The sequence below is a fragment of the Lates calcarifer genome, linkage group LG9 (assembly GCF_001640805.2).
Source record: "Lates calcarifer isolate ASB-BC8 linkage group LG9, TLL_Latcal_v3, whole genome shotgun sequence".
NCBI lineage: Eukaryota > Metazoa > Chordata > Actinopteri > Centropomidae > Lates > Lates calcarifer.
Genome location: NC_066841.1, coordinates 13317017 through 13585961, shown reverse-complemented (window position 1 = coordinate 13585961; position 268945 = coordinate 13317017). Strand labels below are relative to the sequence as shown.

General features: G+C 40.2%; 8 protein-coding genes and 1 long non-coding RNA gene across 20 annotated transcripts; 5 read left to right on the top strand and 4 right to left on the bottom strand.

The window, feature by feature from the left end:
- Positions 1-35063: 35063 nt before the first annotated feature.
- On the bottom strand, positions 35064-40592 carry LOC127142814 (uncharacterized). Its single transcript, XR_007813886.1, has 3 exons — positions 40309-40592; positions 35465-35635; positions 35064-35292 (listed from the first exon to the last, which is right to left on the bottom strand). It is a non-coding gene; the product is annotated as an uncharacterized LOC127142814 (long non-coding RNA).
- LOC108874123 (zinc finger and BTB domain-containing protein 7C) lies at positions 39974-59747 on the top strand. 2 transcript variants are annotated; one of them, XM_018662534.2, is made up of 4 exons: positions 39974-40107; positions 55784-56542; positions 56639-57312; positions 57804-59747. In XM_018662534.2, the coding sequence occupies exons 2-4, from the start codon at positions 55811-55813 to the stop codon at positions 58423-58425; spliced, it is 2028 nt and encodes a 675-aa protein (XP_018518050.1). In that variant the 5' UTR covers positions 39974-40107; positions 55784-55810; the 3' UTR covers positions 58426-59747. The 2 variants fall into 2 exon arrangements, with proteins under 2 accessions (XP_018518050.1, XP_018518049.1); XM_018662533.2 differs by lacking the exon at positions 39974-40107 and adding an exon at positions 48754-49420.
- A 13476-nt stretch (positions 59748-73223) lies between these two features.
- Positions 73224-77089, top strand: LOC108874039 (sphingosine 1-phosphate receptor 3). Of its 2 annotated transcripts, none has more exons than XM_018662400.2 (2): positions 73224-73497; positions 73971-77089. In XM_018662400.2, exon 2 carries the CDS (start codon positions 74057-74059, stop codon positions 75200-75202), a length of 1146 nt encoding a protein of 381 aa, XP_018517916.1. In that variant the 5' UTR covers positions 73224-73497; positions 73971-74056; the 3' UTR covers positions 75203-77089. The 2 variants fall into 2 exon arrangements, with proteins under 2 accessions (XP_018517916.1, XP_018517915.1); XM_018662399.2 differs by having other exon boundaries at positions 73957-77089.
- On the bottom strand, positions 77005-102886 carry shc3 (SHC (Src homology 2 domain containing) transforming protein 3). Its single transcript, XM_051072928.1, has 15 exons — positions 102791-102886; positions 102412-102466; positions 99195-99275; positions 94652-97375; positions 90334-90404; positions 87534-87597; positions 86044-86163; positions 84921-84974; positions 83864-83915; positions 83640-83769; positions 83395-83548; positions 83037-83130; positions 82744-82935; positions 80047-80372; positions 77005-79912 (listed from the first exon to the last, which is right to left on the bottom strand). Exons 4-15 carry the CDS (start codon positions 95300-95302, stop codon positions 79784-79786), a joined length of 2037 nt encoding a protein of 678 aa, XP_050928885.1. The 5' UTR covers positions 95303-97375; positions 99195-99275; positions 102412-102466; positions 102791-102886; the 3' UTR covers positions 77005-79783.
- A 2060-nt stretch (positions 102887-104946) lies between these two features.
- sema4d (sema domain, immunoglobulin domain (Ig), transmembrane domain (TM) and short cytoplasmic domain, (semaphorin) 4D) lies at positions 104947-141892 on the bottom strand. 7 transcript variants are annotated; one of them, XM_051072925.1, is made up of 20 exons: positions 141727-141892; positions 134162-134278; positions 116747-116880; positions 115744-115889; positions 115580-115642; positions 115387-115485; positions 115185-115278; positions 114891-115007; positions 113722-113873; positions 112610-112785; positions 112299-112455; positions 111988-112210; positions 111738-111850; positions 111132-111304; positions 110861-110907; positions 110057-110428; positions 108037-108276; positions 106858-107070; positions 106546-106641; positions 104947-105777 (listed from the first exon to the last, which is right to left on the bottom strand). In XM_051072925.1, the coding sequence occupies exons 2-20, from the start codon at positions 134197-134199 to the stop codon at positions 105767-105769; spliced, it is 2664 nt and encodes an 887-aa protein (XP_050928882.1). In that variant the 5' UTR covers positions 134200-134278; positions 141727-141892; the 3' UTR covers positions 104947-105766. The 7 variants fall into 7 exon arrangements, with proteins under 7 accessions (XP_050928882.1, XP_050928881.1, XP_018517911.1 ...); XM_051072924.1 differs by having other exon boundaries at positions 106550-106641; XM_018662395.2 differs by lacking the exons at positions 104947-105777; positions 106546-106641; positions 106858-107070 and adding an exon at positions 127504-127562 and having other exon boundaries at positions 108255-110428.
- A 5138-nt stretch (positions 141893-147030) lies between these two features.
- On the top strand, positions 147031-173834 carry add1 (adducin 1 (alpha)). Its single transcript, XM_051072922.1, is given in 17 exon segments — positions 147031-147187; positions 155503-155711; positions 156320-156482; positions 156802-156953; positions 157091-157171; positions 157391-157540; positions 157636-157779; positions 157910-158008; positions 158466-158639; positions 158882-159139; positions 162366-162461; positions 162597-162689; positions 165238-165394; positions 166407-166799; positions 167755-167844; positions 171308-171413; positions 171415-173834. Coding segments are annotated over 16 exon segments (2529 nt in total). The 5' UTR covers positions 147031-147187; positions 155503-155516; the 3' UTR covers positions 171593-173834.
- A 440-nt stretch (positions 173835-174274) lies between these two features.
- On the top strand, positions 174275-186073 carry LOC108874054 (transcription factor 7-like 1). 3 transcript variants are annotated; one of them, XM_018662426.2, is made up of 9 exons: positions 174275-174795; positions 175291-175765; positions 175971-176034; positions 176609-176676; positions 176768-176842; positions 176961-177117; positions 177487-177594; positions 177706-177754; positions 177924-179024. In XM_018662426.2, the coding sequence occupies exons 2-9, from the start codon at positions 175659-175661 to the stop codon at positions 178109-178111; spliced, it is 816 nt and encodes a 271-aa protein (XP_018517942.1). In that variant the 5' UTR covers positions 174275-174795; positions 175291-175658; the 3' UTR covers positions 178112-179024. The 3 variants fall into 3 exon arrangements, with proteins under 3 accessions (XP_018517942.1, XP_018517941.1, XP_018517940.1); XM_018662425.2 differs by lacking the exon at positions 177924-179024 and adding an exon at positions 185290-186073 and having other exon boundaries at positions 174703-174795; XM_018662424.2 differs by lacking the exons at positions 177706-177754; positions 177924-179024 and adding exons at positions 185015-185063; positions 185290-186072 and having other exon boundaries at positions 174703-174795.
- A 112-nt stretch (positions 186074-186185) lies between these two features.
- Positions 186186-197183, top strand: nop14 (NOP14 nucleolar protein homolog (yeast)). The gene is made up of 19 exons (XM_018662423.2): positions 186186-186355; positions 186759-186941; positions 187950-188084; positions 188450-188591; positions 189035-189192; positions 189428-189565; positions 189680-189802; positions 189899-190030; positions 190146-190479; positions 190633-190763; positions 190878-190963; positions 191065-191200; positions 191412-191513; positions 191957-192110; positions 192211-192370; positions 195773-195920; positions 196021-196139; positions 196280-196435; positions 196524-197183. Exons 2-19 carry the CDS (start codon positions 186759-186761, stop codon positions 196618-196620), a joined length of 2634 nt encoding a protein of 877 aa, XP_018517939.1. The 5' UTR covers positions 186186-186355; the 3' UTR covers positions 196621-197183.
- A 4000-nt stretch (positions 197184-201183) lies between these two features.
- On the bottom strand, positions 201184-210703 carry LOC108874055 (alpha-synuclein). 2 transcript variants are annotated; one of them, XM_018662428.2, is made up of 6 exons: positions 210326-210703; positions 209771-209932; positions 209589-209618; positions 207735-207877; positions 202589-202660; positions 201184-201915 (listed from the first exon to the last, which is right to left on the bottom strand). In XM_018662428.2, the coding sequence occupies exons 2-6, from the start codon at positions 209889-209891 to the stop codon at positions 201898-201900; spliced, it is 384 nt and encodes a 127-aa protein (XP_018517944.1). In that variant the 5' UTR covers positions 209892-209932; positions 210326-210703; the 3' UTR covers positions 201184-201897. The 2 variants fall into 2 exon arrangements, with proteins under 2 accessions (XP_018517944.1, XP_018517943.1); XM_018662427.2 differs by having other exon boundaries at positions 210375-210702.
- Between the last annotated feature and the right edge of the window lie 58242 nt (positions 210704-268945).

Here is a 268945-nt window from a genome sequence, read left to right as displayed (position 1 = left end):
TGTAAATTAGTTTTGGTATCACTTACACTAATTATGACCTTCTGTTAATTATTTATCTTGTAGAAAAAATGCAGAGATGCAAACAAGAGGTATTTTCATTATTGATTAATCTGACAGTTGTTGTATTGATTATTAAATCCCTCATTTGGCCTATGAAGTGCCAGAAAAGAGTCAAAAAAAAAGGCAAGCTTAGCATACAAAACGTCATCCTTCTAACATCTTTTTTGTCCAAGCAACAGTCCAAAATCCCAAAATATTCTGTTTTCTGTACTGTAAGACAAAGAAAAACATCAATCTTTTTCACATATGAGAACCTGGAAACATCAAGTTTTTGCTGAAAAAAAGCAAAAAACAAACAATCAATCAGTTGTTAAAATAGTTGCTGATTCATTTTCTCCTGATCAATTAATTGACCAGTTGTCTCAAGTCTACTAGGAGAAAAAGATCATTTTTATCAGTCTCACAATTATGCACAAAGGAGGGGGTGAACTGAACCTCTAACTGGATCAAACATAAAAACAGGGATTATTCAAGGTGCATAGTGGCTCTTCTCTAAAAACTCAGCCATAGAAATAGATCAAACACAAGTAATTCTCTCTTTACTTTGTCCTTCAGCCTCCCTCTCCAGGATAAGAGACTGAGGGACCTCTCTGCTGTAACCCCCCCCCTTTCTCTCCTGTGCCTGGCAGCCTGACACTCCCCCTGCTGTTGAACGGCGGTAGAGCGTGGACCGTCCGAGGAGCGCGTTGACAGCTCCAGGGCCCGTGTGTGCGCCCGCCTGCATGTATGGTGAGCACCCGTTGAGTAGGTGGGTCTGCTGGAAGGGAGTGGGAGAGGTGGGAAAGGGGCAGATGGAACACAGAAGGAAGTTCACCAGCGACACATAGAGTGTCAGAAAGTGGAGAGGGACGGAGAGGGAGGGGTTCAGCGAGAGCGAGAGTGGGGACAGCAATAGGTAGAGGAGGCAAAACTGAGAGAATGAGGGGGGCAGATAGGCAGGGAGGAAGGGTGGAAGGGTGGCGGATCGGTAAAGGGATGAGGGAGATCGAGGCAGAGTGAAAGGATGGAGAGGGGAGCAGGAGAGGTGAGACATGTGTCAGGTACCAGAGGGAGAGGTGACAAGCAGCAGGGGTAGGAGGGAGGGTGACAGGTAGGGATGGAGGTTGGAGGGGTTGGGGTTTGGGGGGGAGTGATAATGATATCAGGTACAGGAGGGCAGTGGAATGGGTGGCTGGTGTAAGGACAGGAGGGAGGGAGGAAGATACTTTTGACCTTGAGCAATAGTTTGGTTTTTCTCATTTTCTCACCAAAAAAGTTGTCTGCACTTATGTATTTATTCTTATGTCAAAATACATGTGTAATGATTCATCTGACTTGTGGGAGGGGTTGTGGCTAGGCAGGGGACTTTAACAATTTGGGAGTGGCCAGAACTCTTTGGCAAAATGTTTAAAAATAGATCAAGCTTTTAGGTTTTAATGTGACTTTGAACCCAGCACTTTTTATTCTTAGTATCCCCCTCTGAGCACACACCTAATGATAATATAAGTTATCTATAAAGGATTTTACTTTTAACAACAACAACAGCAACAACAACATAAACACAGTCTCTGGTTAAAGCTGCCGCCTCCAAACAGTGTTCACTGGAAAGAAAGGATTAAGTTGGTTTGTGTAGTGGAGACGATCCCTGCAAAGCTGCAACTGAAAACAGAAGTACAAAGAAACATGTATTCGTTCCAGCTATACCAGAACTATGTATTTAAGAGGTCTGTAAAACCACCTTTTTCTATCATCTTCTATTATTCTATCTATTCATCTCGTTGATGAGGTCATCTCCTCTATGTTTGTGAGTTGTTTTATTGTGTGTAAAATTTTCCTTTTTTTAAAACAGAACATATTATTTATTACTTGCAGTCAAAATAAATGTTTCATTGGCATCATTAATAGCCCAAAGCCATTTTTGCACTATAAATACATCTAGTAAATAAAGTACGTATGAAACTTAAAATAAATAAATAAAATAACAGAAAAATTATTAGCAATACAGTATATAAATTGTAGTTCATACTACATTATGTCCCCAATATATGGTTTAAGACATCAAAAAATATAAAAGCATAAAAACATAAAATTATTTTTGCACTCTTTGGATAATACCTTTTTACCTATGGTTTTTCAAAAAAGTTTCATTAACTAGTTTTTTTTAATCTACTCCTTGGCCCTCACTGAAAAATCAGTCCTACTTCACTGAAAAGTCCATTCTACATACACTATATGTGCACTGTGTTTTCAGGTGTCCACATCATGCTCGTGTACTTCCTCTACTTCCAAAGTAGCTGTAGTGTCACAAAATCATGCTTTTCCATAAAAACCTAGACTCAGATTAAAGGTGAGCACAGAGAGACAGATGACGCTCAAACACTGAAGTGAAGTAATAATGAGCAAAACACATTTTGAATATGAGGTGGGACTGACAATGAAATTGCACAGTGGACCCCAACCATGCTACAATGTCAAGAAGACTAAAACTATGTATTAAACATTAAACCAGCCCAGATCTGTATTCTCATGTAATTACTTTTCAAAAACAGACACTGCCCAGTTCGATGTAATGTGTTTGTTTAAATCCATTAAACTAACTCTTTAGTCTGAATGTTTGTGACAGATGTCGATGACATGCTTCTTGTTAGTTTACGTCAGACTTCAGGGAATTTTCATTATACCATCTCCCCTGTGTCGATGCGCTGGCAATTGAATCTAGTCTAGTCTTATTTATGGGCTATGCAGTGGCATTATGCTGTCTGGACATGAGTAAGTGCTGAAGTAATTTCAGACATTTGGAGACAAAAGGAAAAGTTTAAAAATGCAAGGAATTGCATTTACAGCCCCATCTTACAATAGTCCAATTTATATTCTTTGGGAAGGAATGTAGTTATTTACTTGTGAAGTATCTCTATCTTTCCAATGAGGTCTGTTCTGAGGTCTGGTATGTTGCTTTCTGTTTTGATAAAAAGTTGCTTTTTTCTGCCTTACAGTAACTTGCTTTCCCATGCATATTTCTTTGCATGATGTGGCTACATGGTTTCACGTTTACTCCTTTCCTCGTGTGCATGGGTGTGCTTGCGTGTGTGCATGCAAGGACACTTGTGTGTTTAAGGGTGTAATGTGTGTTTGTGTGTGAGCCATGCAGGAGGACTCCAGCTAGGGGTGTTAAAACAGAAATCTCAGCCCACTAACTGACCTTGTCTGAACTGCACAGTGCACACAGTGATAGCATAAGGTACCTTCAGGTCAGAGTAGGGTGTTAAAATTATCCAACATAACATCTGTGTGTGTATGTGTGTGACTGTGTGTGTGTGTGTGTGTGCTTGTGTCTTGTCTGGGAGGGGGGAAAATGAAAGGAGTATGTCTGGTTATACAGCGTTCATGCCCAGCCAAACTACATCCCACACAAGGCTGAGAGACTGTGGGCTCCTCTGGACCTTTTTTTAATTAAAAAGCCTCACTTTCCTGTGTGTGTGTGTGTGTGTGTGTGTGTGTGTGTTCATACTCTATGTGTCATGGCTGCTATCACTTAAATGCAGTCAGTTCTCATGGATGCTAAAATATATTTATTTTACAAACTTTTTAATATAGGCAGTGTAATGTGAGTGTGATTTGTATTGCAGCTATTAATAAAGTCAAATCACCAAATTTTTAATAAAAGATAAATTAGTAAATATATAGCCATTGTATTTGTGGTTATTTGATCAGCTGTTCTCTTCTTTCTCGACATTAGAGCCAAAAAATGAGCAAAATAAATAGAAATATTCCAGGAACTGAAACAAAATAAGATTCCATTTTATGAAAATTAAATGCACAGTAATAGTTATTTACCAAAATATATTTCCTTTCATTTATTTGGTATCTTCAAATTTAAATAGCTCCTGTCAGTTGTTTTTCATTCAGTCAGTCAAAGGCTATATAACATTATATTATTATCACAATAAAATTTTATTTGTTCTGTCGCTCTCTTTGTAAGAGTGTATATTAACTGTTTTATAATACCTGACATTTTACTTTGGGCTGAACTCTTTAACAATAGAAAATAAGAGCTCCAGATCAAACATTGTCATCACAGAGTTCACTTGCACTCCGAACACATTCAGGTGAGCTCTTAAAGCTGAGAGTTGCTATGGCATTCACTTGCGAATATCTTTAGTTACTGGAGTCTGAGTTATTTTTAAATCCATCTGTGCGTCAATGTAAGGCATGCAAGCTCATATGGCTTTTCAAAGGCAACTCAATTCAAATGTTCTGTATGTCAAGGAGTTATAAATTGGGTTAAAAGTGTTTTCTTTCTGTTTTGTTTTGCAGTTCTAAAAATTCTTCAAACTGAAAGCCAGCACTGTATGCTGTGTTAATCATGACAAAGATTTATCCAAAGAGTGTGGAACCTCAAATGTTCAATATTACACAAGTAAGCAAGACATTATGAAATGAATGAATAACTGAAGAAATGATTAAAACTTAACTAATACTTTACAAATATTATTCATTTTCAAAATAATGCTTCATAATTCTGTTTTTATTTCATATTAGCATTTTTTTCCCCCAATAACACCTTTATTCAATTTCAAGTTTTATTTCATACTGACTGATGACGGTGTTTGTCATCAGAAGTCACCATCCTCTCTGAATCAGCTGCTGAGTACATAGATACAGTAACTGAACCTCCTTAGCTTTAAGCCTTAGCATTATAATGATGCACAAGACACCTTCCTAGCCCGCTAACTATCTACACAGGGTTGTAAGCCTGCATTATTACTCAACATCAAGGAAGGTTGAAGTTTTCTTTCTTCCAACTTGGCGGTAAAATGTACAGAAGTGTCAGTGAAGTCCTGGCATTTTTAACCCACACATGTCTAACTCTGAGGTGTTATTTCACTTTTTTCAAATTACACTCCAACATGGTAACCTTTTTTAAAGCAAAAATGTACTGTGCTATGATGCTCTTTAAAAAAAATGAAACCAATATTTGCATCTCCCTATTTGCATTTGTTAGTTTTCTTTGCGTTAGCATAAGACCGCCACCTTGAGTTGTCCATTGACGTGAATGATCACAAGTCGGAAATATGTAAATGTTTCTTTTTGTTTCTCTCCCTCCTGTGTGACGTGAACGTGGAATTAGCTGGTGCCAAGCAAGCTCGCGAACCTGCCCAATTAGGTAGGTCACATGTGCAGTCATGTGAAACAAAAATAGATGTTAGGTTCTGTGTTTGTGTGATGTGTTTAATTACAGCAGCAGCTAGAAAATTAATTCAGAATTACTTTGACATTGTTGCTGCTCTAACAGGAGCTAAGTGGGCATGTGGTTCGTTGAAAGGTAGGACCGTACCATTGTCAGGGAGAGCAAATAAAAAAACATGAAATAAAAGTCACCAGGGAAAATGGCATTATGAAATAATATAAACTCTTATAAGCCTCTGTTATTACAAAAATAAGAATGACGCATGTATTCTATATTCCTAATTTATTTATTTAATATTGAACACTTTAGTTTCTACAGAGGAGACATGGCTGTCATTATCTAGGTCTGCACTAAGTCTGAACTAAGAAGTGAAACACCTGTGAGGCGTCAACCCCAAGTCCAGACCCCTAATAACGATCCTGAAGAGAGGAGACGTGTGTGTGGTTGCGTGCGGCTGTGGTTAGCCTATGGTCGTCATGGTGAGGGGCGGCTGGGGGCCGCACTGTAGCTGCAGCTACAGTGATCAAGAGTACAAAGTTTTTCATGTGTGTGTGTAGCAGTGGCTTCAGTTGAACCACCCCCATACAGTAACGCATGGTGCTTTATGGGTCGTGTGTGCAGGAGGGACGGGGTGTGGGTTTCTTTTCATCATGAAACAAATGGTACAAAAACACACACAATGCAGAGGGAAGCAGAAATAAGCATTTAAGCATTTGTTAAGGACGTTTATGCTTTGTAAAAGAAGAGGTACACACACACACACACACACACACACAGACACGATTTGCAAGCAAGCTGATTGGTGTTTATTGCCAATAATCGCTGGTTCTAATAGTTTGGACAGTCTGTGATTGTGTGTGTTTGTGTTTGTGTGTGTGTGTCTGTGTGTTTGTGTGTGTACGTGACTCATGCTGGAACATGCCTGTGTTTTTTTCAGATTTCTGAGTTTTATATTCAGTCACGTTCTGTGTGTTGGCAGAAGCAGCAGTTTCATCATCATCACAAATACACACACATACACAAACATACATGCATACAAACACAGTCATCGGGTTTAAATCAGGCCACACGCATGCTTATCTATGCACACAGCATTCAGAAAATTACATTTAACACACAATGAAACCACTCTGAAAATAGTTCTTATGAAAACTGTTCTGAGTGAAGTCTGTAAATCATCCAGACTAACCAGGAATTTGTTTCTAGAAAGATACATGGTTGTTTCATTTGTTAGAAATAATTTTTCACTGTAATCCTCTTCACCTTGTGTTGGGGTAGTGGCAGAAATCTCAGACACAAGCAGTGATACTTTACTTAAATACAATTTTAGGGCCTTGCACTCTACCATTATATACTGTATACTTCTGCTTCCTTACATTTCAGAGAGAAATGGTACTTTTAACTCCACCACATATATTTAACACCTTTGGTTACTAGTTACTCTTTATATTATTAACATCCAAAGGTCAACCTGATATCAACTTAAACATAAAATATAGTATGTTCTTATAAAATAAACAACCAGACTGCATACAAAATACTTAAGATTAGTTCCACCTCAATCAACTACAATAGAAAACTGCTATTATTGGTTATAATTAACCAATAATAGAATATGTGATGATATAACACTCTTGCAAGTAATTGTTTTGCATACTAAGCAGGTTCATTTCAATGATACTTCTGTATTTAAATTCTGTGTGTATGATCTTTACTTGTAATCAAGTATTTTTATATTGTGGTACTGTAACTTTTATTTCCTAAATACTTGTCCTATCACTGGACACAGATGTCTCAAAATTTGGTCACAAAAAAAAGATATACTGTAACTGATTACACTTCTGTAGGCAGGGCCGTCTCATAAAATTTGAGAAATGCTTTTAGATTGTGAGTGACGCACTAAAATATTTCTTTCACTCTTGGTTTGTGGAGAGTGTTTTTAATAGCAGCTAACCGTGTGGCTGCAGGCCGAGTGGCCGCTGCGGTGAAAAGGCAGCAGTCAAGAGACCTTTTTTCAAGACCTGTTTGGGTGAGGAACTCTGCTGACACACCACCGACATTTGTGCATATACAAATACACTCATGCACAGACACGCCCATGCTGCATGTGCACATATACACACACACAGCATGACCCACACACACACACACACACACACACACACACACACACACCGCTTCATACAACATATACATAAAACATATGCGTACATGGGGATGGAGACATATGTTAAATTCAATGAATGCATAGGTGTATACAGACACACATGAATGCCAGCACCCAAGCACACACACAGGCGAACACACACACACACACACACACACACACACACACACACACACATGCACATACTATAGACACACACACAGTATTTATTCTAAGAGTGTATCCCTCCCTGATGACCGGTTAGGGTGAGGAGTGCTGCCGGCAAAGTGGACCAATCCAAGTCATTCTACAGTTGATTTACTGTCCCACCACCAGTCCACTACTGTATAATTACCCTAACACACACACATACATAGGCACAGAATTACACACACATGCACTCACACACATAATTACACACACGGCACAAGCACACATTTACTGTACACTCATGTGTACACACATGGATAAAACGTGTAACACAAGGGTAGAAAAATAAACAAAGAACAATGCATAGACAAACACAGGCATCACACTGACAAAAATCCTTGGTTTGTATGGGTTATTTTTCCAGTTCTAATTTTGTATTCAGGGTTTAATTATTGTTGCTGTGTGTGTTTGCATGCTTTCAAATTACAGTTAAGCTATTTCATTATTTGACGTTTTTGGAGAGAGTTAGAGGTAGAAAATGAAGTTTCTTTAGGTCTGGCTACGCTGCAAAAATGCCACCTCAATAACATGTTGTATAGTTTTATATTAAGACTTGAAATATGATCTCTGCTCAAGAAAAATGGAAATAGGATGAGTCTATGGAAGGAAAAGTAAGGCTGTACGGATTTGGATCTTGTGAACAACTAAATAACAAATAGTGAAATGTAATCACAAATGGAATTTAAATACAACTGAATTTGAAATATTAAATTGTGGAAGCATCTCTTTGAATTTATGTGGTCTGAAATACCCTCTTTTAGATTTTTTAAATGTAATTTCAAATTGCAAAATTTCAAAAACTTTGCCTTAATTCTTTTTTTTTTTTTTTTTCACAAATACTGACAGAAGTCAAACAGTCAAAAGGGTGAATTAAAATTTTTCAGCTGTTTTCAGATTGGTTACATTTACGCACCAAAATTCAAGGTGAACAATTCCAAACTGAACATCTGACTTACCAAAGACCCAGAAATGAACTGAGAAAGACAAAATAGGTTAGATAACTGCATTACTATCAGGAATGTTTTTTACTTGACTTCATAAAAATTATGAATCAGGTTGATTTGTATGTGAACCACAAAGAGGCAACCATAACCCCCACAATCCTTGAAATATATAGTATTCAGAAGAAAAAAGTTAACTTCACACTCTTTAATCTGCATTGTTTTTCTCTATTGACTTATTTATATCTCTGAGGATTCAAGCAGCACGCATTTCCCAGCATGCACTAAGTGGACAGCAGGTTAATTGACAGACAGAAAAACTCTCTCCTATTTACACTCACTGATAAAAACATCCACGGAAGGAGGGACCAGGAGCAAGATTAAACCCAAAACGGTCTTACCTCTTATTTAATAAATATCTTATAAATATGTTTGTACTGTACAATATTTTTCTTTATCTTCAATATCGCTGCTAAACAGCCTTTCCACTAGAGCAGCCTCCCCTTCTACTCATGTAATTTTGCCCTTGTCCTCAGCTGAGCCTGCCTGCCTGCCTGCCCCAGTCCGATTTGTCACTCTCAAACCTGCAATTGTATTCAAGGCCAAATATAGGGGTGGGAATGCTAGGGTGGGCTGTCTATGTGTCACACAACAAAGCTTCGCACAAGGGTGTAGCCCTCTCCCTTACATCCTCCCACCTAACCGCCCGGCATGGCCAAGTTGTTTGCATGGAAACACGTCTGTGTGTGTATTTCTGCATGTGTGTGTGTGTGTGTGTGTGTGTGCGCAGTGAGGTCCAAACGCTCCCCACCCTCCTCTCCTCTGGTGAGGCAGAGAGATTACTCCCTCCTCCCTCCCCCTCTCGCTGCTTTATTTGGAGTGTTTCTCAGAGATTCGTCTCCTGTCACTGCTTCTGTCTACAACACTGACCTTCAACGTCTCTGTTTTTATCTGCCTCTCTCTTCCATCCCGTTCCTCCTCTTGATCCCTCTCGATTTCAATTCCACTTCCTTTTGATATCAAAGCCAACCAAATTCTGTTGAAGTTTTTTTCTGTTTTGTTTTGTCATAGTTTTTGCAGCTTCCACAGCAAGTGAAATAAACACCAACGGGGAAGCGCCAGCTTTTTGATGGGCATGTGATTTGTACAAAGTTACAAGCCGTTGTGAGGCATGAATTGGAAGTTCCCTATTATTACATGGTAGAAAAAATGAGTGGCCTTTAATGTTGAGAGATGGAAAGGGAGATGATTATGGTTTATGTGCTAGGGCATCCCGATTATATGACCACAGAAACCCATGCTGAGTCACATAGGTCAAGATAGGATGTGAATGAAGCAAACAGACACACACACACACACACACACACACACACACACACAGAGAGAGAGAAAAGTTCTCAATGATAATTTCATCACATCAACATGTAACATTATTCATTTCTTACATGACTTGCATTATTTAACTCACAAATAAGCTTCCATTTTTCATATTGGCTGTTAACAAGTGGAGTTCAATGAACACATGTTGAGTGTATATATATATATATATATATATATATATATATATATATATATATATATAATTTTTTTTTTTTTTTTTTTTTCCAGGGAGGTAGATTAGTTATATGGCATCCTTTCTCAGTTGTGTGACATAAAGCCTTCAACCACACATTACAGATAAAAACTCTCTTTATAACATAAAATGTTTGCATATTTTTCTGTTTGTTTTATGATTCTGGGCCTCTGTATACACGTCATACTACATTATGCCTATTATATATTCTACATGTTTTTTTCATATGCCAAAACTTATGATATATCACATTACCATAGAGAAAATATCATAAGAGTGATATGAACTAAAGGATGCATTAAAATGGCAGTTTGTAATCAAAAACATACAACCAGGGGTTATACTTGTCTAAAAATGTACATACGTATGCTGCTCTAATTTTGTGTATAGCTTTGCATTGTATTCAATACTTTTCTTTCGTTTTTCTTTTTAATGTAGGAAATGTATGAATGAAACACGTATTTTAATTAAAATTTCAGATTAAAATCCGATTTTTAAATGAAATAAAGGGAGGAGGTTGAGTATGAGTTAATTTCACTTGTTCTCAGTGCATTTACTGAAATATTTTGTAGAAATAATGAAGACAAATTAAGGGAGATCTATGCACCACTTTCAAGGAAATGGCACCTCATGTTCAAGTTTTGAATCAAGTTGATTGTATGTTAATATGAACTAAACTGTGTAATACATACTAAAGTAGTAAAGTGCAAACCAAAACAATATTATGTTATTCATAAACATAGTATGCCAATTACGTTTATTTTTAGCTACACACACAACGTGGCTCCAGAGCAGTTTCAATCAGTTCATCCACATGTTTGGTCCTCTAGTGCCAGCGTGAGTTAATTTTTTTTCAATTTTCAATGAAATGTCCTGACAGCTATAACTGTGTTTGTGTTACCAACAGGATGAACTCTAATAAATGTGGTGATCCTGTAACTTTCCATCCAACACCATCACCAGACCTAAATTTTTAATTAGCCCAATACTTTTTATGATTTTATGAGTAAATACCAGCAAAACTAATTCCCACCACCCATCTTTGTTTTTAGTGCTAAATAGGAAATATTAGCATGCTAACATGCTAAACTAAGATGTTGAACATGGTAAACATTGTACCTAACATAACATCAGCATACTAGCATTGTCATTGTGAGCATGTTAGCATGCATTTAGGTCAAAGTGCCACGGCCTGACAGAGTTGCTAACATGGCTGCAGACTCTTCATCTTGTTTATAGATATCCATCTGCTAACCTTCCTGCATATCCTGTAATATGTAGAGTGTAATTTAAGTGTAATGTCTGTCACCTGCCAATTTCTCACATGCATGTAAATGTGGCTGCTGACAAACAGGCCAGCCTTCTTCTTGTAAAGCATTCAGAGCATGATCACTGCTAATTTCTTCAGCATACGTGTCTCCCAACACAACCAACAGGCTTCTATTCTTAATTCCAGTCCACACTCCCTGCTCTACACAATGAGACATCAGAATAATTTGCCTGACGAGCAGGGAGGCACATGGCGCGCCCCACGCTCAAGTGCCTCTCCGCCCCGTGATGATACTCCTCAAGTATGCAGCGTGTGTGCGTGACAGCGGCTACACCTGCGACTCACCTGTGCGTGTCCGCACCCCTGAGATATCCCTCACCTGTCACTCCCCCACCACCACCACCTCCCCAGACCCATCCTCCACACACACACACACACAAACACACACACACAGGCCACCAGCACCACTGAGGGCAAAGGAGGGGGTTCAGTCTGGGCTGAGGTGCAAGACGCTGCCCGGGCGCTTTAATTTTCACCTCCCCCACCATGACCCTCTGCAACTGGTGACACAAGTGGCCTCCTGCTGCAACGTCTCTCCTGTTTTCTCCTCTCCCGTCTGCCCCCCCGATTCCTGTTTCCTCAATTTGCTCTCATCTCAGCCATTCTTTACTTTTTTTCGGCGACAGGTTTAAAAAGTGAGTGTGCATATAAAACTAGACACAACAAGTCCTAATTCAGGACAGCAAAGCAAAATGACAAATGAACAGCAAACATTTAAAGTATTTGGAGACACAAAGAAGGGATCTTTGGCTCATGTATTTTTCTGCCTTCTTCCCTCTCCTCCCAATTCTTCTACCGGCAAGGTTACCATTGTGAATATGCAAATTGTTGGATAATTTTTTGTCCATTGTGTGTACAATGTTTCAATGCTGATCTATGCATGTATGTGCTTAATACTTCTCACATGCATTTGAGCACTTATGTTTATGTGCACATGCCTACATGCGCCTTTATGAGTGCCTGCACACACTGTTCACTGGAGCGCGTGTTCTTGTGTGTGTCTCACAATAGTCATACTATAAGGATCTTCAGCACTGTGTGTGTGTGTGTGTGTGTGTGTGTGTGGTGTCTGTCTCATCAGCTGATGAGGTGTTTACTAGGTTCTGTCTCTAGCCTGGAGGGAGCCCAAGCACACTCTAGTCCCAGCCACCACACACCAGAGTAATTGGCCTTTTCACACTGCATAAGCTTCATTACCTGCACCCCCATTTGCAATGCAGAATGTAATGTGCCACGGAGTATATGGAGTGAATGCATAAACAGTTTTGGTTCAATTCATTTTTTGGGGAGGGTTTGGGGTGCGGGGCTCACAGCGCATTTAGGGGGCCTGCTAACTGCAGCAAAATGTCTCTCCTGCATTTGTCATTAGTTTCAAATCGTTATGTATGTCTCAGTAGGTGTTTGTCATATTTCACCACGAGAAAGGCAGTCGGTCTATTAAGGCAGTAAGTCAGTCAGTTCCTCAGTCAGTTATCCACAGGGTAAAAGTGAGTTTCTCTATCTAAACTGTTATCCAAAGCCGAAAGAACTGTAGCAATTGTGCTGAACAATCTACTGTCGAATTAAAAATACTGTGGGTTAATGAAACACAGAATCACTGAATCATGAGTGAAAACCAGTAGATAAGAATTATTTTTATAAAATTAAAATCTGACATTACTCTTCAGTTCCAACCCATGAAACAAAGGGCGTAAGTGATGGGACATCTTTGATACAATCATTTCCTTTAATGAAGTTCCTGTAGGTGGCTTTTTTGTGTGTGTGTGTCTTGTGGGATCGCTCTGCTCGTTCTAACTACTAGGTTCTTGTTTTGTTTGCTCTAAAATAAACTGCTGTTTTGCCACTGGAAACATAACAGCCATAAAACGGCAAGGGGTTAGAACCATATCAATTTTCGGTCCTAAAATTTAATGATTTAAAATACCGCTCCTCCGTACTCATCTTTAGCAGTCTCTGTTTGAATATCGCTCAAGAAGCATTTTTACAAGCACCGTCATTTCCTGCGTGCATTCTATATGTGGAGCAAAGTATCATGGTGTAATTCAGTACGTGATACTGTGTGTGTGTGTGTGTGTATGTGTACGTGTGCTATTTTTCACACTTTAACAGTTTGACCTTTATTCTCTTGATACTAAACCACAATGAATTAGATATACAGCTTTTATTTTAGCATTTATTTCTAGAGCTTATAAACTACAACACACTATTGAAACCAGTGCCCCTTGATCTTTTTCTATTGCAAAAAAGGAATCCTTAGGTGGGGTCCCTTGTTGTGTTTCAGATATCAATGAGGTTTTTGCAGTTACCAAAAAGAGTTATCCCATATAACTTTAACTTATTTAACTTTTAAATTAAATGGGGTAAAATTCTCCATTATTACAGATTAAAGAAGAGTTTAAGAAATTAACATAAGTTTGTGTTGCAGAACTTTGTTTTCTCTACTTTCCTATCACAACCACATGAATCAAGCAACTAAATGTATATTAAACAATGAAAATTAGCTTGTGTGATTACATCCTCAACCAGCAACAACAGTAAAATGCTGCTTCTACACTGATGCATCAATATTAACAATATGATAAACTAACAATACTGTAATAACTCACTGACAGAGTAGAAAAACAACTTTTAATTTGTTAATCAAATAACATTTTGCTGATAAAACATCTGTGCTTTACTCAAGTAGAATTTCAAATGCAGCACTCTGACTTGTAACTGAATATTTTTACATTATTGTGTTATCACTTTTACTTGGGTAAAGGATCTAAACAGTTTTTACACCACTGTCTTTATTACATTTTACTCACATTTGCACAATCAACTGTCACAGCAGGCTGACTGTAGTGCATCTGTGGGTGAACCTGTGCTGCTTCCCTGCTAAATCCTCCTGTCTTACAAGGTGAATTGATAATGAAATTCTGGACACCGCTCCTCCCTGTCAGGCTCATATTGTCGTATCTTTACCCACCTTCAGCTCCATAATCTTCCACACAACAACCAGCTTTTCAAGGACGCTGGTCTCTCTGAACCAGGTGTGTTTTTGTCACTCTGTGCTAAGAATGCACGTCTGGGGACAAACCGGTTGAAACTGTGGTTGCAAATCACGCACATACTCATGTGCCTCTGGCCCCAAAAGACTACCTAGACACGATGTCAGCGCATCCGCTTCTTGACGCCAAAGATTTTTATCTCTTCTCAACATGTACCAACTACTTTGTTTCTCTTGGACTGTATTTTAAACGTGCTTCCTGTTGGCTGGAGCCCACTAGATGCCCCAACACCTGAATTACTATTTCTTTTCCAGTTACAGAGATTGATTCTTGTTTAGTTTGGGCACCAGGCCTGACAGACCATGGGAATGTTTTACACTATCATCATATCCTGGGAGACAAATAGAAATCGGCTTCTCATGTCCCCTCCTCCCTTTTCTTTCCCATGTCACTTCATAACATCATTCTGCTCTCCAGGTATGTCAAACTCAGAGGTCCACAGTGCTGAAGATGTCAGAGGTTTGCACACAGGTGTGCATCATTACCCATATGTTCAACACAGTGGTTTAAAGTACATTTATTCTAGTGCTGTAATTAAGTTCAGTTTTGAGGAGCTTGCACTTGAGTTTTTCCATTACTTTTTGCTACTTTGTTCTTCTGCCTCACCACATGTCAGGGGGAAATATAGTAATTTTAATATTTTACATTAAAATATATATGATAACCTTATAAAATACAACATACTGCTAAAGATTAAATTGGTGGTTTCCATTATTCATCTCAAAGGAACTAGTGTTTATAAAGTAAATGAAAATATCTGCACCTGCCTGGTGCCAGCTACAGCAGTAAGCAACATTTTACTGTTGTAGCTGGAACAATACATTCTAAAACATCCATATTGTCATATAGAATAATATATCACCCAGATGATATTCCTGCACAATCTTTGATACATTTTGCTGTAATGTACTTCTATGTTAAGTAAAGGATCTGAGTACTTCTTCCACCACTGGGTAAACCTTATATTCTTCACTGTGTTATTTCAGTAGAATCTCCTACTGGAAACAATTATATGAGTTGGTTTATGGAAATAGATACAAAATGAAAGAAAAATAAACCCATATGATCAGCATTATACTGTATGAGAGAATCAATGTGCTTACCCTGAGAAAATTCAGTTCCATCACACCTCTGTCTTTCCTTTTCCTGTTTGGTTTTTACTGAAAGCTTTTTTGTGAAGCCAGTGCTGTACCATTAACACTCTACAACCAGTCCTCCTATAAAACAATGACAGGGACAGTGGTAAGGGCATATGTGACTGCTAATAGGCAGAGGATGTGAGGGTGAGTGGCTGATGCTATTTTAGTCCGAGCAGGGATAACTGGCTGGGCTGTGAGACAGCCGGAAGCGCGGTAATGGTCAGTGTCTCCTGGGGGTCTAAGGGTGAGGTCAACGCCACCAGGCCGTGCCTCTGCTCTCAGGCAGGCAGGAAAGGCATCGGAAGGGGAGGGGTGGACAGCGGGGTGGAGGGATGAGGACATGGAAAGAGCAATGGGAAACTGGTCAGAGTGTGTGAATATACTGGCTGCTGCGCACACACTTGGATACACCTGCACACACATATTGGTTGCCTGCTGTGAAGTTTCTTCCTCGAGGACACAAAGAACAAGGTCTTATGCGTCACCATGGCGATAACCCTGATCAGATCTTAGTTCCACCACACCATGGCAACCAATGAAATGTCCCACAGCCACAACACAACCCTGTCTCCTAGAAATTATATTTCTATACAACTAAACTGCAACAGCAAATACGTTTTGTAGGAAACAAAATTATGTTTTCTATTAATGTAATGAGGACACGTTGTTAGTATATGTATTTGGCAAGTCATAAATACAGAATGTTGATGCTGAACAGTAAAATGTTCACAGACAATGTATGTTATCAAAGTACACTGAAGTCAAAAGTACAATTAAAGTAAAATTGAATTTGACTTCTTCTAAAGTGATCTGACTGCATCTGTTGTGCATATATTTGCATTAAATAGTTTCTTGAACATATTTGTGGGTGGGCACAAGTCTAGCTTGCAAGGGTAACTGGCTGTCATGTTTTTTCAACTCTGGCTGAGTCATGTTCATCACACATCATAGAACAGTGGGGTCTGTCTTCATGGTTTCAGATGTGGTGACAGTAACACACGGAAATTAAAAAAAAAAAAAAACAGTCTTGCAACCTCAGCAATCTCTATGATAAATATTGTATTGACTCATTTCAAACATCGACCCCCAGCTGCTTAAATGACTGTTAGGGTATAATAGTTTAAATGCTCACAAACACTAATATTGCACCAATAAAATCATAGCAACGTGGTCAGTTGGAAACAAAAACTCACGCTCCCTGGAGAGCACTAATGTGGGGGGTGCTATCATGCTTGAAAGGTAAAGATAAAAAGATCTTTTCTTTTTTTCTTTTTTGTAAGTACAGTTTTCAAATAAATACACAAGTCAAAGACAAACACTAAGGATGTACATGCTGAATTCTTAGCAAAAATTTCAATTCAATTCAATTCAATTTTAACTTTAAAATGCAAAAAATGGGGGATCAAACAACAACAAAATCAAGAAATCAACAAAGAGCACATATAATCACACTCTCACAAACACACAATGCATACTAGATGTTTTCTAATCTAAAGGGGTCATCTTATAGGCTACACATCCCTCTCATCTTTGCCATCAGTGTGTGACTCAGACATGAGGTGGAAAGGCTCACCTCACGATGGCCTTACATAGCCTACACAAAGAAACTGACCCAGAAACTTAGGCAGTTTTCTTTTCATCTAGAAAAAAGCAACAGGTAGCAAAACTCAGACTGGGAACTCTACTGATCTTCACTGAAAATGAAAAAAACTGCAAACAGAATCTGCAGATGGTTGTCGGACTTAATGATGAAAGCTTCAGCAGCTTGTGCAGGATAGAACACATAATACCTGTCAGACTTTGTCTCTGTATTCTGTTTGTTCAACACTTAGTGTGCCTCATGATTTCATCACCAACACGGACGATTCTGGTGAGGAGGGCTGTCATGCATTTAAATGCGCAGTTAATACTGTGGAGATGAACAGTCTGAGCCCAGTACAGTATTACAGTATTTATGAATGCAGGGCTTCAGTGAATACAGCAGATTCTTTGAGTCCAGGAGACTAACATCTCCAAACACTGAAACATCTTTCTCCCGATGAAGCTCACAGTGTCTTCCCCCTGGAAATGAACTGCTCACAATCAACGCTGTTCGTCAGATTAATAGAATTGGTATTTTTGATCAATGCAATACAGATAAAGCTCTACATTTTCCTCCACAGCTTCTATCATGCAGCTGATTGCACAACTATATGGTATTCAATATTATGTATGATTTTAATATTATGTATGAAAAGTGTCAGGCTGTGAGGCATTACATAGGATAGCAACCCACCACCCAAGTTCAGGTTCAGGTTCAGGTCATTTCTACACATATGCATAACATATACACCATATATATGTAATGAGTAATTGATTGCCATACAATTTCCAGTATATGCTTTGTACTGCTCCTTACTTTTATTTTCCCTTTTCCTGTTACTGCTGTTCAATATTCATAACTCACACGTCTAAAAAAAAGACCAAAATGCTACATAGTGAAAATAAGGAGTATAAACGATTAACCGTGTGCTAAGAGAAAAAAAAAAAAAAACTGAAAACAAAATATCAACAAAATTAGCATAAACAAACCAAAAATGACTATGACATTAAAAAAAAAAGAAAACAGCAAAAAGACTAAATTCAAAATCTTGTCCCAGTAGTATGCTATCACAAAATGTATGCATGTATGAAGTTGTTTGTATGTGTGTGTGAGTGCGCATTTGTGAGTGTCGGTGTGTTTGTGGTATTTAATGGGATGGTGAGAGGCCCAGGAAGGATTCTGGTGGTCCCAGCGTGGCCTTTAGTGCCGTCGGCCAGAGGCTGATGCCCAAGGAAGTAAGATGATTGGAGCCTATTCGCACCTCACAATACAGCAGCAATGACCAGAGCGGGCAAAGAGGAAATGTGTTCACCAGTAAAGTGTATGGACAAAATTGGTATAATATTTAAGATACAGATAGAATCTAATCATTAAAATGTACTCAATCTGTTTACTATAAACTAGCCAGACTGTCCTCCTGTAAAAATAGGCTCATCGGTCATTTGTGAAAGCAGCTTGTCCTGACCCATAGTTACGATTTGTTGTTAGGAGACCTCTAGTGGCCATAGTATTTATGACGAGAGCAAAGGAGGAAGTTAGGTGACGTAGTATCTAGCGACAAAGTCGGCATTAGGAGAATGTTGAGATGAGTCAACAGCACACAGGACTCTAACTCAGGACACTGCTGCTTATTTCCCATATGAAACTGATAGTCAAGGTTGTTTCTTTTATCTGTGACCTTTTCATAATCTTAACTGCATGCAACATTGGTATTTGGGTGCAAACCACACTCTTTTCCTAAATCTAACCAAGTATTTTTGTGCCTAAACCTAACCAAACTAACAATTCCACAACCCTGTGTGTTTATTACTACGACGACGACAAAGGTCTGATATACCTGCTGCTATTACACTGCCATGGGACATATCTGAGGGTAGGAAAACGACCTATATGGCTGTTCAGGTTGGAAGACTTGCTGAAACTAACACTTACTTTTAGGCATAATTCTTTCCACCTTTTAAATGCTATGTATCTCAGTGGGAACCAGCACTATAAGACAGAATTCCTACAGACTGTGTGGCCTTACAGTATGACACCATTGTTCTGCTCTTTGATTTCAGTGTAATCATTGACCGGCTGAGGAGAAATCTCCCACCTGTCACCTATACTGACTGAGTGGGTAGATGACAGGAAGACGTCATCTTTTCTTGACACTACCTACTGTGTGACATTTGTCAGAGAAAGCAAAAACATATAACTCACATCTGCATGGTGAGTTATGGTAAGTAATTAACCCATACAAATAATGAAAACCAATAACTTTTCTCAGAATAAATTCTTTGATAAATAAATATTCAATTATTAGAAGTCCTGTATTAAAAATAATAATGCTTCTGTATTTTCATTTTTAATACAGGACTCTTAGTAGTACTGATGTTTAAGTGTAAACTTTCAAATACATTGTACACTGAATAGCAGAAGAAAGAGAAAAAATGCTCCAAACTTCTCCCTGGCAACTAAATGTCTAAGTTAAATATTTTGTATATGAGCAGCATCCATACTATGTTGAATTACCAGGTTATGACTATTGATCCCATACTGTGTAAACTAAATCTTTTTGAATACTTTATATCTTATTGTAAAGTTTAAATCTATAATAATCCATCATATTTTATCATTTGATCATATATTTTTTAGTATCTTACTAGACAAAGTTTCCAGTAACAGCAGTAATAGCTGTTGAGTTAATGTAATGGTACAAAAAGTATAAATATACAGTAACATAAAATGGAAATACCCAAGTAAAGAGTAGGTAAAGCGCACCTCAAAATTATACTTACTACAGTACTTGAGTGACTGTACTTAGTTAGTACTTCCTACCACTGCCCCCTCCTTTTCCTCATCATGGTAGCTCTCACTACCACTCAGTCTCCAAGCTCCATCTCTCCCTTACTTCACACTATCTGTCAAACATGGCCAGTGTCCTTGGGGTGCCTCCACTTGTATTTCAGCTCATTGTTTCAAATCACAACACCTCCCCAATACTGATAGTAACAACAGTAAATACAGCAGCCTCAGTTGTCCTAGTAAATATGACATTGTCTTTATTATGGCAGAGGTGCACATGCCAGCCTCAGTTTCCCCATTTATTTGTTTTCTTGACTCCAGTTCGTTATTCACCCCTGGCATTACACCCCAAGACACAAAGAGCAGCCCATCAACTGTGGTCTACTCACTGGCCACAGCTCTTTCCCATGATACCCCTTCCTGCCCTCCTTCCTTCCTGCTCTTCATTCTCCTCACATAAGAACACACATACAAAAGTCTAATTCGAACTCTTCCATACATTATACACCAGTTTTTCTCATATTATGCTTCAATCATCTCCTCTATTCACCCTCACCTCACTCGATTTTTTTCTTTATTAACCATCCATTACAGAGGACCTACTTTTTGTAATGACACTCCTTCTTATTGTCAGGAAACCCCATGAAAACACCAAAACCAACAATTAATTGATCTTGCTAAAGTATTGCCTGTGTACCCAAAGTCTTACATAGCTCATTCCTCTCTGTCACAGTCCTCAGTTTTGTCCCAAAAAACTGATTAGACCATTAAAAACACACCAACGTACCACACCATTACAATGGGTGACATTTTCCTTCATGACCACGAACACGGGCACTGTAGTTTATTTCAAGTCAAACCCACACACACCAACCTGCTGCTGAGAAATACTGAGATCACTAAATGTATATCAATCCACCGCTGTAAGTAGTCCCCAACAAATAAAATATTGCCTCCCGCCTGAGTAATGTTACAGTGCCCAGCTGTTTTAGGATTTTTCTTTACGTCTTAAAAATATGAAAAAAATATATTTGTGAGCAGTTTACATCTTCAGTGGGCTCACCAATGCAATTTTACACAGTTTACTCATCACAACCACAACTCAGGCGTATAATGTCATCTGCGATGTTGGGCTGAACATTCTGAGAAAATAATATGATAAAGTCTGAGAAAATAGTCCTGGATTAGACTTGAGACATCAGATTTTTAACAGAATATCAATGTTTTTTAAATCTGTCTCATGAGTTCCTCAACTTTATGAAACTACACTACTAACTGGAATCACTGGAATAGGAGTGACTGGAATACCTATTAAAGTTATTAACATTATTTGCTTTATTAATGCTCCCTCTTAAATTACACAAACAATTGCCATTTTTAGGTAAATCTATCTAAAACTGACTCAGTCTAATACAACAAATGTGCAGTAAAAAGATCTTGACACCAGAAAACACAGGACAGAAAATGTGTCATTGTCTACTCTTCTGTCTTGATCCCTAATTAGAGGAAGGACCGTATCAAGAAATCAAAGAACACTGATTCAGCTCCAGTTTTGTTTAGTCCATTGTGATAACAACATCATCAGAGCTGTCTGAGGTCACAGTCATGAAAAGAGCACAGACTCCTCTGTTTTTTAGTTTGTTATTCAAAGTGCTGACGTCTGATATGAACAAGGCCCAACCTCGGTTTCTATAGGGGAAGTACTGATTTCACTCTGAGATGCCTACAAAGTGTGAAGATGTTCACAGACCACAGTTCAGAGTGGGTATTTTTAACACTGTGGGAAATATATCACTGTATCTTTTTTGTCTAAGTGACAAATACAAAATAAGCTTCTGAAAAGCAATTAGTAGCTAAAGCTATTACAAAAATGGAGTGAAATATTTCCCTACAATAAAATAAAATATCTACTTTTGAAATTAAAATTGTACTTAGGTAATGCAGATGAACAAATGTACTACATCATTTTCCACCTTCGCAAGGGTGTAGGTGAATCTAAACACTGGATCTGAACCTTTTAATTCAAATTGTATACAGTGAATTGCATTTTAATTTACATGAATTACAGCTTTTACAACAACACTGCTTTCCTTCAGAGATGGATTTAATCATGTTTGTCAAAAGTGACTTTTTTTTTTTTCCTTGAGCCAAATTAGTTTGGGAAAAACTGTGCACCTGCTAAAACTCATCAGTCAGTGACTCATGGGTGACATTTTTGAACGTTTCTTATACATGAATCAAGCCAAAGTTCTAGTCACCTCTGGGTCGAACATCTGCCAGCTCACAGAAATCTTAGATAGCAAAAATTGAGTTTCACAGATGGTGCATGGTCTAAATATTGGCTCATCCCAAACTCAGGGTGTTATAACAATACACTGTACATTATTTAGGCTATGGGAAATGTATTGTTTTCTTACCATGCTCCAGGTATACTGTAGTCTAAGGTCAGGCTCAGTTACAAAACTGCACCACTGAGACTTCTTGAACTCGTTTGATCTGGTTGAAGGATCATCTCTGTAAACACTGAGCCACCCCTGCTGAGTGTGAGTTTTGTGATTAGCAAGAGTGAAATACCAGTACCATCTGTCCAACTGCCAAGCTACCTGACTGTCAGCCCATGACGTCTGTGATCGTGGGCTGACATCTTCAGGCATCTCGGTCCAACGCGCTCGTTTGAGACCTCTGATGGACTGATGACCTGTTCAAGGTGTTTCCTTAGTCTCTTGTCTATTGCGTGCATGTGACCTTGAAGCCAGTGAAAGCTGGCTGTCTGATCATTTTGTTAACCTCTTTGGGGGTTTCAGCATAACCCTGGTGCACAGTTGAGGTTTCACCTTGCACTGCTTTGTCTGGGTGCAAGCAAGCAAATGCAACAAATGTAAAGATTAGTATGCCAAACTGGGCTGGCATTCACATACAATACATAAATGCACAGATCATTGTAATGTGAAGCCCACTAGGGTGAAAAAAATTACAAAATACTGCATGATTTAAATGCAGACATTTGCTCTCAATCATGTTAACCATAAGGTTAAATGTAATATACTTTTATGAACCATAAGCTCATGTCCCCTCTCTCTCATAAAACTACCGTGTAGAACTGATAACAAGCCCAGAAGGTGAGTAAACTGTTGAGCATTCAAGAAACACAACAACCATCTGCGATGCAGTTTCCTTTCCACCTCCCCCAGTTCACACACGTCTTGCAACACAACTGTAAAACAGTTGGTTTTCCTTCTGTACATGTGAAAATGAGGGCAATCGATTGAGCTGGAGCTGAGTGCAGGAAGATGTTGATGGTGCGCGGCTGGGCCCTGAGCGAGTTGCTGGTAGGTCGTCAGGTCACACACCCACCCACTCCTCATTTCCCATACTGCACTGCTGACATGGCAGAGCTCAAACCAGTGGTAGGCGTTGCTTTTCAAGGTAAGGTTTGAGGTTAAGACTTATCCTCATTATCTGCAACTTATTGGTTTCAGTTATATATATTAAGTATAACTGAAACTAATGAGTTATACATATATATACATATATATATATATGCACATATATATTTAGCTGATAATGCTACTGTAATTCTACTTAAGGATGCTGTAATTTAACTTATGAAGTATTTTTAGATTGGATGTACTACTACTACTACTACTACTATCCATTACTGTGACGTACACATATTTTTCTGTATGAGGTAGTACAGCAGAGTATGCAACACAAAGTATATGCTCTGACAGGCAGGTTGGTGTGAAAGATATATAAGTCAGTTTATTGAAATCAACATTTACTCTGCATTTCAAAATTCTGGATAGAAAACATGCAACGTGTATTTTTTAGACAAGCAAATGTCCACAGTGCGGTTCTGTCCTTTTTTCAGATGTGCCAGACCCTTGTGCACTTGCTAGTAGAACAAAATTTTCCAGTTCGCTGAGTGAAAAGCACAGAACCATTAGACGTCATGTAAACCTTTAATCGACCTTGCCTGCATTTGTGCATGTGAGAGTGTGTACCTGTGTGTGTGTGTGTGCAGGTTGAAGGGGAGTGAAGCCTATTTTTAAATGATGAAAATTGCTTTAAGGGCGCACAACAAAATTGGCACCCACCACTATCACCACAATTGTTCTTGCCATATCCAAAAAAGAGCCAATTTTGTCAATTTTGTTTGGCAGCTTCAGGAGGACAGCCGCTACTTTGTGGACGTTTATTATAAAGCTGATGGGAAGGGCTGAAGCTGTGTCAGCAGATGGAGTTCGGGGAGTTTTGGAGAAATGTACACAACTGTAAGAGCAAGTTCCATTTTTCGTCATTGAGAGACTGATAATGATGATACTGTGCGATATGGGGTTAACTAATCCCTGATAAACAGAGGACAAACACTGAGTTGGTTTTGAGTATGAGCTGTTGTTTTGTGAGTCAACGCCTGTGTTCTTGTCGATGACTTTTTCTTTTCACTGCTGAGTCATTTTTTAGTACAAATGGCTGATGGATTATTTATACAGTAATTGAATGAACACAAGAAGTGTTAAAACAGTGAACACTAAATATGAAATATTATTCTTGTCCTCAACATACTGTAACTTTTGTGTAACAATCAAGATGATGGCGTTTGAATATAACTGCGACCAAACCTCTGCTGTACCGTAAAGTAATAGGTGCATGTGTCTGCACACATTACCTTACCGTTCTCCCTCCCAGTTTTGTGATCTCTCTCAATCCTCAGATCATGTCAGTAAAAACTGACACGTTGAAGTGGACTGCCCTACCTTCACACTGTTGCTTCATCCATATGTGAAATAATTCTTCCTACGCAAAGACCGTGCACAGGGGTAGGCAGTGTTAAAGTCCAAAAGTTTGAAATAGTAAGCAAAAGACTTGCCAATGGTAAGGGATTGCATAAAAATGAACACACTGAAAGAGGTGGGTAGAGGGTAACAACTGAGAAAAAGAGAGACAGATGGAGGAAAGGAGAAGGAAAGATTAGACAGAGAAGGGAGTAAATCAAGAAGAGACTAGATGGATGGATGGGTGGATGGATGAGGGAAGGAGAGAACGATAGAGAGAAACACGGAGAGAAAAAGAGAGAGGGATGAGGATGAAGTGTGAGTTTGGCTCAGTGAGAGCAGCTGTATAGAGGACACTGTGGGTGGAAGTGGTAGAGTCGTGGGTGAGCTCAGAGTTTAACTGCCAACCCTCCCTGGTCTCACAAACTGTCCGTCACACACACACACACACACGCACACACACACACACACACTCGTTCACATACATACATGCCCACTTGCACACACATACACACTTGCACGCAGAGTTTTAGCTTGACAACCTGGAAAACTTTCCATCTCACTTCGTATATGCTAGACACGAGAAGAATCTATCCCTGTAATGAGTAGTATGCTTTCTGTGTCACCCTGCTCATACTGGATGTTACATTGTTGGAGACAAGGGCGTTATAACTGCAGTTATGCCAAAGTTGGTGCATAAAAATGTGGAAGATGCAGCTGTGTGATCATTTTGTTTGATGTTTTGAACAATTTGTAAATGGCAACAAGCATGATTTGGGTGGGCGAGGGCGGGATGGGGGGTTTGCTCAGCTTTTGCCTGTTTTCGCTGATGCATGTAGTCAACTGTAGGTTCCCTCTTCTTGTTGAGACTTCTACTATGATAAATAATGAGAGCAGCAGATCCTGAAATAGAGTACCCCCCCTCCCTTGTCCCTGTGGTCCGCTCTTGTGAAGCTCCCGTCCAGCCGTGACTTTTCCAAGCGATCCCCTCCCTGCTGCCTCCTCCGTTATGGTTAGCATGCCGGCTAAATCTGTAGCCGTGCGTCTGTAATTAGGCTTCGCCTTTGCTGGATTGAGTGCTACACACTGGCAGCTGGCAGGCCGGGGCAGTGCAAACACACACACACACGCATGCACACACACGCACAGTGACATGCATGACTGCATGCACACAGGCACACTTTTTATCTCATGTAAAATAAGTGGATAGAGGGTATGCCAGGACAGCGCTGTCTGACAGCTACAGTGCAGGGAGAAATGCTGGGGTTAAAGAGCAAAAGGAGCCAATATAGAACTGAAAATGTTCATTATCGTCCATTTCACACTGGCCTTCATCATCCGCTGTCTGTCCTTCATCGTCGTAATCTCCTTAATGCATCAGTTTCTACTCTTTTTCAACCTCTCTTTTCTCCACTTAGTTCATCCCCACCTCTAGCCCGTCCTCTCCCTCTCTCTCCCTCCAACCACCTGCATGCCATCATTTTCCCCTCCCCCAAATTCTTTCTATCATTCCCACTTCTCCTCTCTCACCTCTTCCCCTGCTCAACCCATCCCATCCCAGTGCTGTTGAGTGTAGAGTGGGCAGGTTGACCTGGCAACACTAAAAACCACAGTAGTTATGAGAGCTTTTTACTTCCAGCTATATATATTATCACAAAAAAAGAAGAAAAAAAAAGAAAGCGTGTGATGTTACCTCAGCCCTGTTGCCGCCCAGTGAGGGGGCTCCAGCACAAGGCAGCATACACATGCAAAAGCACATGCTCGTACACAGAAGCACAAAACACCTGCAGGTGTGCACACTACTGAACCACTACGTGTAAGTCAAACAACGTTCCCATGTCGCACACACACAATAGCCTCTTTATCAATTGTTAGTCCTGTTTTATTCAGCACTTAAACCAGTCACACAATAAACATTGACTCCATGGTGAAAGACATGACATGCCTCACATACAGTGTCCACACACTGTCAGAGAAAACTGAAATGGGGGAAAAAAAAATAAGAGGCAGAGAAAATATTATAAGATTTGAGTTAAAAACTACATTTGTGATTAAAGTAAAAAGAAGAGAATGGAGCAGGAATGACAATAAGTAAACACTCTAAAACATAATAAAAATAACATAAAATGTATTTATATGATAAAAAATGCTCTCCATACTCCACTTACCTGTAACTGTGTGTTCACAGAGCAAGATTAGCTGAGATTGATACCACTGTCATGTCTGTATGTTCAATACAAAACTATGATGAACAGGTGGTTATCTTAGCTTAGCATAAAGAACAACACTATGTAATCTCAGCTGAGAAGTGGCAACAGCAGCCTCTGTAGCCACAAGTGGTAATTACAGACACTAGCACATTAAATTAAAAAGTCAGAGCGGTTACAGGGATTGGGGGCAATGTACCCCTAGAAGCTAACAGCTCATGACAGAAAACAAAGCCGATCAATCACTCAGGTAACAAACACAAAATTCATCAAAGGTATTGATAAATGACAGGAAGTTATTGAGCTAGCTTCCTCTGTATCTGACGCAGTAAAGCGTAAAGCTGTAAAGCGTTATGCACTTTATGCAGGGGTGCGGAGACGAAATGATAGGGGCGCCATTCTCCTTACTATAAGTCAGTGTACCATCAAAATGATTTTGAAGCTTTTATCGTAAGTCCAGTCCAATATTTCCATTTCATGCTACTTAGTACTTTTTACTGTTCCACTACTGGGAAATATTGCACTTTATACTATGCATCTATTTTTGTTTACATTTACTGCAACAGTCAAATTCCACCTACCCATTAATGCATCAGTACTGTATATGTGTATATCTTTATATGTATAATACTCACAGGGGCCATTGAGTAATTTTTACTCCATATTTCAAGCAAGCTCATTTCTAGCACACAGATATGAGCATATAAGCATATTTCCCAAAATGGTAAAATATTCCTATAAAATTTCTAATTCAGATAATTATAATTTGGAAGAGTATAAATCTAGAATGATAACATTTTCATATGTGGACTTCTGTTTGACAGACAATAAAATGAAGGACTGTATTGTCAAATAAAAGTCAAGTATCTTCCTCAATCAAACAACCATGAAGATGTTTAAATAAAACATTTCCTGTCCTTTCAGTGGTGTGTGTTTTTCCCTCTCACTAGCATGGCTTGACACTCGTAACTTGTGCTTTTGTGGCCTATAACTGCCTGCTTGTTTCTGACAAGGGCCTCTGATTCCCTGTTGAGATGAAAGGCATCGAGGCCAGTCATTTGTGTCAGCGTGTGGTTTCATCAACCCTGCCAGGACGCTCTCGAGCTTTGCTGGTCCCTGTAGTCACATGCCCCACCAGTGGCATGGCTATTTTAGCTGCTCTGAACTGCAAAACCCACAATCCTCTACTGACCAGCGCCCTCTCCTCTCTGCTGGCCATAATGATTATGTGGATATTGATAGACCTGGGGGATTATTATCATTCACGGAATATACTTTTATATTGTCCTGCATGTGACTGGCTCAATTTGGAAAACAGTAAACAAGTAATCATGAAGGAGTGCTGCATCTGTCTTTCACTCTCTGTCTGTCTTTCTCTGTTTTTGTTTCTTTCCCGTGTGACCTGAGGTTGGCCTACAGTATGTACACTTTTAGTATTGTAAGAATCTATGACTATAAGGAAACACCCTATCATAATTACCAAAAATGTTCAAAACACATTAAAATAATCCAAATAATGTGATGAACAGTTTTGGGAAATGCAGAGAATTCATGAAAAAATGTCATTTATATTCAAGACATGACAAGTTTATTTTTCTGTTTGGTATGCTCCCAATTCTTTGAAAATACCTCATCTGAGTTAATAAAATCAGCCGCCCAAATTGGCTGCTCTGTGGATCTAAGGTCAACACCGTGCACTTTTATTTAGAGAGCAAAACATCAAATTTTTTGGAATCTAAATAAAACATTTTTAATACAGCCTCTCTTGGTTGTAGTTTTGGGCCAATGGTTAATTAGACAGCTACGAGGTGGAATCTGACCTCTGAGAAGCCATCACTGTATGCTGCATAATATGAAAATATTCTACAACATGTTTTTATCCATTATGCTTCTGTGCAGAAACATATTTTTTAGAGAGCTGAAAAGAAAAAGAAAGTTCTGACTGATTCTTTATGAGCCCAGTTGATATCCGTTATTAAGTAGGTTAGTCTGGAGGAAGAAAATCAGATTTGTGCCTTAGATATAGAAAAATAATTTCATTTTGTACTGTAGCCATACAATATTTTGTGTGATAAAAGCAGGATTGAATTTTTAGCCATGCTGGCAGTGCAGCTTTATGAATAGCTTGGATTGCCATGAAATTTGATGCAAATGTCCCTCAGGTGCAATAACTCATCTAGTGCTACCATCAAGCCAAAATTTAAAACATCAACATGTGCCAAATAGAGCTGCTAGTATGGCTGCAGAGAACTGACCTTGTTTAAACACAATGATGCAGACTGAGTTAGCTGTTTGCATACAAAACATTTAAATTGGCTAGTTACTTTAGCAGCTGTAATTTTTATAAGTACAATCTATCAAATGATAGTGATGCACCTACAGAGTATTATCACTTGAATCTGCAGTTCCCCTACCCAACACAGCTTTATAGAGAGATTCAGCTCATTGTTCGGTTCACTCTCACCGCTCTCATAGCATCGTTCTCAGCCGCAGCAGACAGCTGTTTCAGGGAAATAGCTCTAAAAACACACTCTCCACTAGTTGCCCAGCACCAAACAGCAGACAAACACAGTTAGCAACCAGCTAGAGAGTGTAGTGGAACATTTAGCAAGAAACATATTTCCCTCAGGGATTGGTAGAGACCAAAACTGAGCTAAAATATAAAAAGTGAATACTGCCCAGAAACCCATCACAAATAAATTATGATGTTGGTCCTCAGCTGCTGGATGGAAGCAGCTGTTTGCCAACAAGTCGACCACATTGACCTATGTCAGTGTTGTTAAACTGCAGGTTTAAAGACAACCTGGGAGATGACCCTTTATCAGATTAAACTTGAGTCTTGTAGCATTTATTTTCTTTAGTCTGCTATTTGCGCAAAATTTCTCTTAAATCTGACACATAAGCTCATTTCCTGAAAGTGTGTGGGTGTAAAATGATTATGATTATGATTGGTGTTTTTCTTTTGGTTTTGCATATGTGTGACAAGAAGTTGTTTTGTCATATTAAAAGTGATGATATATGTGGGATGAGTTAAACTAACTCTATTATTTTACATGAGACAATGGGTAGACAGCCGAGTTGTAGCTATCAACTTTCTCCTTCACTCTCATTCTCAAGAGTTGTTGTCACATCTACACCAGGGGAGCATATCTGCTGAGGCCCACAGATGGATGCTGTTTCTGTTTAAGGCCCCTACTGAGAAAACCACAACAGACGGATGGCAGATATTGAGACCTGTTGATAACAGACACCTTAACCTTTAAAGCTGTCTCTCTCTCTCTCTGCGGAGAGGAATGAATCCTACACCACATCCTGTCAACCCCACATCATCTCGGCCTCAATGAGACTGCTGCAAACACAGCATGCAATAAAAGCAGAGCAAAAATGTGGGCCAGATGAAGGATCGAAACCTGGAAAAGATGCTTAGTGAAAGCCCACTTTTTTTTTTTATTCATTGAAAGCAAAGAGGACGAGCATGGAATCATGTTCACACTTCCTGCTGATTAATTTTTCTTTCTGCAGTTGTCTTTTTAGTGAAACAGTCACACTGCCTGTCCCTCAGTGATGGCGTTATTGCCCACCCAAAAGCTCTCCCACCTCCTCTCTCAGTGGGTCAGCTGGGCCCAGGGTGTGTGGGATGTTGCTGTATGTTGAGGGAGAGGGAAACTGTGTGAAAACTGTGTAGGAGAGGCTAAGAAAAACATTACGGCCTGGCAGCAGTGTTGTAGGGAGTGGAGGACGAGGAGGAGATCAGGGGGAGCGAGGGAAGGGAGCGCTCGGAGGGGTGAGGGGAGGGGGAGTGGAGAGCATGGGTTTGGGTATGACAGAGGGGAGGTAGGAGTGTATGTTTGTGTGTGCATGTGTGTGTGTAGGGGGTGGGGGTGGCTGCTGAGGTAATATCTCTGGGAGTGTGGTTAGATCATATTCCTCTCCCTGTCTTCTCATGCTGTGGGTGGGGCCTTGTGGTGGGGCCGGCTGGAAGAGAGGGAGGGGATGGAGAGACGGAGAAAGAACGAGCGAGAGAAAGAGAGAGGGAGAGGAAGAGAGGTGGGGGAAGTAGGAAGGGGTATGGTGAAAGACGGGTGGAGGCGGCTGAGAGACGGGCAGTGCCGACGGTTCTCACTAAAGCAGCACCAGCGTTACGCCCCTGAAGTGGCAAGACTGGTTCACATGAGCTCTTTTCTCTTCCTCTCTGTCATTCTCTGTCACTTGCTTCCTCTGTTGTTAACTTTTTTTTTTTTTACAGATGAACTTGATTTGGATAATTCATAATGGCCAAAAAATCAAACAAACAACAAAAAAAAACACAACTAAATCTAAACATAGTGAGCATACAGGCACTTAAGTTAGCAGAAATCACTGTACTGTTTTTTCAGTTTTGTTTGTGTGGTGGTGACTATGGCAACACTTAATTTAATACACAGTACTCTGCTACAGGTGCGTCAGTACATCCAGGGACTTTTTACAGATGACCAAACACACAACTGTTGTAACTTGTGGAAGGTATATTTAGCCATAGCAGTGTGAGTACATGTTAATGAACCAGTCCCCCACTTTGGTTCAGACAGAAGTATCTCAACAACTATAGGGATGATTGCCAGGGTACACTGATGGTTTGAAAATGATGAATCCTAGTGATTCTGTTAATGCCCTGACATTTTCTCTTACAGTTTGAGTAAAATGTCTCCACAAATCGTGAATGAACTTCCATGAAATGTGGTATAGACATCCATGCCTCCAACATGATGAATTCAAATAACTTCAGTGAGCATGTAACGTTTCACCATAATTGGGTAAAAGTTTTAATTTGCCCAGTTCTTAAGTTTATGGCCACTTTCCTTCAGAGCTAATGAATTGTATGTGATCCAGTTTGTCTTGGTTTCACATTGCAATTTTTTGTGAACCAAAGAACTTTGCGTGACTACTTTGTTATCACCTACACGTGGTGGGTCACCCTATACTTTACTTAGATTGGTTAGTAGATGGGTATATGTCAGACATTGGCGTGTTGTCACTTCAACTAATCCTCTCAAAAATGAACATAAGTTGATGTTTGATTTTGTCATTGAACCTCTCTTCCGATTATTTTTCTTCTTCCATTGTTTAATGGGTGACGAGTCTGCCTCAACTTCTTGTACTTGGTCCAAAAGTCCAAACCTTCCAAAAAGTGTTTTCACAATACAAACAAACCAAACCATGGTTCTAGATCTGGACTGAGACCACCTCTTTTGGTTGGGCCAAATTTTTGTTCACACCTGCTATTTTGGCTCAGAACAAACTGAAAAATACAAAGGTCTGGACCAAACAAGGTTGGTGTGAAAACACCATAAGATGTACAGCCGGCAAGCATAATACGTGCTAAACATCAGCATGTTAGCATTGTCATTGTCAGCATTTTAGCATGCTAATGGTAGCTCAAAGCACCGCTGTGCCTAAGGACAGCCACACAGAGTGCTAGCATAGCTCTAGACTTTAAGTCTTGTTTTAAATTCTGCTAATATTGTTGATTAAGGGACAAAAACATTCCCAAAATGACACAATTCCTGCCTGAGATGAGGATGAATACAAATTCTTCCATAACTAAATGTCTAAGCTTCTTTTTTTGAAGTGAGCCTGCAGTAAACGTTGCTGTATTTTGTTGTAGAATATATCTGCATTTGCTACATTTGGTGCACTTGGCAGGATATATGCAGTCATTGTGTGGAGGGATGCCAGTATAGTGTCAGATTTTATATGAAGGCTTTGGTACAGCAAACAGTAATCCACACTGAAGATAGAGGAGGCATACCACTCTCATTCCATGAGCTGCAAGACAAAAAATGCACAAATACAGCATTTGACTGCCATTAATTTTGTTGCAGACATGCTAATTTATTGTAGACTTGGTCTTTGTTTTAGAGGGTTGTTTGATTTAGTGTTACGCTGTCAGCAATTGACCAAATAGAAATGTAAAGAGAGCAGATGCAGTCCCTGTAAACTGAACATGAACAGCCACAATCTGTGGCTAGGGTTGATAGGAATGTATAACCTGATAGGAGGAGATGCCCTGTTTCTGTTGGTGTTGTTGATACTGAGTCTCCTGGTGGTCTTTGTCTTGAAGAAGCTGACATCTGCCCGTAGGGTTGTAACTTGTACTTCTTCCACCTGGCTCTATAGTTTTGCAGTGACAAAAGACACAAGTACTTGTAGTGCATTTGGGAAACATGATTATTCTCTACCTGTACAGGTCAAACCAGGATGGAGAGAATCCTTTAGTGTCATCATATCGAAACTTCAGAATGCAAACGCACCAGTTTTGGCCATTACATTCCTGCTGATTCCACTGTTATGATCCTTTGAGCCAGCTGAGCCTGCAAAGGTAGTCACAGTCTCATCAGAATCAGATCCAACTGCAAATTACCTCCTTAACTTATTCTCAACAGCACTGATTATAGTAGGAAGTGGCACCAATAGCATGGAGTGCACACTTATAACTGAATGTCACATTCCAGTTATGCGTGATTTTACGACTGTGCAAGCTCATATTAGCCAGTGAAATAGGAGATGGGCAGCCCCTTTGCAGCACCATTTGTAATGAGCTCAGAAAAAGAAATACTTCTCACTCTGAGTGTATGCAGTTTAATGCCAAGACATGCAAAGATTCCTACCCTTTGACCTGGATAGAGGAGCCCTTTGGCAGGAATCAAGTGGTTATCCACTCTGGATGTAGCCAGCAGGTATAATTAAGTCCCACACAACAACCAATTTTTATGCTAGGCTAAGCTAATTGCCTGCAGGCTCTGTGGCTTCATACTTAACACACACATATGAGAGTGGTGTCAGCGTTCTTATCTGTGTATCAAAGACTGCCTCCAGTCTGTATTACTGTCTGGTCTCCTCCAAACAGCGTGGGGACAAGAGATAAGCGCTCAAGTTAGCAAACTTCAGCTTGGTTTTAGATACATACGTGGTTGTTGCAGTGGTAATACAGATGACCTGTCCATGCAGTAACATACTCCACAGTCTCTGTGGTTACCACGTCCATCTGGACCATTAAAGGTAAATTTTCCTTCATCACATGCCCTGTATTAGTTGTTGTTAATCTCCCCCAAGTTCAGAGAACTTTATTATTATAAACTGTGTTAAGACTGTTATTCAGATGAGCTCTTCAAGTCTCATGCCATTGCGCACTCATTTTTCCCCATCTTCACCTCTGTCTTTGGAGTAATGTTGGCTTCCTCCCCATTTCTCATGGCGTGGCATGTTAAACTGGTTTTATGATTATTATGGTGGCCCGTTTATGGCTGCACTGATGGGAGGATTTCTTGGTGGCACGCTTTGAAAGGCTGTTGAATAATGGTGTGTTAGCCCCTGAACCAACATTTACCTGTCTTAGCCAATACCACCTTGTCATGAACGTTCACACCCCTGGGCGTGTGCTCAGGTCTGTCTGCGTGCCTACCATCTGCTAATACCAAAAAAAGTCAAGACTTGAACTGGGTTTTCTGGTCTAGTTTGGACATTTAAAACAGTGTAAAGGGAAACTATCAAGGGCCACACTATTTTAGCTTATACCAACAACCAAAAACACCACAATTCACTACACTTACAAGTATGACCCAGCCATGCCTCATTCGATAACACACAGAGCATAGGGTCCCTTTCCCCTGAGGGCCTCCCTGCTACTCCCCCATTTATTTTATAAATAATTACAGGGTAGCAGAGCTGATAAGTAAAAAAAAAACAAAAAACACATTTCATTATTTTGCTTTTTTATTCAATAGTTTGTGCTCTAGAATATTTACATGTGTAAAAACCTCCCTGGCCTCACTTCTTAAAATGTATGCTCTGTCAGCTCATGCTAACAGCTCAGGCTACATCAGGCTGCCATTGAGAATACTGGTCTGAGGTCAGTACATTAGAGCAGCGCCCTGACACTGAGCTGGCATAGAGCAGGAGAGCTGTCTGTTTACAAGTTTAAAATTATATACAAATATCATATTGTACACCAAATGTTTGGCTACTCCTCCTCTCCTCTCTATCCCTATGGTGTAAATATCCAATCCAATGTGATGGATGAGATATGAATTCAGTTAGGCATTGCCTTTCAGGGAGGCATATGCATTAACAAAATTCGAACTTTAAGAACATACACACACGGCAAGTTGCAGACCAGTGTGAGTTTTAATGCAACTCTAACAACACTGAAAAAAAATACACAGCTCACTAAACTTTTTCAGCTATCTTGTAGTGTTATTACTTACTCACCGTGGCTCTGGGGATAACGATGTTGGTCGGTCCATGAGTCTGTCCACCGCCTTGCTCCAGACTGAAATATCTCAACAACTGCTGAGTGGAATAACACAGAATTATATTCAGACATTCTTGGTCCCCAGAGGATAAATCCTTCTGGCTTTGTGATTCTCTGACTTTTCCTCTAGCGCCACCAGGTTAGAATTTGTGGGTTTAATTGAGAATTATGTTTCTGCATTGATTAGGTTGTGTTTGAGGGACTTACAGTAACTTTGAGAGAGACTTCAGAGCTCAGAATCATGCAGGATAAAGCCGAAAAATCTGATGGTAAACGTTGAGGATCGTTCGCTTCATACTTCACCCCCACTCATGGAGGAGGTGGACGAGGACAAAAAGCTAGTTGGTATCTCGGGCATCAGGCCACATATGTTTGAACCTTTGAAAGCAAAGAGAGTTGCCGATAATGTTGGTGATGTTGTTGCAAACTGACACCTCCCACACACACCTACACACCTCTGACCCATGTTATTGCCTCCAGTTCTTGTTAGCCTGATGGACCAGTTTTTAAGAGAGAATGGTGGACATACAGTGTATTTGGCATACAACAGATAGAACAATAAACAGAGGATACATCACAGAAAAGTCCATTTTATTGAGTTGGAATTGATCATGCTTTTGTGGTAGTGGGGTTGAGCATGTCCCTACTGTTTAGTTTTTTCTGCATTTTTGTTTCATTCAAATTGGCATTGACTGCTTCTCTTCATCAATCTGCAAATTAAAGCAATGGCTTTACAACATTACATTGCAAAAGTAACATATTGACAACAATGGTTGGTGTATTCCATATTTTTTAAAGATATATTTTGTAGTATTCACTCTCATTATCAATAAAATGACATGATTATCTTTCTATCTTTCATTCTAGCCTTTGGTTTTATTCAGAGAGATAAAACAAAGACATCTCTGACCAAAGACCAGGACAATACTTCACTTATCTTCTAACACATAAATAAAAACGTCTTTTATTTTCCTCTGATTTTAATATAAAAGCAACATTCGTCCACCTTATACAATATGGTGCTTTAAAGCACTGTACTTAATGTCTACCACTTATTGATTGTCCATATAACTAGTATCTTCTTTTCACTGTGTGGGGAGAGAAGAGCCTAAAGCATAACAAAACTCAAAACAACATAAAAGCTATTCATAAAACAGATTCCATCACCCAAAACATGGCCCGTGAGCAGAAACAGGTCTATCTGACAGATTTGGTGGATAGGATGGTGACACCCACTCCACAGGTGGCAGGATGAAAGCAACAGCAGCATGTGGGTGTAACTAAGAGTTGTTGCTTTGTGTACTGTAAGCCTGCTTCGTTATTGTACTCAAAGTTCTGTACCCTGGACCCCAGCTTCATGTACAAAAAAAAAAAAAAAAAAAATACCACACCAGGTTAGGAGACACACACAGAGACATAATTAAAAATCCTGATTTTAATCAGTGTTGGAGGTGAGTTTATGCATGCTGTAGAGAAAACTTGTTTACACCAAAACAGAATTTGCACAAGATTATTCACTTTTAATTTGTCAAGAAATTCAAAATTCTCAAAACTCTGCCTTTGCTCTGCTGTGCTGCCCTTGATGTGTCTCCTCCTGCAAAAGTTTCTGAGAAGCCCCGGTAATTAACCGGGTGGTAAACCTTGCCAGCGGATTTATGCTAATGAATGTGCACCAGCCCATCATGTTTGTTCTAAGCAGCGACGATAAGTAGTTTAGGACAATCTCAAAGATTCATGATTGGACTTAGTATGAACTTTGTATTGATGTAAACCTTAAGTGTTGAGGCCTTATATTTGTGTAAACTAGCTCTTATAGATAATTCCCTCTGGCGGCCTCTTGTGAGAATATAATATAATATGCATTTTATATTTATGTGTATGTGCATTCATGGTAACTGAAAGTAGGAGCTACCATCACACTGACTGCACTCTTAGCCAGTTAGCTTAGCTTTGCATAAAGACTGGAAACAAGGGGAAACACCTAACCTGACTCTGTTACGAAATCCCAACACCTATAAAGCTCATCAATTGACACATTATATATGAGTGTAAAAAGTGTTGGTTTTACAGGGGATTTTTTTGTGGAAGGCTCAGTGACTTCAAACTCAGTGTAACCCCTGCAAAACCACCACCACCAGTGTACCACCTGCACAGACGTTAGTTGTGACTGATCTCAGAACTCACCAAGGACTCTGTCCTGTCTGTGTGTAGCTTCATATGGAATGAACAGATATGAGTATGATGTTAATCCAATAAAGCAATAAAGCAATAAAGCAAATTAACACACTCCCCAAAATGTTGAGCTACTCCTGTAAAGAAATTCTGAATTTGAAGAATGAAGACAGTTTTCCGTGGTATAACTTTGGATATAGTGAGACACTGCTGAGCTGAACACATCTTCCATTCATGTACTGTCATAAACTGATATTGCAGTACTTTTACCCCCAGTAATACTCTACTTGTGACCGATTGCTTTTGTCAGGCTTTGCTCTTTTTACCCATTTCATAATGAAGGTATATTATAAAAATTAAGATAATCATAGTTGAGGAATCTGTGCTATACAGAGATAAGAACTATACATTTGCTTTAACAACAGAACAGCACAACAGCCTATTCTCTGCCCTGTTGTGGCCTTGTGTGATTCAAGAAATATATTGACTGAGCAAATTTACCTAAGCTATTTTTTAGCCACAAGAGAAGTTAAATAATGGACCTATCTTTCCACAGGACAAGACATTGCATGGGACAGGACACAAATTGATCAAACTGCTACTGGGTGTGTATATCTATGAACAAATGCAGTGTACTCGAGGCTGAGCTCTAAGATCCGGCAAAAGATAAATCTACAAAAGAGGGCAGGGCTATTGTAATCTTAACTCACACGAGTATGTGCTAAGGCCTAAATTTAGCTGGTTGAAACCGCAGTCTGTCTGCTCACTGCATGGGAAAATTGGAATTAATGATCCTGAAACTCAAAGCTCACGGTAAAGTTGCTGTTTCTCGAACAAACCTCCCAAATAAATGAAATAAATACGTATCCTTTATTGTGTCCTGTATTATTATGGCATCTGGGCCAAGGGAAACCCCCATGAGATGCCTTGATGGCATGGTTTGCGTAGGCAGAACAAACATTTTTCCTTCTCTAATGTCAGCTGACATCTCTGTGGCTCAGTTTGCAACTCATATCCTGTGTGGAGTCTCCACCTTGGCCCCATGTTTGTGTGGATTTCCTCCAACGTGAAGCTCGGATTGATTAGAACAGTGCTAAAATGAGCAGCCTCACTGTGACTCCCTCATCACACAGTGTACTGTACACATATTGATGGGCAGTGAGCAGATGTTATACATAACTTTTTGCCACTTGGGGGCAGCGGGAAAACAAGTTGCGAACACAATACCGACATCATCATCACCTTTTATGTTGATATTGCAACCTTATTAGCAAACGGTTGTTTAAATATCAGAACAGCAGAAACAGAGCAACATCATTGATTTTGAGTCACATTTCTGGCCACCAGGTGAATTTTAGTTCAATAGTCACTGTTTTTTTTTAGCTCTGTTTTTGGTCTCTACCGCCCCCTGAAGGAAATCTCTGGCTCTTCAGCTGTTAAATGCTCCACTGTGACGGTCCTCTGTTTGATGCTGAGAAGGGAGCATAAGAGTGGGTAAAGTTTTAGAGCTTTTTCGTTAAAAGCAGCTACTAGCTGTGGTGAAAATGACACCACCACCATGAACGACTACTTTCACATTATCACATTGTTTTCACATTGTCATTTGATAAATTGTTAAAACCTAAACTGACGAAACCATTCACCATTATTTAAAATTCACCTAAATGTCATAATATTATACTTTTCTTTGGAGCCTGTTTGATAATCTTTAGACCCCATGATGTCTATTGCTCCCATATCACCCAATATGACACCTTCAGTGGAATTTACATCACTCATTTACACCCTCTTATTATATTCCCATTACACTGCATTATGGGCTTCAGAGCAGCACAATGGTTCTTTTGCCTTGCCAGGTACGAGCTGGTACGCTGAAGCACACACCCAAATACACTCAGATACTGTCACCGACTCTCTATCACACTACCTTCCTTCAATCCTTTCATTTCTCCCCTGATATGTCTTTTGTTCGACACCTGATATGAACCCCTCTAGCTCCTGTTTGGCACAGGCAAAGACCCACCCACTGGTTCAACCCTGCACTATGCTGAAACTACCTCTTCCCCATTTTTCACCTCTACCCTGTCTGAAATCTCAGCGCAGTCGTCCAGCTGCACATCAGCCTCAGTTTGGCTATTTTATTACCAGCTCCAGTCTCAGTTTGCTTCGGTTTCCCCAGCGCTCACTCCTAGTTTTGTCCAGCCTCGTCCTTGGCTCCACTCTTTCAGGCCTCCACCTCCTCTGCCCTCCAAGCCCCAGCCCCCAAGCCTCAGCTCTGTCTGTTCCCAACCGCAACCATACCACCCAGTCCAAGCTCGCAAGCAGGTTTTTAGGCTTGGCCTGTGAGTGCGAGTGTGTGTGTCACTCCCCTCCCCTAAGCACAGGTGGACTTGTAGGGAATGCTGCCAAATACTTTTGGTTTAGAGGGAGGGAGGGGTGTTGGCTGAGGCTGGTGGGTGTAGCAGTTTTTGTTTTGTTGTGTTTCTTAGATAACCGTTTCATGGAACGGTACCTTTTCACTCCCCCAAATCACTGACACACCTTCAGAGCAAATTTGAGTCTCTATCTTGCCCGCTCTCACTTTCACACGTCTGCCCGTGCTGAGACAGTGTTGACTTTCCTGACAGGGACTGAGTGCGTGAGAGAGAAACTGAACTCAAAACTTCTCTTCTTAAAAGGTCAGTGACATCTCTGTGTCTCTTTCACTCTCTTTTCTCTGCTGTTTTTTTTTCTCTTCTTCGCGGTACTACTATTTCCCATATCCTAAAAAAGTCATAATGAGAGGTTCATATTTTCTGTGTGTTGTGGCAAAATTTCAAACCATGCAAGAGCTGTCTGCTACCCACTGAGCACCAGAATCAGACTAAAGGATGGCTGACCTTTTGTAGAATCAGGTTCCTCTGTGTTCCCGTTTTAAGTTCCAAATGGCTCCACATCTCAAACTTTTTATAATAGGACATAGATCAAAAAAAAAAAAGAAAGAAAGAGGGATATCCACTTATTCTCAGTGCGCTCCAGAAACCTTCCTGTGCATATCTTGCAACAGATGTGCGTGCAGTGAAAACCTCCCCCTTCACATACTGTAACAGCCACACACTGAGGAGGAAGCAAGTGAAAGCATGACAAAGCTGGAACAGACTGAAAGACTGATATCATTTTTACTCTTACTTGCTATTGTAGCAGCAGCTTGTGTAAGTACATGACGGATTATTGCGCGCGATGTCTATTTCTATATGATACTTTTCCCTGTCATCCTCACATTTTCTGCCATCACGAAGCCGCCTCCGTGGCTGTTAGATTTAACTTGAACACAGTCTGAGAGTAATTCACGTCTCTAATTGACGTGGCGCTGATAAGACACATGGGATGACATCTGTCCCCCAGGAATCTAATCTAATCAGGTAGCAATCACACAGTCAGATTTGACTGTAAATTTAGCTGTAGATTTGCTTTGTCTGTGCAACAGATGTGGGGGCAGAGGTGTGACATTCAGAATTATTTCTCTCTTCCTGTCTGTGACCCCCCCCCACCAACCCCACACACACACACACCATCAAATCACATGAGTAACTGTTAACCTTTAAGAGTATTATCAAATGGTGATGATATACTATACTGGCTGATCTATCAGATATAGGGACTGCATTGTTCCATCTCCTTATCTGAGATTCTGTCATTGCTAAGTGGAATTACTGTATCAAGTGTCCTACACTTTCGTGTTACTGAGAATGACATTACTTTCACAGAATGGGCTCCAGTGGCAAAGAAACTTATAATGACTACTTATATATGTAAAATCTTATATAAACTTTCAGTTCCGTGTTGCTGTCTAAAAACAGATAAATATTGAAAACTGAATTAATATAACCCATTAAATGACAAGTTTGTCATACAGGCACCCTGTTTGTTTCTGTTATCAGACACACGCTAGATAATTCATGAAAAACTATAAAAGAAAATCTAGACTCCTCAAAGTGTGCTTTAAATAATCAGCCAATATATAGGTGTGAGGTGATAAAGTAAAACAATACTGAATGAGAACCTGCACTTCCTTGTAAAAATACTTTATCTAACACACATATCTCAGCCTGAAATAGTTATCAGCCTTCATCATTAATGGAAAAAAAAAAAAAAAACCCAAGCAGAGCCTATAGAGCTCTCTTCCTGTCACAATAGGGGTTAGACGGGGATAAAGTCAAGTAGACACAACCACACCTACTCTTGTCAGGTGAGAGAAAGAGGCGCTCTGTCTGTCTGTCTCTCTCTCCAGGATTATCTGAATTTAACCTGATCCACGCAGATCTTTTGTTACAGGGCCTCTCATACATTGGTGTGTTTAACAAACATTACCCGAGGCAGATTTCATTCATGTTTGAACAGTTTCACCTATAGTGTACTGTATATAATGAGATAATAAGGAAGTGACTGTGTATTTGTGTAAAAATGTATCTTATAGTGTGTAAATGTATGTGAGAGCACTTGATTGAGAGAAAGAGGGACTTGAATCTGTCAAGTGAATGAGGGTGTAGCTTCGTAATTTCAAAAATGATGCAATGTGGTCATTATGAGCCTGACAGAGTGAATGAGTCCACACGCCTTCTTCCCAACTGACAGCGTGTGGGCATGCCCATGTAACAGCATTTACACGGGGATACACAATCTGATTTTAACCTCCTATGACACAGATGTCATCCTATCACAGCTGTCTAAAATCAGATAGTGTTTTCAAAATCTCGCTCAGACAGCCGGGACAGAATCTGATCTGTGCGACAACAAGTGTCACCCGATCAGTTAGGCGCATACCCTGAAAACAACTCCATGTGCCCAGGTTAATGCACACGTGCATTTGTGTCGACAATCGCAGAGTAGCCGCTTGTGTGTGCATGTGTGCATGTCCGCCCTCCTCCGTAGGATCGAGGTCCAGGTTTTGTTGTGCGGAGTTGGGCTGGGTGAGTAAGCCGCCCCTCACAGATGAATAGAGGATGGGAGGAGGCTTGAAGAGGCTGCCGTGGGAGGGAGGCCCGAGCCCTGCCAAAAAAGCTCCTTCTGTGGGATTTGTGTACTTTTGCGTTCCTCACGAAACACAGCGCCTGGCTCAAACGACAAAGCAGCCAGGGAGGCAGGCACTCGAGCTCCCAGAGGTCAGCTCGATGGCACCCTCTCTGCTTTTCAAGCTATATGCTTTCTTTCCGTTTGCAATTTCTCCATTTCCTCCATTCTCCCCTTCTTAATCTCTCTGTACCTGCTGCTGCTTTTATCACTTTTCTGTATTTTTCTTGCATTAAATAATTCTTTTCACATTTTCAACTACCAAGTCACCTGGATGCACATCTTACCACCTTGTTTACATTATTCTTGATTTGCATGGAATTCCTGCAAGAATGTATTTGCATCAGTATATAACATTAAGGTTTGATGTATTTTTATTTTAAAGCTTCACTTAATTTCAACACATTGGCTGCTGAGACAGAAACACTCTCCACTAAATGAATTACTTTTAACTTTTATTTTACCTTATAATACTACAGCACTTGTGTGTGTTCTTGTGTGTTCTGCGGTGGTTTTTGTGTTCCCAGCAAAGTCAAAGTCAAAGACAAAAAATATTTTTTGTCACACATTTCAACATCTGAAATGTCAGTGGCAGCCACAATTTGTAATGTGGTTGTGCAACGAAGCATTTTACATACAAATTGTGGGTGTTTCCTGAATGTTACCTAGATAATAGAAAATAGGCCCCTGTAACCACTGGCAACCCACCTTGCCTCAGCCTATAGCAACAAGTGTGCAGAGACGTGATTCTCAGCTTGATAATCAGACAAAATTATCACCTAGTAAATTAGAAAATTAAAGCTCCACTTCATAGATCAGAGATGCAAAGACGTTGCAGGAAACATACAGAGTCGAATGTCATTCAGCATCAGGGAGTTAGATGAAGAAAAAGAAGAAAGGGAAAAAAAGAGCACGATTTCATAATGTCTAAAAGAAAGATCTGGGTTGAATAAGTGGGTCCACCCACCTGTGTGTGAGAGGCAGCGAGAGAGAAAGCAGGGCTGGATGGCAGTTTTAGAGACATGAGTGTGTGGGTTAGGCTAGCTGGCCTGCTTATGCTATCTAATCACTGGGAGAGAAAGGAGAGCAGCATGCCTTGATCCACCCACCCACCCCAGACAAACAGCAGTTAGCCTGCTAAGTACTATATGTGGTCGCCTGCAGCTCTGGGCCGTACATGGGGGAACAGAGATAAAATGTGACAGAGTCTGCAGGTAACAGACATGCAGCACAATTATGTCTCATTCTGCGCTGGGGGGAAAGAGAGATGTGTCAATCTGGAAGCTACTATGGGTCACGACTACATGTGTGAGAGAGTGTGAGGCTCGCTTGGTGTGTGTCGTCGTTGGTGAACGAGTTGGACATAATCCAGCAGGTTTTCAGGTAGAAATAAAACTAATGAGAGCATCATTGACGGATTTTAAACCAAATTAGCCAAATTTGTTTTAACCGCAGGCTAACCTTTAAAAATGAGTAATCGATTCAATCATGAAACTAGCCTATTAACAGGTCAGGTAACAAACACAGTCGTGTGTGTTAAATTTGTCTTTGTCTTCGGTCATAAGCAGCCTTATTAACATAAATTATGTTCCCGCTGTGTTGATTTCTCTGCTTCTTTTCTGCCATCTGGGTCAGATACAGATTACTTACCTGTGTGATACCTGAGTGGGTGGGATGAGATAGTCCCAAAAATAGCCGACCTACGCATCACACTGGTATATTTGTGAGTGCGCGAGTGGTTGAATGTGGTCCGCCACCCTGTGCACGTGTGTGTGTATGTGTGTGTGTGTGTGTGTGTATGTATGTGTGTGTCATGATAGGCATCTGTCTCCCCTGCCCTGCAGCCTGACTGGTTTTAATTAGGAGGTGCCAGAGTGCCCGAGGGCTCTCCTGCTGACACACACACACATGCGCACACACAAACATGCATACATACACACACACTACCGGAGGGCAGACAGAGGCTGTCCCACCAAGGCTGGCCTCCTTCTCGTTATCACCATACGGAGTTGTCCTCATTCACCCCACGACCCTCCCAGCACGCACTCTCACACACACAGACACAGACACACACACAAATATTCACACAAAGCCAATCAAATGAACACAACACAGTGGTAGCAACATGGTGTTGGTGAATGGGAGGTTTAACTCCTTGTACATTTTGTTGCAGTTTCAGGTCCAGAATAAATTTCCATATTTTAGCCAGGACATAAAAATGAAGGTGGACAAAATTGGCCTCAAACATAAAGAATAATTATATTTATCTTTAACAAACATCACCACAGACATTGAAATTATCTTCACACACAGCAGTGGGTTCATACAACTCATCACGGCCACCTGTGAAACACTGTAACTCTGTCTCTCCCAGCACTCGTCTCTGTCTCTCCCAGTATGCAGCTTGTGTACTTTACCTCCCTTCTGGCAAAGCTTCCAATACCGATTAGGATGTTTGAAAGGCAGACAAAACAGGAGAAAGTTGAAGCACAAACAGACAGGTCAGCAGTAAGTAAACGCCCTCACCTCACTCACCCGAATGGCATGCTCCAAGGTGAGTTCTAATGACCTCAGTGCAATGACAGATGGGTGCATGTGCACCTCTGCGAGCATTTGCTCATGATCGAGCAAGGTGGCGTGTACAGTAGGTTTGCGCACACGCCTGCTTCGGTTTGTGTTGGAGCAACACTGCAACTGTGCGTGTCTCTCCGTCCTTGGATTTCAGGAGGCGAAGGCTGTAGACCTAGGAAGCTGTTGCAATGCTCTATCTCTGAACTACCTCCCTTTCCTGGTTCTCTCCCACATCAGGCCACACCTGGCCTCTGAGACACCAGGGCAAAGGACACAAATCAGGCTGAATTTGTTTCTTTTTAATCCAGAGAAGGCCTGCTATATACTTTCTTTTTGTCATGTACACATGGCTACATAATTTTAAACCTGTTGTGTACAGTATGTAACCTTTTTCTAATATTTTCTTAGTTAAAATATGCTCCAAAGCATATCTTCATGTGGAGAGTTACTGTTAAAGGCTTCTGTGATGCAGACTCATTCTACAGCCTGGCAGCAGTGCAGAGTCTCACCCTTCTAACCAATCAGAGACGGCCAAATCAGGAGTGGAAAGTCTTGTGCTGGTGCTAGCTTGATTTCCAGGATTGTATACTATAGCTTTAAGCTGATAGTGTGCTTCATAAAAAGTGCTTGGCGATCATCATTTGTCTGTGCCTTCCAACACTGGTTTTTAACAGTCAATTTTATGATGTTGTTAAAAAGGTGATCCTCATCGCCATGGTTACAATAACAAACACAACGTCAATAACAATTTCTTGCTCTAAAGAATACAAACGCAGCAAGGTTAGGGCTAGGGCTTCAATGCGAGTCCATAAAAATGAAAACACATTACCCAACTCTTCTCCAGAACGACAATTTTTTTCATCTATCTTCAGGGTTCTGCTTTTAAAAAAACTGACTTGCAGTTGGAAACAGGAAACGAACAGCAGTCTTCTGTTTTGTTGACCTGTCCAACCACCTGAACACTTATCACATCTCCTCCTTTTTTATGAGAGCCAATTTTTCATTCCACATTCAAATTTGGCCATTCAGAAAACAACTATAAACACTTTTGCCATCTGACATGATTGGACAACACTTAGTATAGTTATATAGTATAGTTAATAGTTCTTTTCAAGCATAACCCGACCTCATGCTGAACTATCTGCCACTCTGATTTTGTTGTACCAGTGTAATAGTACCATCTGACAATTTTTGAGCTTTGTCGGCACAAACAGCAGTTGGAATGTATGCTGCTACACTACAGTCTGACATACTCTGATGAGTTCTTCTGAGAGACAGAAGAAAGCGCCAATTTTAGTCAAGTTCAGGCTCAAGATATTTTTCTGTTAGATGTGTGCTTACTGTAGAGTAAGCCAAGATGAGTACAGCATCAAAGTTTCCATGATATCAACTTTATGTAATGATGCTTCACACCCCCATCCCCCCTCCAAAGTGCCAATCTGGTGCCCTGGTGCTTGTATCATACTGGGCGCAGCGGGTGGCAGTAAACAGGTACGTTGAGACGCCAGACAGACGGACATGCAGACAGACAGAGAGACAAAACAGATGACTCTTACTCAGCCCCTTGAATCCTCTAGTCTTGTGACTGTTAGCGCTCAGACTGAGCGACAAGACTCACCACTTCTTGGTGTAGCCTAACACCCGAGAAGGACGGAGACAGGAAAAGAATCAATATTTTGCCTGATGATAATACTGAAGCACCAAGATACATTTTCTTGTTCTTTTGATTGATTTCATGCTTGTGTTACAATATAGGAAACCGTTGCAAGCATTATCACAGTATAAATATATAGCCATGCTTCACAGTGTGACTAAATGAAACAGCACATAGACGAGGCTGCGAAACTTCTGAAATTACACCACTAAATAAGCTGCAGTACAAATCAGTGTAATGTACACAGTGTACATCTGCACAATTGGACCATGGATTTGTGTCAGTCATGGCCTATGACGAGTTTTCAGCACTGCAGCCTGCAGTTTTACAGATTTGCAAAGCAGTCCTCACAGGTACCACTTACAGTGTGCTGTTATGAACGTGTTTAGAACAGATAGCCGACCTTATAGGATGGCAAATGTTGTTTTTCTGGCTGTCTGGCTGGCCTGCTAGCAGTTAGTGGCTAACCCTGGTTTATATATACTAGATGCCAATGTGAGCTGGCCTCAGCTCTCACCCTGTACAAAACAGTGTAAACCACCAGGGCATGGGCTGTGGTTTGCTTTGGTCCGTGTTTTCCCGAGGGGGAAGTGGGCATAGCAGTCTGATGTACACTCTGATGTCTACTTGTTTGCGGAGGTTAACTCGACATAATTTGACTGCTTTCACAGTATGATTGTTGGTTATGATTTATGGATGGTTAGGAATATTTTAGTAGATTTGAAGGTCCAGTAACCACTATGAAAACAATGGCTCACTGCATATTCTACCTTTATGAATGAAAAATTGCTAAGATCTGAGTGCTAAACTTAGTTTTGTTATCTGTACCACAGCTTTTGATATTTTGCAGGAAAAAAAGGTCTGTCTGATATATATATATATATATATATATATATGTATATATGTATGTATGTATGTATATATAGTATGTATATATATATATATATATATATATATATATATATATATAAACAGTTCACACCCATCAGGCACTGAAGCTTTCCTGCTCTAAAAAAACGTAATTGAAAAATAAATAAATAAATAAAAAATAAGTATAACAAAAGGCGTGGTTTTATGATGTCATACAGGAAAGCCCAATGGCTGTTTCAGATCCTGTGAATATGCTATGTCATAGTAAAATATTTGGTCTGTCTGTGAAAGCAAAGGAAACACTCATTCTCTCTTTTTTTCTATTTTCTCTTTTTTTCTTTTCTTTTGTGTTTCTCACTGTGTCATAAACACACACACATTCTGACACAACACAGGAAGCAGCTTTGTAAGTCACTCTCGAGTTTTGACTTTCAAAATTCTCTCTCTGCTTTCCACGCTTTCTTGATGTTGTACATGTACCCAAAACTCCTGCTAAACAGGGTTTCTCCTCTACACATTCTTCAACAGTTTGTCTTATTTCTACACCTTTCTGCATAAACTTCCTCCTCCTCTCCACAGGCTGAGGCGGTGGTGGTGCTCACCAACTGTTACCCTGCTTTAGCGCTTTCTGACTCAAAACAGGAGTCTAACGTTGGCCTTCTGCTCTCCTCAGCCTGGTTTTTGAAACCTTGGTTACAAAAACGTTTCAACAAAAAGGAAAATAAGTCTGCACATATTTGCTTGTGGTATTTGTCATCGTTTGTGGTTAAATTGTGTCTCAGATAGAGTCAGCTTTTAAGTAATATTTCCTTTCAAATAAACACCTTTGACTGAATCAGCCAGCTTTATGGAGTTCTGAATGCAGGGTGCCACACGCTAAAATGTCAGTAATTAGTCTGTTATGACAAAGCGTTTACGGGGGGCTGCATGTGCCCTGCCCCTGTTGTGTGTGTACAGAGGTCTCAAGAGGTGGTTGAATGTTAGTTTTATTATATAATTTACCTTTGGGTGCAGTGGTATTCAAGAGAAATGAGAGAATAGCAGGACTCTGATTAAAACAGGTGCAAAACTGAAACTAACTGGCTTTAAGCTGCAGTTATATTTTTGCTTCTGTACATCTCCTCATCTCAGCTTGAGACTAACCAACAGAGGTGCACAAAATAGTTTTCCAACTTTTCTCTCTCTTTTCCCTTTCCTTTTTTTACCCTCCCTCAGTCTCCCCAAACAACCCCTTCGAGTTTCTTTGCCCCGGTCCCTTTATACCAAAATCCACTCTAACACAACTAAAAATTCATTTTGTCTGACCTAAATCAGAGGGTGTCTGCGCCATGGGCTTATTACACAGTGCGCTTAAACTTGTGTTGTGGAGGAGGATGGGGTATTATTATCTTCCAGCTACCCACCCTGCTATAAAAACTAGTGGTGCGACATCTCCTCAGCGCAGTGCTGCTGCCCTCCCTCCCTTCCTCTCACTCTCTCGCTCGTCCTACATGAGCCACACACAACAGTGAGCCTGACTCTAAACTCCACACTAGCCACGCTGCTTCACAGACAGACCCAAGAATCACACTCTGCTCTCCTCTGCTGCGCTGCTTTTTTGCTTCTCTCCATTGGATATTCCTCCCTGGGTGTTTTATTTTTGTGAATGGGCAACTGTGGCCGGTGTGAGGAGCTTGTGAATGGACTGACTGCCTGGCTGACTGATTGACAGACCGGCAAAGAGAGAAAGAGAGAGGCAGCTGTGTTTCAATTAAAGAGGGCAATGCTGAGAGGTCAAGCGAGGAGCCACGGAGCCTCTTAGTAGTCTGGAAATACAAAGACACGTGAGGGGAATCGAGAAGCTGAAGGTACGGTAGGATGAAGGCTACTGAGAGCTGTGGAATGCTGGTGAACATATCAAGACATGTGTGAATTAATGTGGATGCCAGACTTTTGGAGCATGCACATGGGCGTGTGTTTGTGTGTATATGTCCGTAATAATTTGTCACATTGTTGCAGAGTGTGTATATGTGTGTGAACAAGCTTCCACTTGTGCGCTATGCTACAGTGTGCACACGTGCATCACTCAGAGTTTATATGAGTGTTGTAGCCTTCTGCTCTAGATCATAAAGATTTGACAAGGTGCAAACAGGTCAATAAAGTCACTTGATGACTCACGTAATTATTTAGGCTGTAGTGTAAATACTGTGCTATAAAAGTCTGGAAATAGCATGAGCTTGTGTAGCATCACAACATGTCGCTGAATTGTCAAACATTTTAGTGGACTTAACTATGTGTTTTGTCTCTGCCAGTAATTACACATTTCAGTTTTAGATATTCCATATCTATACGTCATTCTCCTTTAAATCCAAAATAAATAGTCAGGTAATTCATAAAGTTAAAGGAGGTGTTTTGGAGTGTGGACAAAATAAAAACATGTTATGGATTTCAGGCTGAGCTGCAAATTATTGTTTACAGCCTGTCAGCTTATAGCCCTCTTACCTCATGTAGTTACTAAGTGCAATGACCAGTAATACCATTGAAAACTGTTTACCAGCTGTTGTCTTTCATTCAGGTGTTAAAGGTTTGTATGTACTCACTAAATTCTTTATTGAAACTGTGATAAAAAAAAAAAAAACGTAAAAATCATTGTTAATAATTCTAAAAATGAATACAATTCAAAGTGAGTGGGAAATAAAATAGAGAGAATTCTTTAGCATACAAAAGTATTGCTGCTGGTGCATCAGATATTGTGAAGTCACTTTAAGAGTTCATGTGGTTACACACCTACTCAACAGGCTCACAAACTGTGACAGGAAATTTAATATAGCTCAATGTCATACCAATGACATGTTTGCTTAAACACCTATTGGAAACTCGGATAATGTCTCATTAGCTCCAGTCAGTTTTTAACCTACGCCTGCCACTGTGGAATAAAGACTTTTAACTTTTGCTCTTGAGCCTTTGCATGATAATGCATGATATTAATGTTGTTCTGGGCCCCATTTAGTCATGAGTCAAAAATACAAATAAAGGAGATTACATTTTCAACCAAGGCTAAACAGCAACAATATCCCTGCTTAAAAGAAAGTATTTTTAATTTAATATTGTTTCATTCCGGCTTGTGGTACTGAGCACAACCTTCTTCTGTTCATTAAAGGGTCTACATTCAGGCCAAACAAAGATGTAGAAAAACATAAGGCAACATAGAAAAAAAAAATCTGTTCTTCATTTTATGGTAGATAATCTAGAATTGACATTCGTAATCAGTTGATGGATATACAGCAGTGAACCATAAACTTTTGTTTACTTTGGGGGGTGAGAGAGATAATGGTGTGTAGCTGTGGGCCCCCCTGAAGGCTCGAGAGATGACACTTACTGAAAACAGGCTCTTTAAGGAGCCGAGTGAGTTAAATTGGCCTCCAGTTTGTCTTAAACTATGTCCAGTGTTTAGTTCAAATTATTTCGTTTTATCATAATACTAATGAATACAAATTAAATGTCTGTTAAAGGCATAAATAGATCATTTGCTAAAGTAGTTACAGTAAGTAATGAAAAATAAGTGAATTTCTGGGTAAAACTGAAACATTTTAACAAGAATCTTCATTGTTTATAGTAATGTTTATCCTGCTACATTTTAAAAAATGTGTGATTTTCCCGCAAAATGATTATAATTTTTTAATATAAATCTGTCTATAATTAAAATAATAGTATGTATAGCAGCACATAAATTTCCTTAATCCCAGTTTGTTCTGTAACAGTGTAAATGCGGTATAAGCGTGCACCAAACTTTCTGTAAATTTCACATAAATAAGTTCCAAGTGATCCTCAACTTTTAAGTGAAACTTGTGTTAAATGCTCATGTTTGGCCCTGACAAAATTTCATCATTATTGTAAAGATAAATACACAACCCGTGTTGTGTAACTGGCATTATATACCGTTCACCTGCTGTAATTGACAGCAATTAAGATAAAATTTAAACCTCTCCCTATGCAGCCTATAGGCTCCAGACAATTGACACTAAAACACCAACCAAGGAGTTTCCTCGCGATACAGGTGCACTGGTGTGTTACTGGTGATAATGGACTACCTTACACAGTAGGTCAAATGGGTGCCTTCCCCTAATAAGGAGGTGGATTCTGGCTGTCAATACTTTAAATTATTGGCCATGCAATTGTCCATCTGTGACAGTTGTTTAGCAGGTGTTTGCTATGGGCAGTTGGTGACAGGGGTAAACTTTGGCTGCTGGTGATTTAGCATGAGGGTCAGGTGGATGCAATGGCCTGACAGGGATAAACTAAGGCTTTGGGTGCTGTAGCTCATAGGCCAAATGAGTGTCTGCCCGTGACAAGGGTTGAGATGGACATTAGCTGCTGATTTGTGGCCTGAGCGGTCAGGGCTGGGGACAAGTTAGTCGCTCTACTCTGGGCATAATGATGATACAGCTGCAACAGGGACAGCGAGGGGTGGAGGAGGAGGAGGGGGAGGAAGAGAGGAGGAAGAGGAGAATGATTAGGAGGAGGAGGAGAACGAGGAGGAGGAGGAGGTGGTGGTGGTGGTGGTGGCCAGAGCCCGGAAAGCAGATGAAGTTCTTGGGAGAAAGACGACACTGAATGGACGTGACACATAATTTAGGGTGGGAGTGCTGAGTTGAAAGTGTTAGTGACTAAGTGAGGCATGAGAGGAGACGTGGCCTGTACAGGCAGGAGGAAAGAGAGACAGACAGAGAAGGCAAGACTGTCCATTATAGGTCAATTTAATAATTAAGTTGATTCTGGGCTGGTGTCACTCATGGAACTGAAATGCCTGTTCAGAAAATTAATTCAGTGATACTTCTACGATAAACAGAAATGAGGGCTGCAGCTGATAATCGTAACAAAATATGACTTTCACTATTTATTTATTCACAAATTGTGTCACCTTATAATGGCAGGTTGGTATAGGCTGACAGTGATTTACTTAGTTTAAATTACTAAAGAAAAAGTTTTTTTGTCCTTTCTTGACTATGCCAGAAGAGTAAGATTGATGTAGAGCCAAATGACTTAAACAGTAATTATCAGAGCCCTTTCACAAGACGTCCCCACCCTGGCTGCCCTGATGGGTGGGGGGGTGTGGGTGTGCGTGTAAAGGGTTAAGGGCGTTTGGCTGATGAAATGCTGCTCCAGGACCTTGTGGTGGGAAAGCTGTGCCCTCCTCCCCTCCCTGTCTATGTGGCACATCCTCCTTAGATCCTCTCCACATTGTAATTAGGGGCCGGCCACTAAGAGCTAGCGCTAGCTGGTGGCAGGCAAACAGTGGGAATAGAGGGGAGTGGTGCTCGCTGGGGCACCAGGCGAACAAACAGCAACAGCAGCACGTGTCCCATAGTTCCAGGAGTGGGTGGGATGGATCGAGAGCAAACGAGTGACAGTGAGTTCGCCAAGCCCTCCCAGTCAGACTCTTTTTCTCTCCCTCTTATCCACTCGGTGTTGTTCCAAGTTCTGCGCTATTGTTTGCCTTGGCAGGCTGTTACAGGGAGGGGCCCCTCCGCTGGTGTTTGTGCAACCTGTTAGGGAACTTTTAGGGCCATCTGATCTCTCCTTTGCTCTTTCACTGAAGATTCACTCACCTCATACTAATTCTTTTATGGATGTTACATGTGGTTTGTAATTTAATAGGAAACGGATATTGTTCAAATCTTTTGTAGAGACAACATTAATCTGTGGCAGACAGAGCAGAATCAGTACAAGAAGTTTTAATGTGGTGTCTGTTACCTGCACTGCACTGTAGGATCTATGTAAAATAATCATTAATAGAATCCCTACTCCTGCCATTGTTCATTATTTTTATTTTAAATACATCATCTCATCATTTAGCCCGGCCACTGTAACTTTCTATCGCTCATTTGTTCCAGTTTCCCCTTGACAAAGTTGCACGGGTCTGTGGGCCTATATCCTATACTACCACCCCCTCTATAGACATTTTAATTACGTCCACACTGTATCAATGGTATGAACATAGCAACAGTTACCTAGCAACAAGATCGACAAGAATAAACTACATGTAAGATTGGTATCCAAGTTGTATGCCTGCAGGTGAACTAAGGGATTTTCTGAAATAGTTTTTTTTCTTCTCTGGTGTGATCCACTGCAGCACAAAAAACAAGAAAGTGAGACACAAGAAAGGTGTGTGTGTGTGTGTGTGTGTGTGTGTGTGTGTGTGTTTGTGTGGCTTCAGCCCTGGCCCATTTAGAGCCAGTCAACAATGCAGCTGTGGTGAGCGGGGCCGCTTCAAAGTATTTATCTACACATGCCTCCAGTGACCACCAAGTGTGGACGGCTAAGTTTAAGCTCTATTCATAGATGTGAATGAATGAGCACTCTGCCAGAGGAAGTTTTATCACTGTGACTGTAAACAACAGCAGAGTGAATCAACAGGTAGGAACTCAGGCAGCTGTGGGATGAGGATTTTTCGACTGAGTAACAGATTTGTCTGTACATTGATAGAGTATCAGCAGCCACTGTGCCGTTAAGTCAAATGAGTGGGGTGAGGACAGACTGCAAACTAAGCGTTTTGACAGGATACAGTATCTAGAGTACAATCTGACCTCTTTTGTTGCTCTCTTCGTTTCTCACCACATCCCAATCACACACTGTATTGTCGAAAATGAAGGTATCAGCTTGCTTTGTGCTCATATCTGGAGGAATGGACATTACAAACATTATCACAGAATCTCTAATGTGTTTATTATCAAAACCTTGTTGCATGTCTGTGAGTCAGACTGAATTTTTTTAAAGTCAAACCCTGTCTTATCAAGATGATGGGTTTCCCTAACTCACACAGTTGCAACACGTCCCTACAAGAAATCGTGATAACACATTCAAGAATAAATATTACCCGATGTGGTGTTTGCTCAAAATGAGACATGCTGTATTTACCACTTGTTGCCTTTGCTGCACAGATGGCACACAAACAAGCATGCCTACAGTATATTTCAATAAAGCTAGACTGTCACTCACTGTGTTAACAATATCAGCTTCAGTTAAGAGCCTCCCCCCTTATTCAAATATCAGTGCTTTTTGAAAATCCTTCATCTGATGAATGGATGCTGTGACACTCCATTTCAAAACCGAGGCACAGGTGTGAGCCGAGCTGTGGGCCACTTGTCGCTCTTATTGCACTGTTTAAATCAGCATTTGAGATCCTGTTTTCGTTATTTGCCTTAATGTGCCCTCATTGGCTTCCTGTTGGCACCTCCTCCGCAGGAGAATCCCTGCTGCAGAATCAAGTGCTGCACCATCCCTGCAATAACGAAAATTAAGTTTATGACATTGACCCTTCGTTTGCTGAGGGTTTAAGAGAATTAACGCTTGCTGCTCTGTGTCATACTGACACTTGATGTGACAAATCTTCAAATGCCAACAGGAAATCAAACAGGGCATGCTCAAATTAATCACTGTTTAACTTCCCCCGAATTGTGTCTCTCACACTGCATACTGAGTTTAAGTGTCTGTCAGTGTTTTCAGAAAGATAAGTCTCTGAGGATCTTTCAAAGACACAGGAGGTCATTTAACAACACTTAACCACAGTTGTTTTAAAAAATACATTCTTTCCTCCATCCGGAATAAAATTATTCTATTTTTTACTCCTCTCCCAAGTTGTGTCTCTATTTTGTAATCCAAACTGACATGGCACCCTTGTGACACATTGTCTTGTTAAGTGATTGGTTAAGCTTTATTTATTCAGGAAGTCTTATTGAGATCAAGATCTCTTTTACAAGAGAGAGCTGAGAACTAATTGTGCATGATCCAAAATATTTAAGTTTTATTTTTAGGTATTATTTATTGAATGTTATTTTCAATTATTTTCTTACATTAAAGTGCCTTTATATATTTTTGATGTACAAAATGAGCAAATATATTGCACTCACCCATTTTTTTTAAAATTATAAAATAGAATCACATCTCAGGAACTGTGTTTGTTGTCTTTGTCTATGTGTGCTGGACCTTTTTTGATCCAGACCTTCAAGAGTCCTGAATGGTGTATCCTGTAAACTACTGTAAATGTTAAACAATCTTGAGGGTTTTTGAAACTATCTATCTGTATACATGTGAGGCTGGATTTAACAAAGCAGGACTGTTGAAGATTAATGGAATTTTTGAGAGTATCCGAGAGGTTCTGCAAAATTATACTTTTTTCAGTTTGACCTTCTTTGTCACTAAACAGTTCAATGTTACTGCCTCCCATCTAGATAACCAACAGCGACAGAGAGAGGAGGATGGTTCATCACAGAGAAGAGGACCTGATTGGGATCCCCTTCCCGAATCACAGCAGTGATGTACTCTGCAGCCTCAACGAGCAGCGTCGTGATGGGCTGCTCTGCGATGTCATCCTCATCGTCCGAGACCAGGAGTACCGCACCCACCGCTCTGTTCTGGCCGCCTGCAGCCAGTACTTCAAGAAGCTCTTCACAGTGGCCACCACGGACGGCGGAGATCACCATCATGCGGCGGCGGTGTACGAAATTGACTTTGTAGCTCCGGAGTCTCTCACAGCCATCCTGGAGTTCGCCTACACTTCTACCCTGACCGTGACGGCATCCAACGTCAAAGAGATCCTGAACGCGGCCCAGATGCTTGAGATCCCCTGCATCATCAACGTTTGCCTGGAGATTATGGACAGTGGGGGTGGAGACGGCGGAGGCGGAAGGAGAAGAGAGGAGGAGGGAGAAGAGGATGATGAGGAGGAGGAGGATGCGGAGGAAGATGAGGAGGAGGAGGAAGAGGAGGAGGACGAAGAGGAGGATGTGGGGTCGAGGAAGGACGAGCAGGACGAGGAGGAGGACAACGTTAGCGAGAGGTCGCTGCAGTCGTCGGAGAGCAGGGGGGAGCAGACGCCTCTGGGGACGGAGGATTTGCCGCCTCCAAGCACCTCCACATACCACCAGCAGTTTGACCTGCACAGAGAGTCATCCCAGTCGCAGTCTCCAGACAACATGAGAGGAAAACAGGTAAGATCACTGCCATTTTGTAACAAAATCTCTGAATGACTATTCAGAAAAGCTTATTAAGTTTGAAAGGCTTATGATGCTGTCTTCATGTTGCAGGAGAGTATGGAGAGTCGGGCTCTGAAGGACTTCTCCATTGAGTCTCTCCTCCAGGAAGGGCTGTATCCTCGTATGTCAACACTGGACCGGAGGGCCAACTTTTCTCCTCTCCTCCCAGGCTTCTACCCCTCCATGTGGGCTGCTGAGTTCCCGGCCTTCCCCCAGCAGCTCCTGGACCCCAGCCACCATCAGCATCCTCACACGGGAGCTTCACCGCAAACCAGGCTCCCCCACGCCTTCCCCACCTCTGCCCCACTCGAGGCCTCCAGGCCACTCAATCTAGCTGTGAAAAGAGAGATCATAAAGGAGGAGATGAAAGAGGAAGTCCCACCCAGTCTGCTGCACGGCGACTTCCTGAAGGAGTTCGTCAGTTCGGGCCTGGGCGGCAGCATGAACGTCGGGTCAGTACCGTCGGAGGGTCATGCTCTGGGTCAGATTAAGGATGAGGCTGACTTCCGGTCGTACCTGAGCTTCCTGAGCTCTGCGTCCCACCTGGGGGCGCTATTCCCCCCCTGGCAGCTGGAGGAGGAGAGGAAGATGAAGCCCAAAGCGTCACAGCAGTGTCCTATCTGCAACAAAGTCATCCAAGGTGCTGGGAAACTGCCACGACACATGAGGACACATACAGGAGAGAAACCGTACATGTGCACTATCTGTGAAGTACGATTCACCAGGTATGTAAAACAGCATGTCTAATCTTCACTACAAGTGCTCCATATGAACAAGCCACATAGAGATCATCTTGAGGTCTTAATGTTCCTGTGTGTTTTGACTACAAAGAACCACGTTATGTAAAACAGCACAGTTAACGGAAAAGTACCCCATGCTCTTTTGGCTGAGGTTAATCTGTTTTCACCTCATCTGAATATCAAAGAGCTGAAAGTGGAAAGCCCCCTCCGCTGGTTTCTTTGCATTAGCGATATCTCACTCACCTACATCCTTCTACTTTGGCACATTTTCCACCTGTATTTTAGAGCAGAACTTTGTCTGTGTTGTCAGTGGAGAAACACACATCATACTAGATCAAATCATCTAAAAAATCTAAATACTGGCTTTTGAACTCTTGTTGAACTTGTATGGAGAAAGATCCATTGTTATTGTTATATGTTAATGTTTCAACCCATAAGATATTGTATGAAAACATGTGGTTTTGTTCTTTTCTCAGACAAGACAAACTTAAGATCCACATGAGGAAGCACACAGGTGAGCGCCCCTACATCTGCCTCCACTGCAACTCTAAGTTTGTCCACAACTACGACCTGAAAAACCACCTGCGAATCCACACGGGCGTCCGTCCATACCAGTGCGAGCACTGCTACAAAAGTTTCACACGGTCTGACCACCTACATCGACACATCAAGAGGCAGAGCTGCCGAATCTCACGCCCCCGGCGAGGACGGAAGCCAGCTGCCTGGCGGTCCACGCCCGCCAGCAACTTCCTATGCCCCCCCACTGCTGCCGCCAACCGGTTCGAGGAGAACGGGTTAAGCCCCGCGTACCAGGGAGTCAAGAGTCATGGACTTGGAGAGATGCTCGGCCTCAGCAACAGGGGTCTAGGATTTAAGAGTGCTGACAGCGCGGGTAGGGAGAGCAGGGAGGAACGGCGAGCAGAGGGGAAGCATGTCGCAGAGGAGGAGAAGGCAGGAGCAGGGAGACAGAGGGGAGTGTTTGCCTTTGCTCTGGCTGGAGAAGAAGTGCTTACCCACTCTCCATTTTATGCTGCGACCTCTGACCCCTGGACCATGAGACTGGAGCGTGCTCCACCCATCTCTGAGCCGGCCAAATGAACTCTGGTCTGTAGAGGAAGACAAAAGACAAGAAAGAAAATCTCTTTAATCTCTGTGTCTGTTCTGCTCCAGGAAGCTAAAGCACCTTTTTGAGAAGTGAAAGAGTGAGATCAGTGAACCTTTTGAAGCCTGTTGATGCAGCAGTGGTAAAATAGACTTTTTTTTTTTTTGAGAAACACAGTCTAATTAAGTAATTTCACAAATGTCATGCTAAATAATTGTTTCAGCCCCGTGAATGTTTACAAGTACTTCAATAGCATTTAAAAAGAGGCAACAAGTTTGATACTGCTAATGAGGAAAACATATCAGGACACTGTTATGTATGTTATTTGTGTTAAATCAAAAATGATCATATTTCTACAAAGTCCTCTGAAGCAAGGTGAGGCTTTTATATTAAAAAATATTCATATGTGAGAAGATGTAATTCTACACCCAGAGCAGGACCTATTGTAATTAGAATTAGTAACTGATGATCATCAAACAAGATTGCATGTACAAACATAATCAAAAATGTACAAAAAGGGTTATTATAACTGAAACATAATGAAGTAGAGATATGGAGTAGACTTAAAATATACAATTGATAACAATTTAATAAATAAATAAGCCTTGGTCCAAGCAATTTACAGTAAGGTTTATTTTGGATAGCTGTGTTAAGGTGTTAAAAAGGGATCAGTTTTTTCAAAAAGCATTAAAAATGGTTTAAGTATAGCAGGGCGTAGTCTGGCACATGCCCGGCAATTACATTTGATTCAAACATGGTTATTTAATAATGTTCTAAAACAAAGGGAATCCACTTGAAGTCTGATAAATCAGGATATTTGAGAACGTGTTATTATCCTTCCACTGCCTTGTTCTGATTTAAGCTCCTCATCTGCACTATTGTACATAGACAAACTTTTGGCCATGGTGGTGTTTAATTACGGTTGCATTACTGATGATGTAAAAAAAAAAGAATATATATATTGTTCTTAAAAGACTTTGAGGCATCCATCCAAAGATGTGTACTTTGATATTTCACAAACTTGAATAAGACTTTGTTTTAATGTTTATGAATATGTGTCTTCAGAGGATGTATATTTCTGACTAATCAAACTGCCGCTTTAGCTATACAGTATGCTTGTGTTTTTTCTGCTGCAACAAATCAAGCGGGTTTCAGGCCTGTTTTTCATATAATGTTCATCTCTGATTTGTGTATAAAGAAGTTCAAAAACTATTTGAATTGAAATGGGAAAGTATTTTCTTGCTATTTATGCGTATTTAAATGAATGAGCCTTGGCTATATTTTGCAAATCTGTTTTATAAAGACACTAAATGTTGAACTTTGTTCTCGTCTGGTAGTATTATTAGCATAAAATTGCCAAGGTGTGTGTGTGTGTGTGTGTGTGTGCACCTTCTATCTTTGTGACGACCAATTTGACATTTAAGCCTTGATTGTGATGACATTTTTGGAAAGTTACGACGTTTTGGTTGGATCTCATCTTTAGGCTGTTTCTTGAGGGGAAGACTTTTAGAGTTAGGGTTAGGGTATAGGCTTCGGTCAGGAATGTTGTTGAGATAGTTAGGGTTAGGAGATAAATAGATATATTCTTCAAAATCATTAGACATGACAAATTACTTCTTACAAGTATCTTGTGTAAACTATTAAGTATGCTTTTTAAGTTTTCTCTCATATATATATATATATATATGTATATATATATACATATATATATATATATATATATATACATATATATATAATATTAGCTGATTTACTTAATGTTAACATATTTAGTGTATGAAGTACATTGTAATGGTGGGATTGTAATCACATGATTGCATAGTTACAGAATGACTTGGCAAGTAAAATTGGTTAATCAAGTGTTTGAGTTGTGTAAAGCTGTTACACTGACACTGTACTATACTATACTATATATTGTATATTGTATTGTATAAATAAGACCACACAGGGAGCTGGCTCCAGAGCTGTAGACTAATAGTTTGATTATTTATAGGTCACATAGCAGCTGAAATTGCAACTGAGGTCAACTCAGCTTTTGTGTCCTAAATAGTATATATGAAACTCATATTAGTCATTAATAATTAATGATAATACACAAATAGTGCAGGTAAAGACAGATGGAGTGGTCCTCTCTTTTAGTGTCAGTATAAACTACGCCAGCAGCATTAAGTTGTAAAAATCACTGTTATAAAGTGAGTAATAATCCTTTAAGGGAAAAAAAGATTAATTCATGTAGAATACTCTGTAAAACACATTTTAACTATGTACAATTGCTTTCAGCTACAAAGTAAATGTAAGTTGACTGGTACAATTAAGAAATTTCACAAGCCGGAGAACAGAATAAAGTTAATGGGGGAGGTTTAGGATGATTATATAGTACAACACAGTAATGTGGTTTGATGAGATGGGCTAATGGATTAATACATAATCTAACAACACTGCTGATCTGCTGCTGAGACTCATTTAGTCCCGTCTGATCACACAGAGAAGTTAAAATCACCAACTATATGGTGAAAAGCATTTTCTCAGCATTTGGTTTCAACAATCAACTTGTTTTCTCACAAAAGCCTTAAAGTGCTAAGTTCATTGGCTGTGCCTCAGACAGTGCAGTACAGTACTCATTTGTTTCCTTGCCCTGACCTCTAGTGGAAAATAAGAAGCACTAAAAATGACTCTGTTTATATTCTCTGATATTGGGAAGGTGTACATATTGTCACATTATAGTGGACATCTGAGATTGATGTTGAAGAGACCCAAATACATGTCTGAATGTAAGATTAAAACAAAAACTACTGCTCCAAACTTTTTCACCGTTAAAGTAATAAAATCTCACTGGCTGTTTGAAACCATCCCTATACAGATTCATCCCTCTGGAGGGCGCTAGAGATTAAAGTTTGACTTCTACACAAAAGTTAGTCAAAGATTCATTTGATGTCAGACCTGTACAGTGAAATAAACTGGGCGTGGGAGTACTTAAAAAGTAGTTAATATCTACTCATTAATAAGGAGCACCAAAATTACAAAATGACTTCTCAAATTAATGGTTTATAGTAGAAAGAGTGTTGCTTTCTTTTCTTTTTCATATAAAAGAATAAAGAGACTGTGGTCAAAGCTCTTAATGCACATACAGCACAAACCACATCCTTTGTCAGTAGCAGCTGTTTCCTGGTGGTCTCACGCATTTCTTTGCACAGGGTTTACTGATGTGCTGAATAGTTACTATGAGAAGCTGTGCACCTGTAGTACTGTGATAACTTGGTAGGCTGTCAGTTTGCAAAGTGTCATTTTAAAGGGGACTGACTTTGTTCTAATGGAACAATGAGAAAGGACCCATTTGATCTAATTTAGTCAGTGTCCTTTCCCTTAAATATGTATCATGTAAAGCTACTATAAATACTTCAATAAATGACTGACAGGAAAATGTCACTGACTTGAAAGCCCTGACTTGCTTTCAGGTGGGCAGGTTGAAAGGTTGACTCAGTATCATTTCAGAGCAGGATTTAACCCTGGTGTAAATTCTAAAATCAATCATAGATGCATAGCTGCTTCAGTTTTAGTTACTGTCACACTGGCTCATGGGATTCTCAAATATAACAGAGCTACTGTTAATGTTATCAGTAACACTTGTGCTCTTCAATGCCAATTCTGCTGTGAGAAAGGTCTACTGCTGTGGTTTTTCAGCCCACAACTTTAGTTTTGGTTTGCTCTTACTCCTCTCATCAGCAGCAGATAGAAGAGGTGGCAGTTTTTTTTTTTTTTTTAAACTCAAACCAGTTTGGATAAACTTGCCTAGCTCCATACAGCAGCCAGACAATGATGAACATAGTGAGTCAATTAACAGCTAAGAAGCCATATTATGTGGCAAAAACCAACCATGATAAATGATGGAAAATGTAGACAGCACAGTTTTAATCCTGGACATTTTAATATGGATTTTGGAAATATATCTATGAGAACAGGAATAAACAATAGGCATTTTTATAGCTGATATTTCGGGTTTTTGTTACAGTAGGAAATGCACAGAGGTTACTAAAACAGTAACAATGACTCTGTTCTATTTAAGGGTCCCAGTAAGTTATGACAGTGAGCCAACATGAACAACATGAGCTGTTAAATGGGGTTTAGCCATAAGTAATTTTGTTTTTTATGCCTTTGATTTTCCTACAGTGACATGTCAAAATGTTTTACATGAAGAAAGCCCTGTTGTTACACCTCATTACACATTTTTTCTTTTCTCCACTGTGTTTGATGTAAATATTAACCAGCATAATCTAAATCTAAATCTAATCTAAATATCAACTTTAAAAAAAAGAAATGCCAGTCTTACTTGGCCTAATTTGTCTTTGTCTAATTTAAAGGTAATTCAGTGTGCTAAACTGATGTTATTGGACCACACACTTTGGAATAAAACAGTCTCTGTGAACTGTGTTTGGTGGGCTCAGGCATCAATTTGAGTGTAAGTCAAGGACAGACATTTAGTGGTGGAAAATTCACACCCACAAGACAAAGGGGAAAATGTGTGTGTGTGTGTGTGTGTGTGTGTGTACATGTTTTCCTGAACCCCAACCCTCCCGAGGTGTAACTTCCTGACCCTTTAACCTGCAGTCCTCACTGGGTTCCTAAACATCCCCCTGATGAACCTCTATGACACACTCTTGGTATAGACAGTGGTCCTTGCTGTCTCTGGTTGTGTGTGTGTGTGTGTGTGAGAGAGAGTTCTGGGTATTACTCATGTTGTGGGGACCTATATCAGTCATGTAATGGGGACTTGTCTTCCTTACGGGGACAAAAAGCAAGTCCCCATAATGTATATTATTAAAGGTGAAGACATGTTTTCGGGTTATTTTAATTTAGTTTAAGTTTAGTGTAAGGTTTTGGGTTCGGCAAGCAGTTGTTAAGGTTACGGTTAGAGCAAGTCCACAGGAAATTAATGTAAGTCAATAAAATGTGTCCCCTGAAGTCATGGAGTCAAGATTGTGCATGTGTGAGAGTGAGTGTGTGTGTGTGTGTGTGTGTGTGTGTGTGTGGTGCATGTGTATTATGCTTGCACACACAAAGTATTTCTAATGGGACATCCTTTGAGGAAGTTGTATGACAATGCAGCTACACAATGCAAATACAAGTTAGACCACAGGGACTGTCGAAGGTAACATGGTCTGATGTTCTCTGTGGGGCTTCTGGGTGGCCAATGAGGAAACACCTTCAAACAAAGGACCTTGAAAAAGCAACAGTTCTTCTGTGACAAGATCTCAAATACAAGAAACAATACGTATGACACAATTAGAGAGTAACTTACTGACATACACATCAGCAGCTCCAATTTTACTGAGTGCTCCAATTAGTGCTGATAGAGGACCTAAGCACAAGATTATCATTATTTAAAGAATTGTTATTATAATAATCTCTAGTGGTTATGTAAAAGGTCACAAATGCCCTTTGTAGCACAGGGAACAACACCTCAAACATTTAAAATTTTTTAACACATAAATGCTCCTAAAAAGATACTAACTTTGCAAACCTGCAATAACATTTTTTTGGGCCACTTGGGGACAGCAACAACAAGCTTTAAAACCACCACTGACATATTATCAAATGAGAAAGTTGATATGGTGATAATGTAAGCAAACATTTGCTTATTTACACATTCAGTAGATGCATAGCTAACAACACTTTGAGGCTCTGTTTCTGGCTATTTGTTGCATGTAAGTCTTGTACTGCCTCTCAATTTAGCGCAGAGAGAGTTAACTCCCAAGAAAAACATCTGGCTGTTTCACTGCTCAAGCTAGCCCCTGATTGTGTGGGTCTGGTATTTGGTGCTGAGCAGGTAGTGCAAGTGGGTTTTTAGTGCTTTTGCTTAAAACAGCCGTCCGCTGCATCTGGAAACAACACTGATTTGAGCAGCCACAGTGAACCAAAACACTAAATATGCAGGCCCTAAAACCAGAACTATGAGCTAAAAGACACTAAATGACTCAGTAGAGCAGGGGAGCTGCAGAGACAAAAAATAAATCCTTTCTGGGATAACTGTTACAAGTAGCCACTTTCACATTACACATAGTCCTTTGATCAGCTTTCAAAACAAACATCCAATTTTTCTAAGGTTTTCATTTCAGTACGCATATCTTTGTTCTCATTTTGCACAAAATGACTGGAAGAGTAAGCACAATCATTGTTCGTTTTTTCTGTAAAACACAAATCTGGTTATTATGATAAGAGTGAAAGACTGGGACATAGGGGATAATCGACTATGATCCAACAACTGTCAGCATCACACTGTACTATGTATTGATTACTATCTGTGATCTAGCAGTAGTCGTGGAGTTGGTGGTGAACGGCAGTGAGTCTGAAATGCTGTGTACAGTTTAATACATTTCAATCATGTCTGGAGAGGTTCAGTATAGTTAGCGAATTTGTACATGCAATTTTAGTAAACTACTTTATCAATGTAGGTGGAAATGCCTCCCAAAGCAAATTAAGACATTACATACTTCTGTAATCAATCCATATATGTATCTTCTTTGAAATTAGGGACGTTATATCAGCAACTACATCTACTATCTTTGCAGGGTCTGGTCTTTCTGTGTGCAAACATATGCACATAAATGAGAAAAGAGAGATGAACAAGTACATGTACATCTGTACGTCTGTTTTTGTCATGGTTCTCACCAAAGATAAAGTAGTACATTTGAACTTCTTGTTTCTTGTGCTTTAGAGCTGACAGCAAGGTCTGTGTGTATATAAATAGATGTGACAGACTGCATGTGATATAGTAATCAGCATCTTTTTCAGCCAGAGGCAGTCTGACAGCTGCCCTCTCAGACTTTTGTTTGTTAGCACCACAATACGTCAGACTCCAGCCCTTCTAAATGTAAATGGCAAACTGAAATGTGCGTGTGTGTGTGTGAGAGAGTGTGTGTCCAAGGAGGCCAGGGTCAGGAAGGCACCAGTCATATGGCTCCTTATTAAATATGTATACAGGGATACTATACTAGAAGATTTTACTATACAGAGCATTTTCACAGTTGTTACCAGTCAGGTCAAGTCTCCATCTAACATACCAGTCTCAATCATGTAAACAATATCTGTGCATCCATGCGGACATTAAACAATGCAACAGTGAGTCTACATCAATACTGACTTAGCGACCACGTGCCCGTGTTGTGTTTGGCATGGAAGACACTACCCATACAAAGATTTACCTATAAATTGCTCAAAGACTGTGTAAGTAGGACTACAAGTGTGACTACCTCAGACTAACACATGACTGTCAGACAAGAGAGTGCATGTCGAATGGTAAACAAAACCAGTAACAAAACGATGGACACCTGTCACCCTCAATAGCTGCCATCTTGGCTCTGTAGGAGAATGGGAGTGACCACCAAAGTTCCAGTTCAAACATGAAAATTGTGGCTGGATTTGTCGGCCACTGATGGTGCTTGATACTAGAGAGTATGTGTTTTGAGTTGTGAGGAAGGCAGTCAGCTGGCATTTTGACTGGTGACAATTGTCATTTCCGGTAAGTGCACAATGTTTTTTTTTTTTTTTTTTTTGAGACAACGCTACCTTGTCAAAGTTCACACACTATGCCAGTGAGCATAGTATACTACATGCAAGCGTACTAACTGAAAAATTTGATTTGAGACACAGCACTGGTGGTTGTGGGGAGTCAGGTGACTGAAACAGGGAGAAAGGTCCAAGGACATTTGGTGAGAGAGTGGCAGGATACAGGAGCAGAATGGCAAAAATAAACTTCCAACCAGCACTTGCAATAACAGAATTTGCTGACAGAAGTATAAGAAGTATATACCCATGAATAAGTTGAGCTGAAACATAAGGATGGAGTAGCTCATTATGACCCATATTCCTAGTCATATTTTATTGTTAGATGACCTAGAATACAGAGTATCAAAGTCTGCATTACGGGGATGAGGCTGGATGGGTCAACAAAAACAAGACCACACCAGACACTGCTGTTTGTTTTCTATTTAAAGCCATTAGTCATCATTGTTTCCTTTAACCATGACCGTTCTATAACCTTAACCACATGTTTACTATTGTAACCATGATGACAAAGGTCCCCTAACCTTACGGAAGTACTTATTTGAGCCCAAACCAATATTTTCCTAAACCTGATGAAGTAGTTTTTGCTTGTAACCAAACTGTGATTGTTTCAAAAATGTAACCACATGTCTATCACTGTAACACTGACAATGAAGGTCCAGTATGCCTTCCATCATAGGGGCGCTATTTCAACAGCTGCTACTATGAGTCATACATGAAAGTAGGAGCAAACGTCATATGGTCATTCAGGTTGGAGGACTTCTTTATATGTCACAAGTAACTAAATAGCCCACTCAGTGTCTGCTGTAAAATCTGTGGATATATGAGGTACCTATACTGGCATGCATCCAGTTTGTAGTATAATGTACACACTCTACATTTAATCAGGCAAACATAATGGTTTCCTGTACACTTACTATGCACCTAGCAAGTCACTATGCACTCTAGCTTGCTAAAAGAGTAGTTTTATTGATTCCACCAACAGGAAGCAAAAGTATAACAAAGATTCTTCATCTCTCGTGAGAAGGATTGGAAAAAATCATACTGGTAATATGTTTGGTGCCCAATGAGAACAAATTTTTATTTAGAGATTAACTGCGTCACTATTAGATGTGCTCAGACATAGAAAAAATGAAAACAAAAATATAGTAACCTAACAGACAGTTAAAACACCTAGATGTCTAGTGGACATAACTGGAGATATGAAGATGGAGGACACGTTGATCCACCAGACCCATCTTCTTTAGATAATCTTATTATCTTACGTATAAATATTATTACATAGAACTAATGTTGTCTGACTCGTGCAAATAAGCAACATGAACATGTTAACTCAGGCTTTCACTGGTATACTGCAGACCTAACTGGTTTTAAATGCATTCTTATGGTACCAGCACTTAGGTTATAAGAAATTAATGACAATGAACAGCAGGTATGACAAAAACATTGATTTGAAATGCACTTAAAGTGAAGTAAACAATTTAATGTGGCTGACTGGTATTTCTTCATCTGCAATGTTAGAGTTAAAGTTTGAAAATACTGGTTTTGGTGGTTCCACATGATTTAACAGCTGTTGTTATACAAATAAGGAATGCTTCAAATTTCCACCTTTTTATTTCAGTTTAAGTGCATGTTAATTGATTTTCAATCCAGTTTTTGAATTTAGTTATTTACCTTAGTTTGTCCTGTGGTTACACTATGGTGAGGACACCTACAGACAACATGAAACATTTTTGTGGTTTGTAATGATGAGAAATTTTCTCTGCATCAGCAAAGACTGCAGAGGAAAGTGCAGTACGTTTTCTAACAAATTTGAATGACTTGATTAAAGAATTGAATAATTGAACTAAGGTTTGAAATGTTCAATTCTCTTCTTAAACTACTTTCTTTTATTGTTTTTATTATGCTGGATATTGTTTTCAAAACATAAACACATGAAATGGATAGGATGTGGTGAAAAGAAAATGAGTGAAAGATCGTACATGGCTAACCATGATATTAGGGGCCATCTATGAACTTTGCCCTGTACTCCACAGACTCCAGACTCCTCTCTGGTTAATGACAATATAATAGCCACCCATTCAGCAGTAAGTCAGGAAATGACCAATGACTGCTGCACATCAATACAACAAGCTCTGAGTGCTGTAGACCTAATGGGCCTGAGAAAAGCATTGCAAAAGCTCAACCTCCTGATAAAAGGACTTATTGCTGCACACTCACATTAACTGTCTGCAAGGCCGATGCAACTGTACTCAACAAAAGGAGAAGGAAGTGGCTTTGCTTGCTACCTAATGCAGCTGATTTGTAGTGGTCTCAACATAAAGGTTGAGACAGTGTTAATGTTTATACCATGAGTTGCATTTATAATACACAGCACTTCTAAGAGGTCTCAAAATCTGTCGGACACTGAAGGACCAATCAAACTACCCTTTTGGTTTTGGGAGTTCAGCCTGTAAGATGTAATCACTGAATTCCTGAAATATACATCTTTACTGAGAATGACCTCCTCCCTGTAAGTTTTATTAGCTCAAGATGATGATCATGATACAAGAGGAATTAAATGTACAGAGTCATGGTCTAGAGTGAATGGAAGAGATACCACTTTCCATTAGTGCATCTTAAGTGATAGCTTTAGTAACAGCTACTTAACAATGCTTTAGTCAGTTTTGAATGCATTTGTTTTTCACATTTAAGTACAGTTCACATTTTTCACAACAAAATGTAACTTTGCTAAGCGACAGCAGCCTCGGCAGCCTCAAGTGGTGATAAATTATGTTAGGCTCCAAGTCTGAGCAGTTATGCGGTTTTGACATACTGAAAACAAAACCTATCAATCGCTCAACCAGAGTTCTGACTCACAAAACACAGTCGAACAGTGTATATTCCTCATAACCCCTGGCTGCTCGAACCAAAAGTCTGTTTAAGAATTCCTGATATTTTCAGTTCTTACTGGATGTCAGAGATGAATGCTGGTTTTTAATGACTTCCAAGTCCTCATTTCTCTTGAACTTGCGAGTTTAAGCTGCTGTCTCAGTTAGGCACCTCTCATGGGAGATAGTACCAAAGTTCATCACCAAAGTTACATAAAACATACAACAGGCATTTGGGGCATGGAATGGGAATGACAGAGGCACTATTCTCCCTATTACAAGTCAGTAATGTCACTTGTCACTTTGAAGATTAAACAGATCTATACAGAATTAGTAAATCATTTATTAGGCATTAATAAAGCCATTAATTATAACATATAAGCTCTCCATAAAGGGCACCTCATTAGACAGTGGTACAACAAATGCTTACTATTTATCTTTAGAATAATTTCAAAGATACAGAAAAAACTCTTTGCATGAAATTTATAAATGTCCACTTTTTGACTGGCTGCATTAGGTGTAAATTTTATATATTAAACTGTATGTATATATGTGGAGGTGGGGAAAATATTATGTGTGCTCACATGCAGCAGACCAGGCAGTAACCTTGGCTGGAAACCATACAATTATCACGGAAGCCCTCAAAATGAGTCTACTACAGAAAAACTGTGGCTTCTGGGTTTTTTTCCATGTTCAGTGTTAAGTGATTTCAGTCCATTAAATTTATGCTCGTATGGAAATGTCAGCCAGTTTGACACTGGATAGTCTGTTGAAGAGCCACTGTAGTATTATTGAAGTCAGGCTCATTGGCAGAACCTCAATAAAACCATCCGATTAATCTCTCAGCTGGAAATAAATTAAATGGAAAATTAAAAGCGCTGCACTTAACGCTGAAAGAACTAAAGGTAAGAGCACTAAATATCCCTGAAGCAAAAGGAAATGACAGAACATAAGACCTATTTCTGTATGTGTGGCCTTCTAAAGTTGGCAAATCTAGACTAAACTGTGCCACAGCTTAAATTATGCCTCAGAAATGTCTCAGAGGCCTTGTTCTGTTAAGTTGCATGCAACAGACCGCCGTGCCTAGAAATACTGCTGCCACAAAGCCACAGGGCAGGAGGGGACACTCCGCCTCAGATTTATAGCCCAGACTCACGGGGTGTGTTTTTGCCTCAAAATGGCGAGGGTGAAATTAAAGGCAGGGTTTTCATGTAATTGCACATGGATGTGCCCACTGCCCACGGCTTTGACCCCAGCTCTTGCACTCTAATGAAGGGTTGAGAGCTAGAACAAGGCAAACCCCGGCAAAGTAATGGCTACACTGATGCTGGCCAAATAGATTTTGTAATGTGCTTATAGTACTAAAGCACAGGGTCCTTATCTTTATTCTATCCGGCCATTCTCATTTAACCATTAGTTCTCTGCTTTGAATGAGAGGCTATTATGTTAGCAGTCAAATAAACTGCATTATAATCAATTATGAATGTCCTTAGTATACTTTATATATGTGGGGACTTGTTAAGTGTGTCCTGCTTTTATATTGCATTATGAATAATAATGAATTTTTGATATGTTTATCACCTGAGTCAAGAGTTAGTAGTTAAATGCTCTATATCTACATCTAGATAGTAAGCAGACCCTGTCCAAACCTATTTAAATGAGAGAAAAGACCATTTTTCTGAGTTGAATCCGTTCTATCTTCAGTCTCTATGGTATTATTTTATTTTTCAATGTCAGCATCTTACAATTTCAAGTGGTCAAAACTAAGTACCTTTTATTCCACTACATTTACTTCACAGTTGTAAATGTTAATTACCTTGCAGATTATAGCAAGGCTTTTCATACAAAACATATGATTAGTCATATCAGTCATTGTTATAGATTTGAATACTCAAATAGTACGGGTTATAGCTCCAGCTTTGCTAACTTACATGTTAATGTATTGGTAATAATTAATTGGTAATAATTATGTAAAGTAAAATAATACGCCACTGACAGGAGACTTTCTGCTGCATGATTAGTACTTCTACTTTTAATTCTTAAACATGTCTTATTGACAATACTGTGTACTTTTTTTTTTTTTTTTTTTTAGAATTTTAGTGCAGGACTTACTTGTAAGAGAGTAGTTCAACAGTGTGGTATTGCTACTTTTGCTTAAATAAAGGATGTGAATACTTCTTCCAACCACTAATAGTGTCACACAGAAACTGTATACTGTATAAGTTCCAGGGCTCTAGTTGAGCAGTGGAAACTTTCCCTGAGGAATGGCTTTACCAGCTGTGGGGCCAGCCACTCTGAGGGAAGGAAGGTTATATTGTACAGTATTTTCAAATGACTGGTTGCAGCATGTAGGATTATACTTAAATGATATAGCATCATAATAGCAGGAAATCACACATATGGTGCATTGATGATTTAGAGGGTGACGTGCAGCTCCCGATGCTGGAAAATAACACCTATAGAGAACATTAATTACCATCCTGCTGACAGACATGACAGGAAAATTCAGCCTCACTTAAACCAAAGAAGCGGCTGCCTGCAAAGTAACATCTTAGTGAGGGTGGTCCTGCAAAAGTGAAAACCCTCCACCCATGTTCCTCTTCAGTAGTCTATGAATACACATAGACATAGACTCACTCTAACCACATATTATGGGTTTGTACTTGCTGATGGTTTCATATTTGGCCCAAAGTTTATGTAAATGCAGATGCGAGCCCCACATCACTGTAGTTTGCTGAAAAACCCAAGGTTTTTCCAACCATGTTCCCGGTCTGTTAATCCAGCTGCCTTTACGTATACCCACTCTGTGATTGGTCCCAGATTTGCTGTGGGTCCAGAGTAACTATTTAGCTTTTTCCCTGAGATTTTCCCATTGCTGCTGGCAGAGAGCGACCTGCAGGAAATGACTGAGAATTGTGACTATAACAATGCTAAGGGACCAATGCCACACCACAGCTGTTTATTCAACCACACAGAACATTCCTCTGGGTTAATAACCACAGACACTGGAAGACATCTACTATTTAATGATTTGGTCTGAAATACAGTACAGTATGTGCTTCGTTTGGGGAAAATTGCAAGCAGCTAAATGTGTGGCACGGTATAAAGTAAAGATTCTTTGTACTTGAGTCATATTCCTAGTGCACACAGGCAGAGCACAATGCTCATGACTCAATTATTCTTGGTGCAAGCTGAAGAAAGAACTGTGTTTGGAAGTGAAGTTTATTGTTTTAGCCACATTTTGTTCATTATAGTTGAAGTCAGGGAAGTCTTAAAATTGCCACTGTTTAGATTTAACCTCATCACATCTATTTTAAAGAGTCATCATCACTCTTTCTGCTTCTCAGACGCTCTGAGTCCCTCTTCTCGCTGCTAGCCCTGCCCATCCTTCCTGGATATGAGGTCATGACAGAAAGACCAGAACAAAGTATGAGCTGCAGTCATCTTGACCTAAACTCTTACAGCATAATGTATGCTTTCTCTTTCTCCTTTTGGTCTCCAATGTCAAGTAGAAACACAGTGGGGAAAATGTAAAATCTGCTACTACAGATGTAGTAGTAAGTTGCTTTCTCTAAGTTAAGTTAGCTCTTAATGACCTCTGCAGAGAGAAGGCTTTTGTTGTATTCATATGACATTTGCTTCAACTTTGGACATAATATTACTGTGCACTCAGTGGTAGTTTAGGGTCCTGTTTTTAGTTCAGTTCTTATTTTCAGTTCAGTTTTTCTTGTTTTTATTTGTGGACAGTTCTTTGTATTTCGTTTCTTACCTAATTTATTTTTTGCAATGTATGTGGCTTTCCAGCTGCAAGTTTCCATTTGTCTATTTTTTTTCCGTCTTTTGTGTCTTTATCTGTCTCTGTCTAGCCAGCTAGCTAGTACGCTAAATTAACTTATGCTAGCTAAATTAATTCAAGCTAGTTAGCTTGAAATGCGGAGAAGCTAGTTAGCTTGACTTACTCTTAAATTAATTAAATTAAATTAATAAATTAAATATTCGAAGCTAACTATATCTTAAATTAGTCTCATTCACCGACTCAAACGCTTTTAAACCAAAGGAACAAAAACAGCGTCAATAAACCCACTTTCCACTCATATTTATGTCAATAAATGACAAAACTTGAGGAAATAAAGTAATAAAAACGTATTTTATATTAAAATAGAATCAAATGAATTATACTCTAATACTGAAAGATAACGTATACATTTTATATTTTAAAAAGTACTGCACAATACCTATAATACCTAACATATTCTTGTCTGGGACAAATACGATGAGAATGAATTACTGCAACATATCTTTAAAAGCGTCATGAGTTTCCACATACCTCCTGGTTTTCATTCGCTGCATGAATTGAACTGACCCTTCAGAAAGCAGCCGCCTCAGCCTCTCTGCTCCCCCTGTCCGGGTTAAAGAGGGGAGGGAGGGGTGTGACTTCCAGCCAACTGTCGAAAAAACTCCGTAGTTTAGAGATCAGCAAAAGATGTGGAGCTGCTCTCTTTCACTGAGTGAGCGAGACGGAATTAAAGCTCTTTACCAAATTTTGGAAATACGGAGAATCGAGCACTCAGCAATGAAATGTGTGTTCCTCAGAGGCGGTTTAACTTCCAAGTAAACCTGAACCGCGAGCATCCCACGGTAAGTTGTATTAAGGCTGTCATTTGGGCAAATGAGACGGCTTGAATCGGGTCTATTAGGCAGATTACCTTTACCTTGTACTGTCAGTGAAATTTCTACAGCATATAATTCAAAATGATACTGATTGTCATGTCTGAAAAGGCCAGATAAAGACTAATTTGCAGGCTTAACCGAGACTCTGTGGTTTTGCATTTTGGGAAATGGTCCAAGATTGCTATGTAAACAAACAGCATCATAATGTTTTTAAGTAGACCACAGGTTTCCTGTATTTTAATTTCCTGTATTTTTCTGTGGCTGTGTTCTAGACCTAATAATATGTTATTCTCATATGAAATGGGAAAACTAGATTATTTAGTTTAAATCCATGAGGCAGAACCATGAACTGATGTATTACCAGATAATGATAACGCTGTGAACAATAAATTGGCTGCTTTCTGTAACAACACTCATGTTCCTCAGCTCTTCCCCTGCAGTTGAACACAGTGGATCTGCTGACACTGGACTCCCCTGCTCACTTCTGACATCCAGTGTCAGCAGCCGTCAGCAGCTGTCTTTGAAGATGGTCAACTCTCAGATATACCTCCACTACAACTACACAGGAAAGCTGGACCACCGGCCCAGCGTTGACACGAGCACCGGCGCCGTGGACACCAAGACCGTCGTTTTCCTGATCATATGCAGCTTCATTGTACTGGAGAACCTCACCGTGCTGGTGGCCATATGGAGAAACCACAGGTTCCACAACCGCATGTACTACTTCATCGGCAACCTGGCGCTGTGCGACCTGCTGGCTGGGGTCGCTTACCTGGTCAATCTGCTGTTGTCAGGAGAGAAGACCCTGCAGCTCTCACCTGCTCTCTGGTTTGTCAGAGAGGGCAGCATGTTCGTGGCACTTGGTGCGTCCATTTTCAGTCTCCTGGCTATTGCCATAGAAAGACACCTGACTATGATCAAAATGAGGCCTTATGACGCCAACAAGAACTACAGAGTGTTTCTGCTCATAGGGACCTGCTGGCTGATTGCCATATCTCTTGGAGCTCTGCCTATTCTGGGCTGGAACTGCCTGGACAACCTCCCAGACTGCTCCATAGTCCTCCCTCTCTACACCAAGAAATATGTAGCTTTCTGTATCACAGTTTTCATGCTTTTGCTCTTGGCCATGTCAATCCTTTACGCCCGCATCTACATCCTGGTTAAGTCCAGCAGCCGAAAGGTGAGCAAGCACAGCAACTCTGAGCATGCCATGTCCCTGCTGCGCACCGTCATCATTGTGGTTGGGGTCTTCATCGCCTGCTGGACACCCATCTTCGTCCTGCTTTTGGTGGATGTGGCATGTGGGCAACACTGCCCCATCCTCTACAAGGCTGACTGGTTCATTGCGGTGGCTGTGCTCAACTCTGCCATGAACCCAATAATTTACACTCTGGCCAGTCGGGAGATGAGACGGGCCTTCCTGGGTCTGGTGTGTGGCATCTGCTACAGGGGGAAGGCTTCCGTAAATGGCAGCGGGAACAGGCAGTCTCTGGAGCCCAGCCGCAGCAGGAGCAAGTCGTGGAGCAGCCAAAACAACCCCAACCAGAACCAGCAGGGCTCCAGGCAGACGGAGTCAGAGAAGGAGCAGGAGCAGGACGTGTCCCATGGCGAGGTCTCAGTGGTGGCAGGAGGGGCCGCCCAGGCTGTTGTCAAGAGTGACAGGAAAAACTGAAAGAAGGGATCAAGCAATCCACTGTATGAAGGTGAGGGTAGTCTTAATACTCTATATGCTCACGGGCCTGTGCAGTGGTCACAGTGGACAGAAATGATGAAAAGGAATGTGTGTTTTGACTGATCTAGAACAAAGGATTTCTTGAATGAGGCCTGGCTGCAGGACAGCAGTTTCTCCCTTGTGCTTTAATCTTGATATATCTGCATCATCCTTAACAGGAAGGCTCATTAAAATGTCAAATTTCATCACTGTTGCACAAGAACCATGTATTTCCAAATGTAGTTGTGAAAAACTGCATTGTCACAAAGCTTAAAACAACACACTGCGCTCGTGAAGAGCTGATGTTTTAAAGATACATGTTTTTTGCAGGACAATGATGATTAATGATTGATGCGAATGAATGGTGCTCTTACCCTTGACAGAAAAAAGAACGTTTACCTCTGTGGTTACAGATGTGACCATCTAAGACAGATAAGAAATGAAAAAACACCTGCAACTAATAAAAAAGTGCAATTATAGTGCTGCAAAAACAATGTAATGAAGAATGATTGTAGACAGTTATAAGTGTAATGATAAACAGTTGAAGTTATTTATTATTCTATGCAGTCTATTCTGTAACTTTTGTATTCACTCAGTAATAATACAGAAGACTGTGTAGCTGTAATGAAAACTGCAGTGTAAATAGTGTATTTGAGATTTTAAAAAAAAAACACACTTTGAAGAGTCAGACATGCTACCCTTGTCATTACATCAGTAGCATCATGTTCAAAATGCATGTGTTACCACTGCACAGAGAATTAATATATCTGATGTGGTTCATGTTACAGCATTAGTTTTTACCCATACAAGGGCTCCATCTGCTGGTTTATAATGGTAGTGCTGAACAGATATTTTCACAATATGCTGCATGTTCAATACAGAATATCCTCAATCCTCATCTTTAAGTGAGAAATTTTTAAATGTTATGAGTGCGTCTTTGTATGTTTTTATCTGGTGTTTTTGATCTGATTGAAGTTTTGCATCAATTTTAAAAGCATGTAGCTGGTAAACTGAAGAAACAAGCATGTGAATGCTGCATGTGATTTAGTAGTAGTTAACTAGGTGCAGCTGTTTATATGAAGCAAATATATTAGCTTTGACACAATGAAGTAAACAAAAAGTAAAAAATACTGTGTAAGGATGATTCACCTTGATCGCCTCATTTGGCCAGTAGAGAGCACACTTCTGCCTTATTTTATGTGTAGTGCCTTCCTCATACCCCTGAGAAAATGACTAAAAGGGCTGGTTCACCAAAATTACAAATAAACACATTCTTCAGTTATTTCTAATGGTATCTAGTCATGCACATAGTTTTCATTTTGCATGTCAAGGTTTGGCAACATCCTGATTTCTGCTGCCACTACAATACATCTGAGGGGAACCGAACTGCGTTTGTGGTGCACACAGCATTAAAATGATATTTGGAAAATTGAACAGCAACATCTGTTTCCAGAAACAGCAGCCCTGTTACTAGGGATAATTCACATACCTCACTGTGAACAGTTTTCATGGGAACTTTTTGTTCTGTGGATTATCCACAATAACAAGGGCACTGTTTATGGATGTACTAAATCTTGTTTTCAGTGCTTTCAGTACCAAAAACAAATCTGGACAAACTAAACTAGATACCGTGGAAGCAAGAGAAGAAAATTTGGATGAACCAACCCTTTAAGATTTTAGACCAAATAGTGGTGACTGTCTAAATGCTGCATCTACCATAAAATGAAATGTGTTATTAGTTATTATAGAACATAACAAAGAGATTCTACACATTCACGGTTTTATTGCCAACAGTCATACAGAATAATGATAAACCATACAACCAAAAGATTAAATCTGTAAACATCATTTGGACTTGTTTCTTTGTTTTTATTTCCATTTTTTTCTGTACCTGTTCCAAAATAGTGAGTTTCTGTGTGAGTCCCCTCAAAGATTTATACTTAGTCTGGAAATGATACATTTATAATATATAATAGAGAGGGAGATAAAGAGACAGAGATAGAGAGAGAAAACAGTAGTCTCAAGCAGCAACACGCAGCAGGGCAAAACACAACCTCTAGTGAACAGGCATGCCCCATTGAAGATCAGCTATTGCACTTTGAAGAGAGAGAGAGAAAGAGAAATAAAAACACCATTTGTACAAATAAAAGGCACATTTTCATCAACAGAAAATCTGGAAAGAAGCCATGTTCTTATTTGTATCCCAGCGTGTTTTGTTGTGTAATTTCTTTATGCCACACAGCTTATCATCAGAGAGATTCAAGTATGGAGTTGTTGTGTATTATGTATGTATGTGTATGTGTGTGTGTGTGTATATATATATATATATACACACACACACACGCTTTGTTCAAAACATGGCACATTTCGCCAACGTGATTCTACAAATTAGCTTTTCAGAAACAAATGCAGATCTCAAAATAATTCTTTACATTAGCGTAGTGCTTTTCAAAAAAATTTAGCGCATTACTCCATCTCCCAAGATACTAGATTTTATGAGATTACGTCAGAAGTTAATGGGAAAAACAACAACAACAAAAAGTGATTCTTTGCACCCTTTCTTCTCACCTTTCCCTCAAAAGAATACCAATATGTTAGGCTTTCTCTCTCTCATGTGTTCTCCTCAAAGGAATCCTGAGAAGCAAACTGGGTCATGGGACACAAGGAATCAAGGACAGTCTTAATCGGCTTTAACCAAAAATGGATCCGGCGGATAAAAAAATAAGAATTCCCGATACTGCTCCTTGCTAAATGTGTGTTGTTGTGAGATGCATGTACTGTACACTCCCTCTTGCAGCAAAATACAGGCACGTTATATTACATTGCATCTGTCTTGTCAAACTCATTGAACACATGCTGATTTTGGTTCAACTGAAGTGGTCCAGTGCATATCAAATACAATGCCCCATTCATTTGGTATCCATCAGAGTACTGACAATAGTAAGGATGAGAGCATTTTAAAAAGTCTGTTGCCAGAACTGCTGTGTACTATTTTCTGGAGGCCTTTTCAAAATTTTGATTCCCACTCTACAAAAACAGCCTAAAGACTGTAAACTGTTCAGAGGAACAACTGTGTACAGTGGACTGCAAAATGCAAATTAACTATGACTTGTCAAGCAATAATGGTTGAAAACTTTGTTTTTAGAGTTGGAATTTCCCCATGTACTGTAGTACTTCACGCAATACACAGCCAGATAGCATCATTTGCTACTAGTAAGTGATAAAATAAGGGAACTTAAGTGAGTGTGACTGACAGGGGAAAACAAGTGTTTCTGTGCTGACATCTAGTGGCAATATAGTGCCATGAGATATCAACACACCGAGAAACAAAATCTGTTAAACATCACTAAGTGATTTAATATTGAGCTGTATTTGTATTTGTATTCTGTATTGAGTGCACACTGTATGTGCTCAACATATGTCTAATTAAGCCTTGTAAGTAAAAAGTGTAAATTACATCTCAACACACTGGTAATTCGTCTTGGTACAACTGACACAGATGATCTAACTGATCTAACTTTCTGATTGTGCTATTCATTTGTGATCATTCAAATAATAATGATGATAATAATATTAATAATATCTTTTAAAAGTTCACAGAAAAGCCGAAAATGTTCATTAAGAATGTGAGAATATCCATTGCATGACTCAAGCCCCAAAACTAATCATTGACTACACACCTAAAAGAAGAATCCAGAGAAAACCAATTCAGAAATAATCCCTGGTTGAAAAGCATAAATATTTTACAGTGTCAGCATACACAAGCACCTCTTTCAAATAAAGGGGTATCAAGGTCTACAAACAATGTCCACAAGAACAGTTGATTTTAAGTCATGCGACTGTGACACAAGAAAATACTTTATAAAAAAAAGGTTATCTTTAAAGCCATTGACAGCACTATGGAGGATGTCTGTTTGCACCCCGACACTTTGTGACTACTGCAAAGCAAAACACATTCAGTTCTAATCCCCGATAAAAGCAGATTTCATATAGTGACTACTTGAGTGAGCGGTCACACTATTGGTGAGATTAAAGGACTTTTTTTCCCCTAAGTAATTCATTATAAACAGCATTTGTTGTCCAAACTTTTTGTTTCCGACCTCTTAGCCAACGCTTCCCGTAGAAATGTGGTTGTGCTTGACAGACAAAACTAAAATTTCAGGTTTTTATTCTAAAATACTCTTGTTAACACCTCTTTGAGGTTTGATTTGCACTTCATCTAAACTACAAGAACAATTGTCTTTTTTTATCTTTTAAAACACCAAATCAAGATAGTATGTCCAAATGCACCTATGTCTTCTCAAAAATATAGCATTTCAGTCATCACAACAAAATAATAACAGTTCTATAAATAATTTTTATCTTAAACAAATCTTGCGTCTTCCAGTGCCTCCAGTCAAGTAACTGTGGGCCAAATTTTCCGAAAAACACTGTCAGCGCATAGAGCCTTTAAACATCTTCTCTTCATGTTTCAGCTTCAAGTTTTAGGATGGTAGGAGAGACTGTTCAGAGCTTCCCATTTCCCATCAGGCATTGCAAGCATCACTGTTTCCTTCCGACGGGCTGTAGGAGACACAGTTCACTCCCGGCTGACACAATCGGCAGATTGTTGTCACGGTGATGACCAATAAGGTGGCTAATGCTGTCAAATACATGATCTTTTGTCCGTACCTTTGAAAAGACAAAAAGATGTTATAAGTCTGTCTCTTTCTCGCAGTGAAAACTCACATAATGCATTTCTACTCACACATCCACAAATCTGCTTCCCTGAAACACACTCTACATGTCCTTTAACCCTGTCTTACCGTGCCCTCAGGGTCCACCAGCAGTAGGTGTTTGGCAAGTCCATTGTGCATGCCCGTCAGTACGTAGGACCCTGGGTTGGTAGTGCTCTTGCGGACCAGGAAGTCGCCATCTTCTTTCAGAAGTTTTTCAGCGTCACGGCGGCTCATTTTGCCATGGTACCAAGTCTGGCCCTCCAGCTCCTCCTGTGCCCGGAAGGCCAGCGAACGCACAAGAAGAGGGCTCGAGTTGTCCACGGATGCCACCTTATGAAGACCAGACATCTGGGACTGAGCTTGCCCCTGGGATGGTGGATGGGACTGAGACTGAATAGCGTCTTCGAAGGGCTCTGGTATTGACGAGGGCAGTGCCAGAATAATTAATTAAGATAGGAAGGATATCTGTAGCACAGTTTTTAACATGACATTTGTTAAATATGGTAATCAATAAAATAGTTGCTGGTATGAAAACCTAAACATGTTTCTTAGAGGTGCAAGGTCATCACTGTTTTAGCTTGAGAACAGTGCTGTAATTACTTCATAATGGTAAAAAGACAGATAATCAGTGTACAGGTCCCCAGTGGACTTTATGAACACTAGTCAATGCTATGGAGCATTGTTTCAGTGTGCACATGATACACATTCCTGCCAGTGGTGCCAAGAATACATAGAATGTGTTTGAGAGAGTAACAAACAAAAATGTTTTTTATTTTCAAGAAAACTTCACAGGGCACCTATGACTTGTTAGAGAACTATCACTTCTGGGGAAACGGTGAATCTGGCGACCTCATGTTGCACTGGTCAGCATAAACATAAATCCAATGTATCCATTAGAAATTTTTGAAAAATTCCACCCCTCTGCTTCTCCTATCAGAGGAAACTGCCTCTCTGTCCTGGAGTGATATCACTTTGGTTTACAGCTAAAAACAATCCCTTGCTGGTTCATGTCCTCCACAAACATCTTGTTTCATCAGGAAATACACCACAATAAAGTCAAGATTCTGTGTAATAATATTCTTAACCACCACTCACTATTGTTTAAGCCACAATAAAACAAACAAAAACACTGCAGTGACACATGATTATATAAGATATATGAGTGAAGGGAAGGAAACCATGAGTATCTGGAGCCAGTAGCTTAGCAGCTCCAGAAGGAGGGATTTACTGAAAAAAAAAGTAGAAAAGGGTGATGAGCTAAATATGTAAATATTCTTTTTATACTTCATCTCTGATTATGGGCATCTGACAATAGCATATCCAGATGAACATATTGATATGAGGTCATCAAAATAGCCTGATATCCTTTTGACAGTTCACAAAAATAGGTCATTACTGCATTCAAAGACTGTTATTATTAGTTGTAGTACAACTGATCTGTGATCTGTGTTGTGTATATATAAAGCAGACCCAGATTTATTGCTCATACTGAGGAGGATGTTATTTATGTAAATAAGCTCTCTAATTCCATATACCTTATCAGTTGAATACCTCAAAGTGAAATGTACACACTCCATTTATATGTAAATCTGTATGCAAATACATCTATATACATATATTATGTTTCATATAATTTGCAAACTGATTACATAGTGTTGCACTTGCTGGACAGTTGCCAGCCCATTATGAACACACACACACACACACACACACACACACACACACACACACAAACACAAAATTACACCTACAGGTAGTTTAGAGTCACAGAATAATCTTCTGTGCTTCTCTTTTGACTGGAGGAAACTGGTGCACACAGGACATGGGCAGTCTTAGACCAGAGCAGAGTGTAAAGCCCAGAACTTTTTTGATATTCTTGAGCAGACATAACCACTAAACCTGTCTGCATAGTTTTTCATTTAATTCTATAATTTTGTACATATTTTATTCTTTTACGCTGATGACACAACACTATCCAGTTATAACGTTTACTTAAATACTCTAGAACATTAAAAAAACATACATAAATGTTAAACATCAAATACACAATGGACTTAAGATCAAGGATCTTTTTTTCTAATGAGCTAGTGGAACAAATGCTCACATTTATCACTGACTACAGCATTATATAATTATTATAATTTCATTATGGAAGAATCTGTATCAAATTTGATTGAAATCTGTAGTACAAGTGCAGAGGACTAAAGTTAAATGTTACTGTTAACACTTAAAGAACCACAGCTGATGGACAATAACACCTTAAATAACTTAAATTTCACATAATAACAGTTCGTGTTTGAATTGTATAGTTGGCTGCTCAAATGTAATTTGTGTCATGGCAGTTACATAAAGCCATATGTAGTTACACATGTCTTTATGTAACTGATCTTTCATGTATAATAATAGCAAAGCCAAGGTTGAAGTTGGGAGGAGGAAAGAATACACTGCTGTACACTGATATTAACGCTGTCCTCCTATTGTCTTCATACTGACATGATGTTATTATAATGCCACAGCAAAGTCACAGGGAAACAAGAGCTAGGAAACCTCTATAATTAACAACTGATTAGAAAGTCATCTTGCAGTGTTACTCTGAAGGCAAGGCACAGATACCGTTCAGATGATTTGTAACGCTTCAACAGGTGAGTTTTAAAGGTGATTTGCCTGAAATTCATTATGATTCACTTGGTGAATTGAAGAAAAATTAACTCGCTTCTACATCCACTATTCAAAGCACGTGACCAACAGAAATTGAAACTTCAATACAAGCCAACCAAGACTTACTCATGTCAAACAGGTCCTTCTGTGGGCTCTCTTTGGCTGCAGCTGCCATGCCCTTTGTCACATTTTCTGCCTCTGCCTGGAGCGCTGCGAGCACCTGGGCATCAATCTGCTGGGTGTTCACATATGTGGGCATCTCTGTTGTTTTTGGTGCCTGACCTTTACTCTCAGGCAGACTGCTTATATCAAATGATCCTAGATATTTGAAGAAACAATTATGGTCAGAGCAATGACTTGATGAAATTCTGCAAAATGTCTTATCTATTTAAATGGTGGGTAAGCGTGGATTTTCTTACCCTGTTGTATGAATATGGGCTTTCTTTCATCTCCCCAGTTTTCTCCACAGTGCCGTCCTTGGTAATATGTCTGGTCCACTGAACCTGGGCCCATCTGATGACATATAGACACACAGTGGATATTTAAGACATTTCTCAGTTGTTGATATAAAATGTAACGTGCCAAAATTGAGATTATGGCTGCTGTTATGTCAGCTTTGTTCTACTACAGTGAACTCTGGTACATTTGTCTGTTTAGAGTGGTAAAATACAACAGTGTATACATTTTTTCCCTTGATCTGAACCAAATGAATGAAACTACAGGTGCCAAAGCACCTCAAGTCTAAATGTAAGCAACAGTAACTTTGCCCAGTTGTACCTGGCATCCATCGAGTGCTGCATTCTGATTGGTCAGCCGGGTGTCGATGAAGCCTCCGGGTGGTGGCATCTTGCCAGGGATGTTGTTATAGTAAGGATGCTCTGCTGACTCCTCCTCCTCCTCTGTCCATGGTAACTCCTCCATGTTTAATACCCTGGGAAAAATATGGTTTGATCATGAAAGTCAGTACTAGTCAATGTGTCATGGTGGGGTTGTGTTTTATGAGTGTGTTGTGAACACCTCACCTGTCATGTGTGGAGGACATCTTGCTTGAGGGACACTGCAGGTACTGCTGGAAGCGAAGGTCAAAGGCCTGGCCAATGGTGCTGATGACGTCTTGGGCCAGACCATCAGAGCACTCCAGGATGTGACATGCTGACAACAGTCAGAGCAACAAATTTAAATTCATGAGCATGTTGCACGTGAGATATGAAACATTCTACAGACTATTAAGAGAATATACACCTACCTCTTCTATTAACAGGGTCCTTTGCTACATAGGCAACATAATCTGTCGTGTCCTTAAAAAAAAGAGAAAAAAGACAGGTCTTACTTATCATACTTTAATACCATAACCTTTTTTCTTGATAAGTTGCAGTTAATAAATACTGGCTTTTAACAACAGTGTTGCAAAGGTTGAAAATTATACTTTCCAAATATGGAAACTAATAATATAATATCAGTTGGGCATTTGGTTGTTGTCCTTCTTGCCATGTTTAAAGAGGGATAAACAGTTTTTGGAGCAGATCTTTGGTAATGGAGCAATAAAAGTAATTACAGTCACAGTAAGAGTAATTACATTTATACAATGGGTGGGCAAATAGAGGCCAATGGGCCTATAAGAATGTTTGCTAAAGCTGAAGTTTTCACTTTCATAGTTCACATATTTTTTCCACAAATCAGCTGTGGGTAACAATATAAATAACAGGCTTGTGTAAATACTAATAAATATGACCTTGTAATAATCAATCCATCTATCAACGATCTCCATCTCAAATGCAAATAGGTAGCAATCTAACAGACAAAGCGTGCTGTTACATTTTTTTCTAAGGCAACAGTAATAACAGTATTTTCAGTGAACCATAAATGAAACTGCTCACTGTTTATTGAGTGTGGACTTATCAATTGTAGTCTTGTGGTGTAACATAAACCATCCATTCCATTTGTTAAGGGTAGCAGGGGTGCTGGAGCCTATCCCAGCTGACATGGAAAAAATGACCTTAGCCCTCAGATGCAACCCTAAAACCAGTTTTATAAATCTGTTTTATGTTTAAAAGAAATAAAATACTCACAATTAAAATATGAGATACTAAATGTATGATCAATACTAAAAAAACAAAACATCTACAACATATAGGGTTAGGGTTGGATCTTACTGTGCTTGTAAAATGATTTTAACAGTATCTACCATGCAAAAATGTATTTTCATTAATTAACCACATCTTTTTGTTATAATGTAGTTTAGGTTTTTAACATCACAAAACACAGACACCAGTTAATTTGACACAGGTCACTGAGTTACTTACAGGGTCTCCACCTGATGCAAAGGAGATGGACTGCATGTGATGGTTGGCTATGATCTGTCAGGAGTTAAATCAGACAATGCATATGAATTCACCAACATTTCCAAATACATTCTACACAGATTTTACACAGGTGTATAGAGCTGCAACATTTAAATGTTTCAGCCTCTCAAATAGGAGAAATTCCTGCTTTTTCTTGTTTTACGTTTGGATATCTTTTATCTGATTTTATTCGACTACTGCAACAATTTAATGATGTGAATTTACACTTTAGAAAACCCTGAGGACTCTTCTCTTTCTCCAGAAAATAGTGTCTTCAAATGTTTAGTTTTATCTGACCAACAGTCCAGAACTACAAAGATATTCAGGTGACGATTGTGTGTGACAAAGAAAAGCATCAAATCTTCATATCTCAGAAGCTAGTAACAGTAAATATTTAACATTTTTTCTTGAAAATTAGTTTAGTAATTAGTTTTCTGTTCAGCTCTAGCTCTCTGCGTTATCATCAGAGGAGTTGGTCCTTAGGATACCAGAAATATTATTCTGCTTTGTGTGAGATACTATTTGTAGGATTTGGATTCTTCTTCTGTTACTTTGGCACCATCTGCTGTTAGTATTAAGAGTGACACTAGGATAGAGAGCAATACATGAGACAAACACTGACCACCCTTGATGGAAAGAAAAGTTTTGTCATACAAATAACTTAGCTACAAACAGTAATGTGCATAGAGAAAGTTGGGCTACCAACTTCCTCTGGTAATTGTAGTAAAATAAGGAGAAGTCATGTGCTTTTAGCTGCTCTTTTATTACACAGAGCCCCTTCAACAGACATCCTTAATTCTAGAGAAAAATTGTATCACTATCTCTAAAAATACGATTTCCTTTATTGTGACAACCTAAATGTGGAAGTAAAAGTTTTTAGTTTATTATTGATACACCACCTTGCGGACATGTGTATGATAAGTTGTTGAGCATATTCCATATTCTCAATTTTTCCTGACCCTGAGGTGCATGTGTACAATAGTAATTACCATAAACAGTGTATGTGGTTGCCAGGATGTATGTGACAGACCCTCTAATACAATGGTCTCATAGTAGTATTAAGTATTAAAGGTTGCCAACTGACCTGTTTGCAGTCAGGTGTCATCAGGTTGAGGCTACTGGTGGAGATATTTAGGTTGATAGACATGCCAGCGAACTGCAGGTTGCTCTTGCCCAGGATACTGGACAGAGCTTTGGACGGTGGCTGAAAGGATCAGAGGAGGAGACAGACAGACACAAACAAATTAAAACAAAGTCTCTTTACCAAAGATTTAGTATATCTTTAAGGAAAAATTCAACATTTTGGGAAATTATTTGCATACTTGCTGAGAGCTAGATGAAAAGATCAGTATCACTCTTATCCGGTAAACATGGGAGCTACAGCCAGCAGCCAGTTAGCTTAGCTTGGCATAAAGACTGCAAAGAGGGGGAGCCTAGGTTGTGGTGAGCTGGAAGGTGAATCTTATATCACCTTTGGACACAGCCAGACTAGTTGTTTCCCCCTGTTTCCAGTCTTTATTCTAAGCTAAGTTAAGCTAAGCTAAGCTAACCAACTACTGGCTGTAATTTCCTATTTATAAAACTGGTATCAATCCTCTCATCTGGCTTTCAGAGAATAAGCTTATTTACCAAAATGTCAAACTGTGTTCCTTTAAGTATTTTTCATTGAATCATCATTTCACCACTAATGAATGAATACAGAGGAAACATTATTGTTGAGTTTGTATTGATTACAGATTGGGCCTTGGGAGGATTGTTAAGTGTTGGCTATGTAAATTATGGTTGTGAATAGTGATTTTAACAAAGAGAAGAAGGCAAACAAAATTATTCAAACCCATTCAGAATTTTCAGAATCAAGCTGATGTCACCGGAGTGTTTTTGCCAAAATAACATTATCATATACCTTACATCTATTCAAAGAGAGAAACTAGTCGGCACTGATTTTGCGTTATATACTCCCTGACATTTGAACAAGCTCTAGAGAGCAGAGTAATGCTTCATTTTACACCCCACATTAAGACACAGTTTCCTCACACGCTGTGGACACACACCATGTACACGCAGACACACACACACACACACACACAGAGAGGACAGGCGCTCGCACAAAACATGCACACGAACACACACACACACACAGTAGCTCAGCCTCCTGATCACAGATATTGTGCACTACATGAGTCACTAAGCACTGTGCGCGGTGTGCAATGCATCGTGGGCTGGAGCTACGCCCACGCACATACAGTCCCATACCTCTTCATCTCTCTCCTTTCTCCTCAGCCTCTCTCTTCTGTACGTACAATCTCTCTCTCATCATCTCTTCCTCTCTCTATCTGTCTCCGTTTTCCCTGTCTTTTAACATGAAGGAGGGATGGGAGAAAAAGAACTTACAGAGGCGATTCTATATATAGAACATGGAAGGATAAATGAACATCTAATGCTGTTTCCTCTTTTTCCATCTACTGTATATTTCACTAACATTTATTTTCTCAGCTCTCTCAGTGTGGCAGTCGCGTGCATCTTTCTGTCCCTGCCTCTCTCCCTTCATCCGTCCCTCTCTGTCCATCCATGTACCTTTCTCTTCCGCAGAGCTCCTTTGGTCCCTGGAACAGCCTCACACACCAGGCTGATGGCTTCCCTAGAGGGGGGAAGAGATGATGATGAAGCGAAGATGGTGACCATAGACGGTTTATTTTATGTTAAGTTATAGTAGAAAATGAATTAATGTCCAGACCAAATTTCATGACCATGAGATATTTTAGCCTGGACAAAAGTGGTGGAACTACAGATCAACATTAACCATTTCTATAATCATGTGCTAATTTTGCTAAAAACTTTCTAGGACATTTAGGCTATTTCTTGATGAATATCATGATTATCTAGTGTTCTTACTATGAGAGAAATGAACTCTATGCAAGCAAAACTGTGGGTATATTTTGAAGATTTTTTCTATATTTATTCACTTGTGGAGGCAATGATGTATAGCAGACAGTCAGGAATGTTTTATTTCAAGGTACATGAGTTAGCAGATGTTTTTTTCCATCAGTAATTTCTTATTGTAATGTGATAATCTAATAATTATTAATTCAGAATTTCTTTGGATTTGTTTCCCCTCAATGTAATATCATCATTGCAGCCACTTTTAGAGCTTTCAGTTGGAACAATGTGAGTGCTGCTCAACTCTACAGGTTGCTACATACAATGTGGTGAATTTGTAGTGCTGAGTGTTTTATATGGTGCCAGTAGGAATATAACAAAAACAGTGCATCATGTGAAACCATGTAACCATGTCTGGTATACAGGGGTACACATCAAAGATAAAATCTAAAACTGTCGTTCAGATAAGTGATCCATTTTATCTGCAGCACCCATCACTGTGCTATCACTTTTATATAAGAGACAACAAGATATAGATCAAACAGTGGCTATAGATAGACTTGATTTGATGCAAAAAGTCAAATTCCCCTCCAAGACTAAGTAATTATTGGTTTCATGACAGAAACAGAGATTTCTGTATACTTTCTTGGTGGATAAATCAGAAGTAGGTTCTTTTAGAAAAAGCGAAATCTAATAATAGCAACGGCAAGAGACATAGATTTCTCTCTCTGTTTGTCTCTCTCTTTCACTATCTCTCTCTTTATAGAGAGAGAGAGAGAAAGGCTTACTACTGTGTGGCCTTGCTAGCTAACGTTAACACTGGACTGATTTCAGGAAGTCAAGCAGAAAAGTAGACATGACACAAACCGATTCACTATTGGCCTCTGCCTCACTGGTCAGTGATTTTAAAGATACACATGGACCCACAGAAAATTCCATTCAAACAAATTGTGGTAACAGGCAGCCTAAATATACTCTAATACAGTACATAAAATACCAAAATCTTGTCCTAATTTAAATGGGGTTAACTAAGAGTTAGATTGCAGATAGAACCTTATTAATACTGAGAATTCATTTGCTGCTTAAGCATAGCAGAAAGCAAGTATTAAATACACAACTATTCATTACTATAGTTACGATATATTGCATTTGGGCACAGTTAACAATTCAACAGCATTTTTCATTAAATTTAGACACTAGATTTTGGTCACATTAAAGATTCTCACAGACAGATATGAGCTGAAAATACAATATATAAAGTTTTAATAAGTGTAATTCATAGCAATGCAAAAACTTTTCTCTTTCTCCTATATTGTTCCTCTGTTTGCTGCACTCCTGTCTGCGGTCTGCAGTTCTTCAGTGCTCTTCTCATTGCTTTTCTTTTCTACAGTTTCTCTCTACTTTTACTCTCAATACAAGCTATTAAGTGATTCTCAGTCTCTGAGGTGCTATCATTGCATGTCTATTGCAAGATACAAGTTATTAATCGAAAAAAATTTTCAACAACTAGCCAATTGGAGATTATTTTATTACAAGCTTGGATTTGACTGCTGTCATGTCTATGAATAGGTACAGTATATTACAGTATGAATAATAATAATGACATTCTTGCTAAAAAAAATTAGCATGAGCTGTGTAAAGACTGACATAGTAGCTCACAGTATAAATCAGCTATTCACCATTGACAAACTGTGGAATTACATTCTTAATCGTGTAATGTGAGTGTGGAATTGGTCTGCAGGATCTAAAATCATTTACGATGATATTGGATTCAGCTTGAATTAATACAATTTTAAATGCAGCTACTGTATGGTTCTATTTGGGGTAATTGGAGGTGTTGTAAAATGGATTTAACTGACATGAAGTATCTGTGAAAGATCGAGTAAGACAACAACAATTTAATTCATCATGGTGCTGCGTGATGGATGACAGCCACTCACCACTGAGTTGTCTATTAAAAGAGCATTTAGGTAAATAGTTTCCACAATCCTTTTTCTAAATGTTGATATTGTAATGGGAGGAATATTAAGCTTTTAAATAAGATACAATCAATTTCAGTATAATTTTGAATGATATATGTGTTTTTGTGTGTATTTGCTAAATCTATGTGATCCTGTACACATACAAGAGTTTATATCAGTAGAGAGTGGCAGAATTTAATTTAAGGTGCCTTATTCCTTAAATAGCAAAGAGCTCATTTATCCACGAGAGACTTTTACAGGTTTGTTTTCCTATATTTATATACAAAAGCATCACATGACTTTAAAATTAGCACAAGAAAATGCATTAGTTTTTAAGGTTTTTAATGCAAAACGTTCCTGGGTTTTCAGTAAAGGATTTAGAAACTGCACAGTAAGGAAACATATAATCATGAGGTTCAGTCTTAATTATGAATAAAACACTTAGTATTAGTCTTAGGTGTGTACTGTTTGTGGGCTTTTCCTAAAGGAAATCTTGTAAACTCTGAGAAGTTAGAAAACAACAAGTGTGAACATACCTTGTTATTTGTGACCTTGTGGTGAAATCCAAGGATCTCATTGACCGAAGGACTTCTATACAGCCAAGGTACTGGAAAGCAAGAATGAAAAGCTTGTGTGAAACAAATATTTAAAGAATACCAAAAGTAAAATCGCAATCTACAGAAAAACACACCTGATTTGTTTGGGTTTCTAACTAAAACTCACTAAATCAAAATAACTGCATTTCTTCAATATGTAAATCAATACAATTTTACAATTTTACACTGGACTCATTGGTTAACAACTGACATGACATGGAGACATTATGTCAAGTTTATGTTGTCAGCTCAGTCTGTTAACATGTTAGACTCATCATTTTACAAACACTGTTTGTGTTTATCAGAATAGCTGCTGAATGTGTCAGGAAAAGTAGCTTTTAATTTCTCGTTTTTATTTTCTTTTCGTGTTCAGATATATTGTCACTTTTGAATTATAATCTCAATAGAATTTTAATTGTAGTGATGTATTTTGTTTCTGTCATTATCATTAAATGACTTTTAATAGTGAAAATGTCACTTCATGGATCAATGAATTTGAACACTGCAGCAGTTTTGGACAACAACCAGCAACTTGAAATTTATGAACTTATATCACAGATATATTCAAAGAGCTGGATGCAGTGCCACTAAGCCTCACTGTCAATTTGTCCCAGTGGCCTCCTGTGGTATTGTAACGAAAAATCCCCTGTGGCCCAAAAAGCATTTACCCCATAGACCTTTGTTACAGGAGCGAATTCTGTGAAACTGTTTTACAGGACACCTCCAACTGCAAACAAGGTCCGTTATTACTTTCTGTGAATGCTCATGAAATTTTAATCCATGGAGGTTTGTAATACTTAGAGCCCGGAAAAGTGAATGTTATGTGTGCACAACGTCATCTCAATGTAAAGTCTAGGGGCTGAGTGGGAAAGCACTGACCGGGCCAAACAGTAAGGCACACGTGTAGTATGCCTCAGAGAGTCACTTAGTTTAATATAGAGTCTGCACAAAACACATCGAGAGGAAATTCTTTTAAAGGATTGTTACTGAATGTTAAATTGGTAATTACAGCTTATTATCCTTTCACCCTCACCTTCATCTGCTCACGCATGTGTAAGTACGAGTTGCAAGCGGACTTAAACCTGTATTACATCAGCAAATGTGTTTTCATGAACTTGCTTGTATCATCATCTTTTTCTAGTTTCTAGTTAAAAATAGAAACATCCAGCAGGAGTTCACAGAGCCAAAGTCTGACACACAGTTGATGCAAAGTTGAAAGGAAAAAAAATCAAATCGATGCTTGTTCACCATAAAATTATTTGCAAACTGCATCAGTGTGTTACTATGCCACATGAGGTGACTGTAGTCATAATATCCCATAAAACCATCTTCAGCACCAGCCTCCTACTCACATTACAACACCTCTTCTAATTAATATTGCACAGACTGGGAACATTTTGTGCTGACGAGTTCCTATCATTATCGGAATCACATTCATAATCTCATTGTAAACAAAACAGACATCCAGACACACTAACATTTCTATTTCCTCCTTTGCCGAAAAGAATTAAGTTATTAAGATCATAACTTTGGTGTTATGAGGCCCCTTCCCTCCAGTGACCGTTTCGCAAGTACCAGGAAACAAATAACGTTTTGTCAACATGACGTTTGCAAATTTGAAATGTTCTCTATTTTAAGAACATTGAATTTGAAGTGCACAATTCAGCCCCAGCCAAAAATAAATCAAACGGTTCTAAAATTGGTAGAGACCTATTCTGAGCACAACATGGAGACTTTTCTTCTCTCATGTTGTACAACAAACAAGTAGATGATTCACACAGTATAACTGAACTTCAGATTAATTATGAAAATCAATGGGAGGCCAGCTCTGAAGAGCCTCTACATGATCCCAGTAAACAACACAACTTCTAAGTGATCATATTTATAGCTACAGTACATCTGAGGTCGATAACTGCACATATACAGACATAAATACACAGTACTGTCTTAATAACAGGCTAACACCATCTAAAACGTGAAATCATCTATCATACTGGCTCTACTTTTTGAACCTTTTGCCCATGAATTTAAACATCTACTTTATTGCCAAATATAAAAAAATTCATATCATTCAGTTGCACTCCAGTCAAACATAAAACAAAACTTGCTGCCATTCAATGACGTGTACAGCGCTTACTTTAGACAACATTCATTATATACAGACTGGTTCTGCACAGTCCAGATAGGATATGTTGAATTATGAGACACTTTATTGATAAACATGCTTAATGAATTAGGTTGATGAAACAAATATTAATAAATGTTAGATCATATGGAAAATCTGCACAAATACAGAGGATAAACAGTAACAGATAACATGCTGTAAATAATCAAAATATACTAACCAGTGCAAAATGCAAGGTTATTACTATACAGTAACTGCAATCAATATTTTTTATAATATCAATGGATCAAAACACCACTTGTGTGTGAGGGCTGGACTAGTGATGAACCTACAGAGAATTATCACCCAAATATGCAGCTTCCAAGGATTTATTTATAGCATCTTTCAGCTAACTGCCTTGTTTTTCTAGCAGTTCAGGTTCACTCTCACTGCTCTCATAGTGAAGTTTTCAGCTGTTCAATTGTTTTTGACTAAAAAAGTTCTAAAAATCCATTGCACACTACCTGCCCAACATCAAATGGCAAAGTTAGCAACTAGCTGGTGAACATAATGGAGCATTTAGAAGTTGAAGAGATATTTCCATCAGGAGATGGTGGAGACCAAACCAGAGCTAAAATAAGAGTGAGCAATGCACATACATTCATTAGGTGTCTAGAAACACAACTCTAAATCAATGATAATGTTGCTCTGTATCTGCTGGATGTAAATAACAGGCATCTGTTTGCTAACAAGTCCTCCCATCAAATATGCTGGGACCGAAGTAATAAGTTAAAAAAAAGTAAAAAAGTAAAACAAAGTCATCAACTTTACAAAATTTCATTAAGAGGATTGTTACCACAAAGGTACTTCAAAATCTTGTGTGAATAAGCAATCTTTGGCATAAACACATAGCTGCCTTTGGCTAAAAATGTGAATGTAAACAGTGTCACTGTCAATCAATGTCCCGTTAGAGTAATGGCGCATGATGTGCGAGGAGTGACCGCATGACGCTAATTAAAAGTGCTGTGAGCAGAACACCACCATGAACTCAATACACACAGGACTCAAACCACAGGGAAAGCAGGGGGGTGGGTGAGCACAGACTGGACCCATTTCCCCTCTAACAATGTGGATGCTTTCAACAGCATTGACTGGACAAATAAGCGCCCTCGGCCTTAATGCAGTTAATGGAATGTCACACTGGTCACAGATACTGTAGGCTTTGTTCGGGCAAGTCGTAGTAGGTGTCATATGATGGCAATCATACTGTGTAACTTGATTTTGGAATATAACACATTCCACCTGGCATCACTGTTTGGTGATCTCACTCAGCCCACAAAACTACATTTTGCTTTTCGGTTAACGTGCTGCATAAAGACGAAAAGATTATACGTTCAGGCAATTGTTCATTTACTGCTAGTTTGTGGTTTCGGTGAAAATGGTTTGCTCCGTTTTCTTCATTCACTTCACACCTTGAAGAGCCAGGGCTCGGCATCATCACTCCTCATGGTAGTGACTCATTGCCTTCATGATGACATTCACAGCTCTCGTAGTTGTGCGCCTACTTGAGCTACCTTAAATGATGTATGATGGCTGAACGGCATTAACATGAGATACGGATGTGATGAGACAAACGTGCGCTCGCTGCACGTCTTCTTTTCCTCTTCCATCATTTCACTATCGCTGGGCTAAAACAGCCATAGAGCTCATACAGATGCACAATGTACAGAAATAACACATCACCATGGTTACAAAAGCATAACGCTGTGGCTCTACATATACAAGGCAGACAGAAATACCGTATGAATTGAAATGTTTACAGCATGCTCAAAATGACACTGATAATTGCTGTATTTATTTTGCCGTCACGTTTTTCCTTTACTTTTCCCCCAGCGTTGACCTTCTCTATTTTCTGAATTATTCAATATCTGTTTTCTGCTTCGCTCCTCCTTCACTCAGCCTTCTGCTGTAGCCAACCTACATACACCCACTCAAGGGCATGTTGTGATGTGGAAGTAAAACTACATTATTTCTTCTTTATACCCCACTTGCAGGTGGCTAAGCTTGAAACAAAAGAGAGAATTGGTAAAGAACATACAAAGAGGGAGAGGACAAAAACAACATGAGACAGGGAGAGGATCAGAGACCACAAACCTTAACAATGTATGTCACTCCTGGACCAGAGATCTTCTCGCTTGAATGTAGCCATCCTCTTGAGGGTTTGCTCACCAGTCCACCACCTCCACCTGGATTCCAGTCCTCTCCACCGGGCTGGAGCTCGTCCAGCCTGCTCTTCTTGCTCATGCTGACAGCTGGCTCCAGCTGCGAGCAGGGGGTTGAATGGGAGGCCGAGCTGCACAGAGAGCCGCCCACACCAGAGGCTGCTGCTGCTGCCGTCGCTGCTGCTGCTGTCGCCGCGCTGGGGCTCGGGCCACTGGAGCTGCCTGAGCCCGATCCCCCACCCCCCTGCAGCTTAGACACAGCCAGGTCCTTGACAGCCGAGGGCAGACCCTTGATGCCCAGCAAGCTGCCTGAGTTGCTGAATTTCAGGCTGGACACCTTGTTGATGAGGGTACAGAGGGTGGTGCCTCCATCTTCCAGGTGGTCAGAGCTGTGGCTGGTGGGGGTGCTGGAAGCAGTGGTGGTGGAGGAGGGCTGGACCTCAGTCGGAGGTGTGTAAGATGTCTCGGCTGCAGACTGGGGGGTGGCCGAGACCTTGGGGTTCATGGACAGGCCGTGCAGAAGCTCATCGACGGATGTTACTGACTCATTCCTGAAGCGGTTGTATTTGGTACGGTGAAGCATACCCTTCTCTCTCTTGCTCTCTCCCCTCTCCACCAACCGACACGCACAGCCTGCCTCTTTCACAAGTGTGCTGGCAGACGTGGCTGAGCCGTGCTGATTACCCTCTCCTTTAACATAGCAGCAGCAGTATGGCCAGCAAACGCCTTTTAGCAATCACAGGCCACCTGACTGTAATTTTCTCTACTGAGGTTACAGTGGTGGTTGTGTTGGGCTGCTGCTGTTGTTGTCGCCCAAGTCCAATCTGCTCTCAGTAAAATCCAGAGCTGCAATCCAATCCGTGAGAGAGAAACATACAGACACAATCCATGAAAACACAACACTGAAGCAGAGGAAGAGAAGGATGGAGAGAAAAAGGTCTCTAAAAGGCTGCCAGTGTTGTGGTACAGCTTGTTTGGTTTCCAGTGGTGATGCTGCTACTGCTGCTGATTTCTAGCCTCAAAAATCCAAAAAGTAAAAGAACAGAGAAAGGTCTATGTTGTCGATGATCACGGATACTGCGAGGGAAGAGCAAATACTCTCTACTGACTGCTGCCTGCCTGCCTGCCTGCCGGCTCAGAGCTAAAGCATGACTCACTGATCTGAGAAAACCTTCTCAACAAAAGGCTTGCTGAACACTGCAAATCACTTCCTGTTGGAGGGAGAAAAAAAAAACCTCCCACTTACAGCACACTAGAACCAATCAATTTTTAAATTCCCCAGTATGATATTTATACGCTGTAATTCTTTCCCCTCTTATTTGTTTTTCTGGGAAACGGAAATGAGGAATGAGAGGTAGCTTGATTATTTAACATAGAAAAATAATTATTCTGAATAATTTGCATGAATTCATGTTTTAAACAATTAATGTTTTCTAAAAATGGATGGACAGATGAAAGTTGTGATAGAACGACAAACACAATGAACTAATCACAGGATTAATAAATTAAGTGAAATAACTAATGAAAACCAGCATCTATTTAACTGACAGCTACAATCACAGTGTCAGCCAAAGTATTCTCTTAACAAAAAAAGGCAGTCTTCTTTGATCCAAGAGTAAAATCTCTATTTAAATGTATCATAAAGACTTAATTTTCCTTAGAGGATGTAAAACAAACCTCTATAAATCATTGAAAGAAACAATACAGTAAAATTTTAGCATGACTGAAAATGTGTAACATCATTAATATACTGTCCCTGTTAATTTATAATAGCTGCAGAGTATAGGTAGACATCACTCTTGGTTCTCAGGTTCGTAAAACCTATGACTAAACAATACACTTATAATATCTATAATCAGCCATTAATGCAAAAAAAAAAAAAGAGCCTTTTTTTCAATTTTTTCACATAAAACTGTTTTGACACCATTTGTCTAATGTGTAGCGCTAATCTCTATCAGCATTCTGCAACAAAGGAACAAAAAATTCAGTTCCACAACTAGGAAACAGGTACAGATTCACAGCTTGTCTAAAATACCCAGTAATCGGTCCTGGTTGAACTACATGAATGGCACAACTGAAGAAGACACAGTATGAACGACATGTTTCTCAGGCAGATGAGTCAATGAAACATCGGAAAGGATAACAGAAAAAGCCCAGCAGCAGCAATGAAGCATCTTTGTCTCCCCAGTAGCGGAAAGCACACAGCCAGACACCATTCATGTAAAATGTCCTCAGGAGCATCTAGCAAAGCTGAAAGACTGACACTCATTCATAAGCAGCTTCCGCTCTCACTCTGCTGCAGATTTCGCACTGCAGTCCCTCCCAACATCTCTCTTTCCTGCCTGGCAAATATAGGAAAAAAAAAAAAAAGACAGCACGTCTGCCTTCTCTCCTCAGAAACAAAGGCAAACACAAAAGCAAGGAAGAAAAGGCAGGCCCTCGCAAATCAGAGGAGGAGGCAAAAAGACAAAGGAGGAAAAGAGCAGACGACAAAAATGCATGCAATATTTAGTCTTTTATGTGAATGAAATAGCAGGCTGGCATACCAATGTTTCTGTGAATGGAAGGAAGGCCTTTCTGCCTCTGCAAGGCAATCCCTAGGGATGGCATGGTCTTATCCAATGAGGAGCCAGCTGGATGACTCATTCAGGGGAGGCTTGCAGAATAGTGGAAGAGACCATTTCAAATGCAGGTGTACATTTTGTTTTCTCTTAATTTTCCTTTAAAAATGCTACGTACATTATTAGATACGAGATGTTTGCATAATTTAAGAAGGTCATGTTCAATTAACAGGACCCAAAACAAGAAAACATATCCAGGATAGAAAATAGAGGTAAAAATGCCACCCCCGTGATTTTGATTGTCACCATTATCAGCTTTTTTCCCCCTACATTCATGTGAACAGTTACCACCTACACATTTAATTAGTAATTTACTGTTTATGTGTATGAGGGTAGATAGTACGAATGCACAAGAACAACAAATGTATTTTACTGTGACAGATAAAGTTAGCTATTTCATTGTATATGATCACAAAACTAACATCCTGATTTTGATTTTACCACAAGTATTGCAATATTTCATGATTTTTCTTATAAGCTTAAATCATATAAAATTTGTTATTATTCCCTTTAGCAAATTTATAACCCTCCAAGACACACATCTGAGAGACAGTGATCATTAAAGCACATCTTTCTTGCCACTAGACATTTATCAGCTAATATACTGGTTAATTTATCAGCAGACACTACCGGGCAAGCACTAGTATCGGTCATCTTCATCTACTTTATATTATCTCACTATTAGACCAAATAAAAAAATCTTCAACAAGGAAAGACTACACTTTGTACAATGTGTATCTGCTGCACAAACTGGCTTTCAGCATTCTAAACACTATGTGTGACCGTATGACTAGCTGTAGCGACAGTGCAAGCTGAGTCAGTACTATATGGAAGCACTGAGCTGCCAATATTAAAATCAAATAATTTATTCCAATTAATTTACAAATCCATCACTATTGCACTTACCATACACTGTAAAACCCTATAAAATGTATAATAATAATCATAATAATTAAGAATTATAAAAATTTAACACTACTGTATATATGTTTTTATATTTTCAAACTGGCAAACAATATCATAAACTTCAAAATGCAACTGACAAAAATGCAAACTGAGCTTTTTCATTTTGAATTTGACATCATTATTTTTGCTAATAATAAAAAATAATTACTGGAAATGCAGTTTAGTGGTTTTATTTTAAGAACAGCTTATTGTGTGTAGTCTCTTGAACCCCGTACTCAATCAGTGATTGTCCAATCATAGATTAGCAACTATGACTGGGCAGGTAGACGGGGCTGTCACTCAGCCTAGCTGGTAATTTGTCCCAGTGGCCAACTTTAGTACTGCCTTTACCACACAAAAGCATAAATACAAGGAGTGTATTATACTGTGTGTTTGTTTCCTCTAACTCCTCTAGCTAATCACAAATATTAATACCATAGTGGAAAGCAGTACAACAAAATAATAAATTGTAAGATTTCTGTAGCTTTTAATTTCTGCAAAAGATGTAGGCTGAAGCTTATTCTGCCAGGATGGATGCATTTACAATATGCATCCTATTTTGCATTAAGAGTTAACATCAAGCAAAAACCTTACAATATACTCTATCCTGTTATACTTATGAACTGTGCAATGTGGCTTCCTGGTAATAAATCCTTGTATTTGTAATAATCATTTTCAACATCTTTTTAAACTACTGTACTGTGTCCTCCGTGTCTTCAAGTTCTCACCGCAGCTGTTCCGTAAATTTCCCCCACTTAGTCATTTCCCTTTGCTGTCACTCTGTAATCTAAATGTGGAAGTGAGAAAAGTCTGCAGAATACCCCAGACAGACAGATGAATTGGGCTTCGTAGCCTTCCTTCAGAGTACTGTGTAGCCATGGGGACAGGGACGCAAAAAGCTCTACTCACACATTGTAGTGCTCTGTTAGCAGGTGTCCAGTAAGGCAGAGATCCAGAGGCACTGAAGGCCCACCCACCATTTCCCTGCCACTGTGGAGAGAAACACATGGGGGCTGAGAAGAGACAAAAGGGTGGGAATACCTGGAATGGAGGATGATGATGATGACAGGTAAGATTGGAAAACTATCCTAAACTATCCTCTTTTTCAAACTGAGGAATGAGTTACTGGACACATCGTAACAACCCACATATAGTAGGTGAGTGACAGGTAATGCTTTCAAAATGACATACCCTGAATTCATAAATCACGTGAATTAAGTAAAAATACACAAAATATACAAGTAATTAATTCAGATAATTACCCAAAGTTCAGAGCATTTAATATCATAATATCAGTGTTCTTTCTCATTTTTAGACATACATTAAGCGCAAATGAGAAAGGAGACACAGGAAAAGAGCATCCATTGGCAAGGAAAGCAGCAGACACTTCTCCACTTGACTACTGTTGCCAGGTTACCAAAAACATTCAAAAAAGCAAGAGTTATTTTAAGACTAGCTAGAAGCAAAATAACCAATGTTACAGAAAGGGTAGACACAGGCAACTGGTAAAATGTGACAATTTTTTGTTATTATGTTTTTTTGGTTGTTTTTTTTTATGTATTATACACCAACAGCAAAGAAACGCTCCAGAGATTTGGCTCAAGACTTTGCAAAGTTTGTAATATTTGAGGATACTTTCAACATTCAAAATATAAAATAAATGGCAAATTATTTGCTATACTCAAGATTTCTTCTCATTATTGTTTTACAAAAACTAGTTCCACAAAGCACATAAATACATTATTTAAAATTCCATGTGCACAAAGTTTAAATTATTTTCAAACAGATCCTGCTACCAGGCCATCTGATGCCGTGAGCTGACATAGCAATGTGGAAACAATGTGACAGTCACTGGTAGTGATATACCCACAGAATTATCACCTAAATTTTACAGAGCTTTACAGCAAGTTTCAGCTCCTTCTTTAGCTGTCCGACCTGCAACTTCACTGTTCTGGTCCACTCTCACTGCTTTCATATTGTCAGGTGCAGCTGCAGCAGTGCTTAAAACTCACTGTATGCTGCCTGCTCACCACTAAACAACAGACAGATCCAGTTAGTGACAAGCTGGTGAACACACTGAAGTATGTAGCAGCTAAAAGAGAAAGAATATGGGAATTACATTAGCCAAGTGGACAGAAATGCAACTCCAAATGAATGATAATGTTGCTCCCTAACAGCTAATACCATTCTACCCAACTCTTCAATTAAGTTGGTTTTTGATTAAGTATGACGATGAATCTGTTGGTGAAAAACAGTCTGAGAGGAATTATGTGATGGAAAAATTTAAAAGGTAGGTGCCAGTATATACGGATACTGAAATGCTTAAAATCCATATGCAGAGCCAGTGATGAAATCTGAAATCTTCCTCTTTGATTTGAACTCACTAAACCAAAATATAACTTATCTATAGAACTTGTACATTCTGATGGGGACAACTAGCTGGAGTAATACTGAGATAAGGTTAAGACATTTAAAATAATCTGGTTGTAATCAGCAGTCACATCTAAAAACAAACTAACAAAAGCACAATTTTAATTAAATCCTACTGGGAATACAAACATACGTAGCTTCCACATTTAATTGTTCACTGGTCCTGTTTGCTGCCATACATTTGCTTTATTTGCAGTTTATTTGCATCACTGGTTATATTTCTTGTTACAAAGTCATCTTTATTAGGAGTTACACAAGTCTCTTACTTACAATGTTACCTACAGAGGATTTATAAAGAGTTATGCCAAAGTTTTGATGCAAATTATGAAAGTGAAAACTTCAGCTTTCACATTTGGCCCACGCACTGCTACTGCTGCTATGTTCAGCATATGTATGTTATATAGGACAAGGACACCTCTTCGTTTCATGTAAATAAAAGTTACATAACATTTGGTTCGCATTATCTTCACACTGAATGGAATTCCTGGAGTGTCATTTTCTTGCCCTACATCCATGACCTAATGAGCAGCTGTTATTCCAACAACAATATTGCCTGTGGTTACTCAATTATGTATCTTGTTCCTTAACACTCACGGAAGCACAAAAAAAATGAATAGCAAAGGGAAACTATACTGATATCCTACTTGGATAGAGCCAAGTGATGTAAGAATTTCCTGTGTGCACAATAACATCTATAACCTTGAAAGCCCATTTTCATAATCATGTCTAGGGCATCATTTCAGCTTTCTGTGAATGGTTCATTAAAAACGTGGCAGAAGCATCGGAAGCGCAAGAGGATCACATATGCATGAGTGTGTTTGTGTGTATGTGTATGTGTCTGTAGACACATGGACCCACTAACCTTTCATTGTACTAAGCTATCAAAGCCACCTCTGAAAATCACCTAACGCTGAAGAAGGTGAAGAGGATTTACTGAACAAAGTAGTAATTGTAGTTGCTAATTTAATATCTTTAGTATATAGAATTACTAATTATAGTTATTAAGAGTATTACATAATGTACCACTGTATTATTCATACAGTTACTAAAATCCTATATGTGGTGTTTTATTTTGAGTAGGGATACAATTGTCAATAGGACATAGGCCTACAAATGTTAAAAAAAAAAAGGATCCATTATATGTTCAATCACATTCTAGGCAAATAATGCACATAATAAACATTTAATACTTACCATTAAAAACTGTCTGTGACTAAGGTTTTGACAGTTAAATGAAATGCCTCATTTAGAACAAAACTATTCAGTGTTAATTAAAATATGTTCCAAAGTAGACTATTAATAATACATTCACTCCATGAATCATGGCATATTTCTCGCCATTACAATACATTACGTGATTTTAGTAATAAATGTTATAGATATCCGTATCCGTAAATCCAAATCACAAAATAAAACATAATTGAACTTTGAGGTTCAGTGGGAAACATTACAATTGTTTAAACTGTAACGACTTGCACCATGGCATAAGGTTAAAGGTAATGAAAAGGCTACAAAAAAACAAAAACAAAAACCAAAGTCTCTAAACGTAAGACAAATACATCAATAGATCTACAGACCTGCGGCAAACTATTCAAAGGTATATCCTAAAAATGATATAAGAGACATTCAGCTAAACAATACAAATAAGAGCAACATAGCAAGCTATTTAACGTGAAACTTTACTAATGTTACTCACCTGTGCTCTGATGGCAATGGAGCTTCGTCACATGACCTAGACCATCCAATCGAAGCTTTTGTACAATTTACAAGAAAAAAGCTGAACGTGAGTTGTGCCGCCATTTTGTTTACACTAGCTTGCTGTAATTTTTTTCTAAATAATTTGGCTTCATGTGAAAATGTCTCCCAAGCAAATATATTATTCGGAGAGATACAATAGTAATATCGTTGACTTACTGCGAACCTGCAAGCTAGCCAACAGTCAGCTTATTTAACCTCTGAGTATTAAATTGAACATTTAACAGCCAGTTAGTCTAATGCTTCAAAACGTTTTTTGTAAAAACGAAAAATATAAAACGCTATATTTGAAGTCCCACCTATTAAGCAATAAATCTCACCTTTGTGTCGTTTGTTGAAGTTTGTTTCAAGTGTGAAAAGGGTTGGTTGTTGTCCCTTTTGGCCTTTGGAAGGGAAAACAAACCTAACTGCAGTACCACTGGGTGTTTTCTGCTTTCCGGTCTCAGGGGGCAGTAATGAGCCCACAACGATTTGACACCACACAATGAGGCGAAGAAGACGCAGCAGTAAACTCCAAACAAGTGACACAATGGCGAAATTAATTATTTTTCAGAAGTGTTTTCAGATAGTATCTTTCAGTTTCACTAGAGAAATGACGTAAAGGCTGATAACTAACAGGTTGGGTCGACAGTTGTACTTCTGGTTAACCGCCCCTGCGTCGGTTAAAGAGTTTTTCCAACCATCCGAGACTGTCTCGAAATGGGGTAACCGCATAAATGTGTTATAAGAGCTCTAAAAATACATAGCCCAGTATTACATCCAAAACTTGTGAATGAATTTGATGGGGGGTGGGAGCCTGAAGCGTACATTGTCATCTAGCTCTAGCTAGTCATTTAGCTCTCCTGGAGACATTGGAGTTCAGTAGAAAGCGCAGGTGCACCTAATAAGCTAAGATGCATGTATACAGAAAGTGTGAATTAGAGAACACATAACAGTCCTCTTAGTGACGTTTACTATCGTTGTTACCCTGTGAATGTTAAGATTTGGTGTTAAAGACTTTCATATGTGCATGTATGTATATGCATATTTAGCTAGTCATGATTTATTGTCATCACCAATATCCAAGAGTTATCTTCTTTCGCTTCTAATCCCTAGACACGTTGTTCTGCCTCGGGAAATGGCTGAATATGTTCCAATATCGCAGGTGAATGTCTGAGGACGAGTGGAGGCAACTGGGGGTGCAGCAATCCCAAGGATGGATCCACTACATGATACATGAACCAGGTACTGTATGTAATAACCTCTTCTAGGAAGTGCAAAATGCACAGTTCATTTGTTTTAAACCAAGGTTCTTTACCATAATGTTGGTCCTCGTGATAACACTGGAAATGAAGATGATGTGTACACTGTGTAGTTTATTATTCTACCTTGATTTTTTTTTTTTTTTGCTCATCCAAAGAGCACAGTTAGTATGAAGATATGGACCTCGTCTCTTTCTTAGTGCTGCAGGGCTGCACATAGAATCCAGCTGGTTCTGTTGTCAAACAACACCACATCCAAAGTGTCTGACTTACCATGTAAAATAATGTGCGTGACATTTCTGTTTCTGATCTATGCCTGGTGATATTTTAATGTATATTAGTTGAAGTTGACAACACTGATTTCATTAGTCAGGAGGAAGAGAGTTGTTGTGTGACTTTGTGACAGAATCAGTGTGTTGCCAATGAACTTAATCTGTGAATGACTCAAAGAGAAAACGTTTTCAACGGTAATTCTGCTTTTTTCTCTCTCTAAAATGTGATAACTGAAAATCTACATTGTATTATTGTTTGTGTGTAGTTAGAGATTCTCAGACCACTGTCAGACTGTGCCTACTGACAAAGGACTTGATTAACATCACAGTATTTAGATAACTTTGCCTAACCTTGCTGCTATAATCATGACCAATTTGATAAACTATCTTTGCCATGTTTTCTGGTTTTTGCTTGTAATCCTTTACTTGGTCACAAGAGGGTGCTATAGCTCCAGTTGTTTGTAAATGGCCCCATGACAAACATGAAGATACTAGGACCAGGCTGAGATACAGAAGTTTGGCCTATAAATACGTTGTAGTAGTTTTGTGGTTTTCAGATATTTTTCATATTAAGGTCTAGCTGATTTTTAGTTATTCCTAGTTATGTTATTAATAAATGCCCATTTGTTTATAAATCCTTTGGACTTTAAGTGTCTCAGATTTGGTCTGCATCCTGTATCTCCAGGGAAAATATATTTTTGGATAAGAAAACTATTACCTCTGTATTACCTCTGTAAATATCATAACTGGCTTTCCAAGAAGAAGTGCTTGGTAGAGGCTGGTTAATAATTCAGATGGTAGAAAGTGTTCCTGTGGAAAACAGCTGACATGTCACTGTGCCATTCCAGTTTGATCCTGTGGGAGTAATAATTTGCTTACCATCTGATATCAATAGTGATGTCCTTATTTCAAATATGACAAAAATGTGTTGCGCTGACGTTTAAATCAATATAAATCATCAGATGAGACGAGATCCATTTAATTCAGTTTCAAAGGCAAGTAGGTAGTCATAATGTGAAGAAAACTAACTGCAGACAGAAAGCAGGAAGGTGCAGTCCAAAGCCATTCTGGGATTTAAGTCCTTTTGGATGCTGTGACTTAATCTGAATTTCACATTGGGTAATAGAATCTTACTAAATGTCAAACATAAAAGGTATACTGTGGTTGATAAGACCAGTAATCAAATGAAATCAAATCCTTTGGCTTTGACTCTGGAAGAAGAAAAAAACTGCCCAATAAAGATTAAAGATGCTGTATAATCTCAAGTGAAAATTTCAAACTGCAAGGTAGCTGTGAAGGGTCAAACAGAGGCTTTGGAAAGCAAATAAATCACTACAAACAGGCCTGATGTGTCACAGATGCTGCATCATCTACGAACATTTATAAGTGCTTTTCACATACCACTGGTTTTATTGTTCCATACAAGCACTGCTTTCAGGATGTTCATCAATAAAAATAGAAATAAATTTTTGTAGAAGGGCAGCCCGCACGTCCACAGACCGAGGCAACCAATGAGCTTCATCTCCTCGTGGAGTCCCAGCACCGTCCGTCATCACAACCAGGTGTGAGCCCCTGCACAAGGCAGGTGTTGTGAACTCTTTCGCTTTGCGGTCCATCAAACTGCTATATAAGAAGTGACACCGGGACACTTTTGTATATATCGAGCTGTTCATGATCGTTTCAGTGTCAGAAATGTGGTCCACCCGGGCTGAGGACCGCGCTCACGCCTAGATTCAGCCAACACAAGTGAAGCTCATGACATCTTCACGGGACTCAGTGGCCATCACAGCTTTCCTGTGGAGGGAAACACAAGAGTTGTACTGCACAAGTAGAGGAGGATGTAAATATGAAAGACATTTTAAGGATTTGATTAGTTTAACGTATTTAAATCTCATTAAATGCACTTATTCTATGAGAAACTACTGCCATGTCCTATTTTATCAGTATTTAGTAGTATTTCAACTGATGGAACATGCAAACCAATGTGAACCTAAAATTGTAGAGATAGGAGAAAGAAAAGTGAGGTAGAATCAAATCTGTATTAACAGGACCAACAACTTGCTACAAATAAGAAGTTCAAGAAGTTTTGTGAAGACTTGTGCATGCATTTTTGGAGAAATCTACTTAATAATCCTTGTAAAGCAACATATAGGTGTTTTATACATGATGTGGTTAATAGATCATGTGGTACAGTCATGTAGTTAAATGCAATGAAGTTAAATATGAATCAAGAAAGCTGCAGGAACAGCAAGTAATTGAATTAGCTCAGTAAGTGTACTTTGAAGTTTGCAAACACTTTATTCAGACTGTGGTAAACACTGAAATAAAGATCATTGGCTGAATTCTGCAACAATCAAATTTCGTGGAAATAAATCATCTGGCTTTGTGTAGCTTACTGGACTTTGCACCTCTCTAATGCAGGATGAGTTCAAACCTCTTGCCTTAAGCCCAACATGCAGAGCAGGTTAAAACTGGTGTGTATGATGTAAGACAATCCAGGCAACTGCACAATATCCGTTTATGAGATCGAGAGAAAGCACATTCGCATGCGAGAACACAGACCTACCCAGGCCTTTTCCCATCTTTTTAGCAGTTGCTCATGCTCTGTGAGTGCACCTCTCCACTGGTTCAAATCCCTGGATGGAATGCTCTCATCATCTGTCAAATAACAACATCTTTTACGGATATAAACCATCACAAATATCCATTTCTGGACTTCTGAACAACCATTCCCAGGGCCTGGTCTTGGCACTGTATTACCACTCTACATGCATGACAGTGATCACAATGCAATTTTGCAGATCCTAATAGGTATTCATCAAAAACACATGTTCTGCACACTGGACACTGTTACAGCCACTCAACACCAAATACCTCCAATACTGAGGTGGATGTCCACTTCAGACATGTCATTTCCCGTGCTGGCCTCAGCGACGCAGTGGTAGCGGGCGTCCTTGAGCAGCGGCCCCTCTCGGAGCCAGCTGCTCACTAGTACCCCGCTCTGACCCAGTGGCCAACGGTACTCCATTATGGGGGTGTCCAGGCTGTGTCCGTTTATCAGCCAGTGAATGTGGACATCACTGGGACCTGAGGGACAGAATCGGACCTCATGTTGACCCATGACGGTCGAGACATGGACACTCCACATAGAGGTGCGGTACATGAGATGGGAATACTTGCCTTTGAGAGGTCCATTTGTGCTGTTTAACAATTCTAGATTCATTGTTTGAGTGTAGCTTAAGCTCATATTGTTGGGTTCTGATCTTATTTAATGCTGTTTTTTGTAACGGTTTTAAAAATTTATCTCCATTTTATTTGCAGTTTTGAAACATATATAGTATTTAAAAATACAAGAAATGACTGAGGTCAAAAACTTAAGAAAAACAAGCCAGTGTTGAAAACATTTGACAAGATTTATTTAGCCTCCCTACCAAGAGCAACAGTCCCAAAATGTCCCCTAGATTTCTGTACATCTTCAAAGAGATTTTTCCATATATACAAATATATTTACACTTGTTTACAGGCACAAAAATTGAAAGTTTGAGATGTAAGACAACTAAACCTATAATAATTTGTTCTGAGGAGAGATTCTCAACACCCTGGATGAGAAGGACCCATGTCTAGATTTTTACATTTTTCATGTCAGACTTGTTACACAATAACATGCATTAAATTGATCCTTTCATTGACACAGAATTGAGAGCTGTGAGACAACTGAATCCCAGCTTTGTCTTTTTAAACATTCATTCATGATACAGGCATCTTTCGAGCCCCCTGAATTGGAGATGAGCTCTATTCTGTGAGTCAGACACCTTAAAGCAAAGGGCAGGCTGGTTGTAAGCAAATCTAGAAACACACACACACACACACTCCTGATTAGTTTCTGTCTTTTTGGAAATGGTGGCATGCAAGGAGTAGAAATGAGAGAATGAGTGATAAATAAAGACATAGAGAAAAAAGGAGGGTTAAGAAAGGTGATTTCCAAACTGAGTAAGGGGGATAGTTTGGTTTTGGGGGGATGTGAGCTGAGTCATTGTCAGAGGCACCACTCACCCAAGGCGAGGCAGAAGAGGAGGAAGGCCTCCTGGGCGTGAACCCCCCAGGCCTGGTCCTTCAGCAGGGGAGGCAAAAGTCTCACCTCTGCCTCCCGAGCCTCCACGCTGTGGGGCACGGCAGAGGAGGAGGAGGAGGAGGAGGAGGAAGAGGATGAAGAGGAGGAGGAAGAGGGGAGGGCAGAGGGAGTGCTACTTCCAGAGGAGGACATGGGAGATGAAGTGTCGACAGGAGAGGAGGCTGTGAGGGAGGGAGTGGTGGAAAAAAGAGAGCGTTGAGGAAAATAGGAAATCTAAACCAGGGAGGACATGCAAAACAGACAAAGGGAAGACTAATGAATGAGGGCTAGGGTCTGAAAACCAAATTGCTGCAATAAATAAAATGAAATAAAAACAAAAGAGGAAAATTACAACTACTTACACAATGGACAAAATGATATTACCACAGCTGTGACTCATCTTAAATAATAATTCTCTTCAAATGTTCTAAAACTGAGGACTTAATAAAAATAATATAAAAAATACTTCAGATTGTTTCCAGGGCTGTTTTAGAAAAACAATAAGTGATGACTGATGTCACACTGCACATATTTCTGTTGTTAACAAACCACATAAGGGAGGTTGACTAGTAGAGGTTAATACACAGGACCTCGAGAGTTGTATTCGTGTAGGAATGTCCATGTCACAGGGAGGAGAAAAAAAAAAAAATACAGAGATTTGACATTGTCATTCAGGACGACTCTACAGAACACAGTGGTTTGATTTATTCCACGTTTTTCTCTCTCTTTCTGACCTTCAAGCCCTACACTGCCACCTCACTGGGTGAGATTAAGGCCCACATACTAGGTGCTGCAGATGGCAACACTGTACAACAACGCAAGGCTACAACGTACTGAGCAAATCTTCCCTGAGAAATCACTGTAATGTTGAAGCATTTACCCAAGTCCAATAGCCAACACATTGCTTTGAAAAAGAAAAAAAAAGACGCAAAAAGCTTTAAGAGATCCACCCAGGCTGTACAAAAACATGATTCCAATTTGGAAAACATCACAGTAACTTACCAATTTGGTAAACAATGTTTCCAGTTTGGAATTTAAGGAATAGCTTTACTTGCTGGACTAAGCCTAAGAGGGTGCAGCTTTCATGAGTACAGTTTTGCTTTAACATCAAAAGCCCTAAATCAGACAGCAGGAGTTAAATCTCTACAGGCAGGTGGGACGCCTGACTTAAGCCTCGTAATGATTAAACCACTCGATGCTGTACACTGAATGTACTTCCATATAGAGGACGCCACTTAGACTTGCAAGTCGTGGGAATACGAAGCAAGAGCGTGACCCCCTTATAAATCGTCTCTGTGCTGAGAGACAGAAGCAGATCAGAGGCTTGTGACTAGCAGTAAGGTTAATCTGCGTCTGCGAACTGGATGGGCTGAGATTCACAGTCCACATCGAAGGGTTTCTCCTGGGACGGGCTGTCGTCCCCGAAGCTGTGAGAAGGGATCCGGCCGTTGCCGCACTCCGGCTCGGTCTCGTACCCGGTGTCGCGGAGCGCCCGCAGGTTTTGGGTGGTTTGGCTGCCGTTCTGCGTTGGCTGCTCCGTCATGTTGATTTTGTCGCTTGCCGGTGCTTCCATCAGACCTGCCTCACAGGCCCGGTACTCGGGCTGATGGGTGCTCTTGTGACTGCCCAGCAGAGCGGCTCGCATGCGCAGGCAGGGAGCCGGGAGGTACTGCATGTAGCAGTTGTAGGCCAGTGCAGCCAAGAAGAGGAGGAAGAACAGGAGGAAGAGGAAGAGGAGGGCAATGCTGTTGTTGTGCTGCAAATACTCGGCTGCTGGGTCCCGGCTGTCTGGGCGGGGAGCATTGGAGCTTGGAAGATGTTTTGGCTGGAATTTGATTGTGCTGCTGGGGGGTGGGGTTAGTGATGAGTCAGTCTGGGGTGGGGAGGTGAACAGGACTGTGGCTGTGAAGCTGGGAGGGGCAAGGGCTGAAGTTAGTGGGTCTCTGTCTGTCTCAACATTACCTTCAGCGGTATGTGTGCTAGATGTCTCCTGGTTGCTGAGGGTGGTGGTCACGTGACCCGCCTGCTGTGGCGGTCTGGGCGGGAGATCCAGACTGAGGATGTATCCGGCCAGGAGGCGGCTGAAGTTCTTTCCGACGGCGGGGGCCCATTCCACAGACCAGCACTCGTAGTGACCTTGATCCTCTGGAGCCACGCTGTAAATAAGGAGACCATTTTCGCCTATGAGGTGGAAGCGAGAGGCCTCGGTGAGAACCGAGCTGTTGGATTTCCACATCACCTGGGCTAGGTTGGAGTGTACCAGGCACGGCAGCTCAACAGAGCTCCCCGGTTTCACTGTCACATGCTGGTAGTCCTTCAGAGACAGACCTGGCACTGTGAGGCAGAACAGAGAGAGAATAATCACTTATCTAGTGACAGGTTTTGTGTATCCTGCTTAGAACAGATGTTGATGAGAGAAGAAAGGTTTATATTCTGGACTGGGCAATATTAATAGAATCAAATATTTCATTATTTCTTTACCAAATTCTGTTTACTTGACAGTATTCTGGGACTACTGTTGCTTCCAAGTTGTTTTAACCTAAGGAGATTTTCACAAACAGTCCTATAAAGTGATAAAGTGGCTAAGGAGGTAGAGACATTCATTGTTTCACTCAGCTCAACTATCTACTACCAGCTCAAGAATGAAAACATTCATAGCTTTGTAGTATTAAGATAGTGTTATCATCTGGGATACAGAGTAAGCACTGATACTGTTGCTCTCACCAGCTTCTGTGAGCATCTGTATGTGAGCATGTTGCAGCCTACCTGTAGGACACTTGTCTGCGTCACCATTCAGGTTCTGGATTAACTTCCTGCAAAAACAAACAAGCATTATTTTAATGAGCCTGAAATATGCAGCCAGCCTTACGTGAAGAAATATCTAGTCTGAGACAGTAAAGCAGGTCAAACTGGATGGAGTATCGACAAGGATGTGTCTCGCTGGTGGTTTTGCTTTGGATAACCAGTGTAATGCATGACTGGAGTGTTGGTATGTAGAAAGAGAGAGCGATAGGTCGAGTGATAGAATGTTGATTACCTGGATCGTTGGTTGGGAGCATCAAGGATATTGACGCAGGCAGAGGTGTGACGGTCCCAGGCGCAGTGGGGGTCTCGTGCCAGGACACAGTCGCTGCAGGACGGATACCTGCTGCAGAAGGCTGTGGGTGACTGGACGACGCCCCAGTCTGAGCCGGCATACAGGGATCGTGTCTGTGGAAGCAGGAGGTTGTTGACATGAACATGCCACAGAGAGGGTGCAAAAACTTTCACATAAAAAACACAATTTATTAAGAACTCTGGCTACAAACATGAATGCTCAAACACACATAAGACAAGTTTACACATCACTAAAATCATCAATACTGCTGTCTGTAAAAGTTGTGATGCAAACTCTAGACAACCACAAATACATGCTACAGCAAAAAATAAAATGCAGTCTCTTCAGTTTTAGAGGAACTGTTGGTTTTGCTTTTGACAGTTGTGTCGTCTTCTTGGTAACTTCCCATCGTGGCCTTTTCACAGCAGAGCTATCACATCTCTCACACACTCACCGCACAGACATGATGTCGTGGTCTTCTGTGAGCTGAAAATATATTATCTATTTTTTGAGCTGCAGTCGTGTCTTTGCACAAATGTTACTGACCTCTGAGGACAGCAGTAAGTTCTTGATGGGCTCTTGGTTCTTCAGGAGCTGGATCTCTTCCACAATGTGAACGTCTCCTTCAAACACCACTGACTTGTGCAGGACTCCCTTATCTAAAAATGAAAAATGGTAAAATGCCTGCACCAGCACATATATACTTAAAATGACTCATCAGGGGCTAATATAAGGATATCCTTATTTATAGTGGTTTGTATCTCAAATTAACATCAATAACTGATGGGTTTTTAACCTGTTCCAGTGAAGATCACATCATAAATGTTCCCGTCGAGCGCTCGGACCCTCTCTACAACGATCTGAGTGTAGTTGACGTCTTTGGTGATGAGGCGAGGCCCGTTGCCGATGGGCAGGATGGGATCCTCCAGCAGGGGGTGGTCCTTAACAAACTGAAGGGTCTTGTCTGGCAGGTGGAGAGAGCTGGTAATGTTCTGTTGTCGCATCACGTTGTTAATACACTGGTGGAGGAAAAAGATTACAACGTATATTCACATCCACTATAAGTGCAGTATGATGTAAGTTATTCTAGACAGAGAAAGGACTTACTGCTCCAGGACGTGGGGAAGGAGTGATGCCATTGTACCGCACCCACTTAGTGTGGGACTGCTCCACTGTGGCCTTCTGCATGTACTTGCCCTTGGAGAAGACATCTTCCACTGCAGTCATGTTATAGGCACACACAGCTGACAGGCCCACATTACCCCTGGGGGACGAGGGTGATAATGGAGTTGGGAGAGAAACAAGGGAGAGAACAGAAATGAATTTAAAAGACCTGCATTATATTATATTGCAATACAACACTTTTTCCCTTTCCTGGTCCCAACTGATCCCCTTCTCAAGATCTTCAAATCACTGACCACTGGGAGGTAAAGACGCCGTAGATGACGGTGTCCCTCCAGTCTGACTCCTTCAGGATGAAGACATCGTGCACGACGTTGAAGACAAAGTTGAGCTCAGGCATGGAGCACACAAGTTTGGCTTTTAGAAAGGATGTCCATTTCTTTTGCAGAGTGCGCTGCCCCCCAAGGTCGCCCTGTGGTGTGATATAGAAGACATTAGGCAGGAAAAAAGAGGGAATGGTAGGTGTATGAAAGTAGCACTTTGATAACATAATAAAATTAGCTGATGTGTCCTATTTCAGATTAAGCTTCTGGCTTTTGGGGGAACATCCAAACTGTATGACCAGAGGTAGAGGTGTTCAGAGTTCAAAGGTTTCCACCAGTTTTAGCCATCAGTCACGAGAAAGGAAAGGAACCTTTAAAAGCGAGATAATTTGGCAGGACATACCTGTAAATGGGACAGTGTTAGCACTGACATCCCTGGATTGGTGAGCTGAGATCTCAGTTTTGTATAACTCACTTATATTTTATTTTCCAGAAAGGTTACAGTGTAACAATTACAATGCACGGAGAGAGTAATGTAGGAGGAAAAATGGTCATATTGCTTCATGAAAAACAACTACAGTGTAGAACCTTATGCAAATATGAATTTCACTAAAAGTCAGAGATGTTGGGGCACACTCCTCTGTTCAGCTATGTGGTCTCCGTGAAGGGGAAAGGCTGTCTATGATATGTGATTTATGTGAGTGTCCTTTTTGTACTTTATTGCTATTTATGTGCTGACTGGAGTTGTCCTGAGTTATATTTTAGGGAGGGAACATTTTTGTTTTCTGTTTACAATGTAATGTCATATGTAGGAAGTTTTGTTCTTGTCTAACACATGCCGCCCCAGTGGTATTTCAGGTGTCCATGTGGGCTGTGCATGACTCAACAAATAACAAAATTTCCTAACTACCTTAAGCTGATTTACGCTATGACATGGGCTCAGGCTAGGTCAAGAAAAGAGATACAAGATAAAAAAACGAGGAGATGACTCCAAGCGGAAAAATGCAAACATACAGACAATGGAAAGATAAGGGCTAGAGACGGATGCTGCTGGTATGTACAGATGGTACATGACGTGTACTGACCTTACAGACGCGCGCCACCCTGGGGATGAGCAGCTTGCCAAAAAATTCGTACTCCACTGACACCTCCGTGAAGAAGTAATAGATTTTGTCGTCCTCACCATATGCTCTGTTTCTCCCTTCTCTGATTACGTCGGCATAAACAAAACTGGGCTCTGTGAGGAAAAGAGACAGGAGAGAGGTGTCGGTAACAGGGTCTATAGGGACTAAGACAACTGATCTGTTATTGTGAAAGCCTCATTGTATTCCTGTTCCTACAGGTGCTATTACAGATCATTTAGCAGAAATCTTTAGAACCTTTTTCAACCCTAAAAACTAGACCTTAGGGATGTCCCAGTCAAGTTTTGTTTGACCCTGATCCCGATCCAAGTTCTTTTTTTCCCAGCAGTTGGTCCCTGCTGATTTAGAGTCCAATCCAATACTTAAGAGTTATCCAAATGTGATTAAATATGTATCTGACTGAATTAAAGAACAGAATCTGACACCTAATTTTTCAAAGTACTCCAAATACTGACATTTCTAATTAACTATTAAGTTAATAAGCTTAAATTATTGCTAAGTTATGAATGAAAGTATAACTGAGAGAATGAACATGTCTCACTCTAAAAAAAACACTCCACTCACAATTGCACAGAGGTGATACAGAGTGGAGCTTCTACCCTCACAGACAGCGCTGTAATCTCACAACAGACAAGCTTAATTTTGGCATGCTGTCAAATTACTCACACAATTAACAGTAATTATGACTTGCTGCCAGTAACATTTGTCATTTAAACCAGTGAAGGCAACAGTCAGCTGCAGCAAAAAATAAGAACCTGCTACCTGCATGTTTTGTACACTACAACAACTGCAAAAGATTTGTTGCCATCTGAGCATTTTGCAGATCTCAGAACTTAGGCCAAATAATTTTTCACATTTTCACTTGCACATGAGTGAAATGCTCGCACAGTTGGATGTTTTAAAGTGCTGCAGTGCTGTAACACTAAGCACGCTGAGGCGGACTATAATAGGCTTTATGTTAGCTGATATGCATCCATTAAAATGTGTCCAGGTCAACTTGGGATTGGCTTGCGACATCTCTTTTTCTATGCTTTGGAAAAAAAAAAAAAATTAAATGCTCTCCTCACAACCTTTAAATCAATTCAAGATGTTCATATATTGTTCCAACTCACCATTGAGCCATGATGTGGAGTACTCTGTCCTTAACAGGGACTGGTGTGGAGAGTATCTGGAAATGATTGGTTCACTGCCTAAGAAGTTATAAGCTGTTCCTGAGTACAGCGCTCCATCTGATAGAAAAGCAGACAACGAATTAAGAAAAAAAAGCTATTTATTGTCCAGTGAGTCCATTTTCCACGCTCCCCCCACCCAAAAAAAGAGATTATTGAGGATTATTATGCATTTTAGCACAGGCTAACAACCAAAAGAGCTCTCAGGGAAATTAGATAAAACTGGCCTCAACTCACCAACCATGACAGTGGTAAAGCTTTGTGAGGGGTCAAAGGAGCATTTTCCCCTGCCATCTTCAGGTCGGCCATTCAATGAAAAGTCAGCAAGGTTCTGTCAGAGGAGATTAAATGTCCAGTTTAAAGTTGCTGGCAAGCCAAAACATATTTATTTGTACAGTGTGGTGTTCCCAGTAAAGGAGGGACTGAGCATGTAACCTACCAAGTAATCACACTGAGGTTGAAAGGCATATGTGCCACAGACATACAGCTGCTCGTCGTCTACGAGTTGGAGCACTCGAATGTAGTTTAGACAATCCCTCTGGTAAGAAGCATTTAAAAAACAAATTAAAATACATTTATTTCAATATTATTCTAGAAATAGTTATTCTGACACCATATAGGTTAAGACTGACCTCTTTTGATTTTCCTTTAAGTGTGCACATCATCATGGGGCTTTCTGCAACTGTCCATTCAACCTTAAAATGGTTGAAAAAGATGATTTATATATTAATCAATTAATTAAATAATATTTTATTTTTATCTCATTTAGTTACAGATCTTTTCTGTATTTTGATACCTTGTTGTTTCTGACAGTCACATTCTTCTTGCTGAGCTCAAAGATGGCCTCCCTGGCTCCCACATACAGTGCATCCCTCTTCTCATTCAGCAACAACGTAGAGTAGTTGAAGATCCCAGGCTCTGAAAACTCCATCAGATCTAAATCTGAGCACAGAAGTGTCACGTTACTTGAGCATCAAAAACGACCATAAGCTAAACATGCTAAAATCTGTATTCAACAGTATTGAAGAGTTTGATTTAAAGCTGCTATGATCAATATTTTTGTATTAAAGTAGACCAAGTGACAATGTGTTTTACTGCCTTTCAGCTAGTTGTTTTGGTTTCATGGTCCAGGACTGTTTGGATTCACTTTAAACGTCACAATCAAGGGGTACACCAGAAAATACCAACAATGTCAACAAAGGTGACACATGTAGTATGGAGGTTACAACCGCCAAAACACAACTTTGATTACTGTGGAGGCTGAACCCTCGAACAAAGATGTTTAGGACACAAGTTTTTGCCTTTCTAATTATGACACATTGGCATTATGTGAGTGTATCTCTTGTTGTTCTGTGTGTGGCGATGGTGGCAAACCTAGTGCAGAGTTTGTGTTTGGATGGCTTTGGTTGTGCCAGGTGCAAGTGGGTTCGGGTTGCAGGTGCCTGGACATTAACGCCACAATGATGAAAGCAAATACCCTCACTGACTGACTGACTGCAACAGTGACTGTGCCACAGCAAGTGGAGACACTTTGTTAAGAGTTGAAGCTGTACTGATTCTCACAGAGCAACTGAGTTACTGGAGCTATTTATGTAAACAGCAGTGTGCAAACACAACTTCTGCCTGACAGTAAATGTGGTGAGACTGAGGGTCTGTTGAGATAAATCAACAACAGAGGTGTAACCAAGCCATCTACTGTGAACCTTGAGTCACAGACCGAGTCAAAAGAAAGCTCAGATATATTACTACAGTCTATGTGTATATGACATCTATACAGTATTGTGTACATTAAACCTTACCTTGGTGTCTCCAGGAAGTTCTGGGCACAGCATGGGGTCCGTGGGTAGAGACCTCCAGCAGCAGCCCCAGGAAAACTCCCAGCACGCCAAATCCCATATTAGACTCTGACAACTTTGGAACTGTAAAGTTTCCTCTGCAAAGAAACACACCAGACACAGACAAAAGTAAAGTGACGCACTAAAACACAGAGAAAGCTTTTTACAGGGATGTAGAAATGACCGAGTTCCTCACAGCCTGATCTTATCGTGCAGCACAGATACTGAAAGGCGACAGGCGTCAAATCCACTTCCCTCATACCAAAAGCTGGCAGGTCTGATTCATCCTCTTTTGTATCGCGGTTTGTGCAGCATGTCACATGCATTTGAATAAAATCAGTGACAGATGATCTTTTGGACAGAAACCGTGCAATATAAAAAAAACTTTTAAAATAGAAATACATGTCAAATTCAGGTTTTCACATGTGAAATACAGATAATATTTCTCATATGAAAAAAGGAATAGTGTACCCAACAGTCAGCCGGGCTCCACAGGAGTCATCTGTACATCAGGAACTAATGCTACTCATGTCCTTTCTCCTTCATGCCCATGAATCAGCAGGTACTTCACTCCATATATTGCAAAACAGGAAGTAAACTCTCACTCGGTGTTGAGAAACAACAAAGCCATTTGCAATTTTCATACGTTCAGTCTAAAGGCAGAGCATCTAAAGGCTATCTTGTAACTGACTGGGTGCTTTAGGAAGTCTTTCAGAAATGTAAGGTTAAATAACAAAGCAGGAAAACAGTTGGGTGTGGAGATCCAGGGGGGCGGGGGCAGCGAGGAGCGAGGGATGCAGCACATGACGAGGTCCTGAACTAATGTGACATAGAGCAGCAGAAAATCAAACTCTAGTTTGTATCAAGCACAAAAATACACACACGCAGCTGTTATGACACTCTAATATGCAAATTAATGAGTGTTTTTAAACTCTATTAGCAGCGGTAGTTACTGTAGGTGTGTGTTTTTACAACTGCTACATGAAACCTCAGTTTATAGTTGTGCGTTACGCAACAACTCAGCACCTCAGGCCAAAGAAAATCTCCCCTTTTATTAAAAACTAGTTATTCTGCATGGCACTATTGTTAAGACAAGTTAAGTAACAGGTGTATCTGTCTGCCTCATGACGATGACAATATCCTGATCGTTGATGATGACAGCATTACTGGTAGTTATCAGCCCTTATCAGGTGCAGGTGTCATTCTCCATTTGCCAATTTGTAGAGCGTCATGATCTCTCCCGGTGCATTTGGCTCAGGATGTACCTGATAAAGACTCCCTTAGGGTTCCCTGTGCCATTTGTGTAAATGTTTAACTTATCCAGACCCACCTCTGGAGGCTAGTGTTGTCATATTCAATAAAACCTTAAGGTGTCAAAGCCAGGCATTTTTCTGTGGCACTTGGCTTTACAGTACAAGTCACTACAGATTCTGTACACTGGTAAAATCTATTATCTACCCCGAAATTCTGAGAAGCAATGTAATAACAATTAATTAATAACCTTTGGTTGTTTTCGGCCTCAAATAATCATGACAAGTTATAAAATAGAAAACATGTCAAGTATAAAAAATGTCAAGTATATGCTTTCAGTCAGTTTTGTTAGGAGTCATTTTTATCTAAAAAAGATATATATGTAACATCTTAACAGTTAAACAAAGCATGTTTAAAGTTGGCAGTTTTGGGTCAGCAGAAAAGCCAGGGGGAAAGCACAAGCTTTAAAGCTTAAGTAAAATATTAAAATAAATCTGTAAATCTGTTCTCAATCCTGCTTGTAAAATAGGCTGTGTTTGCCAAATTCACTGCAGTGGAGGGGCGTGTGCAAAATTATCTTGAGGTCAGTTTTCACGACTGTCAACTAAATTCATTCTGACATGGACAGAGGGCTGATGACCTTCTTTTACTCTGTAAATATTATTAACCCTGAAATAGTATTAACTCACAAAGTGATTAACTAACATAATTCAATTGTAAGGCTCAAGCACTTCCTTTCTCTTGATCCAGTCATGTGAAAGGATCAGTGTTAGAAGGAGTCTGCACAACTCCAGCTCTGTAGCCTGCATTTACTCATGTTTAAAACGAATGAATTTGGCTTTTACAGTATTAGACACGAGTGTAGATTGATGTTGGAAACATTTGCTGCCTGCATGTTGCATCCACTGACAGCCAATGAAATCTTAACAAGCAGAAGGAAGGTGGGTTTGACTGGCCAGGTGGTTTCCTTCACTTCTCAGAGAGAGTAAAGTGATCTGGCACAAAACAGGTTATTCTGGTTTTCAAAAGACGTAGTAGTACCCGCAGAACACCTCCGCAAAATGGGTGGACCGGTCACAAGAAGAAGGGGATAAAAGGTTATCGGATGTCTTGTAAGACGAGGATTGAGATAAAACGTTTCACTCACTGGAACCGAAAAGCAGTCTCACCATGTCCCAGTAAGATGAATTTAACTGGCATTCAAGCTGCTGAAAAGAACTGTGTTCACTGAAAGTTACAACCAAGTGACTCAAGGGAAAATCTAGTGAATAAAAATTAACTACAAGATAACAAGGAGACTGTCAAATGTTTTAACTGCTTTGTCTGGTCATTTATCCTCATCTTATTTTATTTCTTTTTTAACCAAAATTACAGAACAAGTGATAATGTCACAGAACAGATAAATCACTGTCAACCACTTTTTAATGACCTAGAAACACCACTGTGGCTCATTCCACTCAAATATAGGTTAACAATCAGTTACCCAGCCAAGGGGGAGATATATCATATGGCACAGCACGTATGGACGGCCACTGGATGGATGGCCACCACAGCTAGAGAAAAAGAGGAAGAATGATAATTGATTATTGATTTGGTTGTAAATGAGAACGAATGGCCCCAGAGGTATGACCCTCTTAATGCTGGGATTGTTGTCAGTTTGTTTTGGGGGGTGGGGATTGTGAGGGTTTCCACTGCCTAAATTGAGGAAAGATGGAATTCCATCCCAGCTTCAGCCCTAGCCATGGACTCCACTCTGCTGTAGAGGGGGTCAAATACACAAGGACCTATTGTTTACTGAAGATGAGGGTAGCCTCCACTCCACTCCACTCCACTCCTCCCCCCCATCACATCCACATCATCACTGCAGAGTAGTCAACAATGAACAGAGCGAGAGAGAGAAAGGAGGGAGGACAGAGAGCGGAGGAGAAAGAAGAGCATCACTTCTCCCTCTCATCCAGTTCTTTTACAGTCTTGCCAATCTAAATGCCAGGACAGCTTAGCCGCAAGGAGAGCCCTGAGCCAAGCCAGTGTTTTCAAAGATCACACGAGCCCATGAGCTCTGGACCTAGAAGCATCCTGTAAAGATGATCCATAAACCATTTAATGATGGCAGCAGAAACTGTTAAACTGAAGCAGAGAGAAAGAAAGGGGGTGACATGGACACAGCATGAAAGGCTGAGATAACAACACTGAGTCCATGAGGAAAACCCCAAACAGACAAAATTTCTCTCTGTTTTTGTCCTTTGAAAAAAAAAAAAACCTCTAGTGGCACACTGCATAAATAAAAGGTTCAAATGAGACTCATCCCTCTATCTGTGCACTGCTGATGCCCTCTATCAATCTCACCATTCTGAGCCCCATTTAGGGCAAAGCTTAAAAAAAGCTTCAAACCCCTTTGAGAGTCAGTGTTACAGTAGCAGATAGAGCATACTGGCAGCTACCCTACGCTGCTGAGAGATTTAGAGGAGTGGCCATACTGGGCCTGGGATATTTAAGACGGTTACCATGCTGGCAGGTCTCTTTGAGCCCTTTGTGTTCCCCTCTCGGCTCCTTTGGCTGGGCAGGGAGGTTGACACCTGCTTGGGGCCTTGGGGTTCCCAGCACCGCGCTGTTAACTGGGCACAGATATTGGCAGGCTGCCCGCTGAGGACAGAGGACAGAGAGGGGGAAACTGGAGCTCTGCCTATCTGTGCACAAGAACTTTGAATGTGTTAGGAGAGTGGAGGAGAGGAAAAGTAAATCAACTTTATGTGGCAAATGCTTTTAAGTCTTTGTGCAACACAAACAAATCCATCTGGGGTGTGCCAACCATTTCATTTTGAGTGAGTTGATCATCGTAATAAATCACTGAGTAACCAGATTTAACCACTCAGTAGGGGGTTTGCTGCTATACCTGCTAATTATTGTTTTTCCCTTCAGCCCACGCTGGTAGCTAATCAAGCATGACCATAATGACTGCTGAATTACAAACACAGCCTGCTACAACGACACTATTTCTTATAAACCTTCCATAACAATTTGTGTAAATTTATATAGAAGATTTTAAAGGGGGTACTTGTAAGATTTGTCGCCGAACATGGTTTCTTGTCAGGAACGGGTGGTGGTGATGGTTGCTTGCCAGGAGCTTCAGCAAGCATTGTGTTTACAATACAAGAGGTTAGAATACGCCATGTGAGCCACACTACTTATTCAGGGTAGCCTGAACAATACAGTGAGTGGCTATCAGAAAATGAAGGGACAGGCCAACCGGGGCAGGGCTAGCTAGTTAGCATACTAACTTGGCAAGAAAAGGAATGAAGTTTGATGCTGAACTCACAATGTTTCTTCTAGACTTGTAAGTAAACAACTGTTAATGCTAATGCTAGCTTTGTAGCAATAGCAAAACTTACATATAGGTCCTTTAATGGAAAAGAAGGAAATTTGTTTCCACTTCTTACTCAGGGCAGAACAGACCTTTTGTAAAAGACAAAATAATAAGAGATAAAGAGTGACAATCTTTAAGGTCAACAGGTGTACAAGATGTATTCATAGCATTGTAACCTAATCAAAACCCTACAGAAAAGCATCATAAAATTTAAGGCTACAGACCCAATGAGCAGTGAGCATGACTTGTCGCATAGGACCAGCTTCACCACTTGTCAGTTCCTTTCTATTGCAGAGAGCTGAGACAAGCAGCTCCACATCCTGTGAGCAGAGAGCATAGCGAGGATACAGAGTGTGGTGGAGGGTGATGTGAGGGACTTGGACATTCACTGCCTGCCAACATCTCCAACCCCACACTTCTCTTCCCTCACTGGCTCTCTTTTCCATGTACTCACTCATCATCAGCATCAATGCACAGAGATGCTCTTCTTCATTTTGCCACAGCATGCCAACAGGCAGCTTTTTCAGCTCCATCTATTGCTACAATACCAACGGAGCCTAACCACACACAAACAAATGGGAAATGTGTAATGGGAAATGTGCTTTAAGTAGTTCATTTTGTGGAAAGAATGTCTCAATTCAATGTTGGCAGTTCAAGATGATCTTTCCATACTGCATTGCACACAGACTTTAATCTGAGTTGTTCACCTTTTTCTGAGTGAAACTAACTTGTGCTGTAAATGTCTATATATAACCAACAATTCAGCACTTAAAAGAAGAAACTGTTCTCCTGTGTAACTACTTTAAGGCTTCTGTCCCTAAGAGCCTCACTGGAACAAGCACAAGTCAGTTAGTGTCTCCACCTTCTCCAATACAAATTATACAACACATTTCTTAGTTGTATGGCTGCCGACTTAATCACCAGGACCATCTGTCCAGTACCCACCCAGCTGTGGGAACAGTGATAACGCAGCACAAGCATATTTACTGCTTTATGGACGGTTTTCTAATAAAACTGTCATAATTTAATCAAATTATGGAGGAAAGCACAGGATGCATTCATTTAAAAAACTCACTGCCCATCTATAACCAGGGAAACCAGACTTAGCAAATTACGATAATTCTTATTATTGTTTAACAAAAGTGATACATGATGTTATTAACTCTCATCTGCTTATTTATTGGCAATTTGTTTTTAACAATTCACAGAGAGTGGAGGTTTAACAATGTGAAATACACCTTTCCACCCGTGGGACACTTTAGCCTTTTGGCACTACTTTAGGTGTGTTTAGGTCTGTACCAGACTCAAACTTCACACAACCTTGACAAATTGTATGTTGTTTTAAAGCTCTACGTCTTGTGATTCTCTCTGTGACTTGTCGGCTATGGCTTCTAACTGTTTCTACACAAAAAGGTATTAGTACAGGCCTTAAATTCCCTTTACCGTTCAAAGAAATAGGTAACTATCTGTACCAATTTGAAATCAAAGCAATCTTATTGTTATTAGCTTCTCAAATGTCACTATTTTCTACTCTTCTTAGTCTTTTATGATTAAAAAACAAAATAACAAAACAACAAAAAAAAGACATTTTAAATGGTCACTGGTGACTTACTGAACTTGACAAAACAACTAATAGATTGAGAAAATCTGTAGATTAATTATACAGTTGTAGCCCTAAAATAGTTAATTAAATAGAAAGGCCTTTAGTATATAAATATAATGCTTATTTGCATCCATGAAAATTAGGTCAATGACTGGACTATGATTTGTCAGCAAGAAAACACTGGCGAAAAGGAAAAGCTTCAGGGTTTGCAGGACTCAAAGTACTTGCTCTTATATTCTGCAGGGGTATTATGAGTTATTTGGAACCAGGCCTGTATGAGAAAGTGAGCGAGCGAGCAAGCCTTTACTTGAAACAAAATACTGAGACCACAGAGGATGACACACTGATGGGGACAGATGTCTGCTCCAATGTCATTTACAGATTAATGGAGTTTGGCTATAGAAGTGGCAGAGGCTCTCGCACGCACACATGTGTACATGATAATGCCAACTGTGGGCATCCAATCCCTCATATAAGACCGGAGAAGGGACCAAGAGCCCATCTTAAAATACTGCCAGCTGCATCAGAGTTGTGTTTCCCCACAGGCTGATGAACCATTTTTGACATTTCGACTATAGACAGCCAAGGCTTTACGGTCTCTGAGTATTGGCTAAGCTACTGGCTTTACAACTCCAGCTGACTATTACACTTCCATCTGATCCGATGATCAAGGCTGCTTTCTGTCTCCAGTTTTTGCGCCTGTCACAGGCAACATGTCAAAAGAATACTCTACTGATTTATCATTGCACTCCTACAGCACTGACAACAAGATTTAAAAAAGATGCAGCAGATCCAGAGATGTCATCTTTTTTTTCCCAACACATTCTTACATTACCTACAATTGACCCCAGTCACAGAAAGTTGGTCTGAGATTTGGGGGTCTTGAGCCTCTAACATCAAGCAGAGATGAGGACCAGGATACAGAGGTCTGGTAAGCTCACATCTTTCTAATGCCACACCCCCAGATTTTTAAATATTTTCATTTTCAAAACTCAACTGACATCACTGGATCTCTCTCCCTCTGGAACAACAAGAGACTTTAATGTGTAAAATCAGTTAGTTCCCCTCACTTTCAAGAACAGTCAAATTGGCTCAACTTCCCAAATTATCTGGATAAATGAGCACACAAAAGTTAAATCTGCAGCTCTGGTTCAAACCATCTGGGATTTACTGCAAACAGACATCAGCCTCCAGTTGTGAAGTACAAAGCCACATCATGCTAACATAAAGTCAAAGTCATCTGAAACCCAGTAAACCTCCACTGCACAGCTGACTGATGGTCATATGGAGAGAATCATCTAAAAACTGCAACAGATGATGCAGCAGTCATCGGACATTATCCATGGTGAGCTCACTGGATGACAGATGGGAGGAAGGGTTCAACTTTTAAAAAGCCAGATCAAGGATTATCACCATGATCTACTACATTCGCAACAGTAACTCACATGGTGCTCATTTCTGACGCTTAGCAGAAACTACAGTATTTCTGGTTTTACTGAGAAGAAGCAGATAGAATTAAAATGTAGGTAAACCATCAATGACAACCCAAATGTCTAAATTGAGGAAAAGAGCTTGTGTGAAGGCAACACTATACAGGGGATGTAAAATGGAAACCCTCCTATGTAATTACTAGTTGTAGGGCCCCTGCTGAGCTAGCATGTCGACCTAAAGTGGCCACAGCAAAGGCAAATGAGGGGTCAGGTCCAGTAAAGGGTATATTTAGTCTGTCGATGGCAAGCTTTTTAAAAACAACACACCCTTTCCTTGAGTCACATGGTTCTGGAAGATTTGAAAAACTTCCCTATAAACATACAGGCAAGTGAAATGGGCTAACTAGAGGAACAAGGAGTGCTGTGTGGTGTTTCCCATCCAAGTACCCAGTGTGCCTCTGTAGTCTAACATGAAAACATAATCACCATGCACTGTTTCTTTTAATTAAAGGAAAAAAAGTTGAGGTTTTTTATTATTGACATCTGCGATGACAAAACATAACAATAAAAGCACTTAAGTTTTGAGGATCACGTCTGCATTTACACATTGTCTTTCATGTGATCATACAGATAATTTTCAGAGAGCAGTGTAAGCTGTTTCCTGGACCCAATTGGAGCATTACTCCTGCACAAACAGCCCTTTCCTTTTGTTTATTCAGGAAGATAACTTAAACCCCCAAAACTAAGCTGAGCTGCTGTGAGGAGACAGCGCAGGTGATAATAGCCAAATATAGCTCTTAAAGGAACAATCAAGTGAAATTTTTAAGTTTTGTCATTTATCTTGGGATAAATAGTAGTAATCTTGATGGCCTGGAGGTCACAGGGAAGTGAAGTGGTAAAGCCATCACTTGATGTAGTTTCCTTGAGGCGGCTGTGATGTCAGCCAGGCCTTGGGGCGTATAATGTGGGACTATTTTGGGAAGCTGCGAAAGCCCAGCCGAAGGCCTTGTGGTCCCCAGCTGAAGGCCTTGCGGTCCAAAGTTGGTGAATGGTAGTCACATTGGTGGTAGTTGTTTAAACAGCAATAGCCAAGGGCAGGTGACTTCAGCTCCTGGAGTGGAATAAATCTCGAGGTCTCTTATGATTCAACTGACTGGAATAAAAATATCTATATGTGATTCCCCTTGTTTTGAATTACATCTTAACTTTTTATTCCAAGTAGTGGTGAAAGAACGAAGAAACAAACAACAAATTTTCATTCAAATTACAGTTACTAGGCTTTCCCACCAGTCAGGGGACATTTGAAGGGGCTGTAAACATCACTAAAACCCTGCTATATTTTCTCCTCTTTTTTCTGCCTTGAAGGAGAACTCCTTTCTCTTGTGCTTTTCTCCTGCTTTTCTCCCAGCGCAGTCTTCAACAGGCACTGATTTCATGGTGGTAATTTTGGCCGGTAGAAACAAAAACCTCCTTTGGAGTGTTGTGTGAAAACTCACCCCATCACCCACAGGCTGCCACAACATTAACAGAGTTTCCTCCAGAACTTGGCATACCGGGAGATAAAACACTGATTTAACCGCTCCCTTCTCAGCACACAGAGGAATCAACAACACAAAACCAAGCTTAAATCTTCAAACATATCACACAGATTTCTCGTGATCTGGATGGCAGATTTAGAGCACACTTCCATCCTCATATTAATGAATATAAATGAAGGCATTTAAGAAAATTAGGTCACTTAAAATTGAACCAGCTGAATAAGCAAAATATTTAAAAAATATATAAATCCATATATAAATCCATCTTAGAGTAATGGAATGCATGAGCAGTTCCTATGAAAGTAAAACAGGTGTGGAAAACAGGTGTTCACATCAATTGACCCTTTGCTAAGCCCTGCCTCCCTTAGTTAATGTTGCTAAGTCTGTCAAGTTCTAGCATAGCATATACGCAGTTTAAAATAACAGTGACAGATTTACCTCTCAAAACATGAAGTAATGTTTGAAACAGTGCGTCCTCCATTTCATACAGATGTAAACAAAAGCAGGCTTCTTCTTCCTAACTGATGATTTTGTTGGCTGAGACTGTCGCTAGCATATTTTACTTAGGGGTGCAAATAACTATTACTTTCATCATCAGTTTATCTGCCAATTATTTCCTTGATTAAGTGATTAATTGCTTGGTCTATAAAAGGCCAGAAAATGTTGAAACAATGCATTCACATGGCTTGTTTTATTCAACCTAAAGATATTAACTTTACTATCCAAGAAGAGGATCACATTAAAGGGTTTTAAATATGCACTTGATGGCCACATACTAAATGTCTGAGATTAAAACTGTAGGCTCACAAACAAATGAGCCATTCAGAAGACACTGACATCAATAAACAGCATTGCTCTTGTACTGCAGCTATTGTAGAGCTACGTACTGTAGTGGAGTATAGCACAACAGAGATTGCATTTATGCTTTTACTAAAGTGTTATTTGGAGAAATTCAAAGCTTGACAGAGCTGCAGTGCCTGGTTACAGTTGCTAAGCTAGGAATGGACAATTGCTGTTCAGGGTAGGGGTTTAGCGAACAATCAATTGCAGAGCAAAAGCTACAGAGCAAAGTTGGCTGCCCAAGAGGCTGCTGGGAGCAGGCAGCCACATAGGCACACACAATGTCTGTCACTAAAACATCATTATGTATTATGTAGTAAGACAACAGCTTGCTTCCAAGCAGATATAAAACAAGCAAATAACAACTTAAAGAGGAAAGGAAAACCAAACCACACAATGAAGGTAGATAACAAAAAAACTGGTAAAAAGAATAGTATCAGTGCAAAAAAAATAAATAAATAAATAAAAACTCCACAAGCACCAAAGCCAAGCGAAATGAAACCAAAGTTGGATTGCCCAGGTGTGGTCATGCAAGGGGGAATAACAAAAAAAAGGTGTAAAGCCCTGGGGTGGTTACAGGGAGTGTTGGAGAAGCATGCAGCAATCGTGCTGAAGCATGCAGACTTAAGAGCAGCTCTGTGTTGGTCTGCAGTCAAAAAAAAGGGGAGGGAGGGGAGAGGAGTAGAGTTTCTGACCTGTGGCTCCTTACAAGACGCGACGCTCTTCCTCCGGAGAGAATTATAAAATCCTCAAGCTAGGGAAGGGGGGGAGAAGACAGAAAAATCAGACAAGACAGTTATGTGTGTGTGCGTGTGTGTGTGTGTGTGCGTGCTTACAAGAGGGAAGAAGCAGTTTGTGTGTGCATGCTGAGTGTGTATGTGTGGTTAGTTGTCTAGACCACAGTAAGACAGATGTAATGATGAATCAATGCAAACACATATTGCACAATATAACTGCCATTACATGACATTTACAACACACATACACACACAAGTGAGACAGATGAGCACTCTGACAAGGACAAAACAATTATATGGTGACTTAAATATCCACTGACCACTAAGCTGGCGATATCAAATGATGTCTGTTACTATTACATAACCAAGGACAAATGAATGATAAACATTATCTTGTGTTAATGCGATCACAGGAACTTAAGGGTCTCTGCTACATTCATTTCCTCTGGTTCTTTGTCCACTACTGATGACTTGCTGTTTCGCTGTGGCCTCATGACATTTTCCAGTCTGTGAGCAGAAATGTAAGGCTGTGGGTAGCCACATCTGTGGATCAACCAAATGTAAATAAAGTAAAAGCACTCTCCCTTCAACACTGTTGAATTATATCTGCTCTAATCCCATGAGAGGTCAGCCCCGGTCAAGCCTTATATGTTCTACCTCTACTGTGAGAACAGGTTGCAGAATTTATATGATTATCAATTTGATTGGAGTGGAATATGGAGACATTTCATATTATGCATTAGTTAAAATGCTATGTGGTTAACTGTTTAACTCTTAATATTTTACTCTTTTTTCCATTCAAGTCAAACACACTTGTTGTCAATACTTGCTGAGCAGAATTAAGTACTAAAGAATAAATATGCAACAATCAGATTTAGTTTGGAAAAGAAGACCTCAGCTGGATTTATGGTCAACACCAACGGTTGACCGTAATTTCACTGTAGATGGCAACATGAGCAAACAACCCACAGCTGTCATCAGATTTTCATTCAAACTTTGCTAAATCCTCATTGGTGTTTAAAAGTATGTAACATCCACCACAGAGGCAAGCACAGACAAACAGCACAGACAAATCTCCAAATTGAAAAAGAAAAAACACTTCATGTAGAACCACACTGCACACAAAAACAACCTGACTGAACATTCATTTTTTGGGCCTTTTAATTTTGTACAGCATCAGCACTGGAGCTGTGCATCGCTAATGAGACAAAGGGAAAAAAAGAGAACAAAGACGTTAGGGAATAATCTGTATCAGAGCAGTAACAGAACAGTCAACTGGAAAATTCCTTTGCTTTTCTTTTTAGTGCATGAAAACACGATTTTATAAGTCACAGGCAGGGAAAGTAGAAATCTTCTTATTGCCATTGTGACAGATGGTTGGGCCTCCATTCACAACACTTTCCAGTCTGTTCCCTTAGACTGCTTCCCTGAGCAAAATGAAAACCCTTGCAACAAGGCTGAATACATTCTCCCTGCAGAAGTGCACAAGCTTTATTCCCATAGTCAACTACAATCCAACTCTGTTTGAGTGGAAAACATGGGCTTACATATTTACTTTGCCTTGGCTGGGACTCATGGTCAGTTACCTCTAGTACTGTATAACAGAAAATCAATGCCTAATTATCAGTGCAGCTTTAAAAAAACTTTAATTTATCTTTAAACACTAAAATAAGTAATTAAATTGTCAGAGTGGATGGTACTGGCAATGCAACAAATACTGTCCCAGAACAATTAAGGAGACAAATCTTCCAGACAACTGAATTCAGGTCACCCAAATCAACCCAAATATGCAGATTCATTAGCATTTGCTTGGTGGGGTTAGCAACCGTAATGCAGGCCCCTGCTCTACAATATAAAAGAATAATCAGATTATGTTAAGCAGAGATGATGCACACCAGATTACAAAACACTTACAACTGATCACATTAAAAAAACATAAACTGCATAAAATGGTCGCTCCTCAGGTTTTACATTCATTATACTGGTGACCACAGTATCCTGTAATGAGTTGGTTGTGGTGGTGAATATTTATCCATGTCAAGACTGCTTGTTATATTTACATCATCAAGTATAGATTTTAGCTAACTGTAAATAATAGCATATTACTTCAGATCAGTTTCATGGTCACTATCAGTTTCATGATTCCAGAGGCCACAGACTGTGATTACTCACTCAGATCAAGGTCAAGAGTAATTTTTGATGGTTAAAGACAGTGCAGTCCTTCAATAAGCCCAATGTATCACCTTGTGCTTTGACATCTTCATCCAGACTTTCCCTGTTCTCTTTCACGTTTTCTCTCAGTAACACACACACTGATAAGGTAAAAAAACATGTATGCAAGCAAGTATAGACGCAAAACGAGTCCCTGCCTCTCGCCCTCCTCTGACAGCATCAATAGAGGACTGGGAGAAGATGACAGTTGCGTAAGATTGATGAGCTGGAGGCCAAAGGGTGCATCCCCCTCGACATCCTTAGGAAGCACTTTGACTCGGCTTCCCTCGGCTCCCACAAAACCCTGTGACAGCTGATACAGGGTTTTTTCTATGTACCCACGAATCCCCAATGACACAAGTGACACTGCGCCTTCACATGTCTCAATTCAGGACGTCCCGAGTGGGTGTCGAGCCTGGGTGCGAGCCCAGCGGTGCCCCCAAATCACGCCCTTGGTGACACGGCTGATCTGGAGAGGGGACAGAGAGGAAGTGGGGATGTCACGGGTCTGGGTTTTTTAAATTGATGAATGGACTTGAATGAGGACCTGGCAAAGCTGGTCTTTTGAGGACTCTTCAAGCCAGAACAAATTTATTAATGGGCCTACTTCAGAAAATCGACCTATGGTAAACATATTGACAGGATGGGGTATTGAGCTCACTCCACTGTGATACCTGATTTTGTCTAAGCTGGCAAAGAGGTCCCAGCTTGAGCTATAGTCAGTATCCTGTGACCACCGCAAGTCCAGCTCTCTTACAAACATCCTATGCAACACAGCACTGCTGGGTTTATGCAGGTATTTCAAATCAACTCCTTAATATGGCCCCTTTGTGCACTATAAAAGTTTAAGTTGACAACAAACCAGTGGAACTATTTTCTTACAGCACAAACTGCTCCAGCCACTTGCGTTGTCAGCACTTGGTTTTTATTCTCCTTCAAGTTTAGTCCTGTGGGATGCCCTCAAGGATGAGGTTTGAATGAACCATGAGCTACAGTGTCCCTGTTTAGATTACAAATTTGACCTGATGATGGTACTAGATAAAAAGTCAGGAGATAATCAAAGATATCAGAGGATCGCCACTGTCATTAAGATTCATGCTCTAGGCACCATGGACATCTGTACCACATTTCATGGCAATCCATTCAACAATTGTACAAATATTTCACTCAAAGCTACAAACGTCAATTAGTGGAAAAGTCAGGGCATCTTCCGTGGACCTTGAATGCCTCTGGCCAAATCATGGCAATCTGCAACATGAACCTAACAGACCAGACAAATGGCAGACTTCTAACTGTGTCTAAGTGCAGCTTTGGATAAGTGACATACAGCTCTTAACCAGCTTCTGTTGGTGGTTTTGGATCCTCGCTCCCATGAGACTGACATGAATACACACACAAGAGGAACCTTGACTGATACAGATACATAAAGCACACCGATACACACTGGACTGGGAAAGGCCACTCATCTCTATGACAGTGCGGTCATTCCAGTAAAAGCCCACCACCCCTCTGCAACCCCATCGCCATACACACACATTCTCATCTGTGCAGCCATCCTTTACTGTCCATCTGTAAACATCCCAAGTCTCTGACAGGGCTGTCAGTGTGCACCACCACAGGTGGGGGAGGGAAGGAAAATGAGAGGGACAGAGGACGAGAGGGAGAAAACAGGCTTTGGTATGAGGGAGGACATTCAAGCGTGCAAATTCATACAGTGGTTGAAGAGAGGGAAGAGAAAGGACAAAGAGAAGAACGAGGAGAAATGAGTGGGAGGAGGATTCTCCATATGGAAAACAAGAGTGAAGCCGTTGCATAAAGACATATGATAGTATGGTTTGAGGGCATAAGCAACAACACATTCTCCATTTTGCTTTTGTTTTTATGTTTTTTTCCTCAAAAGAGCTCTGGCACCCAGTTGGAGGTGCAGTTCACAACTATGAGTTTTACAGTTAGCAATGTGTTTGCAGTAAAAAAAAAAAAAAAATTATGTGTAAATGACATTTCATATAGAAACTAAATTCTTTCAGTGGAAATGGAGTATTGTTTTTCTGTCCTACATTCAGATATGATGCAATACAGTGAACCCTGGTGTAAATCTTTTTGAAGGAGTAAAAACAGAACAACTAGGTGAAATTCCTGTTCATTCAAATCCTGGATGGAGGGTGCACATACTTTTACTCACCAACATGCACACACATACACACACAGTGTACTGAAGAGGATTATGCAGGCTTGAATTTCAACAGAAAGAATCCCTGTCTACAAGCACTAAGGAGCAAATCAGGCTTTAGAAACTTTCCTCATCCCAGAGCATCCTGGTACAATGGAGGGCTGAACTTAAAATCCCACAATTGAGACATGTTAATTTTTGACGATGTGAGAGCACATTTGCAGATAGATAATCAGCTCCTGCATCAATACCAACATCTATGTAAAACACAGGTGCAAAGTTTTTACCAAAAATTGTGAATATTGTGCACTTTGGGGTCATATACAATTTGCTGGAAAATGTCAGAAACCAAATACTCCACTTGTTCTGGATGTATCTGCAGGCCAGCTTGTATCTGGGAATACCAGTTGGAATGCACATATCTACAGGAATGTCCACTGATATCCTGCTATGTGTAAATGTTTGCTCATGAGCGAGAAAAACAGGGGGTATTTGTGTGTGTGTGTGTGTGTGTGTGTGTGTGTGTGTGTGTGTTAGAGAGAAAATAAGTAGCCCTCTTCTTCTGTCTTTGTATGAATCTTAAGTAGTCCCATGTTGAGGGGGGCTTTGTTCACCATCACTGTCGGGGGTACGTCCTCCAACTTTTCCCCTCACTTCCTTTTGGCATAACATTTATCATTCTTCCCAGACGAACAATCATCCTGCAACATGGACAAGCATCTAGTGCACAATAAACTACCACCCTCCCCCCTTTTTTCGCCCCTTTCTGGTTGCTTGGATACCTTTCATCCAACGGGACAGCTTGTCAACAACATCATCACTTACTTAGAAACTCCCAACCTTCACTTCACTTCGCTTTGATTTGGTCGAGCAGACCCTTATTAAAAAAATACTGCTGCCTCTTGTTTTCAAAATAAAGTTTCCAGGAACATCTTTTTCTTGTTTGCCTTTTATGTTGCATCCAAAACACTTAAAAATTCAAAAGACTGAATGTCTGGCTCTGCAAAAATTGCAATGCATCCTTAAGTGGTGGAACCTTCTAATTTGCAAGAGAAATTCCCCTCGGGGCAAATATAGCATTATCCGGCTCTACTAACCAACTAGATGCACAAAATTTTATGCTGACATTAGATAGTAGAGGGAGCTACCCTGAGGTCTATTTCATAGAGAGCCTGAGTGACTCACCAGACCTCTCCCCTTCTCTCTCAATCTGAAAGGGTCAACAGGTGCATTAGTAATAAGTGGCGAGTGTGTACAAACACTGAATCAAATCAGCCTCATTTTATCTACCACCACTATCCTGGAAACTTCACTCTGTGTATATAAATCCATGCCACCTCTTCACTGATTTCTTTGCAGGCATTAATTACCACTAAAATTTTATTAGACACATCAAAGTTTTCTGAAAACAACCTGTTTCTTTGGTTTTGTTACAAGCCAAACTCTTTTTTTCTTAAACTTCCTCTTTCATTTTCTATAACTCAGGCACATAATAGGCCTGGCCTTGCTTGGCCTTCGCCGTGTTTGCTTCTATCCCTTTCAGTTGACTGGCCTGCACCACTTATTCTGCTTATTATGAACACTGACAGCAGATTATTTTGCTTACTGCACCCAAATTCTCCATCCTCTATAGATCAAATCCAACAAACACCGGACTAAGAGACAAAGACAAAGTTAACAAAAGAGACAAAAAGAGAAAAGAAATAGGCAGCATAGGCAGAGGGACTGGTCCTAAAAACTAAAAAGGGGGGAAGGGAAAAGATGAAGAAGGAACCACCAAAAAGAAAAAGTGGGAGAAGGAGCAAAGAAGAAGTAGAAGGGCAAAGGCACAAAAACCCTATAAATGACTGTGTTTTGTCAGGGAAATAAAGACCAACTAACAGCAGCAGCAACATACCAGCACAGTGAAGGAGAATGCAAATTAGCCCTGATGCAAATGTCATAGGTCTTCAGGGGCAAAACAGACTGTCTTTATACCAACCCCCCACCACAACACACTTCTCTCTGTACTATTAACACCCCCCCCCCCCCCCCCCCTTTCCTTTCGATTCTCCCCCAATTCTGTACTGAAACACACAAACACTTCCCAGAGACAATCTTCCACAGAGCAAGAGAAGTGTAATCACAAGAGACAACATCATGTTCTTACTTCACGTTGAAACAAAAGGCCAGAGTACAGTGGACTCTTCACACAAATGCGCACAAACACACTCTTGAGGAAGATAAACTACTTACTTGTCCGTCATGGCGTCGGCTAGCGAATACTGATACATTAAAATTTCTTTTCACTTTTCTTCACACAGTTGGAAATGGTTGAAGGAAAGGCCCAGAGGCTAAAGTCACAACAGCGGTCTGTAAGAGAGGGAAAAAGCAACATTAGTTTGTGTGTGCATTTTGTTCTTCCTGTATCTAAATCAAGTAGCTGGATGATTCAATGTTTTCTGTTGAATAACAAATATATAATGCAAAGCTCTGAGCAAATCACTGCTATTATGACAGCTGATTCATGTCCTCACAAGACAATGAGAGCAAAAAAAAAATCGACTGAACGGGTCATCCTCCAGCAACGTCCAACTTTGCAGACATGCTTCACTTGATCACAATTAGCCTAGCAAGGCCTAGTCTCTTCAACTTTCTGAGGGATACTGTTACCATAGTTACCAAGGCAGCCAACCAGCCAGCTAGCTAGCGTAAATAGAGTGCACCAAGAAATCCTCTGGGTAGCAGGAGCAGACAATATGAATCCAATCACAGACGAAGAATGCATTGTGTGACTAAGGAGCAATGGTGACAATTTTGGATCAGTGCAGCTGATTACCATCCTGCTCTAAACCATGAATAACCCATCATTTATCACTGACAAAAACATCATAAAAAATACACCTCCTCTAACCACTCATAATTGTGAATGCACATAAATCAGCAGATGTTTACTGCCAGCGTTTTGATTTTGAAATTTTAATGAGGGGATGAGACAAGACACATCCTGTGTCCTGGTGGCTGATGAGCAATCTCCCAAACCTGGCAATAGTTCTTCAGCTCACCTCCCAAAAAAGAGGACAACAGCAGCACATTGGATTCATAGATTATACTCTGTCATGTGTTAACACACAGGCAAAACACAGACTGTGACCTGCCAGAGTGGAATTCAGGTTCCCCAAGCAAATAATGAATGGATACCAATTCACAGACAGTATGTTATACATAATAGACCGGAGGCAGAAAATGAGAGTTTTTAAATCATTTGTTTCACCTCAGAAATGTGTCTATTTCAGTTACTAATGCAACACTGATTATCCAAAGACAACATGATGGTTGTTATCACTGTCAGCTCACAGGGCTACAACTGGAGGGAGACAGAGGAACAGAGGTGAGGTCTCAACCCCACCCAATCCTATCAGCCCCAAACCCAGACAGCCAGCCACCAGCCTCGGAGCCAGCCAGCCAAGCCAGCAGCAGACTGTCTGCTTAGGGACCATGGCTAAACCGGGGGATGTGCCTTCTTTTCCCTGCTTTCTGCTTTCTTTTCACCTTTTCCATACCACATTTGCCTGAATTTTGAATTTTGTGTCCTCTAGCCTCCTTCTTTGCTGATGCTCCAGTGCATTTGCTTGCCTGTTAAGCCTGTCTCTTTCATTTTCCTGTCCTAAAAGCAGGTCATTGAACTTTTATCCATGTGTCTGTCTGCAGTGTAGAAGCTAGTAATCTCCAGTAATCAATTTAGCTGCATTTCCTCTGGTCTCTAAGTTGCTGTGTTTATGGGAAAATATTTCCAGAGGAGGACTGACTCCAACATCACAATTACCTTAAGAGAAATTCAACAAATAGGGGGGATTTTGAGGCATAAACGTGATGATAAATGTGTCTGGTGATGATAAATGTGTCTTCCATATCTTACATTTTTATAATTCTTTGTGGAGTTATACAAGAGGCTGTGCAAGAATGTTAAGGATGAAATGCCACAGACTTTCCCTCCAGAAGCACAATAAGTCCACTGCAGACTGACATTTCCTTACATTACTAAATTGTTGAAATATGTAAGAGCTCAAGCTTTTGCACAATGTGCAAATCCATCCAAGTATGGGAGCTTTGTATGAAAAATGTTCCATGCTCACTGTGGTGTTGATTTGTGTAATGTTTTCCTGAGTTCCTTACCCAAAACCCCAAATTAAACTCATGCCTTCTCCCCCATATATGCAATGACACACTGCGTGGATGCGCGTTCAAAATTCAACAAAATACTGAATGCTGTGAATAATAAAGAACAGTCAAACTGTGCTACAGGAAATGTGCAGCTGGTGGTTCAAAAAATAAAAGAGGTCGCATGAGCGACAGACAGTGTGGTTTCTACCAGCACACAGCAGAGATAGGAACCTGCTCGAGAACAGTGCCCTTTGAAGTGATGCAACAGCACTTGAAAACACATGTTAGCTAGCTTTGATCGAACTGCACCAAGCACTCACAAACAATTACACCAAGCATCTCTCTCCAACTGTTTCATGCCCAGTTGAGAGGAGCAACTTGTGGCCACGGAAAAGGAAAATCTGAAATGTCCAAGCTGGGAGGGTCATGCCACTCCTTCCTCTCTCTGGGGAGATTTATGAACTCTAGACAACAGCCAGCAGGGGTATACTCTACATACTCTTTCCACATCTTGCTGTAAAGAAAAACAGACAACACTGCCTTTTTCCCCTCCTGTAAACATTTCAAATCTTAACTCATGTAGCCATGGTGAAAAAAACACCTACTCTAAGTGAACTGGGAGGATATTTCCTCAAATAAAAGGCACAGCAGAGTCCCAGTCACTGCATCATGAGGACCTGCCATCCACCACACTGAATTATTTACCTCCCAGATGAGATTTGGGTAAAAATAGCATGCAACGTAGTGAAGACTCTCTCTCCACTGCACAGAGTAAGCTTCTAAAACACACACATCTGATTGCTATGGTAGAAGAAGAAGGTGTTGACATTGGGAGATGCCAGCAGTCAACACACTTGCGGGTGTCCGTACAAGCTGTTCTGCAACGTGAATCTTACCATAATCTGAGTGGGAAGATCCTGCAGGTTGAGAAAGAAGAACGCTGTAGGAGAGGCTCCTTAAACCCGACTCAGTCACACTGTCATTACTGGGAAAGTCACCAGTGGTTTGCATGACAGATGAGAAAAAAAAATAGAATATGATCATCTAGCAGTCTGCCACCTCCTCCCTCCTCACTCCCTGGTCATGCTGCTCTCTCTCCCTCTCTCTCTCTCTCTCTTTCACTCTTCCTCCTCCGGTCTGTCTCTCCTCTATCTTGCACGATAAACAGTGGGCAAAAAAAAAAACAAAAAAACAAAACAGAGCACGAGAAGCTGCAAAGGGTGGAGAGACACTGCTCTCATTAAAGGGCTGTTTCACTTTAACGCACGACAGCGGTGGAGTCTCTGAGTGCACAAAAAAAAACAAAAACAGCCAGGATTGCCTCTCCCTCCTGTCACAGCAGTCAAGCGCTGCTCGCCAGTGGAGAGCGACAGCACAGAGATCGCGCCTCTGGAAAGCGTCAATGCACACAATTGCTGGGGAGGGGGAGGGGGAATTTAGGGTGGCGGGTGAGGGGTGGAAGAAAAGGGGGGGAGGGGGCTGAGGTTAGAGTAGTGTGCATGTGTGTCTGTGGGAGTGTGTCTATTGTTGTGGGGACATTTTTTTTGTCCTCTCTCTCTCTCTCTCTCTCTCCTTTAAGGAATGAATGGGGACTGCAGGTCCAGCTGCTGCTCTCTCTCAGCACTGTAATTAGCCCTGGGTGATGTAAACTGCACACACACACACACACACACAGATGTTAACTGTAAAGATAGTTTGCATCCTCAGGCAATGGATTGTTAATGTTGGGACTTCTATCTCACTATGCAAACATTAAACAAATCAACAACAGCAAGCAAAAAACAACCTGATAGTGGAAGACTGATTAATATCTGCTGACTGCAAATGAAGTTTCTGTCATGCATCCACTTCCATATCTCCGGTGAACAAATGTTATTGGGTTTGCAACTGCTGGAGCGCTTCGTAACAGACGAAAACTGGGCAAGGACAGAGAACACCTTCTCCTTTCAGCTGTGTCAGACGGTGATATCCACCACAGTCACAGAATGTACTGTATGTAGGCTAGCTCTCCCCACTCCATTCCCTTCCAGCTCCCTGCTCCCAGCAACACAACGCTGGGAACCTTTTCAAAACATCAAGTAAGCTGTCAATAGCGCTGCAGCAACGCATCAGTAAGCTTCCTGCACTCTCAGCAATAACTACTAATGGCTGTGGGTGCAGCATCTTGGGAATCTTCATAGTTTTCATTAATGCAGTTTCAAACGAATGGAACGCCGCTGTGCCGTGGATCCTCATACAATAACTATTTTTACTCAGTGAAAACAATGAAAGCGGCTGAGCCTCCCAGGGCGTGGACTGTTCTACACCTTTATTGTTACCTTACAGGCAAAATGAAGACAAACAGGAAACTTAGTGTTTACTTTTTGTATCAGCTGATCTGAAGCCACCATTCAATCATGAGACAATTTTGCTGAGACATCTCTGGAATGCGGCAGTGCATTATGCATGGCCAGTATCGCACAAGCGCACACGCAAAGTGCCTACACATGCTGCCGTCTGCCGCTGATGCTGGAGCCAGATGCTGCTCTCTTTTGCCAATAGGAAATTATTCCAGCCTGAGGGTAGCTGGGGGTACTAGGGTGTGGCAGGGAGGAGGTTTGTGCGTTTCAAAAGGAGGTGGGGGTTGTCCCAGATGTCTGTTTCATAGAGCCAGCACAGCACACCTCAACATCAGAGCGCCACAGACTGGCCCCTGACCTCTACCCTTTTAACTCCTGCAGGACCACAACAATGAGGTTGCAGCAAGTCATACATCAAACTCACCCACCTTATTTCCTAAAAGCATGACATCTAATAGGCCTGTGTGAAAGGTCACTACTGTTCCTGTCTCATCTCTCAGTATGCAGTGCTGAATTAAAGAAAGAGAGTCCAGTTTGCCAGGAGAACCCTGATAATTAGATTGCTAATGAGCAGAGGGGAACAATAAGGGGTCGTGTGTGTCTGTGGCAATGACATCGCACCTTTTACAGTGACCTCCACAGCAGGAGGTGGAGCGCTGCCGCCTGAGCCATTTGCAGGTATTACCAGCCCTTTGTACCAGACGAGCTGGCCGACGACCAAACTCAGTGGAGGGAATGAGAAGGAAGCCTCTGAAGGCTCATGAATGGTCACCCTGAAATCCATTAAGAGTTTATTCAATTGACTGATACTGTAGGCATGTGAAGGAACGTGACATCTCTTAAAAAGGAGTCTCTCCTTTGAGGTGGTCGAATAATTGCACTTGAATCTGGGGAGAAGGAGACAAATGCAGTATGTGTGCTTAATGCAAGCTGCCTATATGCAACTGGACACGCTCCAATTAGAACCAATTCCAAAGCTGCTGCTTTTTCTTTTTTTGACAAGAGAGAAATTTGACAGCCAAGTAAATAACTCTTACCATCCAAAACAAGTGCCATTTCTGCACAAAGTTCATGTTTAAAACAAAGCCCCCTTTCAGCCACGCAGTTCCTGACTGGATTCCCATTTCCCACCCATTTTAAATTGATTATTGATTTTACCAAAAAAGAGGACTCTAAAGAAGTCCTTAAGTGTGTTTCTCATGAACAAGCAAGAGCATTCTGTGTAATTTCATTTAGCGCATGTGAATCCCGTGCTTCCAATGAATGTGGAAAGAAAAAAAACAAAGAACAACTTCTAGACAGATCTGTTTCTCCATTAAGAGAATTCAAACAAATCAAATGACTCACATGTGTTAAAAATAGACTAATTAGCTTTCCTAAAATGGTAAGTCCCGGGGAAAGCTTTGTGTGTGCAAAGATTTCCTCCCTTAAAGAGCAGGTAAGGGCAAGTTGAGCTGTATAAAACAGCACAGAAATCTACAAAACAAATCAAGGTTATCTTTAAGATGGAGGAGAAAAGAGCTGAGAAAAATGATTGTATTCAGCTCTAAGGGCCTATCTCCACACTGGATCGATCCTTCTACCCAATGGCAAGTCCAAAATCTGCAGTGACAGCCGTACAACACAAACACAACCTCTAACCTTAGGGAAAGTCATTGTGACAGACAGAAATGAAATGCCCGACTGGCTCAGCAGCACGCAGCGGTTTAATGATTTGTCTGCTGCTGGTGAATGATCACACAGCAATATCCTGTTCTGGCCAGTCCCCCGCCACCCCACCCCCGAGGGTCTGACTGACATGATTCTGGCTCGCCCGGGCACCACTGAAGCGCCAGCCAGAACCATCATATTGACAGGATCCGGGTGGCTGCCTCCATGCCCGATGTGACCCAGCAAAGGACCTGTGGAATCAAACTTGATGAGGCAGAAGAATTACTTATTGAGGCCGCGAGGGAAGGGATGTCATATCCCACGCAATTTTGGTGAAGCGCTGAGCAGGGAGGGAGGGGCGGTGCGGTTAATGTCACTAACGAAGCTGGGGAAAACAGATTTAGAAAACACTGCTGCATTTAGGGACAAACTAAATGGCTGGCATGCCCCAAAATTCCACAGTGCTTATGCAATGTAAACCAAGCCTGTATATTATGTGAGGGATGTTCTTTCATACGTTTCCTGAAATGATAAGCTGCACATGGGCATTAAAATCTTAATCAATGGACTATTCAAACATTGCTTTCATCTCTTATCACATTCAATACACAGAAGTACGTGAACCAGTGAAGGCATCTGCCTCTCTGTCAGTGTCTCAAGCATTTAATTCCAGGGTTGAAAGAAGGTCAAGAGAAGTAACAGGGTGATGACGGTGCACTTTGAATTATACTGCATGGAGCCAAGAAAGTCACACAGAAGCGCAGGGCTTCATGTTAGCCAGGCCAGAGGGCAAATGGTGAGACAGAAAAGCAGCTCCATAACTTCTTATTACTCCCTCCGGTCAGCACAGGCCCAGACCTACTGAGACTAGACATGCATGCAGGTGAAAGGTTTACAACCATCTACTGATGAGTCCCAGCTGCACAGGGCTGCCCTCCTGTCTTGGCACAAGATACCTGGAGAACTACAAAGACTAACATCTTGAGGAGACATAACAGTGCACGCTGCAGATATTTATTTCACTTGATGCTCCAACCAGTCCTCATATAAACTGTGGTTATGTGCATATGTGCTCCACTGCTGTCAATAAAGGTCTTTTGTTGTTTCCGTGAAAAGAGCACCCTTGATTTATGCATGCCAAGGGTAGAAACCCCTGAATGACCTCTGGGTGCCAGAATGGCATTTTGAAAAGTGCAAGAGGAGTTTAATCTTTAAAAAGATTCGAGTGAGCACGTCTGGTGAACAAGTAACATTATATTCACGAGTTATTTTGCGCTTCAAGGACAGTGACAGCGACTGCGTGCGTGGACTCTTAAGCGCAACATTCGTCCGCAAATATCTTATTTTTCCGCAACTGGGCTTTGAAACATCGCGCGGAGATATTATAAATATTTTTAACCGCTGTCAAAACACGGAAAAGCTAAGAAAATAAAATTAACACGACGTTTTTTTTCTTTGTGTCTCAGTGGGGGTTTCGGCTACAGTGCAACAAGTGCAGCTGAGCTTCAAGTCCGCGACAGCACGCATGTGTACGGAGCAGCGGGGCTCAGGGCTGAAATAACTTAGGAGATTTCAAACAGAAAATGTGTCGTTGTTACTTTCACCGGCTGCCAAGTTGTAGTAGCCGTAATTAAACCTTGCACTGAAGTGAAAGCGACGGGTACTCACTGTTGGGAAGTTTTCCTCTTTGTCCCGGTGTGAAGGAGATGAGTGTTGAGGCAGCAGCAGCGTGATAAAGTTTGGTTTGTTGCTTCTCTCTCTCTCAGCTCAGCATGGCGGCGACTGGGGCCGGAGACTGGATTCAAACCTCTCCGGGCTGTGATATCAACAGACGGGGGAGGGTGAAGGGGGAGGAGGTGGTGGTGAAAGAGGGTATCATTCAGAAAGCTCATGGACAGACTCAACCTGGACCTTTCTTAGGTGGACATGTCCAATCCATTTAATGCTGCTTTACTCTTCTACTGCACAATATTCACTTGATAGATTTAGTCACCAGTTTGCAGATTTAGACAAAAATAACCAACAGATAAATTCTATCTATAATATATAGATTATATATTAATATAGACAAAGATATCCAGTAGTATATAGAATACAAAAATATCATAAGGTAGAAATTAATTTGAGGTTGAACACCTTACATCTTGCATCTGTGTAGCCTTTGTACTTTTACTTAAGCATCTGAATGCTTGCTCTGCTATAAGTTACCAGCCTCAGTTCATGAATGCTGCAAGAAAGCATATTTACTAAAAACAGATGATTAAAAATGGACTGTTATTACAGATCTGTTCAAATCCAAGTGGCATTAAGTAACTGAGTACATTTACATTTACAAGTACTGTACTTTATGTGAGCTATCCATTATGGCTAATTTAGACTTAGACTCCTCAATACATTTTAGAGGCAGATATTGTACTTTTTACCCCACCACATTTATTTGACAGCTTTAGTTACCAGTTACTTTGTAGATTCAAATTATTAATACAAAATATTATCAACAAATGGGTTATGAACTGTTGTTAATATGCCTTAAGCTATCCAGCAGTCTATAAAGTGCTTGAAAATAGCCCCACCCTTACTTTAGCTGCAACATTATGTGACACTTAGACATTAATATTATTATTATTATATGATAATGTATGTGATTCTGAGGTTGCCCATTCTGTATATTAACTTTTATTTTGAGTACTTTTTATTTTGAACTATCCTTTTTCCTATATACCCATTGAAACTCAGTGGTGGAAAGTAACATTTACTCACTTTCTGTTGACTTGTGGGCTCTTTCCATTTTATGTTGCTACACTTAAGAGGCAAATATTAAACTTTTTATAGCAATATGATGCTTTATTTGTATGTTTTGTGACCTTTCTTTATATTTCACATGAAGAATAAGGCTGTAGCCAGGATTTTATAAATACTGAGGACCATCCTGCAGAGTGGCAACCATCTGAGAGATTGTTGAAACTGTGAAAATACTCTCAGTATTTAGGGGGAAATAAACACACATATTCACAATTTTTAACAATATTAGCGTGTAATCATAGAATATAAACTCATTTATGTGTCATTGAACCCCTCCAGATTTCCTGAAATATGACCAAGGACACGACCTCAGTGTCCTCAGCGGTAGCTAGCTACAGCTCCAACGAGGGAATCAGTTACCTTGGCTGAAGGGGACTCTGTAGGTGGAGCCAGTGGGTTTAAAAGGTCATTGCAGGAGGTCAAAGGTTGTACAACATTTTCCTAAAGGAGAAGTGAATCAAAAACACAGTGGAGGAAAGACAGGCTGACCCTTGTCTCATTGTGCAGGGCAGAGGAGGAGGGAGTGGGACTTTCCATGGCACTGCAGACCGAATACAATACCATCTTTGAGTCAAAGACAGATTGCTGCTGGTGTAAGATAGAACAGCGTCGCTCTCTACCTCTGTGGCTGCTTTGTGGGGTTCACTGAATGACAAATGTCAAGAAATTTACCTGCCTGATTGAGATCGACTAAGTCTGTAATGTCCTTTTACATCCACAAGGAGGAATTATCCGTAAATATGCCAGCACTCCCAGGCATCATCAGCTATACTACAAATTGTTTATACTCATATCAGCCCCTGGTGATTTGAGAGCTCAGAGTTGAAGGCTGGCTGCAGTTAAAAGGGGATGGTAAGTGCTGCCTGAAATGAATACGAAAAGCAGCTGGGTTTATCTTCACTCACTCTGTGACATGTGCTGCTAAGAGAAAACAGGTGACCGAGGAATGTGTGCTGAAATGCAAACATAATACTGGAGCTCAAATGATTTGTTGCCACTTAGGCAGATCTGCATTTCTGAAGACATATTTTATTTGCTTATCTGGTATTCTCTAATATGAATTTTTCTGTTCTCATAGGTCTTTATTGTCTTGTCAGCATGCGTTTTCTTATTCCTGTCTCTCTTTCATGGACACACAAATTCTTCTTGTTGGCAGTTAATATTACTGTTGCACTGCAAAAAGATGACATTTAATGTTTAAATCGTAGATGTTAAAAAAAGAGGGACATGCAAACACAGGGGCACAGAGACACTTCACAGTGAACCTTATTTTAATGTTGCTCTGGATAAGATCAGATAAGTGCCCGAAATGTAAATGTGAAAAGCACAGAGAGTCAGAAACACACACACAATGGATGAGAAAGTAATAGAGTAAGGTGTAGATTTCAAGTGTAAGTATATGATCTTCATGCCTGAGCTCTTCAGACACACCAGTTGGATATATTTAGAGTCCCTAGCTGGTGTATCCATGGTACAAGGCAGGCCACAATTATTCACAAGGCTGGAAGGGCCAGCACTGGTCTGAGATCAGTCAAGGGGCGTGCGCATGTGTGTCGACTGGTACAGGACAGGATTAACACCATGAGTCAGAGGTCAGGGCCAGTGGTTTACTCATATTAAAAATGTTTGCAGGAGTTTTAGGGGTAAAATCTTGCCTATTTGATTCTTTATATTACAAGAGTCAGCACAGTTTAACTTTTCCATTTATACAATAACTTCCATTGCTAATAAATTACTCTCAATATATATTGTTCTGAAGGATTAAGGATCAGTGAGGTCTGTAACGGACTACACTAATAAAGGAACTTCTCTCCTGTTTCCTACTCACCTGTCATGTTCACTGTTCACTTTTGAAGAAAGGAAAATGTAGCATACAGCACTATCTTACGTGGTTGCAACAGAGCTTTGTATATGTTTTTTTTTTCTCAGACACCTGCTAAGACCATTGTTGAGCAGCTGGCTTAAATCCCATAGAATGGAAATAGTTCCTGAGGGACAGTGGGACAAGGCCATCCTGTCTCATTCATACCACATATGTTCACACACATACAAAAGTGGAAAAGACAGGAGTTTTGTGTATTTCTCATTTATGTTGTAACCTGTGACTGACTTAACCTCTTTGAGGTTTCCACCCTTACTTTCCTTGTTAAGTGAATGCATGACACATTTCTTTATACTTGAGCTTAATTATTAGCCCTACATATTTTCCTAACCTAATAGCAGTGTACACTACACTCAGTTGCCAGTTACTAGGTACACCTAAGTAAATCTTATGCAACAGCCCTGTAATAAACCTTCCCTTCATGAAGGCTATGAAGGATATAATATTCTGTTTTTACTGAAATTGTTTTAGAGAGATGTTGATTCAAGATGTTGATTATTTTAGAGGTGCTGTTGAAATGTATTACATTATAGAGATAAGTCTTTCTGTTATTTAGCCCATGCTCATTGATATAAATGGGATGGACACCAGTCAGTACATTGCAATACAATACAATACAAACTGCAACATAATAACATTCATGAAGGTGGGGGTTTACTGCAGAACTGCATTAGTTTTATCTATAGGTGTACCTAATAATTTTGGCAACTCAGTGTATAAAGTCTGGTCAGGTTGGTTATTCCAGATCTTTCATTGGCTTTAGGAAATAACATCACTTAAATCCAAGTACTGTGTCAAAGCAGCACCATCTAGTGGAAATACCAAACATGTCAGCATTATGTTTGATGAAATCTTATAACTGTGCCCATGTGTGCAGTTTCTGCTGCAGTTATGTAATGAATGCACCTGTACTCTGGGATAACAGACAATGGAGGTATAATACCTGTGAGAATTTGCCAAAGGGGATAGTGGGAAGAGGTTTCACCGGAAATTCAGCCTCACTTCTCCAACAAAGTAGTTAACTTCGCCCCCTGGTGGGTGGTTGAAATTTAATTTTTACAGTTGTGCACAATTTAGTGTACAATATTTGCGTACTCACTGTGTGATGTTATTAGCCTTGAGTGCCATCAGGATGGTTTTAAAACATCCTACCTGACTTGAACGTCAGAGTCAACATGAGGACTTCTGCTGCACTAGTGCTGAACCCTGGCAACACAACTGTAAATTTGTGTATTTGGGAGATTGGTGTATTTGCATTAAGGAGAAGCTGTATTTTGTTAACTAAGATGCACAGATAAAAATTGGCAATGTTTGTACAGAGACAAAGAGATGAAGTCCAAATGATCATTACCATAAGCCCTTGAAAGCTTACAAGCTAAAAATTAAGTTCAACTTGTTTAACAGTTGTGTGTTTTTTAAATCTACATGCATTTGCACCAGATGGAGAGAATACAGAGCAAGACCAAGCATTAGTACAGAAAAATAATACATCCAGTTATCTGAACTTTAGGTCAAGAATAGCAGTGATACAGTAATGTTTTTGTACATAATCTGTTCAGCCAGCTAATAAGTCCAAGCTGAGCTGTAGTCTGAATTAATTTTGTATGAAATGAAATGGTATGAAAAGGTTGTTACTAATCACTGCATCAGTACAGAACAATTGCACATTAAGAAAGTCTTCTGACAATCCAAGCAGTCAAATTCAGTATGGGCAATGGATGTCATTTTCCATAACCGTGAGTCATAACATAACTCAAACTTCATAAAGCAACATATAAAGCTTGTTTTTGTTCTTTGTAATTCACCAAATTATTATTATTTATTATTATCTTAATTTGCTACCTCAAACTGTGTTGTGATGGACGAGGAAGAAATGTTGTAATATGCTGTTATTGTCCAAACTTCAGCAGCATGTTTTTTAAATCAGTTAAAATGGAAAACTGGTTTGTGAGGGTTTTTTTTTTTTTTTGCAGTTAATGCATCTCTAACCTTTCTTTCCGTTTTTGGGGGAAATGGTAGCATATTGGTAGGCTTAATTTTTAGGTTGTGTAGTGTTGGCTCACTTTCGCCATCAACTGGACAGGTATGGATATGCAATATCTGACCGACGCCAGGCTCTACCCTACTGTACTAAGCTTTATGGCTTTAGTTTTTAGCAATAAACCCAAAGCCCCTTTCTGCGGGGCGGGCCCATAGGCTCATGCTCCAACCACTTTCCCTGGTCCTGTCACGTGACTCCGGATGGCCAGTCACAAGCCGCGGATTAACTCGTTTGCCGCACCCAAGTGGGATGATGGTGGATGGGCGGAGCGACCAGGCAGGGACGACAAGCGCAGAGAGATAAACCCACTCTGAGATCACCGGGGTAGGGGATAAAAATAGTGGAAACCACCGTCCCGCTTTCACCGAGCATTGTTTATATTTCACCACTTCTTCAAAGAGAGGGTAAGCACCGAAACAGTCGATACGGCGTACATTTCAGCTGCAGTGTTTGTCCGATGCAACATGGCCCATGTGTTGTTTTTTTATGTTGGTGCCGTAGTCTTTCTCCTTGTGTTTCAGAGTCGCGAGCTCTCCCACTGTTTTTGCTAGTACGCTGTCTGTGATGTCGGGTCTCTGCAGGGAGGCGGCCGGGCTAATTCTACCAGTGTAAAACGAGCATTTCTGTGTTTAAGTGCGCTATAATGAATTCACCTCCGCTTAGACGGTTTCCTGTGTAGGACAAAAACAGCTCAGGGCCACGCTCATTTAGTGCCCAGTGTGTTTTGCCCCCGTGTATCGTTAGCTTGCTGCTGCCCGAGCAGGCCTGTGGCTGCATTATTTTGCATTTCACATGCACGCAGGTACTGTAGCCGTTTAACTACGCTGCTCAGGTCGGTACATTCCCTCATGTGGTGTCTCTGCACTCGGTTTGTGTCTCTGGTCTGGGCGTGTGTTGAAATATTGGGACTGTATTCAGTTGGGTGGTGATGGAGCAGTTTCCTGTCCGAGGTCAGACATCACCATCTCCTGTATTATGTTATCTCTGCATATACATTTTTTAATTGTAATCAGGTTGCATTGTGAGGAAAATCATGCCACACTGCATCAGATAGAATAGGCTACTTTAATCATCTTAATGTGGAACTGTACTGTTACAGCAGCCAAATCACAAACAAATACATAAAAAAACAAAATATAGATGACAAACCAAATAAAACTTGGACCACACTGTAAATATAGACTATACAATGATACACAAAATTCATCATGAACAGTTTTATCAGCTGTAATCAGTTATTTTAGTTATTAATTGAGCAAAAAATTCAGATATTTGTTTCTTAAAGTTTCTCAAATGTGACGATGTGCTTCTTTTTTCAGGTTTATATAATCGGTAATTAATTATCTTCAGGATTTGGGTTGATGATCAGATAAAACATGCAATTTGGCATCATCATCATCATTATCTGAAAGGTTGATAGAACAAATTAAATTAATTGAACAAGGTGCAGCACAAATTTTCCAGCTTTAATAATAGCATTGGAGAGAGAGGATGGAGCACTGATATTTATCCTGGAGGTTTGTCATGGTTTAATTTGTTTACTGACAGTTAGCTGTTTGTTTTTAGGCCCAAATTGAAGAAGATAACTACTAAGCTGTTGCTGTGTCTGGCTTCTTTCTAAAGTGCTCTGTGAAGTGAAGTCCCTTCCCCCTTATACAGTATGAGGATTAGCAAAGCCTATCTGCCAAGATGAAATGTCTCTGAGTGTGTGTGTTAAGGGAAAGTAACTCCCTGGATTTGGTAATTCTGTTAGAATGAGTGAAACTCCCAAAGGAGGCAGCTTAGCTCTGTCAGTCTGGCTCTATGTTGCCACCCTGGACACACACTACACTACTACACACATACACAGTCACTCTAGATACAGAGCTCTGTGTTTGTTTTACTCCCACTCCCCACGCCCACACCCTTGACTGCAGTGCAGCTGAAAATGTGTTCCTCATTTCAGGTCCACTCTCTCTATTTCACTCTTTCCTTCCTTCCTCCCCATATGTGATCACTTAGCAGGGTTTCAGGAGGTGTTTTTTAGTTAAGTTAAAGATCTAAAAACGGTCTTTGTTGAACTTGCATTCACACCACAGAGGTCACTAAAGATCATGTCAATATACGTAGCCATGTTTGGGTCAAATATTTAGCCAGCACAATGCTGCGCAGATGCACACATGATAGTACAGGCCAGTGTCAGACTAGGGAAACTGTACAGGGAGGGGTATGTTGTTTCAGAGAGCAATCTCCCACCACTCTGTCCCATATGACATGCGACAGCCAGATAAACCCTGGGCCACTGTACTCACATGCTAACAACAACAGCACAGTGTCTCGCCTGGCCCTGGCAGTCAGTGACAGATAATACCTTTCCCATGCTGATAGTCTCACTAACAGTGAACCTTCCTTACTTTTACATTGTCAAAGATAATTTTGTTGGCTTTGCTTGAGGAGTTGCTCTTCTTGTCTCTCAGATCAAAAAGTGGTGTATCTGTATCTGGTGTATCTGGCTGTAATCATCATCAACACATTGTGGTTTGAAAATTCATTAGAGTCAAAGTGATGCCCTCCTAGATGGTGCAGTCAGCCATAATCCTCCATAACAGGTCCAGGCCAGTCCTCCTGACAAGGAAGACACAAAGCCTTGCAGAGATTTTCAGTATTTTATAATATTTTGCTTTCCAATCTAGGGCTGCAACTAACAATTATTTTTGGTATTTTTTTCTAGATTAATCAATTGTTTTTCAAAATGTCAGAAAATGTAAAGTGGCAATATTGAATCACAGTCCACAACCCAGAGATATCTGATTTATTATCGTCTCCACCAAGCAGCTGCTGTAGAATGTAAGAGAGGAATTTAAGATATTAAAATGTCAGTTTTTGCATGCAGTGTGGCATAATATCCATACTGAGAAACATTATGGCACCAAATTGAAGCATAGTATCCTGAGTTCTGCTAATAACACCCGATTTTGTTGCCTTTTTTCCTTGAGCGGTGACATGCATATGTATTGTTGCCCCCTCATTTTGTTAAAAACTGTATTTTAGTTTGTCTGCTGTCAGCTCATGTGGTAAATAACAGCACAACTTCTCTGTGTACACCAATTTACTGTCTGTTGCACAAGACCTTACATGGGTCAGTGCTAAAATGATACCTAAAGCATTCCTGCCAGTCATAGTAGTTGGGGTCTGAAACACACACACGTACACCCATGGATTCTTCGTCCTCAGTAATGACAGGCATCCAGCTCAGAGATATAAAGAGCCCTGTCTGAGTGCTTCTCTTAAATGTCTGAAATCTGCTTGAAACACCAACTGTACACACACACACACACACACACACGCACACACACGCAGACAGTGTCACGGAAAGACCAGCAAGACTTTGAGGCCATCTTAATCTTTTTACACACACAATGATCTTTTCACTGGTGATTGCTTGATTGGCGTATTTTTGGAAAGAACTAAATGGATCTTTTTTCACAGAGCTTAGTCATGCTGAAAAGATGTTTTTAGTGCAAGCTTCCGTCTCTCAAAAGAGAATTATGCTAAAATTGAAATATGCACAATATATGTCAAGCTGTTTAAAGTTTAAAAAGAGCCGTGTGCCGTGGGAGAGTCTGATGCTCTTCTCCATATAGTGTCTCTGCCTTTTTCTCCTCCCATCGTTGCCTCATAGCTGCCTCTGCAGAGAATGGAAACATCTGTATTAAGTGGTGTCATAGAAAGTTCAGCACATCAGTTTGAGTCAGTCATCTAGAGGAAATTCTATCCCTTGTTTAAGGTATCGGCATCCTGTTCATTTTCCTAAGTGTACACCGTCCTACTAGGCGCCCAAGCTATGGCTAACCTCTCCTGGTCCTGCTTTCTAATTGTATGAATCTGAATATTTCCCTGCACTACACATTCTGTACATTATACCTTAAAAGCCACATAGACACACATTGCTGAAGAAGATCTAGAGCACAAAATATCTTTCTCATAATCTGGGCTGTCTTGAATTTGATGATGGTGCAGATAGTTGTGCAAATGGACATGACTAAGGAATAATAGAGGTATATGAAACAGGAGTTCCACAGTCAGCTTATTGAAAGTGAGATAGGAGATGCTCTTCTTGCTTTCCTCACAAAGCTGCTCCTGACTTTTCCAGTTCCATAGCTTCCTTTGAATGCAACCTTTGGTCTGTGTAAAGAGATTTAACTGGCCGCCATTGGCTGCCAGGTTTATAACAGGCAGTACAGTGAGCATATATCGTGTCTTCTGGGAGATGGTTTAACAGCTTTTTATCGTTTGGCTGCCATTTTCATTTTGATACTTTTGAAGCATCAAGTGTAAAAATGCTTGATTCTCATAATGACAGATCAAAATGTCTCCTTTAGTTTCTCATACAAAAGCAGGTGGCTTATATTGTTCTGTATGAATGTGATCCTTGATTCATCATCACAACATTTTCCTGTTGCTTAGAGACAACGAAAATCCTTACATGCATGCAGTCCAAGGGTTTCCCACATCCAGAGTGAATGCGGAGGCAGAAATAGAAGCTTTTAATGTGTGCATGCTGTTATATGTTCTGTGTCCTCAGTGTGTTATGTCTTCATTAGGATTTCATAGCAGGCACTCTTTAGCAGCATCCTAAGGCAAAGGCTCAACCAAGGTGATTTTGCTTGTTACTGTTGTCAAAGATAAAAGGAAGTTTGACCAGCCAGAGCTGCCTATGGCAGGTTTCTCCATCCTCAGCCTTTTCTCCAAGCCTACAGGGACCCGGGCTATGGTTAGACCAGACAATGCTGTGCCAGGGCCAGATACTGACAGTCAGAGCCACCATAAAATCTCAAACATTTGCAGGGTGGTTCATAAGTTGCAGCCTCAGACACACCTCATGGTTCCGCCCACTGAGGACGGGGTACTTTCCAATACAGATTATCTAATGGGTGCGGTCATGGAAGCAAGGGTGATTCTGCCTTTAGGGAGACAGGGCGTCACAAGATGTTCCATTTGTACAATTGCTGCATTTTTTTATGTTCAGTTCATTCTGTCCCTCCTACGGAGGGTTCAAGTGGAAGAGCTGAGCACTTTCTGGTTGTCATGGTTTGCCCTAACATAGTATGACATCAACTCACTGATGCTAAATGGCAGGTGCTGCTGATGCAAACTAACATCTCTGGAGTTGAATTTTCGGTCCATGTCTTGATATCAGAACAAGTGCATTTATCATTTATAAATATTTTTTCAGTGTATGTTGCATGTCTAGAAACATATGAGTAGTTTTGACCTACAGACACTGACTACCTGAGATATTTTGAATGTAACGTACAATGAATACCACATTATTTTGAAGTTGTGCGCCTTGTGACACTGACTGGTTTGCAGTGTGATGTTGGCCTACAGCTGTTCTTACATAACACTAATCTTTGGAAGGCTGTCCCGTGTTGCCATGGTAATGTTTTTGGTTTCCATAGCAATTGCACCCAATTGCACCTATATTCCCGAGGAGAGATGAGAAATAGAGGTATTGGTGAGGTGGGGGCGCCTGCGGTTGTGAGATGACAACATTCAGCACAGATGGAGAAAGCTTCCTCCATTGTTATTGTTAAACTGTCCACAAGAAATAAACAGCTCTGAAAAAAGTGCACTAGAGTGGTGTTTGGTATTGCACAGCTGGAGTGATTCAGTTAACATTTGTGGCGAGGTAGAGTGCAGCAGGAAATTAGTTTACTCAAATGAATGCTTTTTTAGATCACAGTGAAAATGACCTGGTTTAACTCCATTGGTAATTTTTGTTAATGCACAATATGGCCTGGATTAACTTTAACCTTTACTTTCTTTTCTCAGGCATCAAGGTGATAGTAATGACACATCCGTATCTCCTCCATGCAGTTTTAGAACACTTATGGTTCATTCACTCTGCCTTTGCAGGTGTTGGCAGATTTTGTGGTAGTGTGCACTGCAGTGTTGGACTCTGTCTGGACTAATGGCAGCCTCAAGAGACAATCGAAAAGATCCTATTACACTATTCCTGCAGTGCTTTAGTGCACAGAGATGGGTCATCGTGAGCAAGCAAGATTAGCATTAATACCAAGCCTAAACTCAGATTTTTAGGCCTAGAACAATTTCCCAAGCTCATGGTGAAACTTCAGTAGTCAGTGTACCTCTGAATTTTTTGTGTCGCTTTTGGCAACAGTAGCAGCTGTAAAGGACATCTACAAAAATGTTATATCCTACCATGTAAAACACAGAAGTGTTAACAGTTTATAAAAACACAATAAACAAACTGCTTAATTTTGGATAGTGTTAATAAAGAATGAGACAATTAAAGCATTTATATGGTCTGGCATAATATTAATCACAGCTAATTGTTACTTAAATGGATAATGCTTAAAAATTGCACTGTTTTAATCTTGAATAAAAACTAGGCCATGAGTGGTTGATACTACTATGTCTGAGACTGAGATCAGACTGGAATAAATGCTAAAATAGTTTATCAAACATTGTTTTGTTTGTTTTTTAGCTGCTTTTCTGTGAACTGTCAACAACAATAGGCTCCGTGGCCTTGTGACATTTACTGTAACAACACTGGATGCATTAGTGAAAATGCTGACAAGTTATTTTCACCTCTCAGTTGGATTTCTGTATGAGTATATTCTCTCTAAAGGAAAAAGGTCAGTAGTAAGAACAGTATGCATGCTCAGTCCTTCGGGGGCTTTGTCGCTTGTTTGCCACCGTCCTGCTGTCAGCAGACATGTTTGGGTTCGTTCCTTGCCGCTAGCAATAAACACCCACATGAACAACAAGCAGCAAACGCAGCACAAACAAGTCAAACTAAAGTGAATGAGATCTGACTGTCACTCTAGAAGCATTAAGACCATAGTATTATTGATGGTCTTAATGCAGGCTGACACAGGTTAGTCGTTGAGGAAACACTAGTGTTGTCCTGTGCCTCGATTTTATTTGTCTGGCCCTCTAACTCTGTCTGTTATTATCAGAAACACAAATAAAATGTCTGTTCAGTGCATCTGTTATGTTGCTTTTTTTACTGCTTTTTCAGCATGAAACTAATTGTGTAGATTTTGAGTTGAGTTGTATTAATGACAGGCTTGGGAATTGGGCTCCCTCCTGCTCCCTAATGAGCGTCTTTGGCATTGGAGCTAATTGCTAATGTCCTTATAATTCTGTCAATAACTGATGTCCTAATCACGCGAGTGAGACAGAACAACAGAGTTTTCCTTCCTGAGCGACTGCAGAGAGAGTATGCAGCCTAAGTCTCTCACATTCTGTTTGTTTTTTATTGTAATTTAAGACAGTATTTCTCATTAGGAGAGGAAAACAGCAGTACAATACAAGAGTATGAAAAGGGGCACGTATTGTAGTATAGGTCCAACCCCAGCTATCTCCCCTCTGTACATAGTTTGGTTTACTAAAGTATTTTGTGTACTTGATGTTGAGAAGTCCAGTCAGCCATAAAACTTTTTCTGAATGTCAGAGCTTTTCTGTAGTCTTGTTGTTTTGTGCTCATTTCATCCTTCATTAAATGTGTTTAGGAGGTGAAAATAGACAAAAACATCATCAGCTTAGAATTAGCCAAACAGCATGAAGACACAGAGCCCGTGATTGGAGCAGGTGACCTGAGATGTGTGAAAATGTTGGGTTTGATTTTGTGGCAAATCTCAGAACACTGATGAAAGCGGGCAGAAACAGAGAGAGGGTCTGTCAGCTCCCAGTGTGATACTGGATGCTTTGGGCTTGGTCTGCAGTTGTCATGGGAGTTTTGCCTGAGCATTTGTATTGATGTGGACTAATGGGCTGAATCAGTTTCTGCCAGAGCACCCCTTCATTACCCATGCATGCTTGCACACACACACACACACACACACACACACACACACACACACACACACACACACACACACACACATACACATACATACATACACATTTTCCTTTGCTCAGAAGTCTGTCTGTGTCCTTCAGAGTCAGAGCTTGAGTTGCCTGCGCTGTGACAGACAGGTGGAGGCTGTTTATCCTCACATACATCCCAATCCAGTTGGACGGACATGGATCTATTGGAAAGTCTATTTCTCTCTCCTCTTTATGGCTCTAGATCTCTCCCTGCTGTTGTCAGTTAACTCTTTTTGGGCAACAGTTGGATGGAACATGTGGTGATGTATCAGCAAGGACTGAAAATCTCTTGCTGATAATAAACACTCTTTGATTCTAATGTTTTCAGGCTGAATGGTAAAGAGACCTATGGTTATATTTCCAGTTCTTGTTTTCCTTTCCTGTTGTCCAGCCTTGACAGTGGTGTGGTGTTGTAATTCCAGGAAACACATTGTGGAAATCAATTAAAACCTCTGTGGGCTGGGAAAAAGCAGTCACATGACCATGACAGGAAGTAGGGGCAAATGTGGTCTGTGTGATCAGCTTTGTGGCTAATGTGGCAAAACTCATATCCTCACTTAACAAGGAAAACTGACTCAGTGTTTCTTCTTTTGGTACCTTAATGTGGCCTACTTCATTGTTTACATATTAAGAAATGATAAATATGGACTTAATATGATTATATAATATTACTGTGTGTTTCTATGTACTTTAAGGCCAAAACATATGATTTATCTAAAAAAAAAAAAAGGCTGGTGAGAAGGCTGTTCTCACGCAGATTTAGGAAGAAATTTGAACATATGGCAAAATGATGTCTGTGTTATCTTTATCTTCACTGCTATAAATTCTTATCCCTCTACAGGAGGCCAGCCCAGGATGAACGGCGATTCAGGTGCCGGAGTAGTGACGGCCCCCCCTCCCACCACAGCCCCCCACAAGGAGCGGTACTTCGACCGGGTGGACGAGAGCAGCCCGGAGTACCAGAGGGAGAGGAACATGGCGCCCGACCTGCGGCAGGACTTCAACATGATGGAGCAGAGGAAGAGGGTCTCCATGATACTACAGAGCCCGGTCAGTAGAACACGCAGATATTAATTCTGCACCTTTATATACTCAGATTCAGTTGTTTCTGTATCATAGATTAGGTTATTAACACATAAAACCCAGCCCTACATTTTGCTGTACATTCACTATATTAATCGACAAATACCATGGTCACAGTTGATAAAACATACACACTGCCATAACCAGCATTTTAGATATGAATAGGCTCTTTTTAGTGTAAAGACAGCAGGGCTGTCAACATCACATGATGGATCCAGTTTATTCTCCATCAACAGTGTGTCTGTGACCTGCTGAATGCCCAGGACACAGTACTACACTGTTACAAAGGCCTATTGTATGTTTGAAAAGCACTGGTGTATTCAAGTCCTGAAAATGGGCACTGAGTAATGCACGCAAGTTTCTGCTCATTTATTTACATAGCAAAGTGAAATAAATTGAAAACATGAAGCGTGCTGAGGACAGTAATAATAACATAACTGGCTGGAGTATACCTGAAACAAAGCTGCTATGTGTGTCTCTGTCCCTTTTTGTTTCTTTGGGTCGTTGTACTTCTTTGTGTTTGTTTTTTGGTCCTTATTTTTGTCTGTTTTTGTGTCTGCGTCGATGACTGGCAGGCATTCTGCGAGGAGCTGGAGACGATGATCCAGGATCAGCTGAAGAAGGGCAAGACGCCCACGAGCCTGTTGGCCCTGCAGCAGATTGCAGACTTCATGACCACCAGCATGCCTTCCATGTATCCCGCTGCACCCCAGGGAGGCATGGCAGCACTAAACATGAGTAAGCAGAGATGATAATAAGTGTGTGTGACTTTTTGACCTCAGCCCTGCTATGTCTGCGCTCACAGTGAGTAATGCAGCGTATGCCAGAGTTAAATTCTGGACAAAGAGTCCAGTTGGATTTCAGTAGGCTCACTCCGTCTATTGTTATTATCTGTAAGTGGGACTTTTTTTTGCCTCTCCTGCTGGTCAGAGAATAAGGACTGGCTTTTATTTTGCTCTGCACAGAACACTGGATTTTATCCATGTTTGTCCTTTTAGTGTCGCATTCTTGTCAGCACTTTTCATATCTCTCTGTCTGTTCCATCTCTCCCTCTCAGGTTTGGGCATGGTGACTCCCGTGAACGATCTGCGCGGCTCAGACTCCATCTCCTACGACAAGGGCGAGAAGCTGCTTCGCTGCAAGCTGGCTGCCTTTTATCGGCTCGCTGACTTGTTTGGCTGGTCCGAACTCATCTACAATCACCTCACAGTAAGATTATTTATCATACAACAAACCGTGTTGACTGATTTTTGTCCAGCAATTCAGTTCAGTGAATAACAATGAGGCCACTATGCCAGCTTCCATGTAACAGTGAAATATAACATGACCGTCTTCTGGTCTTGTAGGTCAGGGTGAATTCAGACCAGGAGCGTTTCCTGATTGTCCCTTTTGGGCTCCTGTACAGTGAAGTCACTGCCTCCAGTCTGGTGAGAATCTGCAGATTTCTAATACAACTGCATGTGTCTTCTTATGTTTTTATTCCACTTTTCTATCAGTGAATTAAACTATTTTCCTTATTTCTCTCTGGATCACTTCTTATGTGATTAAAAATATGTTATGATTAGCCAGAACTTGACAAAAAAATGTCACCCCAAACTTAAACAAACTTATGACTAACTCTTTGCTGTCTTCCCCCGCTCTCCCAGGTGAAAATAAACCTTCAAGGTGAGATAGTGGACCGGGGCAGCACCAACCTCGGAGTCAACCAGGCCGGCTTCACCCTCCACTCTGCCATCTATGCCGCACGGCCCGATGTCAAGTGTATCGTACATATACACACACCTGCGGGTGCTGCGGTGAGGGACATTGTATACCTAGCAATTATTTACAATGCGAACACAAGCATAGATACATTATAATCTTATGTCGTATTTTCTTTGTTTGGTTGCAGGTGTCGGCCATGAAATGCGGCCTGTTGCCCATCTCTCCTGAGGCACTGTCTCTGGGCGAGGTGGCCTACCATGACTACCACGGCATACTGGTGGATGAGGAAGAGAGCACTCTTATACAGAGGAACCTAGGGCCTAACAGCAAGGTAAGAGCAGTCTGTGTGTGTGTATCAGTGTGTATTACTTGCACTGCTGAGGAGTCTCGTGTTAAATTAGAACAACGATAGTGGTTTGTGCGTGGTTCTTGCCAAGTTTTAATTTTGCCTTTTGTCCCAGGTGCTCATCCTGAGAAACCATGGGCTGGTGTCTGTAGGTGAAACAGTGGAGGAAGCTTTCTATTACATCCACAATTTGGTCACTGCCTGTGAGATCCAGGTAAGGATAGACACAGAGCTCTGTAAAGCTTTTATAAGCAAAAAACACGTTTTGATTGTTTTCATTCTGGCCAATGCAAAAACTCTCTGTACAACAGAGAACCTTCCCTGTGATATGTTTGTTCATGGTCCCAACTAAAACTTAGTTCATGTTTAAAAAAAAAACAAAAAAACATTTGCTTCTTTACATTAAAATATGACAAACATGTATTTTCATTTGGTGTTGTGATATTTTGCACCATGTTTGTCTGCATTTATCATAACAATTGTCTTTGTCTTCTGTCTCTCCATATCTTTATATATGAATGTGTGTGTGGTGTGTGTGTGTGTGTTTGTTTGTTTGTTTGTTATGTTGGATGCTTGTGTGTCTGTGTATGTCCTCATTTTTTTTCCTTCTGTATTCTGGATCTGTCTGTGGTTTCTCTTGTCTGTCGACCTCCCCCCTTGATATTTTCCAGGTGCGCACACTGGCCAGCGCTGGAGGGCCAGATAATCTGGTGATGCTGGACCCGGGGAAATACAAATCACGTCCAAGGGTCCCTGAGCCAGTTGGCGACGGGTCCTCTACACACCCCAAGTGGCAAGTCGGGGAGCAGGAGTATGAGGCTCTCATGAGAATGCTCGACAACTTGGTACGTTCAGAAAAGAGGGGGTTAACCAAACTTTTGCAGGAGAGTGAGAGTATATATAAGACCTGCAATTAATCCAAAAACATAAAAATTCCCTGGTCACTGAATGAATCAAGACCCACTTCTCCACTCTGTATGGTTCCTTACATGTGGTTCACTTCTTATATTTTAAGTCCAGGCTTTAAAATGACAGTGGTAGATAGTTCACCATTATCTAAACCCCTGTTGTTCTTCCTGTCTCCCAGGGCTACAGGACAGGCTATCCTTACCGCTGCCCGGCATTGCGAGACAAAGGTAAAAAGTACAGTGACGTGGAGATCGCTCCCTCCGCCCACGGTGGTTACTCATACGGGGAGGACAGCGACTCAGGCGCTCGCTCCCCGCTGAAACACAGCTTCCAGCGCGGCCAGCGCGACAAGACCCGCTGGCTCAATGCCGGCGGCCGGCCCGACGAGCCCTACGAGGACGGGCCCGACGGCAGCAGCCCCAAGTCGAAGCCTAAGGTGTGGACGAACATAACACACGATCACGTCAAACCCTTGCTGCAGTCTCTCTCGTCCGGTGTCTGCGTGCCAAGCTGTATAACCAACTGCTTGGTCTGTGCCTACCTTATTGTTCATAGTATAGATTTTACAGCTACCTTGTTGGTGGAAACGGGCAGGTGGTTGGCATCCTGAGGTCCTGGGGACTCCTGTGAGGAGTAAAAGTCTTGTACAAAGCTGAAACCTTAGTTTTCTAATCATCTTTTCTTGAGCCTTTTTAACTGCTCGCAGGCGATAAAAAAAGTAAGTCAGGGAAATCCTGCTTTTCACTACTTTTAGGCTCACTCACGCTGTAATTTCAGGTGTCCTATTAACCCACCTTTCTAATGCGGTTACCTTAATCACAGCTGTGCTACAAAGTAATTATTTGTTGACCCTCTTTGCTGTCTTTCCCTCTTGGTCTCCTAATGCTTCATGATGCCAGACCAGCTGCCCACAGCATGCCCCCACTGCATGTGTAGTAGTGAAATGCATTGTTGGTGTTGATTGTTTTTCCCAGAGGAGCGAGCAGCAGGGGTGTGGCATGAGTCCTCAAGTGGGCAGGTGAATGTGGCAGTACACTGATGTTGCTGCACAACCACACTATTGCTCACACTGTAATACACACTCTGTAGTTTTTGTCTCTGCATCATGCAAGTTGTTTCTCAGAATGAGTCAGGGAATCAAAACCTTCTAAGAGTGAGTTTGCTGTTAGAGCTGCTCACATTATTAGTATTAGACATTTAATAAGATGTACATCGCCAGCATAAGGGAGGAAGGTGGCATGTTTCTAGCTGAGAATATTTATTTTCCAGAGCAATAACAGGTACATTATAGACCTTTGATAAGAAGAAGAAATTAACTAAGGTCATACAACAAAGCAAAAACGTCCGTGGCAAAAGAGTAATGCAGCCTGCTTTTCTTTCTGATTTTTGTTTTTCCTCAAACACCTGCAACTGCTCCCAGTTGTGTGTTTCTGTTTCCTCTATTATATTTGTTCTCTCTAATTTTTGGTTTCAGTTTGATTATGAAAACGGTTTTGAATACCTCAAGGTCTGCATGAGTGGATTATGTTTGAAGAAAGAAAGAAAGAAAAAAAAGAGAAAGAAACAGAACAAAAGCCATGAAATTTGATCTGACTTTTGAATCAATTATCTCCTGTTGGGAAAGTAGGAAATGTTGTGTTGTGAGACTCGATCTCAGTGAGTATATCGTGTTTTACATGTTCATCTCATACTCAACCAACCCAACCCAGCTACTTCCATCCAGAAACCCTTCCTCATCTAGCCCCTGGTTTGGCAGCTAACCAGCTGAGCTTAGAGTAAACACAAGAATGAATTCATGAGCTTACGCTATCCACTGCAAATTACATGCTTAGTTTCTAAAGATTAAATGAAATACTGTGCATGGAAGCTGAAGATTTGATTTGTATATTCACGCGCTGCTCATTCAGTTTGATGCAAGAAATGGGTGCAGACTTTTTTTCTCCCCCCTCAATCATGCTGAGCATTACCAGGTTTTTACGAAAACTAGATGGGGATAATAGATATTTAACAAGAGTATAAAAGGTTTCATCCGCTGCAGGAAAGATACACTCTTGTCTTTTATTGTAGCGTTGTGACAATGGCTTCTTTTTGTCCCAACGTGGGCGAGTGTCCTCGGGGTGTGTTTCTCTCTTATCTCTGTTGTCCTTGTTGTTGTGTATCAGCCTGGGAAATGACTTTGGTGATGCCAGCTCACCCCTCACTGCCACTCTCGCTTCGTAAGCCAGCCTCATCGTCTCGGTCACCCAGCCACCCTGCCACCCCTCACTCTCCCTCACCTCTCGCCAACCACCCACCCTTCACTTCTCCCTCCCTTACCCCTCCACCTTTTTTCCCCCATTCTGTGATGTTTTCTGTTGATCTTCATTGTGCCCCTTCTGTTTGTTTTTGAGAATGGCACATCAATGATGATGACAAATGGTTTGTTGTCGTGCACGGGGTCTTCTCATCGGTTTCTGACTGAGCATCTCAAAAGCTGTAAGCCCAAAGGGGCAAATAATAATCATCTGAGGGATGTTAAAACACAATGGGCCTCATGGAAGAACATCTTAAATGTTTTGTACTTTTTCTTCTGTGTGGCTCGTCCCATAAATTGCCTCATGACGCTGCCTGTTCTGTTCAATTTGTGGGTGATTTTCATTTAGAAAAATGTAAAAGAGAAGACTTTCATACTGCAGACCTTGAAGTCTTGTTAGAAATCAACAGACAAAACGATAAAAAGCTTAGCAGTGCGAGTAGATTAGAGCAGAGAAATAATAATTAGAAAATATTAATAGTACAAACACTCTGTCAGTATCATTTAAACTCCAAGTTAGTGTTTTTCCCCATTTTGGAGAGAGACGGCCTGCTCACTAGCACTACAGGTCTGAAGAGAAAATTCACAGTACCAGAGAACTGGTGAATGCCACATATGTGCAATTTAAGAATATACAAGTGATTCTTGCATGAGGCCCATTCATTTCTTCTTAGCGCTTGCTCTTAAAATCTGTCGTGCAAGCTTTACTTCTCAACCACTTATTAAGCTCCTTTTCGTGTCTAGTATTTTCATAAAACATTTTGCAGCTCCTCAAAGAGATGCCGGACAATATGTAAAAGCACAATTTTAAAAACACTTGTTTCTGTTGTTTAGCTTTTGCAGTCTCAGCTCGCAGCAGCTTAGTACCGATACATCTCTGAAAATTGTTTTTTAACAACATCGTCATGTCTGGAGAGTCCCAGGTTTTCTTGATAAACTTATCTCATTTCAGCTCAGTGAGTTTACAGTAAAAAACAAACAGTGCTAATGCTGTCCATTTAGCTAGTTTAGACTCCATTCAGACTCCATTGTTCCATTCAGTGTTTGTGCACAAATATAACATGCTAGAATCAATTAGATTATGTCATCCCAGAATCTAATATCATAGGCTGATTAATACGCATTAGAGAGCTAATGTCCTGTAGGTAATGATAAAATTTCTAAATGTGCCTCATCATCATTGGTTCACTTTTTACATTCAAACCTTTTTACAGTCATCCAACTTTGTCCATTTCAGTTCAGCATGATTCTTGTATTGTGAAGCCTGCATAATATTTTGTCTGAATCTATTTTTGTGCTTGGGTTTTCATGTCAGTTTGTATATCTGGTTTTAGTTCAGTGTTTTTAACACATCATGTGGTGTTTACAGTGGACAAAGGAAGACGGCCTCCGCCAGGCTGCAGTAGCCAATCAGTTCATCCCATTGAACACCAACCCAAAGGAAGTCCTGGAAATGAGGAATAAGGTATCACAGCAGTGTTTTACTTCTTTTACTGCCTGTACTTTGTGAAACAAATGATGTAAAATTCACATGGAAGCATCTTGAGCAGGACACACTGTGTGCTTATCATTCCCTCATGACTCCAAATGTTGTTTTTAGATCCGGGAGCAGAACCTGCAGGACATAAAGACAGCAGGACCCCAGTCTCAGGTCCTGTGTGCCGGGACCGTGGTAGAACGCACCTTTACCCAGGTCAGTCTGTGAACTCAGCACATTAACACCTCACTGCTGCAGCTATCCTGGCCTGGAGAGGAATATGTGTCTCATACAGATTGAAATACCTGAGAGTTTGAATTGTTTTGTCTCCTCAATTGAAATTAAAATAAAAAAAATCTCATAATGATTCTGTCCAGGTCTGGAGTCACCTCTTAAACCAAAACACTTCAGTGTCTGAATATTGTGTGTGAAGTTGTCCTCGACGCTGAACTGCTATATGCTCACAATTAAAATATAATGTAATCTGATCTGACATCAGTCTCTGAAGGAGAAACTTCACCACTAATAACAGAGAGCAAAGACATGTCCTCCATGTTGTTTCCCAGAGCATGGGGTGACTTTGTAACTGTGACATTATTTTTTAACCACAGAGATGGTCAATCTGGCAGGTGAGTAGTTATGTGGGAGAGGTAACCTCACTCTGCCAGCTCAGGTTGTCTCCATTGTCATACATATTTTTTTTTCAATAATTTCTCTTTGGTTTTTATTTGTTCTGCCTTTTCTTCTCAGTAGTTTGGAGTTGAAGCTGTCTCAGTATTTGCAGGCTTGAAATGTTCAACAAAATCCCCATTACAGTCAAATAATAGTACATTTTTCATGACTCTATTCTTTCGAGACAATAAATGCAAAACATGAGAATCTTCCTTAAAGTTAACCTTTTGAGTTCAATTTGCATGGTTTACCCTTCCTTCGCCATGAGGAGCAGAACATGGGAAAATAAAAACTGTTAGATAATTTTGTAGTGTATTAATCTAGTTATAGAGATTCCCAAGACTTTGCCAGCATGTCAGTGATAAGAGGCCTTGATGAACTGTTGTTTTGTTAGGGATCAGATTGTATAAACCACATATTCTACAGCCCCCCAGTGCAAATACTTTGTCTCTACTGTGCATGCTTCTGGCTATTTGTTCCATCACTGCTTTGCTTTTCACTGTCCCACATCTCTCTCCAGAGTCATCTCTCTTTGCATGCATTTCCAGTGTTTGCGTATGTCTGTATGGTGTGAGTGTGTGTATGCAGAGGTGGAAAGTAACTAACTAGTAATTAACTAACTACTTTTACCAAAGAATTACAGATATGCCTGCAGTTGCCTTATTTCTAAGAGGTGGCCCTTTAAAATTACACTCTATAAGCTTTACAATTTGGAGATATTTTTGTGTGTGTTCCTGCTGAAATAGTTATGATGAGGTTGAAAAATTGGCCCTTTCATAGTGACTATAAATATCTGTTACCCTGAGTAGTTATTTATGTAACAGTCTTACAGGAGCAGTTTCAAAACAAGAAGCCTCACTTCTGCTTTAGTAACACTTCAGTAATAGTATAATTGAGTGAGATTTTGTTCTCTTTCCACCTTTGTGTGTATGCAGGGAGAAAGGTGATATGTTTGTGAATGTCTGCACACATTCACGCCTGCCTGACAGACTGCTAATTTGAATGTGCTAGTGTTTAAGAGCTGGGTTGTGCCCCCCCACCTCACTGGGTTTACTATTGCAGGACGCCCCTCTGTCTGACTGTACAGACACTATTGATGGCCTCGATGTGTCCGAGGGGTCCTATAGTCCTGCTAAATCAATTAGAAAGGTACTTACTGCTCCAGTCACAAATACTATTTCACCTGTACTTCACATCACCCTCCAGTCACTCCTCTGAGCCTGCAGATAGACACTTGATATCTGGGCTTGTGCAGACAAAGTGAATAATGGTGGTAGAATGAGGCAATTTTTGTATGGTCATGTGACCCTAGTCTTTCTTCATTAGCACACTCTAGAGCCTGAGATCTTTGGATACAGTTAAATGAGTGTGTTTTTGTGCCAGCTAGGAACTTTTTGGTCAGTTGTGAGTCTGTTTGCAGCAGAGGTTCTCACCTATGTGTTGTTGCAAGTTGAGGTGGGCAGTGTAGAGGGCAGGTGTAAGATCCAGTGATGGTGGTGTTTACTGCATGAATCGCACAAAAAAAAAGAGAGAGTAAGTCAAGTTAAAACTGTTAAAAGTAATATTTTACTATTGCTGTTTGTCAGTTTATTATAGTCATACTTGTTTTTTTCTTAACCTTGAATATCTCATGTGCCTGCTGATGTACTGTTGGCTTGAAATCTTTTTTAAATCTGTCAGTGCTTGGCCTTTACTGTATGTAGAAATATTATTGTATGTAATGAAAAAGGAAGAATCCTGCCATGTCCTAACATAATAAGAAGTAACCTGATGTTATTTTACATTCTAACATGTGCCTCTTGAATTTTGAAATGGCCTATTGGCTCTAACTTGTGCTCTTATCTGAGAATATACATTTATTCATCTATGGCTGGTACTTCTGCTCACGCTGTATTATAGTTATGTGTGTAAGCTGCCTCTAATCTTTATAATCTTCTTCAAGTGTTTAAATTGTGTGAGATTTTCCTCAAACATTTTACACTGCAGCTAGTTCTCAATATATCAAATCCTTCTGTGTGCAACATAGAGTAAGTGTCGTCTAGTTTACCTTGACGTCTCACCGTTTTCCGCCTTTCCTCTGTGTGTCCTGAAGGGGGAGCTTGTGACCGCGTCCAAGGCCATCATCGAGAAGGAGTACCAGCCCAAGGTCATCGTCAGCAAGCAGGGTCCCAATCCCTTCACCAAACTCACGGACCAGGAGCTGGAGGAGTACCGCAGAGAGGTGGAGCAGAAACAGAAAGGGCCTGAAGGTAAAGATGGCGAGTGAAGCAGAGAAGATGAAACATGCTTTCGACACCTCATCCACTTCTTTGTCACGGCATTGCTCTGAATTCTTTGGTATGGTGTTATGGATGGAATAAAAACATTTTGTCTGTTCACCACAGCAGTCAGCTCGCACAGAATTTACCAGCAATTTAAACTGTTTCTTTAAGTTTCAGGAATGTGAATTGACAGCCAACATTGTCTGTTAAAATGACAGAGGACTGTTTTTTCGCTCGGTCATGGGTTGTGGTTATATCCCCTTCTGTTTTGATAATGATTATTGTGGGTTTATATTAGTGAGTTTAATGACTTTTGATAACATTTTTTAAATCCTTCTCAGAGTAAAATTGCAGGGTCATCAGAGAATTGTTGTGTAATTCACAGCTCTCTCTTTGTGTAATCACTTTAACTTGACCCGCCCCAAGAAAAGAAAATTACACTGAGAAAAACAATAACCCCTTTTACACAGAGATCACCTAATACTGGCGTTAAAAAATTCCCTTGAATACGTCGTCTTTGGTTCTTTACACCGAACCACATGAAGCTGGTGTAATGCCGCCCCTGTGTGTGAGTTCTCACTCTTACTTATACAGACATCAATTGGCATCTGTGACAACCTTGCGTGCTGGCTTAAAGGTCGGGTGATAAGGTTCCTCATTATGCCTCCAGGCCTTTTATACAAAATCCTGAGATGGAATAATGGCACAATATTCTTGCCTTGAAGAGGCTGTGTAAAAGGGGCTAATGTCAGTTAGGTAAGTCTACACAAGCATATGCTATTTGGTCAGTTCACTTTATTGTGATGTTATATTACATGTTGTCACTTCAAGTTATGTGCAGGTAATTTTGACATAAAATATAAGTATTTTTTTAAATACTTGCAATAAAGAAAAAAAACATTTTGTCTTGCTGCAGGATGATGCAAAAACCTAATAAACTTCAAATTAGCCAAACTATGATGTTATCTCTCCACACACACACATACACATGGATTCACAGTGCAGGGGCGAGACGCTAGTAGGGAGGGATCAGCCTCCAGCTCATCCTGTCCTGAGCCTGAAACACAACTGAGAGGTCAAGCCTCTGTCTCCACACCTCTACGGTCGTCTGCAGCCGACTCTCCCGACTTAGAGAGAGTCCCGCCCACAGCACCCACACCCGCAACACCAGCCTCCGAGCAGGGCTCCCCTTCCCTCAGCCTCTCCACCGGGGCTGAGCCAGCTCAGGGCGGTGCTGACTCTGCGGGGACGCTAGCGGACGAGGTTTTTTCGACCGTGGACGAGGTTTTTTCAGCTCCGGATTCCCCGCATAAGGAGTTCCACTGCGCTGTGCTGCGAGCCCTCAGCAAGGAGTCATCAGTGTTAGAGGCAGCTAAGGCAGATCAGGCTCCAGGTACACCAGACGAAGCGGCAGTCGAGCCTAAACTCTGGCCTTCCGCTTCCGTCCTCCCTCCCTGCTCAGCCCTGGTCCGCCTCACTACATACTGCTGCAATGGGAGTCTGGGGATCCCCCGCCTGCTGTCCTCTCTCCTTTTTCTGGGGGTTTGGAGTCTGCTGCCATTTTTTTTTAACCATGTACAAGCACCTTCCCTACCCACAGTTCAATCTCTGAGGCCTTTGCTTTATTATTTTTCCAACCCCCATCCCCTCTCTCTGATGTCTTGTCCAAAGGCATCAGAGCTCTGGCAGATCAGATACCTTTCTGCAGTTTGATTGGACGAGGAGCTGAGGAGAGAGGATGTGAGGAGGAACTCATTTTGAGATTTAAACCCATCCCCTCTCTTTCAGGATGCTCACTCCTCAAGTCTAAAAAAACAAACCAAAAAAAAAAAAAAAAGAAACGCTTTTGCAGTGGAGTGTTGTGCTAACCTTTGAGGAAGCTGTCTGAGCTTAATCATCCAATCAGAGCATCCCATGTGTGGACATGAATAATGGTGGCCTCCTTCTCTTCCTGCTAACCTGTCCTGAAAATATCTCTGTTAGTGTCCACTCTCCCTCTTGTGCCTCTGACTGAATTTCCATTAAATCTAATGGTAGTTATGGTTTGTTTGGCTCGTTGGGATATTCTAAGGTTGTTTTTACTGGGATTTATTCAAAAGGGTTTGCAGTGTTCTCCTGATTAAAGCTTCCTCCCTGGTTTGGTTCTGTGTGCTGTCTTCCCTTTTCTTTGTGTTGCAAAGTTGTCACTGTTGACACTGTACTGTTCAAAATTTTTATTTTTTTTGCCATCATCAATAATCATCCATTTTAGCCAGAAAAAATGAATGATAACTAGATTTTTTTTTAATTCTGTAGATCAATTTTACCTGCCTGTTGATTTTTTTTTTTTTCTGCTAACTTCCTTTCAGACGCAGAGCAGCTAGGGGAGCTTGAGGAAGAGCCCAAAGGCCAGAAACCCACCTCCACACCCCCCAGCACCCCGGTCAGAGCAGAGGAAGGTAGGTTGGCCTGACATAACGGACTTACTTGGCCTGGCCTGGTTCAGCATGGGTTTTTCTCCAGTCCTCTGGCTGGGTGATTTGAGTCTTTCTAGGGTCTCTACAAAGGGAATGCGGAGGCTCCTGCCTATACATCTGCCTGTCTGCGTTGGGGTCTGTTGGTGTTGTGGTCTTTAATAATACTACTACAGATGTTGTGCTGTGTTTTCTGTAATAACAGGCCAAGAGGTTTTGAGTATTTAACCGGGTTTATCCTATAAGAGAGTTAACGGGGAAAGATAATCGTAATAAAACCACAAGGCTTAATGTCAGGAAAGACCACAAGTGACATATCAAAGATAAACAATATCTATTCAGCTATTTTGTTGGACCCCAGTACAGACTTTTCTGTCTCTTTTTGTTCATTTATGATTATTTTTCCCTCTTGGTCTTTATTACTATTGGATTACACCTATGTCAGCAGTATCATCCATGATGATACCAGTACTGGCAAAGAAAAAAACAAACAACAAAACACAAAACAGGAAGTTATAAACCTGTTTATGTTTATTTAAACAATAATTGGCATTATTACACATTAAGTTCTCTTATATTAGGAGAGTCAGTGAAGTTATCATCCAGAATGAGGGAGGGAGGGGAAAGCTAGCTTTGATCGCAGGTGTAATCTAATACCTGAAATGTTGTTATATAACATGTGTCTCTATGTACAGTATCTTCTTTACCCCTTCACTCCCATTCTCCATCTTTTGGGGTGTACTAAGAATGGTTCCCAACCATTCTTTTCTTTTTATTTTCTTCTGGTGTTTTTTTTTCTCTCCCACATTTTTGTTTCCTTTTTTAATTTAACACAGTGCCTGTGGTTTGATCTGCATAGACATTTGTTTCTACTTGTGCTTTTTCTTCTTTGTGGCTGCGATTACAATCAGGAGATGGAAATACAAAAGAGTACCTGTTGCCATAGTAAGTACGTACTGTTCCACCTCCTCAACACCCTGCTAATTACCCGTCACCCTCCACACCTTTGTGTTTGATCAGTTTCCCTTTTTTTCTTTGCATGGCTTCAGTAGCAGAGCTGTCCTGTGGTCTGAACTAACCCATCTGCCAGGGTTTGTCGGTCTTAACTCGATTTTCTGAACTCCTCTGAATCTGTCTCGGGGTCGATGGGGGTTATTTCAGAGCTCCTCCATCTTTCATCTCCTCCATTTGTCACTGTTTCTGCTTAAAACGTAAAGAAAAACTTAAAGAAGCTAAATTACCATGGTGAGAAATTACATGAAGCAGTCTCATTTGAGGTGTGATCCCTAGATCTGTAATATCATGCCTTATTGTCCTGTTTATCTGAATAATGGTGACCTGGTCCAAGCAAAAATGGAGGATGTTCCTGAAGTAAACCTCACAACCTACCAAACCTTTTATGTTAGATAACTTCTCTTTTCTTCCTGCCAACAATTCACTATCAAGTTAACCTCTTTTGCACATGTGCACATCCTATCAATGTTATATGACTGTATATTTTTTGTCTCCTGGGAAAAATGAGGTACTGTTTTCAAAATGTGTTGAATGTCGTTTGTCTTACAGATGAGTCCTTTACCAGGTACATCAGTGCTTTATGAGTGTGGCTTTTGATTGGCTTTTGCTGAGACTCACTGTTGGTTTAGCTTCAAAGGTGGTTGAAGCCCAGTGCTTGGCTGTGTGGTGTTTACTCTCCATTTTATCTATGTTGTTTGGCCTCACCTCTGTTCTGACAGACATGAGAGATAAAAATGAAGACTGGTGTGTAGTGTTTTCTCAGGTCTTGACAAAGGTTTTTTTTTTTCACACTAGTCTCTGTAGCATGAGAGCAACATTAAAAATGAACCAAGCTGTAGTTGTAGTTGCACCTGACTGCACAGTGTGAGCCTGTAGCGGTGGTTTGAATGCTGTGTGGGCCTCTGATCCCTGGAGTTCTACCGAAGTAGACCTTCTGGATCTGCACCAGCACTTGTTGCCTCTTAAACTCAGTTTTTTCTGGCACTATGTATTTAGTATGAGATTTACTAAATTACCTAACTATCAATAGGCAGTTACTAGAAAAACCTAATCAATGCTACTACTTAAAATACTAAAAAATAAATAAAAACATAAAAAAATAAAAAGCATGCAACTGATTTCTGCAGAAAAAACAACTAGTCCAAACTAGGACTGGGCGATAAAACACTAATTATAATTATTGCGATCTAATTTAATATCATGATTTAGAATGTTATCGTGATATAAAATGATGCTAAAATTGTCCTTAATAGAAAAATAACAAATGGTCAATAAATGTTTGAGTGAGGTTAGATTTTATCATTGTTATTGTTTTGAATGTTCTACCTCAGGTTTGTGAAATGTTCCACTGGTTGGCACATGTTCTGACCACAAAGAATAGTTTAAACTTACAGTTAACCATCTGGATTCTTCAGCTTTCACTCAGATAAGATAAGGTAAGATAATCCTTTATTAGTCCCACAATGGGGAAATTTCAGGAGCAAAAATCTGCGTTTAAATTTTAAATTAATAATCATCTGACTTGACCTTTTTTGTTATTGACATTGACTGAGAGGAAAATATTTATCGTGGCAATATATTGACCATTTCGCCCAGCCCTAGTACAAACTAATTTTAAGTTACTGCTCCTGAAGAGCTGCACCAGTTTTGAATTCCTTTACCTTAATCCATTCCCCAGCCTTGTTACATAACCTCACTTGTGTGGTTTTATGATTAAAACTGCCGAAAACATTGTAATAAAGTTATACACTTTTCACTTCTGTTTGTTTGTACACAGGGTGCAAATGAACAAGAGAACCACACTCATTAAGATTTCCCTGTTTAAATGAAGGTAAAACAAAAAATGCTGCACACCAGCTTTGGCCTGTCAGAAAGAGATAGAGATTAAAAAGAGCCAAAGGGAGAGAGAGAGAGGAAAAATTCAGATTGATTAGAGCTTATTTTTTGATGCTTAGTGCAAGTCTCAAAGGTGAGAAGTAAAGATAATGAGTCCTAAAGAGAAACGTTGCGGTTAATATGTTACAGAAATAGTGTATCTTGCTTTGGCTTTTGATTTGTGGAAAAGTGAAAGTTAAGACGTCAGGTGTATAACTTAAGTAGAGATTTTTAGGATGTGTTCTTCTGGTTTTTATTAGGATGGTCGTTTGTGGGAATGTTAAACGTTTGTGTTTGAAGGCTCAACTGCAGAGCGGAGAATGTAATTCTAGTTTTGTACAGCTTAAACTCAAGATCTGATGTCTTTTAACTGATTTAAGTACATCAGTCTCATAGATACTGTAAAGTAAATTCTGTGAACAGGTGGAGGCTTTTTTTTAATCCAGTGGTCAATTTGATGTGTAAGCTCAGCAGCGCAGATCCATCAGTTTGTCCTCCAAGATCAATAACTCTCACCATTCCCTCCCCCACCCCCCACCCCCCCACCCCCGCCCGCCAGAGTCCCTACCTGAACAAACCTATAAGGACGAGAGCGATGCAGCCACCCTGAGACAGACCCTTCCAGATTTAACACCCGACGACCCCTCCGACGCCCCAGCACTTCCTGCCGAAGACTCCTGCCTCTGCCCCCGCCGTCGCTGCAGACACAGCCGAGGGGGAGGACGCCGCCGATGCCGCCGACCAGGAGGGCGACGAGTCTCCCAGCAAATCACCCTCTAAAAAGAAAAAGAAGTTCCGCACTCCTTCCTTCCTAAAGAAAAACAAAAAAAAGACAGAGTCCTAGAGTGGAGAATGTTGGATCGGTCCTCAAGGCTGGCCTCTGCCTCTTTTTCAATTTTATTTTTTGCTTTTTGTCAGCTATCATTGCACCCCCTCGAGCAAGCCACAGTTACACACAGTTACGCTTTTTGTTGTTTTGATATCATTTGTCGCTGGCTTATTAACCTATTTTCCCTCGTTAGCGTGTGCCAATTTTGTATACAGGTGTAAAAATGATTGCATAAAGGTTTTTAATTATTAGAGGCTTTTAGTTGTGAGTGAGTGATGCATTCAGTCCTGTCCACTCCATCTGGCCTTTTATGCATGTCTATTACTACAGGCCCACACACCTGATGTGAGGTTTTAAGGGTTTATCACCCTCATTTTTTTTTAGAAAAATAAAGAGTATTACTAAACTGTTGTAACCACTAGAATGTATTGGGATTGTATCAAAATGTCAAAGTGTCTTTTAAAATACAGTGAATGCAGAAAGAGAAGCTTGTACCCTCTCATTTAACTGGTGGTAAATTTTGACAGTAAGAACTACAAATTGCATAGTGCTAATTTTACCTCTTAAGCTGTGTACCCATGTAATTACATGTTAGCAGGCCAGGAGAAACTACAGTTGGGGATATTCTCAGTGGATTATTTACCCATGGAAAAAGCGGTCATACAGAGTCCATATTAATGTGTCTATAACCTGATACTTGGATCAAATCATCTACATTCAAACGTAATCACATCAGAGGTTTGGTGACTTTTTAAAGCTCAGAAATCTTTTACCCACAATAAGCATTTGACACAGCCTTAACTTGCAGGTATTTTGTATAGTGCTTTAGGTCTTGGTATGATGTGGAAATTTGGTTTTCATATTTCACAAACCAGATTCATTACAAATCGCCCGTCTGCAGTGCTGCAGTCCTGCAGTCCTGCAGATTTGTTTGAGCGTAGTGATATTGAGCATGGCTCACAGCAGAGTGTGAGTCATCTCCCCGGAAGTGTAAGCGAGCGTTGTTCTTGCAGATGATCTCCAGGAGCTGATGATGTATTTTACTACTGGCTTTAAGTCTTTAGTATGAAGGAATGTGTAAAAAAAAAAAAAAAAATTTGCAAATTTTTAGTTTGTGTTGATCATTTATTGTAATTATTGGTTCTTGGCTTTGTTTTGTATTTGCCCCTTGATTTCTCTCTGTCTGTGAAAGACAGAAACAGGCAGGTATGCTATGTATTGTGTGAGATGACATATTTCATTTTGTTCTGGAGTATGTCTTTTTTTTTTCTTCTTTTTCTTTTTTTTTTTAACTCCTTGCGCTTTTTCTCACAAACTAGATTGAGCCATGACGACTTGCTGTGAGAGAGCACTGTGAACCTCCTCTTTTATAAACCACTGTCTGGGTACTCATACCACACATTGCTTTTAGAAAGTCACAGTCTGTCATAGAAGTAGATACAGTTGTTAGGGAACATGTGAATGACAATGTCACTTGTTTGCGAAGCTGCATGATCAATCATATTTCAGAACCCTCGACCTGGACTTTTCCTGTGTAAAACCCCGCTCTGAGCAAACAGACTTTGTCACTGAATACCTGTGTGTTTCCAGTTGCAGTAAAGACACGGTGTACACTGGAGAAGCGATTCCATTTTTTTTTCTTTTTGTTGCTGATGTGTAATCATTGGTTTGATTGCAATTGAGCTGTGCTTGAGGTTGCAGGGCATTAATACCAAGGCCATCTCCATGCGTTGCTCCCTAACTTGTGTTTATTCATCCTGTTTTAGTGAAGGGTTAGTCATCAGTCTGTCTAACTCACGGTGAACCAAAAGGCAACACTACCAGGAAGCTTCGCCTAATCAGAGATGTTTAAAGACCTAGGCCTTTGTTCACTGCAGGTTGGTTTACCTACAGCGCTGCATATAAGCTGAGAATGTCTAACTCCTGAAGGACTGCATGTGTAGAGTTCTTAGAGCGTGTACTGTCCTTTAAATGACTGTAACTACCCCTTTTATTTGATTTCTATTTTACTTTAGCTTTAGTGTGCTGATAATAATACTAAAGTCCTTGTATTCATGGTTTTTACTCAAGTCAACCATGCATTTATTTTTTTTTTAATCCCACAGCTATGCTGATTTGTATTCTCTGTCTGAACTACTTCCAATTTAAATGTGTCTCATCATTATACCATCTACAGACTTAATACTTCCACCTCTCTTTTCTCATGGTTCTGCCTCTGTTACAACCATGAATAAAAAAAACACTACCTTGAAAATCAGTATTGTGCATTTGTGTTCATTTACACAGAATCTCAGTGCAAACAGATGGATCAATAAATAAATACATGGGCCTGGCTGCATGGCTTGAAACCAGGGGACTAAACTCCCTTACAGTATAGTAGCTGCAACAATAAAGTGCTACGTACACACTAAGCCTGTGAATATTCATCCAGGTCATAGTTATCTCAAGGAAGTTTTAATCGTGCAACTGGACTTAGTAGTTCCTTGAGATACGTACACACTGCTGCATCATATTAGCAATCCAATCATTCATAAATAAAATGTTTATACAGGTGTACTTGTTTCTGCAGAACAACTACTTTTACTTTTTATACTGTTATATATATATATATATATATATATATATATATATATATATAGGATTTTCTATGCAAGATTTGTACATTGCTGTATTAATACTTTTGCTTTTCAGTAAAGAATCTGAGTATTTGTAAATTTATACAAGTACCTCAAAATTGAGTTGCAGTGGGCAGAGAGGAGCTGGGACACTAATAATGGTTGTAATCAGTTAACTGTATGAACTTGTTATGGGAGAGTGGAGCTTCTTGGTAACTTTAAATGAGTGGTTTTAAACACATGAGAAGAATATAGCCTCTACGGTTAATCTACACGCAGTGCACACGGTGTTTTGTGCAGGTTTGGGTCTGAATTCAGTGTTTTTCACCACCTACCCAGAACCTGCTCATACCCTGATGCAGAACCATCGTCTGCACAGAGAACAGAATTATTAAACTACGCTGTGACGATAATATTCCACAGAACGTGACATTACAAGAAGTCATTCTTAAGCGAATCTCTTGGATCATTTCACTTGTAGACTTCACAGTGTTAACACTCGTTATTCTCAAGGAAAACTGGAAAAAAAAAAAAAAAAAATCACATTTCAAGACAAAAAACACAACGATTGCTAGCTAACCGAACCGTCCGCGAGCGCAATAGGTGAGTACTCACGTGGATAGTTCTTAAGCTAGGTTTGCATGTGTTGCTTTCCAGTCAAATCACCTGTAGTTTTTAGCAGTCAGTATATACTGATTTCTCTTAATACACCTCTGTGAATTGTGAGTTGTTGCTTAATTGCTTAAAGTTAAAAGTAAAGTTTAATTAAATTTATTGATACTTTTTGATTCATCAACATGTTAGCTGCATTCAAATGTTCCATGCTGAGGTGAAACTAATTGTTGGATAATTTAATTTTAAACAATGCATCATATTTTACTAGCAGGCCATAGGTTAAATAAGCAACACAAAATATTTATCTGCTAAGTAAGAAGTGACTTTAGTTGTCAGTTGAAGTGTACAGTGTTAATGCTTCATATGGCAGCAGTTACACAAGTGCTGCTCCTTCTCACCTTCACTCTCAACAAAGAATCTAGTTTGCACATGGTACTTTCATCCCCTTAGTGTCTCAAAATCGTCCTCCTATCAATGTCACAGGAGCTCAGTGAGAAAGAGTCAGAGTCTGAGAGACAACAAACTGTAGGGACACGACATCAAACATCTGTCATCTGTCAAGACGATGGATATCCCTGCAGAGTTTGAACGCCTCTTAGAGGAGATGGAGTGGGGAGACGTGGTTGACACTTTTCAGGCGGTGGTAACTGATATGCTGGATGACACACCTGACCCTCTGCCTCCGCTTCCTGCACCTTCACCTTCACCTTTGCCCCCTCCTGCTATCCCCACTGAGCAGGGGTTTGACACCGAGCTAGAGGAGATTCTGAGTGGAGGATATGGTGGGTGCATCCCCGCGGCTGCAACTCCACGCAGCTTTGAACAGCCGTTGGCGGCTCCTACTGGACTGAATGTTAGACAGGCTGCTCCCATTATCTACCAACAACCTCTGTATGATCAAAATGTCATGCAGTCAAGTCAAGGTTACAGCCAGGCAGGTCCTTACAGCCAGGGTCAGGTAAGACACTAAGTGTAGGTGAAGAGACAGATTCATAGGAATTTGATATAAGCATAAAGTGATATAAGGAAACAGAATCTCTTCAAACTCTACAAGTTGCTGTGGTGCTTATTATTATGTTTTTCATCTACTAAATCAATGTTGGTGTACAGTAAAAAGGTGAGTGTGTATTGTGGCCTGGTTAACCTCCACGATCTCTTCACAGAACCTGCCATATCAGTGGCTATGATGGCCCAGGACCATCAAACGTCCGTGCTCCCCCACAGCAGGTAAGACTCTGGTTAACCACTCACTCTTAAGCATCTTGGTTGCAGATGTGTTGTAGTAGACAGCAGTTTTCAAGATGTCATTGATTTCAGTGCTGAGTCAGTCACAGCTGGACTTTGACCTGTTCCAGTTCAAAACTCCATTACAAAAATGTCACATTTTAGAAGAGGTGTTTCAGATGTTTGGCTGAGCTCTAGTACATCTTTTAATTGAAGTGAATTGCAGGTTAATTAGATCAGTAAATCAGTGTAATGTGAAACAGGTGGCTCACTGACTGACTCTGGCAGTCTGACAGTGTCTTAACTTAAAAAGTGATCAGTTATTCAGTAATATCAGTAACATCCACCTCTGAAGTTTGGAGTAGTTAGGTGATTTTTTGAACAGGAGGTTTTAGTTGTCATATTCTGGTTAATTTACCTGTGTGTTATAGACTCTTTAGATGTGTTTTTACTCCTCGGGTGCCACTGCAGCTCATTCATGCAGTGACTAGAACTTAAAGTGGGGGAACTCTGACACCTGGTGGACAGATGATGCAGCTTGTCTCATCACCTTTTTTTTGTGTGTTTGTGTCTCCAGTTTAACAATGTGCCAGTGATGGGCATCCCTCCAGACCTGAAGGAACGCCTGGTTCCTTTTAGAATATTGTAAGTAACACTCAAATAAATGCAAACAAACACACAAGTTTCCTCACAGTTTTCTGTCATCTAATGTATCTGTCTGTTTTTATTCATCTAGCAAAGAAGGGATTCTTTACAGGCTTCCAAGAGCTCTAGCTCCTGCTGCTCCTCCACTGAACCCCCCAGTCTCACAGTAAGTCAGGCTCATGATCTGTGGTCTGTTATTTGTCTATCAAGACTTTCCACTTTCCTCACAGTTTTACACAGATGTGATTCATGCTTGTATTCATTTTTTTTCTGTACTCCCATAGAAAGAGACAACGTGAGGCTCAACAATATGCTGACCGGCCATACATTAAAAAGCCGCCCAACGCCTTCATGCTCTTCAGGAAGGAGCAGAGACCAAATGTTGTAGCTGAGCTGAACATCACTGAGAGTGCCACAGTGAACACTATCCTTGGACAGAGGGTCAGTGTCTTTGCTCTGTGTGTTTGAGACGCTCAGTGTCGCACAAACATGGTTATGATTCAGTCAAAGATTTGTCTTTGAAGTTTTCTGTAGCCATGCACTGAGTGGTGTCTAAGGCAACAAGTCTGAAATTTCCCTCTAACCATAAATCTTCACATCTTGACAGTAATTTTTGTTCTTTTCTTGAAAGAGGATAATTTTTATTTAAGACCCGGGGAACAGGGGATTCCAGCATTTTATGACACAAATACACTGTAGGAGTTTAGCATTTCAGGGCCTTTGTTTATTTATGTGGATCTGTTTTTGTGCACCAGTCAGCCTGCAGTTGCATGTAGTTGTGTGTCGCTGAGTGTTGTTATGTGTCCACAGTGGCAGGCAATGTCAAAAGAGCAGCAGGCCAAATATTTTGAAGAGGCTGACAGAGAGAGACAGCTCCACGAACAGCGATACCCTGACTGGTCACCGAAGGACAACTATGTATGTGCACTCTGCTCACATACAAGTTTATGTCATTACACTAGATGGTGCAACACAGTCACTGCACAGAGTTTTTGTCATGGAAAGTCTAACGTGTTTGTTTTTGTGTAGGGCAAAAAGAAAAAGAGGATCAGGACCAAGGATTCCACCTTAGCTGAAGGTGAGACAACATCTCTGTGGATCACAGTGTGTTTTCATTAGAAACATGATGAAAATTGTATCTGAAATATTAAGCAGTGTTTAAAAAGCAGTGTCTAGCTCTGAAATTATTTTATAAAGCCTCAGTAGACTCAGTAGATTTTGTTTGTGTTTTTGTGTTTGTGTTGCAGCGTCTGCATCTAAACCTGATGAGGTCACACAGCAAGCCAAGAAACAGTGTGTGACGCCTGTGCAGATCGGCAGCGATGGAGCCCTCTACCTCACAGGCAGCTGCCATGGAGGCTGCTCGCACACGAACAGGCGCGATGCAAGCTCCGGCCTTCCCGACAGTCCTGGTGCTGGGTGCTCCTCAGACTGAGAGAGGAGGCTCGGCGTCTTCTACCACCACACGGACAGTCCTGGTGAAGCTGCCTGACAGAGAGACTCCAGTAATTGTGCCTTTGTGCGACCTCTGTAACCTGCCGCAAGTGACTCTTGGAGCAGAATTCACCTCCCGTCACTCCGCAGCCTCGGCTGCCCTCTTCTAAACCCTCTTTCACAACAAATTCATTGTCATATATGGTGCACTTCATCTTCAGTTTCTTTTCCATCTTTTACATTTTCCCCAGACTGGGGAAAATGACACTTTCCCCGGCCAGACTGAGCCATTTGGAGCAGAGGGCCTCGGTGAGAAAGGTGATCAAGAACGCGACGGCCTCTCCGGCTCTCCCTCAGGAAGTTTCTTCACAGAGGTCACCTCTCTCACTGAGGCCCGTACTTAGCTTGGCCAGGCAGCCAGCTCTGAGTCACCTCTGAGTCACCTAGATCTGTGCCTCAGCACAATCTCGACTCTGGGCTCCACAGACAATTCCCTCGACCTCAAGGCTCGGTTTTTGCTCCGATGTGGATCATCAGCTGTGAGACCTTGTGTAGACAGGAGCGTGCCTTTCCACCTCATGTCCTGTCAGTCAAATTTACCATGGGTGGACTCCAGTCAAGGAGTAGAGGCAGCTCAAAGATGATCCAGAGAGATGGGAGGAACCTGGGCCAAATTTCAAATGTCATTGCAAAGGACCAAAGGGTCAGTCACCCTTTTCTTTTTTTCCACCTTCCTTTGCAAAAATGACTAAAACCAAATTTCTGCTTTTTGTAATTAGGGGGTAATGACCAGAGACTGTTGAGGAAAGTTCTTTCTTTAGAACAGGGCTGCAACTACAAAAAATGAAAAGCTGAAGACTTTCCATCTTTTGCACCTTATGCAGTGAATGAGTGAATAAATGATTGCAAGCATACCTGACATTGTTAACTTTTTTTTAAACAGTAGTTGTGTGATTTATCTGAGAGTGACCTTGAACAAACTGATTTTATATCCACGTTTATTTCAACTATTCAAAACAAATTTAAGAGCAGAACTGTGTCTGAAGTTTTAGAGTTAACGAAGATAATGTCATGTGTGTGATCTGCTTGATCACTATTAGGATCCCCCAAGCCTAAGGATCAAATGTTGAGAAATTTTTTAATTGTATTTTTGAATCATGAAGCTAATGACAGTTCTAATATGACATTTTCAAAGACATGCATATACATATTCATACAGATCAGTGTTTCCCTTTTATACTTGTGACCTGTTGTCAACATATACATGCACAAGGGTACAGGTATATACATTTTTTTAATGTAATAGTAATATTCCCTCTACAGGTCTACCCCTGTATCTCCTGCAAGAAATTTCTTTACTCGTATCTTCTTGTTTTTGAGTTGTTTGTTGCATCACCTATTTCATTAAATCTTGACATTTTGATCGGATGGTTGTGGTTGATAAAACATGAGATGAGAGTTATTAGAATTCATTCTCTGGGATCCATGAATGTGTGAACCAAATTTCACAGCCAATTTTCCAAAGGTTGTCGGTATATTTTAATAAAGAACTAAAGAGTAAGCAACCCTGTTGTGCCTCAAAGTCAGCAACATCTGGACGCTATATCTGTATTCTGTGCCAAATCCAGCTATGACTGACAATATCTGAGTGTTCTGCTCATTTCAGTCCAAGACACGGACACAGTGCGGTGTTAAGCTAATGAAAACTATGTCGTGGCTTTGTTCTGGTGACTGTTGTAAAGTGTTCTTTATTATACCCAGTTTTCTCTGTGCTCAATGCCTTTAATCTGAAGGATGAACGTTGGAGGCGCTGCAGGCAATTTTACGCCTGAAGTTTCTGTTGTCTGCTCCTTCTTTTTCAACTTTGACCTCAGGCTGGAAATGGAAACTCACCCCTGGATTTAATAACTTTGATGAGTACATTAGTCAGACATATTTGTGTTGACCTAGAACAGGCTGACTTTTGCTAATATTAGCCTGTAAATGAATAGTCTAAATAAAATACAAAAATAGAAATAGAGTAGAATATATTATACTGTACATTAGTGCAAAAGAGGTGAATATTCTAAATAAAAAAGCTGTACACTAAGATGCAGGATTGTCCATCGATGTCAAACAGAATTAACTATTTATTGAATATATGTATATTATCTAAATAATTTACGCAATACACACTCACACTTGGAATAAATCCTACCTTCAGGAATATTATAATGTGTCCTTTTTATTGAAATTGTTGTAGAAAGATGCTGATTCAACTGTATGATCATTTTTGCAGATGTAGGTTGTGATGCTGAAGAACTCTACTACATTGTACAGATATCTCTGTCTGTCTGGGCTGCCCTCATTAATATAAACTGGGTGGACAAAATAATAGAAACACATTTCTATATAATGCAGTACAATTCAACTGCACCAAACCCTGCAGCCTCCAAAAATGACAACAAGGTTCGTACTTCATAAACTGCTAATGAGCGTACTGAATATACACACGATTGTTTAAGGATCATCAACAGCTGAATCTGAAATGTTACTGGTGTGATGGACAGTGTGATAAATAAAAGTCATGGTGAGCAGTCTGTCTAGGTCCGAAAGACCAAGACCTCCACCGAGATCAAAAACAACCCCTTTGAGGTGAAAATTAACAGGAAGAAATTTGATATCCTGGGGAGAAAAACCAAGCATGATGTGGGTCTGCCTGGTGTGTCTCGATCCAAAGCCATTAATAAGGTAAGAGAAAGTCTCATGTTGTTACTCCTCACTTCCTTCCATTCACATTAATTAACGCTTATAGCTTAGTGGACATGTTGGTGCCCCTGTATTCACTTATATGGTGATGTAAAAGGGTTATCAAATGTTAGTGGGCAATGTGGCAGAATAGAGTAGAGAAGGGCAGCGCCTGAATAAAACACAGAAGATTCTGCAGTCTGATGAAATGAAAAACTAAAATAAAAGATTAACTCTTCTGCTGTAGCACTATATCTGGCAGCCATGGGTCACAGCTCACCACTCATTTAACACTATCTGTGCTGTGAAGCCTGGTTCCTACAGCATCACGCTGGGAGAGGGATTTTCTGCAGGAGAGACTGAGAACTTTGTAAAGACACAGAGAACCACGATCAAAACTAAGTACAAATTAAAGTGAGGGCACGAGTGGAATCTGCAAGTCTTTCTTCTATGTTATGACTTTGTGTATAAATGTGAGTTTTTTTTTTCAAAGGGAACAAATGCAAATGTATAAATAATCAGTGTTTTTGCAGTGTGTTGGATCTTTGTGTGTGAGTGTGTGTTTGCCTGAGAGTGAGTGAGCAGGAATTACATGCAGTGTGGTTAATTTTTGACCTGGAGAGAAAAGAGACCCTGCTGAAGGAATCCAACAAATTCATTGAGAGACGCTTTGGAGAGTATGACACCAAGATGGCACCAAAGGACAAAATCCTGCAGAGGTTCGCAATGGAGAGACAGGTCAGTGATGTGGTGATGTATTTGTATTACTGTAAGCAGGACAGTGGACTTGAGCAGGACACACTGTGTGCTTATCATTCCCTCATGACTCCAAATGTTGTTTTTAGATCCGAGAGCAGAACCTGCAGGACATAAAGACAGCAGGACCCCAGTCTCAGGTCCTGTGTGCCGGGACCGTGGTAGAACGCACCTTTACCCAGGTCAGTCTGTGAACTCAGCACATTAAAACCTCACTGCTGCAGCTATCCTGACCTGGAGAGGAATATGTGTCTCATACAGATTGAAATACCTGAGAGTTTGAATTGTTTTGTCTCCTCAATTGAAATTAAAATAAAAAAAAAATCTCATAATGATTCTGTCCAGGTCTGGAGTCACCTCTTAAACCAAAACACTTCAGTGTCTGAATATTGTGTGTGAAGTTGTCCTTGACACTGAACTGTGCTCACAATTAAAATATAATGTAATCTGATCTGACATCAGTCTCTGAAGGAGAAACTTCACTACTAATAACAGAGAGCAAAGACATGTCCTCCATGTTGTTTCCCAGAGCATGGGGTGACTTTGTAACTGTGACATTATTTTTTAACCACAGAGATGGTCAATCTGGCAGGTGAGTAGTTATGTGGGAGAGGTAACCTCACTCTGCCAGCTCAGGTTGTCTCCATTGTCATACATATTTTTTTTTCTTTCATTTCTCTTTGGTTTTTATTTGTTCTGCTTCTTCTTCTAGTTCAGAGTTGAGGCTGTCTCAATATTTGCAGGCTTGAAATGTTCAACAAAATCCCTATTACAGTCAAATAATAGTTAGGTTCTACAGTTGGTATACACACAGTGCACACAGTGTTTTCTACAGGTTTGGGTCTGAATCCAGTGTTTTTCAAGACTTCTCAAGACCTCCACATATCCTGATACAGAACAGTTATCTGCACAGAGAGTAGAATCATAAAACATGAAATAGCAATAAGTAATTCTGAAGAGAATCTTTTGGTTCATTTAAAAAAAATATACACATTTCAAAACATAAACACAACTGCTGCGCAGCGGGTGAGTACACACATGGCTAGGTTCGCATTTGTGTTGTTTTCCAGTGCAGAAACAGTTAAATCACTTATACTTTTTAGCAGTCCATATACACTGATCTCTTGTAAACCACACCTCTGTGGCTCATGGTTGTTAATTGTTTAAACTTGAAAGTACTGTCATCTTTTAAAGTTTTCTATCCTCATACAGTATATTACTGGATCATCGATAGTTATTCATCAACATGTTAGCTGCATTCAAATGTTCCATGCTGAGATGAAGCCAATTGTTGGATAATTTGATTTTAAACAATGCATCATATTTTGCTAGTTGGCTATAGGTTAAATAAACTACACAAAATATTTATCTGTACAGTAAGAAGTAACTAAATGTAGTCAAGTAAAGTGCGCAGTAAAGTATCATGTCATGAAGTAGAAAGTAGCAGAAAATGAAATATCTGTACATCACAGAAAAGTTTTCAGTTACACTTTGATTAAGGTTTGTGTGTGTGTGTGTGTGTGTGTGTGTGTGTGTGTTTAATTTACTTGTTATGCATATTATTAGTGTTCACAGATCTGTTATCACCTCTCACAGAGCCACTTGAGGATATTTAGTGTTAAACCACGGTTTTGTTTTCATGGTACCTTCATCCCTTCTCTATACAGGTCTCTCAAAATTGTCCTCCCATCATTGTCACAGGAGCTCAGTAAGAAAGAGTCAGAGTCTGAGAGACCACAAACTGTAGGGATACGGCATCAAACATCTGTCATCTGTCAAGACGATGGATAACACTTCAGCTCCATCATCAAACGTCCGTGCTCCCCCACAGCAGGTAAGACTCTGGTTAACCACTCACTCTTAAGCATCTTGGTTGCAGATGTGTTGTAGTAGACAGCAGTTTTCAAGATGTCATTGATTTCAGTGCTGAGTCAGTCACAGCTGGACTTTGTCCTGTTCCAGTTCAAAACTCCATTACAAAAATGTCACATTTTAGAAGAGGTGTTTCAGATGTTTGGCTGAGCTCTAGTACATCTTTTAATTGAAGTGAATTGCAGGTTAATTAGATCAGTAAATCAGTGTAATGTGAAACAGGTGGCTCACTCTGACTCTGGCAGTCTGACAGTGTCTTAACTTAAAAAGTGATCAGTTATTCAGTAATATCAGTAACATCCACCTCTGAAGTTTGGAGTAGTTAGGTGATTTTTTGAACAGGAGGTTTTAGTTGTCATATTCTGGTTAATTTACCTGTGTGTTATAGACTCTTTAGATGTGTTTTTACTCCTCAGGTGCCACTGCAGCTCATTCATGCAGTGACTAGAACTTAAAGTGGGGGAACTCTGACACCTGGTGGACAGATGATGCAGCTTGTCTCATCACCTTTTTTTGTGTGTGTTTGTGTCTCCAGTTTAACAATGTGCCAGTGATGGGCATCCCTCCAGACCTGAAGGACCGCCTGGTTCCTTTTAGAATATTGTAAGTAACACTCAAATAAATGCAAACAAACACACGAGTTTCCTCACAGTTTTCTGTCATCTAATGTATCTGTCTGTTTTTATTCATCTAGCAAAGAAGGGATTCTTTACAGGCTTCCAAGAGCTCTAGCTCCTGCTGCTCCTCCACTGAACCCCCCAGTCTCACAGTAAGTCAGGCTCATGATCTGTGGTCTGTTATTTGTCTATCAAGACTTTCCACTTTCCTCACAGTTTTACACAGATGTGATGCGTGCTCTTATTCTGTTTTTTTTTCTGTATTCCCATAGAAAGAGACAACGTGAGGCTCAACAATATGCTGACCGGCCATACATTAAAAAGCCGCCCAACGCCTTCATGCTCTTCAGGAAGGAGCAGAGACCAAATGTTGTAGCTGAAGCTGAACATCACTGAGAGTGCCACAGTGAACACTATCCTTGGACAGAGGGTTAGTGTCTTCGCTCTGTGTGTTTGAGACGCTCATTGTTGCACAAACTTGGTTATGATTCAGTCAAAGATTTGTCTTTGAAGTTTTCTGTAGCCATGCACTGAGTGGTGTCTAAGGCAACTCTTAAACTTCTCTCTAACCATAAATCTTTACAATGTGACAGCATTTTGTGACAAAAATACACATATGTGGGAATGTTGCATTTCAGGGCCTGCACTACACACCAGTCAGCCTGTAGTTGCATGTAGTTGTGTGTCGCTGAGTGTTGTTATGTGTCCACAGTGGCAGGCAATGTCAAAAGAGCAGCAGGCCAAATATTTTGAAGAGGCTGACAGAGAGAGACGGCTCCACGAACAGCGATACCCTGACTGGTCACCGAAGGGACAACTATGTATGTGCACTCTGCTCACATACAAGTTTATGTCATTACACTAGATGGTGCAACACAGTCACTGCACAGAGTTTTTGTCATGGAAAGTCTAACGTGTTTGTTTTTGTGTAGGGCAAAAAGAAAAAGAGGATCAGGACCAAGGATTCCACCTTAGCTGAAGGTGAGACAACATCTCTGTGGATCACAGTGTGTTTTCATGAGAAACATGATGAACACTAGATGATGTGGGACATATTTAACTTTTAACATGACATTTATAACCATTACCAATTATATGTATCAAAAACTTTATTCAAGTTTTAAAAAAGCAGTGTCTAGCTCTGAAATTATTTTGTAAAGCCTCAGTAGACTGATTTTGTTTGTGTTTTTGTGTGTTTGTGTTGCAGCATCTGCATCTAAACCTGACAAGGTCACACAGCAAGCCAAGAAGCAGTGTGTGACGCCTGTGCAGATGGCAGCGATGGAGCCCTTTACCTCACAGGCAGCTGCCATGGAGGCTGCTTGCACACAGACAGCCCTGAAGCTGCTTCACAGAGTGACTGTACCTGTGTGTGACACCTGTGGCCTGCCAACGAGGTCACTCAAAGAGGCACAATGAACTCATTTTCATATACGGTGCATTCAGAAACTATTCATACACCTTAATAAAAAAAACCAAAAAAACAAACAAACAAAAAAAACACTTTCTTATATTGCAGCTTCATTTCACTTGTTTCCTTATTAATCTTGACTCTGTACCCATACTGACAAAGCTGAAATAGAATTTCTGTTGTTTTGTAGTTATAGGGTAACGACTGTCGATTGATGAGGAAAATGCTTTTTTTAGAGCAAGGCTGCAACGTAACACAACAACAAAATATGAAAAGCTGAATACTTTCTATATGCACTGTATGCAGAGAATTAATAAATGAATAGATAAATAAATATCTTACATTGTTAACGTTTTTAGTAGTTGGAATTTTCCAGCTTTAAAGTTTCAAAGAGTAGTGATCCAGACTATTCAGATTTTTCCATTCAAGTAATCATTAGACCATTACACACACACACACACACACACACACACACATGCAGGGCAGTGTGTAGCTAATGAAAACTATGGTTATTTTAACTTAAGGTATAAGACATAAAAATGATTTCTCATGCATTTGTTCTGGTGATTGTTGTAAAATTATCTTTATTATACCCACTTTTCTCTGTGCTCCGTGTCTTTATTTTGAAGGCTGAACGTTAGAGGCGCTGTAGGCAATTTTGCACCGGAAGTCGCTGTTGTCTGCGCCTTCATTTTCAACTTTGACCTCAGGCTGTGCACGCTGGAAATGGAAACTCACTGAAACAACGTGGATAGTTAAATGTTATAATATTATTCGCTAAATTTAACGTTGGCAGAGCTTCAGTCTCCATGTTTTTTTCCCACCTGGCTTCAATAACTTGACTCCTCAACACGACTGAGAGGTAAACTCCGTCGGTTTGATAATGTTAGTTTGTTTACAAACTGTTCTCGGTTCATATCGAAGGTAGTTAGCTATAAGGTAGCTTCACTTTTTGCCGTTCTCACATATTTTAAACTATTCAAACTATATTTAATACTTTTTCTTTGATGAGTGCATAAGAGTCACGCATATTGGTCTAGATATCTGCACTAGATAGATTATAGATTTACTTTATTAACACCTCTGTAAAACAGTGTCAACACAAACTGAATGTTATTAACTGTCCTGAAGGAGGACTGTTTTAGATCTAGTTTTAGCTAGGTGTGCTTAATAAACACCCAACTGAGAGTTGATACAAACACAGCTTTAAGGATTATGAAATGCAACTGTGGATGTTTGATCATTAGTCCACTACTCTGCCACAGATGGGGAAGGCACCTAAGAAGAGAAACCTTGCTGACAAGGTCCGAAAGACCAAGACCTCCACTGAGATCAAAAACAACCCCTTTGAGGTGAAAATTAACAGGAAGAAATTTGATATCCTGGGGAGAAAAACCAAGCATGATGTGGGTCTGCCTGGTGTGTCTCGATCCAAAGCCATTAATAAGGTAAGAGAAAGTCTCATGTTGTTACTCCACACTTCCACCAGACTATTTTGACTCTCTGCAAGCAATCATACAGTCACACCATCACACTTTTTCCAAATATGTTAAATTGACAAACATTGTTAATATGTATTTAAAGCCCTTCATACAAATCCAGGGTCCCACAAGTAACTGTATGTAAATCCTCATTTTAATTTAGCTTAGTGGACATATTGGTGACTTGTCTTCACTTATATGTTAGGTTTAAAAGGGTCATAATGAAACATTTTAAACGTTTACTGTGGTTTCATACTATCTGACACAATAGATTCACAATATTTGATTTTAAGAGATCAAATTAATGGTCCTTAAGCACTGATTTGTTGAATCAGTTGTTTCTGGCATCAGACACCATCTGCATGTTCATACAGTGGTTTAGAAGTTCTCTGAGCTAGCTATAACTTGTCACCAATGTAGGCACTGGTTAAACCACTGAAATGCTTCTTTGACCAAACACCCAGGGAACTGCAGCTGCTAAAAGCCATAGGAGTGGAGAATGCCAGTGTGAGACAAACATGGGCATTATGGCAGAATAAAGAAGAGGAAGACAGCCCCTGAGTAAAACACTGTATCTGGCAGCCATGGGTCACAGCTCACCACTCATTTAACACTATCTGTGCTGTGAAGCCTGGTGCTCACAGCATCACGCTGGGATTTTCTGCAGGAGTGACCGAGAACTTTGTAAAAAAAACCATGATCAAAACTAAGTACAAGTTAAAGTGAGGGCACGAGTGGAATCTGCAAGTCTTTCTTCTATGTTATGACTTTGTGTGTATGTATACACACACACGTGGGAACATGTGCAATTTTTTTTCAAAGGGAACAAATTTAGAACTTTATTAGAAATAGAAAGTGTTTTTGCAGCATGTGGGATCTTGCCTGAGAGTGAATGAGCAGCAATTACATGCAGTGTGGTTAATTTCATTTCATCCTTTTAATACTTTATTTGTGTTGTTCATTTCTGACCTGTAGAGAAAAGAGACCCTGCTGAAGGAATACAAACAGAAGAACAAGTCCAACAAATTCATTGACAGACGCTTTGGAGAGTATGACACCAAGATGGCACCTGAAGACAAAATCCTACAGAGGTTCGCAATGGAGAGACAGGTCAGTGATGTGGTGATGTATTTGTATTACCTGCAGGGACACAGCAGACATAAAGTCCTGACATGAAAACAAATTTAGTAATCACTATCTAATGCTTTATTTGTCCCTGCTTTGACCTCACTCTGTAGCTTTGGCCTTCTGAAATTTTAGTGGTATATCCCTGTCATTTCTATTACTGTTGTATCATAATTCATCTTCCATGCAGCAGCTTTTCCTGTCATTATACACAGTGAGACCAAGCAGAGACTTTTGTAAATGTTTCTAATGTTTCAGAATGTCATTATCTGAGGCATTAAGTTGTTGATCTCTCTCTAACTAAAATCTCATGGTGTATGCCCAACTCTTAACTTTGCATTGTCTCTCAGCGTGTCCATGAAAAGAAGGATGCATACAACCTGAACGAGGAGGAAGAGCTGACTCATTATGGCCAGTCGCTGGCTGAAATGGAGAAATTCAATGACATCGTGAATAGTGACGATGAATCAGAAGAAAAAGGACTTTTGTCAGGTGAGTATTGTCCAACACCAAACTAAGTTTTTATTGAGCCTTTGCGGGCAGATTTTTGCTTTAACACTAAGTAATATGATACCTTGAGCTTGTTTCCTCTTATCATCATAAAATGCTCCACTCTTAAATTTCTGTGTTTGGGACGTATCAGTATACTCAGTTAAACTTATCATGGTGTAAAAATGTCAATATTTAGCATAAATTCAATCACATTTACATGAACAGAGTAACTTTTTATTGTGTGTGTATCTCTCTCAGTAATTGACAAGAAAATTAATATAAATTAGAATGTATTGATTTACCAGCTTTATATTATCAAAACACAACATTCATGAACCTGATGGCCTATTTAGTAGGGTTTATCATTCCCAGGTTAGAGCAGTTATATTATAGATGACAGAGCTGCTATGTAATAATGACAGTATTTCTCCCTTTCACCTAAGCTGAGCTGACTGCTTCCCACTTCGGGGGAGGAGGAGCAGGGGGCCTCCTCAGAAAGAAAACACCAGGAGACCAGCAGCAGGAGGAGGAGGGAAGCCAGAGGGCCAAATCCAGGCAGGAACTCATTGAAGAGCTCATCCAGAAGTCCAAGCAGGAGAAGGTGAGCTGGTAACACACACTTCTGTGGATGGAGACTCTTTAACATCTGGATTTGTATCAGTGATTGTCTTATAATTAGAGGATATGTGTTAACAAGTCTGTTAAGCTGTCTTGTCTTGTGGGCTTTTTATTGTATTCATTGAAGCTGATGGCCTTTTTATTGGCTAATGGTTGTAGCGACACTCTAGAGGAGACGTGGCTTGGTCCAGATGATTAACACTTGGGTTCTTTCTCAGCGAGAGCGGCAGGTGCAAAGAGAGGAGGCACAGGAGCTGACCGAGAAGCTGGATCAGGACTGGAGGAGCATCCAGGCGCTGATGGTGAAAAAGACGCCCAAAGCCGAACAAGCCACCAAGCAAGAGGAGAAGCCCAAGGTTAGGGATGCACCGATCAATCAGCAGAATGTTGCTGTCCCTCCACTTTTTCTTTCATCAGCGGCAGAGACTGATATTTCTTTGTTCTCCCTCTGCTTCCTCCGCGGGTTCCAGCTGGACGAGTACGACATGATGGTCAGAGAGCTCGGCTTCGAGATGAAGGCTCAGCCCTCGGAGAAGATGAAAACCCCGGAGGAGCTCGCCAGGGAGGAGACGGAGAAGCTGCAGAAACTAGAGGTATGCTCACAGTCCCAGGAGGCTGTTGTAATGAGTCTTAATGTGTTTTGATGCTGTGTGCAATGGTGGATTTCTTTTGCTCTGTGCTTTCTCCAGGCTGACCGTCTGAGGAGGATGATGGGAGATGAGGTCAGGGACAGTCCACAGAGTCAGATCCACATGTCTGCAGATGACCTCAATGACGGTTTCATCCTGGATAAAGATGACAAGAAGACCCTGTCTTATCAGGTATGAGACAGCACAATACGCAGGGTTTGTGGGTTAATTTTTCTCTGGAATTCTCTTCACTTTTTTGTTTTTGCGTTTTTAACGTGTTTCGTTCATTTATGTTTTGTTTGTGTAGGATGGAAAATGGAACATTGGAGAGGAGTCTGAAGGAGATGGGGATGAAGATGGAGAGGAGGGGGAGAGCGATGAGGAGGATGAATCAGAGGCAGAGGAGCAAGATGATGAAGAGGAGGAGGAGGAGGGAGATGGGGAGGAGGGAGATGGGGAGGAGGAAGGCAGTGAAGAAGAAGATGGCCACTCGGACCTGGACTCTGAGCAGGAAAGCGAGGATGAGGAGAGAAAGCAGGAGGAGAAGGAGACCAGTGCCAAACCGAAGAAGACTCTGAGCAAAGAGGAGATGAAAGCCCAGCAGGAGGCAGCGAAAGCAGAGCTCCCATACACATTTACTGGTGAATAGATATAAAACACAAAGATGGTTTAATGTTTAGAAACATTTCTGAACTTGCCTTTTCTTTTTTAATCTCAAATAGAGACATTGTACATTTAAAAATGAGTGAAGTGAGTAAAGTGTTGTAATAAACCTAAATTCTGTGTTTCTCCAGTTCCAGAGAGCTGCTCCGACCTGAAAGATTTGCTCCATGGCCACACCCCTGACAACCAGCGCCTCATAGTGGCCAGGACTCAGAAGTGCAACCACCCCAGTTTAGCTGTAGGCAATAAGCTCAAACTGCAGGTAGGCTTCAGTAGGTGTTATTTTTATAAATTAGTGTGGCACTTTTTTTAAGCCATTTTCAGAATATGTTTAGTGCTGTATGACCTTACAGTGTTATCTCTCTGTTTGTCTCAGAAACTGTTTGGCTTTCTCCTGGAGTACATTGGAGAACTGGCCACTCGGACTCCACCTGAACTCCCCACCATAGATAAACTCATACCGTGAGTTCAGAAAGGAACTTTTCTTTCTTCCATCTGAATATAAACATTTAATCCTTTCTTTCTTTATGTATCTCACTGTTGTTTTCTTTATTTCTCTGTAGAGAGTTGTACGCTCTGTGTCAGATGTTTCCAGAAGCCGCTTGTAAGGCTATGCAGAGCATCCTCGGAGACGCCGCTCACAGCATGGAGGAGGTGCTTGAAGTCAAAGGGCATGCTGCTTTCCCAGCATTAGACATGGTATGCATTAGTTGCTGTGAATACAATGTTAATGTTCACAAGGGCGTATAGAGTTTCTTAGAATTGCAACAATTATTTGAGCAGCAGCTGCTTTAGTAATCAATTGTGAGCATTTCAATAATTTTAAAAGCAAAATGCAAAGTGTTTGCTCAAATATGAAAACAAATGCAAATGCAGTTCTTTATGAATTTGTGTTTCCGTATGTTTCAAGCTCATCTACCTGAAGGTGACAGCCCTGCTGTTTCCTACCTCAGACTTCAGACACCCGGTTACAACTCCAGCACTCCTTTACATGAGCCAGGCTCTCACCAAGGTACACCGTCCTTCAGTGTGTGTGTGTGTGTGTTGTTTTTATTCTGTTTGGATTGTTCTTGCCTAACTGTGTGTTCTTTATTCTTTTTACTTCATCATTGTTATTTTCTAATGGGATTTCACCATGTCTCATTCTGTTTGAATCCAGGCCTCATCCTCTCATTAGTCATTATTCTTTTTCATGCTTTTCTCCCCATATATCCCACAGACATTTTCACTTATTCATTATAAAGTTTTCAGATCACAACAGCTGTGTTTAAAAAAAAAAAAAACTGTTTTCTTTCCAGAGCTGTGGCTGAATGTGAAGTGTTTACATGGCAGTTATATTGAAGCACATTGAATCATAACACAACTTTCTCTTCATGGTTAATGGATGTTTGTTTTCAGTATTAGTGCCATAATCATACCTGTGTGTGTTTTTGTCTATGACTTGTGCATCCTCAGTGTCCAGTGAGATCACTACAGGATGTAACTTCAGGTTTAGTGCTGTGCTGTCTGGCAATGGAGTACGTCTCCTTTTCCAAGCGCTTCCTCCCTGAGCTCATCAACTTCCTGGCGGGAACGCTACACCTGGCTGTGCAGGACAAGACCTCTCTAGGTAGCTGCACATTCATGTTTCACAGCACTTGTCTGCAACTCTGTGATGCATGTTTTGGTGCCAGTATTCAGAACTGACAGATTTTGGCGTTGTGTTGCAGGTTACACCGTTGTGCCACCTTTTAGGCCATCGGGGAAGAACAGTGATCTGCTGGTGCTGTCAGACTCAGAGTCCTGCAAGAGCTGGAGCAAGAAAGCCCTACCACTGTCTGCTACACAACACCTGGAACTGAAAAATGACCTCGACAGAGACCAATACAGGTAAGAGTGAGTGCGTGGTATGCGTGGAGAACCCCAAAACCTTAAACTGATCTGACATTATTCAAGTCAGTTGGCAAAAACTATATTACTTAAAATATATTTTACAAATTGTAGCCACAGCATAAAATAACAGGACTGTTTGCAGTAGCATAGAAATATGAATGTAAATATAGCTGCGTAGACAGCCCTGAAATCTGCAAATAACAGAAATATATTCATAGACTTTCATTCCTCAACCCACCCCAAGTGAAGTAAAAGGTGAGTGTTAGGCGCCAGATGAAGCTGCCACCAGCTCATCATTTACTCCGGTGCTAGTGCAGTGATGTCTAGTACAAGGTTAAATGAGAATTAAGAAGTGCGACCATCGTGTCTGTACATTAAATCTGCATATTATACTAGAGTCATGGCTACTATTGATGAATGCTAGTTAACATTCGCTAAAGGACAGATTTCATATTTTTTCAAGACGCCACTTGATTTGTATCATGCCACTCAAGTTTCGTATCCAGCTGAACTTTTAATGTGCTTCGCTATAGAACAAGGACAGTAGATTTTGTCTCTAATCTTGTACTTTGGAGGCATGTCAGGACGCCAGAACAAAAGGAATGATTTGAGCAACTAATAAGTAAATAATGTGAACCTATCGTTAAACCAGGCGTGTCTCTAAGATTTTAATGGCAAGAAGATTGTTTTACATATTTCAAACTTGGCTTATTGCCTCACTGCTCCGAAATGATTACAACATTTGAGTCAATGCTGTCTACAGGAGTTTCCAGACATGTTGTGTATATACATCAGTATATACAGCTGGCCATTTGAGACTTGACATTCAGAAATGACAAATATGCGTGTATGTATGTAAAAGTACCATGTAATAACAGGAGTGAACACTTGCCTGAAGACAATTACAGGCACAGTAGGGAGAGAGGGAGGGAGATAAAGAGTGAGAAAACTTTTTGTCTTCACACAGCTTTTCATGTTCAGTTTGGACCAGAATAAGACCATGAAGAATGAAACAGTGAGACAGGAACGAAGGAATGAAGTGAGACTGAGTAATTATCTTTGTCTATCTTTGTAGAAATGAAAAAAAAACAAGCTCATTGTTTTTTCTGTGAAAACAAAACTGAAGCACTGAAACACGCACTCATACAGACCTCTCCTATAACCAGCCTGTTTACCTGTACTGACTGTATGGCTCAGTGCTGATACATCCACTCGTGCGATTCTGATGAGTCGCCAGCATGGTTTCACACAGCAGCTGGTGTGTGGGCACAAAGCAAAGCTTGCTAACAGCCTTCAGAGGACCATGGTTGTGCACAGTTTGTGAGAACATACATTTTTATTTCCACTCAACTAAAATTAAAACCCATAACATGCCATAAAGTTTGGACTCATAGGTGGTTGTATTAGAAAGAAATGTATTTAATGCCATTTATTTGGTATGTTTGTAAATAAAAAAGAAGTAAACCTATTTGTCACAAGGAGTAAACTTCTAATATCCCCAGTTTAATCATTTATTGATCTTATGTTCATCACAAAGATTCAAAATCATGAAGTGTTTTGTCTGTAATAGTTAACTAAAAGCATTCACTTATTTGTTGTACAGTATTATAATTCATAATGACTCCGACTAGGTCTTCGTGTAACTCTAAATACACCTTCAGTAAATGACCTGTAAGCGGTCTGATCCAGTACAGTCTCCTCCACACTGATATGAACCCCAGCATGACTCCAGTTCCTCACACCTGGTGCCCAGTCATTTTCTAATTTCTGCGTTCCTTCAGGCCGCACAGTGACACATGCACACCAGCAGCTGTGTGTGAAGAGTGAACTAGCTGTGGTAATTACTGCCAGGGTGACACAGCAGGCCTCGGGCAGGGGGAGGACAGAGTGAATGTACACTGCATTAAAGTGAAAGTGTGTCTAATTGTGTAAAGATGAATACATATTACGTATTTTAGCAAAGAAAATTTGAACTCATGCAGTAATGGCGAGCAGCAGTTTATGTAGATAGCTACATATAGTATCTGCTTTGGAAGTCGTAAACATTTTTCTTGTATGTTGTAGTGTTTTGCACTTGTGTTGGCCTTCAGAACAGCATGAATTTTTCATGGACTCTACAAGATGTGCAGCAAAATGACTAAATTGCTCAGCTACGGCATATTGGGCAGTGGCACGGTCTTTCTTTGACCTGTCATTTCCTCATCAAATATTCTCAACACGGTTGGTATCAGGGGACTATGCAGGGCTCTGGTGCAAGACTCGCTATCATCTCATTTGGTTGTTTTTAGCTATGCCAGTGGTGTGACTCTAGGGATGGAGATATTGGTGTGTCGCTTTGTTGGTTGGTTCATCACTTTGGTTTAGATTGAAATATCTCAACAACTATCGATGGATTGCCATGAAATTTTGTACAGACATTTGTTGTCACCAGGATGAATCAAAATGACTGTGGTGTCTAACACCACCAGCAGGTCAAATGTTTCACTTAACTTGTGTAAGATCTCAACATCTGCTGAATGGATTGGTATGAAAGTTTGTACAGACATCCATGGTGCACAGACCATGTTTCCTACTGACAGATAACCTAGTTATCAGTCAGTAGGAAAGTTTCTACTCTACCACCATGAGGTTGACATTTGTGGTTTTGAGTGAAATTAACTTTGGACATTCATGACCAAGTTAACACGATGATGGTGAACGTGAAAAAAAATCATGTCTCACAGGAAAAACACACTTGGGTCTGTTTCACCATATGTTCTCGTATTGCAAACTGCAGTTTGCAACACGAGAACATATTTTCCTCACATGGTAACGTTTCACTTATCTAAATGAATGCCATACCTGCAACTCATGCAAGAGCCTTGTGGGATATGCAAATTATCTTTGATTTGTCCCAGAGGCAAAATACATATGATTGATATATGATTGTATATAAATTCATTTCCCACATTAAAGAGGCTATTTGTAAGTTTTCTCTGCTGCCGAACGTGGTTTCTTCTGGGTAGCGAGTGGTGGTGATGGTTGCTTGCCATTGTTGCGTTTATAATACAAGACGTTAGAATACACGTTCTCCGGGCAGTCTGGATGCTACACTGAGTTGTTATCGGAAAGTGACGAGACGGGCGAACTGGTTAGCAGCATTTGAGTGGAAGAAAAGAAGTGATAGAACTAGAAGCAAAACATTTCCGTTACTTTCCACCACTGGAGACAATTTTTGGCGAGTCAAGGAGCGAATTTTGATGCTGAACTTCCCAACATTTCTTCTAGGTAAGTAAACAGCTATTACTGCTTAAGTTGATTATTTAGTGATAACAAGCGATGCAAGGAGACTAATAACCATGAGATGAATAGCAAATAATAAAATTATCTGTTCATCTGTGTTCATGTATCTCTCCACAGGCTGATATGTTTGTCTACCTGCCTGGACTTGGTGAAGCAGTGCTGCCTGCTTTACAAAGACCTCACATCCTTTCTACACATCTTCCAGCCAATCAGAACACTGCTTTCCAAACATCTTTCAGTCCACACATTACCAGAGCCTTTACAGGTTGGTGTCACAGCAAAATTTCATACTTTCTTTCAGTTTGTATCATTCTCATTGGAAGCAGTGTCTTATTTCATGCTAATATTTGTTGTCTTTGTTGCAGGAGCTTCACAGTGAGATCCTGGAGGCCATCAGCAGTGCCCCAGTGACTCACATTCGACTGGTTTTTGAGAAGAAAAAGCCCATTCCTCTGAAGCTGCTCACACCCAAAATTGTTGAAGTGTAAGTAATAATGAAATGAATCGAAAGCCTGTTTAACTATGTGAAAATCAATTGTCCCACCCAGAAGCTGGGATTAAATATGCACATTTCCTGGTAGTGCATCTATTTCACATTTTTTCAACATTTTTGATATTTGTCAGGTTGGACTATGGAAAGAAGCGTGGCAGCACCAGAGAGGAGAGAGAGAAGGAACGACTGAAGCACAAATACAAGAAGGAGTTCAAGGGTGCTTTGAGGGAGATCAGGAAGGACTCGCGCTTCCTGGCCAGAGAAAAGCTCAATGAAGTCATGAGCAGGTGCGGATAAAACTGAAATTTCTATGAGGCGGTGAACTAAAATGTTCCTGGTCCAAGCCTCTAACCTTTTCTACCTTCTGTGTTACAGAGATGCAGAGAGAAAGAGGAAGGTCAAGGAGCTCTTTGGCAGTTTGGCTACTCAGGAGGGAGAGTGGAAGGCCCTAAAGAGGAAGAAGAGGAAGTGAAGTGCAGATTTTCATTCTCCATTGTCTGTTCCCTTTCATATGGACTTCCTGTTCAGCTTTGGATAACAATCTGGGCATTATTGAAAGTTGAAGAACTGGGAACTGTATGGATTTGATTTTATCATGAGGACAAATTCACTTGTCGTTACACACATTTTATGCTGTTTGAGAAAATAGCTGTCAGGATTGCACACCAAGTTGTCAAATAGTCTGACGGAGGCGTTTGACGTGAGTGTGGATACTGTTGTTGGAAGTGTCAGTCAACAGAGCAGTGAATATTTGGTTTCCATTCCCTTTTTTTCTACCAGAATCCATCGCTCTAATGTGCTAAAATACAGGAAAAATAAATAACTTTATCTCTATTGGTGTCTTATGTTCCAGTCAAGCTTAGTAAAGTAAGGTCAGGGTTACTCCCACCACAGTGAAAATGTAAAATTAATTCACAGTCGAATGCTGTGGTAGAGGAGGAATTGATAATGCAAACCTCATGATGTGAATACACAAGGAACAGACAGAGACTGCGCATGCATAAATCTTCATTAAACAGTTGTTTTTACATTTTATTTTTACTGGAAGTTCAGTGGATGTCTTTACTGAGAGTTACTGATGATTAACCCACAACCACACAGGAATGTGTGAGGAAAGATGGTTAGACAAAGAAGGGTTAAAGCTGCCACGAACAAAAAAAATGGCAGCTTTAGACCCCCTTATCTTAATACATCTTATCTTAGTACAATTAAGTGGGTGTGAGGCATACGTCAGTGAATTGAGACAAGGTTTAGTCATGGGGTGACTAAACATATTTTGTGATTACTCATTTTTATCCAATTAGTCATGTTGATAAGCAACTACTTCCTACTAGGTGGCTTAGATAATAAGGTTGGTGATATTCTGTATTATTCTCAGATTTGTTAGTCTGTCACTCAGTATCTTCCCTTGTAGCACTCAGCCCCAAACACATTTGTTTCTGCTGAAGACATACATCTTTAAGAATAGGTCACAAACACTGCATATTTATTTATTAAAAAAAAAAAAAATGGCTTAATTTGACAGAAATGAGGGCTTGTAGCACAACAAAGAAACTCAGCTCTTTAAAACAAGTGTTTAAAAGTTTAAAGGAATAATCCTCATAGAAAATATTCTCTTTTCAGTAGTTTCATTTAGGTAAGGAACCTGAAGTGTGAAAAATAACATCCAAATTACAATCAAATTCATTTATAAAAAACTGTTTAACAAAAGGAAATTTAAATAAGTAGTTCATTTTTGTACTACGCAGTACATCTGGTCAGTATTTAGAGCAGAGTATTTAGCCAGCCCATGTTTGTTGTGATGAAGGAACATGTTATCCAGTGTACCAGTGTCTCTTAATGTGTTTCTAATCATGTTTGATCAGTGGTGGTAGTCTCTACTTGTTAGTAGAATCAGTTGATAATTTTGTTCTTTTCATGGTATTAGTTAAGACTGAAAGAAACAGGACATTGCCCTCCTTTTGTTCATCACTAAAAAACTTCAGATGAGTTCAAATGAGGTCAGAGGCTTCATCGTATGACAGTTTAAACATCTCCCAACATGCCTTGCCACCTTGTATTCACATGATGCCAAGAATTCAATCAGGAAGCAGGCATTCAGTGGTGGGTTGGTACATACAACTTACATGCATGGTTTGACTAGTCTGACAGGAGGAGCTGGTTAAAGTTTGATTTGGTCTTTGGTACTGAAAGATCTGTTCTCTCTGTGACTGATGCTGCTGCTGCTGCTGCTTGGGATACATACACATAGTTAATATCTGGTTGAAGTCTTATTATACAACAGTCATCCTAAAGGTTTATTCAGTATTAAATTAGACCCTGGATTTAAAAGTTTCTGCAGCCTGGACTGACATTTAGTTACCTGTGACAACACAAGATGGCTTGACTGCCATTATTCAGTTTATGCTGGTTAGAAGATAGGAGATCTGATCTGATTTTACAGATAATATTAACATTTTTTAAATCATTTTTCTTTTGAATCATCTCATCGGACTGCAACCCAGTGATGATAACAGGCCTCATATACTCCACCTCCAACTGTTTCCTGTAGGTGGCAATCTCTGCATCCAGCCTCAGCTTCCTGCCCCCCCTCATGTGTTCACCTTGTCCATATGCAAGCGTCTTGAGGAACTTGTTCTCAGCCGTCAACTCCTGATGCATTTTCTCTCCCTTTCCCTTTCCTCTTCCTTTAGCAATGCAAAGAAAAGCAGTCAGACTGGAAAACTGACAATGACTGCTGTGAGACACACCAGTCCTTTGATATACTGTATATATTACAACCATTCAGGACCCTCATTCAGATTCATTCTCTGCCTTGAGTCTCTCAATCTCCTCTTCAAAGCATCCTTGCTTGGCATCAGCTGCCCCTTTCCCATTGGTCAGGGCATTACTGAGTTCTCTCATCACCTTTAATTTAACCTCATACTCTTCACTAATGCCTGCAGGGCCTTGAACTCCTCTTGTAGAGCAGCATTCCTCTGCTGAAGTGCCTCAGCCCCTGTATTTTTCCACCTTCATGTTGCCAGTGTATCTCCGTACCCATCTTGGGTTACTCCACATGCATGGGTCCACTTGATAACCCATACTTTTGTTCCTATCATTTAAACTTGATTCTTTTTTGTGTAACATATGAAACTTTGGATGGTGTCATTTAGAATTATGAAATAAACAAAAATACCAAATTTGTGTTGTCATCGTGGCACCTCCCTGCGAGATGTTTTGAAGAACAATAACAACAAGGAGTCACTGGCTACACAGAGACTGCAGGGATGCTCCAGGAAACAGCTGTTGCCAGGAGTTGCATGCCTCAGTGTTTTTGCAATTCCTGGTTCTCTGCTGAAATCATTAGTAAGAAATGCAAGAGAGGAGTTGAGAATTAAGTGAGTCATTCTCTGTCTTTTCTAGGAAGTACTGATATTTAGCTATGTTTTTTTGAGTGAATTCATGTTCAGGAGGAGATTATTTTTAATATTTCTACCTTTAGTAAAGGTTCCTTTTTCTGTACATGTGCAGCTGTAGACAGGTGTGTAGTGAGCAGTATACCACAGCAGAGGTGGTGAGATGCTTAAAGGGACACCTTTCAGAAGAAGCTGCTGATGCCTTTGGTGGTCGTGGTGTTAATGGAGCAGAACTGTCTCCCAGAGGAAAAATATCAGAGGTGCAGGTTGCAAGGATGGACCTTTGTAAGTGCATGTCTGTCTCCTCTTTCTTTATTACACATACCATAGAGCCTGCAGCTGGACAGCTGGGTACAGCACATAGTCAAGGCCAACATGCTTCATTTTAATAACACACTGGTTGGTACAGTGGCCACAGACAGGATTATTACTCACTTTAAACCAAATTCAGAAAGACAAATTTTTCCTCTGATGAAAATGCACCAAAAATAACAGTACATCTAATCACAAATCCTCATATCGCTAAAATCCTTGGAAGATATTGAAATCCTGAAAAACAGCAGCTTGTTATCGATGCATGAGCACATGTTGTCCTCTGCTGTGCCCCAGATGATTGTTTCACAACTAGCTGACACATGCGTGCTTTTCACAAATACACACTTACACACATATTATTGTTGCTGTTGTCAGGGGATTGACTGGCTGTTCTCTTTTTTAGTGTCTCATGAGAGAATAACAAGGGATAAAATTACTTGACGTCCAACTGAGTTCAGGCATCACAGTGTGCACATTAACTTAATTTATGCTTGAGAGAATTTATTTACAGGATGAACTGCTTGCATTGTTTTACATACATTTGCATGTTCATATTATTCTTAAGTTCTCTAATTTTTTTAGAAACTATTAATGTTACGTTGTGTGCTTAGTATTGACTATTTAAATTATTTTCTGTACAGTAGTAGATTGAAAAAACATTGACCAAAATCATTGTGCATCATACCATGTCTCCATCACTGAGCAAGGTATGGTGTGTAATGCAATCATTAACAAAACATGATATAAATTAAATTTAAATTTTAAAACAAACGCAAAAGTCAGAACACAAATATGAAGAGACATTTATTGTGGTTCTTTAGAGATTTGTGCGCATGCTTGTATTTTTTCCAACAAGTCATTTTTATTTATGTTAAATTGTCCATTTATCTTAGTTCTTTTCTGGAATGTTGCCTCTTGTGTGTCCCTATCCCCAAAATATAACACTGTTGACTTCAGCTCATCATTTGACTCATTGGAAACATTTAATGAGATATTTCTGTGTTAAAAGTTAAAATATTTCTGTTGCCTCAGGGTGACAACATGCCCTAGTAGAGGGTTACAGGGCAATGTTATCCTCAGAGTGTATGTTTGCTTGTTTCCACAGAGAGACTGCATGTTTTCAATATTCTTTTGTTGCTTTTTCATTCAGTAAAACGTCATCTATAATATATTACCTCTGCATGCCTTAGATAACTAATCATACATTTGTATAGTCATCATTACTTCTCACAGAGACTTATTCTCATATGTAAAACATTACTGACTTCCCATGTTAACAGACAGATAACATGTGCGTTATGAGCAAAACTTCAACAGCCACAAACTTTTTACATATTTTATTCAACACTTAAATCCAAATAAATTCATATCACAGCAGTTAAGCTGAATAGTAGTTTACATGCTCTTGGTTTTTCAAAAGTCCATTCAGTATGATATTTATTTTTTTTAGCAGTGATAACTTAAAAAATACAGTATGAATGCACAAATAGCTCAGCACTTTATAGTCCACCGCGAAAAACAGTGACAGTATACAGACAAAAATAGAGAATATCATTATACTTCCATTTCAACCAGATCACTGTAAATTGTTCATTTATATAGAGACACTTAGGTGCTTGAAGTGGTAAATTGTGGTATATTTCCGTGTTTGAGTTATTGACATAGCACACAGTTGACAGAAAATGGACATATAGACACATATGCATGCACCCACACATATTGACCGGGTGGCCTTCTCAGTGGGAGGGAGTCACTGTAAATGACAGCCGGTCGCAGACAACACACACCTGAGGTCCCTCTCAGGACTGATGTGCAAAAGGCACACGCATATACACACTCACACAACATCTCTCTTTCTCTACAACATTTATACATATACTGCTGTACAGACGTACATAACGGCACAAACGCGCACACACACCCACAGATGTTGGGCACAGACTCCATAAAAGACCAGAACGAGGCACAACGGGACTTGGCAGAGCGACATGGAATGTTTCGGTCATTGATCTTTGATTGTGAAGCTCTCAGCCATTTTAGTCATCGCTGTCCTCCTGAGAGAGAAGAGGGACAAGAGGTGGGCTGTGAATTCACTGTCCTTTATACAAATCGCTGTGATGTGAGCATTCTTGAATGAAACATCTTCATACATTATAATGACATTAAATCTCAGGAACTGTATGAACCAGTTGAGGTAATGTTAGATGGGTTATTTATTACTCTGGCCGCTGTCACATTGTGCTTAAAGTCAGTGTTTGTCCTTAGCAATGTAGCACCATAGAGATGTTTATTTGTTTTTCAGCACTGTAAGATTATTAAACAGGTTTGGAGGACAATCCAACAAAAAGTATATGCAATTGAGACAGATTTAAAAGTGCTATATGTACGGTTTTGCTATTGCTACATAGCCAGCATTTTAACAGCTGTTTACTAAGCAGTCTAGAAGAAACACTGCAAGTTTAGCAGTGGAAAGCAATGACAAGGTTAACTCACTTTTCTTCTACTGAGGCTAGCATGCTAATAATACCACTTTGCAACAGTGTCCAGTCTCACCTCAGTCCAATATGAGAGGGTGAAGAAACAGCGATGCCCAGAGGGCGTATTATAACCTCTTGTAAGAACATAGCTGTCTTGTCTATCAGCTGTTCCTGCTTTAACTTTGAATGCAGCTTCCTATCACTTACAAGCTGTAGTTTTTATGTCAGCCGGTTGTTTGCGAAGCCTTACCTCTGTAGCATCAGCAGGGTCAGTATCAACCGGTGACTCTGCCACATTCTGTGCTGCTGAGGCATCATCACCCTGCAAAAAAGCAAAACGCAGATATGTGTGATGTGGAAATATACAATAGAAGAAAGGAGAGGGGCTGTTGAAAGCAGAAATGTGAGAGGATTTAATATGCTTATATGTGCACTCAGGCTCTCAGTAAAACGAAGAACACAGCAAAGAGTGCATGAATTTGTGCACATACTGAGCATTTTAAATCCCTTTGCTTTTTCTTTATAGCTAGCACATTCGAAAAGCTTCTTCAACTGTTTTTGTAGACAAATAAAAAAAATGACACAGATAAAGCTTCAAGAATTAGTCTGTTCATTGATTAGTTGATCAACAAAAGTGGGGGACAGAAGTCACAATGGTAAACTGAATATTTTGGGAATTTGAACTATTGGACTGACAAAAGATTGAAGATGGACTGTATCTGCTCTGTGCTGATTGATCATTCTTTCACTCAGACCCTTTTACAACATCAATGAGAAACATCTACTCATTAGATTCTGCACAGTCTTTCTAGTTACATTACATTCTTTTGGCAGACACTCTATAATAAGTATATATATAGTATCCTCTTTTGTCCCCCCTCTCTGTAGTCCACTCGTGCCATGGTGCCACAGTATCGTTGAATGTGATGATTGTGTACACAGATGTTTTGCTGGTCAGAAAACAGTGCTATGAGTCACTCTGAAGGGCAGGTATAAATGATGCATTTGTGGGTCTAGTTGGTTGTGGCACATCTATCTGTCATGGCCTTCACAAAAGTGTGCAGAGGGACAACTTGCGACGGACCCAACTAATTTGAGTCTAAACAACATACAGAATTCCCCCCACTCTTGCTTTGTCCCGTCATACATTAAAAGGCACTTGCACTCATTTCATGACAGTCATCACAATTGGTGGTCAATGTGAGTGAGTGGGCAGCTGAGAAATAGTTGAGGCATGGGGTGATAATGGTGGGGGAGGGCTAAAATGCCTTGATTACATTGTGCCATTGAAATGACCTTCCTTAATGGGGAGCAGTCACAGCGCGTCGATGTGCACACGTGTGAGCGTGTCTGTGACGCGCTCACCGGCGGCTGACATAACCTTAGAACAAGTTATTGCACCTTCTTCTCCTGCTGTTGCATTTAACACCACCCATCAAGCCTCCATCTGTTCGCCCAGCAGAGCCAGCAGAGATGCGTGCTTGTGTAAATAGACACACATACACACCCAAACACACACTTGGACTACAGTATGCCAATAAACGCCACCTTTTATGTTTCCTGTGGTCAGATTAAACTTTGGCCAAAAGTTTAAGATTTGTTCAGGGCGTTTTTTTTTTCTAAGGACAAATCAAACCTGAAATGTCTGTGTAAACTGTAATCTTCCAAAGTGAAATCAAAGTAATACCTCACCTACAATGACTGCATTGTTTCAGGGCAATTTTCAAGTAAAAATGGCTTCCTGGGGATACAGCAGCCTCTTTTATTGCATGTTGCTGAAAAGATCTGAGCAATAAGACGTGTTTGTTGAGACCATTTTCTATTTTCTGTCATGTATCGTCCTCCTCTGGTGTCCACCACTCCACCCACCACCACTCTGTCTGCTACTCTATCTCATTGTCATTTTCCTCTCCTTCTACCTTTCTGGCTTGTGTGTCTCCTCATATGAGTCACCAGCAGCTGATGAATTGGTGAAACAGCCAGATGAGGAGATTAATCAAGACTCGGCGTCCTACTATTATCTGTTTGCAGGTGTGTGTGTGTCAGACACAGGAGACAACCTTTGATGGGCTCGCTCTCAACCTGGCATCAATTTTTAAATGAAATCAATATTAATGACGTTGAATGGCTGAGCCGCCTGGGAATGATGGTTAAATGAGGACAATCTGCTGCTGTCTGCGTGTCAATCTCTCCCGTCTTTTTTTTTATTTTTATCTGTGTATTTATTCCTTTATCAGCCACTCCACCATCTTCCCATCAGTCAGTCCACAAACTCTCCATCTGTCCATCTGTTTTGTCTGTTGTATCTGCCAATTTGGCTTGTCAGGGTTCCTCATAATGAGGCCAATTGCATTCCAGGTGGAGCGCCGTCGCTGTTTTATCCCTCAAGGTGTACACCACGGTTAGTTATCTAGCTGCTAACTGATACGAAAGACAACAGGATCTGATTGGGTGTTTGTGGGAAAATACCATCTTTTGATAATGAAATGGGTTTTTTTTCCCAGCAACAAAAGAACAGTTAGGGTGAAAATTTGTTGATTGCCTCAAAAAAAGAACTGCTGAAAAACATAATATTCAGGTGACAAAGTTGTACTGTCTTTGGTATCTTTTTATTGGAAATTTTAACCTATCACAGCCAATTAAAACAGAGCTGAAGAAGTGTGTATGTGTGCGTGTGTGTGTGTGTGTGTGTGTGCTGTTATCGCTTGGTGTCTAAATTGTTGTTATGGATTCCCCTGTGTTTCATCGCTAATTAAGGGACGGGAGATTGAGCATCACAACAAACAGTCAACAGTGTTTGCGTTGCCCAGGGAAATATTTGATTGGCTTATCATTTCCTGCTACTCACAGTGATATTATGAGAGAAGAGGGTAATTACAGGCAAATTTAGTCCTCCCTCAGAATAACATCCGATTTTAACACCTTATTAATCCAGATATATAACAGTGGAAGCATGGTGAAGTGTAACTGCTATGGTTTGACAACAAAAGCAAACAGTGATCGCAGTGTTTCTAGTGTTTCTTAGTGTAAAAAAAAAAAAAAAAAAAAAAGAAGAGCATGAGCATGAGGTCCATCTGTTCCTCTTGTAAAGTTTGTCTTGTTTGGATACTGTAGAGTCTCTGCACTTCTAAGAGCTGGTGTTAAGTAAAAGTGAAATGTAGTGATTTAAGGTGAGGATCTTGCACATGTTGCAAGTTTAATTAAAGGTGCCCTAGGAGGTTTTCTTACGAATAAACAAAACTCGCACTTACGTGCAGTGTTTTTCATCCAAAACACGTAGTCTAAAAAATTGTTGAAGGTATTTCCTTCTCCACAAAGCATTTGTAAAGCAGACTTTTTTGAATATTGCACATTTTGCATCACTCACAACAATGTTTTGCTAGCAGTCTTCTTTGCCACTAACTTTTTTTTGCACATCATACTATCACCACCAACTGTTCTGTATCACGTTACCTTAACCTATATGCACATTAGATACAATTAGATATACACCCAAAAAACCCATATGTGTGAAATGCAGTTTCACATATGGTTTTTCATGTGAATTGATTACATCTTCAGTGCTGTTGCACATGTGATATTTCATGTGGAAAAAATGTCTTAGATCCCACATGTATGTTGCATGGGAAATACTAAATTGTTGACAACATTTTATTTTATTATAATGCTAAATATATTATATTAAATCTATAAATGTCTTTAAAATTATCCTGTAGCCTGCATGCCCACCTCATTACTTAAGCACCCAATTTCCTGAAAAAACACTAATGACATGACCTTGACTGTATCTCCAAAAATTTACATGAATAACTAGCAAAATCTAAAGCTAAAGAGGAGGAAAGAGTGAAATAGAAATATACAGACAGCAAAATATCAAAATATAGACTAAAACAACCCACTGAAAAGGAGAAAGGAGAATCATTTTTCACATTTGTGTATGTGTGTCACAGCAGTAAATTGTTTTCTACGGTAAACTGCGTTTACCTCCTCCACCTCTGGACAAACGAAGGCCAGACTGACTGATGAACAATGCAGGAAAAGCTAACAATATATAACGGCTTTCATTTCAGAGAAGAAAGACACACAGCAGATATGAGAAGTGATGACAAATGACTCAAGGTCAGGAGGCCATTTTGACACAGTGAAGAGTTATAGCTGGCAGTCAGTGGCATGAAATGGAGGGATGTGCTGTGCTGCAAACTACCATTTCTAAAGGTGTGTTTAAGTCTAGCCTATATTGATATGCCTGTGGAGAAGCATCCATCATGTGTAGTCATACAGCATTAAAGTCAAACTGAAATTTGGATCTTGTCACTTTTTGTGTAAAAAAAAGATAAAATATAACTGTAGTATTTATGCATTGTCACATTTTTTTATGAACACATTTGTGGAAAAAGTGTCTAAGCTTCGAGCCTCTGGGTGGGTGTTTCCCATGGCAACAGCTGACTGACACAATGTCAGTTTTCATGGTGTTTAAATGACTGGGGCACATTATAGTCCTCCATAGCCTACAAACACTGATAGACCAACAAGATGTTTTTTTCCATTGTTTCAAAAAGCTCATAGAGCATTGGTAACCTTAGCAACTAAAGATGTCTGCCTCCTTACAGCGCTCAACATGTGTGAGGACAAATTCTACCATTTAAGTTGTATTCCACTTGACAAGTGGAAGCTAAGCTAGGCAAACTAGCTGCTACACAGTTACCCAAAGTTGCTAATGTTAGCACTAATTCTCACTGTATGTTGCTTTTTTATTTAAGCTATTTATATTATGTTGATTTCTGACGTCAACAATATCTCTCACTTGGTGAGAAGAACTGAAGACATATTAACAAACTGTCGGCAGAGTGGCTGCAAATGGACCACTGATTACATCAAGATAAAATCCTATATTACTATTACAGTCAATTTAGCTAATTTTATAGAAGATATACATTGTTTGTATCTGATTTCACTTGGTAACTAGCTGCTACAAATGTTTGCATATAATGCAACAAAATCAGCTAATGTAGGCTGTTATTTGGTGTGACTCCAAAGTTAGCATTAGGACTAACCACCATGTCTGTTCTTCCCATTCTGCTGACATTGTGTGAATGCAGCATCGCGTGATTTGAACCACACTATGGAGTAACATCTGGACCAATGAAATAGTTACATCACATTAACAATTGCTAACAACGTCAGCCCTCCAAGCTCACAAAGCCCACCAGCTGTATTATGAACTATCTTTACTACCTGCCCACAGAGATACTGCACCAATCAGATTATCAGTACACATTGTCAGACACTGTCAGAACCAAAGCCCACGAGAGGACACTGTTGTATGGGATCTTATCACAGCAGAAAAATAGCCTAATCAGACTAGCTCAACTTTAAATCAAAGATATCTTCCTTACTTGTTTGGCTGGATCCTTCTTGACCAGTCCAGTGGCAGCGACAATAGTGCCTGCACCCTCTACGGTTTTCTGGGCCACAGCCGTAACCCCGGTAACCACCGCTTCACTCACCTGAGACACTCCAGACACAGTTTTACCTGCAACTGAGGGGACAAAAGAGGAAGGAGAAGAGAGAGGGAGGGCATTTCAGAAGGGTGTATCCCTACAGAGTCTCAGTACCTGTGAGGGCTGGCATGTATAAAAAGACAAGCATGACACAGATCTCACAATACTGGATTTCAAAGCTTTCACGGTGATGGGAAGGACATGTAATTTGAGTGGTGCTACCCCTTTAGTGACTCGTTTTGAACGGTCAGTGACAGATTTGAACAGGAAACAGCTACTACTAGCTGTCTCTTTCATGCTGAGCGTCACACTGGGTTGATGGCAGCATTTTATTATTCACTGAGCTTAATTTGACCTGATGGAGGTGCTAAAGGAACAATCCCTGAGGTCACCAAAATCAACAGGGTTGTTCCTATTAAATACATGAATTTGCAAATGAAATTCCTTGCCAGTCTAGCAATTAGGTTTCAAAATATGATAGTCACAGTCCAGTAAATAAATAAATTGATTAATTATATTCATCACTACCTGTCGACGTGTTTCTGTTGCTGCAATACCCGTAATGTGAGGGTGTTTATATATTTATTTGTATTTCTTCTTTCAAAATCACTAACTTAGCACTTAAATAGCACTTTATTTAATATACTGAGATAAATCTGAATGAAATGTCAAACCACACTAAATAACTTCCACTATATTCTTTTGTTATTTTGCCTGTTTGATTTCAAATGTGGTGGAAGCTACCACCTGCAATAATACACCAATGGTCTACAGAGAGTTATCAATAGCCTGCTGCCTCCTCTTGAAATGCCCTACAGACTTATTTAAAACAGGATCAGCACCTATAATGTCATTTGGTTACCTCAAGAACAGCCTGGAGGTGTTTCATTCCATGAAACAGTCCTCACTGAGTTTCACCCCTGCCTTTTATTGTCTGAGCTGCATTGCTGGGTCATTTGTGGTTTTGCATATCGGCACATTGGTTTTACTTTAGTTTCCTGTGAATTTTTATGTAAACGTTTTGACTAACTGATCTGTTGTAAATAAGATTTTTAAAAGCAGGTGGCTTTCTTGCAGACGAAAACTGCTCACAACTAGTCGACGTATACAGCTGATTACAGTAGTCATTATTTAGTTCTTAGCCACAACAAGCTGAAAGGATTGGGAACCAATGCTGTGCACTGTACCATGATAGAGTTCAACAGTGTTAATCATGACTCAGCTGCCACAGAGCAACGTCTCTGCCTATAGACGTCCTGAAAGCAGATTATCAGATCATGAGTCTAATGTTGAGAGAAAGGATATCGTCCATCCTCTTTTAGAAGCTTTAATAAGACACTCTGCCATCATATGTTTCTCTCTCAACTGTATACGTGCAGCTCTGTATAGGATACTACAATACAGCCATTTCCCTGGATACCTGTAGAAGGCGGTCTCTGGTGGCTTCTCAGCTTGTTATGTATGAGAAATGGCAAGGCCTGCGTGGCCCACAGGGGATTTGGGGCCTGGTTGTGTTGAGTTAGTTGGTGAAATATGATGCTTACTCACCTGCACAGATACAGTACATCTCTGTCACTGACCACCAGAAGACGCTGTGAGATCATACTATTTTCTATATTTATATCCAAAGATCTACAGACGTAGAAGATGGGCTGGTTGCAAAATGTGTAAATTCAGACAGATTTCCCCCCCCCAGACCAACATCTGAATGGAACAGATGCATTTAGGTGCATTAATGTACAGTGTTACCTGTTGTGACTCCATCCTTTGTTTTAGTACCTGAAAGGACAAGCAGGTGAAGCTCAATTAGTCCAAAAATATGATCATGATGGACTACAGCAGCCTGAAAATTACAATAATGACAATAATAAAGATGATCAATAACTTTTCAAATTAAATGATCATCAGTCAAATGAACTCCCAGCACCCACCGACAAACATAACCCCATCTTTCGTCATCTCAGCCGCTCCAGTTACTCCCTGCTTGGTTTTCTCCGCCGCTGCCACGACCCCATCCTTGGCTTTAGATAAACTCTTCTTAAACACGTCCATGGCTGCTTGATTGGCTCCAAAAATCGCACACACACACACAGCTGCGAGGATGTCAAGAAAAATAAAGAAAAGAAAAGAAAGAAAAAAAAAAAAACATACAGTTGCAATGAGAAGGCACTCCCGGATCAACTGAAGCGCTCGGTATTAAAACGAGGGACAAGACACAAAAACGATGCCACCGCCCTACTTTTCTCTGTCTGAAATATATGTGCTGCTCATATAAGAAGCCCCGTCTGATCCTGCTGAAAATCCCCCCACCTGTAGGAACTGGTTACAGCCCAGCTCAGAAACCATGAATGGATTTACTATCACCCTCATTTAAATTAAACAAGTAGAAAAAAAAAAACTAGCCCTTTGCATTCTAGTGCGATGGGGGAAAATAAAATCATTAACAGCAGCTGATATTCTAAAACAGAGAATTTAAATATACATACCTATATTCAGGAGACAGAGCAAGAAATCAAGGAGCTGTGGTCCACGCACCTGTTTGCTTCAACTTCCTTTGAGGCGAGATTGTGATGAGTCTTCCGGGATGACAGCGGAGATTCCCCCCCACCCCGCTCTCCGCCAAAGAGCAGTAAAACCGGTTTATTGTCCCCAAACTACAACTACTACTATAAAGACGGCGCGTGTAGCGTCTTCCAAACAGACAGACGGACACAGACAGAGAGACAGACAGACGCTCCACAGGTTTGACAGACGCCTCCTCCTGTACGCCCTCGGTGATGGAGAAGGAGAGCGATTAAACCCCGTGATGCTTGCTGATGCGAGAGAGGAGAGATGCTCTGTCTGTCTGTCTGTCTGTCTGTCTGCCTGCAACACACACACACACACACACACACACACACACACACACACACACACACACACAGATTACGTAGCTCTTTCTGTACGTGGGTTGCCCACAGTGTGTAGGTGCAGCACGCTCTTTATAATCATCAGTCGGCTGAATGCATCTGCGGCCGAACTGCCAATTAGTGGCAGTGGTGTAATTATGCAAGATAACACTGCTGGCCTGTTCACTGCTCCCACATGTGAGTTAGATGTTAACTACAGCTGTACAGCACGTCCGTGATGAGTTTATTTATTTATTTAATTTTTTGCATTGTAAATTAAAAAGGCCATGTTGGCTCATGGTGAATCAGACCGTGTAGTCCACAGTCACAGGTCGTTTAGAATTTTTACAGCTTTTAAAGAAACAATAAGAAAAAACACACTAACACTCATTGTAATGCTCATATGGGTGACCCCACTTCTTTAACAAGGGCAGCCCCTCAGAATGAGTTTATGAATTGTAATGGGCTCATCAGTGTTTAAATAGTAATAATCTATCAATGCTTTATAGATCACACAGTGGGCATGCATAAGAACAGATTTTTTAGGGTTGCCATGCTCAGAATGTATCACTTATTTCTACATGAGGTTTGCACACAGTCTGGACTGAAATCTCTCTCTATTCTAATCTATTTACAACTAGTCTTTCTCTTTGTTAAGTGTAATATACTTGTAAATATTGATAGTCCATTGCTCCACAGTCAGAGCTCATGGGATTCTCATGTGGTGCCACTTTCTAATAAGATGCTCCTTGTGAAGGTCTTATTAAGAAGGCAACCAATGGCTTTATTAATTGTTAATGTGTCATTTCCTTATGATTTATAGATTAGAAAAATGTCTTTGACTCATTAGACAATTTTTCTGCTTAGTTCTGCAGAAGTAAGGAGAAGAGCTGCAGACAATCTGAACCAAACTCTATTTATTAACAATGTACTAATACTCATAATCATAGCTTTGGTTATTGATACTCTTTATTAATGACTTATTAACATTTGAATGGTAAATGGACTGCACTTCTGTATTGTTTTTCTCTTCATATTGGCCACTCAAAGTGCTTTACACTACAGGTCACATTCACCTAAAGTGTTTGTTCTATACAATAAGCACTCTAACACACACACACCTATCCACACACCGATGATAGCATCGGGGGCAATTTGGGGTTCAGTATCTTGCCAAAGGTTACTTCGGCATGCATGACTGCAGACTTGATGGTTTATTAGAAAGTGAAAATGAGTGAGGATTTATTAATGGATTACAAACTCAATTTTTTCAACTGCAGATATATGTTTTAATAAGTGGGTGTTAGTAATTTGCTAATCTCCATTTGCTAATGATTCATTAATCATTAATAAAGCCATGTTATAACTTAATGACCCTTTATAAAGGGTGCAGTATTAATAAGTGTTACCCATAGTAAACCACTGTTGTGCTGTTACTTGGCTATACAGGCTGCTGTTTTCTTGGGTTTAAGGGACATGACATGAGTCAAGCTTAGATCATCTTTTCCTCTCTTATAACATTTTCTTCTGTTTCATCCATCTTCTTTTCCTCTTGGATACATGTTCTTTCCATGTCTCCTCTTCAACATGTCTGTCTTCCTCTGTTCAACAGTTTCAGTCTGTATGGGATAGTGTGGTTGTCAGTGGTGTGTAACACAGCTCTAACCATCTATGGCATATGTAAACAGCAGCAAAGAAACAAAATAAACATTTATTGAAATTCATAAACAGTGGTGTGATAGTGAGGCATGTTTATTTGTGTAGCTAATTTCATAGCCATTCAAAGTGCTTTGCATGATGCCTTCAAACAATGACACAGCACAGACTATTTTGCAATTTGTCTTCAGATAAACCTGAGCCATATTTAACATCTGTATAATACAAACACACAAACCACAAAGACATAATGACAAAAACACACAAGTAAACATGGAGATACACAAATAAACATCTGTAAACATCCACTTATGTTCGCCCCTTGTTGTAAAGATCCCATGATACATTATACGCATGTGTAGCTGGTTCACTAGTAAGTTCAGTAGCTGCTATAACTGCCTTTACAATGGCTTTCTTAATTGTTAATGTGTCATTTCCTTATGATTTATAGATCAGAAAAATGTCTTTGACTGTTTTTCTGCTTAGTTCTGGAGAAGAGCTGCAGACAATCTGAACCAAACTCTTTTTATTTCCTGAGCTGAGTTTCAGACAACCCTCATGGGGCTGTTGCTCTGTCGCTTAGCATCTTAGTTGTGGTTTGGAGTGGGCCAAGACAAACTGGAACCTGCAGGGCTTGAAACCACAGGTGCGTGCTAAGCTGGCGTGATTGTGGTGACAAAATGAGCGCAGGTTCGGCTGAACCGTCTGCAGCTCAACTGGCTGTCTGAGCCGCAAGCGTGTCAAGAGAACCTCAACATCCTGTAGCATGCTGGGAGTAGGTGTGTCTGATGGCTTATCAGCATGTAGGGGCAATAGAATTATCACTGTTAATGTCATTTGATCTGTTTTGCTGTACTGTTACTGGTGTTAATGTGTTCCGCATGCTTTTAACTGCTGTTTACATTACCACATTGTAGAATTATCAATAATTATTAATTAACAATCATCATCACCATGGATCCAAGCGTAGTCACAATCAACTCATACACACACATTCTTATTCTTAAACTTAATCTTGATTACCAAGACTATTGGTATCATTATCATTATAAATGTTAACACTTTGAGTAACTTTTGAATACGTATCTTGCATTATAATATGACTTCTCTTTTCTCTATCTTTCTATTCTTCCCTCTCTAATGTATTATTACATGGACCAATGACAGATTTATCCAACTTTGTCTTTTTTCTAGTTTATTTATCTACTTTATTTTTATGGTACGTACATGTTTCTCACCTGCACTGGCCTCGTACATACAGTACACACTACTAAATGCAAAACACTATTTAAATAACAGCACAAAAGATCATACAAGATAAGTAGTGACATAATTACATCCTTGGTCTCATTATTTGGTCTCAGTGTGACTGCAACATTCAAATTAACTAGCAGTACAATGAGATTTTCTCTTCAATTCAAATTAACTCAGTGCAGCTTTTGTACTAGTCAGTTACCTGTTGTCTGTACTGGGACCTTTACTGGGATGCATTCTATCCAAAACTTTTAAGTTTGGGACGTCAACCTGATGTTCTTTGCATTTTATTTCTTTCTCCATCTTTATTACACCTCTAAAGTCACTACTTGGTGTTTTGTTATTTGCACCAATAAAAAACAAGGAAACATTTTTTTATATTGGATGTAAATCCAGTAGCTAACCATGCATTCACACTGTGAGCTTCTCCTGTGATGGTGCAAGAGGCTCTGGTGTCGTCCACGAATTGGTTTAGTGGTGTAGTTTTGAACAGGGAAGTGCTGCATTTGCGTCACTTTGGTAGTACCTCATTTCATTATTTCAGGTGCATTTTGTAGTTTTGTAGTACAGAAAAATCATGTGTTGTTTACATCAATAGATGTATAAATTGGCAGAAGGGAGTCAGAAGTTTTGAAAAGTTGTTTTACAGACTTTTTCGCTCATGAAAACAAAATCACATCAAACGGCAAACACTGAGATCTGACAGGCTGCTGACTGATGATGACTGCAGAAAACTTCATGTAGCTCTGTACCAAAGTTTTTTGGCTATATTAGCGGTGTGGCTCGAGGGATAGCAGTGCCGGTCGGTCCAACACTTTGGTCCAGAGTGAAATATTGCAACAATTATTGAGCAAATTGCTTCATGCTGCTTTTCATTCTCTGCAGCTCATTTTGACAGCAAAACATTTGCAGCAATTTCCCTGGTTGATATTAAGTGGCTGGTTGATACAGCTTCCCATGGTGCCATGCCCAGGGTGCTGCACTGTTGGGGCAAACAGTCATTCTGTGAAGCCTGTTGGAATGTATTTTAAAGAGCCTGGTGTATACAGATTTCATTTGGGAGTTCATAGTGGTATCACACACACCAAAAATGTCTGAAATGAAGACAAACTAGTGTAAAATGTTTTATTTGATGAACTTGAGAAGTTACATATCATAAAGATAGAATGACATCAGGGGGCTGATGGAGGCTGGCTGGTGAAAGCAGTAAGAAATCAATGTCTTCCTGAACGTTACCCATTGAACTTCAGTGCTAGAGTTGGCATCTTCCTCTTGAGAAACCAGATGGCCTCAAAGCTTTCCCTCCACTACCGTTCTGTACGGTTCTCGTCTCCGTAGTCAGAGCCCAAGTCCCTGCCAAAGTCTGTTGCTATGTTTTCTGCCTGTGAATCATCATCCACTATCACTCTGACAGACACAAGGAGTATTTTTCTTCTATGCTGCTTTTCATGGCGTGACACTCTATTTGTTCCTGAACTAAAAGACTCATTCCTTCCTCCACAGTGAGGTCAGGGCGCAGGATCAACTGCAGAAGTTGCTCACAGCCTTTCAGTCTTTGATTTCATGAACTATTGACAGGATCACTGGATCATTAGACTGAAACCTACCCTGTAATTAACTGAGGATTAGAGGAATCACATCAACATTTTTTATTACTGCAGAAATGCGTTTTTGTCTCTATCATGTACTTGACTATCTTCAGAATGACAAAGCTACAGAGCAGCAGGTATTCAGTGCCTTACTCAAGGACATTTCAGTTTGTGTAATCCAACTTTATGGTTTTAGCCTGTGAGCAAATGCTGGCTAAAGACACTGACTTCTAACAAATATTCATATACTCTCACATACAAGATCCCTTTATCATAAAGCCTGAGCAAACAGACAAACAACAACGTAAATCACCTGCAAAGTGAAAACATCAGTTAAATGGACAGATGAGTGACAAGGCAAATATGATGCAATGCAAAGAGCGGCGCTTCTCTACATTTGCAACTTCCTCTTAATCTCCTTAAATAGATTTCTTGCCAGTCCAACACAGTATTATTCATTTGTATGAAGATACAATGCATGTAATGTGTTCAAATACAAAATCACTGGGCCGAGTCCTGCTCTACTGTGCTGTCAATCAGATGCTAGAGAGCAGAGCCATAATGGCCCCATGTCATTTATCACCAGCTATGGGGGGACAAGCCAGGCTCATTACTGTCTATGCTGGTGAGTCCCAGGCTCAGTACGATGCAGTGGCAACACAGCAGCCCCCAGGCTAAATTAAAGGACCAGATGGATTCAACACTAATAACAACGTAGCAGCAACTTTTCTTCAGACTTATGTAGAAATCCTGTAATCCTTCCTTGGTATGAACATTTTATCATTGAGAGACAACATGACAGCCTTGTCAGATAAATTTAAGTACTTGTTCATCAACACCGCCCATTTTGTTCCATATGTGTTAATTTCAATTGATTTTAAATTGGATACTATTTGGTAACTTGGAGTTGCAGGAACTGGACATTTCAACCACTTATTAATTCCTGTCAACTTACAGTTTTAAAGGAGCTATTTGTAAGTTTTCACTGCATAGCCAACGTTAGCATTAACAGCTGTTTACTGCAGTCTAGGAGAAACATTGCTAGATCAGCATGAAACTTAAGTAAAAACTTACAAACAGCTTAAGGGACTACATGAAATGATGCATTACTTTTAACATTTTAACTATTTATCCATTACTTTTACCTGTCAGTTTTGATGATTCATTCACATTTAGCCAGGGTTATCTATCTTTCACACAGTCTTTCTTGCAACAATGTGGTCTGGTGTTATAGCTGACTTGTGGCCATATTTCTTTTTAACCAAATTATCAAGTAATTTATCTTTTTTCAAATTAATTGAGCTTCTCCACAATTTTTCTATGTACCCCATGGTGAACTGTAGAAATACCCCTAGTTGTGAATCACTGATCAAAATCTTACCTTTGGGCTCAACTTATGTATATTTGCTGCCACAGAAAAATGTATATTAACTGTCAGATATTAACCATAAGTTAGATTTCACTTTGACAAAAAGAATAAAAATAAGCTCTGATAGACAGAATCTCTAATAGATCTGACATTGAGCCAACAGTTGGCAGAAAGAGTTTCCTCAGCTGAACATAAGCCCTGTGCCACCTTATACCATCTTATCTAAGTCTTATTTAAGCAGAGAATTCTTCACTGCAGTCCATATAAATGTTGGTCTTTGCATTTTGCACAGATACTGGCACATTTGAATGTTTTTAGGTCAGAAAGGGCAGGGGCACCAGTAAAGCAACATAATTTATCTCACTGTCTGCTCCTACAGATCATTACAGGTAGGCTCATTTTCTCAGACGTGCTCTAACATCATAGATCATTTTGATGATAAAGAATGATTGGTTTGTTACTGTGAATCATTGAACAGCAGCCAAAGACAGAGAAATGTAGTAAATTAGAACTTGCTTGTCATATTCACTGCACAGCCGAGGGAGAGGTAACGTCATGTAAATGCAGTTTCTGCCATCAGCTATGTCAATCAATGATGAGCAATCCATAATAACATGCTGTTAGTCCTAGTCACAATGAGCCCACCAGAAAAATCTATTGAAGTTTTAATTATTGAAACGTCTACTTCAGTTTTATTCAAAAAACAAAATGACTTTGAAAATGACCCATTTATTTTTTTTCATTTTGTTCTTCTCAGCTAAATTCTCTCTAAATGACCACCCTTGATGAATCATCGCTGATGAAGATAACATAACATGAGTCATAGGAATCGTATCTCAAAATCTGTTTTTGAGTGTTTTGATAAATGTTGTGTGAAAGACGGCTTTGCCATCCTCGACTTAGGTTTTGAAATCTTCTACTTCTTCGGTTGTAACTGAACACAGTGCTATCAAGGCGTTACAGTGTGTGCATGAGAGAAGGAAAACAAGGTCTGGTGCTGCACAGTGACCAGTGAGGCATAAAGAAAAAGGCTTATATGGATAAAGACACATCAAAACCTCAGTATGGCTGTGCAGCTCTGCCCTGCTGTCACCAGTGGCTGCACAGTAATTGCCATGCCTGCTCATCTTTTCCTCTTTCTTTCTCTATGCCTGTGATTGTGTGTGTGTGTGTGCGTGGTTTTATGTGTGTGGGAGTGTGCATGAAGAGCCAAACCAGATTGTTGCTGATGAAATAAAAGCACAGAACTTTACAGTGAAACTTTGATTGTTACTATTTTTTTTCAGTCTGGCCTCATTAAAGATGGGCTGACTGAGATCTAAAGTTGCAGAGAGACTGAGGGACTGAGAACTATAAAGATAAGAAAGAACATGATAAACCTATTTAATTAAAATGAGAATAATGATTCACAAACGCCAGTCCTGCTACTAATGACATTAAAAATAATGATGCAACGCCATGCATTAAGATGTAAACTACCACTCTCATTTTTCAAATATTCATTAAAAGTTCAGGTGTTAGTGTTTCATATAAATTTATTTCATGTTATGCAGTGCCACCTACTGTAAGGTGTATGCTATAGCTGTTTGAACCCACTCATCTGAATGAGAGAGGGAGCAGGGATAATAAAAGCCATCGATCACTCAGATACATAAAGCTGTGACTCTGACTGCATTTGAATAGTCCCTAGAAGTCGCACTATCACCTCATTCATGTCTGTCTTTGAGAAGTAAGGGAAGCCTTAAGAGCACATTTCAGTGCATTTCCAAAGGCATTAGTCTCCCTTTATTTACATGCTTGTCATTATCGCTCCATTTCAGCGATTCCAGAAGGAATTGCTGTGTAGTGGGATCGACACAGGGAATATCAGGCTGATGAATCTCTCAAATATTTTAGATGTTTTTTATGATTAAATCTGCCAAGATAAAAAAACAAAAAAAACAAAACAAAAACAACACCTGCTCAGAAAATATTTTCTGTGGTTGCAACAAAAAGCAGCAATCATAATTCCAGACGCAGAATCATTGCATTTACACCTCCAAAACTTGCTTATGCATAAACACAAAGGTTACTAAATAAGCATTTTCCTATATAACTGAATCTCCTTCTTCAGGCATTTTCATTCATTTGTATGAACTGTCTCTTTGTTTTATCTGTTGTTATAGTTTCAGTTGTCAAAACTGAATAGCAAAGCCCCTGGTCTAAGATATTCAGTTTGATTTGTTTGTTTTGAGATTAAACATTTCAAGGCTTTTCCCCTCAATATTACCCGAACAACATACAGTATTTTCTTTTTTCTTTTGGTGACGCATCCATCCTGGTAATGGCTCACAGACTCTCACTCTCACTGCATTTGCCTGGACATTGTCCATGCTTTGAATCATCAGGCACTTGGCAGCCCGGGGAGGAGCAATGACTGTTTGACTGTGAGTTAGTCACTCTTTGGGCGTTGGTAGATGTTCCGCTCTGGAGGTGGGTGCAGCCACAAGAGGTGAAAAGGTGATCAGCTGTGTTGTCTCGGTGCTCTTGCTCTTTTATTTGTTTGTGTCAAAGGCATCTACGTGCACCCCAGTGTCTGGTTGTGGTTACCATGCAGAGGATGATTGCTGATTTCAGGTTTTGACAAGCTCAGCCATGGATTTGAAGCCCTCTCTTACATGTAAAATATGGTTTCGCAACTCATTTAGCATTATTTAATTCCATATAGTGCCTGAAAGCGTGGTTATATTTCACAGCAAAAATTTTACTTCGCCTTGTTTAGATCTATTATACTTCACCTAATTAAACATTATGTATTTTATATAATACTTTTTGTTTACGTCATGTTGTAATTATTCCTTTTCCACATAATTCTACTAAATTCTGCTGGCAGAAAATTATCCCTTCTCTGTTGCTTCTCCTTGGTTTCACTGTTTTTCTTAATTAGTTAGTAATTAAGAAATTAAAATAATAATTAGGTTCAGCATCACACAATTAAGATTCCATCCACCCTTTCCTATGTGTTACATCATTACAATATTTTATTACGTTCTAGTTTTTCCCTAGGAAAACCAGTTATAGCTGTTAACATTATAGCTGTGCTGTTGAGGAGTTGACTTTGTTTTTCACTACTGTTCTTTGCTTTTTACTTTTTAAATGATATTCAAGAACAAGATTGTTAACACCACTTTTCACAAACATCTATATGCTGTAGGTACCCAGTAATTACAGACCCTGTAAGCATTAGTACCAGACTCAAACAGCAAAATTACACTGTAAATCACAGCTGTATTATAATGTGCTACTATACATTTATTTTTATTTTTTATTTTATTTTTATACTTTTTTTTTGTCATTGTGAGTTATATAAACAAATTTTCCTTGACTTGATGTTCTTAACAATGTCAATGAAGCCAGCTCTGAGTCACACAGAATACAAGGGATGGTTTGATGAATTTCACTCACTATATGATCGTTTTTAGGGAGTGACCCCTGTGACTATGACTAAGGTAATTACACTGGTGGGGTGATACCTTACAGATCAACTTACTTACCTTACGCAATACCTCTTCAGATCACTGAGGTGCCTGTCCTCTCCCACCCAGCAGTAGTTTCAGACATTCTGGTTTCACAGGTGAAAATCTCAGGCAATTATTCTGTGATCCCGATGGTATCACCCGACCAGCTTTATTGTCACAATTCCCTCAGAGAGGCCAAGCCTTTCCGACCTGGATGTTCCCACAGTCTCAATGAGTTTGTCGGCCTTGTGTAGGTGTAGGATCCTTGTGCTTATAGGGCTTTGATCTACTTTTCCTTTTGAGGTCAATCTAAAATCTTAGACAAGCCCGACATTTATTTCATGACACCTTGCTTTCCTTGGTATGAGAACTGCCTGCACAGGGAAACTGTCACTAGATGGCACCATAAGATACCAAAACAGCAGATGGTGGCACACATCTGAGTAGAATCTCACTGTATGTGTAGACTAAACAGAGATCTGGCTTATTTTAACACATATTTGAGATAATTGTATCACTTAGACTTATGTTTTATTGATTTAACTTTATTAGTCAAAGCAAATAATACCAATAAATGTAGCAGCAGAATGATGTTACATTTTGACTGTTATCATTAGGTAAAGATAGCAGATAGAAAGTTCTGAAAGCAGCACAAGTAAAGACAGAAAATATTCAGCAAGTGATGTGAGAGGAGGGATGGGGTGATAAACATGCACTATGTCTTTAAGTGACCTGAGGAAAGATGAGCGAATTGTGCAGCTGTGATATCGTCCTGACACAACAGATTGTTGTCCACAATCACACCGAGATTATCAGCAGTCTGGGCAGGTGGTGTAGACAGTGAGTCCGCTGTACCTGGCAGGAATTCAACAAGGAATGTCACCTCGAGAAGACATCCATACATTTAAATGAGTGTTGGAGAAAGGCAGATATAATTTATATGTTAAGATGGCAGCGTGACCAAAATGATGAGATGGTATGTGATGTGATGTGACATCCAAAAATGTATCTTAGTTCTTCTTTATCCCTTTCAAATTGGTGCCACTGATGACATACCTGAAATAATATCAATGGACTGATGCAAATATGTTGACTTTTGTTACCTTGGCCTAACAAAACCAGACTAATAAAGGACATTCCACAAAAACAAAAAAATAAACATGCAGCGTTGCTTCTAAATCACTATACCTTTGTGAAATTAAATTTCAGTTAAATAATTATCATAATTATGCTTGTTTGCCATTAGCTAAATTCTCAAAATGATAGCTGTTACATAACACTACATTTAGCGAAACCCTCTGAAATGACAGGTAACATCAAACATCTTCACATAGAGGGAACTCCTTGATAGCAAGTGAGAGTGAGATTGGAATTTATGATGAAGCTTTGCCACGTAACCATGTTTAGTCCTTTCTAAGGCGGTCATACAGTAGGCTACATCTGATAAGACTATTTCAGAGGTCATATCAGATATATGGCACATGCTGGTTGCAGTTTAGCTCATCTATTGAAATCCAAGCACAAAACTAGCAGAACCTGTGAAACCTCTGGGTGACTCATCCAAAAACCCACCTGGAAAAACACAGAGTGCTGAAGATCAGATTGAAGCGATAAATCACAGCTGTGTTTAATCTAATCTGAATGTGTCCTGTCCTTCTAAACTTAAAAGTACTAGATGATGGCTGTAATGTCAGTTTTTCATTGTTCAGTTAGATCTTACCTCTATGTTAAAGGAGTTAGAGGAAACAAAAACTGAACTGAAAGTAAAGTGATTATTGGACTTACATTTGTACAACAAATTGTACAAAGTGAATGCTAATGTGGTTTTGCACATGCATTAGTAAGTAGGCCACTGTTTGTGAACACTAGCCACATGTTAGCCATATCAGCTCAGATAAATCCACTGTACATTACAAATGGTAGACAAACACAGTTAGCAAGTAGCTAGTAAACCCTTCCCTCAAGAGTTGGTGGAGGCCAAATCAGAGATAGCAGCTAGCAGAAGAGATTTACATTTAGCAGTATGCCAGAAGTACAACTCTGAATAAAAGTTAATGGTATTCCATGTCTGCTGAATGCGTAAATAGGCAAGTGTTTGCCTGAGTTTATATGGCAATACTATATGTTCACAGCTTGTTCCACTGCCCCCAAGTGGCCAAAAAAGCATTGCATGTGAACCTTTTGCAAACAATCATAAAGTTTAGTCTGCTGTCATAAAGATTTTAATGAATGCTCTGTTGTTTTCCACACAAGGTGTGGAAAGAAAAACCTATAGCATATACCTCATCCATCTTCAAAACTTATCACTAGGCTATAAGATGCTGTGTTCATTAAAGTTCAGCTTTTCTCATTTTGGAAAAACCCTCCAAAATGAGAAAAGCTCTGTGCTTAGAGTCACATATAGGAGACAGCACCCTTTTTTGTTTTCTTCTCAGTGAGTAACAAGTGTTTCCTCTGGGTTTGCTTTTGCCATTAACTTACAAAAAGTGAAAGGAAAAAAAGAAACAACTTTGCCTCAAATAAGCCTTTTGGTAAACAAACTTCTCCACTAAATGACAGTCTGTGCCGCAGCTCAAGGGGCTCCAGCACAATCTGGACTTTCAGTGACTAATAATCCATATGTATTAGCTGTCTGGATGGCTGATGAGAGGACACAGCAGACTGTCTTGAGTCATGACAAGAATTCACTCGCACACTGTGACTATCAAATATGTTTTTCTTACTCAGTTCGCAATCATAGGTTCAAAGGGAATTCGTGGAGTTTGAGAGGGAAGGGGACCAGCTTGATGGATGGTTGACTGTACAGTATATACAGCTGGGAATCCACTGCTGTTGTTGGTGTATCCCGGCAACTTGGATTGAGAGAACAAACCTCGAGGTCTTAATTAGTTAAGGATGTCTTCTTCAAAACATTTCCATTAAAGATGAGAGAAGACAACGAAAGAGTGGATAGTAGAAGGAAGACTCAAGACTCAAGTTGGTGCTTTGGGAGGAGTCCATCTCTGAAAATTCCTTGATATTTCCAGAGCAGCTTACATGTGAAGAATCCATCGCCTTGAGATTTGCAAGTGGAAAAAAAATCCAACTTTTTCCTGTGTTGACCAATTGAATTACCCTCACCTGGAGTTTTGCTCCACTGCCAAGAGCTTCACGAGGCTCGCTCGCAAATTTGAACATGACAGTGCATTCATCAGACGTCCATTAAGCACCTTGGCAACCTGTCGCAGTGTCATTTATCTCCGTTTTTGATTCCTTCCTGTGAAATTGACAAGACACTCGGCTACAGTTACAGTCAGGATTACAATTGAAACCAAATGAACCCCTTTTTAGTCCCATAAGCATGTTGGGCCTAGCATCGCACACAAAAACACACACATACGCACATTTTTCTGTGGAATTGGATCTGTGCAGTGCTAGAGGAAGGCCCGTGTAGTTCTGTGCCACGGATCTGTGGTTTCCAATACAAATCTCTGGCAGGGAAAAAGGCATTTTCACTTTGGCCTGCTGCTACACTGCATCAGTCACTGTTTCATAACAACATGCTTCACTTGTTTTCTCAACATTACCCAACAACAGTGAAACTAGGACCTAAGGCAAGACATATCAAATTCACAATCTGTGTGATGTAAAACCATTACAAACACGGCAGGAGCTGTTATTTATTTTAAATCTTAATGGTTTAATTTACAGTGTTAATTGTTCAACATTGCATCTGTTGCCACAAACTCCTCCTTTAGGTTATCACAGTACGGAGAACATCTGCTTTGGTCCCAGACCATATACATTTACATCGAAGGATGAGGTGCTACAGCCACTGACACCCAGTTCATGATATCATGTAAAGTGTGTGTGGATATGTTTTTGTGTGTGTGCGTGTGTCTGCTAGTGTTGCTGTTGGAGGGGATCCAGGCATGCAGATGGCCCTGGTTTGTGTTTGCACTGAACGGCTGCAAGCCTCTTGCCTCCCTAGTGATCATGACAAATCATGTGCACACACACACACACACACACACACACACACACACACACACATAAACACACACACAGAATCACTAACTTTTTCAAGGGTCCGGTCAGAAGACTCTTCTTAGTCTTTCATAGTACGTATGTGCTGCTTTTATGCTGCAAATTATTTTTTGAGTAATGAGATGTGCAAATTTCAAGAATTACATCACAGCTTCTGCTCCTGTTGAATTATAAAGTCAGTGTAGATAGCATGTTGTGTATTGTTTATATCTAGAATACAAACACATTAGGTTGTAATGCTTTGTACCTGGGAAAGCCCACAGCGTCATATCAGTTGTGATGTCTTTCAGGTGTGTCCTTGTTTGTATATAAAGACGGTGTTCTATTTCTATCAAAAGTCTAGTTGGAAGGTAACAGGTAGAAGTAGGTGCAGTAGGTGTACCTGCTTTCACCTGTGCACACTTGCTGGCTGGCGGCCACTACTATAGCAACAACAACAACAACAGGCCAGGAAAGCCTTTTGGACTTCCTGGGAGATCCTCTGGTATGCAAGCTCAAGTCTGGGCTAATGTTTGTCAACTCAGGAATGTTGCCTGGGCGACCGGAGGCCGTGAAGAGGGAAACCCCTTATCTGCTGACGTTGTCGTTCAAACGCTGTCATGGTTCAAAGGCTGCTTAGGTAGAGACGAAAAAAAAGAAAAAAAGACACACAGACGCACACCTTAAAGGTTGGTCTATATACTGTATGTGTGTCACCATGGAGATACTGTTTGGGTGGAGCGTACGCTCCACAGGGCATGAATGGTTGCAAAGCTGAGACAGAGAAAAGAGAAAAAAGGCGTCCCTTGGCTTTGAGTCAGGAGTGGTAGACTTACACTTTCAAGCAGGAACTCCAAAGATGTAGATTCATGAATGAGCTGCAAACCATAGGCTTGTTTATGTTTGTGAAACACAGGGAGGGTTGGATTTTAAAAACCTCGCTCAGAATGTGGAATGTGATTGCGACACAGTTTTCTCTCCACTGTGTTGTAAGGGCTGTGTAGTGCTTTGTGGATCTCATGACTTTGGATCTGGCCTGTCAATTTCCAGGCATATATGCTACATGGGAATTACTTTTGAATTTTTTTCTTATAAGAAACACATCTCAGGAAACATTCAGCATATTGATTTATTGAAGATGTTCATGACATGTTGGGTAATCTTGACTGCTATCAAATAGTGGGGTATCATCTTGTCCTCTGTGTATAAATCTTCTTTATGTCACACTAAAATGCACACATATTATTTTACCTACCCCCCACCTGTATATGAATGTATGTGTATATCAATATTTAATCTTTATGGACAGGTACTGTGGTGTGAAGTAACAAATGTTACCAGACACAGTGAGAGGCCTATAAACTGAGATCTACATGCTGTATTTCCATCATACTGCAGAGAACAGAAGGTGATGAGAAAACTGAAAATCTTGATGGCTTCATATCAAAATACATGGAATTTATTTATTCACACATGCCAGCTGACATAACCTGCACAGATGGCGCAGATTGTGTCAATGCTCTGATGGCACTTCAGTCAGATAAAAAAAAAAAAAAAGAAGTGTCCACAGTTGACCGTGTTTCTTTGACGGATCACAGACTGGAAGGTTCCGTCACTTGGAAAGCCAGAGAAACAATCCCTGTCAGCTGGTGGGAATTGTCTAAAAATATGTTTATTCATATGACATAATTTTCTACATCTGAGGAATTCACTCACATCTATCATTGAGAATGGCGACATACATGAGTGCATCAAGACTCCATCTGTGGAGAAATAGGCCAAAGTAGCACCATGTAAGCACCGCTGTGCTTTCGATCAGTAGCAAAACTGTTTTCAATTGAGCATGCTGATTCATGCACATGTAATTAAACCCAAAACAATGATCTTAGTTGTATTTCTCCCACAATATCTGTCAGAAAACTTCTGTTCTTACTAAAATCTCTCTCTTTACTTTTGCCCAGAGATCCCTTGTCGACGTAGAGCCAGAATGACTGAGGAGCATGATTATTTGCTTTAAATGACTCCTCTGTTCTCCATTGTCCTATAAAATAATAATAATAAAAAAAATGTAATGCTTGTGTTTCACTCTGTAACATCATCTTACCTCCTCCTACGTGCCAAATGGAGCATTAGACAGGCGTCATACACCACTGTGTGTTTATTAAAAATCACTATCTCTGCCAGGATTAATAATTTAATGCTCTGTTCTCAAATTGAATCAAATGTTAGATCAACTGGACTCAATCAGACTCGGTGAGTGAACTTGCAACAGCCTGCAGTCTTAAAAATAAAAAAAGAAAAGCAGATTGTTTGGCTACAGCTGCTGTGCTCCATTTCCAATGTCAAAACATGCATATTTCTGCTATCAGTGAATCAAAGAACGAATTCCTGCTCAATCAGGCGAAAAAGGCCCATCTTGTGTTTGCCATGATGTTACGACAGCGGGCTGAACATTTTGTCGCAGGCACACACTGGAAGGTCTCTTATGTCATTGTTTGCTGGAGCTCTCCTCAGCATGTCCCAGTTAGTTTTACTGCCCTGCTTAATACCCCTCAAACCCCACAGAACGCCACACCAACACAGACAGAGCAGCGGATTAACACAGCTGCAGGGGTGAGACATTTTGCAGAGTGTGAACGATGACTCATCTACCTCTGAAGATAAATTTTCTGTTTTTTTCACTGATGCGATCTTTGATTTACACGCAGCAGTTGTGATGATATAACTGCCTATCTTGATTTATTTTTTAACTTATCCCAAATGATCTTCATTTTCTCTTATTTGTAAAACACACACACACTGATGCTTTCTGTACTGTTTCCCTGAAGGGATGTGTAAACATTTACTTATGAATCATTAGTCATGATAAACCTAAGCTAAGCTAAACCATTGATCAATATTACACCATGTCTTCCTATGGAGTCCTCAGGAAGATACCCTGTTGGACAGCCAAATACATCAAGTGACCTTTCCTTTGATAAACGACATTTAAGGATGCCAAGGCACTTAATCAATTTGGATAATGTTAATATATGCGTTGAAATATTGATTAGGGATGATCTACCTCCTGTGAGGAGAGGTTCGTTAAAAAACATAATCCCCTGAGCATCCAGCCAGCAGAAAAAGATCAGATGGGGGTGTTTATGCTGAAGTTGACCTGCTGAATTAAAGATCAACAAAAATCAAATTTACCCTTAAATGAGCATCAATGATTTATGCCTAAGTCCTACACTTAAAAACAGGTATTTGTTTAATATATTTAATTTCAAATGGGCATGATCTTGTCTCAGAAGTTTGGGTATGCGACAGCTATGACTAAAAATGTGTGCATTTTCTTTTTTTTTTTGTTGTAAACCCTGACTACTCATATCACCAGATGTATTAGTTACAATGCTTACATCTGACAAAACCTATTATCAACATCATTTAGTCATTTCAGGTTGGGGAAATGAACAGGCATGAACAGGGAGAGAAAAATAACAAATAATGAAGCCATTACAGTTTATATGTCTTGATAAAGACGTTTGCAGATAAAAACTCAGCAGTCTTTAAGCCCTGAGGAGGATTTGATGCCTCCACACCAGCTCCGTGATGGCAGCAGTAAACAGTTTGTTCCCTGAATAGTAATGTCCTGAACACTGACTTTAGTGCTTGTTTAGCTGTGGGAAAAGCAACTTATCATGGGCTTGCCTGCAGTGCAACATGAATGGCAAAATGTGTTTTAAAAGATGTTCTGTACGTTACGATTTGTTGAGACGGAGCTCTGTCCAAACAGGTCGAGCTGGTTCCTCAAAGCGGCAATGGACAATGAAACCTGGGAACACAGGTGAAATCCTTTTTTATAACAACATCCACACCCTTGTATGCAGCCGTTGTTTCTATACACACATGCAATTTTCACATGCATGTGTGCGTGTAAGAGGTGTTCCATTTTACATCATGACAGTGAGGGAATCCTGCGTTGTGGCTCTGACGACAAACCTTTTCTAACGTTTAACCACTGTTACAACATTTAAGATGACACACAAGAAGACAACTAAGTATCATGACGCATGCCTCTGGCAGAGCATTGAAATTCTTCTTTTTGGCTCACTGGCTGAGAATTAAATAAGAATGTGCCAATCTCATGTCTGTGCAGGAAGCCTGAAGCTTGAGGCAGGAGGTGATTAGCTTAGCTTAGCATAAAGACTGGAAGCGGGGGAAAACAGCTGGCCTTGGAGTCAAGAAGTCAAGAGTTACATGCTGTAACTCCCACTAAAAGCACAAATGTAGCTACTGTATGTACAAAACTATACGAGGGGGCTTCAAGACGTTTGTGGAAAAAGTACATAGCTAAAAATCATATGCAGGGATTTTGATCTCAATGCACCTGTATGTTCTTGTACTAACGTGTCATAACATGTTCTAGCATGGACCCTTAAATGCATGTTGCAACGCAAAAATAAACATCAGAACTTAAACCTTTTTTTTTACAACTGACCTTTTTCCACAAACTTTTTGAAGCCCCCTCATATATACAAGTAAGTGGATTTTTAAACTTCAGACAGAGCCAGGCTAGCTGTTACCCTTTGCTTCCAGTCTTTATGCTAAGCTAAGGTAACCACCTCCTATCCCTAGCATGGCCATATTTGACAGAGTTGGTACGTCAGTGTTTTTCACCATTCTGTATTCCCCTGTCAGTATTTTCCTTTAACAATAACCTCAATGCTTCTTGACACAGAAACACACTAGTCTCCTAGATAATGTAACAGTCATTTAGGTCAGGTCTAAATACTACAAAAACCCATGAGCCTCACTCACCATTGCTGTTGAGGTCAGTCACAGCTGTAAACCAGAATGGTTCATTGTTGCATTTATGATACTGTATGAATACAAAATTGACCCAGAGGCCAACAGTGAATTAATTTAAGCTACAGATTGTATTGTCAGTTTTCTAAACACTGTAACCGTTTGCTTTCCACCTGTCATTAGCGGTGCATGTGACAGAATTGTAAGCTCGGTGATTGGATGTTTGGAAGTACTCCACAGATTTAGGGCTAAAGCTGAGGGACTTTAAAGAGACAGATTTAAAAAGAAAAAGAGTGCCCAGGGTTACCTCTCTAATATGGCCCAAGCTCCCAAATACTGGATCCTACACTTCCTATAATGCAACTTGATAGCATCTTTTGTTAAATTGTCCCTACCTTCAAACTATCAGTTTGTAAGTTTTCGGATCAAAATTTGTTGTCACCAACGCTTAGCTGAGATACTCAGGTAAGTGACTTTCACAGACTTGAATGAGAGCATTACTCCTCACAATGAGTTAATTGTATTTGATGTGTAAAACAGAGGAGCGCCCCTTTCATATAAACTGACTTGAACTTAAGCTCCACACACCTTGACCTAACTCTGCCTCCTTAATGAACCCACTCATGTTCTCTCTCTGTACTTCTAGAGTTACAGGGCTGATCTAACATTATGGCAGATGCTCTGCTGGCCTCAGGTCATAGATGACTGACAATTACAGCTCTCATTGTGTTTCCTACAGTTTTTGTACAGTATCTCCCCCCCCGGACTTGTCCTTTCTATCCCAGCTTCCCAGCCGTCTTCTGTCCCCTTAATCAAAGCAGAGAAAGATTTAGAGAGGAGGTAAACACTCTGGTTTTATGATTGGGCCCCTTCTTACAGCGTGGCCTGTATAATTGAAAAGCCCTCTGAGACTATTTTAAGGCACTAGTGGGAACAGAGTCCCATGTGTGTGCTATGGCTGGGAATGGGGCTCTCTCTTTTTCTCTTGCGTTCACTGATTGCTAAACAAGCATGGTGTCTTTAGCTTGTCCTCTTCTATGATTACCGTATTGTATTGAATATACAGAAAATCAAACAAAGGCTTAAAACATATATCTGCTGTCTCACCAAGGCTGTCATCTGTCACTTTTTTTTTGTTCTTACAAAACAAGAATAGGGAAATTTCACAATCAAGAGAAGAAAAGAAAAGAAGCTGCACTGTCACAACTGGCTGTGTGTTTTTTGAACAGGTTTTACTCAGACCATCTGTTCTTCACACCGCTCTACAATCCCAGACCACCAACATCCCGCAAACCAAAATTAACGTTGTTTCACTGTGAGTAAAACGTTTAAACAAACAGAAATATCAGCAGTCAGCGTCTTCTCTCTACCCCTGCATCGGCCATAATAGACTCTTTGTTCCGCTGAAATTATAAACTCTTATTTTGGACCTTGTATGCATGTGTCAACTGGTGCTGTGTGCGTCATAATGGTAACTGCTTTGTACCTAAGATTTAAACTTAGAACATCTGTAAAGACGAGTAGCACTGAAAGATGCCGTCAGACAAGTCACACTCATTTTGAGTTCATCACACAGTGACAGGACATGATGACATCCTTTTAAAAAAGTAATTATATTGCCAAATTACTCTTCAGCAAGGTGAAATACCCTAACTACATGTAGCGACAGATTTATGGTCCACGCAAGTTTCCTAACATAAAGTGCCCTGAACTCATTACACTGTATAATGAAGGTGGGGGAATCAGATTCCAGATGCAGCATGTGTTGGCACAGTTGAGGCACACATATTCCTAAGTCACTTAAAACAGGACTGACTTCACTTGTCTGCCCTAAACACTGTGAATCACACAGAAAGGAAGCACCTGCCGGTATATTACTTATATTACTAAACTTTCCCCCGAATTTGTTTTAATAATAAACAAGACTAAGTGACTACAGCAATGCTTGTGGCTTTTTGAGGCTGTACTTAGTCACAGAGGTGCTTTGGACTAAATATCAGCATGCTAACATGCTCATGTTCAGCAGGAATAATACAATGTTCAGTCTTGGTGTTGCTTGTTAACATACTAATATTTGTTCACTCGCACCAAAGAACAAAGTATACCGGGCTGATGGGAATGTCATTTTTGCAGGAACCAAAGTAATGGACAGATTCAGGATGTGACCTGATGGTGGCATAAGATAAAAAGCTGATGGATGACCAACGTTGTAAAAATTCAGGGGAACAAATCAAATGTCATGGCAATCCAACCAATAGCGGTTGAGATATTTCAGTCAGGACCAAAGTGATAAGGTGACTGACTGACAGACTGACATTTCCATCCATAGTGCTGCATTGCTAGAGTGGCTTACTTACACAGAATGCAACAAAATCTACATCTGTCCAAAAGAAACCAAAAAACTCTATACCCTCACTACAAAATGCACAGAAACGTGGAAAAAAATGTCCCACAGCATGTGTGGTAAAAAGATCTTTTTTATATATAGAAATATTGCTCTATAAAACCATTTAAGTAACATGAAGGCATAGTCCCCCAACTCCAACAAATAGGCCTATTACCACATGAAAGCCTTGCTCTGCTCTAATTCCATTTGCCATTATAGCCTACCATGCATTAATTCCAAGCTTCACTGCGTACTCTTCAGACAGAAGTTCTGTTTTTCAGTGTTATACTGATATGTTATACTTTATAGCAATTTTGATGACTGAGAAAAACAACAGAAGAGAAGAACTCCATCTAATGAACAGAACCCAATCAGAGAGTGCACAAATGTACAGTCATTTAAAGAAAGTTACAACATGTAGCAGGTTGAAGAAGTGGTCTCTTACCAAGCTGGAATGTTATTTCATTATCAAGTGTAAATAACGTACTCCAGCAGAGGATGGAAATAGGGTAGTGAAGGTATAAGGTGAGGTTACAGTTTACAACCTTAGCAGATTCAGTCAATACACATTACTCACTCAAGCCGTCAAATCAAACTGTATAACATTAGTGGACATAAAAAGTACATGGACTTTCCAGGAATTTGTAATTCAATTCTACTTACACTGCGGTCCACTAATACTGTAATGCAGTGGAGGACTCAGAGTGAAGGGTTTCATTACATCCAGTCATGACAGATGTAATTCTGGGCTGGTGTTAGGACTTGGTTACATTGAAGAAAAGTAGCAGAAGTAAAGTAGTGTTTGCACTGAGTTTGAATTTGACTTTGACATGTGAATTCCTGCTGATGACTAATTACAAACCTTCTGGGCAGCACTGACCTTTGAGAGAACAGAGAAAACCAAAGACTATGATAGAGAGGAAGCTGTATTAGCTGTGTGGTACCGTTCAATTTTATGTTGCTCATCTGAATGAGAAGCAGCGCTAGAGGAGCAGTACCAGAAAGAAAAATGAAAATGTAAAACTAGTGGTCTTTAGTGGGGCTAGCAGCTAGATTTATTTAAACCTTTGTACAGAACCAGGTTAGCTCTTCTCACCTGTTTGCTGTCTTTAGTTAAACCTCTGGCTGTATTTTTATATTTGCTGGACAGATGTGATAGAGTTATAATTCCTCTCATTTAACTCTCAGCAAGAAAGCAAAAAAGTGTATTGCCCAAAACTGAACTATTCCTTTAATTATCTGGAGAGAAATGAAAAGCTGCTAACCATCAGCAGTCGATGTCACCTCTGCACAAAGTATGGTATCTCAAAGTATTTAAAATGACTAAAAACAGCAGTTGAAATGTGCTCGTGAGAGCCATGCAAAGGAGCTCTGCAACGAGACACAGCAAGTGTGTTTCCAGATTTCAAAGTTAGCCACAATCATTACATGTGATTCCAGAAAAAGATCAAAGAGAGTAGAAGAGAACCCGCACTCTGCAGACATCAGGAAAAGCTCCTCACCAGAGGTCTACAAAAATAGATGCTTTTTTACATTCAGCCATGCTTGAAAATCAGTATGCATTTTCATTAGTGGAGCCTCCACAGTTCACTATATCATGTAATGTGAAGAGGACAGGGTGAGAGATTTTTCCACATTTGTTGCAGTAAATGATTAACAAAATTAGAGAATGACTTGTTTTATGTCAGTCCGCTGTGGCAACAACCAGTATCGCCACAATAAAACACAATGGCAGTAAGCTGCTTGACAGAAACTCTGGTCATATTCATTGTTACAAACATGGCATGGACACAACACTTCCAAAGAAGGTAGACAATGTTTTTGTAGCTTGTACAGCACTATAAATGACCATCTGAGAGCCCATTAATCTTGACCCCTTAGATATCACACGTATATGTTGACCCATCTTAATTAAATATCTAATCAAAAATATTTTTTCATCTCAATATCTAACTCTGCATACTGGGAATGAAATGACATCTTTGACTCTTGCAGTCTGCTTTTAACTTGCTTCTTAGATTTAAAAGGCGAGAACTCTTTACTACTGTAACAAAAACACTTTGTGGGAAGTCTTAAAAAGAGGCTGTAACTTCTTAGTTAAGGAGCCAAGATTTTGTAAATGAAGGGGTTGAATTCCAGTTTCCAGATACAGGTGGGACATGTAATTGCTGTTAATGTAACGTTTCATGCGTTTTCCTTTCACATGTTGAATATGTGGAGTTAATTAGCTTTCTTTCCAAGAGTTAGTTTAACCCTGGCCAAGATATAGTCCACTCAAAGTGAACTGTTATTTTTATACTGTGGGTTTTGTTTGAATTGAACAAATAAATGTTAACTAGTGAGCTTTAAATGTGCTTGTAGGTGGATCTAACCTAAGTTATCTAGCACACCATAAAGACATTAGAGCTGTTTTAGGTTTCTCATCAAACTCTCAACAAGAAAGGAGAAAAAGCATATTTCCCTAGATGTCAAACTGTTCCTTTAAGCTCCTTAATGCAAAAACAAAATGGTGGCTTTAAACAAATACTGCATGCAAGCATATACTTGTCACACATAAGCCCTCTGCAAGAATTACTGTTGAAGACTATACCATGATCCCTAACTCTGCTGGCTCGTCATTATAGTTAGCTTAAATTAAGAGCCACTTCAATAACAATAAAGCAACAGTGGGCAAGCTAATGAAACACTGAGCTGTTTCCAGCATGCAAGTCTGACCCAGACTTCACTCACACCCACCAGCATGCTTTCCCCTTACATCAGCAAACAAGAAAACTGCAAAGCTTTTTTTATTATTCATAAAACAAGATAATATAAGCTGTCACTGGCATTGCAGACAATATTGTGGAGGCTTTTTTAAACTATGCATTACGCTCTCATAAAATCCCCACTTTTTACTCAATACAGCATGTCTAGACTATATTTTTATTATCATTATTGCCAGTAGCTAATTAGGATTTTTATTGTGCAAGTCAATTGGGGTTTTGGTGTGCCTTTGTTTTTCTAAGTTTTTGTCATTCCTTGTGTCTCTGGGGGAATGCCAGTCGACCAGTTAGTCAGCCACCCACTCAGACTCGGAGCTGATGGAGGAACCACAAGGAACCAGGAACTGTCTGCGTGTCTCTCCAAGTGTCACACTGAAATAGAGAAAGGAGAGCTATGCTGTGTTTCAGATATGCTGAAAGAAAACTGCAGCTTGTAGCCAGAACTGTTCGCCAAGATTTTTACCAGCTGATATGAAGAGGACTGACGGTGTCACAGGATGCCAGTCCATCACGTCTAACACAGTCAAAGCACCAATTATGTTTCCCACTAAAGTATTTGGCAAGGCAAATTAACAGAAAATGAATGTATTTTGTTGAAAAATAGGCTGCACCTAAATATTCAACCCACAGTATTGAATTTATTGGCAAGTTTTACCACTTTAATAGCAGGTTTTAAGTTGAATATCTCAACAACTATTGGACAGATTTCCATAACATGTGTCACTCATGACAATCATGTTTTCCTGTTTCCTAACTTAGGTGGCCCTTAACTTTTCATCTAGCATCAACTTCCAAACCTTTATTTAAGACCAAATATCTGTAAAACAACTTTTCCACTGTGTTGCTGCTGTGCCATAGTCCAACTCTGTACACCTTCATTATTCTGAAAAAAGAAAGAAAAAAAAAAACCTCTAATTTTTAAAGCTAATTCCCTTCTCAACTGCATGAAGGCTTATTTTAGCTGTTTTAGCCTGACTGACAACTGATACCTCAGAAATTCTCCTCAGTACAGTTGCTCTGCTTCGCCCTTTAGTCATGCTGACAATTTTCACCCTATACTACATCAGCATTTCCTTACGCAATTAAATTTACAGCAAGTCTGTTGAAAAATGTATTTTGTGGATGTATATTTAAACTCACCAGTGATAGTCCTCTTTCCTTTTTACTGTAGCCAGTGCTCTTCCCAAGTGATATACAGTATAAGTAAATGGAAAAGATTTTTGCTCAAACAGCAAAGTGCATGTGATAATTTGATTGAATGTATTTAATACTATTTAAAGCACTGAGGTTGCTTTTGTTTGATTTTAGTGTCCTGGGCTGACATATCTCTTGTAATGTATGAACCATAAATGCAGTGTACAGTAAAGCAAAGAGGTTTTTTCTGCTAATCTGCGCTAAAATTTACTTAGTGTCATCATTACCTCCTAAAGCATTTCCCACAAAAAGAAAGAAATTCAGCTAAACTTTGCAAAAACTCTACCTTAAATCCATGTGCCAACACTGATAAATTGCAAGGAATGATTATGCTCCATTGCACCGTACCATTTCTTTATGTATTCAGCCATTTACAATGGCTCTTACGAGCTCATACACAAGAATGTAGTTGTAGGTAAGACTGCGTCCACTTTTTGTATTATGACACCACTCTGTGATTGACAGACAGTTGGCGGGCAGGGAGGAGGTGGGGTGGGGGGTGGGGGGCTACAGGAAGGTGGAAGCTGTTGAGAAAAGAAGAGTGAGAGTCACACAGATACAAAGAAAGAGAAGGAAAACTGAAACCGAAAGCAGCCCAAAAGCTATATATATATATAGAAAGAGAGACACACAAACATATATGTATATATATATATATATATATATATATATATATATGTGTGTGTGTAAGGCAGATGTTCCTTATAACAGAGGTAGTGGTTGGTGTCAGGTTACACTGTTTGCCCCTTCTCTCTCTCTCTCTCTGGGTGTGTGTGTGTGTGTGTGTGTCTCTGTCTTGCTTTTTTCCCTCTCTTTCTCTCTGTTACCCTGGCTACTTTGGTCCTGGCTTGCGGCTCTTTATTTACCCCCTCAGACCTCACATTCACATTCGTAATTACCCCTGAGGACGTCATCGGCTCACTCTCCACTCCACAGCTGTCGGTGGTGGCGTCCAAAGGAGGGAAGCGGATGGGAGGGGGTAGGGTGGGGGAAGAAGGGCAGAGGTGGGAACATAAGATGTTACCCTCCACGTGCTTCCTCGAGATTCCCCCCGGGAGAACGACTGTCAGGGTTTCATCAGGGCTGTTTGTGTCTCGATGACTGAGAGGTAAACAACAGGTGTTACATATGGGAGGCCTGGTGGGAGGAGGGGTGGGGAGATCATCCAAGAAGGGATTAGCTAAAATAGCATACAGTAGATTGGGTGACACAACAAGAAACTTGAGGCATTGTTTGCGACGGTGGTAATGCCTAGCCGGCCCTCTGGCACACACACACACATCTCTCACCTGTATCTTTCTTCTTGGAGGAAAAGGCCTGGCACATACTGGAAATAATGCTTTCTGTGCAGTCTATGGCTCTAGACCACACTACTGTAATTATTAACTCAACGTACAGCAAAAATATAATATCTTTTGTTCCATTTCACACACGCTGAGTTCTCTAACAGGGCTCTGTGGGTTTAACTTCTCATCCAAGTGAATCCATACACTGAAACTTGCAGAAGATGAGATGATAACTATGAGTGCATGCTTCATTATTTTCAACCAGACCTGATGGTAGGTGACATCCCTTGTGGTTTTCCCTTGTGTGTGTAATATTGTGGATTGAGGATTAAGCTTGAGGGAAATAATTTTGTTACAGCAGAAAGGAAGGTCTTTATTTTACATGATCTGACATATTTCCGTGGAAGCTGCTGTCAAATCTTGAGTATTTCACTATGACAGCATATATTGATTGCTAAATAAACAACAATTAAAGTTAAGCTTTGGCGGAAAAAACACACACTCAAGTATTGTTTATTAAAATTTGAACACTCCAAACACAGCTAATCTTCTTCTGGACTGTGTGGGTGTGTTGTGACTGCATTTGATTGACAACATAAGGCGACAACCAAACAACTGTCACTGGAGTTTGATTCAGATGTTGCTGAAGGCTGATTGGAGCACAGAAATACATGACATCACGTTTTTTCAACAGAGCCCTGCCCACTTTAACCCAGTGAGAGGAGCACAGACAGAGAACAGTACAAACAGAAATGTCTCCTGAGAAATAACCATAACTGTTTTACCTTTGGCAGAAAATTGTGTGTTTATCTGGAACCACAACACTCAAAATTAAAAGTTTACAAGAATTTAACTCTTAATGTAAAATGGGTCACTTAAAGGAAATAAGAAATGAATTGACCTAATTTTTAGATATACATTTTCTAAAAGTTTTTGCAAAGTACTACAGCCCACAAGCTAATGATTGATGATGAGCAGGGTTTAACTTATATTGCAGTTGATAAATTTATATATATGTTTCATCAAAAATATTTTTTATTTCACTGTGTCTTTAAATTCTATGAGGACAGACAGGCCCTCTAACTCTCCCCTTTTTATGGGCTTATTTCAGCGGGCTAGTCTCGGTTTGGCTGGTTGAGTGTGAATTATGCAAATTTCAGTGCATGGATCCAGTAAGATGAGAGGTTGAACCCACAGAGCCCTGTTAGTGAGACATGATAATTGCTAACTTCCTCAAGCGCTTCCACTAGCAGAGTAGCCCTGGAAATTAGCACTGCTTTTCATTTTTTGCAGTTTCTCCTCTGATGCTCTCAAATCTCTCTCTCTCTCTCTCTCTCTCACTCACACACACACACACACACACACACACACGCACAGGCAAAACCATGCAGCTGCATGCCAAGCAGTAATCTGATGGGCAGAGCTGTACCCAGATGGTTTGATTCATATTCCTGCTGTTAGTTGCTGATGTTAAACAGGTGCTACTTGACCTTCATTCCACTGCTGCTCTGCCCCCCTTCACTCCACCGTATTTCCTCTGTATGAAATGTCTCCTCCCAGCCCTGCTATTTTTGCTTAACAGTGAAGTTCTGTAATTACCGAGTGGCAGATTGACTTTTAGTGACATACTGACAGCTTTTTATTCCACCAATATTTTAATCAGCAGCCAATCACTGTGTTGTATAAACTTGGACTGAGGCCATTGTCTCCCAGACTGCATTTTGGTGCCTACAGTTATTATCTTCTGTTAATGAGAGCTTCTTTCTACTGTAGTAAACAGCATAATTTTGTATGTAAGATAGTTAATGCTGATCAAAACCGCTGCCTATACCACACATAGATGGCTTGCTGGGCACAGGCATAGCGAGGCGGGTACCAATTTTGCCTAATGATCCATGGTGTGATGATTGTTTGTTTTGCTCTCTGAGGGAAACGATTGATTGGGCAAATATTTTTACTGGAAACAAATCTGATTAAAATTCAAAGACCGAGTATTGCAGACTCATATATTTTCTCTAATTTCCCAACTGTTTTTTCCTGATCTCTACATGCTGTACAAATCAAAATGTAGCTTTATCTAACCTATGCTGATACGTTTCAAAGCAGCGCCGTGCTAAAAAAAGCCTCCTCATTTAATTAGTGGGCTTGTGGGAAAGCTGATACCCTCTATTTATTTGGCCAAACATTACAGCTCCGGTTGGGATGGATGAAACACGCTCCTACCATCAGTCGCCTCATTGGTGATGTTGGAAGAAGTGTTTAATTATGTCAGAAATTTATGTTCTGAGAAAGTGGATCATTCAGATTAAGTTTGTTTCCCAGGCCTGAGTAAACATCCATGTGCATACATCTGGTTATGTAGACCTCCAGCATTTTTCTTCATACAAGGAAATCATGTGGGAATAAACTGCCAACACACTTTAGAGAGTCTTTTCAGAATATTTTCAAATGTTTAAGTCGACAATTAAGGTTTTAAGCTCCTTCCTGTTAATTCATGGACAGTCCTAACGATCACAACAAGCCACTTTGGTGCGTAACAGCCGTTAATCCCACCTCAGGGCCTAAAACAGCTCCAGCTATCTTTCTCTCCTCTGAATGGAGAGATGCACAAAGAGAAGAGGGCAAGGTGGTAACCCAAGCTTTGGGTCTGTGTCGCCAGATAGCATGCAGAGTGTGAGAGGCCTAGATTGCGTCCTGCATTTCCCGTGGCTCGAAAGAGTCAATTCTCCTCGGTGGTGTCAGATGTCACTGGATCCACTAGCTGCTCTGGTTACCTCTGTATGCTGGGGGGGGGGGGAGCTGAGAGAGAGTGAAACTAATATTTTTCACATAAATTGTACTATAATACATTTTGAATGTCAAATTTCCTGTTTACAAAGCTAAAATGGACAATTTGTAGCAACCTGCAACAACTTCACCCCAGCTGTGAGTCACTTACGCAAATAAAAGCTACAGTAAATATTATAACATAAAAAATACATCTTTATTACTGCCTTCTATGATTTGCCTATGATTTTTGGAGCACTTGGCAATCACCCTTCCAGTCATCCTATACATGTCTCAAAAAAGGCCAGGATAAGGTGACCGGAGAGGATGTTCTGGGATAAAGTAACACAAAGCAGCAGGTGTGGGAAGAAATGGCTAAGTCTATTCTGCCCATTTCCCAAGGTAACCATCAATAGCTTAGATTTCCAACCGTCTGCCTAACCTGTGTGTGCATTGACATTATATGTCTGTGTGTGTTTATGTGTGTGTGTGTGTGTGTATGTGTGTGGAATATAACATTGCTTGTTCTGCTGCATCAATTGTCATCCTTTAAAAAATGCGAATGTGTCTGACAATGTGTATATAGTATTGTAGTATGGTGCAATACTAAATTGGTGGAGTATTGCTTGTTAGCTTGTTATTTTGCAAAAAACACCTTTTTGCTGTCTTGATAGTAGCCTCAAGTGAGTGTTATGAGGCTACGGATGTTAGCTTACATGTAGCTTAGCATTAAGACTGGGAAACATTGGGAAACAGCTAGCCTGGCTCTGTCCAAAGGTAACAAAACTTTGCCTACCGGCAACTCTAAAGCTCACCAGTTTACTTGTCATATCTTGTTTGTTATGTTGAGATTTGTAAGGGACTGTTTCTTTTCTTGGCCAGATACCAGCTGTATCCCCCTGTTTTCAGTCTTTACGTTTAGTTAATCTAATTGCCTCCTGGCTGCAGCTTAATTTTTAACAAACACATACGAGAGTGGTTGATCTTCTCTTGGCATGAAAACAAATGTGTGTTTTAGAAATGCTGAACTATTCTTTGAAGGGGAAACAAAGGGACAAAACTTTTTTTATTGAGGGGTTTTACACTTGTATGTGCCTTGTATTTACTCGTCCTTAGCTATTACAGAGGTATCCAGGTACGGTTGTAGTAAGGCAGAAAAAAGCATAAAGCAGATAAAACATAAACATGCAGAGGCCTGTGTAAGAGTAGTCTGACAGTCATTATTTGGCTCATATTTCACTTAATATAGCCTTCTTTACAGTATATTAGCAGGCTTGTGGTTTGAGGAAACATTCGTTCATGAGGCTTTGAAGGGATAGAGACATTCTCTTCTCTGATGTGTGCTAAGCTGTTTGGTTCAGCTTGTACCCCCTCTGGCCTGTAATTAGTAGAAATCTGGTAGAGTCCTCACTATACAAAACACAGGGTTGTTCATTCACTGTGAGAGATCTGCTCTCATTTCTCACACTGCTAATGAAGCATACCTTGTATCTGTGCAAGAAGGGGAAGTGGAGCAGAACATGAAAAGCCTGAAACAGACAGACGACTTGTCATACACAAGTCTGAACTCAAAGCTTGATAATACAGAGCAGCCTGATCCTCAGCCCACCTCAGTACGTGCGGAAGGCACTCCAGAGAGAAAAGCAAATATGCTTACTCAGTTTCCCTGGATTCCCTCTGATGTGTTCCTCGGCATTAGCTGCCAAACGAACAGCATGATTTTGTCATTATTTCTTATCCTTGTTTTCCCCTTCTCCTTTTTTCCCTCACTTTACAGCACACCGAAACTCTGGTTGCTGTGATATGCTGTTTTGTTTATGTGTCATCTAATCTCGCCTAAGTAAATGCATCATCACTATGCGTTTAGTGAACCTCATGGGAAAGCCTCGTACATATCCCAGAAGGCGCACTGACATCGAAGAAGGAGTTTATACGAGAGTAAAGTACATAGAGGAGAAATAAAGTGAGATGAGGGAGAGAGAGAGAGAGAGAGTTTGGATGTAAAATGTCACAAACATCTGTTACTCAATGATGCAATTGCATCAGGCTTGCAGCTTAATGTAGCAGGAGCTTTATGGTTTTATGAAACTGACCAAACCCTTCACCTTGAGGCTGCACATGAAGGGCAAGCACAGACATGTTGTGCTCAAACCTGAAAAAGAAAAAAAAGAGAAGTTAAGACACATGAATCATCAGCTATACAGAAAGCGTGCTTCCTTCACACGCCCTTTTCTACACTGTGAGGAAAGCCCTTTGTGTAATCTTATTGATATACAGCACGCTGCTATGCATTTACACACAGAAAACAAGTGTGACACCATCGTCACATGGCGTGATGCCCAGCAATTCCAGATCCGCACTCCTGCCCCGATGCCAAAAAGAAGACTCCCCGCGCCTTGATCTGGTCTGAGTCAGCAGAGCGGGGATGGTGCCCTGCAGATTTAGTCCGTGTTTGTGTGAGCAGACAGGATGGGTGGGGGGTGTTGGAGACATTATTTTGTACACAAGAAAAACGCGAGAGCTGAGCTGTATTTTAGGCAACTTTAATGACATAGACGGCAAGACAGAGAGAAAAGGTAGTTAAGAGGTAATTATGTAATCATGGAAAAGCATGGGGTTTGGTTCTATTGTACTACAATACAATGAAGTGACTTCCAGTCTTTCATATCGTTAAATGCTTTGTCAGGGTAAGCAGAAATATGAAATTATCACTCCCAGATCGTTCACAGGTAAAACTGTGACATAAAATGGCACAAAATAGTTTCCATGTTCCCAGTTCCCAGTTTCATACTTTTGGCAGAAAATGGCAGAAAGCATGGCACCATCACCAACTGCAGATGAATTTCATGAAATGCTGGTTACATATCACTTCAAATTTATATGTCACACAACAAAAGCATTTGTCTCTAACACAAGTGCCTGGACCTCGCTTCACTTCTCTCCCTTCATGGAGGTTGGAAACACTGACACTATCATAATTTTATTACAGTATTTATTGCGCCCGCTGAGACATACATTACATGTCGCCTGAGTTTTAGGGGCCGAATTTGTTACTCGGCTCACTTTAAACAGCTGCTCGGCCTCTCATGGGCAACTTGAGGCTGATGTATTTCATGGGATGTTTCAAAGCATCGTTCAGAGATATGAAATTTTATATCAGTCGTTTCTGGAATAGCTCATGGAAAATGACTGCTCGGGGTGTGTTATTGGGTTCATTGGTAATTTATGGACATGTTGAGTCCATAACACTTCAGCATGTTCATTGATGAATATCTGGAAAGCGTGGAGTCAGTCAATAAAGATGTGTGTTTACACAGTGAGACAGCCTTCAAATCTGAAGTTATCTGGACATAAATATCTGAAAAGATACTTTTTATAAGGTGTGAAAGTATCTGGACTGAAATTCATGTCCTATTTTACAATATAAGATTGGCCTAACAGCAAGAGGTAATGACATCAAAGCCTTCAGTGTGTACAAATCTGAAACTTCTCAAAATAAGTATCTATTAATACTTCAGGTTGTAAGTATGTATCTGTGTTAAATATAATAACCTTTGCCTATTAATTTGACTTTTTTTGGAAATATACTCAGTTTCTAGTCAAGAGGTAGATGAGAAGCAGGAGTGAAAGGTTCTTCTTCAGCTCTCTAATGAACAGGTTTTACTTCCTCAGTTACAGGTTTAACTTGTTTGTTTAAACCTTACAAAAACCACAGCATAAAGATGACAATTTGTGGTTTTATGGGGATTATGTGTCTTCTGTCTTTATGCTAAGATAAACCTGCTGCCTCTAGGCTTCATATAAAACAAATAGATATGAGAGTGCTTTCGAACTTCTCGTCTTTACTTTTGGCAAGAAGGCAAATAAATATATTTCCCTAAATGTTGAACTATTCTGTTAAGCTAACATTTAGCCAAAGGACTGATTGAAACTATTTGCACATTCCTGCAAAGCAAAGGTCTGATAATTTAGAGTAAACATGGATTAATACACGTGATTTGCCAAGACCTATTTAAGGACTGTGACCAAAATCACTCCCTGTTTACTGTACTGTATAGAGCACTTTATATTCTCTGTGTGAATTTTATCCACTATATAGTGGCCTCAAACATTCCCTCCCTGGAATGAAAAAAGTAGTGCCCTCAGCTTGTACTTCCTGCTAACAAACCCACAATGACCATTCATAAGCGTCCATTTAGTATCTAGTATACAGGGAGTTGTGGGTGAGTGAACAAGAGAGTGATTTTACACACAGTTAATACTGCATGTCATATCAGAGTTATTGTAATTACACGTTTCTGACTTTTAAATAGGGTTTGCGTCAACTTCCAAGTCTGAATTATGTCCAGTAGATTTTTTCTGAGAGCTCTAATATAGCCGACTTGGCACTTACTAATACGGAAGTGCCTGACGACAAAACACACTTTGATGCCTTACATCAGTCAAAGTCCATTGTTCTATGTAAGTAAACCCAGATTCATGGATATGGTGTCATATTGTCAGTGTGCAGTATTTTAACTCTCACATGACTCTGTAATCACACAACCATCTTATCTGTAGACGTGACCACTCTTGATGTAAATACGGGAATCTTTTCATCTCTGCCATCTATCCCACATGACGTAAATGCAACAGTCTGCATATCTATCACACCCTAGCATGCACCGGACAAGAGGCAGGGAAAGAGCCCAAGACATTCACAGTTAGACTCACCTCTAATTTAGATTTTGTCTCTCTGCTATGCGGTGACAGTGCTGAGCCACCATGATGCCCCTTGGGAATAACCATCTTAAAGCTATAGTACCATACCTTTTATGCATATGTTCATGTGTAAGTGCTTGTTTGTGGTGACCTTCTACTGTGGTTTTGCTTAGTGAAAACTCCAAAATGTCAATTTTTCTACAGCTAAGAAAAACATAGCAGCTGAACTCAGGCATTTTATAGGATGTTATGAAGAGCACCTGGGGAGCATGACCTTTAATTTTACCCAGACGTTAATAAACACAATATTGCAGTTGAAAAGCTGTTTTGTCAGATTCCAACATATGAGAGGAATAGTTATTCCAATTATCTGCAAATATTTGTGATGTACTGGAGTTCGGCCACATCCCTAACCTGATTTGTCATTTGGCCGCATATTTTTTGTTTTATATCATGTTGCTCCTCTGTAATGCATCCAACTGTCTGAGGTCAGAGCTGTTTGTTGGTCCTCAGAGAAAGCGAAAGAGAGAGAGAGAGCGAAGGAGATGACTGCAAACAAGAGGGAAGAGAGAAGCAGATGCTCCCTCAGGAGGAGGGTTGAGCTGCCCACCTCCTCTCTCCCCCCTTTTAATTCTAAGAGCATATGGACGCTAAAGAAAGACAACAGGACAGGAGACATGCTGGAGAGGACAAACAGAGAGGGGATAAAAAAAAAAAAGGTAGAGAAAGGCGAGAAAATGGCAGAGGCGAGGGGAAAGAAAAGAGATGGAGAAAAAAGTGGTAAAAACAGAAAGTAGGTGTGATAGGGCCTCGCATGTTTTAAATAAACGTGTGTTTTTTTCTGAAATTAGAGCTGGAATGAGACTGAACGATGGAAAAATAGCAAGCATAGCATTGCGCACGAGGCAGCAGGCAGCTCGCCTGCTGAGGCAGGGTGCGGTGAGGATATCCTTGACTTAGTCTGCACCCTTTTCTGGCCTGAATCTAATCACTGTCAAACTGTAAAAAGTCTCTGAGGCTTATCAGTTTAATAAAACCATGTGCCTTGATTGGACAAATTGAACATTTCAGTTTACAGTGACAGTTTTGCTTCACTGAGAGGTGGAAGAAGTGTAGTTTAGGTTTCTGGACATGTTGTCCTGAGGAGGAATCCTTAATGACTCGACTGTAGATCAAATTTACTGCACAGAAAAATAAAAATAATTCAGAAAGACATGAAGTGAAGTGATGTTTTGTGATACAAAGTAATAAATGACAGAACAAATGAATTACACAGACTGACGCTTTCAGTCCGCCCCAACATGTGTTTGGCTCAGAGGTCTGAAAAACTGGAAACAATATTTGTTTGCATGTACTGCACATCCCATGCCTTTGCAGGACATCTCTCAAAACAATTTTCAAGTAGCTTTCTAACTGTTTCACCGCATGTGTGTGAGTTTCCATTTCAAAGTTCCACCTTTCTTACAAAATACGCATGCAACCACAACACCTGCTGCAGCTGGAGATGCTGTGCAGAGGTGCTGTGTGGATTCATAAATTTTCAAGAGGGGTAACTACCTCTAAAGCCGTATAAATAAATGAAATATGACATGAGAATATAGCCTACTGTATGAGATAATGTGTCAATAAGACAGCTGGAGTTGTTACTTTCCATTAATGATTTAGCCAGTCGCTTCCCACTGTTTCCTGTTAGTGCTGTAAGCTCTGCAAACACAACCTGGAGGTATCACTCTGTAGGACCCGAAGGCACCAATTTGTTACTGGTATCCTCAAAGCAAGAGAGAACAACACTATTTCGCCAATGTTCTTCTCAATCCTAAATATCGCACTGCTGCGCTTAATGAAATAACCATGGTCATAAAAAATGGCAACACAAAAGTCAACCACTGTGTTATGTTTGATGTGAGGTCATTCTCTGAGTTTGATACCACAGTGTGTTGCCCTGATAGTCACCTCCAGTTTGCTTACCAAACTCTGCAGGAAGTCCGGAGTCATAAAATCCAGCTTAAGGTTTATTTAATTTTTAGCACAATAATCAATTAGGATTTTATTACCTGGCAGAAGAATAAAAAGGAATATATATTTATTTTAGCACCGGAATGTAATGAAAAGCATATTACAGCTTCAAAACATATGTCATGTTTGTTTTCCTCTCCTCATGGCACCTAGTAAAAATCTGTTGTTTAACTCACTCAGTCCATCTCCCCTTCCCTTTCAGGCAGCAGACTCCAACAACATTTGTACATGCACACACACATACATACAGTCTTTTAGCAATTTGTTAAAGTAACATAACATATTTGTCTTGTCAGCATGTTGTCAGGTTGCGGTGCTTTGTGTCAGGCGTGTTGACAGCTTTGAGTGTTGAAAATGGAAAGGCATGATGCTGTGTTCATGGATTTTACTTCCAGGGTTTGTGGTTTGCTCTGGTTTCAAGGTTCTGTGGTCATTTTGGTTATATGACATTTTGGTCATTTATGGCAGTGGAATTTAGGAGGATGCAATGTTATTCCCATTTTTATGCATTGGTGGAGGAAGTATTCAGTCCCTTTAATACTGCAATATGAAAATACACGATACTGATGTTACTTATATACTTTATATAAAATATAAAATTTTATATTAAGTATATAAGTAACATCAGCAAACTATACTTAAAGTATCAAAAATGATAGAAAGAAAGTACATTCTTCTATTGCTAATCCATTAAGGTGTAAGTAGCATTTTACTATTGTTGGACGCTTTGATCCATAATGCATTATATTATAAAAGCTTATCATATGTATGTGGGTATGTAAAATCTTTGTCTTTTGTAACGTAACTAATAATCATAGCTTTCAGATAAATGTAGTGGAATAAAATGCACAATATTTCCTTCCATTTCCCCCCTAAATAAGTATACTTTCATTTTATGTTCCGAGCATAATCATCGCAAACACAATGTATTTAGTTAGTTATTTTAATGTTTTAGGAACACAGAGGCAGTCTGATTCAAGAGAATAAATGGCCCTTCAACTGTGCCAACCAATGTGTTGCCAGTGTCGCTATAGATTTGGCTAGTTTGAGACCTTTTCAGATAATGATTTTTTTTTTAAAATATATATGTCCATAGGACACTAGTGTCAAGGGTAAGTCAGAAATCAAGATCTGAACAATCTGGATTCAATCTTAAAAACCCTGAAAACCTGAATCTTCTGCCTCTTACTGTAAGCAAAGTTGACTCATATGAACACATAATGTTCTGCAGACATTAGAACATATTTGGATGTTTCAATCAAGAAATTGAGTGTTTCTGTCTCTTAAGTGAGCTCAGATGGAAAAGGTGACGCATACATCAGGATTTAATGAATCAAAACGTAATGAGCTGTTTGCTTATATTACAAGGCCACTGTCAGTCAAATCTGATCAAACCACACTCGCTCAGTCCTGATGAAGCAGTTTCACATTTTATGAAAGGATGGTTTATCAGAATGTTAACTTAAATGTTGCATATTGTGTATTTAACAAAGAAATACTGATGATATGGAGCCATGTTTTTAGCTTTAGCTTTAAGTCTTATGTGTGTTTGTAAAGGTGAGAGGACTTCTTTGGCCATTCTCAATCAGTACTTTTGCATTTGTTCATTACACCCCAGATGTTGCCTCATGTGGTAATGATGACCTCATTTCACTGGCCAAACGACAAATCAAGCTCCTTTTCACTCGAAGCAAAGCAGTATCTCAAGCGATCGCGTCAGGTCAGTGTAAGTATTATTTGTCAGATGAGACTTTTTAACCTTTGACCGTGGCGCGCAATATCATAAGAGGAGTATGCATTCATTTCACAAGAGGTATGGCTCCTTGGAGCTGCCTCAAGGTGACGTGTCGAGCCAAGAATGTGCTGATTTCAGATGTGGCGAATGGCAACCATGATGATTGTCAAATCGTTACAGTGTTGTTATTGAAACCATGTTTCACTCAGCAGGAGAGACTCGATCCATTTTTAAGAAGGCCAGTGAACCACAGCAAAAGTAACAGTGAATAATTAGTGGATCTGAGGGCTGATTTAAAAGCTTGTGATGAGTCAGATCAACACTTGGATCAGGCAACAGTGGCATACGATCACAGAATGATTGATTCCTCTGATGATTGGCTGCTCAATTTCAGCTTTTAATCAGATTTTTGGAAGGAAACACTGCATTTTATACTGTAAACAATCTTTTACTCATGGCAAGATACAATGTTTTCTGGAATGCAGTTTCCTGTTGAAATGCTGATGTTGATCTGACAGCACTCCTCTGAGAAATCCAATGAAATTAATACTCACTCACATCAGATCCTCTGCTACTATAGACAGTGAAGAATTCAGCAATATACACAGAAATGATGCTGCAACATGAAAACAATACAATGGTGAACCCAGCTGAGACTTTATACTGGCTTACAGTTGTGTTTGTGCTGTCTGCAGTTTGGTATTTAACCAGGATTAATGGCTGGAGTTTGTCAAATTCCTGTGGTTAAAGCCCTCAGAAAAAAAATATCATTGTTTGCAAACATTAATTCACTTAGCAAGTCAAAGACGCTACGTCTAGTATAGTATAACTGGTTTAGATGAAGCAGATTGCTCTGAAATTATTGCAGCTTATTAGGAATTAGGAATGTTCCCCTCAAAAGACAATAAATCATTTTCACAATCTTATTGGACAACTTATTTTATAAAAGTCATAATGAATCTTTGTTATATCAACATTGTCTCAGGGTTTCAAAGGATTCCTTGGGGAACGGTCTGACTGGCCTCCATCAATCTTTCTGTGTCGAGGGGGAAAAAATTGGAGGTGGTTAGCACATTATATCATTATAGTAATCATAACTTCACTTAGACCGAGTGTTTGTGGGTAAACTCAGTGATCCTATAAAAGTGTTTTCAATGGCAGTCCTAAACATAATGTGAGATAATGCTGACTATAGTGTTACTCAATCTGCAGTGTTCTGCTATTATTAATTCTTTTATAATTACTGTTATATCTGGCAGTACGTCTACTTAGCTAACAGTCAATATTATCCAGTGTAATCTGAAAAGGTTGATTACACAAGTAAATCTGAATATAACAGCAACAGCTTCCATTATATATTGATTTGTGCATGTTTATGCTTACGTATATGTGTACATATGTGTGTGTGTGTGTGTGTGTGTGTGTGTAGTCTATAGCTCATTCAGCTGTGGCAGACTAATGAATTGGTTTGATATGATTGTGAGCCTCTGCTATCAGTGTCTGAAATGTGTGTTTACTTGAGCATTGAGCTGCTTTTTTTCCCTGGCCTGAATCCATCTAACCATCATTGTTTGAATAGTCTACCATTATGGGTTTGTGTCAGTGCATTTTCAAGATAAATAACAGCAAAGGTTTGTCCCAGAAAAGTGGAGGTAACAGCAACAACAAGGTAATATATCCATATTAGAGAGAGAATTGACATTTTATGGGAGGGTTTTGTTCAACTGTTGCACTACATCATAAATTACAACAGCATTTACTGTCAGCAGAACAACAGTGGCTTTTGATTCTTTATACAGCAGTTTTCTTACTGCTTGTCTGCCTGCTGCTGGTACTGAAACTGACAGACTTTTTTTTTGGCTTCTGTTTTATATTTGGCCTAAAAATACTTTTAAAGCCACATTAAGTTTAGAAAATGTGCGTTTTACCATGTCTTGGTAGTGCATGGGATTCTGGACATACCTGAGTGAATTCAGTTTCCTGTGGAAGTGCTAATTATTTTCCTGCTCACTCACTGTGAACACCTAAAGAGATTACAGCTTTTATTCCTCAAGAGCAAATTAACTAGAGTCTAAGGTCATGGTAGTGGCTCTTAAAGGCTGTATTCAGGCATGCATGATGCATGTGTTTACCGCATTTACTGTCTTAGTTTAGCGTGTTAGCAAGCTAACATTTGTCAGATAGCACTAAACACTAAATACAGCCGAGTCTGATGGGAATTAGTAAAATTTAGCTGTTGACATATTTCTGGACTGTGGTGGTCAGCTAAAGAAAAAAAATTGAACACCATCATTTTCAAGACACTATCAACACTTTTAATTTCAAATTTCTGTGATAGTGTTGTAACTGGGGACTTGCATTTTGAGTAAATATAAGTGGGATGTTTGCTCTATTCTACCTAGTGGCTGTAGTATTAATGTAACATGATCCAACAAAGTGAAATGAGCACAGCTCTGAAATCTAGATTGCACATTGTCAACATAAATCATGAGAAGATTACTTCCCTGTAACAAAATTTATAGCATTAGGGTTAAGAATAGGGTTATGGTTAGGCAAGTAAAATAATTCAGTTCAGATTATGGTTAGGGTTGAGAAACTGTGAGGATAAGATTTTGGTAAATACTGTATATTTGCTAAAAACTTTTGCTAAAAAGTCCTCGGCATGAGCTGGGAATTAAACCCGGGTCACGAGAGTTTAAGGCCATATCCACCCATCCACCAACCTGACCACAACACCCTCACTTTCCACCACGTTAGTTCATTGTGAAAACCACTGGCTGTTTCCTTCACATAATCCTCATGTGGTGGGAAAAATACCTCTGTCACTTTTCATGAACATGAATATATTTGCATTTCTGAACTTGTTATGCTCGAGTCATGAACATATTGGGAGTACACCGATGGGTTTGAGTTGTTTGTATGAAAGTTCCTGTGTAAAGGCAAGTGAAAAGTTCTATTTCTGATGAAAAACTGTCATAAGACTATCTGTGATTGCACAAATTAAACCCTCCTTCCAAAACTTTTCTCTGTGTCTCTCTGTTCCAAACAGTGCTGACAGAGTTCCTAATTAGAGCCAGATATGAGCTGCCAAATTCTTCTCAATGGTTTACTGAGCGCTGATGTCAGAGATGCAGTGGAGGTGAAAGTTGAAGCCAATGATTCAGTTTGCCTGTTAGAATATGAACAAGTTAATAGGATAATTTGCCTTTAACTCATATCCCCTATTTGTTTTTGACAGCCTTGTGTGGAGTTTAAAAAGTGAATTTAAATCCACATAGCTACTCATTCATTTAGATTCATTGTTTTGCCCAGAAACTTAATAAAAATCCAATTAACTTGTAGCCTTTTAGTGTTTTAGCCCAACTGGAATTAATCAACTTGAGACAATTACATGTAACTTACTGGGTTTACATTGTGGACTCTTCAAGATGAAACTTTTACAATGTGTTCCATTAATTATACATATATTTCCCCATTTAACAATATAAGAATTTTATCTTCATCATTTAATATGGTTTTATATTGTGTGTAGAATGATATTTCACACCTCGAAAGGAAGGCGAAAGAAACATCTTAAAGCTTACACCCTCTCTGAGCCTGATGACATGAGCACTGCAAGGTCACAGCAACAAGAAGAAGGAGAAAAAAGAGACAAAGAGTGGTTTTCATACAACTTTAACTGATTAGCCTTCATACAAATACAGAGTTTTTTATGAAACCGCATCAGAGTTTTATTAGTTTCGTCTCTTGGCCACACGTGGTTTAGATTTTGGGGGAGGTCAAGAGTCATCATACATCTTAATCAGCCAATAATAAGTATCAGCATGAACTCTCACCTCCATCGAGTTTAGCCTAGTGCTCTAGACGCAGGGATTGAGTCTCTTTCCCATTAAATTATGTTCCGCTGAAGTTCCTTTTCATATTTGCGCCGTCGTCCTTGTGACTAAAGTGTGTTTTCTTAACTTCCCAAACTCATCCCTCAAACTGCAGTGTGTGTTTTCCTCAACAGTGACTGCACAAAGTCACTTAAACACAAAGCTGAGGACATGTTGAGGAAAAAGATAACAAAGCAAAAGAAGATTCATTCTGTGAAGAGGTGAAAAATACAGGCTCACAGAAAATATAAACGGAAAGTACGACGCACTCGAGACCGAAGCCATATCAGACCCGAAAGAGACTGAGCAAACATGACACCCTCAGGAGAGATAAGTCCGACAGACCCCCCAGACATCTGTGTGTTCAGCAAATGTGATTAGGGGTCAATTAGGGGAGGCACATTTTGACACATGTCTTATATTTGGAGTGAGAAGAATGAGATATCAGCAGTAGAGGAAGGTGGAGATTGTATGGTTGATATTCAATACGCTGCTGATGTTTAAGAGTCCATAAGGTACTGAAGTTCATTTAGGTTTGTGTTTAATCTTAGCTCTACAATCCGACGTGTTACTTTTATGAGGAGCCTAACTTAGTTTTTCAGGCAACAACTTTTCACACTCTTTTTGTTTTGTGCAAAGTTATTTTGGAACAATTGTGCTTTTGATCCATTGCAGAACCGGGCTTCAATTTTTTTTGGGAATCACTCCACAGAATAGCACATGCTGGTGAGAAAGAACATTTACAAGAGTGAAATGACCTCACATTTCTGCATGCGTACATAAAGCCAGTTATATGCCGAGGTTTCCTACGTCACTGGATAGCTCAGTGAAACCACTAAAGCAGAGCTGGAATTCTTGTTTTGGTAAACACTCCTCTAGAAACCACCCTGATCAGAATGTGGCTTGGCGGCTGCTGCCAGAATTAATATGTGGTTAATGACATGGTTTGGCAAGCTGCCCTGCGCTATTGATCCAGCATGGATTCTTCCAGTCCACTTTATTTCCCTAATGTAAAACATTCATCACTAGTGATTTCTGCTGTCCAATTCAGCTGAATACTGTACAATATATGCAGTATTTTCCTTTTGGCAGCCACAGGGTTCTCCAGAAGAGACTGCATATTTGAGATCATCAGATTTGCATCAGATTTACATACTTTCGTCCTCTACAACCTTAAGTGGGTTAAAGGCCGTTGGCTAAGGGCCTGGTGTTGAAAGGGCTGCTTCAGTCATACAGATATGCAACATCTTCACATGTAACTTTTTTTTTAATAGTAAAAGACAGTTTATATCTCACATTATGTGCCTGGCTAAAGAGTATTTTGCTTTAGTGAATGTGGACTTCATGACAACATCTGGAGGTGATCTATACAGAATGGCAGCTTGATCTCAGCACTAATGCCTGACAGCCAGCAGGATAGAGAAGAGGTCCCCAAAAGCAGCACAGGCTGCTTGAATGAAGCAGTTAATCGGTACAAAAAGGTTGGGGCTGCAGTGGGAGCTGGAAGGCTGTCACAGGCTTTAAGGTTATGGGCTCATCCATCCGTCTCTGTCTGTTTGCCTCTCTCTCTCTCTCTCTCTCTCTCTCTCTCTCTCTCTCTCTCTCTCTCTCTCTCTCTCTCTCACTGTCTCTGGGCTGGGCTCCAGGTGTGTTGTAACACTATGGTTGCTTCCAGGGTATACACTCACTGCACAGGCGCCGGAGTGCTGCATTTCCTCATGATAAGTTGGTGTGGGGGAGGCAGAGCCACTGCAAGTGACACAAACTTAAAGAGAAACACAGTCATAGCAAGTCATCAGCTTACTGTCATCACAGCAGTTTTAGGTTGAGGCATTCAGGCTCGTGCCAAGCTCATCAGTCTGACCAGCAGTAATGTGGAATAGCCAGTGAATTACTGAGCTGGTGCTCTTTGATTGCTAAGGTTGTAAAAGACCAAAAAAATAAATAAATAAAAATAAAAAATTAAATTTAAAGAAAAGAATTCTGCACAGTTAGGTCCAGTGTAAGTCTTTAATGATCAAGACAAGCTTTCTGTCTCTAACCCTTGATCAGGACTAATGTTATAGTTTATAATAGTTCATAATGGTACTTTCGTTGGTCCTAAAGTGAAGGAAAGTCTACAAATACAACATATATATAAAAAAGACTTGGGCTAGAGCTACAATAAACTACAGTTCCCAACTGCTTCAGATTTATTTATTTATTTATTGATAGAAATGTGAAGTTATGTATTTGTAATCAGTTCTTAAAGATCTATGCATTTACTGAAAAAAATTGGCTTGCAGCTGAGTGAAACAGACTATCACCAGCTTTGTTCTTTAAGTCTTTTTTTAATCTTCTCCCCTTTTGGCCATTGGACCCTGTGTATGTAATTGTAGTAATTCACTGTTCTTGATTGTGATAATAACATTTAAGACAGAACATCTGAGGCAAAGATCCACAAATCCACTCATCTTCCTGAACTACCATCTCTTTCATTCCCCACATTTTATTTTACTTTTCCTCGGGTCTTACTTATCCAATCGCCCTTTTGCACCCGTCATCATATTTTTGCACTACTTGTCCTGCTTTACCCCACCCTGTGCTGCCCCACCTTACACTGCTGTACAATTTCCTGTCCTGTCCCATCCCATTCAGTCACGCCTTGCATTTCTCTGTCATCACACCACATCCTGTCCCGTCCAGTCCCATCCATGCCATCTTATTCATTCCCTCAGACTATTGCCTCTCCTCCCATGTCCAGCTTTCCTCCCTCCCTTTAACCCCCGATCCCCGTTGCTCCCCTCCCTCACATTCCTCTCTTTCTTTTCCTCTTTAATAAGCAATGTCACTGTAATATTTACCTTGCGGTTGAAATATTGACAAACACGATGTGAATCTGCTCAGAGAGTGCTTTATAAACAGGGCAGTGTAGCCAAAGAAAGCCAAGCTCCGTCTGGCTCAGATTGTTTGAATTAGAGCAATTGCGTCTTTTAGCCTCCCCTCTGCTCCCTCTGTACACACACGCACACACGCAAACACACACACACACACACATTCTGACATGTGCGAAAGGGTGAAGGAATTGTTACAATCCAGCTGCCTCCCCTCCGAGGCTCGTCCTCCACTGCCAAAGGATGATGATGCTGATGATGAAGTTGCACTGGACGGCATGCCAGCAGTGGTCCCATGATGACATCACGGGCTGATGTCATGCAGACGGGTGTGGTGATTGGACAGGCAGCTGAGAAGGGTTATGTGTATCTGTATGTGTATGCGTGTGTGTGTGTGTGTGCATGCACATGTTAGGGCAGGGTGAAAGAATGCAGTGTCCTCTGGGGTTTTCTGCAGTCAGTCAGAGTTTTGGATGGACACTCACTATTGCGTTTGTACCAAAGGAGGAAAAGATTGAGGAAGAGAAGTAGAACGAGGCGGAGGGGCGGGGGGGGAGAAGAGGAAAGATGAAATCAGGAAGGAAAAGGGTGGAAATCAGTGATGTAGAGGTAGAATTTGTACAAGAGCCTGAGATGTATTACAAACAAGAACCAGCCATGGTTCTTCAAACCTCTGTAAGGCTGAGATTAGCCACACTGGTGCTTTGAGCTGAATACAAACATCAGCATGCTGACATGCTGACAATGATGATGCTAACACGATGATATTTAGCAGGTATAATCTTTACATGTCCAGCTGTTAGCAATAACCAAAGCTATTACATTTCAGTCTGAGGAGGGCAAGAATATCTGTTCTGAATTTCATGGCAATTCATCCGATAATGGAGATATTCCACTTAAAAACACAAATGTCATCCTCATGGTGGTGCTAGAGGAAGTCTCAGAGGATCACCAAACTCAGTAAGATTCATCATTGGGAAACCATAAATGTTTTTACCAAATTTTACACCAATCCATCAAGTAAATATTGAGATATTTCAAATGAAAAATTAGTGGAAAAATAAGGAGATCACCAAAGTCATTGGAGTTCATCCTCTGGGGACCACAACCGCTCAGTAGTTATTGAGATATTTCAGTCTGTTTCAGACAGGCCAACCAACATCCTTAAAGCTATCTCATTAGTATGGCTAAAAAGGGAAAGAAGTATAGAGAAAGAAGGAAAAGAAACACTACTGCAATCCCTCTGTAGCAATCAGTTGAGGGTGATTGTACTTTCAGTGAAAAGTGTGTTTGTCCCACTGTGAGGTATGCAGGTCATCTGAAACCTTTGAACAAATTGCAGTCAGTGATTCAACACAGAGGGAATCCAGATCAACACATACAGTACCTGTGATAGTGTGTGTAATCTAATCTCCTGAAGTGTCCCATCATGGGCACCGCAGGAGTGGGTTTCCCTTAAAGCTTGTTTTTTTTCACTCTCTTGTCCTATCACTGGGGTAGACCTGATGTTACTTCTTGGACTTTGTTTGGCTTCCTTGTGGCAGTAAATTGCGCCACAAACCTCCCACGCAGTCCACAAGCGATAAGAATATATCAGCATTCGTAGCTGCTCATAATTCAATGTTGTCACAAAACAGTGAAGGAAAGACATAATTATATGGCACTGACCGCATATGAAGCCAAATATATTACTATAGGTAAGATATGTTGAAATAGTAACAGTAGACAACCAGGTAGATAAACTTGTTTCCTCAAAATAGAGGAAAGGACAATGAGTCTTTATCAGATTGCAGGTCGACGATGACTCATGTGTGGGTGAAAGTAGGCCAGTCGAAGAATGAGACACGCAGGTATTCAGGTGTGGGATGTAACCAGGGAGTTCAGTCAGATCAAAGACCACAACTTCTCCTGTTATTTGTACATTGCGCAATATGCATGGATACCTGTGTGTATGGTCATTCACATATGTAGCTCTAGTAGGACTTAATGGATACAACCATGTCCAACTGATTTCTACAAGAAGCACAAATCAGATTTCAGGGTGGAACAAATGTGAGATAAGAGCAGGTTGATACTATTTCTTTACCTGTGGCTCTGTTTTCACTTGCAGAGCTGAAACTAGCTACCAACCTGAGACTGAGAAGCATGTAAATAGAATGAAACCTTAATTTATTATTGTCATCGGACACCCACCTCTGCCATCTTGGAAAGGATCTTTCTTCTTGAAAAGCCTGAAAGTTGAAGTGACGGTGTAAGAAATATGCTGTTTAGTAGGGAGGGATTAGATGAAGCCTCACTGTGTGGCATAATCAGCCACAAAATGAGGTGTAAATGTCAAAAACAGCAATCACCAAAAAGAGTAAGATTCTAAAAAATGATCAAGCAAACAAGAAAAAAGGTATAAATACATTTTATATCTTAATACCTACAGCTGCTGAACTGAGAGCACCACAACTGTGTGTTACATAATTTAAGGTTTGTTTTGCTGCTATGACGCAACTTCAAATATGGCCCCACAAACTCAGGAGGTTACTTTATAGACATGTAATTTACTTTTATAAGCCCAGCTTTAGTAGTTTGAGAGTCAAAGATGAAGAAAGAAAAATAACTCTGCCAATGTTTGCATGGTCCACTTCAGCAACGCTCCACAGCAGAATGATAAAAGATTATACGAGAAAATCTCGACACAGCTCCTCACTGTGTGTGTCTTTGCAGTTTTAAAAATGTTTAGGAATTCATTCTCGAAATTAGACGTACAGCATTGGCTAACACTGAAACTAATATGTTAGGGTAAACACACAGATTTACTGATACAGTGCAGCCTGTAAGTATTTGGACAGTGATATGACTTTCATTGTTTTGGCTTTACTCCAGCACTTTGGTTATGAAATTAAACAATGACTATGAGGTTAAAGTGCTGACTTTCAGTGTTCACATCCATACTGAGTGAAGACTGTAGGAATATTTACACACCGTAAACTAGTTATTTTTTCATTTAAAACCCAAAGTGCTAGAGTACAGAGCATAAATAAAAATGTCCAAATACATAGAGACTGCACTGTATATTGTATGATACACTTTTTTCACCTTCTTGTTGAGAGTTAGATGAGAGGATTGATACCATTATCATATGTGTACGCTAAATATGTAGCCACTGCCAGCAGCCAGTTAGCTTAGCATAAAGACAGGAAAGCGGAATAAACGGTTAGCCTGACTCTTACCAAAGACAACAAAAACTGTCTACCAGCAAGTCTAATGTGAATCGCTGTTTTACACTGGGTTATGTGACTATGTGACATACTGTACTGTTGATGTGACTAGCTAACCCTTGTAATGAAATGATGGATTGGCATTGCGGGGATTAAACAAACAAGATATAATGCGTTAATGAGTGACAGAGCCAGGCTAGCTGTTGTCACCTGTCCTGTCTGTAGCTAGCTCACATATTTATTGGACAGTCATGAGACGGGTATCAATCTTGTCATCTAACTCTTGGCAAGAAAGAAAATAAATGTATCTCCAAGAATGTTGAGCTTTTCCTTTAACATACTACCCACTCACACATGCCGCAAGGCGGGAGGATAACTGCCAGACCGTTACATTGACAGGTCTGCAGTGGTTGATCCCTGGCCAGAAGGGTGTGGGTTCACTTCCTCTGCTAGCACCGTGTCAAAGTTTGGCACAGGGCTCCACGTCCTCTAGGTGGGTGGAGACATTCTGTGTCATCTAATGATGAAGGGCACCATCACGGCAGAAGAATGAGGGAGGGCGTAAGAGACTTGGAATGGGCATGGACGTTGTTTGAGGTGCGTTTGTGTGCATGAATGGGTGTACGCACTCGGATGGCTATCCAGTGTGTATGAAGGTACTTGTGCTTGTATTTGTTCGCACGGGCAGGCACATGGGTGTGTATGCGTTCCTTGATCACGGCTGGGCCCCTCCTTGTGTGTATCCCTCCAGCTGACAGGAGTTTCCTGTTGTAGTAATTGTCTTTTTATAGCTAGACTGAGGCGCCCTTTGGCCCAAGGCGGACAGACAGACAAGCACTTCAAAATCACCTGCAAGTCAGTGAAGTAGAAGCTCAGTAAATGACAGCTAAGGAAAGTGAAAGAGAATAAACAAGGCTAAGTGCTTTAAGGTGAATTTAGGAATGTTAAAATGACTTTGGGCTTTGAGGCCAATCAGTAAAACACTTCAATCAGCCTGAAGTGGAAGCAGCCGCTCAACACACTGCATAACTTTTGCTTCGTTTTGTTTGTCTTGAACTACACTTATCTGAATCGAGGCCCCCTCGTAAAAGGAGCCCTGCATTGTTACTGAACAGAATAGCAACAAGATTAGACCTGGCTCGGCTTTGTGTGTGTAATAACTCCACCTCTGTGGCATTCATAACACACAGGCCTGGTTCACAGTTAAGAGGGAGAAAGGATAAAATAAAGCAACGGCAGCACTCTTATCCGACATTCCCCTCCCTTCTCCTTTCCTTCCTGCGAAATCAGATCTGAGCCCTGGCCCTGTCTCTCCACCCGGCCCCCCGAGAGGCAGAGGGGGGATCTCTCTGTCCTCGGCGCTTCCTCCCTGGCCTCACCAACATGGGTGGCGCTGCGGCTGTTACGTAAATACACAGGTCGAAGGCACGATGTTATGAGGTCATCTTTTTACTCTGTCCGACATTATGCCTGCCTACTGCTATCCAGCCGGGGCTCGAGCTCCAAGCCTGTTCCTCCCTTCCTGAGTGCATCCTGTGATGTAGTGAAAGTCAGTCTGAGTCTGGGGTTAAGTCATGCTCCTGCTACAGTAGATACCCATACAAAGGGGTGGAAACAATAACAATGAAAACGTCATTATGTCATAAAAATATCATATTTTAATGGATATCATAAAACTGATTTAACACCTGACACCTTCTTAATAAGGATGAAAAACTCTGAGTGTCACCAAGTGAAAATTTATAGAGGAGCTATTGTATTGGGCTGAACTGGATCCATGTCATGTAAATACAGCATAAGTCTGGGCATTTGTGGTGTTACAAATGTATCAGCTTCCCTTTTAATGACTTAGTTTGTTGCCTTAACTACCAAACTCTTCAAACAAACTGCTTGTTGGATCATCTAACAGTGCCTGAAAACCCAAACCCTACATCTTGGGGACTGTTGACGATCAATTTTTGTGGCTTGCCGAAACTGAACAAACAATCCGATAAGCTCAGGCACTTCACACAGCAATTGTCTAGATTTGTGAAGTTAAGAAAGATGGCAAGATTTAATCTCAAACTTAAACTTCTCAGGCTTTCTTTTTCGCAACTTTTTAGCCATGCTAGTGGATGGTAGTGTCGATCGGTCAGTACACCCCTTTGGTCCACACTGAAATTATCTCACAACTATTGGATGGACTTTTGTGAAATTTTGTACAGGCATTCATGATCCTCAGAGGATGAATCATAATGACTGTGACTCTCCCTTGACTATTCCACGAGCCACTTTTTGGATGACATTTGTGGTTTTTAGTGAACTACATCTCAACAATTATTGGACTGTTTGCCATGAAATTTATATTCATGTTCCCCTCAGGATAATTTATAATCAATGTGGTGACCCCTACTTTATATCTAGTGCCACTCTTAGGCCAAAAATTGTGTTTGTCCCATGACTTAATACCTGCAAAGCTAATGACATTCTCGTCAGCCTCAGCTGTTCTTTGTATTTAGTGCTAATTAGCAAATGTTAGCATAAGGGTATAAACAGTGTTGACCTTATATGTGCTTGGACAACACGTCGCACAATCTAGTTCATTTATAGCACACTTAACCCAACTGTCTCTTACAGAAAGCATAATTCTCTCTTGTACTATTTTGAATTGGTCTGACTTAACTAGGCCTAGATGAGCAAACATATCATTATGACACCTTCCCACAATTCACTCTTTATCGTGGAGTTTCTCTGCTTCTGGATTGGTGCATGCAACTTCTGACAATATAAAACTGTGTCTTTGTGCTTATCAATCAAAACATCAGTGAACTCAAACAGGAAATGTTTTTTTAATGACCACGCTGGCCTTGTACCGTAACGCTGTACTAGCCAATTAGCTGCCAATAATTACATGCTCATGTGTATTTTAGAAATGGACCTTGGCTCTGGGCACAGTTATTAGTTTTGCTCAGACACTGAGGAGGACAAAGTCACAAAAGATCTCTTTGAGAAGCTCCTCAGGTGTATTTTGTCACTGCAGTCTGAGGGGTTATCTGATTAAACTGTGAAATGAAGCTAGCGTTCTGGGGTCCACTTAACATTTCCTATTGCAAAAAACGACAACACTTTGTGCTGTAGTTGGTCACGACACAGAGGGGAGACCAAGTGGCGCACAGAGACAGTGATAAGCATCAAATTGCTGCCTGTCAGCAACAAAAACTGTCTCTGTTTCTCACATTTTGTGGCTCAGGCTGTGGTCTTTAGGAAAAGGGTGCCTTTTGAAATGGAGCTGAATAAGACACATTATGGAGTAGGCAACAGAGAAAGAGCTAACACATATTGCATTTAGGTAAGGAATGGCCGGTGGTCAAACCATTTAACATCTATCTTAATATGTAAGTTTAATGTGCGAGTGGAGGGTTTTCATAACTTTTGCTTGGCTCCTTCTCTTTGCCATATTTTCAGACTCATAAAAGCGCAAAGGAGAGTTTTTACAGGGATCCTAAAAATGAACAACCTCAGAAAATGAATTCAGTAATATGTGAGCAAACAGCTAAAATCACTTTAACACCTAAACTGAAAATAGAGGAGAGAAACCCCACAGGCTTTCCAGCATGGCTAGATAATGTGGGCCCAGCATATTACATGTAACACAAGTCTGAGCTGGAATTCATTCAATGATATAAGCAACTTAAGTCGCTTATTGTGTCTCTACCTTATCATTCATTCTTAATATTTTCCATACTCACTGAACATGCTCGATCAGCACTTTCTCACTGCTCTGTGCAGCTATTTTTCTGTCCTGTCACTATTACTGAGTGTGTGTGTGTGTATGTATGTGTGTACAGTCAAAGATAAAAGGCTGCTCCTATCTGTGGGCAGAGGGTGTGTACACCAGATCAGCACGCACATTATCGTCAAGTGAATATTTACTCTCTGGCTTGCTGCCCTAGCTTCTCTCTCACGATGGCATCTGACGTGGTTTCTGTGCCTCCATGTTCACTGAACACGTCCCACCTCTGAACGTTGCCACACTTTGATCTGTGCCTGAAGTCAGATTTTGACATTCCTGTAAGCTTTTTCTCAACTTCAGAACATTACCAAAGCTATGTTATAGACAAGCTGATGCAGTGACAACTTTAATACTTTGTGCAGCCAAGTGTAATAGTATTGCTGGCAGTGTCCACTGTGACATTATAATTTAGGTAACACCCTCATTATGGCTTAATGGGGCTGTAAGAGTGACATAATACTACAGAGACCCTCAACTCAATGGAAAACCCCCTCGACAACGGTCTTACTTTGACCCAGAGTTGTGCTACTACGTTCTCAACACTTGCATATCGCCACTCTGCCGCTTTTTTCACACTCTTTCTCCCCACTTCCATCGTCCTTTTTTCCCCTCCCTCCACATCCCTCTCTGCTCTTTGAGCCCTTGTTTTTCTGCTGCCTGATCCCCTCTTTACTGGTTAGTTTTATCATTTCACCTTCAGGCTTCTCGCTCTGCTCTTTGTGCAAAAAAAACAAAACAAAAAAAACAAAAACAAAAAATGAGCGCCGTAGGAAAGAGAGAGAAACTACACAGCTGAACATTTCCATGGAGATGCATTATCTACATTACATTACATCTAGCCCTGGCTGCCAAAATGAGTTGTTTGCTGTTTTTGAACGCAGTCGTCGTTTACACCAGCTTGGCACAGGGAGCTAACAGTGCAGCGATGATGATGAAGATGATGAAGACAATAATAGTGGTAAGAGTAATGGAATACTACTCTTAGGTCTGTAGCTGGTGCTTACGCACGTATCAGAGTGAGTCACAGGGAGGGGAGGGTCCTCCCTCCCTCTGCAAGTTTGTGGTGAGGTATTAAAATAGTGAGGAGGAAAAAAAACTGGTTTGACAGACAGTTACACAATCTGGATTCTTTGTTATGGAACGCAGGGAAAGTGGTGATGGATGTGTTGATGAGGGATATGCGTACACATTGCTGTACGGTACACATGATGAAAAAATGAAAAGGCAGGAGGAAGCTGAAAGGAGGAAAGAGGAAAGAGGAAAATCAATGTGGTATTTGGAAGAGATGATATTTTAATTTGAGCCACAAGGCATAAAATGCTGCATTCCTTACATTAAAGGATAATTGTGCTCTATCAAAACTTGGGTCTTATTTTCATAGTTTCGACCATCATTTATATCAGTCATTCAACATGGTATCTGGGGACACTGTGCCATCCCTGCAGTGGATTCAAATGTGGCAAGACACATGTGATCAGACAAGTAGTTAAAAAGCTGGCAGTTAAGCAAGATTATCCAGTTTGAGTTATGATTTATCCATTCACCTTTACTTTCTCTTCCACAAGAGTTTGACTAAGCTGGGGGACGGTTAAAACGATAAAACTAAACCACTGTGTTGCTATCTCAACAGCTATTTGATGGGTTGCCATGACATTTTCATGTTCCCTTGAACGGGTTTATGACAAAATACCTACAAAACTAATGACATATTCCCATTCACCTCAGCTGTACTCTGTACCTGTGTTTGTTAGTATGCTAACATGCTGATGGACATGATAAACAACATACATTCTAAACATTGTGAGCATGTCAGCATCCTGAGCTTAGCATTTAGGTCAAATTACCGCTGGGCGTAAGAACAGAGTAACTAGCATAGTTGTAGACTCTTTGTTAGAGATCTTAGCAAATAGTTTGCAGCCTAATTTTCTTTTAACTCTTTGAGTAACCATAAAATATATAAAGACATCTTCCTACTGTAAATAAAAATGGCAGTTGTTTTGTGTGATTAGATTTACTGGCCATACTCAAAATCCTCTGGGACAGTTCTGAAACCAGAGTGGAAACAGAGTTAGGTTGCTCCAAAAATAGCTTTATGTCTTCCCTGTGGTGGTTCCCGGCTCTGTGACAGAGGACTGAAACTGACACACTAAACCACAATCAATCATAATGTATGCAGTTCAACCACATGCACATGCAGAATGAAGAAATTAAGACACTCATTGCTGCTGGGTATGTGTGAGCGCACTTAAACACAAACCATTTAGTCCCTAACAACACCTCAGTCACAACATGTACACACACTGTCGATTGTTCTTCCCTTCACGTCATCCTGCGGACTGTGGAGCCAGCTCATGCACTTGTTTGCTCACACGCAGGAAGGAGCCCCTGACTTATTTAACGAGAAAATACAAACACAAGACTAGCTGAATGAGACCTTTATTGTTAGCGTGGCTGTTCTTTAAATAGCAAAATGACTGTTGCTCTCTTGCTGTATACGAACGTTATGACACCAAAGCCGAAGCCTCCAAGACAAACGAAAAGTTGTATTTTTCCCTCAGCAATACAGAGTGGAGGTGTGTACGAGCATGTGTGCGCATATGCTTATATGGTGTTCGCCACAGCAAAGTATCCTGCATCACATTTTCCCTGTCACAGATGTAGCTAGCTCACGTCTGCCATGTATGTGAGCAGGCATACATACTGTAGCTTGGCATTGTGTGGTAATGGAATAAGTCCACACACACACACACTCTCTCTCTCACACCGTCAACAAGCTGGAGATCGTCCACTCTGGCTGTAAGGTCTATAAACCAACGCAGGGCAACGAGGTCACATAGTTAGAAACACAACCACTGTATGAGTCACACAGTTCTCTTAAAAAAGTCTGGTGGCTTGAGGTATTGTTGGAAAAGCACACAAGATATTTGGATTACAACAAAGTCAGAAAAAGTTAGATGTGTTTCAAGATGATTATTCAAATTACTTGAAGCTGTCAACTCATGAAAGCATTCATGAAAAACAACTGTAGGAGCAGTGGATTCATGCAACAAAACTGGCATCTCCTGAGGTTCCAATTTGACGTGCTTGTGCAGGCAGAATGGGAACTTTGCAGCAAATTATAATTTAAAACGCTGCAGCTTGTGGAGGCAGTGACAAGCGAAACACGTTAAACCTTCTCATAGTGTCTCATTTACCATATCAGCATGCGCCCGAAATGGAAATATGTCAACAACGATGTCTGATTAATCACTTTTTCATTCAAGTTTTTTTTTTTTTTTTTTTTTTTTTTTTTTTTTTTTTTTTTATCTGCAAACAATCTCCTCCAATGGCAAAAGCAGACAGGGAAATAAAATTGTCTCAAGTCACAGCAAAGAAAATTGTGGTTTGATAATTTAAGAGTCCATCTTTCCAAGAGTGAAATTGATAGGTGTTAATGCTGTTAAATATTTATTGTTCTGTTGCAGTGAACTGTCACTGTTTGCCAACAGCTCTGTCTCTATGAGTATCATGTACATGTTACAGTGTTCCTGTGCCAGTAGCTGAAAAATGAGACAACCGATGTAAACAGGATCAAGTGTTGATCATGTAACATCAGTTCCAGTGGTCTGATTTATGATTTTTTTGCGATGCACCGAATGAATTTGACTCTTTTTCTCATTAGGACATCTTTACACAATTCACACAGTTTCCCACCAAAGATCAATGAAATCTGTGGGCAAGAAACACAATATTCAGAGTGCTAAAACAGACTTACATGTATTTCCTCTAATGGCCAAGGTTTAATGATTACCATGCTTTTGTAATGTTTATGGGCATTTATGGGGAAGGTTTTGCCAAAGTAATCCTAATTTAATTCTAAAGAACAGTTCTTTTTCTCTTTTTTCTGAGGTCTATTTGATTACAGTACCATAACTTACAAGCTGCATCATGAATGTCATTAACAGTTGGTTAAAACTGCTTTAATGCAAAGTGCGCTATCGATCGCAGTTGGTATGAAATCAGACAGGCTCTGATGTCTTTTCAAAAATGTCCACAGATGAAGAGTTGTTTTGGCGATGTGGCACATTTCCCATTTTGGTACTAAAGAAATCCATGTGCATCTACTAATTTAGTTCACTTCTAACAGCCAGTTTTCTTTTCAGACTCATTAAATCCATGTGTCTAATGAACAGCCTGTGTAGTAGCTCTCTCTCTCTCTATCTCTCTCTCTCTCTCTCTCTCTTTTAAGAGTCTGTGCATATGTGTGTGTCATGTTAATGTTCAGTGTTGGAACTTTAGGTTCAAGGAAATAGTTTTTTGGGCATTTTGGTAGCTACACTTATTTGCTTCCTTGGTTGAAAAAATAGATCCATTCTCACATCTGCAAACTAAATAGGTATCTGGAGCCAGGTGTTGGTTACCTTAAGTTATCTTAGCATTAATCCAACTAAAATCAAAATCCAACTACTGTACTAGCACACCTGAAGCTCACTAATTAATACACCTTGGTTTTTGTATGGATTATGTCAAAAGAGTAATAATGTATTAATTAGAGTTGCTGGTAGGTGGATTTTGTTACCTTACAGAGCCAGGCAAGCTGTTTTCCCCATTTTTTACTGCCAGTTAGCAGCTTAGCTAAGCTAATCTTTGCTGGCTCCAGCTATATACTGTACAGGAACATATCTATGCTCCCAGAGGTTAGTCTTCCCCTGTCCAATATCTTGTTAGCCCTCCCAGTGTGTTTGGGTCAAAAATTTGACCGGTTTCAAGTTCAAATCTTTCATAAATATTATTCAGTTTTTTGTTTGTTTGTTTTAAAAATTGGAACAATAACACTAACCCCTAACCCTAATAAGCTGATAAGTTCCCTCAAGTGTAGGCCTATTTTATTTTTTTTGAGAAAAATACGAAAGGGCTAAGGAGCAGAAATCCCCTTTGCTGAGTTCCCACAATAGCCCATCGCTGAATACACAGGTGATGAACATCTTTTTCAGGTTTTTTTTCCAGTAAGTGCTACATAGAGCTGGGGAATGTAGGACTCTGGGAACACAGGACCCTTTGTCACGCTTGCATTATGTGCCACATAAATCTGGGGGACCCTGGGAACATAGGAATGACTTTATACTGTACATACAGACAGGAGAATGGTATCAATCTTTTCTTCTAACTCCTGGCAAGAAAGCAAATAAGCATATTTCCTGTAATGTCAAAAATTTCCTTCATGGGGATTCATTAGTCCATCTCAGCTGTCCAAACACAAACTGATGTAAAATCCATTCTGTCCGACATGCAAAGATAATACTGTTACCATTTACCTTCCCTTGCCAGCTGCGAGTGTCTTTATGATAAGTGGCATGGTATCAAATTCTTACAATCAATATAAATTTGACCAAAAAGGCTAGTTTTATTACATTTTATTTCATAGTTAAGTATTTCATTGAGCCAAAATAGTTCTGTAAGAGAGAGAGAGGGAGAGAGAGAGAGAGAGAGAGAGAGAGAGAGAGGGTTAGGGAGACAGTGTGGAGAGAGGGGGGCTGTTAGTTCTTGAGCTGGTGGCCCATCTGGTTTGAGTTACTGAAACCCCCCTCCTCAATTAGACTCAGCATGATGTCAATAAAACGTCAGACTGGAGAAGCTATCACTTAAATTGGGCCTGTCAAGTATTGTTCTTTCCTCAGCATTCCAGCGGGGAGAATCAGTCTGAAATGATTTGTAGTTTGATTAAGGTTACCACAAAGTGCCATTTCTGATTTGATTTGGGCACTTGCCTTAAAAACGTTGCCATAAAACTTATTTGCTTATTACCGGGGATATAATACATATATATATATATATATATATATATATATATATATATATCTGTGTATATACAGAGAAAATGGACCGAGGAAAGAAAACAAATGCTTTGAGTGGGAAATAAGCAAGAATTTAGAAGTTAGTTTCTTCTTTGAATATTCATTATTTTCCTGACCACAGTTTTCCATTTGTTTGTTCTTAGTCCCTCACAACATTCCTCTTTTATTCAGCTCTTTTGCCATCTTACTCCCAGATTTATGCTTGAATGTTAAATGTCATACCATACAGAGGTTTGGAGAAACAGTGGTGACATTTATATTTCTCCTCTCCTCTCTCCTCAAATTTACTAGGAGTTCCCTGCTTTTTAGCGACGGGAATTTCCCAAAAAGATTCTCTCTCCTACTTTCTGTCCTACAAACCATGGATCATAGTTGTGCTGCGCCTACGTACTGATCATCAGGATTATTATTGTCATTTCTACATCACTGAATGTTTGCATCCAATCCTAGGCATGTTTTGAGTTTAGAGTCAGTCCAGGCCCTCCGAAAACGGCGATCCATGGAAAAGGTCACACATTCCCAAGCACTCCCACTGGGAAAACAGGAGAGTCCACACCTTTACAGGAACGCAGAGGCCTACTACGCTGAAATCTGACAGCAATTACTACATGAGTTTAAGCATATTATAATGCCAAATGCTTTATCTGCAGACCTCCATTCATTGGTATTCAGCCTGTCTGGAGATCATCAGCAGATGATGTACTGGCTATTTGGTAGTTTTAACTGTAAAAGCTATCCATTTAAAGTATTTAGGCTCCAGCTAAATCTGATGCTTAAAATTCCGAGTGCAACGATACTAGGCTCAAAGCCCTGTGAATCACAAACTCTAGGCTACATGTCTATGTCGCTGAACCACTGAGCCCCTATCACATCACATCTCAAATTCCAATGTGCCTCATGAACATAAAGATTTAATCAAGTGTTGTGAAAATCTGACAGCCATGGTTTAACAGCAGTGCATCGAGAGGATAGACGAACCTATTAGCTACCTCTGAATCAATGCCAGGTCGCTCTTGAATGCTGGTGATTGCCGTAATTGCTGTGCAGTAGGGGTCTGTTACAGACTCATACAGAGAAATAAAAAACTTTAATACTCATATGTTTCTATAGGAACCTCTCTAACACTGTAAAGATGTGGTCTTGGTTTACTGACAGCCTGTACTCTTAGTTTTTATGGCACAAGTGTGACTGAAAGGCTTCATTTTAAATTAGATTGTTCTATATAGCTCATGTTCGTCTGGAATATACTTCATAAGCCGCAGATACGGGTGGGCAAAAATAATGGAAATATTTTAAGAAAGACATACAATACTTTTGCATGGCTAAAAATGTGGATCATATAAAGTTGCTGATTAGTGGAACAATGTACTATAAACGTCCAACGTATGATATCCTGGTTGGTCAGCTTCAGCTTGTGAAAGTGATGCTTGTTTTTCATTCGCCACATTGTTATCATGATTTCAGAGACTGTTCCACTAACATATGATTTTTTTTTTCTGCACCTGCAGTTTAGGCACAGATGACTTGCCCTCTTTAGAGTTCAGTTGATAGTTTCCAATTGCATTTAAACTTCTATCAAAGTGCTGATTGCCAGATCTCTTTTATAGCCGACAGATGCTGCTGACTGGTATTCAACCTCAGATGACCCATT

What these genes read in the sequence shown, in the direction of transcription:
- LOC108874123 (XM_018662534.2), top strand. Translation starts at nt 55,811, where the DNA reads ATGGTTCATCACAGAGAAGAGGACCTGATTGGGATCCCCTTCCCGAAT. An exon ending in ACAACATGAGAGGAAAACAG is followed by an intron (nt 56,543 to 56,638) that starts GTAAGATCACTG and finishes TTCATGTTGCAG; the next exon opens with GAGAGTATGGAGAGTCGGGC. An exon ending in TGTGAAGTACGATTCACCAG is followed by an intron (nt 57,313 to 57,803) that starts GTATGTAAAACA and finishes TTCTTTTCTCAG; the next exon opens with ACAAGACAAACTTAAGATCC.
- LOC108874039 (XM_018662400.2), top strand. Translation starts at nt 74,057, where the DNA reads ATGGTCAACTCTCAGATATACCTCCACTACAACTACACAGGAAAGCTG.
- shc3 (XM_051072928.1), bottom strand. Translation starts at nt 95,302, where the DNA reads ATGCTTCACCGTACCAAATACAACCGCTTCAGGAATGAGTCAGTAACA. An exon ending in ACAAGGTCACAAATAACAAG is followed by an intron (nt 87,598 to 90,333) that starts GTATGTTCACAC and finishes TCCCCCCTCTAG; the next exon opens with GGAAGCCATCAGCCTGGTGT. An exon ending in TGGTGGACCCTGAGGGCACG is followed by an intron (nt 79,913 to 80,046) that starts GTAAGACAGGGT and finishes GTCTTTTCAAAG; the next exon opens with GTACGGACAAAAGATCATGT.
- sema4d (XM_018662393.2), bottom strand. Translation starts at nt 134,199, where the DNA reads ATGTATCAGTATTCGCTAGCCGACGCCATGACGGACAA. An exon ending in AACTTCCTGGAGACACCAAG is followed by an intron (nt 115,890 to 116,746) that starts GTAAGGTTTAAT and finishes TTCTGTGCTCAG; the next exon opens with ATTTAGATCTGATGGAGTTT. An exon ending in AACCTCAGTGTGATTACTTG is followed by an intron (nt 115,279 to 115,386) that starts GTAGGTTACATG and finishes CTCCTCTGACAG; the next exon opens with AACCTTGCTGACTTTTCATT.
- LOC108874054 (XM_018662425.2), top strand. Translation starts at nt 175,659, where the DNA reads ATGTTAGACAGGCTGCTCCCATTATCTACCAACAACCTCTGTATGATC. An exon ending in CTGGTTCCTTTTAGAATATT is followed by an intron (nt 176,677 to 176,767) that starts GTAAGTAACACT and finishes TTATTCATCTAG; the next exon opens with CAAAGAAGGGATTCTTTACA. An exon ending in CTGAACCCCCCAGTCTCACA is followed by an intron (nt 176,843 to 176,960) that starts GTAAGTCAGGCT and finishes GTACTCCCATAG; the next exon opens with AAAGAGACAACGTGAGGCTC.
- nop14 (XM_018662423.2), top strand. Translation starts at nt 186,759, where the DNA reads ATGGGGAAGGCACCTAAGAAGAGAAACCTTGCTGACAAGGTCCGAAAG. An exon ending in CTTTCCCAGCATTAGACATG is followed by an intron (nt 191,201 to 191,411) that starts GTATGCATTAGT and finishes GTATGTTTCAAG; the next exon opens with CTCATCTACCTGAAGGTGAC. An exon ending in CTCGACAGAGACCAATACAG is followed by an intron (nt 192,371 to 195,772) that starts GTAAGAGTGAGT and finishes ATCTCTCCACAG; the next exon opens with GCTGATATGTTTGTCTACCT.
- LOC108874055 (XM_018662428.2), bottom strand. Translation starts at nt 209,891, where the DNA reads ATGGACGTGTTTAAGAAGAGTTTATCTAAAGCCAAGGATGGGGTCGTG. An exon ending in AGATGGGGTTATGTTTGTCG is followed by an intron (nt 209,619 to 209,770) that starts GTGGGTGCTGGG and finishes TTGTCCTTTCAG; the next exon opens with GTACTAAAACAAAGGATGGA. An exon ending in AAAGGATGGAGTCACAACAG is followed by an intron (nt 207,878 to 209,588) that starts GTAACACTGTAC and finishes TTGTCCCCTCAG; the next exon opens with TTGCAGGTAAAACTGTGTCT.